Raw genomic sequence first — 288358 nt, 5'->3', positions numbered from 1 at the left:
GGCTCTGGCTTTTTATTTCCCATCGTGTCTCTGCCATACCAGTTTGCAAGACATGACTGGCAGCTTTGCCTTGTAATTTATTTGATCATGGTAATTTTTTTGACAGGCTTCCTTGTGATTTTTTAATATATCAAATAGAGTTTAATAATAGCCTGCTATTAAGTCCTTTTATTTCTCCTTTGGGGTTTACTTATGACTGTTGCCTCCCTAACCCATTTGAAGCTCTGAATCTATTTTCCAACTGTGAAGAATTTAGCAGTGTGAGTGCATGCATAATATGTAAAAACATGCAACAGAATTGTTGTTATGCTTGGGAATTAATAAATGTCAGCATTGAGAGTAATGGAAGGATAAACCAGGCTTGCTTAATTTCCAGGGGTATTCCTATCAAATTCAGTGGGACAGGCTGTCAGCAGGATGCTCTGCAGAAAGTTGGGTTTTTTTTAATTTTTAATTTTGTTTCTACTCATCTCTTTGAGATGAATTTTATCATTGGCTTCAGGATCGAGTGACCTCTGAAGAGGAGAACCTCAGTGATAGCAAAATTGAACAAAATAAAGTAAATTCTGCAGTACAGCTAATAACTTTAAAATATCAAAAACAATAAAAGGAAAGAGGCTATTGTGCATTTAATCCAAGTAGGGTAGGCACATCTAAATGACATCTAATACTGGACAATTGTGTTCTGTTATGGGGGGAGCCAAAATTCTGTTGTTTTCCTTATTTCCCCAAGGCTGTTGGTGCTGTATCTTTCACTACCTGTTTTCTATCTCCGCACATTCTAGGCCCACTTGTTTTTTCTGCTCTTTGCTTTCACTGGTATTTTCCAAGAAACTCAAAAAAAGTACTTGTCTTCTACTCATTCCCTTTGTATACAATGTTGAAATGGGTATAGCATAAAGCCTGATCTGACCAGTCAGTATTCAAGTGCACAGAGGGTGACTTAGGGCTTCCCTTATCTCTTCTCATCTCCTTGCTGTCACTGGAGTTGTTTAGCACCAGTGTGATCATTCAGATTTCTCCTCCTCCTCCTCTCCAACTCGGATTTTTCTGTGTGTCCCTGCCAGAAAAGACATGTGCCAGATACGGGACTGGCTACATTTTGCTGAATTCACAGTCAGAGTTCGCAGGCACGTACTGGCTTGGGCTAAGCCGTGATAGTGTTTGCAGCAGTGTAAGGATAATGTAGCACTCTGTTATGTGCATGCCAGCAGCAGACCCAGATTTGCCATTGTGGTATAATTCTGTGAGAAGGATGTTACAACACTAATAGGATGGCTGGCAGCAGGAGCTATACAAATTAAACCTTCTGCCTATGTGTTGCATGTATAAAGGGGAACATACCTGTGTGCCCACCCACATAAACAATGAAGGTCATACAGTGTTTAAATTGCTTTGCTAAAGAAGAACTGACAGCAGTTTGCAGAGCAATTGCTCCTCCCTTTGTAGAAAGTCCAGACACATGAAAGTCCTCAGGTTCCAGTAACTGTCCCCAAAGCCAGTTGGTTCAGAAGCAGATGATGTTGTGGCTTGATCTTGCCACTTGAACATATATGGATTGAACATATTTCCTGATTTAAACTTTTTTATTATTGTTAAATGGGGAATATTTTCCAGGATATTAGGCAGCCAAGGATTATTCCTTTGTCTGCAATGTTAAATTCCTTTAGTCTTTTTACATTTTATCTTTTGTCTCTTCTTTTCCTCCTCATTTGCAATGGCATTTGTTGTGACCATTGGGAGGAAACGTTGTTCTGCTTACTAATATTTTGGTTCCTCTTACATATTTAGAGGACTATGGGGGAAGACTGTGTTGAGGTCACACACCACAGCTGCATGGTGGTGAAGGCTAGACAAGAGCTTCCATGGCTGCAGAACAGCATGGCTCAGGAGATCTACTCACAGTGAAGGAGTCAACATTTTACGTTGCATAAAGCAGGCAAAAAAAATCTTTCAAGAAAGAGGATTACATCAAGAAGTAATGTTTCTGCTACATAAAACAGTCTTTAAAAAAATATAAATTTAGTGTTAGATGAAGTAGAAGGCTTGGGATAGGCACAAAAGCATAAATCTTTTTCTGAGCACCTGCATAGGGGCAGTGTAATAACTAAGATTGAAAATCTGGCAGTGCTTGGCAAATAATGTAGAAATGATTTTGGTGCTGTGGTGGGTTAACCCTGACTGGACACCAGGTGCCCACCAAAGCTGCTCCATCACTGCCCTCCTCAGCTGGGCAGGGGAGAGGAAACGTAACAGACAAACTTGTGGGCTGAGGACAGGGAGAGATCACTCGGCAGTTACCATCAGGGGCAAAACAGGCTCGACTTTGAGGAATTAGTTTATTACCAATCAAATCAGAGTAGGATAGTGGGAAATAAAACCAACTCTTAAATACGCCTTCCCCCCCCCGCCCCCCCCTTCTTCCCGGTCTGAGCTTCCCTGGCGGTTTCTCTCCCTGCTCCCCCAGCAGTGCAGGGACACTGGCATGGGGCTGGGGTCAGTCCCTCACACGCTGTCCCTGCCGCTCCTGCCCCCTCAGGGGGAGGCTCCTCACACCCTGCCCTGCTCCAGCCCGGGGTCCCTCCCACGGACACGGTCCCCCATGACCTGCCCCAGCGCGGGTCCCCGCGGGGTCACAGCCCGGCCAGCAGCCCTGCCCCGGCCTGGGCTCACCCCTCCGCGGGGCCACAGGCCCTGCCAGGAGCCGGCTCCAGCGCGGGCTGCCCACGGGGTCACAGCCTCCTGCGGGCATCCCCCTGCTCCGGCGTGGGGTCCCCAGGGGCTGCGGGGGGGATCTGCTCCACCGTGGGCTCCCGGGGCTGAGGGGACAGCCTGCCTCAGCCTGGGCTTCACCGCGGGCTGGGGGGGAACCCCTGCTCCGGGCCTGGAGCCCCTCCTGCCGCTCCGGGCCTGGCCTGGGGGCTGCAGGGCTGCTGCTCTCACACAGGCCCACTCCTCTCCCCAGCAGCAATTGCTGTTGCTCATAATTTGCCGCCCCCTTCTTAAATCCGTTATCCCACAGGCACCACCACCGTGGCTGATGGGCTCGGCCTGGGCCAGCAGTGGGTCCATCCTGGAGCCGGCTGGCATGGGCTCCATCGGACATGGGGCAGCTTCTGGCGGCTTCTCACAGAAGCCACCCCTGTGCCCCTCCCCCACCAAAGGCTTGCCGTGCAAACCCAACACAGATTTGCACCAGGAAAGCAGTCGTTTGGAGGGTCCCAGTGGTCTGCTGCTTGCTTCAAGTTCCAGAAATAGTTAATTTGGTCTTATTAGTCCTTTTTCCATGAAACAGTTATTCAGGTGAAATGCAAATAATGTTCTAAGTCAGAAAGCATCTTACACTTCCCTAAATTTCCTTGAAGGCTCTCTGAAACAAAACCTGCAGAAAGCTCCAAAGATAGTCAAATCCAAGTTAATTTTGAACTAGGAAGTTAAGAGCTTTTCGGAGCCCTTTAGGCCATTTTGCAGAATGCTGTGCTAACTGTAGCTATACAGCATTTTTCCAGAGCATTGATGAAGTGGTTGATGATGCAAAAGCAGGGAAGTTAATATTTTCTAACCAATTAAAATATGAAGTAAAGAAAAAAAGTGGTGCTGCTTTAGTGAAAAATACAGACAGAAACTTCAGTCCCCTCCTACATGTCATGTCCTGTTCTGTTCCCCAAAGCGATAAAAACAAGAGAAGAGGGATCAGAACTTACAATTTTGGCACCAAGGATATAAAATAAATGGCTGGAAGTCTGTGGAAGTTCTTTGCAACTTTCTGAATTTCTGAATACAAGTAGAGTGAATGGAGAAACTGTTATGTACCCTTTTTCTTTCCACTAGTTTGTCATTGCCTCTGGATTTTTGTGTATGAAGTGCCTGCTTGTTGCAGGAACCAGGGGACTGAATCATTACAGGCAGCCCGCAGGTCTGGTGACTTCATTTCCTGGGTTATATAAAATCCAAACTTCCTAACAAATTGTCTGCAGGAAGTGTTTACCACATTGCTGTAGAACAATTAGAGTGCACAGAAACCTGATCAGGTTGAAAAAAACAATTACGTGAAGAATTGACATTAATTTATAAAGACCTTTAAACATGGCAGTGGGGTTGCCAGCCAATGGGCCACCAACCTTCCTACCTGGGCTTCTAAGCAGAAATACTCAGTTAGATGTCAAGGCTGGATTTATGGTGAAGGGTAGGGACCTGTGTGGAAACGATGTTACTATGACTTTCTGTCTGGTTTGCTACATTCTCTCTAATACATCCTTTACCTGTGTAGGGCAAGAGATCCCATATGTGCATTTGTTAACATAAATTTTCAGTAAGTCTGCGGAGGTCCTTCGAGTTAGTCTAAATTTAACTAGTCCAATTAGCAATCTACTTTGTTGTTTGATGTGGGCAGATGGCTGTCCTACTGCAGAAACTTACTCCTGTTCTGAGCTGTTTGGAGCCCATAAAGATGGAGGGCTCCCTGCACTGGCATGGTGACACTGCAGGCAGTAAGGTTACCAGAAACAAGAACCACCCGTTAATCTGTCACCACGTAGAGTTATGAGTAAAACAGTATTTCCCCATCCTGTGTAGTCCACAGGCACTTGGCATCCTCTTTTGCCCCAAAAGTGCAGCTTTTCCCTGACTAATAATCATTCTATATAAAACAAAACAGCAACAAGACAAAAAGCAGCAGAAAACTGTTGACAAATACATAAAATATGCTGCTTTCAAATTCACCGTTTTATTTTTTAAATACTCCAACCAAAACAAACAGCTTCTTATGGAGATGTTACTGAAACCATGTTTGTAGGTCTTGACACTCTGGCCAAGTTTTGTTAGTTATTTTTACAGTTTGCAAATTTTTATCAGGATGGCAGGTTCTTTTTCATTTAATATTGCAATGTATACATGTCAAAAGCAGTTTTATCAGCATCCGTAAATAGAACGTACAGTTTGAAAACAAGAAAGATACAACTGCTGTGGTGTGATGCCCAGCACTGTCTTTATGCAGAAGATGAAACAGGAGAGAAATTGGGAAAAGTACATCTTAATATTCAACTGGAAGCACAGAAAGCAGATCAGCAAGCTGCCTGAATGAACTGGTATTTAGCTGTTTCAGCATAGCTTTAACTGAGATCTGAAACAGATAGTGCTTTGACTGCTATTTTATATGCAGCAATGGATAATTGTTCTCTGAATCATGACTACCTCAGGGGTTCTTGTTTGAAGGTGGAGGATGCCCACTTCTGGAGAATTCCCAGTGCTGTATTTTATCCTTAGATTTATAAACCAGAGTCCTCAGTAATGCATAGGACTTGTTACCATTCAGGCACCTAGGGGAGTGGTGTGACACACCAGTACTGTCAAAGGGTTACATTTCCCAAATGAGCCACTTAAGTAGTGCACTACCTCTTGGTCCACAAGTTTGCTGTTGCGGAAATTCCCTGTTAGGACTATTTGTCAGAAGGTTAATTGTTTAATGTTTGCTATTTTACTTTTAGGTAATAATGATCAGATTTCTTATTATGAAATTGTAGGTTGCTTTGGTCTTCTAGGAAAGCCTTGCCTCTGTTAGTATCTGGCTAATTTCTTGCCAAACTTGAGTGATGTGTTTGGCTGTTGAAGGACCTCCAATGTGTTATCATTGTAAGAGCTTGTAATACTGCAGTCTTTGCATGTTTCCCATTTAAAGCAGTACTCATTTATTATTTTTTTTTTAGGCCATCTCTATTGGAATGTATTTCTCACTTAAGTTTTCTTGTCTATGAAAGGATTGTGGTATTTCACTACTGTTGCAGGGTATTGAGACCTCTGGCCGGCAGCACTTGTATGGCTGTTAAATATTATGCTATGCTTAATTCTGTGTTAGGACTCCTAAACAGAAATAGCATAATTTTCAGAGGTGGTGAACAAAGGCAACTGAACTAAAAGAGAAGTCAATAAATACCCAAGAAATCAAGCTGCTTATATTTAAGTGACTAACTATATTGACTGTAGGAATCTGGATCTCTGGAAAAAGCAAGAATTATTGCTATGTGCTGGAACTGTCAGGATTTAAACTGGAATGTGCGCAAATATAGAACTAGGTGCCTAAGTTTTTACATCTGAATTTGGAGAGAGCTTGACATTTAGAAAATGCTGAGCTCTCGTCTTCTGCAACTTTGGCATGCCCAAAGCATCTCAGAGGGGGCATCTAAAATTACTAAATACTTTGAAACTTTTAGCTTTAGAATTTAGACTTTGCTACCCATTTTCTCTTTACTGGGATGCAGCTACTTAGTGCACAGTCTGGAAAGACACAAATAGAGATACCTTCTTCAAGGACTTTGTTGTCAGAATTCGTGTTGGGATCTAAATCAATGTACTCAGAATTTTTGCTGAAATTCATAAAGAGAGCATGCTCTTAACATATGTTTCACGTTAGAGAGCAAAACAGCCTTTTTGCAGTCTGACTCAGCCTTATTTGCATTGCAGGCTTTGACTATGCATGAGGACATACATGTAGACCAAGCTCTTGATGTAACAGTGAAAATTATATGCATTTGATGTATCATTTCTTACGTGAATCAACCTTTAGTGCTATTAACCTGCTTCTGTGAAATTTTTTAAAGAGTGCTTGAAGCCTGTGAGATTTTGTTCTCTCTGTTCCCCAAGCCTGTTTTCATTTTAAAACAAACAAATAACTTCCCTACCCACCTCACCCCCATCAGTCGTGAAGAACAAACTGGCAGCTTTAGAAATGCTGTAAACATGGGGACAGTAAATGGCATTTTTCTTATAACCTTGTCTTTGGGAAGGAAGATCTGAATGAAGAGGTGTTAATCAGAAGCAGCTGGAAAATATGTCTGTAAAGAAATCAATGGAAAATAGAACACTTACACATCTCTTAAAATAACAAAATTTAAAAAATCTCAGAGTGTCTGTGTAGGGATATAATGGAGGCAAAGCTGATTGCTTGCAGTATGGTAATAATACCAGGAAGAGCGTTTTCAGCTCTGGTTGCTCTGCTGCCTGGCTTTTGAGCCATCTTGGCAGAATATATGTGAGAAATTACCATCATTATAGTGAATCTGGAAAAGGTGGATGTGGTTTTTTTTGGACCTCACTTGCCCAGGGAGCTGGGCAGTCCTTAGATCTCTATAATCTGTAGCCAGGGTGTGAGCTGACTGGGCGTTCAGCTCTGACTGATCCCTTGCAGTGGTTTCTCCAATGTGTTATTCTGGCCTTGCCTGTCCTGTCCTGGAAAGGCTTGAGGTGCTGATGCAGAACACGCTCTACCCTCACCTTACGTTGCCCAGGCACCCGTCTTAAGCTGGGAGAGGATTCCCATGCACAGATCAAGTAGTTCTGTGTGCTACATGGTGCCTCATATGGACTGTATAGGGGCCATGGGATGTGAAGTGAATCACCATCTACTTGTTTGCACGTGCATGCATATTTATTTTGCAGATAGTTCCTGGAAGTACTCCTTGCTGTGAGGTCTCTGGTTACTTGACAGCTTTCCTACAGGTGAGTGCTCCTAGGGCCAGGTGTACAGACCTGGCTATTGGGAACTGAGAGGTTCTGGCTGAAATGCAGGGGCATGGGGTAGATAAGAAATAATGGGGGGTGGGGGGCAAATGAATGCCAGCAGTATTCTGCAAGTTTAGAGTCTGTCTTCGTTGTCTTTACTCAGCTAGGGAAGTCACAGCCATCAGCGAAACAGTCCTGTAGAGTGAAGGCCATCATCTTTTGGCAGCTCTGTAGCGCAGTGGTGCTCTCATTAGCCATGCCTCCGGGAGCAGTGGAAAGGTCCCATCTGGCTCTGAACATCTACTGAATCAGCAGAGCACTGCATCTCGGCACTGGTGGGAAGGCAATCTGGCCTCCAGGTAGTACTCTGTAAAATGTAAGCAGGTTCTCCTTTTATTCCCTTTAAGTGGCCTAGATTGAATACTATTTTGACCCAATTAATCTGATTCTACTTTGTCCCTGCCGAACGCATCTGAATTGCAAACTAATCTGTTTATTAAATTACTGGTGAATATATATGTCTTCCTCATGCTATGAGACAGAGTAGCTCTGCCTTGTCCTTTGAAGAATCCAGATAGATTAGGGCTTTAGCAAGAGTAAAATTCCCCTTCACTTCAGTGGCTCAGGGAGTTTCTGGCAGAGAAATGCTAGACAGCATGGATTATAGCTCTCTTGTTCTATAGCTACTAATGTAAATGCTGTATGCTTCAGCTTGTTCTTCTTTTGGCAGGTTTTACCAAAATTAAGCTAATATAAAGAAATAAAAAATATGGAAAACAATGTACTTGAACAGAATAATTTTCTCTGTACACCAGAAGTGTTTAATCCAAAAATCATAAAAACTTATTCCTGAGTCTGAAGATAAAGACACTAACAGAGCCATGGTACACAATCTTCTGTTAAAAATCTCTCAAGAATGGCAAATACCAGTTTGCACTCTGAGATACATGTACTTTTTTAGCAGATTTGTACAAACTGGCAAGTGGGATACGGTTCCTGTGGGCCTGGTGTTGCATACACCCGTCTACATGGCCTGTTCTCCTCTTTGATGTCACTTCTAGGTTCTGAAGGAGTCAGGACTTGTCTGTTCTGTTGAATTTTTTTGTGTGACGTAAGGGAAGTCAGTCAACTTCTGGTTTATATTTCTGCCCAATTAGTATAAAATGCAGAGACACATGTTCCTGAAAGCTATAGAGACCAGCCCAGGTAAATCCTCCAGTGGGTTCTGTAGGCTACCCAGCTAGCTCTTCAGTGCTTTTGGAAAGAAGCAGATCTGCTTTTGACAGCGTATTTTTTGTGTGATGATGTTGTAGATCAGTAAAAACCAAACATTTTTGGTTTGTCAATGCTGCTCCATTTTGCAAAAATAACATAGTTAAAATTGGGGTTGGATGAGATTAAGTAAACCATTTAAAATTAAGATAAACTTTTTTGATAGTTGATTTTCTAAGTGTGGGCAGATGCTGGGTAGTGCAGAGAAGCAGGCAGTGAAGGATGTGCTGGGGGAAAGGTTGTCTCTCTTTACCAAGGACTCATCCCCTGTCATCCCAAGGTCTGCAGCTCTCTGGCACTTGCAGAGTGGTGTCCACCTGTGAGAGGAGCATCCTGGGATTCCCCTCCATGGTGCTGGGAAGCTGTAATTTTTTATCAGTTTAACTGCTGCTTCCTGTTTATGGGAAATTCACGGTGGGAATGGGATTGTTTTCGATTAGAATTCAAATAAAGTCGAAGCAAAAGTCCTGAGAGACGGGACCTTGGCTGTTTGGACTGCTTCAACAATTCAGTCCTGTTGCTGTAACTCAGCTTTTCCACCTTTCCTCTGGTGCCGCCTTCTGCCAGGAGCTGGATTTCTGTCCCATCAAGCAGTGGGAGGCTTGATGGGGGCAAATCCTCAATGTTACACTACTCACCTTGTTGAATTTTTCCAGTCAGTGAGTCATAGCTGATGTGGGCATTTTTACTTTGGCTGTGTAAAATCAGCCTGGGTGGTTTCTTTCAGCCGAGGAGGCTGAGCAGCCTGGTTAGTCCTGGCAAGAGAACTCACTTGGCCTGGGGTCTTTCCTCGGTGCTTTCCCACATCTCTCTTGCCATTACCCGCAAGGCTTGCACAGTCTTCCTGTCTTCGTCTGCTAGTGGCTGGCCTTCGATTTGCTCAAAGAAAGCTTCATCTTCCTTTGATCCTTACTGCTTTTGGTCCTGTCGAGCTGTTTCATGTCGTTAGCAGTATAAATGAGTTCCTGCTCCTGGTGGTCTGTCCACTTAGTGTTGGGTGACAGTGGTCTCTCTCCTCTTTCCAGTTACTGTTTTAAAGCATGAGGAATCAATGACCAAAATGCTTGTTATGGAGAGAAAAATAGGTCATATGCTGAAGGGTTGCATCTGCTGCTGAAGAATGTCATGTGGCTAGCAAAGATTCTCTTTTCATCCCCTGAAATGTCCACATCTCTTCTCTCTTCGCATTTTAGGCACAGGAACCAGGAATGGCATTAAAGGATAAAATATCCCCCTCATTATCATTAAGAGCATTGCTTCATGGCTTCTTTTATAAATCAGTAACAGAGGGTAATGGAGCAGAAGGTTCTCTCTGAGATCTTAATTAATCCAAACAGAGATATGTATCTGTGATGTGAGTTAGAAATTAGAAATTAGCTTTAAAATGAAAACAGCCTATGCAAAATTGATGTATGCTGGCCTATAAAATAATTCAGTGAATGAGTTCCCATTTGTAATGTGGCATTCCTTGAAATAATTGGCCAGCACAGCCTTCGTCAGAGGAGGTAGTAAAGACTGACTGAATTATTTTATCACTTGAAGTGAATTTATAATGATGTAGAGAGGCTGACCGGTCTGTTCTTTCAATGAGTCAGAGCCTAGCACATTACTACGGCCTTATAAAAAGATGCTCTTTTTACTTTTTGAGCTACGCCTGGAATGTAGAGGCCTGTGATCAGGATGGGAGGTTCAGTCAAGCTCTGAAGGAGGGAAGGCATCCAGGAAAAAAGTATAAGACTGTCTACGTGGGCATCAGAGAAGAGAGAGGGGTTGGAGGAGTGACAGGCTTCCATGTCAGCAAGTGAACATCTTCCCTACGCACGCCTGCGGGAGTGGGCGTAGAGGGGAGGCTGACTGCTTGACTTGCTTCTGGAAATCTTCCATATTTTCAGCGGAGTGAAAAGAACATTATTTTTATTACTATTAAAAAGCGCTTCTGCACTTACAATGTCTGCAAGTGAGTATTACAGTGCTGCTCAGTGGAAGGTTAGCTGAAAGTCAGAGAATATGTTTAGTCTGATGCCTTGGGAGTCCTAAATCTCCGTTTCACCTATGTGAGCTCAAAACTGTGTACAAGGGATTAGGAGGTTCCCATGGTTGGTAATGGGATACAGGAGGCCTTCACATGGGGTAGGAGAGCTCATCGGTGAGCGGTGGAAGGGGAAAGTGAAGGCCGTGAGGATTACAAGCAAGGAAGGAAGCAAAAAATAAGCATGCTAGAGGACAAAGAATGGTGCGGGGGAAGGAAGGTGATTAGTTGAGCAGGTTCCAAGAATACAGAGTCTCTCTCCTGGGGGCAAGGCATTAGCCTGCTCTGAAAGGGGGTGGGGGGGGAGACACGGCACAGGGTTGAGGCTATGTGGTCATATCTACTACGTCCCCTGATGCTAGTTGTGCAAGATGTCTCATTTCAGCCAAAAGAATACAGGAGGATGAGAACAGTAAGGTGTTCAGGGGTCAGCTGCCCTTGTGAGTAATAGGGGCACTGAACACAGAGGTGTTTGCGAGGAAGCTGCCAGGAATATGCCTTGGATGGGCACGGGTGCTGTGGTGTGCTTGTTCTGTCCATCCTGGATGTTCCCCTGCTAGTCAGGGAAGGCAGCTGGCATCCCTTTGCTCCTCCTGATGGCATAGGCAGATTTGATGAGCCTGGTATGGTCTGAGCAACAGGTCAAACCTGGTGTATTGCCCTGCCCCAGCTGCAGGAATCAAGGGCAGGATTGCCCAATAGGTACGTCTGGACAGCCCCAACCATCTGGTCTGCACACCTAGCTATACCTCCTCCCATTTCTTCACACTCCTTCCTCCACCCCTGTAGCACCCTCCTAACTAGCAGCTGGTTCCTGAAAGGTGGGACTATGCACTTTGCTTAGATGCCCTTCTGAGCCTTCAGCTTCATGGGGCTGGAGTGCCTGAAGGCAGCTACTCTGGCCATGATTTTGGTTTTTTTGTAGTTAGGTTAGGGAGAGAGAGCTTTCCGTACCGCTCTCGTCACCATCCCTGGTGGCGTCAGCCAAAGCAGCGTGTGCAAAGTGTGCCACAGAAAAATTATCATTGCTGACCAATGATTTCTTTGTCGGCAACACTGAGGCAGAAGGGTATTCCCAGCACCTCTGTGTGCTGCAAATAGTCCTTGTTGCCAGCAGTTAGACTGGATATGATTTTAAAGAATTTTATTGGCATCTGTTACAGAAGAACTTAACCCTTCCAAATCAAGCCTGTTTTTGGCACAAAACCTGCTTTGAAGTCCTGCAGCTAATAGAATGCAGAGGTTGAGAAAGTAAGTCAAAGAAATATCTTCTGCATCAAAGAAGGAGAAAATGAAGGAGAGGCATGACCATGCCTCTGGTAGCAGTGTGTTACCTGGGGCACAGGGAGAAATCACGAATCCCCAGCAGGGAGCTTGTTGGTTTACCATGGGAACTGCCTTATCTAGCATGCTGGTCATTCTTCACTTTTCTTCACATTTTCACATCTTAGGTCTGTTTTAGGGGTCAGAAAGCCAGTCCTACTAGGAAATAGACCCCCAGAGCATGGGATGGTGCTTGTCACTCCATCCTCTCTTTTTAGCTCATTAAGAAGCCCTTGCCAATTAGGCCTCCCAAGAACCAGCTAGACAGGAATAAGTCTGCAGTGAATGTATTGGATTGATTGCATGTGTCATTTATACTGCTTGCGAGTAAATGATTGTATTTTTTGGGTAGTTCATAAATTTGTCTAATTCTTCATGTAATCCTCACAGAAAAAGAAATACACAAGAGACCAGTCAAGGGCACCATTCCTCAGCAGGAATAAAAAGAATGTGAAATTTTTAGACCAAGCTATTTTTGAGAGCTGACAAATCCAAAGAGTATTTAATAACAATTTTGAAAATGGAATCCAATGCTTTTTTCTTTTTCTTTCTTTCTATCTGTCTGTCTTTTTTCTTTGTTTTTCTTTTTCTTTTTTGTTTCTTTTTCTCTTTCTTCTCTTTCTTTTCTTTATTCCTTTCAGATCTTTTCCTGGTTTTTTTTGCCCCAGTCTGATCAACTGCATGATCAGTGATGAGTTAAACTGTGAGAAGGATTAGCTCCAGCTTTATTGAGAAATAACTCTTTATCAGTTATGTCAGTGTCCAAAATGGAAAAAATGAGAGGACTCTTTGGGGACCTTTACCCATTGCTAGCCTGGTTAATTACTATTAAATAATTACTAACACTTTGATACTGGCTATAACTGAATTTTATGAGCACAAAAGAGCATAAAGCTGAAAGAAGCAGTAAAGTTTACTAGAACAGAGTAGGGTGGTAGAGTCCTTGCACCTCCTCTGTACATGTGTCCAAGGCTCAGGGTGTGAAGCAGAGCTGGTGTCCCTGGTATCTTTCTGTCAGAGAAGTGTGCCACCTAGACCAGGTTGATGAAGGACACTGGTGTGATGCTTACCGAAATATATCTACCCCTCTTTAAGGTTTGGAATTGAACTGATGTCCTGGCCTGCCTCTGCCAGTAATGTGGCAAGTGACTTGAAGGAAGGGGTGTGAGGTATTCCTTGTGAGTCTGTGCCCTTACCCCAGTAGTTGTTTTAGAAGAATCTGAGAGGAGGCACAAGCTATATGAGATTTGTGGTATTACAGCAAAAGGGTGGCATCTTGCTCCCCCTGCCCTTCTGTCTTCCTGCCCCAAGCTCCTGCACTATATTTCTGGTGTGCACATCATTCCTGCGTCATAGCTGTCCTCCTTATTATTTTTCTACCCTAATTCACCTTGTTCCACAGTGTCAGGCCTAGCAGTAAAATAAAGCAATGGTTTATTAATCAAAGCCCAAGACAAAGGTATTAGTGTTTAGAGGACTGATGACTCTAAGCAGAGCAAACTGTATGTGGTTATAGCTTTTGTTTAAAGTGAGGTGCTTCCCTGGCTGTCTCAGTACATCTCACTCAAAGACCACATAGCACATACTAAGCTGGGGCAGATGACTCAATCTCTTCCCACATCAGATAAATTCTTCAAGTTCTGGGGGAATTCAGTTTCCCTTATAATGTTTCTGGTCTTATTTTTAATAAGAACAACAGGCCAGTAGCAAAGCACTCTGCCAAGACCTGCTGCTCCTCTCTTACAGTCAGTCTCTGGGTCTTTGCAGCATGAGAAAAAGTTTTAGGAGAGAGTACTGGTTAGCTCCATGATGTACTCCTCCATGCACTTGTGCACATGTGTTGGCTCCTGTGCACTTCTGGGGGTAAATGGTATGGTTTTCCACATACTTTGTGAAGGGTGAGAGGACAGGGTGGGCAGGGAGGCTTCCCTGAGACACGTGACTGTAGCAATGGTGGAAGACCATGCAACGGGTGTCTGTTTCAGAAGGGGATGAGTAGTTTAGTTCCATATGTTGCCAACAGAAGTGAGAAATGTTAAGGTCAGTAGGATGGCCTTCCATGATCATCAGTAGTGACATGTTGGAATTTAGCTAGAGACTGTTTTCAGAAGAGAGCTTGATCAAACCCTGGGGTGGTTCAACATGAGGTAAAGCTGCAAGTACTATATTAGTAGCTGCTTGGTACAGCGAGAGGAAAGCCGACTTTTGTAAATACAGTTTTAACCTATCTGTGTCTCTTTAACAGAGACTGAAGTATGTAAGGAGGAAGATATAAAGCCTCTTGAGAACCTGAAGTTCAATAAATTACCAGGACTAAAAGGTACCAGTATACATCTAAGACTTTTGGAATAAATAGTGTGGAAACATAAAAATAAACTGTGGGCTTCACCCCAATCCCAGTGAAGACCAGAGGAGTCTCAGCATGCTTCTTCAGGTGGAGGACAACATCCCAAGTGTGAAATTTCTTTAATTGTTGTTGGTTTCTTTAAAGGACCAGATAGCTTTAAAATGACTTTTGTATTTTAGCAGGTTATGACTAGCTGTTTGTGGCGAGAGGAAGTTGTTGTTGTTGTAGTGCCTCTTATTGACTACTTGCTGAGCCACTTCAGAGGATAATTAAGGATAAAGGCCAGTGTTGATCCTGGAGAACCAGTTTCTGGCCAAGTGCCTCCATTTTTTAAGACCTTTTTGGTGTAGCCCTTTGTAAGAAACTTTGAAAGCAAATACAGAGCTACTAGGCAAGGAGCACTTCTTTTGAACTGATGAGGTAAGATTTGGAAGCATAGGTATCTGCTATGCCAAACAAGGGGCATGCTCTGAAGCCACAGAATAAATAAATGACGACTGGTGGTAACTCAGAGCACAGCAAAGTTAAGAGAGGGCTCATAGTAAGGAGAAGTTGGCACTTGAACCAAAAGCATTGTAGGGATTTCAAGGATTTAGAAGAGGGAATGGAAAGTAAATTGGAAACTCTATGAAATCAGTGGGAAGACTTCCCTTGGGCTTCAGGTCAAAACAAGAATGTAGAGGATGAAAAGCACCTAAAAGGGCTGCAAACACCAGAGCAGATGGGGAGAGGAGGAGGAGGAGGTTGAGGGGCATTGAAGGTACAGAGAGAAGTAGGAGATGTCATATTAGCTTCAAAGCCCAGAAAGGTCCAGAACTTCCCATGAATTCTCATGGCTTCCTTCTCCCCAGACACATGGGGCTTTTTATGGCTATCCTGGGCCAGTGGGCAGGGGAGATACTTGAGGCAAGCAAGTTGGTGGAATACTCATGTTAAAGAGGGGATTAAAATTCAACTAGGAGGTATAAACCTACATAGCATAGAATTGAGGGCAGGCTGGAATATCATGTAAAAGGTTTCCATCTCCTTCAGTGGCAGCAATTGGAAAAGATGTGATAAAAGCAGTCACAGGAGGAGGCAGGATCAGTGTGTAAGAGATTTTTTAAGGAAGAAGGGTTACAGGAGACAGGCCTGAGGCTTTCTGAGCTGTAAAGGAGATCAGTACCTAAAAATATTTTTAAAAAAAGCCCCAACTATGAAGGGAATAGTGAAACATGTTCATTTCCTCCTATTTTTCCTGTTGAATGAAGCCAAAAAAAAAAAAAAAAAAAAAAAAAAGACACACTCCATACTGTAAAGCTGTTATCATAAATGTAGAGCAAATCAAAGGATATACTTCCTTTCCCAACACCTCATCAACTGCTGCAGCCTGCAGTCACAAGAGGGGGAGGCACGTGAAATAAACGCTGTGGATTTATTGTGGAAAGACTGGCAATTTAGCAGCAGAACGCAACATTTGTATTGTAGCACCTGAAGAAATAAGTATTGCTCACAAGCAGGTATTGGGAAGTAGCTCCCGTACAGCCCACGGAGAGCCCTGCACAATTAGCTGGCTATTTACCTCTTCCCATTTGTCACTCCCAGTTACACACATCGTCTTTCTCGCACTTTCAGAGATAGCCACAGCAGTGCTGGTACGGCAGCCCCAGCTGACTGCTCTTCTAATCCACTGTGGCAGTTTCTCTTCTATGTAGGCTACTACAAAGCAAATTAAACTTTTGGTGTCTTCATCCTCTTCTGTAAAATGGCTTCTTTCTTTGGTTCTGCTTTAATTTATATTTGCATGCACCTTTTTGACCATGTGGTTTGTCCCTCATTTTTGGCCTTGCGGTGAGCCTAGTAGCTGTTTTCCTGCAAATGGCAAGTGTCTTTTCAAGGTCTAGGCTTTAAATTGCTGTTCTGGCAAATAATAATAATAATAATAAAAAATATTCCTCTCACGCCCTTGACATGAAAATAACAATGTGAACAATGGGAGCTGGCCGGAGCCAGCCTGACGCTGGAGTGCGCCGCGTGGAAGGAGGTTGAAGAGGAAAAAAAAAACAAACCACACGCCGTGGAGGGAGGATGTTCGGCAGACTATTTGCATCAGAGTTTGAGAACCCACACAATAAAAATGAAAGTGCAGAGTGCAGGCCAGCTGCCTGCGATAAGATCACATTGTTGGAAAGGGGAGAAACGTACTGTCTCCATACTAGCTGGGCAGGCAGCAAAAGTACACTGCGAAACAAATGGTGAGATCGCACATGCGGCCCTTCTTCCTTGGGTGCTGACGTATCGAGCGATTTTGATTGATTTTTGTATGTCACGGTATGCCACAGCCAACCTGGGAGGATTACAGCAGATGGTATAGCATGCAGGGGAATTGCATGGAACATGGATACGGAGGGGAGCTAAAATCAATCATTTTTAACAAATAAATGCAACTTTGTGCAGTTCCTCAGCAGCAGTAGGGCCATAACTGATGTGATGGTTTTATTGCAGCTGTTTGTGGGTGCATTTGGCCTTGAACGGGGAGGAAAGAAGGCTCCGCTGTGGCTCGAACAGAGCTCTCATTTGTTCTCTGCCCAGCTCTGGGATGTGGTTCCTCGCATCTGTGGCAGATCATCTTATTTACCACCTCCAGTGACCAATTCAGATGGCTACAGAAATGGCACTTTCAAAAATTCACAGATGCTATTAGAGATCATGGCCTAGCTGGGTTTTTTAATCATATATTTAACATATGCTGTGATAAGACAGCAATGTTGGGTTCACACTCTCTCACCTAATTTTTAACTCTTGTTTCTTTCAATAAAAACATACTAAAAATAATTTTTAACAAACCCAACAACTCTAAATAACCTCTGCATTTATTCTGGTCTGAGTTCCTAGGTGATTGCAACACCAAAATAAATGAGCACGTCTTCATTTTAAGATGAACTTGATTTTAGCTAAGTACACCAACCGCAACCCTTTGCCAAAAAATTGGGCCTTAGTCTGTGTCTGTCTTAATCTCAGACTGACTGACTCGTATTTATTAAGGGAATTTTAGGAATCAATACTAAATTTTAATGCTGTTTTTTCAGATTCCTTGTGTATCAAGAGAGCTAGTAGATACAGGTTTTCCTAGATTCTTCAATCAGTAGTGCATCTCCTAAGAAATACAGGCCATCTTAAGGGGACATAACCTTTACCTTCTGCCTTTGTTCTAAATGTTCATCCTGAGATAATTTATTTCTCTTGATTTAATGTAAAATATCTACTAAAACAAGGCCTTCTTTGCTCATGTTGATGAGAAATGAGGCCATCAAGCTAACCCAGGATTCTCCTGCATCTTGTGTTGCTGGCCAGTGTTGTTGGTTTAACTTTATGCTCTGTGGATTACTTTCTGGGCCTTTACACCACTTTTATACTCAGCAATAAAAAATGATGCCTGTGTTATTGCCACGGAGATGTGAAGGGTTTATTGCAGTGCCTGCCAGCCATTTCTCTCCACCCTCACACACACAGGTGCTGGCATGTAACAGTGCTTTCACCTCCAGTGCTCACACGTGCTTTGTCCTCCAGGGCTCCTTCTCTCCTGCTACAAATTCACAGCTTCTTAAAATCATTAGCGAGAGTTTTCAGGATGGCGAGCCTAAATACCAAATACCAGCTTTATGTCTCCTCTGATGTAAAGTGTGGACAACACTTTCTTTTTATTGCCTTGTCTATGCTCACCGTTAGGCACAAAGACTACCTGATGTTAGGGAAACCCAGCCTAAACTGGGGAACTTCATCACGGAGTGTGGTGCCATGTAATTGCTCCCTCCCAGCAAAAGGTTGCTAAGCTAGCCCACAAACAAGGGATTCTTCTGCATCCTTTGCGACACTTTGATGGCCCTGCCAGAGGAGAATGCCTTTGCCTGTAACAGGACCCTAGGCTGTGCTCTGTGCACATTGTGGACCTGGACACCCACTATAAATATGCATAGCTAGAGGTAAATTCCAAACTTCAGCGTGGCTTTGACAGGTGGATAGGCTTGTACCTTTTGTACCAGTGTGTGAAGACATTCCCTGTGTTCCTTCCTGTGTCACTACCTTGTTAAATAAAAAGGTCCCATTTTAGCAGCTTTTTTTTTGGCTGTCCAAGACATTGACAGGACTGGCCCTGTGGTTTAGCACCACAGGTGCTGGTGGTGGCTGCTTGGAGCTTTAGAGGTTTGTGAATGCATTGGGTCAGGATTATCACAGGAACTGTGTGGATTGGAACTCTAGCAGAACTGTTTAAAAATTATTTCTCTGTGCCCAGAATTAAATGCAAGATGCATTTGTCTGAGTGGAGATGCTCGTCCTGTGCTCATGTTTAGTTTAAATTTTTTTGGGCTTTTTTATTTTTATTTTTGCAAGCTGTTGAGCTATTATTGATGCATATCTACGAATGAATATGTATCTGTGAGAACCCACCTGGTTTACTGAGTAAGCTTGCAAGTATGGTGGCTAGAAGACAGACCGTGAAATCAAGCTTTGGCTAGCTACTCATTCAGTGTAAAAATGTGAGCAAATTTTTTAACCTTTCATTGTCTTTATGATTCCTCCTCTTTAAAACAGAGTTTGTGGAATTTGGTTCTGGAAGGATCTTTTGCTTTTTGGATGAAGGTGTTACAGAAGGAAAGAGCACTGCTTCAGATTCCGGTGAACCCAGCTCTGCCAGGTCAGCCTTTGCTCAGTCAGACAGATGCTCTTTGTTCATTTTATCAATGTTAGGGAGAAAAAGAGCCCTAACTAACTAGTCTGTGGGTAATGGGTGGGGACTGTGGCCTGCAGATTAATTAGGATGTTTGTTCCCTCTGTTTACTGACACTTGAAATTAAGTAGGTACATCCTGTAGAAGAGCATTACTGAAACTGTTTCCTGGTGCTTTAGAAAGTATTAGCTTCCACACTTGGCTGCATCTCTAGAAAGTTGACTGGTTTGGGGGTTTTATTCTGTGTTTTTTAAAAAAATGGGCTTTCACAGAATGTGAACCTTTACACAAAAGTATACCTTTTTCCAAGCCATGCACAGTAGTAGGGAACAAAGTCCCCACTATTCTGTAGGATAATCTTGAAGAACAATAGTAGAAACATGCCTCACGAGCTATAAAATACTGTAAGTTCTCAGTAAAATCTGTTCAACTTTTTTTCTTCCTCCTAAAGAGAGACTTTTCTATAATCCTTTTCTATATATACATGGATTTATTTTTCATTATTATTTTTATTAGAAGAATTGTGTTTTAAGAACTGCTCAATCCACAGGGCTTAAACAAAGATTTAATGTCTGAATTGTCATCATAATGTAATTTTTATGCTGAAAATCCTTCTGGTATGGGATGCTTGTAGCCTAAAAGCTTTCTGCTATATAAGGAAATGGATTTTATTTAACTTTCTCAACCACGGTCTATGTGCACAAGAGAGGAGCATCCAAATTCAGACTAAGAATAGAAACTTTCTAACTGCATTAATGAGTTTCTGCCATAGCTTTGTAACCAGCAGTCAACGGTACAGTCTGTGTGATTACTTATCTCTGCCTTCATGAAGGCAAGAGGTCACAGGTGTATTTTCTTAATAATGTTAATATATCAGGGGTCTTTTTGTTTCCAAGTCTACAGCTGCAGCTATTTGGATGTGGGCTTTGCTTTATCTTCCCTGTGGTTCTTCCTCCTTATGTGTCGGCTCTCTCAGCTTGGGCAATGAAGGCAAAGGTAAGGTTCTTGCCTCAGGGTACTGTTTGTTCTGGGACTCCTGAAATCCCCATCTTGCCTTAGCATCCCATGTTTTCTGAAGGGAACAGCAGGTCTAGGTGCTGAAGACCAAGCTGCTGGGTAACACGTGCAGCTCAAATTCCTGATCCTTCATGTGTTCCCCTTCAACAGAGTGGGCTGTGCTGGGGTCTGTGAACAGTGGTACCAAAATCAACTCTTGAACTCCCCTGTGCAAGCAGCCATGACGAGTGGTGGGATCCAGCCTCCTGAGATCAATTCCTCTGGTGCCAAGAGGGTAACTGGTGGCTCCCGAGTCATCTCTGAGTACGGGGGATGCAGGATGCAATGGTGTGGGGGCAGGCAGGCTGAGTCTGGCCCTCTGGCTTTGGCAGCTGTCTAACTGGTGCCAGCTGGTTTTCTGGGGTAAGAGTGACCCTTAGCAGCTTTCCCTTAGGGCTGTATCCACAGAAGGGGTGATACTGCTGTTTACTGCTAACGGTACTTACTTACAGATGTAGTATTTAGCTTATGAGTATTTTGCTGGTGCTTGAAAGCAGAGATCTGTTTCAGGGAAGTGAAACCAATTGTGCCCCATATTGACCCACACTATACCTTCCTGGTCCAGGGAAATGAGGTGTAACTCCACTTTCCCAGCTGCGCACCCTCCCTCCCCACTGACTGGGAAACACTGAGGCAGTGTGTAAAACACTTTAGTGGCCCAAGGCATGGTATGGAGGTGCAGTGCTGTGTTCAGCTGCTGTGAGCCGATCCCTGCCGGTGGGAGCCAACCAAGCCTCTTCTCACTTGGTAATGAAGCACAACAGGCTGCTTCACACTCTGCTGAGATGCATTTCTTGTACTTGCAGTGCTTCACATTCATTCCTCTCCCTAAGATCTGATTTTGCTTTTCACTGTAAATTGTCAGCAAGTACCTTGGTATTGGGGGATTTAAGTGGTTTCAAACCCAGCAACAGGAGACTCAGACCTACAAATCCATGGCTCAGGTCAATATGATGGTTGGGTGCACGTGCAGTCCTCTACAGCAGATACTACTATTATGCATAAATGATACTTAAAAGCAAAAAAGAGCTAGAGATGCTATGAACAACTTTTTCCCCCCACCCCCAGTAATGTCCAGCTCTGCCTGTCTGTAGACCACTGGGCAGAGAGATTTGGTGAGGAAGTTGCAGGACATGAACAAGTAGGATCAAAATGGGCACCCTACACTGCTGTCGGCTTTGTGTGCTGTGGGCTGGTTTTTCCCAAGAGGGCCACTGTGCTGTCCTTCCCTGCAGGTGCCATGAGGCCATTTGGAATGAGCATCAGAGTGACAGTGGTGGCATAGTGTAGTGTGGTGTGGTGTGCCCTGCATGATGACAGGGAGCTGCAGATCCTCCCTCACCTTTGTAGAATCATAGAATAATTTGAGTTGGAAGGAACCTTTAAAGGTCACCTAGTCCAAACCCCCTGCAGTGACCGGGGACATTTAAACTAGATCAGGTTGCTCAGAGCCCCATCCAGCCTGACCTTGAATGTTTCCAGGGATTCCTCTCCCCGCAGTTTCCCCCAGGCTGTTGCACACTGGCAATGGGGCTGCCTTGGCCTTGGGCAGGAAGGAGGAGGCATCTAATCCAGCCCTGCAAACTCCAACCTGCATTTCTGGCATGGGGTATCCCAGAAACTCCCCTCACTATTCCTTTTCTCATGCTGTAAGACTCACAGCTTTTGAACTGCTGTGGGAGACTATAAATGCACCAGCTGAAAATATCTCCAGAAAAGTCTTTTCTTCTTTTCTTTTTATTGAATTTGGTTCATTGTGGTGACATGTTTTGAGACCTAAATGATTCTATGATTCTGTGAGACTATTAGTTGCACATCTTCCCGAATCACACCACGTCTTCCTCCCACATGCAGAAAGCACAAAAGCTTCCCATCGGTTGGCCCCACACGTGGTGGACTCGCAGCACCTCAAGTTATAGGGTGATACCTACAAATAGAGTTTAAATGGAGCCCCAGGTGAAGCTCAGGGTTGTGGACTGAGTATGTGTAACAGGATTTGAAATGGGTTCCTGTTGTTTTGCTCTGGAGTAGCTCAGCTCCATGACAGCAGTATTATTGAAGCTCAAGGACAGGCAAGGTGCCCCAAGAGTTTAACCTGCTTTGGCTCACAGCAAGTCCAGGCGAAGGTTCGTTGTGCCAGTAGCTCTTGGCACTGTATATATAATATATGCTTATCAAGGTATTGCAATACAACAATGGCAAACATCTAACACTCAGGCCCCTCTGCTAAAAAGTTCATTTGCCTAGAAATAAATATAATTGCCATTTAGTCAAGTCCTTGAATTTATTACCAGAGGTGGTAGGAGCTTGTTCATATAAAGAAATTCTGTCAGTCATACTTGCATAATTGTAGCAGGATGGTTAGAAACATCATTCCTTGCATAGATGCTTTCATTCAAGTGTAATAGTGACTATTTGACGGAGTTTATACATCTTCAAATGGCAAAAGTAAATTAATGTGTCTTTTTACTCCAGAAGTCATGCTGGAATATCTCCACCTAACTCAGCTCACCATTTTAGGCTGCTATAAATTTTCTGGGTGGCACAGATAGAGGTGTCCAGTAATACAGTCTCCTTGATAAAACGATACTACTGAGAAGGGCAGCATATAACCATAGGTCTGAAATTTGGGCACTTCCTCCTCTCAGCCACAGGTTATTTTCCTGCCTTTGAAGGGATCATGGTTTAATCTGCCTCTGTTATGTTCATTTGCCCTTTTCTAACAGCTAGGAAAACCTCTTTTTTTCAAGATTTCCAGGGTGCTGCCAGGTTTGAGTCATTAAACTTCAGACCTTTGAATGGAAGAAGGCACTATTAGCTTTACTGCTTGACTGCATTATTATTTTTATGGTTGTGGTCGTTCTTTAACAAACATAATGCTTTATAATCTCTATCCTAAAGAAATCCTGTTTCATCGAGAGAACCATATGCTGTAGTTACAAGCAGGGTTACTATTAAACACCAGGCTGTTGCTAATTTTCTGCTGGCATCCAGGATCTCAGAGGCTTCCCTTTATTTTACCACCTGTGACTGGGAGCAGTAGTGAGGAGTGACTGACAGGAGCAGTGGCTCTGAATGGGCTCCTACACCATCCCCTTTAAAAGGGACACATGGATCCACAGGCAGCAGCCCTTGCAAGAATGAAGAGTGCTCCTCTGTGGAGTTGTGTCTTTGGGGAAGGTCAGGCATGGTCTGCATCTTGGTGGGTTCTCAGATGTCTAGTAAGGGTTGTACTTGGAGCTTAGGGAGCTCTTAGGGAGAGCACTAATAGGGTGATAGCTCAGCTTTCCTCCTGCTTCGCTGTGCACGGGCCTCCTGGATCATGGCTGGAACGGGATGTTAATAAAGCCAAGTTTTCTCCACCCCTGTTTGAGAAAAGCCCCTTTCATTTCTGCATGAACATAATTTGGACAGTCTGGAGTAATCTAAGGCCACCTTAAATTCTCTTTCATTCCTATTGGTGTAACTTCTTGGTCTTCTGTGGAGTCCCTTATCGTTTACACTGATACAAAGGAGAGTTCAATTGGTCCCTGTGTGCTTTGCTGACTGGGAGGAGACAAAATTAAACGCAATGTTAGTGTTGCCTCTTCCTTCCTATCCCCATTTCCCTGTGGCTGTTCTGTTAAGCAATTCAGAGTAGCTCCTTTTCTTTGACTTTCTTCTGTCACCCATTTTACTGTCTTTGTGTTACCTCCTTTTAATAGTCCAGATACCCTTGTGAAGAGCCTATTAGAAACACCTAAGTCTGATGGCTGTATCACTTGAACTTATCTGGGCTTCTATTTAATCTCTGCTCATGGTATGTCATGATGAAGAATAATGCGGGAGAAGATGACGTGTCTTACTCGGTAGCATCAATCTCTTCCTTCATTCTTCTCTCTATTGTAGAATGAAACAAGGGTAACAAAGTTTAGATCTTGTCTCTTTTGATTGCTTAATTCATTTTATAGCTGTGTATTTGTAAAGTAGCTTTGACAGGTATATGTCTGGGAGAAACTCTGACCCAGTTCTTGTCCGCATGGGCAGAATATTGAATATTCTTACAGATGCACTTCCTTTATAATGGTTTTTTTTGTTCTTGCAATTCATTTTATTGTCTGTTAAGTCCTTTGTGAGCAAGGTGACGTTAAGAGGATCAGTCAGCAGGTACAATGGGGAATTGTGAATACGGTGCAATGCGGTTCATTGTGAAGCAGTAGGCAGGTTTCAGAGGTGTTCTGTCTTAAGGCCACATGTTTGTTCCTCAAGTACCTATAATCACATCCTAGAGGAAAATGGTTTTAGTAGATGTGTTAAAATCATGAGTTTCTTTTCTAAGCACATTAGGAGTTATGTAGCTGTGTTTATTTTTTTATATGCGAGACCTACATTTCAGACATCCAAGGTTGCCCCCTGACATTAACAAATCACTGGCATAATGGCTGTGAAGCATTTTCAATTTATTGCCATTTTCACATTGCTGAGCATGTTTTCTGCAGTTACCAAAGAATATAATTTGCCCTCTTGGTCTCAAACAGTTGAGGAAAATTTCAAGGCAAGGCAAGCTGTACTAATGAGGACAAGCAAATGAGGGTGTGAGTCGTCTATCTGTGCCACTGCCCTGCATGTCAGCAAAGAATATGCAAAATTCTGTATTGCTGCACTGGGTGCGTGTGCATGTTTGGGGGAGCGGGGGGTGGTGGTGGAGGGCAACGGAGGGAACGGGACAGAACCCCAGATAGATGCTATTTACTTGGAAAACAAAATACTGCCTGAGGGGGTGGGGTCCCTGAGCCCAGTGCTTAGTCATGCTGTGCTCCCTCTGCTTGTCTGCCTCCATGGGGGTTTGCTCTGGCTTGTGGTTTTTTTTTTTTTTTTTTTCTCTCAATTTTTTTGGTCATACATCCTCCTCTTACAGGAATAATCACTGAAAGGTGTTTTTTTCCTTCACATGTATAGCACGTGCCTGTGTTCATGGGGTGATTTGTGCCAATGTTTAAGGAGTAGGCTGCCTTTGTTTCTGATACATTCTGCCAGAAATGAGGCTAATTATGTTGGGGTTTTTAATGCTTTTTCTACATACTGGATTGCTGTTAGACTCATCACGTTTCAAAGAGTTTTAATACAATCCATTACAGCATTAAGTAATTACTCATCTATTGTTGAAGTAAGTAAACTGATCATAGTGATGCTTAAAGAGCATACGTTGATAATGTAGGAGATATAGAAATTTCAGAAATACTGCTTTGTGCTGCTTTTCCCACTATTTTGAATGGGTAGCATAGTTTCCATCCCTGTTTGTAGCCTCCACTGATCTCTGCTTATTTTTCCATTAATGTATTCACGACTACTTTGCTATATGTCTATAACAGTATGCCTATATGATGGTTATTTCCATTGTTTACCAGTGCCCTCTGTACATACTACCACTTGCTTCTCCTACCGTGTCTAGTTACTAACACGGAGGGGTCTTTTGGGCTGCTATGTACGATAAGGCTATCGCTGAAGAATTCATTTCATGCGTTTGCTCTACACACGTTACGCGGTTGCTGTTGGAAACATTTGAAATAGCTTGATCTTTATAGTGTATTTCATTGTTTTTATTAGACACAGTCTCTGTTCAGAGAAAAGAAGGATCAAGAAAACTAAATTTGAACGAAGGGTTTGGGGTTTAGGAAGCAGTACAAAATGTCCCCAGTATTGCAGCACACTTCCCCCCACCCCCTGCCCCCCACTGCTGTGAAGAAAAGCATTAAATGGCTCTTCTGCCCTGTGCAGTGAATGCCTGCCTCTTTAATCCCAAACATGGGCTTTTCTATTTGGTGTCTGTCTTGAAGCAGACACTAACCAGATGTGGACTATCACTGTTTCAGCAGGCTGTAAAACAAAAGGAAAGAAAAAGAATTTGATGGAAGTGGAAAAGTTTTGCTGGTTGTATTGAAGTCAGTGTCAACACTTAACAATATCATGCTATAGCTCTGGATATAACTTTTCCTCTCTACTCAGTTTGGATGAGCTTTAAAAAAAAAGTACTTGCGGGGGTGGTTTTGCCCCCCTGTTGCAGCTGTGATCACCAAAACAGAAAACTGCAATGACTGGTCCAAAATCAGTGTTGGGAACAGACCATGACATGATTTGACCTTACAAAATATTACAGTTTCTAAAGGACAGTTTTTCCTAGCTGGGGATGTTTCTTGTGTTGTTGATGCATGTGTAGCCATTTTGCTTGCATCATCTAAGATCAGTATTTTTAACGTTGTAAGAAGCATAGCATAAGGTCAGCATTAAAGCCCAGTTGTGCTGACACCAATGAGATTTTTGTCATTGATGTTTGAGAGAGGCTGTTGAGTTCTGTATTTCCTGTATTTCCCTGTTGAATTCTGTATATGCTTTAATGCTTTCAAACTAGGCTGAAGATAATTTATTGTTCAAAGAAACTGTGTGGCCTATCTTGCAGGTTTTATTTTTCACAGCGGTGATCCTAACCAGACCTGTGGTCGCAGTACTGACACTGTGCAGGAGGAAACCTAGTAGTACAGCACTTGGCAATTGACAAAGTAATTTGGCGTATTTGTTTAACACTGCAGTCAGCGTGTTTGTAAAATTACTGGGGTTTTTTTCCCCCTATTTATTTTCTTTGTTTTTATTGTCTTGGTGATAGGTTTTGGGCTGAGTGTGTATGTTTGCCAGAGTATTTCCTCTGCTGTTTACACCTGCTATGTAAATCCTTGGCATTAAGCTATTTTCCTTAGCTGTGGAGACGTGTTGGTTTGGACTACACTAGCAGTGACTGTCATGGCAGTAATGGGACTTTGTCCACGTCTAACACCATCTGTCCCAAGGGCATCCCAATCTCCAAGACACTAAGCAATTGGGGCTGACAGCCATGGTGTTCACCACCACTGATCCATACAGATTTCAAAGGCTTTTGTTGCAAAATAGAAACATTAAATATGTGTTAATTTCTTTATTTAAGTAAGTCTTGCATTACATCTCAGATTGGGAGTCTGTAAAACAGGGAGAAATGCATGGGTCCATGTTCTGCAGGCCTTTAAGCCTTTTTTTTTTTTTTTTTCTTTTGTAGTCTAAATATTCTGCAGTGCTGTTGTATTCCTTTGAGTGGTGGATCTGAAAAAGGACAGCAGGAGTGATTCTGTGTTTTAAGTTCTTTAAGTCTCTCCCCTATGGTTTGGCATGCAGTATCAAGCAATTCTTCTGTTTTGACCGCTTGGATTTTAATTTCCTTTTTTTTTTTTTTTCTTATTCCAATTATTATTAATAACATTCACTACCAGCCTCAGCCAGTATCCTGTAATAGATGGGAACTATCCTACATCTCCTACTTTGCAGAGGTGTAAGGGGATGGGGAGAGGCAGGATATAACGGATATTTCTGTAACCCTCCAAAAAGGGGGTGAGGAAGCGTACAGCCAACATCTCATCTTCAGAGGTCCTTACTGGTGTTACCAGCTCCCTGACTGCTGGAGGGCTGGGGCTGGGTGTGAGGTACCCTCTGCCCTGTGATTTTGCAGAGGAACAAAACTCCTCCTTCAAGCTTGCAAGTCGGACAGTGCACCGAGCAAAAACCATTTCATTCCTGTGCTGTCAGAGGCAGCAGAGGTCAGGCCAGGGTCGGTAAAGGTTGTGTCTGCCATTTCGGTGCCAAAGACTTTTGGAATTGCTGTAGTGATGATATGATGAATGCTTCTATCACAGGGTGGTGGCAAGTGATTTACAGTGTTTATCTGGTGTCTGGAGATGGACTCAGCAGGGCTGGTCTTTCCAGATCTGAGAAATATTTCAGAAGAGTAGGCAGAGGCTTTAAGGTCCCACTGTTCAGTTCTGGCTGGTTGTTCAGGTTGTAGTTTCCAAAAAGGTTTAGACATGTCTGAACAGCACTAACGATGGAGAACAGAGCCCAGATCAAGTACGGGTAGAACGTTCACGATCCCACTGCCCAGCCACTACCACGCTTTCTCTTGACAAACTATTATTTTGTTTGTGATTTGATTCCACTTGAAAAGGGTGCAATGCAGTGTTCGTCAAGATAGATTTATTTGGTCTGGCACATCTACCAGTCAGACTGCATGGATGTTGGCCATTAGCTCTGTTCAGAGAGCTGATCTGAAGCTCACCATGGTTATACATTTAGCAGAGTTAAATTTGATGATTTCAGCTGGTGTTTCATCCATGCGCTTCTTGCCATGCATTATAAGTATTTTGAAGAAGCAGTTACAATGGGGAAGCTTGGGATGGACTGAAGCAGGCAGTGGTTACTGACCAGTTGAACATCCATGCCATTGCCTTCCTGAGTCACCTCCTCTGCTGGGTTGACCTTTCAGAGGTCTGGGCTGAGTCCTTTGTCAGAAGATAGTCACTGGGAAAAAAGAAAGGGTTGTCCACAGCTGGCATTATACTGTATTTTCAGACAACCTAGGACATACCTACGCGCTTTGTCATGATCTTTTGGCATGAAGTTCTAAGGCAAGAACGTCACTGAGCACTATGCTCCCTCCACCTTGTTTTCCTTTGCTATTCCAGCTGACCATGGTCAGCTTCGCTTCCTGGTGCGGGCTGGCCATGTTGTGTCTCTAGCCATTGCTCAAGACTGATCGGATATCCAAGTGGGATGATCCCTGAGCGTACGAAGCTGAGAGAAGGCCTAATTGCTATCCAGATATAATTGTTCTTTTGTATATACATCATTATAACCATCACTTGATTTTTCATGATGCACTGTCCTTGTGTATAATGGCCCGTGACTAATCGGCTGTGACAGACAAGGTGAATTTGAGGAAGACACTATAGTTTTAAAATGAATACACTTATCTTGAAATTGGAAGTAACTAAATGATCTGGATCTTAATTATTTTCATACTATAGAGAACTTTGTGAGACTCTTTAAAAATGGAGATTGATTTTTCTTTTTTCAGTTTATCTCTGGTCTTGGAAAGGGAAGGATTCAACAATTTAACATTTTAAGTGAAGCCCCGATGATCTAAAACCTAATGTAACCTTTATTTAAATTTATACAAATTTAAACTGAGTGTCCTAAGCTATTTCTTTCAAATCAGAACACGGGGAATTTGTCCAAAAGGCTAAATATCATGAGACTCAAGTTGCAACAAAATAAGAATGGGAGAAGTGGGGGAATTTAGCAATATCCCAGATATTGTTTAATTGAAAGCCACACTGAAATAAAGCAAGACTTTCCAGACTTCACAGGGAATTTCATCTGACCTATGTGTAGATAATAGATACATGAATTGTATTAAAATCATTTCTTACACTGAAAAAAATGAACCTATCATGTTACAAAATCATCTAATGCTTTAACTTTATGTTAATTATTTTTATGTTATTTCATGTGCAAATGAACACTGTATAATTAATATCTCACTTAGAAAGAATGAGCTTGAGTTCAAATAAGTTTTAGTGATTTAGTCTTGAAAGCATTTTATGCAGAAATTGGTAAGAAGCATACACATTTTGAGCAGAGACTATAATTCCTGCCTCTGCTTTTGTTTTGTTGTGTTTTGTTTTGAAAGGGTAAGCATGTTTGATGGGTTCAGACATCAGAACAAAAGACTTTATGCTAATCTTCAGTTAAGAGAAATAACCAGTGTTGGTTTTGATTCTGTTTTTAATAAACACAAATGGTGATGACAGCTTTGTTTGGTTTGTAAGATTGTCAGCCTGTTTCGGATGCTTTTCCTGCTCGGGCTGAAGGCAGTGGGGAGCATTGCTGGGGTGGGCTCTGAGCCCCCCGGGGCCAGAGGGATCTGGAACACCTATTGCCAGTCCTGTCGGCAGTGTGGGGAACTCGGCAGCTCCTGCAGTCCGTTCAGGAGCAGCTTATGTAACTTTGGACATGCCAGCAATATGCTATGCTGTGAAATAGCCTCTTGCCTGCTTGCTGGCTTTTTTTTCCTTTTTTTTCTTCTTTTTTTTTTTTTCTTTCCCCTTTCCTTCTCTCTCTCTCTCAGAGGGATTGCATCATCTGTCTGTATTTCACAGCTTGGGCAGCAGGGGAAAGGAATGGAATAAATCAACATGTTGCTTTTATCAAGTAAACCTCTGTGATGTGGCCTGGTCAGAAGAAATTTATATTCCTTCTATCTAAGCCGTCTTTAAAAAATGTTTCACCCCCTTTTTCCTTTCAAGGATTTTTTTTTAAGGCTTTCCAAATCGCTTTATCAGAACGTGTGATAAGTTAAAAGGCTGTGTTTTCAACAGTTCGCAAGACTGGAAAGCCCTTTTCTCAGAACTGAGAACATCTAACAGCTAAAATGAAGTAATTTGAAAATCTCCTTGCTCTAAAGTAATTGTGGAACCGATATGCGTTTCCTCCATGAGAGGTAAACGCCCAGCACCTTTCACTGATTTCCGTAAAAACGCCCAGCACCTTTCACTGGTTTCCGTAAAGTTACTGGGGCCTCACAGAGAGGGGAGGAGAGGACCTCTCCAGCTACCCAAAGCTAGAAGTGAGGTGGGTGTGAGGGAACAACCAGCTGTTAGTGGGAGCAATGGCAACTGAATCAGAAAAAAACTAGGGCTACGATGTTAGGTTTTAGCACACAAAAATATTTGCAGCTCTTCTAACATCTTAAAGTGTGGAGTAATGGCTTCAGTCACAATGTCAGTTGTTGCCAAGGATTACCTCGTTCCACTTGTTTGTTATTACTGGTTTTCATGTTTTCCTGCATTTCTTTTTTTTTTTTCTTTTTCTTTTTTTTTTTTCTTCAAAGGAGAAAAAGAGTCACATAAAAAGGAAAGCTCTGCTTGGTTTCCAGGATCACTCTGAGTGTTGTTGGAGTACATGCTCTATATTAAATACAGTTGCTTCCTTTTTACCACTTTATATTGAAATCTTTCGTTGGCTTTCAGGATAAGATGTGGGGGTGGGGGGTTGGGGGCTGGATCCCCCTTAGACTGATATATTCAAAAGCAAAAAAAAAATTCCTGGCAATCATTTAAGCTTGAAAGTATATGCTTATATTGGTTGGAGGATGAGTAGGTATAGAATTGTTTAATATGTTAGAGCTTCTCCTGGATTGAGCAATGCCTTGTACAGTCCTTACAAGAACTCTATTTTAGAATAAATTTGTGCTAGTGCTTTTGCCTTCCACCAAGCCACTGCTGAAGCTCAGTGGGGGCCGGTGGTGGATCTATAGAAAGCCATACGTATGGCAAAGAGGAATGAAGCCACTATCTTCTGACAAACAGATCCCTGTTGCTACTAAAGGCTAGATGTGTCTGTTTGCTGTGTTGCTGGGCTTTAATGGAAAGAGGCTGGCTGTGTAAATAGTCAGCATCTTTATTTTTTTCATTACAGCCCAGGAGCACTGAAAGGGCGGTGAAAATGGAAGTACCCTTGCAACAGAAAAGAAAGAGGATGAAAAGTAGCATCTATGGGGATACCTTTCTTTGAATAGTTCTAAGTATTGAGGGCATCAACACTGAGGTAATTTATATTCTTCTTCAGGTATGCCCAGGTTCAACTGACTGTTATCATCTGCAGGCCAGGATCCGGATGTGTCTGGTTTGATTTTGATTTATTTTTACTAAGGACATTGCAATGCATTGCAATTAGAATCTCGTGTCTGAAGTGTTTCTCAAGAACACAGTTCCACTTTGGGATAATAGTTATGCTTAATTTAAAAGTCCCTACCTGTGTTATGAAAAATGTTTTAGAAGATTACAACAAATGGTTTAACACAATGAATTAACTTTGTAGTTTTTGTAGGTTTATTATTTTTTTCTTTTTCACTTCTCAACCTGCTAACAAAAAGTAGGTATGTTTTTCTTTTACTGATAAGCAATTTCATGTTCCTTGTTTGGGACACAAATTCTGTGCTTTGAAAGTTGAATTTACTTGTATTTTAAGGAACTAGTATTTTTCTTTTACTCTAGCTCACTGCAGACTGTATTCCAGGAGCCAATTGAACTTGTCAGTGTTATTTGAGATGTAGGCTTCATTAAATATCTGCAAGCAAATTAAAATCATTCATGTAAGTGAGATATTTTCTCAAGAATTTGGCTTCCAACACTAGGAGTATAAGAAAAGAGTGCCAAGGGCTTTACTGGGTTGGAAGGAGAACACTTAAGTGAAGTATAAGATACCTTCATATAAAATAAACGTGCAAGAAAAAAACTTTCAGCGGTATCCTTTGCATTTGGTAAGCTTTGCTGAGAAAGGAAGTGTTTACTTGAGAAAGCATCTGGATTTTATTGTTTTTTAATTCATTGTGGACAGCCTGATGGAGTCTGGAACCACTTAGAATGTCACAACCTTTCATTGTCACATGCAATGTGGAAACAAAATAAAAAGCAATCCAAATCTCAGACTGTGTAGCCCGAGTTGTTAAGTTTGCTGTGGTCTTCCTTCTATAAGACAGCGCTTTTGAACAAATACAGATTTGTAGTGACAGTCCTTAAAATGCCTCTTTGTTCATCTGAATACTCTTCAGTGAGCCTCCATCAGGTTTCTCAGGACTAAGGAAACATGAGCAAACCTGAGTAAAAGAAAAAAATGAGCAAAATCCACCGTGGCCGGTGTTCTTTTTCTCATGAAGGCAAACGAAAAGAGGTAACATGTATGGTAGTGCATCTGAGACTGGGTTCACTCTTTTTTTTTTTTTTTTTTTTCGCTACATGGTTCTGGTCACTTCTGTCTACTATGATAAGTGACATTCCAGAAAAGTTCACTCATCTGCAAGATCAGCCCAGTTTTGCAGGCAGGAGTCTGAGTTATTTAAATTAAACGTTATGTTTTTATAGAACCATGCCTGAATTTTTTGGAATTCCACAAAACAAAGCTTCTTGTTTCTAGTGACTCATTTATAAGATGAGATTAATGTAGACAAGCTGATCTCAAGTGAGCTGCATCCAATAACTTTTTTTTTAAATTTCTAATTTATAGTTTTAAAGGTAACCTGCCCACCTACATGAGTATGGTGAACAGATGATACATTTCAAGAACAGATACTTCCATTCTCACTCCTCCTCTGAAGCCTATGAAGTTACATCAGAAAATAATTTGGACAAGTCCATCTGAGCAGTCCTTTTGTTTAATAAATATCTGCAAAAGAATTTGGTATTCCCTTTCTCCTCATGTTCCCATTCTTCTCTGCTTGTGTTTTAAATAACACTTCTTTGTATCAATCTGTTACTAGAACTGGTGTTCTCATCTTCAGTAACAGTTTCTAATGGCAAAACCTCTGCAGCATTAATGCACAAAAATCTTTGTTGTGAAACAGCTATGTTGTATGTTTGTGTGTATATAGCAACCCTGATGGCCCTAAGCCACAAAGGCATAAAAATCAAAAGCTGATGTACATGCAGCATTGTTGACACAAAATCAAAGAAAAGGAAGAATCTGGAAAATTAAGGCAGTGCATACCTTCCACCCACATGTCCATCCCTTACCATTACTGCAAACTCCGTGCACTTAATTAGTGCAGAGAAAGCTTGCCCTTCTGCACTGTCATCACTAGCGCCTTCTCCTTCCCCACACAAAATGCAGGCAGCATCAGATATTGGCTACAACATTGAGTTGCTGCAGCAGAAGAATCGTATGGAGGAGCGAGAGGTAATTGGAGTGGGGGAAGGCTGCTTCTGCTGTGGAGCAGAACTGAGACTAGGATTCATGGTCTGTGATTCATGATGCTTGTGTTCATAGTAAAATACCCTCTTGTAGGTGGAGGATTAGCAAGTGTGTATTGTTTAGGTGATCATGCTAGCAATGTTGAAGGCACGGGGATTGTTGTTTCGCAACGCATGATAATTTCCTGGGTTTATTGAAAGGCAGGTCAGCGAGGAGGGTTCCATCGGGCAAAGTTTTTTTCACTAGTGGGAGCGGAGGTGGGAGGAGAGCTTCGTCTCCCTGGTTAGCATGGGCCTTTGGAGGGAGACCTTAGCATGACGCAGTGCTAAATGGCACAGGCAGATCCCTCCCTCCCCACACTGTCTCTGCTGAGGTTGTGCAGGACCAGTCCTGGGTCAAGTCAGGGACTGGAGTAAAGTAGAATTACTAATAAAAATGCTGCTTCCCATGCATCTTCCTTTATTAGAAGATAAAATTGGACCCCTCCAAAAAGAACATATGTGAATTATCGCTAAAGATTGCCTGTAATTCTAACTTACTTTAGAAGTCCTTGTTGTAGAAAGTCTGCTCTGTCAGTATCTATGAGGTTTCTGGCTTTCTGTGGGGTTCTTCCTGAAGCAGGATGGAAAAACAGACTATAGTTTTTCTCTTACTTTTTATTGTCAGAAAGGGTAAGGCTACTGAGCAACAAAACGTATGTTTCCAAAGGAAGACCAGCATCTAGAGACCAAATGGGAAGGTGTCATATGAAAAAATATGAACAGAGGAGAACAAAGGGAATTACTAAATTTAGCAGTCTTATCTTAATAAAAAATACATGTGCTGAACCCATGTGTGGAAAGCACGTGCATTTTGGCTGTTATATGATGCATGGAAGATGGATATGTAAAAGCTTATTACAATGTTATGGCTTCGGGTCCTAATCCAGCATGGCTCTCAAGCAGAAGTCCACCTTTCAGTGCAGGTATCATTCCTGTTGACTTTAAAGGTCCCTGTGTGCATATGGGATAAACGTGACCTTGGCTGCTTTGCAGGATATTAGTCCAGTTTGTTGTACAAAGTGCATGTCATGCTTCCCTGTGGCGAAAACACAGTAACGTCCTATCACATATGGATGACTCATAGCTGATGAAGGCCAAAAGACTTCTGTGCTTGTCTGATTTGGCTTCCTACAGGGTAGACTGAACCATGTTTTCAAACTGTGATACCGTTTTTAAACTCTAAAACTGCAGCAAAAGTCTACAGCGCAGGAGAAATGCTTTGGTTCTGTCTATGGAGGAAGGACTAAGCAACGTGGCTGTATACGTGGTGTCTGCAGAATTGCATGCAGCTGAAGATCATTGGCATTGTATTTCTGTGTATTTTTTTATGAAAAAGCAGTTCCTGCACAGTGAGCAATTGGCTTTTAATTGTAAACTCCTGTTTACTGTTGCCGTGGGTGTTTTTCCTATTTAAACCACAGCTTAATGGTTCAGGAATCTCTCTTGCACAGGTTACAATCTGCTTGCTTTCTATTGAATTGAAGAGACTTGAGTTCCCTTCTGGTGTGATGCTGCTGCACCCTCTATCAGTGAGCTCTGTTCACCCATGTGATGGTGTGATAGTCTTCTTTCTCACAGAATTCTTTTGTTTGTAAGTTTTCTGTCTGAACGTTAAATAATATTGGGGAGGTAACTCAATCTGCGAACAGATTAATATTTTATGAGTGGGACTTGCCATTGGTTTTGTTCTGAACAATTTTGTTGGGAAATTTTTCTGGTTTATCAGGGTATGAGACCAATTAGCACGCTGCCTCCATGGCAGCCTATATCATTGGCAGAATTATTAACTAGAGCTCACCACTAACCCTCATACTAGGTCGTAAATAAGTATGAGCTAGACTTGAGTATGGTAATGGGCAAAGACTAAAGGAAATTCAGTTTCATCCCACTCTTCTAATTTCTTAAATTACTTAGCTCTTTGGTACTTTTGTGTCCCATTTTAAAGAAATGATCTTTCCTTCCTAAACTGCAGGCTCAATGTTCTTTGGAGCAGCAGCAGTGAAAAGCCTTCTGGGAAATTCAAAGAAAAATAGCAAGTGAATTTAATATAATCTTCACTGAACTGAAAGTGAGAGAGTTTTCAGACTCCTCCATGCAGCCCTGTTCCCATAGTGATGGCATGATACCAGCCGATGCTGGATTTGACCAGTCCAACCCTGGATTAGCTGTTGAGAGTGCTAGGGCACTTTACTGAAGGACTTGCTATTGATGTTTGTGGATGTGTATAGGAAGCTCCTATGCAAATATCAGGAGCAACACAGATGATTGGTTGGAAAATTAAGTCACAAGTAGTGCACATTGTCATCTAGAGTCAGCTGGGCATCCTGATGGTGGGAAGCAGTAGGTAGGGAAGATGCATAAAAATTTATTCAAGGGATTTGCTTCCTTCTTCCATTTTCAAATGAGGACAGTGGTTTGCTCCCTACTTCCTAGGATGTTGTTGTGGTTTTGCCTGGGATAAACTTAATTTTTTACATAGTTCATGAGTATCTGTACTTTGGATACTGCAGCAGTAATAACACTGCATTTCTCCATGCTGGCTAAAACTCCCAGTGACAAACATTGGGCTACCAGAGCTGCAGTGCTTGTTTTTCCCCATGTGGGCTGTGCAGCACCATACTCCCGAGCACTCCCCCAACAGCCAGTGCTAGGTGGCAGAAGTGTTTGGATGGAGGTCCCTGAGCAGGCTGTCTTGGAGCTCAGCTGCATCAGCAGGAGTTGCTGTTACATGTATGGGCCATAGTGTTGAGACCCTCTCCTCAATGATACCCGTCTGCAGGTAGTTATTCCCAGAAATATGAACTTCAGATTAATGTAGTAACATGGCAGTGGTTTTAAAAAAGAAAGGAAGAAAATAAGTTCCTTCTTATTTTTTTTTCTTCTTCTGTCATCTGATCCACATACTTTGAAGACTTATCGTTCTCATGAAACTTTGCAAAATCCCCTCTAAAGAATTTTTTTTCCTTTCCCTTGGAGCTCACATGTAAAAAAAGCCCTGTACTGAAGACTTTTGGGGGTAGATAGGGCTCGCTTAGCTTTCAAACAAAGGAAGGAGCAGAAAATCCTATCACTTGATGAGGCTTATTTCCTTTGTTCTTCTTTATAGTTACAATTTTGACTTGTAGTAAAGTCCTTTGCTTCAGAAAGGGTTCACTTTGAACTGCCCTGAGTGGGAGTGGAATGAGCAAGTCAAACTTGCCTCTGAATGTCAGGTGTTGGGTAGTGTGGGCCATCACAAACCACTTTCTATTCAGTTTTGTTTGCTGTCTTTGGGGTTCTCATTTGAAGTTTTTCTTCAGTTGGAGACAATTACTGTCTTTAATGCTCCTGCCTTTCCAAATCCTCAACAGAAGATCAGAACGTGCTTAAAAATATTTCTTGTTGTGCAGTCACTATAAGTTAAATAAATGTATCGGACCAGCCACTGTTTAACTTTCTTCTTGTTTAACTGGAAGTCTAGGACTCAAAACTCTTTAAAGTTCAGCATTATCCTTTTTTTTCTCTGTAGAATTGGCCCGATGAGGTAGTGAGTTACCCTATATAAAAATTCTCGCTTTGATTCAGCTGTTTGAAAAATATGGCAGTGCATTAACCGAAATACTTACTTGTCTTAAGGAACAAAACCAACCAGCCTTCCCAAACTAGCTGTTCCACAGAGCCAGACAATAAGCAGAAGAGTAACCCATGAGAGGAGGCTCACAGGGTGGAAGGGCTAGCTGAGATGAAGAGAGCATGCACTGGCCCCTTGCAAGCTGCTGGTGTCTCAGGGAGGTGAGCAGAACAGGCTGGTGCTGCAGGGACCTGGGAGATGCACTCTTCCAGCTGCATTTGTCCTGTGCTGGGAAGCAGGGAAGTGATGAGGGGTGCCCAGTTCCATTACTCTGCAGCCTTCACAATCCTCTCAACACAGGAGATGTGGAATCATTATTTGTCTGGTTTAATGGGGTACACCGCTGGGACTGCAATCCAAGTATTGCCAGCCAAGGAGAAATAGCATTAAAAATTAAGAGTGCAGAAAATATTCAGGTCACTTGCAATTTAATTTGTTGCAGAAAGGGAGAACAAAGTCCAGAAGTTTCCAGACTGGAAGGGGGGTTTTGGCATTCTTAGGTCAAGCTTAGATTTCTGAAGTTTTGGGGTTGTCTTTTTTGTTGTTCTGTGATGTAGTATTTGATGCTAGTGTTTAATGATTATACTTTTATAAACACTAACTGGATTAAACCTGTTTAGATTCTGTATATTGAAAGTATGGGAAACCAAAATCAATCATATAGGATTCAGAGCTGATGCAAAGGGATTGTGGGTTTTATTTTGCTTTTTTTTTAATATACCTGTAAAGAGATAGGTGCCTGTACTGTATTGCCAGTTGTTACTCATCATGGAAGTTGCTGAAGCTCCTAATCATCAACAAATCTGAGTATCTCTAGTACTAGAGGCTTAGTCCTGACATCATCCTCACAAGGTTGAGAAGTACCATTGGCCTGGTTGTAAAAGGTGTCAAAAGAGGGATTAAATCATACGAGAAGTTTCTGCAGAGCCATTAACTGGGTCCAGTTTGGGGCCCTACATGTCAAACCTATCCTTTCCTCAGTGCTCTGCCTTTAAAGCCATTTTCACATGAATTGTTTCTGAGGAACTTAACCACTTGCCGCTTTCAATGACACGATCTCTCTAACTGGTAAGCTGGTGAAATCCCCTAATGATGATGCAGGAGAAATGAAAGTACTAACTAAATAAATACATGTGGGAATAAAAGCCGAAGACATTCTTCCTCCCCTAAGCTTAGAGCTGGTGATCAGAAGAAGGCCATGTGTATCTGCTGCTCCTGTCCCTACCATATCTGGGCTGCAGAGCTCCTGCAAAGCATAGAAGTCTGCAGTATAAGGCTGTCCTTGTTACTGACCTTGCTTGTGTTGCTGGAGTATAGGAAACTTACTATGGACTTTGGCTCACCGTTAAGTTGCTATGGGCTAATAGAGACAAGATAACCCCCTTGTGCCTTTACAAGTTCAAATATATATTGCCTTTACTTAAACTTTCTGCTGTCCCACACGTGAGTGTGTGTGTTTGGTAACTCTGGATCAACCATTGGGTAGTACCTTCCCCCATCACTGTAACAGGAGAGTATGCATGAGCCCTAAGAAGAGTTCAGGGAACCTAGCAAACCGTGTACATGTCTCACGGGAATATTGTCTTTGAATGTGCATGTCTGCTATGGGCTGAACTGGAATGTACATCCTTTAATTCATTTCACTGCAACAAAGATATTCAGAGAAACTGAAAATACAGAACACGCTCTCCCCACAGTTCTTTATTAAGCACTGGGTCTCAAGTGATTTGTTTTAATTTTTTTAATATTTTCGAGATAATTCTGGTGTCTTCTAATGACTGCACGTGTAAATACCTTAGGGATTCTTTGTGGAAGTTGCTTTTGAATGGTGTTGGTTTAGTAATGCGTGGAGGTTTAAATACCTTCTAACTTGAGACTACTGCTTAAAACTTTCTTATTCTTTTGAGAGCAGTGATTACAAAGACTTAAGGAAAGACAGTACCAGCTTAGTTGGGGCCTGGCATTTAGTTCTTAAGTTTAATTTAGAGCCTAGGTTTACAAAACTAGTCTGAAGCAAATTATTTTCAAGTTGTCATTTTTTAGGGCCTGCGGGAAGGGCCAGAAAATAGGTTTAAAAACTGTTCACTTTCATCTTGCAAAGCCAAACACAGGAGTGCTGTGCTGATGCCTTGTACCCAGAGAGTAAAATGAGCCATCAACAGAAAGTCAAATTGTCTAGAGCATCTCTGGAAGAAAGATCACAGAAACTCTGCCACGTAAAATATCCCAGATACCGGGCTGGGCTGGGTGGTAGAACTGAACAAAAGTCACTAAATCCACAAGGACGGCATTTTGCCTTTGTACTTCCAATAAGTACCTTCTTGGTGCACATCATGTTGTCCTCCAGGTTTTGTTTAAAAACTTGCTGGCACTTGGCTAGCAATGTCAGCTTCAATTATTCACAGCTTGGTGTAAAATAATAGTGTTTTCTGAGGTTTAGGTTTGGGTTGGGTTGGGGTTTTTTCGGTAGTTTTATTCAGTTGACATGCCAATATCCCTGCCTCATGCTCTGGACAACTTCCTTTGGATCACCAAGTTTAACATGATTTTAAAACTTGACTGTCAGTTTTTAGACTGCACCTCAAGCACTGTTACCATGACTTTAAAACAATAAAACATTCTAAGAGGAATTTTTCTGTCTGTGTTTATGGTCAAAAGGAAAAAAGAAGAATGCATAAGCAAATAGCAACCACTGTCAGCAACATTAAATGGAGAAACTAAATAATTAATGATTTTTTAGAGCAGTTATTTCATTGTGAGTTGCTGTACTTGGTGCAAAAGTTTCGAGCGAGTGGACAAGGAAATAACCCTTGCCTTGTTCAGATATTTCATATACCTCCATTTTTGATACCAGACAACCACAACACAATGTGATTGAATGCTACTTCCATACTACTCTTGTAAGAACTTGGGTTTATAAAGCATGCTCTTCTTGCTGCAAACAAGTAGCTGCTAGCCTTCTTTAATGCTGTTCTACTCTGAACAAAGAGCAGGAGACAGAACCTGCAAGAATCATCAGATCAGGGATTGACTGGCACATGGGTGAGTAAGATGGATGAGCACAGGCAATATGGGCACAGAGGCAAGTATTTCTGACAATGAGAGCAAGATCACGTGATTTCTTTTCACAAAAAAAAAAAAAAAGGAACAAGAAACAGAGCAGGGATTCAAAGAAGAAATCCTGCTGCTGTGGTAGTAGGAATGATGCTAGCAATAGCACTCAGCATGACCTTGATAGAAGTGAGCACATCTTTGAAATCAGCTTATGGTTTGTTCTCATCGTTCCCATTGGCCAAACCACAACTGCTTCCCTGGCACAAACCCAGACACTGGCTGTGGGACTTGAGATAGATTGTCAAGCCTTGCCCAGATCCAGCTGTCTGTGCGTAACAGCCACCTTTGGAAGGTGCTGGGAGAACCTTGCCTGGAGAGTACGGTGCAAGGGACAATGATGCTCTTGTATTTGATGTGAATGGTCAATGAATGATGAGAGCCCAGTTGGTGCTCTGCTACTCACCAGCTCCAGGGCAGGGTACAAACCCTCTGGATTTAGATCTCTGCCTTCTTGCTCCCTTTTTCTTAAATAGAAAGCTTTCCCAGCGGTGATAGTCCATGGACTTTTTAACATACTGGCTACAGAATGAGACTAATTTCTTAAAACTGCTGTTAATGAGTGAAGTGGATTATTTGGCAATCCAGTCCACGTGGAACCTGATTAAAAAGCAAATATCCTTGAAGATCTGTTAGGCTGGATCTGTGGGTTCTTTGCCTGAATCAAGACCAACAGCTAGTGCATAAAAATTAATTTGACCTGATTTACGCTTCAAAATCCTGTAGTGACTGACTAATTAAATTTCATAATTCCAAGTGCACCCCCTGGCTACTCATAAATATCTCAGAGCATTTAAAACAATTAAGGTGTTGGTCTTTCAGGAAGATAATGTCAGCCTATCTTCTAGAATCTTGATTTGCTAAATGTCTGTTTCCAAATACTTGGAAAATACTTCTACAAATAGTGAATGAGTCATGTTTTTCATCTTTCATCTCTAGGTAGCTCATACTGACACAGAGCTTAATCTTCCTCTGTCCCTAAAATAGGCATGCTTACCCCTTGCTCACAACCATTTTTCTGCTCCTTACTCTCATTAGTTCACCTGCGAATGTTAGCATGGTTAATATTTATTTCCTGATGTACAGAATAAACTGGTTCAATCTACCACACTTTCAAATTAATGCTTGCTTTATTGTCTCTCAAGAAGCCTAGTTTGCTCTCTCATTTTTCAGGTTTATGTTATGTGTATTTCTCATGCTACTATCATCTCAGTGGGCTAAGTCTACCTTCTTTTAACTTTGTTAGAAATGCCTTCTGCTACTGCCTTTAGAAGTTGGACAGGGCTAGAAGAGAATGGGAGCTCATGGTATGATTTTACCTCTGAGTGTGACCTTCAAAAATGTCTACCTTGTAAGTTTCCGACGTAGTGTACTGGAGTTGGAAGGTGGCACATTTGCTTGGAATTGAGACAGTGCTGTGGTTCTGTACTTAGTCTTTCCATCCTGTTGTCTTTTCCCATTTCCTTTCTGGAAGGCAACCTGGTGTTGAAATAAAGTCTCATGCTCCAGGGCTTCAGCTGACTGCCCACAGGGGTTAAGAAGGATATTTTTCTTTGATGCACAGATGCATTCTGGGGGTGTTTTTCACCTTCTTTTGACTCCTTATGGACAGGTCACAGTTGTAGATGAGAGACCTGATAGGGTAGATAGTAGAGGGAGCTCTCATTTTGAGATACCAATCTACTGTCTCATAGCCTTATGCCCCCCATGTGAAACTGCTGGTAGGATTTGGATCAACCAGAGGAAAAATTATTCTCCTGGTCACTTGGCTGAGACCTGGGAAGCTTCTTGATTTTAACTCAGGATAGGTATGTGGATCACCTACAAGGAATGTGTGGTTGTACCACACCTGTGGTTGCAAGGGTTTGAGCTCCGTCTGCCCTTCCTGCTTGTAGTTTTGCAGCATACGAAGGGCTTGGTTGACTGAAGAATGAATTGCTTGGTTATAATAAAAATCATTATTCTCAACAGAAAAGGCAGTAGTAACATTTACCAGCCAGGGATAAGCAGGAGGTCATGGTAGATCAACTTGTGGTCTCTTCTAGCTTTAAACACTATGAAATCTCCCTCCAAAACTGATGCCATTATTACTCCATAGGTTCACTGGCAAGGCGAGGATATCAAGGCAAGCATCCAGCACCCACCCACAGATTGTGTTGGCTTTGAGCCTGGCAGCTTGAGTCCCTTCCAAAATGTATCCAGGATCTTCTAGTTAGGAATGCAGCATATTGCTGGTTGTGACACAGATACAGCTGAGTTTACTCCGTGTCTTATCTGTAACCTTTTAACGTTTTCACATGGATTACTCATTTGCAGAAGCTTTTGTAAACCTGAAAACAGCAAACAGCATGGGCTTTATGCAGCTACTGCTGTTTTCCCTGATTTAAGATGTTCCCGGTCTTGCCTCTGGGTATCCTTCATGTTACTTTCAAACCTCCATGGGTCTGCTGTTGTTGCTTTCTGGCCAGCACCCTTCATTTTTCTGGGCAAATCTCCCTCTAGCCTGTTGATGTCGTTCCTAATTGCCCAAAGGAATCATTGCTGAGCAATGTGAGGCATTTCCTTCCCTCTTATTAAAAAGCACCAGAATAAAACTTAGTCTTTCACAGCAGTGGCTAAACCAACCACATCTTAACACTGTGTTATGGCTATGGTGTTTTGGACTGTTACTGTGAGGTAACAAGGTGTTTTAAATCAGGTTTTCATTAAACTCCCCTGCTCCCTGACATTCATGCACCCTGTGTGTACATGCATGGAGGCTCAGTGAAGTCTTTCTCTACCCCAATATTCCCCGGGCAAAAAATTGCTTGTGCCAAGGTCTTGTGACTATGGCACTGTAGACACTGGAAGGAGACCACTGTGCTACTGTTCGCATTCCAGGGGCAGAGGTTGCTCCTAAACTGCAGTGAAGAAAGGTCAATTGAAAATGGTGCATTTAAGGTACTTGCTCTGTGTCCCCTGTACTGACCACTTGCTATTTTTTTTTCAGAATTGCCCTGGACTAACCCAGAACAGAGGTCTGTCATGCTAGTTTGTTACACTCTCGAATGCAGAACAGTAGACTGTCGCTGCTTCAAAGCCCTGACGAGCAAACTGGTAACTTCTTAGTCTAAATGAAATCTAAAAAAAAAACATTAAAAGCTAAGTTCAGGCAACGGCCACTTCATAGTGGTACAACTCAATGCTCTTAGTGAAAGACAAAAGAGAAATTTAGGAAAATTCTGGTGAATTTTTAAGGAAATGTATAGTGGCTGCTGAACACAGTCTGCTGTCATCACTCTGAAACTGCAGGACTGTCCCTGGGGTTCTGCTGGCCTAGCAGAGATAAAACTCAGGGATGAATTATTGGGCTATAGATTTCCGTAGTACTGTTAGAAAGGTGCATGAGGCTTAACAAGTCCTTGAAAATTAGCTTTCGTGGGTGTTAGCACTTCCCTGCAGTCAGATGCTTTGATTAATTACGCCCTCTCATAAATCTTCTCCGTGAAAAAAAATACAGTTCTTGACAACCAGTTAATAGCTGAAGGTCAATAAACTGTAAGGAGGAGTCCTGAGATTCCTCTCAAGGTAATGGTTAGTGATAATCAATCTCCCAGAAGTTAAAGTTGCTTTTCAGATGAGAGGTTGGGATTTCTCTTTGTAATAGAAATTCTGGCCCATGAAAATGCCACCAAGATGCTGAAGCCATCCCAGCTGAGGAAACTCCAGTTGCTCTTCACAAATAGCTTTGAGACTGGCAGGCCCGGACAGATTTAGGCACAGAAGCAACATCTTGGCCCTGTTTTCTTCTGCTCTGGCTGGAAGGACTCTTAAGAGTGAAGGGAGAGAGTCTTCAAGCTAATTCAGCCCAGTGTTTCTTCCACTGAAACTACTGAGAAGGCTCGTTAATAACTTTTCATTCTAGAGATGTGTTTTCAAAAGGTGGTTGCCCTCCTGTTTATAGAAGTGATTTGCAACCATTAATGCCCTACAGGCAACCAGAAAGCCATCAGAGCAGAAAGGTTTGAGCTGTACTTGACAGAAATATCTCCCTCCAAATGACAAATGAAATGAGACCCCTTTTCTTAAGGGGTCAGGAGTGCTGTATTGAGTCTTGGGACATTAATAACTAAATTCTTAGTCTGGTCGGCCTCAAGATGAAGTGCTGTAACTATTACCAGACTCCTGAGATACCCATTCCACTCCAGTTTTGTACACTGCTCTGATTTTGATGCTCTACCCTGTAAAGGAAGTTGTTTGGGTATCTTTTTGCTCTTCCTTTGCTGTTACGGGAGATGGTAATTCAGTAATGCACTGCCAACATGCAAACGCTTCTGCTTTTTGTGTTTCATGCTAGGCTACTTTGTTGATGCAAGCCATTATGCATTAATTGTAGGATTCCAAATCGCCATTGGGGACTGCTGAAGGAATAGGCAGGTAAGTCAGTTGTGCTTCTGTCAGAGGACTCTTGGTTCCTTCCCCTTTCACAGCAGGTCAGGTGCTATCCTTGCCTCTTGTTCTTCTCCCTGGCCTCTGTGCCTTCCCTCTCTGCTTGCCCAGAGTACTTTTCCCAGCAGTGTAACTGCCCTCACTGGGAACATCCTTACAGAGTTTGGGTGACAGACTCACCAGAGTAAGTGTTGCACAGTACCTGGGTCCCCACAGGCCCTCTTGAGTGCTACCATTATACAAATAATCAAGTGACCTATACATCTTTACTTTCTTCTGTACGTTAGGAGAGGAAAAATAGTCTTCACAGCTCATTTTTGGGTATATACACATTATCTCCAGTTCAAATTGGAGGAGGCAGGGCAGGCAGATGTGGTTACCTACCTGCAAAGTTTGAGCAGCGCAATGCTTATGGGTCTTGAGTTAGTAGTGAAATTCAGTGGCTGGTGCTTGTGGGAGAGGAACGCCAGATGCAGCATGCTGATGTGGAGAGCATGTAAAATGCAATCATCCTGAGTTTTAAAAAGGGTCACCCACTGTAAGTCTGGAGATGCTGGGGAGCCCGGGTTATGCTGTGTGCTGCTCCTGTGTGCTGGAAAACAGTGATGAGTTTCCTGGTGGATTCATTCGCCTTCAGCTGTGAGGGAAAAACACCAGTTGTTGTCGAAGAAGGGGTTATCAGACTTTACCTCAGGAAATCACTCCTTGGCATGAGCCAAACCTCTAGTTACAACTTCTCAACTCATCCTTTCTTACTGGTATTTACTAAGTCAGCTCAGATGTAACATCTCCAGCAGTGTCTGGAGTTAGCAGAATGTTTTGGTTCTATTCAGCTCAATCCTCTCATCAATATGCACCGCACTTTCCAATCAAGATAAAGATGCCCTGAAAAGCTTCCAGTCTGAGTTAAAAGGAGAACAAACAGGAGGGAAGGGCAACAGGGAGGGGGGTCAGAGGGAAGAGGGGGGAAAGTGAATGAAGGAGAGACCGGCGTGATTACTGGAAAAACTAATTCAGATTACTGATGCCAGTGAGTCTTTCAGGGTAATATGAATAAGTGTAAAGGCCTGGTTTTGAATGTGGCAGAGGCCACTGTTTAAGGCTCATTGAAGTTAATTTTGTGAAGGGGCGTAAGGTGGGAGGAAGAGAGAGCGAATGTGTGCCAGATGGGGTTTAAGAGGAGAAATCCAAGCAAAGAAACAGCATGAAAAGAGCTTGCAAGCGGGCATGTGAGGGTAACACAAAGGGGCTGGAGTGTGAGGGGGTGAATGGAGATGGGGGAGAACCAGGCCGAACAGATGGAGACAGTGAGAGGAGGAGGATGGGCAGGCAGAGGAGGGAAGGGGATTTGCTTGTAAAGAGACCCTGGAAAATGGAAGTAAGGCATTTGACATTGGCTATGAGGTGGGGAAAGGGAGAGCACAGAGAGCCCCTAGGTGCTGAATGCAGGTGCCGGTGTGGAGCTTGGCACCCTGGGCAAGTTTGGCTGGAGAGGCTCTGAGAACTTTGGAGAGGACTGAGTCCTCTTTTGAGAGCCAGAGCCCATTCAGCACCCCTGGAGACCAAGGCCTCGCTCCAGAGTTGCAGTAAGTGCATGGAGAGAAAGGAGGAAGACGTCTAGAGGTACAGGGAGTGGGATTTATCTAAGCCCTCTCTGGGGAGTCTTGTGCTGCTCAGCATTGCAGTCATGATTCAAGCACAGCCATAAAGATGTTAAAATGAAACAAGGCACCAGCTCCTAGAAATTCAAACATGCAAAATCTGTCAAAGGGACGACTTAGAGGAGAAGGAAAAGCTCTGTGTACAAAGACATGAAAGACAAGGAGATAAAAATGAGCTCAGTAATGTTTGCACCTACAGTAATGGAAAGTAGACATGCCTAAAAGGTTTCCAACATAAAAAGTAAGGTGTAAGGAACTTCCATCACCTGTTGCTGAGGAATAACTCCTACATCCTGTTAGAGGCAATGTCTGCCTGACTGCATTAAGAATCAGGGCTAGGCAGTGCAAATTGAGGTCATCAATTTTGCTTCATCATTTCAACCCTGTATTAAATGGAGGGAGAAGGAAAAGGGCCAAACTTAACAGTTCAGATGACTAGCTGAGATGTATTGGTCCTCCTGCCAACAGAGAGCAGGAGGAGAAAGCAGGGTAACAATGTGACACCCTCTGTGGGAATGAACAAGGAGGAATACCTGTCCTGTGGGGTGGAAGAAGATGGGCTGTCAGAGAGAGAGCCAGTTCTGGAGCAGACTGCTATTCCCAGCCCAGGAGTGCCCTCTGTGCCCCCAGAGTATGCCTTCTTACCCCCTCCACCCCAAGAGAGGCTGCTCTACTGGGAGAGAAAGTAAACTTTTTTTCCCCTCCCATTTGAAACTTTTTCCAATTTGTGGAACCAAAATCAGAAAAAAAATGGTATCTATGTTTAGATGTGTCAAATTGTCACAAAAGGGTCTCTCAGTATGAGCATGGAGTGCAGCCTCTTGAACGTGAAGAGAGTCATTAAACGCTAACATTTCAAGAGGTCTGGTGGATCTTTGTGTGTCCATATGCTTATGTGCCTTTCAGTTCCTTGTTTACATTTTCATATTCCAGACAGCTTTAAAATAACTTTTTTTTTTTTCAATACATTCATATGGGGAAAAGAATCAAGGGGGGAAATAGCTAAACTTTCTAAAAGGTGAAGTATTTTTCTCAGCGGAGCTCAGCTGGCCTTGGTGGCCAAAACTGTCTGGTGGTAACACGCAGCTCCTTGCGTCTCAGCCATGTATATGTTGTTTGCCATCACCACATCAAGCAAAGTGTTGCTTGGGGAATTACCTTTTGGATGAGTGTTGGGGTGATTCAGAGTGCGTTCAGTTTTGTGATTCACAGAGCTGCAAATGAGAACTGATGACTGGGGGTGGGGGAAAGGAGTGAGACAGTGAGGCAGAAAATCAATGTCCAGAAGGCATTTGTGAACAGGCACATTTCAGAGTTTCCAACAATATGGGACAGAGACATTTGGCAACTGCTACATTTATGCTGCATGCTTTAATCTCTACTTTCTGACAATATTTTAATGTTTTGTAAAAACACTATTGCTAACATATGAACACTAATATTTTTAGATTGCTTCCTACTCATAGGTACTGTTATATCACACAGAACAAGTTAAACCAACTGTTCCAGCCAGGTACCGTTTGGGAATGCAGTCTGTTCGTCGGGCTGTATTCTGAAGCCCTTACTCATCTTCTGTTCCACTAAATTTCTTTTTCATCTGAAGTACTCCATTGCTCCTGTTAAACCATGCGGGCCCCTTTCCTGCAGCATTTTTTTATTTTTTCCCAGGTTAGGTTTGCTAGAAACAGAGAAGAAGCCATTGCAGATAAGCCTGTCTAGTGGTCTTGCCCTGATTTGAGAGGGTCCACTCTTAAAAACTGTGGAAGAATCTGCAAGAAATCTCAGTGAAGGCACCTGCACATGGGAAAGGATTTTTTCTAGCCTCATTCATTGAATTGCCAGCCTAAATGCTGAAACTTAGGTGAACTTCTTTTCTAATTTCAAGCTTAACCTCGTTAGCTGTCTATAAACACCTCCTTTTTAAAATAGCAGGGATTCCAACAGCATGGTTACGCATTGCGTATTCTAAATATTTTTAACCAGTTATATGGTTTTAGCTTTTCTGGAAAAGAAAAAAAAAATGTTTTAGTTATTAACTCCACTACACTAGCCTGACTCCTCAAGTTTCTGAAAGCAACCAGGTACTATCACCATGCACAAGTGCTTAGGTATACCACAATATTTAGTGTTAATTATTTAGTTAATTCTGTGTGCATAGCCATTTGCACAAACACAGTGTTCACAGACTTCTTAGACACACAAGAATAAAATGTTCCAAGGATTAAACGTGGGCTGAAATGACCTGTCAGCTGAGGATGGTCAATGTTTGTGCTTGGAATATGCAAACCTCTAACAAAACATCACAGTGTGTACCAATGGAGCCAAAAAAACCATTCCATTGGGCTTTTATGGTAAGTACAATATTAAAAATGATGACAAAAGTAAAGAAATTTAGAAAAACCTTTTTTCAAGTAAACAAAGTATTTCCCAAACAGCAGACCATAATGCTTTTGAAGATATCTGCAAAATCTGTATTACTCCCAGTGTAACTTACACGGAGTTACCTAATCAGACAGTGACACCAGGGAATAATGAGCCTTAAACAATTTCTTTGGTGTATTAAGTACAAACGGGCTTTCATATAACATCTACTCCTTCTGTCCCACCTGATTTTCTCTTAAAAATATACTTATTGTAAAGAACTATAAAGAAATCCCTTTCATTCAGCAGTTAATGCAGGGCTTGGAAAATGTACCTTACATCAAAATAGCCAGTGAAGACTGAGTCTACAAATGTGGGCAGTCTGTTTTGGTCTCATGTGTGAAAAGCCCAGTTATAATACTGCTTTCACTGGCTTTCTGAGGGTTTTGTTTTGTTTTGTTTTGTTTTTTGTTTGCAAACATGCTGGGAGGGCACATGTTGACGAATCAGCAAAATATGACAGTCTTGTTAGCTTTTTAAGTAATTTTCCATCTGGTAGATTCATCTAATTGCAATGGTGGGCTTGAAGTTGTTCGCTGCTGCTCATTTCATGCAAATCGATCAGTGTTACCTGCATGGGGATTCCTAAGCTTCCCTCCGCTTCCAGAGTTCATTGAGAAGCAGATCTACTTCTTGTCCCATGTCACTTCAGCAAGTACTCACCCCCAGCATTAAAGCTTTAGGTAACTTCCAGCATTCATTGGCCTAGAGAGAACCTCATCTCAGCTAGATCACTGGTGAGCTGCAGTTGAAGAGGCTTTGAAACAGGGAAAACAACCAGCATTACAAAGAGAGTGAATAAGGCAGGCAGGCAAGGGAAGGGCTGGAAGGAAAGGCCAAAAACATGCAATCTGGCTCTTTGCAGTAGAAATAACTCAATCCGTTGGAGGCCACGGCTTCTGGCACAAAGCAGAAAAGAATCAGGCGCAAGGTTTCAGGCGTAGTGAGGGCACAGTCTTTCAGGTGGGTAAATGACTGAATTATCATTGTTCAGCTTGAGCTTCTTACCAAGATGACTGGAAAGTAAGAACATGAAGGGTCCACTAGACAAGCATATCTCTGATTGCCTGCATCTACAGCAAGGGTGTGGTAGGATTTACAATAACTGCTAGCTAAACAGCTAAAAAAAATGCTGTGTTTTTTCAATAAAGATGATGCATCCTTTCCTGGGGCTCCCCCAGAGCTTCAAGATGGTGACTTACTTTTCCACTACCTTTCTCTACATTTCCCTTCCTTCCAAATTTTAACCTGCCATCTGATAGCACAACTGGTTTTCCTTTGTCTTTTGTATACTTTCATACATCAAATTTCTAGATCTTTTCCATTCCTTCCTACATTTATTATTGTATTTTCTTAAAGTGCTATAGAGACTTGGGGAAGTAGTGTACACTGAGATCTCTTTTCTGTAGAGAAATATCTTTGCTGAAACACACCTATGCTGATTTTCATAGCAGAGTAGTAGTAAGAATTAACTGTGGTGGTGGTGTTGCTCAAAACGAGAGCCATGTCAAAATGTCTTTTGAAAAACTAATCTGAACAAAGTGTACACAGAAGTAGCAGCTGTAACAAATCCTGCTGTGATCGGGTCATTTGTGTCCCAAAAAGAAGTACAGGTCGATGCAACTGCAGCAGCTGCTGCTGTGTCAGTTGCCTTCACATTACCGCCTGAAACCTAACTATTGGGAAATCCTAAGAAAAATTTCAGAAGCGCCTCAAACTGTGCGCCAGGCTCCTATACAGGTCACATAGATCAAGTATTTTTGCTTGACAGAGTAATGCAGTAATGTCGTGAAAGCTGTTAATATTGACTATGCACTAATCTCTAGGTAGGAAACTTCCTTCTGTGCCCAGCCCAGGCCAGAAATCTGATTACAGAGAATGAGTTCTCACTTACAAGAAGGTATCTATAGCTGGAGGGGTGGGGGCTTTTTTGCATCTCCCTATGAACAAACAAACACACAAACAAGAGGCTGGTGGATTTTTAAAATCAAATAACAGGTCAGTCACTGTTGCTTGGAGTTTCTAAATTTCTTCTCAGATTAAATTAAGTCATTTATGTACATCGTAATTGAATGTTTGATGGAGCGGGCCTGCATGGAAGGCTGCTAGTTCACAGCCCAGGAGGGATGGTTTGATCTCAGCAATAAGTGCAGTTTTGAAAAATTACACTTCTGTTCAATGCCAGGGTTTGTTTTAAAAACTGTTTAGTGTCATGTATAACAAAGAAAAATGGCCATGGGAAGACGAAAAACAAAGGAGAGCAGAATTTTTTCTTTTCCTTAAAAAAGCAGGACAGCAGGCGCTAGGGACAAGCCATGCATTGCGATCATACCCTCGGTGGCTGAGACAGCAGGAGGCTTTTTAGGCAGGGCTGGAGCTGTGCTCTTTGTGTGGCTACCCTGCTGGAAGAGCTGGTCTGCTCGCCTTCCTGGAAGGGCAGAGCAGGCAGCCAGGTGCCCTCTGGCAGTCTGCGGCTTTCAGGATCTGCTTACTTTGCCTCTGCCTGAAGCCAGCTCCAGCCTGGACTCCTTCCTCATGTGCCTGATAGATGAGAAAACACAGGGCGATATTGCAGGCAGAGGAGTAGAGGGGGGATTAGGATACTTTTTTGACACTCTTTCAATGTTCTTTTCTAACTCTTTTTGTTTTTAAATTTCCTGCATAACTTTAGGGGGAAAAATTAAACTTCTGTGTTTCTTCCTCTGTAAGGCAGCACTAATGAATGATACTTCCCTGTTTTGCAGAGCTGTCAGGCAACGTCTTGAGTATTTGCAAAGACTGCAGAAAGGTTGGGTGCGCTAGACCACCTGAGAATGAGGTGCTTACAGCTAAAGGGAGAACAATTGCCTCACTGGCATAAGGAAGGATACAAGTTGAATTAAGCAATTGGAGACTGAATTGTTGCTTGTATTTTTTTCCTGTATGCACGGGTGTGTTAGCAGAGTTTATAGGTTACAAAATTTGAGAGGCCATTGTCTGCACAGAGGGGAGCTGGAGCAGATTTTGGGATGATTCAGAGAGCTCAGAAGTCACATTACTGGAAGCAGAATGAAACGTAGCAGTACAAAGTGCAAAATCATTCACCTAGGGGCAAATATGAATTTTGTCTTTGAGCTCATCAGTTGGAAACAACTGAGAGGAAAGTCCCTACGGCTGTGTTCAACACAAAATGACTTGGGCAACGGTGAACCCTCCCACCCCCTCAGTATTGAGACCATGATATATCAGGCAAAATTTCTCCAAAAGAACTCAGCAAGTGTTTAATCCATCTGTAAAATCTTAGTGAGAGTGTGTCTGCAACTGTAGTCATCTGTACTGAGGAATGATGAATTCCAAGTGGAAGAGGTATAGAGAGGGGCTTGTAAGGTGAGACGTCAGGAGGCTGGAGCCACTGTTGTATGAAAGAACTAAAAGGTTTTGCCTCAATTAGTCAAGGAAAATGAAGTCTAAGAAAGATACTAATGCTCCTTTTAAATGCCAAAGATCATCAAGAAGTCAGAAGAGATATTTAAAGCTAGAAGGAAAAGCTTGTCCAAAAGAAATGGCCATAGATTTATTTTGGCTGGGAATTGGGAGGAGGAAGAATGAAATTCTGAATGACCTTTTTACTGGGGCACTGGAATCTGCGTAACTGATTTTTAGATGTGTGACCAGTGTATGATAGTAGGGACTGACGTCAGGGATCAAGGGATCCCTTGCAGGCCTCTGGCTCAGAGCTCCACTGACCTGGAAGAAAGTGATGGGCTCCATGTGGCAGTGCCTGCAGCTGGAGCCTGGCTTCTAAGCAAGGGGGTGGTGGGTAGGTTCCCCTGCTGTAGCACACGCTCTTTCCCGAGCTTCCCCTCATACCAAAATTCTCCCTGATTGTCTCATTTTTATTTTCTTCCCCTTTTAAAGGTTTTGGTGGCTCCCTTTCCCCCTCATTTAAAGCCCTGCTCCACAGATCATTTAATGCTGCATTAATGGTAGCCTATTTTGGAGCTCCATGGGGTTTAAATAGAAAATCAACTCTGATAGTTTTGTAGGTGAGATAAATGGTCTCCAATTTTGAGTCTATATTGTGATAAGCCATGTGCAGGACAAGGACTGGCAGGCAACAAAAGCTATTGGCAGCAAAAATTCCGCTTTTTCCAATAAAATCCTTTAGATCTTACTTAGTGAAGCCACATCCACTCAAACTACAACTTAGGTTAGAGTAGCCATGGGTGAAAAACCTCACATAGAGCTTTTGTTAAATAGGAGGTTTGCGATCTCACAGAGGAGCTCTTTCTTCAGAAATAAACCCAACGTTGCTGCTGCATTAATGGCTTGTTTAGTCCGGACGTCAACCTGTACTTAAAAAAAAAAAAAAAAAGTTATGATAGATAATTATATCTGAGTGTGCATGAGCCAGATCAGATGTAGAGATGGTCTGCTGTAACTTGGGTGTTGGGACTACTGTATGATTTACTTTTTCTGCTCTTAGAAACTACAAACTAGAGGGCTTGCCAGAAGCTTTCTCAGTGTAGGGATTGTGGGTTACAGGATTCAGTGGGAGCCACATTGCTGCTTTGTCTTAAGAACAGTCAGACCCACAAGTGCAGCATTTACATCTCTGCAGACTGTATCCAGCAAGACAAAGCTGAGCTGAGGATACTGTAGAGATTGCTTCAGGTGGGTTATGCTGTGCTTTCTCTTCTGCTTTTGTCTGAGGTTCAGGAGATTTACAGAAAAATAAATAAATAAATAAATAAAGTTCAAATAAGCTGTTTGCAAAAATCTGCTAAGATACTCAGCTCTGTTCCTTCCAAATGTGATTGCAGTATTTTGCAGTATACTGCTTTGCATTTATTTTCTATATAATAAAGCAATCAATATCTCTTAAAATCCCTGTCCTCTTTGGCTAACATGAACACAAAGCTTCCTAGCCTGAACAGGACTCCTGTCAGTTATACCTATGGAACATAACTTTACTTTCTTTCTTAAGAAAACTCATAAAGAAATTATTTGTGCTTATTTTATTTCTGGGCCATTTTGGAGTAGCTGCTGATCCTGTGTTATCATGGGATTAGGATGTGTCCTGTTTGTTCTGCTTAAGCTCCATGGTCTGTACTCAGTCTCCCAGTCATTCATTCAAGAAACCCATATCAAGCATGAGAGATGAGCAACTCCCTGTCTCTGTAGCTAGGCTGATAAGATGCTGCTGCTTCATTTCTGTCATTCTAAAGTCTCTTCTACAGGCAGCCCCAGGCTTCTGGTAGAGCACAAGCAGTCTCTGTTCTTCCTCTTCCTCTGCTTTACCACCTGACCTTCATTTAGACCCAAGTCTTGGGAAGAATCCCCCTCCCGTAGTGAGTACAAGAGCTCTCCATGGGATCTAGCCAGCAGAAGGGCAGGAGGAGGTACTTCTGCTGGGGAAAGACTAGACACAGCAGAGGAAAAGCAGGGGAAGAGCTTGTTGCAGCCGAGACAACAAGGATGCTGCCAGCTTAGTGTGTTTGCTGAGACATGGCAGATGTGGTAGTGTGGGGAGAAATGGTGAGAAGAATGGAAGGGTGTATTGTGCATGAGGGAGAGAAAGCTATTGGACTAACAGGGGCTGCTGGATGATGGCAAAGGAGGTAATGGGCAATAAGTAAACAGATAAAAGAGAACAAATAAATATGTGTATATAGTAGCGGTGTCTTATTTCTGGAGGAGAAGAATTGTACTGAATCAAATAAGCTTGTTTGCAGTGGTCTAGGGTTGCGTATGTGAGACAGTGTTTGTTCAGGCGTGATGGCAGCAATACCCCAGCCTTCTAGATGGTGTTTTTCACATGTTGCTATTAAAGTGTTTTGCAAAGAAAATCTGTACCATTCTGTTGATTCTGCAACTAGAGAACTACTGGCTCTTCATGTCTCTGGGAGACCTCAGGGGAGAAAGAAAAAGAGAAAAAAAGAGAGGGAGAAATGTAAAAAGCAGCCAATAAAAAGATAGCAAGTACATCCTAGGGTGGGATATAAAGACAGCAGGTATGTATGTTCATAGTGTGTAAATATGTGCTGAGGCAGGGAGACAAATGGGGTGAAATTTCTTGGTGCCTAAAGTGAGAACGGAATATAGAAAAATTACTCAGATAATAAACTTTTCTCAGTTTTACCAGCTCGATTGTGGTGTTGAACGAATGCATATTAGAGAGTCCACACAGGAAAGCTAGGGGTGAATAACAAACCTGAAGAGTTCAAGCTTTCATTTCAAATTCAAGCTTTCTAGTTTTCAGAATTGCAAAGATGTATTTCCTCATAGAAACAGGGCTTGGATTTGAAATCAGCCTGTTTTACGAAACATTAAATAGCCCGTGGTTGCTAGAGGTGTGCATTTCTTTGTGCTTTCTGTCTCATCAGGGTGTTAACTCTGAAGACTAATGGGTGTGTTTCACTATCAACAGCCACAGTGTCAGGATTGAATCTTTAATAGATGGGATGGGAGTCCTGTTCTTCCCAGGTGGCAACTTGGTAGTTACTGTAACTGAGTGAAATGGGACTTGTCAGAAACTATAAAACAAAGGAGGAATTCAAGTGAAAAGGACAAAGGATTGTTCCAAAAAGAAACTTGTTTCCCTCCAAGTGATACTCAGAAATCACAACAAAGTTATTGAATTCACTGTAGATTTGGTTTCTTTGTAGATAATTCTAAAGGCTGGGCTCAGTCTCTTAATTTATTTTTGCACCTGTTGTTAATATCAAAGAGGAATTGGCTGTAAGTTTGTGCTAGAACAAAGACGTACAGTTAAACTCAGATCTGAGATTCCTAGTTCCATCCTAGAATTTGGCAGTGATAGGGCAGTAGGATTGCTCATGAACTATGAAAACCATGTTGGGGAAGAGTCTGCTTGTTTCTAGTGGTTGGAAGATTTGGAAAAGTGAAGAAGGGGGTTGCAAGAGAGAGTTATGGGGGAAAGCTGGCCATCTCCATTGTGACAATAGCAGCCTATGGGTCTGTGCTACATGCTAGCAAGCTGCACAACTCATGGTGAAGGAGTAAAAGATAAGTCAGTATTAACTTTTTCTTTTGGATTTGTCTTTAAATCTGTTACATATAAAGCAACTTTCATCCATGTAAAGGTCAGAATTTCTATGTTCCAATTGAACACAGAATTGAAATAACGTAATTATTTGCCTCTAGCAGAAAGCAAATTATAAGTGTTCTTCTGTGACAAATTAACTTGAGATTTCATCGTGAAAGATAAAATTACAAAAATCCTGATAACCCTACTTATTTTTCTTGCAATAAAAATGGCTATTCCAATAGCATTGGGTAACAACAGTGCTGTTGCCTACCATGCCAACTGTTACGTTGTTTGCTGTGTCTCATTACTACCTAAGAGGCGCTGGTCCCAGGCCAGCATCCAGTTGTGCTGGATATGATTCAAAAGATGGTCTTTGTATCAAAGAGCTTACAGTGTTTATGATGCTTTGGGTTTATAATATAGCATCTCAGTAAAGAGAGCTGCTGTTGGAGTTTTACTTTATTGAGAGGACAGTTTCTCTGGAGGGGGGTCCTCTACTTTAACAAAAGAAACTTAAGCCCAAACAGCCATTTCCTTTTCTGAACACCTTTTAAATAAAACCAGTAAATAACTAATCTTTGTGCTGCATAGGACAGCACAAAATGGTAGATGTCATCATCTAAAAGATGTTTTCTTTAGCTTCTTTCCTATTTCTTTATAGGAAACAAATCTAAATACAATTATTGTAAAAATTTTCCTTTGTACATACTAGTTTTGTGGAGTTTTTAGATTAAATGTATTTTGCTTTTAATTACAATGTAATATGTAGCAATGTGTCTACCTGAAATTTTAAGATTAAAAAAGTCCTGCCCTTGCATATGTGATATCTTCTTCGCATGAAGAACTGCAATTTTCCCCTGAAAAATAATACTGGAAACCTTGTGTAGTTTTGTGTATTTCTAAAAGGAAAAAATTGCCTGCGAGAGACATGGTCTTCACAAGTTTATTAATGTACCCACCATCATACACCACATAGTATAGCACTTCTAGAGAAACTTTTATTATTTATAGTTCCAGTCACATAACTTTTCAGCTGTCACCTTGCAGAGCAGAAGGTGAGGTGACATATGCAGAGCTGAACAAACTTATAAAAGCGAACAATATATTTATTTACCCTTTATTTTTTTTCTTCTTTTTCTGTATGTCAGTTATCTTTGAACAGACCTGGACTCCTTAGAAAAAAAAGTGTTGTTTTGATTTGCTGAACGAGTTGCAGTTCATTTTGGATCTCACATATTTCTTCTGCATCTGGACTAGGTAATTCCCAAAACCACTTTCAAGATGGCTGCTGGCATGTGTTTGCGTGTTATCAACACTTGCAGTTAATATTCTTGTGGAAAAGAGGTGACTTGTAAAAGTGTTTGTGGAAATCAAAGAAAATGGCTGATACATACCCTTTAAACACACTTACTCCTTGCATGTGCACAGTCTTTAAGAATAATCCTTTGTAAAAAGAATCCCTTATTATGAAGTAGGGTTTTCTATAAATGACTCTTAAGTGTTTATAGAATAAGGCTTTAGGAAACAATGTATTTTCTGTAGATTTCCAATTTCTGATAGCAATTCAGTACCTGAGTAATAATTACTGTATTTTGTGCAAGTTAATAAAAATAATTGCATTTTTTTTTTCTCTAGTGATTTTCTGCTAAATGATCTTACAGGACTTTTCCATAAAGGCTTTAATTTGAGGCTACATTTACTCAACTCTAGAGCTTGGGTTTTAGCTGCATTTATCCTTATGCTTCCCCCCGCCCCACCTTTCCAGCAGGTTGCCTTTTCTGCATTTCTTTGTGGCTGCTCCTGCCTCACCTTCATTCAGGTGATTGGTTCCATTAGGTCCTCTACTGCCGTCATCTGACATTTTTCTAAAATCGCTTTCCCCATAATCTGTTTTATTACTTTTTTTTTTCCCTTAGCAATTGATCATTCATCATAGAGGGGACTCTTAGGATATAAGGATAATGTGTGAGATAAGAGGATTTACCAGGCAGAAGAGTGGGACCAGATAAAAGATGAGTCACTGTCACTTTTAAAATGTAGCAGATAGAATTGGGAAAGAACAGGTGTTTGGTTTTAAGCTGTATTTAATACCAAACAACTGTTGTTATAACTTGATTTTACTTTTTCCCCACAATGTTTTCCTTCAACTATTTTGATTAATATTGCCAGATTATTGTCAAACAGGCTTACTTTCTGCTTTCAAACCAGGCCTGTTCTTGTAAGTACGATGCATGCTAGACCTCCTGATGGCTTCAGTGGGTACTCTTGTGAAATTGCATTTATCCGTGCAAATAAAACTAAAAACTTTTGCTCATCATTGCACTGACACAGTGTATTCATACCAGAAACCTTGCATCTGATGGAAATGGATGCATCAGGGTATTTTAATATGTTTCTTTGCGTTTCAGAGGTTTTAATTAGTTTTTTTTAGGATGATGTGGCAAACCTCACTGTTTCACATCAAAAATTCCTATTACAGTGGGGGAGGATTTCCTGGTAAATGATGTGAGTGTATGGTTAGTACCATATTGGCAGCAATGACATCATTGCTCTGTGGCAATTGAAACTGTCATGCTGACTAAGCAATGAAGCCCAGATTGACAGATACATCGGGGAACAAGCAAATGTGATTCATCACTTACTTATCCCCAGGTATTCAGATGACCACCAAGCATATTTGACTTGTCCACAGATCAGTATATTTTACAAATGTACAGGTAGAGAGCTTGAAAATCAATTTTCACTGTCATCTAACTTTTCTTCTGTAATTGGTTTTGCTTGCCCAGCCAAGAAGCAGGTGACCAATCAGGTATGAATTGCCGGTGGCTAATGAATAATCACCAAATTAACAGTTTGTAAATAACCCTTAACCTGAAAGCTGCTTGTCTAGATTATCTGATGATTTCTTAAAAATCGAAGTGTATTTTGCCTGGTTTGTTGAATATACATATACATATTTATATATGCACAATTCACCTTCCTTGTATAAATACACAGTTATCCAGTTTCAGGCAGTGATATTTGAACAACTGTAGTTTGGATGAACAGCAGTTGAGGTATTTAGCATATATTAGCATAGTCAAACAAGATTTCTACAATTATAAACTGGCGATGTAAAGTTTCAGTAATTTACTCTTGATATTGACAGAACAATTTGGGACTAAACTGTCTAAAAGAGCAGCCTTCATTTTTTCAGGTAAATAGCTCTTGCTTTTTGTCAGTCATTTCAGTCTGATTCTTTCTTTCAATTTAGAAATTTTAGTATAAAAGATTTTCTACCAAGAAGTTGTTAACTGCTAAACAAGTAGGCTGCAACAACAAAACACAGTTCACTAAAGTTTTGTTTCCATTAGCTCAGTTTTCTCTCAGAGAATTTATAAATATTTGCTGGATCTTTAGTCATCCTGCAGTAGTTGTGAGAGAAGAGCCCTATATGTGAAGTATATGTGGACTTAAGGAAATAAAACCATCTCATACAAATAGATGTATGAAACAGAAGTTATCAAACTGTTCTGATCAAGTCAAATATCCCGAAAGAAATGGATCACAAAAGCAGATGCAGTTTTCTTTATTTTTGTTCAGGATATTTAGGCAACAGCAGGTTTTTAAGAGCCACGCAGAAGAAAACAGTTTAGTAAAACTTGTCCTCTCTGAGGTTTTTATTTGGTTTTATGCGTTTTGTTTGTTTAATGAGAGTCTTTTAATCTCCTTTGGCGTTTTAACCTTTTGCAAACTCTGTGGATTGTTTCTCACTGTTACAGAACATTCAACCGGCTGAAAAGGCACTTTAACGTGAAAGCGTTGTTATTTTCAGAGGAACATCTTATTCTGCAGCCTTCCAGATTCAGGGATACATGAAGACTCTAACTTTGACAGGAGTTCGTGTGTATTCTAGCGTTAAAAGAAATCCTGAAATGATAGATGTGAAATACTCGAAGGATCTAAAATAAAAACCAAAAGAGGAGGTTGATATCTTTTTCAAAGCAGGAGTCGAAATTCGGAAAGAGCGACCCTGATTTCGAACGGCACAGGGAGTATTGCGGCGGCTCGGCGAGGATCCCGGGACCGCGGACCGGCCACGGCAGCACCAGGAGGCACAGCGCACGGCGCCGGGCTCTGGCTCCCGGCGGGGAGCGGAGGAAAACAGAATCGCTCGCGTTGCGGGTGCCCCGCTGACAGCACCGAAACAAACACCTTCTCCGCGGCTGTCCGCGACCGTTTCCGCGGCGCCTGCGGCCGCCCCCCCGAGCGGGGCAGCCCCGCGCTGCCGGGCGGCGTCTCCCCGCCGCCCCGGAGCCGGTCCCCGCCGCCCCGCAACAAAATCTGCCGCCACGGACACGGCGACGGCCCCGGCCGGGCGGGCACCGCAGCGACGGCCGCTTCTCCGCCCGCTGGCGGCCGGGAGAGCCGGCTGGCTACCTGCGAGGCGCGGTGCCCCCCGCCCCGGCCAGGTGTTCGAAGAGAAGAAGCCCCGGCCGGGACGTCCCCCCGCGGCGGGCTGGCACGGCGGCGTGTGCCGGCCCCGCACCGGAGGCTCCCTGCGCGCTGGCGGCTGGCGCCCAGGCTGCCCCGAGGGAGCCGCCAGCCCGGCGCTCGGGTACCGGGCTCCGAGCCTCAGCGCCCCTCTGGGGGCGGGGGGAGCCCCGCTGCCCGGCAGCTGCCCGCCGGGCGAAGGAAGGCGAGGGCAGGGCAGGGCGGGCCCCGCCTGGGTGAGCGCCGCCGCCTCAGGGCGAGGGCAGGAGCTCCACGGCCTCCACGAGCCGCCCGGGACAGGAACCATGCCGGGCGGCTAACGGCGCTGGCGGGGCTGTGGGGCGAGGGAGCGCCTGTCCCGGGAGGGCAGGGCGGCGGCGGGCTGCCCGCGGCCCCGGGCTTCCGTTAAGCTGGCAGGCGGCGCGGGGCAGCGGCTCCCCGGCGGCCTCGTCCCGGAGGAAGCGGCGGGCCGGGCTGAGGGGAGCCCCGCGCCGGCGGGCGGTGCCGCCCCCGCCCCTGCCGGCTGCCGCAGGTGAGCCGCGGTGGGCTCGGGCCTCCCCGCCCGCCTCTCGGCGTCGGCTGGCGCACCGGGCAGAGCGAGTTCGGGGCGAAAACGAAATATGAGGGGCGGGGGCTTCCAGCGCAGCCCTCGGCCCCGCTCCGTTCCGAGCCCGTCCTCGGGCTTCCCTTGGCCGGGCGTTCCCCCGGCGGCTGCCCCGCGGAGGGACTCCGCAGCGCGGCCCGCCGAGGCTCCGTGCCGCCGGGACGGGCGGGCTGCGGCCGCGCTGGCGGGGCGGGGTGGCGAGGCGGTGGCCGAAGGGGCGGCGGCGGGACGCTCCTTCGAGGGGAGCGCGACCGCCTGGAGGCTGCGGATGGGACCCCCGCCTGCCCGGGGACCCCGCCACGGAGTCGGGGCGGTGGCTGGCCGGTGCGACAGGCTCGCTAGTGAACGGCGTCGCCTGTGCCGGTGGAACAAGGCCGGCGGCGGCCGCGCCGCGCCTGAGGCGAGGTCTGAGGGAGCCCCTCGGGCAGCCGGGCTGCGCGGAGGGCTGGGGCCGAGGGGCGGGTGGTTGCAACTGTGGTAAGTGTGTGTGCGTGTGTGGGGGGCGGGGCAGAGGGGGGCCGCAGCAAACACGTGCGGTGCGGGGCATCGCGGAGGGACTGTGCATCTCTGTATAGGACCGGGGGCCCGGTGCCCCACAGCCCGGAGGGGCAGCTCCCTGGAATCTCCGTCCTGGGCGCCGCAGGGCGCCTGCCTTTTGCTCTCGGCGGCTGGAAACAGCTGTTTAAAGCAACGCGGCCGCATAGGGAGGGTCTTTTTCTCGTGCCTCTCCCCGCGTTCCCTTTAGGTAACCGCTGTGCCGCGGCTCCTGTGCGCGCCGGAGAGCGGGAGGCAGGGAGGCAGCCTGGGAAGCGCTGGCTCCGCCAGTGGGCGTTTTCCGGCGGCCGGGGCTGGTACTGGAAGCGGCACTGCAGTGATTTTATCTGCCTCTTTGCAGACGAGCACGCACATACGGGGCAATATTTGCCTCGCTCGAAGAAAATACAGGTTGTTGCCGTTTTCTTGCTTTGAATGCGAGGTGGGAGCATGAGGAAAAGCGGACTTTAAAAGGGGATCGGAACCGCTCGGCGGTCAGTAGCGCCCTGTCCCCTCCGGCCTAAAGGGGGAACGGAAATGTGAGGATTTTGTGAGGGCGGGGAGCCGGGGTGCGGAGGAAGCACTGCCCGGGGGGTGCTGGAGGGAACGCAGGACCGAACCGCGGGCGCCCCTTCTTCGGCTCCGTCCTTTTTCGGCTTCCCCTTTCGCTTTACTCCGGTCTCTCTCCTAGACGTCCTGCCTTAAACTACCGCGAAAGGGAGGGAAGAGCGGAAGCATGTCCAACCCGGAGAAGCGGATCTTATCCCGCCCCTCGGCCCCCCTGGCTGCAGCACCCGGGGAAAAGCCCGGCTCCGGCAGCCGCCCGCTCCACTCCCATGGCCAGAGCGGCGGAGGTGGAGGCAGCGGCGGTTCTCCTCCTCCTCCCCCCGCTCCTGGAGGTGGCTCGGCTGCCTGCAGCTCTCTCTCTCTCCTCCTAACAACCACCAGCAGCAGCAGGAGCCGCGCTGCAGGGACAGCCTCCTCCGCCGCCTCCGCCAGCATCGTCCCCAGAGCGGCAGCGGCTCCTTTCCTCGCTTCAGTCCCCTCCTTTTCCTCCGCTTCTCCATCTTCTTTTTACTTCTTGCCGCCGCCTCCTCGTTTCCCCTCCTCGTCTTCCTTTAACCTCACAAGTCTCCAAGGGAGGGAAGGAGGAGGAGAGGCAGCGAGAGCGGCAGGAGGAGGAGGAGGAAGAGATGTTGGCGGAGCAGCAGCAGCAGCAGCTCACTTGATCGCCCATCCAGGCGGCAGCGGCAGGAGGAGACTCTTCTGTTCTTCCTCCATCCAGGGCTTGCTGCTCCGTTCCGCAGCCGGCGGCCCCCGGCAGCACCACTCCCGGCTCCTCCTCTCGCCAGCCGCCTCTCTCCCGTGGTCCTGCAATTCCCTCGGTGCTGCAGCAGCAGCAGCCCGCGGCGACGGGATCCGAGGAGGCGACGGCCCCGGCGGGAGCAGGACTCCTAGGCGGCAGCAGCGGCAGAGAGACGCCTTCTTCTCCTTCTCGTCTCCCTTGCTTCTAGGGCCAGACATGGAAGATGGATCTAATTCTGCAAGCTGCTTTAGGAGGTTTACGGACTGTTTCTTGAACACAAGTAGGTACTGGAGCGCTGCGCCCAGCGGCGGGTCGCGCGTGTCTCGGCGGGAGGCGAAGAGCCGTGCCCGAGGCTGGGTGCATGCCTTGGGGAAGGGGCATTTCTTTGTGAGTGGGGGGGAGGCGAAGACACAAAGGGGCCGTATACGTGGGGCGTGCGTGGACGCATGGAGGAGCGGCCGGGTGTGTATTGAGGATGCACGGACAAAGGGGATGCTCGGTGTAACCGAGTGCTCTTTGTGGGAGCTGGCTGTTAACGCTTCGGGGATTTCGGCATCCTTTCGAGATCAGACAACTCCACGTATATGTGTCAGGCTTCTACGTGGTGCATGCTTAATTTGCTCAGGAACGATACGTAGGGGAATGGAGACTACCCCCCCGCCCCCCCGCTACTTACTTGAAGTAGCAATGAGGAAGCATTACTGTATCGACAGTTGACAGAAAAGCGGCGGTGGAGGACCGAAAAGGGTGTAACGTATCGCTCCTTTCGGCATCCCCTGTTAGATCCGCCACACGCGTGCAAATCCCGTGTTTCTGATCCGGCTTTGGTGCCGGGTGCCTCCTTCCCTTGCCCGTGGCTCATCGCAAGGCGGGCGAGGAGCCGGAGAGGAAACATGTGCTCCTTGCTTGGCGGGGCTGGCGCTGTAACGGGGACAGGGACCGGCTGCCGGGGAGGGCGGAATAAAGGGGGCATTGAGGTGCTCCGTGGCGGGCGCTCCGCAGCGAGCCGCTGCCGGCCGAACCCTGGCCGGTTCCCACCGAGACCAGCGGCGGGGGAAGGGCGCGGGGCCGCGCTCGGCCCGTGCCGGGAGCGGGCCAGGAGCAGCCGCTCGGTCCCTCGACGCGGGGCTTGGCCAGTGGACGGGGGAGCCCGGCGGTGCCGGGGGCCGCTGGCCGGCCCAGCCGCCGAGGTCTTGTGAGATGGAGCGGTGGGTTTCAAAGGGCAGAGGCTCCCCGTTCACAGGGACGCGGCCCGGCTCCCCCGCGGGTGTCTCGCCCCGTTCCTGCCGCTGCCGCCTTCCCCGCTCCGAGGCGTTGCGCTGACACACCGCGCCCCGCCGGGCGGGCGCCTCCGGAGCCCCCGGGGCTTCGGGCTGAGACCTCCCGGGGCCGGGCTGCCCGTGCCGTCACCCCAGCCCGCAACCCCCAGCGCCCCGCCGTGCCGGGGTTCGGTTTGGTCATGGGGTTGATCAGTTTCCAAGCGGAGCATGTATCAGGGCTGAAATACATTATTATTTTTTTTTTATTAGAAACTTTTTTTTTTCTGCTCGCCTAGTGTTTTGATGCTTTGGGTGTCTTCAGTCAGCTGTGGTTATTTCTTTGTTGGCTGTTTTTTAGTTGGTTTTTTTTTTTTTTTTTTTTGGTGACAGTTTCTTAAATCATAGCCTTAAGATGTCCCTAAACTTGCATTTTAATCTGTTAGCTTACTTATATTAGGTGGCTTTTTTGATACAGGCGAAGAGTACATAGTTGATACATGTATGTATTTTTGGGGGGATGTGAGAATAACTGTAGAGATGTCAGCTGTAACCCCATTATGTGTCTTATTTCCTTACAGCTAGCTGTCTTTAGCACAATAGCCTGCAAGCATTGTAGTATTGTAGTACTTTCTCTGTTCTATGGTAGAGGTGAATAAAGATGACTATATATTTAATGCACTGTCTTTTTGAAACTATATTCAATAGTTGATAATGTTACAGAGCCACATACTTGTTTAGTTTTGAGGCCTGAAGAGAATCCTAAACTCTTCCAGTTTTTGTTTTCTCTGTGTTTGAGAGCAGTAGGATGCTGTCGTGTGTGTGGTGCAACTCTGATGTTTTAACATAAATGTTTTTGGGACCAAGGGACCAAGTCAGGGAGTGTGTGTCATGTAGGGCAATTCTCTCCTGTGCCTAGACCAAGAAAAAATGACATGGAAAACATCAGCTCTGTTCAAAACACCATTTTAAAAGCAATGGTGAATTCCAACTTAAGCTGTTTTATGAACACTTGAACAGAAGAAACCTGGTCATCACTGACTGATCGTGACCCCTGACTGCAGATTTTCCTGCAGGCAGGAAAGGAGCAGAATGGTTCTTTCCCTTGTGAGTTTACTGACATCTAAGCCGACATGCAGCCTCTCTTGCTGTGGAGACACTTTTCTGTGCTCTGCAGCCTGCTATCATGAAACTTTCAGGAACCTAAATGACTGATATCTTTCTCCTTTTTTGAATGTGATTGAAACTGACCAATGGGCTCAAAAAGTATTGGTGAGGTCAGACGGATAGATATCCACGTGTGTGGTTATATACATATGCATACACTTCCCGAGTGATTGCATGTCTGATTTCCTTCGGAAACCAGGCTGAAAAAAAGGAGTGGAGGGAAGTCAAACAAGATGCTATTCAGTTCCAGTGTAGCTACTGCAAAGAGCACTTGTCCAACTGTTTGGAGTACTGTGCACAGTCCTGGTTACAGTGCAACCAGAAGGCTACTATTGTTTTGAAGAGGATGAGATCACGTAGAACAGTGAAGGCAGAGTGCTGTATCTCATAGCTTTTGTTTCTTGAATTGTGTTTTAGTTTCTAAATCATACATATATATACACTGTTTGACTTTAAAGACAAAAAGTCTACATATTTTTACAGGGAAACAGGAGTTCTGTAGGGAAGAGAATTGACACGAGCTCTTTTGGAGGGGAGATTTAAGAGTGACTTAATAGAATCCTCAACATTGTAAAACAGTGAAATCATCAGAGATGCATTTCTCTGTCTCCTCTGAGGTCTTTTGACTTGCATGCTCCCCAGTCAGGATTTTTTTAGCAGGTTCTTGATATTATTAAAATGTTGTGTTCTGCAATAATTTGCTTGTGCCATATCTGGCTATTCTTGTTTTTAAGATTCCTAATAAAGCACTGGACTGGGCTGCAGAAGCTTACATGAACTTTATGTGGTGTGTGTTGTTTTTCTTGACTGTTTAAAATCAATAACTTGGTGCATAGGATAGTCTTATGAGAAACTTTTAGTAGCTAACAGCCTGAATCAATTCTCCAGTGGAGTTCTACCATATTTAGGATACTGCAAGCTGCCAGGTATTCCAAGTTTCTGTGAAATATCTTACTTTCAGGGGAGCATCCCATGTTCCTTCTATACTCAAGGTCTCTTAAGCTGCATGGGTAGTATATTTTATCTGTGTCCTGTGAGTCTACTGACAGGTATGAGTATTTTACAGTATGGGAGCTTTCTGCTTGTCAGAGTATTATCGGTATATTAATATTTTAAACAGTTACCTTTTATCTGACTTTTTTTTTGTGATGCAGTAAGTTTATGCTGCACCTTCATGTGCCAGATGCTAAGACTTTCCGATTGAGTAGTACTCTAAGAAAGATTAGCTGTGGTAAGATCTGTAGCTGTGGAAGGAAATAGCAACTAAAGTTTAAATAAACTTAAAAATATTCCTGTTACCTGCGCTAATGGCAGAGTTAATCTTGGCTTGACACGTTTTTTCCTGCTCTGTGTATTCATTACTTGCAATCAGGGTTTTTGTAAGCCAAATGCTGATCTTCAGCATGAATCCCATGTGTAAAGGTAGATAGGGTTTGGTTTTACAGTTAAATACAGTTAAACCCCAGTAAAATTTAGATGCTAATGTAGAAAATGGAATTATCTCTGGTTTTCACTCCAGGGATTCTGGTTCTGCATTAATTGAAAGCAAAATCGTCACTAAAGGAGTGTATAGTTATGATAAGTGTTGTCATTCAGCAGCTCCCATCAGGACTGGTGTTTCGTAATACCACATTTTGCATTAATGTACAGGAACACCATGTATCCTGGTCTGAAGCACTGCCTGCCCTTATATTTAGGGGATAATGGACCAATACAATGGGCAGAGAGCAAGGAATGGCATGGAAAAGGAATGGAAACTGTCCATGCAAAGTCAGTTCACAGTGAAGAAGGGCTTGTTTGTCCGAGTCAAGTATTTTTATAACTGGCTGTCTACACAGAATGCAGTCTACATTTGAAATAACTAATCCTCTGTCCCTTTGAGTCCTCAGCTCTGCAGCCCATGTTTGCCTGATGGTTCGGGGGTACCTAGTGCTCTTAGGCCTTGAGAGAGGAGGTAACGCCTTCACTGTTAACTCAGTAAGCTTGCTGCTTGTGTGAAATGGACTGTGGAAGGTGTGATTTTGCACAGTGGGATAGTGTAGGTGAGTTGGGAGATGTTTTCTTTTTGTTACTTGTGTGAGGAGGATGGCAGCTTCTTTAAAATTCTAATACAAGGCTGGCAGCTCCAATCATCCCGTTCATGTCCTTCCTTTTGGTTGTGTTTAAGCCATACTCATCAGCTGGACATGGTAAAAACCTGAATGTGTAGAAATGAATTTTTATTTCAACATATACAAGACTTAGTGACTTGACTTTGAAACAGTCATGTAAACTTTCACTTCCACTAATAGTCTAGGGCATATGCTTGGCCTCCTTGCTTTTAAATCTTCTGTTGTACAGGCAGTACAACAGTATCACAGTACCTTTTTTTCAGTTTTAATATTTTGTGCTGTATTCTTTTACAAATAGGTTATACCTAAACATTCTCTCAATATTCTTAAGTCATGAATTTAATTTTAGATTTGGAAAATAAGAATGAGAGTCTGTGTATGCATGGATTTATAACTTGGAAATGGCTTATGCAGCTTGTTGGTCGATGTTAACCTTATCCATCATTAAAATCCTATTTCAGTTTGGTGAGGCTAATATGAGCTTTTTTGTAATGCTACTTTTAAAAAGTATCTTAGTTTCAAGTCATATTTAATACTTTTAAAATACAGTGTTTTGTAGAATATTCTGATTTTTGCATTTTGGGCACTATTATATTCTAAAAGAAAGCTAAGATCAAAAGTAAAAAAAAATATATAAAAAGGGCTGTCTGGGTTTTATTATTTTGTTTTTATACTCCCTCTGCTGGCTGTTTCAATTACAAGTGCCTGTACTTGTACTTTGTTACTAAATCTGCTCTTTACTGTTTTATCAGATGAGCAAAATACAAAAAAAAGCACCTGTAATTGTTAAATAAAGAAAAGCTATTTGCAGGAATTGAAAATCTGTCACCTGTTTCATGGAGCAATGTTTTAATTTTTGTTATACCTTGTGTTGCTTTGAACTCTAAAAACAATTCAATCTTTTGGTGCATGGGCCACATCCTCACCAGCAAATATCACAGAAATGACAATCATATATTGTTCCAAAAGATTTAGTTATCTATTCTGTTTATTGTAACAATGCTAGGCTTTGTTGTTATCATTGACTAGTTTGCTTATGTCTACGTAATTAGCTACAAGAGTGCACTGAAAGTATCCTGCAGATGTAATGGATAATTTCTTGAGTTACTGGTTTTAGTACACTAGTACACACTAGTGTTCATCCAGAATATTTACAGCACTCAAAAATTACAATGTTTAGGAACATTCCTTTAAGAGATTACATACATACAGCAATCCTTGTATTATTGAAATTAAACCATTGCATTCCACATGGGTATCAGTTATGGTTAAAATTGTTCAATACTTCTTGTTGATATTTCTGCTAAAGATCCAGACTTTGCTGTGTTATGTGTCCTCACTTGTGCTGGTACTTGGCTTCCCACTGTCAGAGTTTGAAGAGTGCCACCTACTGATTGACAGCTCCTTGCAGTACTTCGTTCCTTTGCCATCTGAAGGCTCTCACAGCTCACTCAGCCTTGCTTATTTTGTGGGATGTGACAAGTTGATGTGGTTGAATGTGGCAACTGTGTTGAATCAAGTCTCAGCTTTGACCTCTTCTATTAAATGATGCTTATTCTTTCTTTCTAATTTTTATCAAGGTGAGGAAACAGGATTTTCATCCTGGGTGGTGGGCTTCCCCCACCCCCACGGCCCCTTTTAAAAGCTTGTGAGAAAGTGGCATATTTATGTGGTTTCATCATCACTTCTTGTCAAGCTGTCATAATTAGTGTGGGAGGAACCAGCCTGGCTGATGTTTATAGAAGACTTTGGCTTCTGTAATGCCAGACAATGCATTGATGTGTTGCGCGCTTGAATGAGACAGTTCAAAAGGCAGGTAACAGTCTTGCAATCATAGCTTTATTAACAAATGAACATTCCAAAACGCTCATCCTGTGTTTGTTTTTGCAGGGGAGAAGTACAGTCTGGTTAACAAGTTGTAAATTTTTATGGTAAATTGATGAATTCATCTTTACTGTTGGTGCACACTGAGAGTGCTTTATTTCAACTTATAAGTATGCTAATTAGGTTCTTAGGGAAAAAAAACCACTTGGCAAGAGTAGGAATTAGTTAAAATAAACCTTGTATCATTTACATATTTACAAGGAACTCCTTTATTTCAGTGTTCTTTTTATATGTCTTCTTCCCAGTGATTTATTGCAACAGGAAGCTCTCTTAATTCCCAGCTCCTAAGCACCTTGGCTTAGGTGGCATTAAAAAGAAAAAAATACTGTGTTTCCAAATTTCATGTTCTTTTGAAAAACACGTTGATAGCAAGCTTTAGTCTGGGTGAGGTTTTTAACAATAAAATGTCACATCATTAAGAGATGCCAAATCTTATGGCTTGATAGGACTAGAATTGGGGTTTCTGGAAGGCTTTCCAAAGTACTTCTGGCTCAAGAGTAGCAAAAGAGAAGGCTTTTGGATGTTACTTGCTGCCTTTAGAGAACTCATACTCAGTTGAGTGGTTTCTAATTAAAATAATAATAAAAAACCTCAACATAGGAGCAGCAGTAGTAATCTGACCTTCTTTGATGCTGGGACCCAAAGAAGAGACTGTCAGGATCTGAGACCAGTTAATCCACCTTCCATCTGGAAACTGTGAAGATTAAATGCTTTCATTAACACTTATTGATCTGATTCCTTGTTTCTGCATTATCAACCAACTCCTGTGCAGCTGAGCTGTGCATTTCTTAACAAAGTTTATTCAGCTGTTAATAATTCCAGCATTCTTCCTTCCTCTTATCCTTCCACTTGCATCAAAAAGAAATCGCCTAATGTCAAGCCACTGATAGTTCCTTAAGGCAAGAAAACTTCTGCAATCAAAGTTCTAACAGCTTTGTACATAAACCTCACATCTCTAATACTTCTGATCCATACATACCCCAAATAGCAGATATTTCTAGCTGCTCACAAGCATTGCCATGTTCACCTTAATAATACTGTTTACTTTGCTTCGCCCTGTAGGGAAATTGTGTAACTGGCAGGAAAGATGCCACTTTCCTTGCCCTAGATACTTCAGTAGCATTTCTGCAACACTGGGGTGTTCTGCTGGTTCAGAGTGTAGGATGCTTAGCCCGAATTACAGTGATTAAGTGTGCATCTTGTTTATTCTTTTATGGTTTTCTTCACTGCCTAATTTTTATTTCTGTGTTGTATTTCTTCCGTAGTGTCTTATTCTATTTACATCTAAACTAGGTAAAGCTGCTACTCACTTCTAATGGTCTTCAACTTACTCTAAACCCCTTAAACAAATAAAAACTAAAAAAATGGTTATGTGACTTAGTATTTCACTAATGATTCCCTCCCCCCCCCCACCCCCCCCAGCAGTTAGTTTAGCAGTTGGTTTATGATAACTCATTCTTTTACTTACGCTGGTTTCTTGTGTTTATATTTTGATTTTCTTTCATGTATATACAGACACCTTGGCAACTTCTCCAGAGTGAATTCTTTCTTGGAACAGAGCTCTGTTGATTGTGCTTTCTTTGCATGGCTTTCTCTTTCTTTCAGTTGTATCTATATTTTTGGCTTAATATTATTTCTTCCTTGTCCAACCATCAGCTTACTTTAGCTGATGTTTCCTTCTTGATGGGTGAATTGTATTGATTTTATTTCTTTCTGCAGGGGTCTGTGTCTTACCTTGTTCTTTTTACAATGTTCTTATTTTTCCCAACTACTGTGATTGAGTGAAGGCACTACACTGCTGTTACTCTTCTGCTGCTGTAGTTCACTTCAGCTGTATTGTCTAATTATTTTTGCTAAGACTAAATTTTGCATGTCAGTTTGAAAACTCTTGCTGTGTGTTCTGTGTTTGCAGTGACTCATTGTATTTCCTAATCTGCCACTGTCTGCCCAGCCCTAAGTGTGATGTCAGTAGAGGTTTTTTTCTTGCCCCCCCCCCCCCTTTTTTTTTTTAAGCAAACGTAGGACTGATGAAAGTTACTGTTTGATGTAACAGGAAACTGAACTCATCTGTTCTCAAAACAGGCACTGCCTTAGCCAGTATGCTCAGGTTTCATCATGCCAGGCTCCCCCTCTCATGCTTGTGAGCAAAATGCTTTTGTGCTTCACTGTTCCTGTTTCTTCAGGCTTCAGTTTTCACCAGTAAAGGCTCCCGAGACAAATACCTTCAAGAAGCTCCTTTTTCATGAATCTTGAGTCTTAAATGTAGTTCTGTGGCCTTCAGTTCATGATTATGAATGCAAGAGGGTCTTGAGATTAGAGGTATCTTTTTGAGAAGTGCTTTCAAGAAGTCAGAGAGTGTGGGTGACCTGCAGTCTCTAATGTTTACAGAACAGTGCATTCCCCTTACAACTTCTGGCTTAGTAGAGAGGACAGGATCATCTGGCGTGTTATAGGAACTTTCATAGGCTGTTTGTGGGTAGGAATGTGCTTGTAGATTGCACATTTCTTTCAAACCTTTTTTGGACTTTCACTGGAATTATATGCAGGGCTTATACTTTGGAACAGAGCACAGAGAGGATGTGGGCTCGAGCTGTAGCCCTGTTCATTCTGCTGAATTTTTATTGTTCTCCTTGGTCCACCTTAGGCCAATGCCTAACTGCCTGCATGTGTGTTGGCAGAAAGCAAAGGGGGACTGTTCCCAAAAGGCAGGGGGAATAGTACCTGTCTCTTCTGACCTTGTGTAAGGAGAAGAGTTTAGCATTGTGGACACAAGCTGTGTCATGCCCCTTTACTTTGTGGCTAGAGAACAGGCTCTGAGCTGTCTTGTGTACCTGTATCGGGACGTAGCCCTATGGACAGCAGAGGAATCTATACCATTTGTGGCACTAGGGCAGACCTTGCTTCTTCAGCCGAAGTTCTCCTAGTGAATGAACTACAGGTTCTACACAGTCCTGAATGAAAGATGGGTCGAGTGAATAAGGAATCATTGCTGGAGGACATGGCTTGCTGCAATCATTTAGCTTGTCTGTCTTTATTTCCTCAACTTGCTGCTTTGGAAGCCTTCCAAAAGTTGTGGCTAAAATGTGTAAATGAATGTTCATAGGGTAACAAGAAGACATAAAGTTTGTGAGTTGGCAAGGATGAATGAAGTGTGAGTGGTGATATTGCGTATCTTATGTTACCAAAAAATGATGGAGGTTTATCCATCTGTGGCAGTGGTACTGAAGGGGTAGAAATCAGAAGCAGAAAAAGGAGAATATTAGAATGGTAAGAGAAGTTTAACATTTTTATTGCTCAAAGGAATATGATTACAGGAGAAGGAAATGTTCATCCTTATAGGGAAAGCTATCTATAAACTCTTGAGAGGTTTCTTTTGGAGTAGGTAAAAGACTTGATATGTAAATATCTCCCAGAAAATCATCAAATTTTGAAGAAATCTTTTCACTGAAGTGTAGGACTATGGGCTTTTTAAGTGTGAGGATTATTTTTCTTTTTAATGTCAAAAATGCTTGCTTTCTGCTTAACTAGAATTTTTTTTTTCTCTTTTTAGTAAAAACATAAACGGTCCTTGGTGAAACTTAGGTACTATGTGAACCTACATACAGATAACCTTTTAATTTATTTCCTCACATGTAGCTTAATGTTATCTTCACCAATCAGCCAATGAGAGATTTGACAATCTCTTGTGTGTGCCAGCTGGCCATGTCTTTTACCATTATTTTACTAGGTCACTCTGAAAGTTTTACTGTTCTACCCCGTGTGGTTTTTCCTTCTTTCTTTTTTTTCTTAAATCTTTATTTGTAGTTTAATAACATATCCATGTTGTTTCTGCTTTTTCTAACAGTTTTATTAAAGCATAAATCTGGCTATATGTAAAGTGCATGCTCCTTCTCTGTCTCTTAATGTGAATCACCTTGGATGGCTCTAGCAATGGATACATTGTGAGTATAGCTAACACCACTGTGGCTGGTTACTTTGCTGATGGTGACCTGTTACTTGCTCATGACAAGCCTTGATTCTTGTTTACAAGATGATATTGCAGTTGTTACCTTGTGATTTGACTGCAAAACTAATATTTTGTTTGGTTTTTTCATTCAGTTGTAGGTACCTTTTTTAAAAAAATATTTTGAACTACTTTCTTAGCACTTTGCAACATCTTGTTTTAACAACTTGTGTTTGAATTAAAGCAACTAGCCATTCTGCTGTGCCAAGAAATTATTTTTCTCAAGCACTTGTAAAAGGAGGTTTTTGCTTTTCTTGTTTGACAATTCTTTTGGTGTTTATGGAGCTGAAGGGAGGAATGGCCAGGAAGTTGAAATCTGCTATATATAACAAAATTGAAAAGAGAACGCAAGAACAGTTACATAGTTATATTAAGCAATATTGGAATATTGAAATTCTTTTGCTAAAACATAAATTGGTAACACTTAAACTTTGTTTAATCACAGAAATACCCTGTGCTGAACTTCACTTTGGAACTTAAAACAGAGTTCTCAAAGTGATTTGAAAGTCTGTATACAGACTTCTATATTGGCTTAAACTATGTAATTTTGGTAGGTTTTAGGCTTTTCAGAGGTGTGCTCTGGCAGGTCTACCAATGGCAGCTGAGATACCTAACCTACGCATCTCTACTCGAAGTCACTACCAGCTCAGCAGAGGTAGCAGAAGAAAGGCTGAAAGCATGTTGTCTGGCTTCCTAACCTGTGATGCATGCAGGGGTGAATGTCTACTAATATACTGAGCTTTAAGCTGCTGTGATTTGATGAAGAGCTAAAAAAGTGACCTTGGGTCCTACTCGTGTGCTGGTAACCTCTAGAAGCAGGTTGCAAGAGGTTTTTAGGAGCAATGAGGACATAAACTGTTACACCCACTTGCTTTGTTCCCGTTTCTGTCTGTTAAAGCTGGAACATATCTGACCCCAAGGAAAGCTGTTTCAGGGAGCTGAGATGGTAGGTGCCTGTTGACTCTCTCTGGTGTAGGGTAAGTTTTCTGCTAGTTAGCTTCCTGAATATGTTCACCGTGGAGTCAGAGGATCACTGGTACTGATGGGAAAACAAGCCACGTCAGCGTGCTGCTGGGAGCTAATGAGAGGATAACCTTTTTCATCAGCAGCTCATCTTAGATCAGCGTGGTTGTGCTTGATACAGTTACGCCATAGTTTTATGGTCACTTGAAGTTCACATAAACTAACCCTCCTGTTTGAAGAAATAGCCTAATGCTTCCTCCTTAAGACTGCTCTTTACTATACATTTGTACTCCTCCTTTGTGTGGTCTTGTTTGTGTGGCCTCATGGTGGTCTTGATTGAGGAGCTGCTCTCAAACCAGACTAGGTTTAAAAAGGGAGAAGATGCATGCCTTAAAGGGTTCATAAACTTCTGAAAATGTTGGAAGTGCATGTTTAAAACCTGTTATTTAAGGTGGAAATGTCCTTCAGAGATGGGGAAATAGCATGACTTACGTAACGTAGATTTTGCCATCTTGGAAGTCAGCTTTATGAAGGTCTCTACTTGCATGCTCGGTGGTTTTTGTTTTGGCGTTTGTTTTTATTTCCCCACAGGTCTTTTGCTTTGCTTGCCCAGTACTTTACTTAGCCCAGAATGTGCATGATGTTGATGATAGGAAGTGTTAGGCGGTATCTTCTTTTTTTCTTAGCAGACCCTGATTCCTTCTAATTCTATAGTGAAGACCTTCCACAGAGCATGGAATTGCTGGTTACCTTATGGGCTTTTCTACTGGTGCTGGTTGCGTGAAAGTTTTGTGGACATGAAATAAATTTTTTTTGTACTATGGGGCAGTAATAGATGCTTGTCACTTACATGTTACTGAAGACTGCAAAAGGGATTAGACAGAAATACAAGAATATTCGCTATGTTGTGTATTGTTGTGTAATGTTGTGTATGTCAGTGATTGGAGATAACCTGAAATAATGATGGCCACCACCCCTACCCCCGTAAGTGCTGGGTGAGCACAAACCAGTTCTCACAACAAACCTAGAGGTTTTCTAAACCAGGAGGTTGTCTAAAACTTAGACAACATGGACACCTCTGTCATCTTTCCAAGCAGTTGGGGAAACCATTTCAAATTAGATGAGCGACTACAAAGTAGAAAAATGGCAGAGCCACAATGAGGCTTCATGACCTGGCTTCTAATTGGGGTTCCCTCTGCCAGACAACATTGCTGTAATGATCCAGGGAGAATGTTGCCATAGCTTCCGGTGACTTAATTTGTTATGTTTATCTCTTTCTGTAAACAGCTCCCAGACACTGGGGATCCAGGAGTTTTGAATGAAAAATGTAACGCTGCATTGTTCTCTTCAAGGCCAACAGTGAAACCAATTTAAATGTGGTTGTATTAAAACAGTGAAGTGAGGTGATGATTGGTTTTGATTAGGCTTACTTCTGCTGCTGCAACTTTTCCAAGATACATTTTTGTTGAGGGAAAAATTACTGTTTTTAGCAAACAATGTTAAATTCATTGAGAAACGGTAAGAACAATAAAAAAAGCAAGTTTACCTCACCAGCATCAATAAGACTGAGGGGGGGAAAACAAGATGAAAGAGAAGATAGAAGATATCCTTCAGATGCTTCTAGACTGTATTTGCAGTTTATAGTTTTTTGGGCACTTACCATTTTCTGCCTCATTTATTGATCTTGAGCATTAGAACTTGCAGCTCTTTTACTTCACCTTTTAATATGATTTTGCTCTGAGTTTAAGAACATAGGTTCTTCCTCCTATGTATTTACTACTGTGGTCTTGCCAGGGCTAGCGGTGCTGCAGTCAGTGCCATTGCTTTGAAGAGTGAAGTATTAAGCTGTACTGAGGGAGAACTGCAGTCTGGGAATGTGATGTTTTTTGTAGATCTTTTCATAACTTAAACCTGCATCTTTACATCAGTTGGGAAAACTTTGTGAAACTATGTCAGAGCTCTTAAACTTCAGAGTAATTACTGTTTTTTTGGGAGGACTATTAGTAAAGGGTGAAAATAAGGAGAAATAGATAAGCACATTTAAAATTGTACAATGACTGTAAAGTAATGTAACTTCAGTCTAGTTGATGGCTACTGATACCTTCCTATGTTGCTGTTCAGCATGCATACTGTTATTTACATGCAGAAGCATGGATGGCAATGACCTTCTGTCTTCTGCTGCTGGACATTGTGTGGTCCTTTACTTACTGTTTGGCTGTCAAAATCTGAATTTGAAGGTTTAGTCCTTCAGTTTTATCAGCTGATGCACAGATCAGTGAACCTTCTGAATTCAGGCTTGGGATTTATTTAGTTAGTTTTTAGCTGTTTATTTCTATGCCACACTTGTTTGGTAAAACACTGTTCTGGAAAAAAGTATCGCTGTGTATGAATTATTTTGGTAAAACACTGTAACACAAATACTGTCATCTTGCTACCATAATGCTTTGGGGTTTTTTTTTTGGAACAGTGCATAATTTGGGTACCACCTGAAGTGCTGCTCTCCTATTTTAAATGTCTTCATATTTTCAGCTACCTTGCTTGCATCATTTTTCTGCTGGAACACAGGTAATCTACTCAAGTCTGTATCTGTGACGGAGCAATTAAAGTTAAGACAAAGACCAGTAATCTCTAAACCCCAAGCAATTCAGTGGACATTAGATGTGAAGTCTGGATGTTCCTGCTGCTTTTTCTTCTCTCCACCATTTCTTTCTGCCTAGCCTTCATGCTGTCTGGAACCTCTGCTATCTCATCAGGTGCACAAAACTTACTGTTCTCTTTTAACGGCCACTTATTCATGTCTCTGTGGTCTTCCTAGCTGCTGGTTTTCATGAACTCATCTGGTACCTGTACTGTTTGGTCAAACTTGATTGCACTTAGTCATTGAAGTCAAAATGTGTTTGTAGTGGCAAATTTTGGAGCTGAATAGCCAGTAAGACAATTGCATGTCTTGTTTCTTTCGACCTTCTGAAGATTTGTTGGCTTTTTGTTGTTGTTGCATCTTTATTAGTTCTCTGGTAGCATTGAATTTCTATTAATGATGGCTCTAATGTCTTTGGATTACTAATATTTTTAATGTTTTATGTACAAGGTGGAGATATGTAGCTTGTGGAGGAGAAGTTAATGATGTTTTTTTCAGTAGCTTCTTCCTTCTCAAGTGTAATTTACCAAGGGACTCTGCAATTGAGTCATCATGATGGGAAGTACATCTCAACTGATGTAATGCATTTGTGTTTCCTTGAAACGGAACAAAATCACAGCTCTGCTCTATTTAATGCAAGATTTGTCACTGATTTCAGTTGCCATATTTACTCCTATCATTTGATCCTTGTGTTGTAACGGGTTGTTCATGCTCTATGAATGCATTTTCCTGACATCCGTCCCTCAAAACAGTGTTTAACGTTTTTTATTTGTGAAGAGTATTTTTACAAGGCATTTTGAAATATGTTGCAGCCAAATCTGATTTCAGCAAAATTTCTAGTTTCTTCCTCTGCAGACTATGCTAAACCAGGGAATCAACATAATTGATACAGTAAGAGGGGCTAGATGCATAAAGATGGATGAACTTGATAGATACTTTTATCTATTTGAAGAAGTTATTTATCTAATATGTATCAGTCCTGTCAGGAATATATTTTCTGATACAGATACATTGTTTCCTCTCAGTCTGTTTTGGAAACTAAAATGTATTAAGTTGAAACAGTATCATCTCGATCCTGTCTGCTGCAGAAGTGTATGTTTAAGCAAAATCACTTCGCTGCGTACACCATTTTAACTATTTTGTCTAAAAACTCATTTAATCTGAAGTAGGAACACATTGCACTTCATCCCTTGCAGAAATGCTGTGTCTTTTTTCAGAGATTAAAGATTAAAATGTTCATTGACTACTTCTAAATACTGTTTTTTGGCCTGGAAAATAACGAGTGTCTTGACAATTTTTGACATGGCTTCTGTGTTGACTTTGGAAAAAGTAAGTTATGGCAATATATGGAAGAACATATCTGTGTTATACAAGTGGTTGCTCTGAATGGTTGAGGTATCCAAATGTTTTTATCTGGTCACAGTTAGAATACAACACACAGAAATTTACCTTAGTGATAATTGGTAGAGTTCATAATTGTGTGTAACTGATTTGTGACCAGAAAATCTTCAAGAACACTCCAAAGGAAAGAGTTTTCCCTTAGTTATTCTTGTTTATCCTTAATTTTGGTGGGGATCATAGCAGTAGAGTAGAGGACAGGTTTGGTGCTTAGTAGCTTTACCTGATTATTGCTGTATTTAAGACAATGGTAGTATAGGGGGCAGGAAGGCATGCAGCAAATTAAAAAAAAAAGTAAAGCAAAAAAGTCCCTCCTGTGTACAGACACTTTGATCACAGAGATGTTTTTAGAATTCAGCCAGACCTGCATCATGGTGGTGTGATGTTGTTCTGTGGAACTTTTTAGGCACTTTACCAGTATGCAGGTATGGGAGCAAAAATGACTACTTGCAAAAGTACCCTTTTTCTTGGTCATAATGATGCTGTGATGGCTCTGTGTTATCGAAAGTAATGGTAATTATTTGTTCTATTATATAGAACAAATGTTATGAATATATTATATAACATTTGTTCTATATAATAGAACAATTATTATTCAATTCAATAACAATAATATATATAAAATTATATATACATTATATATAGCCCATGACCTCAAGGAAATTTGAAAGCCATGGGCTGAGCCTTGTGGCAGCCTTGATAGGAAGGCAACGATAACTAGACAGACAGTTGTTCTTTCTGTATGCTGTAGCGCAGAAGACTCAATGGTTGGGTTTTTATATGCCTAACTGCATAAATCTTGCTGAAGAAAACTTCAAGTGGTTTAAAAACAGTAGGATAAAATGATTTTGTAGAATAAAACAAAGTATGTTTTTATAACAGCTTGAAGATATTCTGTTTATGGTCATTTTGTGGCTGTTCATTTTTCCAGGCCCAGAGATGAATTTGCAACTCAAATCCCAATAAAACTTTATGAACAAGAGTTGGGTTTACAGATGAGAATGGTACATAGATTTTTTTTTTCAAACAGACTGTTTTTCTTTTAAGTGGGATAATGTGTCTCTGAATGCATTTGTGAATTGAATGAAGGCTGGTTTAGCTTCAGATTTCAGGAAAATGAACTTGAAAGGATACTATGGGGTGGTCTGAACTAATGAATAAGGTATGAGTGAAACTAGTGAAAGTTTTCTTTTTTCAGATGTTGGTGCACTGAGTTCCTACTTCATAGCAATTTCATCTGAAACAACTGTCATCACGTTTTTTTTTTTCGTCATTTAAATCATATTGAACGCTAAGTTTTTCACATGGCCTTTCTGTAAAATCATACACTGGCACAAGCTCAAGGGCATGAACTGCATTTTATGTTTATAAAGAAAATGGAAATGAAGGGAAAGGAGCGAATTGCAAGTGGTAATGGGTTTTTCTAATGAAATTCCTACACAACTTTGCTGCTGATTTTCTCCTTATGTGCATGTCTAACAGAAAATGGAAAACGGCTTTGCTTCACTGCCTCCCCCGTGATAAATAGGGCCTTTTTTCCTGCTGTCCTGCAGTGGCGGATGGGGTGTGTGTGGGGGGTGGGGATGGCGACTCATGGTTTGCTTATGAAAGGGTTGTGATGTTTTTATGGAAGTTTTTAGGAAAACAAAACATTAAATAGCTGTTGTACAAAGGGGTACCAGTCATAAAACACACTAGAGGTATATTTCTGAATTATGAGTTGCATTATGAACTTGAAACAGACTTTTTATTTCCTCCAGTGTTTGTGGCAAGTATTAAAAATGAGTGAAGGAAAATGCTGATCCTGTAGCAGTTGGAATATTAGAGCATAAAGATGGTTTTCCTCATTGGATGCTGCAGACAGACAACTCCCTGCTTGCCCTTCAGCCAGTTGTGCAATGTTCAGAGCTGAAAGTCTGTCGACGTAATTTTTGGGTTTATTTTTGTGGTTGTTTTTTTTTTTTTTCTTTGACACTTGTGGAAACAGACCATCAAAGCTCCCTAACAAACACAAAAAGCTGCTAGGATAATCATTTCAATAGGGATAATTCATTTAATTAACTTAGTTTTTTCAGGTTTTGAAGAAAGCACGGTGGAACTGCCCAAGCCAAAATATTTGACATCTGAGTATGATTTAGTTCATTATATTTACCTGAGTTTTTCTCTCTTGAAAGTGGAAAGCAAGAAGCTGCGATATTTCAGGAAATGAATATTTGGTTTATTTGGGATTACTGGTGGGATGAGATAACAGCCTTGCTACCTCTATTAGGGCTATCTGGTGAAAGGGTGAGAGAGCTTTCAGTGGCCTTTCCTCCTTCCAAAACTTCTCGCATATTTTGTTAATTCACTCCTACCACAGCCTTTTAGGAGTTGTAGTATCCTCAGGAAGAGTTATTTTTTTGGTTTTTTTTTTTATTTTTTTTTCATTCTTTTATCCCATCACAACTCCGTTTCAGAAGGGACTTTTCTCTGAAAAAACAAACACCTGCCCCCATGTTGACAGCTTTACCAAGGCAGAACAGCTGTTGAATGAGATTGTAGTTTTATAGATACCCATAATCATTTTGAGAAATATCAGGAACAGTTACAATTCTGTGACTGATTTAAGTAGTCATCTTACAGCTATTTATTGTCTTGACTAATGCTGGCAACATAAAGGGCTGCTTGATTCTACGGCAAACTGTACTTTGAAAGATTTACATGCACAGGATGTTTTAATAGGAGGAAAACAGCAGAGAGCAAGATAGCATATAAAAGAAACAAGATAGAATTTCATAGTTTCCTTGCCAATCAGAAAATAAACATAGCTGGAAAGACAATTGGGACATCAAGAAATGGAAGGGGCAATAAGGAATTTTCTGGCAGAAGAAGAAGATTTAAAAAATCCCAACAAAACAAAAATAGATTATGACACATGAGTTCATATTTTTCCATTGAGGAGATACAGTCCCACCTACTCATGTTTCTGAAAGAAATACTGTCAGTCTGAGGAGCTGAAATATCAATCTTTGGTCATATTTCTTGTGATACATTCTTTTCCCCTAAATGTTAGGAGGATATAGGGACTGTGGTATTTTTTTTATTGTGCAAATAGGCACCTTCTTTATTTGAAAATAGCAGCTAGTTTTCTGGTAGATGCCTTTTATGGTGCACTTAGGTTTTAATGCTTCCTTAATAATTTCCTTTGTTGCAGCTTAAAAAGCCAAAGACTGGCTTGCTGCTAAGTTTCTAGGCAGCTGAGTTGACTATGTGAGACAGGTTTCTTTGCAGGATTTCCAACGTGAAAGGAGGATGGTATTGCTTGACCACTTAGGAAGTTTTAACATCTTCGGACCTTGAATCTATTTTTCAGAGCTATTCAGAGTATAGATTCTCCCTATGTGTATGTTTTCTTACTAAAGAAAGTGAGTTCAGCTGCAAGGTGAGCGTGGAAAGGCAAAAAAGAGCTTTACCAACAACTGACTATCAGAGGGCAAAGTGTTTCATATGAATAGCATTCTTCAGACTTTAGCTTTATATAGAACTGGATATAAATACTAGCAATGGCAAGGAAAGCTCCGAGGCTTCACAAAAAAACAGGCAAGTGATTTTTGCTTTCTTCCCATTTCCACTCTTTCAGTGTTCCTGAATTTATTGATGTGTGGATTGTTTTGGGTTTTTTATTTCTTTTTTTAAAAAAATCTTTTTTCTTAGTTGCCCCTCTGCCAAGCCCTAGGGGACACAGCTGTCTGCCCTGTAACTTCCACTGTCATCATTAACACTCTGTTATCTTACATGGCTGTGTGAGGACTTTAATCCTGTGTGTAATTGGCGCTGATTATTGCTGCTAAAGCTGTAAAGGAAAAGCATCCGTTCACCTTCGTGTGAAAATGGATGATTGACGAACTCGTGAAGGTTTCCTTTCGGCTCTGAACCCAGTAAGTAAGGCAGAGTGAGTACCTCAGGCAGTCTAATTTCCTGGCTTGATAATAGACTGGGAAAAGAGCCATTTGTTGTCTTCAGGGTTGTCCATATATGGGCAAATCTTTTGCCAGGCTGAGTAAAAACAGTCATCTTTCAGGAAAGGATAGCATGTTACAGGACTTTGGAAAATGAAGGTTTTATAAGCAGAGGTCTAGCTTAAAATAATGGATGGTTGTTCGCTTAATTGCACATCAGAACAGCATGGGTGCTCAGGTTTGTATCCTGGAAGTGTGTGAGAGAGTTGCAGCTATAGATGTTAAGTGTGTAAGTGTGTTTACGCTTACCCTAGTTGTTTGGCAGCCTTTGCTTTGAAAAGGACCAGTGCTGATGCTGGTGCAGACTAGACCTGTAAGCTTTCACTGCCTTTTTATTTAGTTTTGGATTAAAGATTAGGCAAACATTTAAGGTGAAGTTAAATACAAGAAAGATTATTTCAGTCTTTGACCATCTGTGGCTCCATAGTTTGCTTGTTTATCATTGTATGAAGAACTGTAATAGTATTCCTTGATGATTTGGAGGGTCAAGCTGATTGTTGTCACATAGGAGATTCAAGAACAACTGGACAAATCTTGAGCTGACTGCAGAATTGTGGTGTTATTTTCTAGTCATTCAAAAAGTTTGGGGTTTATGTGGAGTTCCCCCCAGTTTTTACTCAAGGGGACTATAAAATACAGGGTATGTGTGTATGGAAGCAGTGAAAGAGTTTTCTCTCAGATGGATCCTGAAACACCACAAAATGAGCTTCTTTCAGCCATTATGGAATGCTGCTATCTCTGAGTTTCATCAGATGACAGACCTGAGGACGGGAAGTGCCCTGTGTGTGTGTGTGTGTAAGTGGAACTGGTGGTTGTCGGATTATGTTGTATCTAATATAATTTCAACTGGTTACAATGTTTCATGTTTAGTATCTCTGTTCCAGGTATAGTAGAAGAAACCTTGATTTCTGATTAATAAGGACTGTAGAAAGAACCCTTGGTTTCTGATAAGGGGTTATGTGTAGGACTTGTCCTAATGCTTGTGTTGACAAGCCCACAGGCACCCTGATGAGCGCATTGCTTTGCTCTTGACTTAGAAGAGATCATGTAGTATACTGAATAGCAAAAAACCTCCCTAAAACTGTTACGTTGCTCTGCAGGTTCACTTAAAAGTTATTGTGTTGACAGTCTTGAAGATGATGACATTTTTTGGCACATTAAAGCCCAGAACATCTTTATTTTCTTTTTCCTCCTACCTGTTGTATTTGGAAGGACAAGGTATGTAAGAGACAGTAGGCAAGATTTCGTTTTATTTTTAAAGGGTAGTAGGAACAGAGCAGCTGGTTTGCTTTAGGCATCGCTGAAAACTTCAGCTGCATCTCTTACAGAGGAATAAAATATTGTACAGTAGATTACTTAGATTTGACAGATGCTTGAAACTGAATGGTCTCTCTTTTTGACAGTAGGTAGGAGTCCTCCCAAAGTAGAGAAATCCCCTTAAATATGTTTTTTTGTCTTAGAGGTTGGGTCAAAAAGATTATAAAAATAACTTTGGCTACTGCATGAATTGAAGTTTCAAAATGGGGAGGAAGGAATGGATATAGGGGAAGAGAACAGCATGCATCCTGTCTTTGAGACCAGGGTGTTTAAGTGTTATAAAGGAACAGTGCCCAGACTGACTGCATTACCGGGCAGGACATCAAATAATGCAGTTTCCATAGTCTGTCTCTAAATCTGTGGCATTCTGTAAGCTTAACTCTCTTCAATCAGCAGGAGATTGATGTGGGTTGAATTCACCCTTTCTGGCCTGAATTTTTAACCTTGAGTTTTTTCCATGCTGTGGGGAAAGTGCTTTGCAGCTTTAAGGATTTTATATGACTATTCTGAGCAGCAATGACTTTTGATTTAAATTTTGTGATGATTTTTTTTAATTGAAAAAATAGATGGTTTGCTTCTGTTTTGTCTTTTAAACTTAGCAGTAAGTGTTTCAGTTTCCTGGTAATCTTACAGTGCTTTCCTCTTACAGAGCTGAATGTAGAACCCTTGCACAGGTCTTCAGCTGCGAAACCTATTACTGCACTTTCTTGTATTTCTTATTAAATCGAGCTAGTTTAAGCCTGTTCCTGTTTTTACTATAACAGCTTTTGCTGAAAGCAAAAGACAGCTAGTGCTGCAAAATAGTCTCTTAATACTACTGCCTGCTTTCAGAAATACCTAATGACCTATTGTGATGGGTTGACCCTGGCTGGATGCCAGGTGCCCACCAAAGCTGCTCCATCACTGCCCTCCTCAGCTGGGCAGGGGAGAGGAAACGTAACAGACAAACTTGTGGGCTGAGGACAGGGAGAGATCACTCGGCAGTTACCATCAGGGGCAAAACAGGCTCGACTTTGAGGAATTAGTTTATTACCAATCAAATCAGAGTAGGATAGTGGGAAATAAAACCAACTCTTAAATACGCCTTCCCCCCCCCGCCCCCCCCTTCTTCCCGGTCTGAGCTTCCCTGGCGGTTTCTCTCCCTGCTCCCCCAGCAGTGCAGGGACACTGGCATGGGGCTGGGGTCAGTCCCTCACACGCTGTCCCTGCCGCTCCTGCCCCCTCAGGGGGAGGCTCCTCACACCCTGCCCTGCTCCAGCCCGGGGTCCCTCCCACGGACACGGTCCCCCATGACCTGCCCCAGCGCGGGTCCCCGCGGGGTCACAGCCCGGCCAGCAGCCCTGCCCCGGCCTGGGCTCACCCCTCCGCGGGGCCACAGGCCCTGCCAGGAGCCGGCTCCAGCGCGGGCTGCCCACGGGGTCACAGCCTCCTGCGGGCATCCCCCTGCTCCGGCGTGGGGTCCCCAGGGGCTGCGGGGGGGATCTGCTCCACCGTGGGCTCCCGGGGCTGAGGGGACAGCCTGCCTCAGCCTGGGCTTCACCGCGGGCTGGGGGGGAACCCCTGCTCCGGGCCTGGAGCCCCTCCTGCCGCTCCTGCCCTGGCCTGGGGGCTGCAGGGCTGCTGCTCTCACACAGGCCCACTCCTCTCCCCAGCAGCAATTGCTGTTGCTCATAATTTTCCGCCCCCTTCTTAAATCCGTTATCCTACAGGCAGAAGCCACGCCTGTGCCCCCCACTACCAACACCTTGCCGTGCAAAACCATTTAACATATTGAAAAGAAAATCTGTATCTGCTCATAGTTCCATAGCAAACATTAGGCCGCTTTTTCACTAAGTGAAACGTTGGGTTAGGTTAGGTTAGGTTCAGCTAACAAAAACCAGCTGAGCTAGATAAAATTAAATATTTTTCTTTCCTTCTTTGTACAAATCTGTTTGTTGGAGGTGAAGTTTATAGTAATAGTTTCCTTTTTCAAGGAGAATGAATGTGAAAACATACATGAATAAAAATAAGGTGTATGTTAATTTTATTTTTACATTTCACTGCTTTTTAAAATATACATACATTATGCTTTTCTTCATACGTTACACTAATACTTAGATTGCATTAAGTAGGTCAGTTAAATGGTGTATTAACCATTACTGAGCTTGGCTGCATCCCACCTCCAGCCCAAGCTCTAAAATAAGTTTATTTAGCATTAAATTGAAGATGTTGTGACGTGTTAGTGAGAAGCACTTTGTTAAATAATAGCATAATAGTATTTTAGATTTTTCCAATGAAAAAAGTAGCCATGTGAATTATCTGCATATTTTCTTACTTTTTCTTATGTTTCTACATTGTGTGTAGTACTTTCCAAGACTGTTTTCATTATGTCCCTGGCAACTTTACTCTCTGGAGTACCTCTCCCCTTGTATTTTGTAAAATTGCTTTTTGAATGTCTTTTGATGATCTCCCAACTCAAGTGTAATACCATTCTCTGACTGTTGAACTCGCACAAGGTTTTTCATTATCTAGATAGCTTGAGTTCTCTTTCTTTTCCGGGCTGCCACGGGCTGACTCCTCCTCTTCCTCATCTGTTCTTTCAGCATCATTGCTGTACTTCAGGGCTGTGTGTGCAGGTCTGCTGGAGCCCCAGTTTTGGTTTGGAAGAATGAGAGTTAGATGATTGTACAGATTGGTAGGAAGCCTGTGTGAGACATCACCCAGGATGTCTGCTCTACTTACAGTTAGTTTAAGGAGGAAAGGAGCAAAGTCAGTGGGGAAGTTGGCTGGGGAAGTGCATTTCAGGCTGTGGGCTGAGTGAGAAAGCAGAAGGATTGGGCTATGGAGGAAGCAGTTTCAGCCTAGGTCTAAGGAAGCATGTGATCAGGCAGAGAGAAGGGCAGGGATCTGGGGCAGATTTATATAGTCAGGTTATGAAGAACCTCGGACAATTTTTTCTTATTGGAGGCTCAGTTATGCCTGTTTTATGGTGACAGGGTACTAGACTGCCCGCTGCTGAAGCCTCTGTCTGCTGGATTGTTCTTGTTGGCTGACATCAAGATCTAACAGTAAGTGGAGAATTGTGGCTGGGAGCATGTGCGCATTTAGTGTGTTCCAGTCAGAAGCATGCTTTTGAGGTGACTGTCCTAATTGTTCTCATTAGTTCTTGGCTCACATCAGAAAATGGTTCAACAGAGCATCCATCCATTAACTGGATTTTTTCCAGACTAAACAAAATTGGGATGTGAGCTGCAGTATTCTACCTAATGAAACCAGTTTGGTGTATAGGACCAGATTAGATCTAGTTTTAAATAAAACCCACTAAACCATTAAAAGTATAAATGCTGGGTCCTCATAATCACCTGCTTTGGTCTGGAAATGCACTAGTGGGCAGGCTATGCTAGTGTAGGCACGGATCTGATTTGCACGTCGCTCTGCTTTGAAAATTCGGCAGTGCCACAGGAATCCTTGACAGTGGTTGTCGTGGCAGAAGCGGGGACCCAAGGTCTATGTCATGCATTGACTGATGTTTTGTTTTCACTCAAGCATCTGAAAAATGACTTCAGAAGACCAGAGTCTGCTGAATAGCTTTAGCAAAGCATGGTGGAAAGAGTGTAGAATGGTCCTTTAAGAATATTTCATCAACGATTGAAAGGAAATCAGATGGATGTGGATGAAGGATCACTTTACTGTGAGCCTATTCAATCTGTTCATGATTAATGTGTTTGTAAAACATAGCTAAGGCTTATATATTACACTGTTTTGAGATGCTATCTTGGGTTTGGGTGATTTATTAATGTTATAAATTTGATCCTGCTGAACTCAGCCTACTTGCGAAGAAAAATCAGAATTTTTATTTCGCCGAGAACAACATTATGCACTGTGTCGGATGTAGTTATGGAAAGTTCAAATAAGTGCGGTTTTGAAATGCCATAACTGAAAAATCCAATATACTTTCAAAACACAAATGATGAGAGGAATGTTACTTTCTTCCCCATGCTTAAATAATGGTGTGCTATTCCATGTTTTTTCTGGTTTACAACTGATTTTGTAGACCGAACTTCTAATCCTTTATTGTGTGTTCTTTTTGTATTTATATCAATATTGAATCTGATAGAAAAGTCCTAATTTAAACCATATAATGAGAGTGTTCTTGGCAAAATTTGTCATTTTTTTTCTTTCCCTTGTTCTCCTTGTATCTAGCCAAGTACACTTTTTTTCATAACCTCATAATGGCTAATGGACAATCTTATGCCCCCTTTTCTATTTAACCTAGTTACAAATAAAATAGCCTTAATCAGAAAAGTCTGAAGAACACAGGTGCTCGTGAACTGTGTGATGCCGGTTCTGAACTGTTCCTTCTCCCATACAGAATAATTCCAGTGGGCTTGTTCTCAGTTTCCAGTGGTATAATTTAATTTTGAATAGATCTTTTATGTTAATATTCATACTGTCCCTTGTCTATATAAGATTCACTTTGCATTTTCTCATCTTTGTTTCAGTGTCATTTCTGGCTAGGTAAGCTAAATGAGAACCATCCAAATCTAGCTTGGTTCTTAAAGCAGCTGCGGAACAGAGTGAGTATGGTGTCTGAGGTGGTGTGTTGCTGCATCGCATACCAGGAACTACTGCTTTCATGTTCCCAAGCACAAAAGCAAAAGGCTAGTTTTGAGCTTCAAACTTGACTTCTCATTTGGCAGTGCACAGTGGCAGTGGCAGGCCATAGGAACATCTGTATTTGTGAAAATAAATAAAACCGAACATCGCATCCTCTGCTGGGGGCTATGCTGATAGCATTTTAATTAGATTCCTATTTGTGTTAAGACCAGTCTTACCTGATATCTTATGCCATTTTTCAGTGTAACATTATAAGTCTAACAGGAATTTATATTCGCTGTCAAGAAAGTGCATGTTTCGGCAATGAAGCGCAGAACCAATATTATAATAAGCACTAGCTGTACTTCACTCCTGCTGAAGTTTATCGTGAAACTTTCCCTGGCTCCTGGGAGCTGGAATGGCTACTTCCATGTCTGATGCACTGGGACAGTTCTTACTTCTCTGCATGGCATGGGGAGATGTTCATAGGATGGTGCTATGAAATTCTTGCTGTGATTTAATAATTTGTGTTTTGATGAAAAGTGTTTTTAATACATTTTCTGGAATGCCAAATAAGACAAAATAAAAAAAATAATAATGAGTGTGATATATTTAGGTTTTTTTTCCTTTCTTTTCCTAGTAAATCACTGGTTTTACCTTTGGCAGGTGCAGCATGTTCTGCTAATGCTGATGTTTTATGTAACCATGGTCACAGTTATTTGCAAGGGTTTTATTGACTGATAAGAAATCACTGTTCTATCTTGCAATTTGATGTATTTCATTACTAACACTATAATTGTCTCTAGTGCAAACACTGCACTGACAGAAACATGTTAAAGTTTGGTGTTATCTCACTTTTTCTTGGAGTAATCCAGTAGAGCTTTCAGGAAGTATTGCGTAAACTGACATATTTATATAAAGTGTTTGATGTTTGTAACGTTAGGGAGTGACTGTGTATGTGTTGGGGTTTTTGTTGGTTTTTTGTTTTCTTTAGTTGTTTTAAGCCGAACATTGTCAATGCTACTGTGGCAACATGAGCAGTTTCTTAGTTTTTGATATCCAGAGGTTCTGATGTGGAGTTGCCTTAGGAAGTAAACTTTACAAACTCTTGAGTGATAAATGCAGTCAGTACCCATACTGGTCTCTGCTAAGTTATCCAGTCAATACCCATACCGGTCTCTGCTAAGTTATCCACGGCTGCCTTTGACTACAACAATATAAGCTAACTAGCTAGGCATTTTTGAATTTTAGTAGTGTTGTGTAGCTCATATAGATGATACTGGCAGCAATGTTTTAACCACAGATGAGGTGACTTTATTAATCGCTCCTTTGTGTAATGTTACTTACATTGGTACTGTGTTGGTACTTTTTATTATAGTTCTGTCTTTGCTGTTTCTGTACATTGAAAGCATGTTAAAAAAACAGATATGGCATTTGTCACAGGTGGTGTTTGTTGTACAAGGTTCTGGGCTGTTAGCTGGAAAAATATCAGAGTGGAGTTGATGAGTGTGCTTGTGTGAAGTAATGAATGGGATGCAACACTGTAAGTGAACATATTTGTGCACGTAACAGACATAAACCATGCAGAGTTGGTGACTGACTGCGTGCCCTCTTGAGATGAATTGAACCATCAGCCCAGCTGTTCCTGTTATCTTTATAGTCACATGTAAGATTTGTGCACTACAGTCATATGTTGGATACTACCTTCAAGGTATGGATTTTGTGTTTTGGAAAAAAATAGCACTGTAAGAATCTGTTTCTGAGAACGGTATTCCCAGCTTGAATAATTGCTGCAGTTATTGTGAATTGCATTTCCCCACCCCCCCCTCCCCCCCACCCCCCCCCTCCTGAAAAGTTATGGTAGAGCCATAGGATTTAAACTACATTGAAATCATGGGTGGTGATGTAGGAGTCTGGCTGGGCATACGTTCTTTAATTTTCTCATCCACGTTTGTCAGCGTTGTATTTTGTACATGCCACCATATAAAATCTGTATGTTTGATCTTGTTTAATGTCCATTTCTCTAGAGCCCATGTTTTATTCATTTTTCTTAAGCTGTTCCTGAGGCAAAGCAGTTCTTGCTGTCAACTGCAGAAGATAGAGCTGCTAGGGTGCACTTCACCATTATTGTGAAAATAAATGCAAGCACAAAATAACTTGTTTTTTCTCTGTCCGGTGTTATAAAAAAGAATAGTCACCGAAACATTAGGTTATTATCTAAGCCTTTTTCCACAATAAGACTGTTGATAACTGGGGGTTTGGGAAGGGGCAGGAGGGAGTTTAGGTTACCTGAAGACGATTGATACTTAGTTCAGGCTGACTTCAGGTCTTGTGTGTTTTGCACATGTTGATTTTTGAAGCAGATTGATTATTGTAATGAGTTTGCAACAATGATGCTGTAATAAATATATAAATCATTACATTATAATGAATTTAACTTACAAATCACCAAGACTACATTACATATTTTGATGATTTATATACTTTGTACTTTGTGTACTTTCTAATTTTGAAAAGGTGTAAAGCTCAGGTGCCCACCCTCTTAACAAGATCTGAAAGTTCCACCTGGGATAGCATGCTCAGTTTTAGATGATGTTTATTGCAGTAGAAACTTGGAAGTTATAAACCTTTCAGACAGAAAGACTGCAGTTTAACCAGTGCTGTATATAACACCAATACTACATATAAAGAAAAAAATGTAAAAATACAGTGAAATATATGGAAACTGTTTATGACACTCATCTGATTGATTTTTATTTATGTTGAAATCTTTTTTTTTTTTTTAATATAGTTTAAAAAAAAGCTCAAGAGGGAGTAATAGTTCCACATGCCTTGCATTGTTTAACTGTTGCATGGTAGGTGTTGAGATCACACTTTCATAGAGATTAATAAATGCTAACAGTTGTCTCTTTCCAAAAGAAATGCGTACTTTGTGTGCCCACTAAGACCGTCCTTAGGGTATTGTAGTATGCACTCATGTAATTAATGGTGATAACAATACTACACAGGCACAGGAAAATGGGGTGAGATTTGAATGATTAGCCTGAAGTTGGTGTGTTCTAAGTTCTGAATTCTGGCACTGCATGAGTGAGAAATGAAGACATAAAATAGTGGTTTTGTCTTAAATGTCCTTTTATAAAAAAAAATAAATAGAAAACTGAAGAACCAGCAAAATTTAATTATATTCCCATTGTACAAATACTCAGATATCCAACTTGTAAAATGGGGCCTCTTAAATTAGCAGCATGTGGCACTGTTTGTTAAGAAAGCTTGTGAAGTGAAGCCTCAACCCAAGCGAGTGTGAGGGGAAGCTGAGCAGAACATTATAAAGTGAGGATTTCAAAGAGAACATGTTCTACCATGCTGTGAGGCTAAATAATATGCTTATAAAATGCAGAGCTACCAATTCTACTGTGATTTCTGTGGAGCTGGATGTTTTTCCTGAGACTAACCACACTTTGGGAACACAGTTAATGCAGGTGGAACATCAAGAAGTTTCTGAGTCAAGTGTTGAAGTATAGTCAGCATAGTCGATTAAGAATATCTGGTGTTTACTGTTTAACCATATTTGGTTAAGTTTTTATGCATAGCTGTGTATCACTCTGACTTCTGTGGTGAGCCTAATTCCTATTTCTAACCCCATGAGACACTAGAACTAATTAGGCAAATGTGCAAATGAGTAGAGTTTACAGAATGTGGACAAATCTGTACATTTGGTGTCACTGTTTTCTGAAACAATTCTTTGCTGGTTTTGTGTTCAATGTAAGTTCCACTGAATTAAATCCAGTCACAGAAAACTTTTATTTAAAATGTGTGATTTATAAAGTGATGATTTTAAAGAATAGTGTTGGGCAGTCTTAACTATAAAGACACTGTTATCCAGTCATCCATTTTGGAAAATTTATTAACTGTAGATTTTGTTTTTACTTTGATAAATTGCCTAATGATTTAACAGTAATTATAGTAATAATAATTAGGTGTGATGCTTGCTTGTGTTCATTAAGCTTTGTGAAGATAAATATCAGTGAGAAAAGAAGAAAAACTAGATAGCAGTTGGACCACTGAGACCTTGTGCTTTGATGTTTTAGGGCAGTCTGACAAATACTTCGAGCTAGCATATGCCAACGTTGCTGCTAAGAGTCGGTGCTGGCGTTTCTCAGATCTTCTGCTTGCCAGCTCAAGGGAGGGTAAGGCAAAACATTTCCCTCAGAAGGGAGTGTGTTGATGTGCCGAAGAACAACAGGGAAGACTTTGTGGGGAGAGGAGTGAACAGGGGAGAGAAGAGAAAGTGGTGTTCCAGAGATGCTGATGTATGCCAGATCACATTATCTGTTGAGTTAGCCTCAGGCTGGGCAAAGTTAGGGTTGGTCAGTTCCTGAGTGTGAGAACAAGTGATTAAGTAGCCCCGTGAGACTGAACAGTGGGACTAATAAAGCTTTTTTTCCTCTGGTTTTGTCTGGTGGCTGGTCCACCCTCTTTAAGATGTCCTTGTGTGTTGTAAGGATTTAGGCAATGTTGCAGCCTTTTTCTCAGTGGAGGTACAGATACACTCTACCAGATATACTTCTACCAGGCTGCTCATTAATACAAGTGTTCTGTGGTGATCTCAAATGGATTAAATTCCTGAAAGAGATGAATATTTTTAGTTGCAAATTAACAGAACTTAGTATTTTCTCGCATAGATGTGCACGTTTGCACATCTATTGATTATCAAATTTTCTCACTTGTTTTGGAAATCAGGCACAACTGAAGTTGTTTCATGTTGACCCGAATTACATGTTCTGAATTTACAATCTCTAGAGGTACCTCTTCCTCACTGTAGTGCTTTTGGCCTGTGTCCCCAAACACTTTTCCTCCCATGGCCCCCAGTAGCCATGTGGAGACGATGCGACATAACTGATGGTGTGGGTTGACTGGCTGCCTGTGTGCTGATTGACTATACCCTGCCCAGGCAAGAGAAAATCTGAAGCTCTTTTAATGACAGGCATGTCAGATTATCCAGTTGCCAGTGTCCATAGAACTTTCAGGAACGTAGTTATCTTTGGATAAGTGTTCTGTGTTGGTTATAGCTGCAATTGATTCATAAGCCCAGAAGTTATTAATGGACAAAAGCAGAAAGGCTGCTGATCTGGCCAGTCAGACAGGAACTGGGCTGAAGGTGTGAACACTGCGGAGCCTGGGTGTCTTCTCCTCTAGACTCCTGCAGTGGCTTTGACTTGCACAGGATGTTTCCAGACTTACCTAAGTCTAATGGGGTGAATGCAGATTTTGTTCTGTTGTCTTGCCTCCACTTTACACTCCCATGTTGTGGCATTTGTGTCCCTGATGTCAAGTTGCAGGGCAGCATGTAGTCGCTGCCTGCCTGAGAAGGTGGTGTGCCAAACTCTGCAGGTCAACAGACTGACTGTTCTGGGATGTGGAGTGGATGTGAGTGTGTTCAGTGTATCTAGTTAAAAATACACTTATTCTCCCCTGGTGTGTGACCCAGTGTACCAAGAGGAGTGCCTAGCATGTGACTCTCTGAGGACTTGTGTAACACGTGAGGAGATAGACTAGTGTTCTGTCAGCTTGAGAGGTAAGCCTGTCTGCAATCTCATTTCATTCACCATCCACACTATTGTTTCAGTGCTTTTTCTGTTGGAGACAAAGTCCTCTTTCAGGCAAAAGCTATTGGTGACATGCAGTGTTTCCCAGTATATTGAGAACGGGAATCATGATGCTCAGAAGTAATGCAATGAAGTGCCAGGGAGTCTAACCCTTTCCGGGATGGTATGTAGTGGTAACTGCAGAAATGGGATAGTGGAGAGGATGTATGTTGCAGGGAAGGAGATGTGGAAAAGAGGGAGAGTATCATGATGAGAAATGAATTTTTAGGGGAAAACGGTTTGTGCTGAGGATTCAACATTGATCCTCTGTGTTTTAGTGAGGTTTACTTCAGCCTGGCTCTACTTCAGTTCTGTGCATTATAATACCCTTAAGTTCCTGGAGTGCATCTTCCCGTGTAGCTCAGCCTATGGGGGAACCTCCATGCATGTGCTCTGAGACTGCTATGCCGTGGGAACCGAGGTGCCATGAGCGGGGGAATGGGGAGATTTGCTTCAGAAGCAAACTTCTGAGCCTGTGATGTATGAATAGCATACTAGCTTGGATATGCACCCCATAGGGTGCCTCTGGTTAGCATGCTGCTAACATGCTTAAAGAACACTGGAATCTTCTAGTAGTGCTTTGCTTCAGGTTTTCTTCCCTCCAGTGTCTGTGATGGGCTGCAGAGGTGGTGATGCTGGGCTGTCCTGCATGGGCGAGCCTTATGCTGCATTTTGTGAGGGCCCACAGTGAAAGCTTCCAGAGAGTCATGGTGGACTGAAGGCCAGTGGCATGGTGTGCCAGTGCCGCCTGTCAGCAGGCAAGGGGCAGGGTGCTTACTGCTCCACACTGTTGATCCACCCCATCCTTTGTCCTTACTGCCAGCTAAGGGAGCGGAGTGTGTCCTCAGCCCTGGAAGGGCGTGCAGCATTTATGTCCTTGACCTCTGATCCACCAGGTGGTGTAAAGCAGTGTGTCAGAGGGGACTGAACAGTGACACCTGGACCCATGGGCAAGATCACAAAAAAAAGGGAAAAGGAAGGAGAAATGAGTGAAGAAAAAATGCTTAGGAACCAGGGCTTGTGAACAGCACCAAATGGGCAAGGCTCGTCTGTTGAGGGAAAACTGATGGAAAATGAGTGCTGAAGGAGGGGAAAGCCTTGACATGTCAAAATTCAGGGCTGGTTTTTGCTTTGTATGCATTTCTTGCCCAAGTGGGCAGGCATAAATGTATTTGAACTTCTTTCAGCAGTTTGGTTGGTTGTTTTGTTGGCTTTAAAATTAACACATTTGTCACTGTTCAGAAGAGGCTGCAAAAGCCTATTAGCTGAAATGAATGCATGCGGTCTGTCTGCATTTTCTTTTCAGAGCTTCTGTAGGTCCTAAGTTACTTCTGTGAATTTAAAAGAAATATTTTCACTTGTCTCATGTAAAGTCTCTCCCTCTCTCTCTTTTTTTTTTTTTTTTTTTTTAAAGAAAGTAATACTATTTTATTTTTTTTTAGACGTTCTGAAGTTTGGTAGCTGTGAGGAAGCCGAAGATTAGTGTCAGTGGTGGTTAGCCCTCAGCAGCAAAGTCAGTGGACACATCCTAAACTATAAGCACTGCAACTGATGACAGGTTTTGGCAGGTATTTGCAGACCACCAGAAGATACAAAGAAAAAAGCAGGGCCAAGTGAGGTGCAATGGGGAGAAAGCTAGCAAAGGGGAAAGAGAAAAACCCATAGAGCCAGCCAGGTCTCAGTGGATAGAAAGGTCAGTCTTCTGTGTGAGGAGAAAAGAGCTATTGTTGAGTAACTCCATTCATGGCCTTGGCCTCTCCTGGAGAGAGGTTAGCTAGCTTTATGGGGAAAGGGAAGGTGTTAGCTCCTTTTGGGGGGAGAAAGGTAGAGCTGGTCAGCTGAATGGGATGAATTATCCGCTTTTCTAGGATTAAAAATTTTGGCAGTGCTTGGAGAGATTGTGGGACTTAAAGTGAGAAATCTTTGCAAATAAATATGCCTCACTGATTAATTTATGACTGGCAGATTTTTTGTCTGAAGAAGATTCAGTTTTTGTTTGCAGTAGGCAATTCAGTAGCTTTGGAATTTAGAAATTTTTCTCTTTTAATTTTTACAAGGTCAGTGAAAGGTGTATTTTAAAATGAGTTGTTCAAGGTTTGCTTGTTCATGTTTTTCCACCTCAACTTTAAAAAAATGAGAGGCAAACTTAGCAGAAGGGAAACCCTTCAAGCTTTTTCACTCCAAAAGACATTTCTGTCCCTGCACCCTTTTCTTCTCCCTGCCACTGGACACGTTGTGGCTTGCCTACTCACTTGACTGACCTGTCACTTCCATCACTGACAAATGTGTACTTTTTGCATGGAGGTTAATGAGTAATTTGTTATTTTTTCTGTCAAACCTGAAAATCTTGGAGAAGCAAAGGACAGTGTCAGCTTGTAGTCACGCCGCTTTTGAATATGGAAAAGCCTGGTAATGCCAAAGAGAAAAGGTCTCCAACTGAACTGGTCGGAACTGGTTTGGCCAGTGCGTGACTTGCTTTCTCCTGTGTCTGTAAGGGAGTAGGAGCTTAGCGTAATATTAAAGGCTAGTGTGCTGTTGAATGTTGAAATGGCCAAGATGGAAACAGAGGGCTCAGTCCATTAGTTAAGAAACTTTCATATGACTTTGTATAAGTATGTGTTTTCTGAATGGTTTGCTTGTACTCTGCTAGACTGTGCTGGGTATGCTTTGTCTGTGGAGCTCTTCACTCTGCAGGAAACAGGCCCTGGTTGTTGGGTGCTATCTAGCTTGTACTACGTACAACACGTGTACGTATATCTTGAGCCACAGGGAAATTACCTATTTAGACTGTCTCTGTGGTTAAAACACATCTGCGTCCAGTGAGTTTGAACAAGCTATGTTGACTTCTCCAATTAGATAGTTGCACATCAGCAAGTGCTTCCACTTACCAGGAGAGTTTACTATGTTGTACAATGCAGAAATGGTAGGAAAATGTCAGGAGAGTGGTATTCTGAACTTAAAACCAGAATAACAGGAAAGAAAATACGGAGGAGGAAGGACAAACAGTAGAGGGCCGCAGAGCTCAGCAAGCAGGACAACTTGATTATGTTTTTGGAGAGGAACTTGTTGAAAGGAAGAAACTGGAATGTGTGATGTCAGTAATCCAAACAGAAACAGTTAAGAGTTGGAGGAATGGAAAGTTAGGGTGTTTTTTTGGTGAAGATTCCCACCTGAAACTAATGTATGAGAGAAAAAGCAACAATAAGTGAAACGTTAAACATTAAATAGTCACTTCCCATAAGTCCTGGGGCTCTGTTGAAGGTACTTCATGTGACAGCATTTGTCAAAAATAATTCCAGTTTGGGATGTTTAAATCGGGCAGCACTTTGGCTGCTTGCTCATCTAAATGCAGCATTTTCTAACGTTTATGGTTACACCTGTTCTAAGCAGCGGTCAAATACATACTGTAGGAATTTATGGGTATCAGTTGTTTAAGTAAAGGTATTTGAAATGAAAAATACTTTCCTGGTTTTGAGTTTTTTGGCACTGACAGAGTGATAGATGGGAGCAGTAACTTAGTGGATATCTTCAGTTATAGTTCATGTTTGGTTTTTTTTTTCCCCCAAAAAAGTTAATTAGTGTAGAGTATCCAAAAAAAGTAGGCCTTGCCAGATTGGATGCACATTAGATGAGAATCATGGATAACTTTTCAAAGGCAGAATGAGAAACACTATTTTTCTGAAGATAGGGGAAAAAAAAAAAGCTCTTAATTTGTATGTTTCAAATCTCAGGCAGGCCTAACCCTGCCTTTTGGCCAAAGATGTCTGATCAGGGCAGGACTAGATGACTAATGTTTGTGGTGGTTTAAATCCCCGGTGACCCATTCTGAGCAGCTGCAGTTCCTAGTTATTGGAGAACTCAGGTTTTGCCTAAGACAACAGCTGGGTCTGTCAGGTTAGTAATAATAAAACAAATTAGCATTATCAGCTTGACAATGGCAACAGCTTTAAATGTTGACTAAGAAATTTTGAATTCCTTATTCTAGTTTTGCTTCTTGGCTAAAGGCACTAAAAATTGGCAGTAAAATAAATCTGCCAAATACAATTCCATGATCATTATGTGGTGTTTGGGAGTAGCACAGTAGAATTAACTGGTACTTTTTGTATTAGAGCAAGGAAGCAACTTTTTTCCCCTAGGTTTTGACCAATCCACAAAATTTTATTACTCTTGAAAATCTTGCTCCCAGATTAACATATATGCTTTACAGAAATGCCTCCTGGGAGGCTCTGCTGCACTCCTGAGGTAGATGATAGAATATAAGGCAAACCCAGCTGTGAAAATAAGCTTCCTAGCTTATTTCAAACTGATCTAATCCAAAACATCTGATAATCAAGTGGATCATGTAGCTTCTTTTTCACCAATTTATTGATTGCAGATACCATTCTGGTTAAAAATGAATGCTGCTGGTGTTTTAGTTTATAATACTATATTTCATAAACTTCTAGCAACGGTATCAAATGTATGAGAAAGGAAATGATTGATATGGGAAAGTGTGTAGACAAGGTTGCATTTCACAGGCCAGATGAAAATTAAATGTTAATATTTCTGGATGTCATGCCTGAGGTTTCATAATATTTTCATTTGCTCACCTTCTGCATGTACACATGCAAAAGCAGAATGGAAATTTTATTAAAAAAAGAAAAAAAAATGAGGCGAATGTTTCCAAGCCAGAGAATACATTTTTTTAAGACTATACTTAAAAAAAAAAATAAAACTAATTCATGCCTGTACTATAGATATAATTCCATCCTGTACTGGGATACTGGAAGGGCTGCAAGGACTGAATGCAACTTGGAGACTTGATGTCCCATTTCTGTGCTTTACCTACTGCTAAGAACTGTGGTGACTGTTGGGCTGGAAAACTGAGCAGGAGAACGTGTCTGATCTTAAAGCCTTCTGCTTTTGAGTAATACTTTATCTTCTGTTTCGTGTCATTTTTTTTCAGCCCTGCTCATATTTCCTTTTTGTTGAGCTATCAGAAGTGATCTGACTGCTATGAGCAGTGTAATGTCTCTATTACTACTGCTGCAGCAAGTTATCCTAATGGTTCCTAAAAGGATACCAGGGTGTCACGTTGCCGTGAGAGGAAAAAATGACCTTGCGTGCGTTGACAAACCAGCACCAAGAAGAGAATAGCCTGTACCACTTCAAAGTAAGAGGCAGAGGATATATGGGGATGTAGAAGATAGGTGCCCTTATATGTTCTTAGCTTTTCTGTTTATACTGTGATAACTGTATAAATGCTTCTAGACATTGCCACTGAGATTACATATCTAATGATGTGCTCAGTGGCAGTTTGCCACTGCCAGGGGCAGTACTGTATATCTAATCTGATGCAAGGTTAGAGGTAGTGCTTTCTTTATTAACAGATGCATCTTGAAATTTTAGTACTATACATTCTGCAGTTTATAACAAAAATCAGTAGGGCATAGAAACAGTATGTCAATGTTTTCCTCAGCCTTACTAACAACAGTATTACTATATGGTCTTTGTAAGCTTATGTTTCACTTGGAGTGCATTTAGTGCTGTTGAATCTACAACTGGATAGGAATAATTGTATTTGTAATTGGGCTCCTTTTGGTTATCCAGAGTTACTGCACTAACTACCTATGAAGATACCTCATTGTTTTCTTTTTCCTATTCAGTTGGTTGTTTGCAGTTCTGTCTTCATGATATTTTGGAGACAATCTTAACCAGTTTCCACACAGAAATACTTTAAAGCTTGAATATGTACATCTGTAAAAACTAAATTGGCATACTTAATTCAGTGCTTGTTAGGAGGAAAATCTACTAGCTAAAACCTTCGTTTCTTCTCTGTAGCTAGAGCTTCTCTAACATTTCTCAGAATTCCCAACTTGGTTCATCAGTGTGCTCCAGAACTGTCTTGAAATGGGCTTCAGAGATCCCTTCGCACTTTCCACGGGTGCTGATAATTGTACAGTAACACCTGTGTGACTGTGTAGTATGGTATTTAATTTTCCTTTGTGTTTTCAGCCTCTGTCCAGCGATACTTCCATGCAAACAGCTCATTGAGGGACTGATGCCACGATTCACTCCCCCAGCATTGCATCATGAAATTTATTACAGATGATCACAGAGAAAATACTGTCCAAAATTGTCCATAATCTAATAGCAGCTCTGCAGAGGCAGACTCTGCATCTTCAGACAGCCAAAATTAACACTGAATCTATAGTTGGATCATTCATAGGCAGCTCGTTGCAGGATCAGTTGTAAAATGTGACTGTGTGACACTTGCAATTTACTTAAAACGTTTAAGCAAAGGGTAGGGAAAGAACAAGGAATATTGTTTACATACAGAAGCTGAGATAGGTATAGATGCTTTTGTATGATCTGCTGAATATAGATCGTGCTATGTTGTGATATGTATGTAGCAACCATTAGCAAAATGTACTGCTCAGGTTAATATTAAAGAAACCAGAAACAATGGAACAGAATAGTTTCTGTTGTTGGAGGAATATTGGTTAGGCCAAAGAAATTTAAGTAAAATATAAATCCAGTTGTTTATCAGTTCACACTAGATGTTAATCTCAAGAGTTTATAACAGATGTGTCATATTAGACAAATGTTGTTTCTTTTCAGTCACCAAGTGTACAAACTAACAGATTAGTAACAGGCTTTGGTATTCATGTGTTTAAAAAAAAAAAAAAAAGGGCACAAAGCTAATAGCCAATAACAGCTGCTCAAAAGAAAAAATAAAAATGATAGCAATGTTGTGATTTCTATAAGCCATGTAAGAGAGAAGAGGGAAAACGTTTTCCATACTTATAATAACATTTTTATATTAAATGTTCTTAAGTAACATAACATTTGAGGAGTTTGGGTAGTTCTGATTCCTGTCTTTCAGTATTATTATCCATATCTATTAAATATTTGGGTCTAGTTAGCTTTTAATAGTTATATGAGAAGATACCATTAAATAAAGTAATAATATGTATGTAAAAATTTTTTAGGTAGTTGTGGTAGGGTGATCCTGGCTGGATGCCAGGTGCCCACCATAATCTGCTCTCTCACTCCCATCCTCAGCTGGACGGGGAGAGAAAAAATAATTAAAAGCTCGTAGGTTAAGATAAGGACAGGGAGAGATCACTCGGCAGTTACCATCGGGGCAAAACAGGCTCGACTTTGAGGAATTAGTTTATTACCAATCAAATCAGAGTAGGATAGTGGGAAATAAAACCAACTCTTAAATACGCCTTCCCCCCCCCGCCCCCCCCTTCTTCCCGGTCTGAGCTTCCCTGGCGGTTTCTCTCCCTGCTCCCCCAGCAGTGCAGGGACACTGGCATGGGGCTGGGGTCAGTCCCTCACACGCTGTCCCTGCCGCTCCTGCCCCCTCAGGGGGAGGCTCCTCACACCCTGCCCTGCTCCAGCCCGGGGTCCCTCCCACGGAGACGGTCCCCCATGACCTGCCCCAGCGCGGGTCCCCGCGGGGTCACAGCCCGGCCAGCAGCCCTGCCCCGGCCTGGGCTCACCCCTCCGCGGGGCCACAGGCCCTGCCAGGAGCCGGCTCCAGCGCGGGCTGCCCACGGGGTCACAGCCTCCTGCGGGCATCCCCCTGCTCCGGCGTGGGGTCCCCAGGGGCTGCGGGGGGGATCTGCTCCACCGTGGGCTCCCGGGGCTGAGGGGACAGCCTGCCTCAGCCTGGGCTTCACCGCGGGCTGGGGGGGAACCCCTGCTCCGGGCCTGGAGCCCCTCCTGCCGCTCCGGGCCTGGCCTGGGGGCTGCAGGGCTGCTGCTCTCACACAGGCCCACTCCTCTCCCCAGCAGCAATTGCTGTTGCTCATAATTTGCCGCCCCCTTCTTAAATCCGTTATCCCACAGGCACCACCACCGTGGCTGATGGGCTCGGCCTGGGCCAGCAGTGGGTCCATCCTGGAGCCGGCTGGCATGGGCTCCATCGGACATGGGGCAGCTTCTGGCGGCTTCTCACAGAAGCCACCCCTGTGCCCCCCGCTACCAACACCTTGCCATGCAAACCCAGCACTTTGGTAGCTAAGGAGTCTGAATTAAGCATGCAGCTTTTTTTGACAGAATTAATCTGTGCTGCAACACAGTAGCAGTTGACAATTACACGTTTATCAAAAAAAAGAAAAAAAAACCCGCCATGAATTCTTGGCAGTAAAATAATTCAACTAACTTTAACCTTCTAAGTATGATAGGGATTTTTATATCCTGACTCAGTAACAGCTTATTTGATCATTCTGACTGAAAAAACAAGACACAGTCTGCTTTGCCTTTATATTCTTGCTTGCTTGCTTGACTAATGGAATTATTCACCATAGTTTAATCATGGTATTCAATGTGAAAGAATTCCAAGAAAAAAATCTAAAAATAAGTCAATGGCAGTAAAGATCATAACTGTCTCTTGGTTTGTTATACATGTTTTTCTGGTCAAGCTTGTTACTGTAGCCTTTTAGCACAAAGGCGGTTTTACAGGTGGGGAAATTGAAACATTCTGACTTGTATGATGAAATGCAGCCACACATTTTACATTTCTCTATGCTAGCATTTCTATTCTCAAAATTCTGGGCTTTTGAAAATTGCTTTAATAACACAGAGTGAACCTAAATGTAAAACAAACTAGCCCTTCTGGCAATCAGGCTGAAGAAGTCTCTGACGGGTACCAGAACGTGACATCTGGAATTGCTGGTTCCTGCTGAGTGGTTTGGCCTTTAGAACTTCCTCAGTATCTCATGGGAAAATGATGTCAGAAGTGGAAACAGAAATTTTTTCTCTAGAGCAAATCTATTTTTATTAACAAAAATGTTGTAATTAAGGCTTCATCATGGTTTCCACTCAGTGTTTCTGGTTTAAATGCTTGTTGCCCTCTAAAACTTAATGCTCTTTAGGTAGCAAATCCCAGACTTTTCTTTTGGCTGAGAATGGTTATTTCGGGAATTTACATTAATATGGTTTTCTGAGGGAGAGAAGAGACAGTGAATGATGACAGTGACCTTATTTATTTATTTTTAATTAAAGCAAAACCAACAGGTAACTTCTAATAAGGAGATACCTGTTGAAGTATTTCAGGTGTCTATTTGATTACTCTACAAAATTTGAAATCTAGTGTATGTGCAGGATTCACTTTGAAGTGCTATTAAGTGTATAAAAGTGAGTGGTTAGAGAGGGTCTGCTGCTTACATGTTTCAATAACCTTGTGTTTTACAAATGTGTGTTTTAATGTTTCACATCTCAAGATCAGGCATTGAAGAAGGCTAACATTATGCTAGCGTGGTCTAAAATTCAACTTGACCAAATGCAAACCAGATTTTCACTAATGGAGTGGAGGTCTGTCTTGAAACTAAAACTCAACTTGTAAATCCTTTGAGTAGCTGAGGTGCTGTTAAATGTGACGGTGGATTTTTTTTCTTTTTTTTTTTTTGTGGGGTGGGGTGTTTTTGCTGTGTGTGTGGTTTTTTTCCTCCCCAAAATGGCAAGTATACTTTTTTTTATCATTTCTGAAACAAATTGAACTACTTCTCTGTAAGTTTGGTCTTCACTAGCTGCAAATGTGTTGATAAACTTGTCTTGAACATTGAAAATGAAAATTAACTGAAAAAGGCTATTTCTGATATGAGTAATCTTAATAATTGTCAGTTTGGGATCTAATTTCATGTTAATGAGGTGAAAATTATTTCAGCCCTCAGAAGACTTTGAAAAACTGGATCTTTCTGCGATTATGAGGTTTGTATCTCATTGTGTTTCAAATGCTTCTGCCTTCTCCTTATGCTCTTGAGAAGGATGCGTACAAACTAAGGCTGCTGACTACTTCAAGGAGAGGACTTTTAACCAACTATGGCTGGAGTGGAGCCAAATAGCCACACTATTTTAATTAAATAATGCTGCAGCTTTTAATTTTAAATGTTAATTGAAAGGCTTTTTCCTCACATGAGCAAAGCCCGAAGGGTTACTGTTTTTCTCTAACAGCTGCTGACATCACTCACACCTAAATTATGGGAAATTGCATTCCTTTTGCTGATTTAGGTTCTAGTGATGCTGCCAATTACAGCACAGGGAACTAGAACCCAGAGACCTGAATACAAATATTGGTAATATGTGATGGCAAAAATTATTTAATGTTATTTTCAATGCATTTCTTCATTATATAGTATCTCTTTGTGTGAATAAATGAAAACTTCAATTGAGATCTTGTTTTATGCTTTAAATAATTATTTAAAGAGCATTCATGATCAACTTCTTGTTATGTATTGGCAATTCTTTCCAAGCAGTGTGGACTAGTTGCGTTTCTGTATGGGACTCTGGATTTAATCATAACATAAATCTATGGATCAGAGCCAAAAATTTTATTTAGGATTTAAAATGTGTAGCTTCCCAGATTCTCTTTGCTGTTGTTATGCACTAGTGATGTATGTGTGGAGGCTTAGGAACGTCAGTTGAAAAGTACTAATGCATTTTGTAGAGAAACTGCCAGTACTTTTTAAAGAGTATTTTAGTGCTCCTTCCTTCTAATCCATAATGCCATACAGTGCATGCATGCTTTACTCTACATGCATGCCGTACGTTTTTTGTAAAAGTGGATGACCTTTGTAATTCTAAGTATTATTAATCTTAATTTTTCTTTTCTGTATGTAATAACTTAAATACTGTGTTCAAGAAATGGACACTACTCTAAAGTCATTCTTGTGTGAGAAATTTGATAGGCATTTAGTTTTGGTTGTTTCTGTAATACTGTACAATATTCATGGCTTTCAGCTGCAGGATGGTTGTTGCTGGGTTTGGGGAAATAAAGGTAAAAATGTGATACAACTAAGCTGAAAACATGTGAGTCAAAGGTCATAAATATCACATTAAAAAGTGAGTGAAAGAAATCATGGCCATATTAAGAATGTGGCTTCTGTGGTTCTTTTGCTGTACTGTAATTTTTTTCAGACACTTGAACAGCACTGCTGTCAAGGTGGGCTCCAACTTTGTATTTGTTAAAGCTGTTTAATTATCCTGTTAAAGACATAACTCCTGAAATGCACATCCACAAATTAGTAATAGTTAGGAACTGGTTTTTTTACTGGTTTATGCTAATGACAATTTGAATTTCTGAAACCTATTTTTATTCTTTTTGTGCAAGCATTAACAGTAATGTTTCACAGGACCGATTAATCCGAGACCTTAAGAATGCAAACTGAAGCTGACTTGGTGTCAAGTACAGATGGTCAAAATATAACTTTATGCACATATTGTAATGTTGAAAGAGTTTCCTCTTAATTATTAAAATGTGTAAAACCTAACAAAATTTTATTTAGGAATAATCTGTGTCTCTTAACATGCTGTAGGTGACAAATTTTTGTATGCAAGTAGGAACATTTGTGTAAGAGAAGGCTGATTAAAAGAAGCCTGAAAATGTCTTGAGTTAAGTAGTTAAGCATATATGCTTAATAGTTAGTAAACTTACATATCTTTAAGAAGCAGCTTTTCATTCCTTGCTTGAGGCTGTGGTCAGCCTAGGCGTGGAATTGAAAGTTATTACTTATATTACATAAGCTCAAGCTGAGTTATTTTGAATAAAGGACGGTGTTTACAGTACATGAGTTTTGTTAACATTTTGGACTTGGGAAAGCAAGGAGCATACAGCTTGGCTAAAGTTAAAAGCTAGCTGTAAATCACTTTTTTTGCTGCTTCTAAGAACCTGGCCTTTGCTTGTACAACATCAGTTAATTCTATTTGCCTCTTAAAATTCTTGCATTTTCTGTGTTGTATTGATTTAATTGTCAAGGCAGGATTCAGAGATGCCTTTCTTGTGGCTTCTTAAATCATGTTGTAATGAGGATGATCAGCTAAAATAAATTTAAAACAAGTGGGTCATATTGTCAACTTTTGAGGTTTTAGAGTTGCACAGAAAGTACACTTTGTAATACATGATTGAGTAGTGTTTATAAAGTTATCTTTGTGTTTCACTTGATGCCCCTTTTTAGCCTAATGGGGCATCAAATACTACGTGCACGGGTGGTTACTGCAGAAACATTGGATGTCTCTTCTAGTTCTTCAGTGTGCCAGGTGTCGGAATCCACACCAGACCATGGCTAGCCTCACCTGGAGCTATTCAGTGGTATGTTTGCTTTGCCCCCTTTACCAGGTTCCTCTGTTGTTAGTTTGTCACATTCCCAAAGTATCCAAGCACTGTTTGCCCCATATAATAGGTAATAATAATAATAGATGCCTGTCTATTAAGGAGGGAGGGGAAAACGGGTGGAACGAAAGGAGTATGTACAGCGAAGGAAGGGGAAAACATGGTATCTAGTTAAGAGTAAGCAATGGGCATAGCTCTAAAGGCCAAAATGGTACCAAGCATGCGGTTAGCTAGAGTTTCAGTGTCTGAACAGTTAAAAATCAATTCCTTGTATAATGGGCCATTTATCAGTATATGGCTTTGCTTTGCTCTCTTTTAAAGACATATTAACATGAATCAAATATAGGTCCTGTACTTTTCACACTCTGAGTATTCTGTTTATTCTTTGTGTTACATTCAGAAAGGAATAGCCTAAAAATTAAGGATTGTCTCCTGTGTAAAATCCTGGATGTTTGAAGTTGAATCCTGTTGTCATTTTGTACTTCTACTTTCTACTGATTTATATGGAATTGCTGAGTGTTTCTGTTGCGGTACTTGGCCTGAACTCAATTGAACTGCCTTTCCATTGTTCACATGGGAATATTGATAGCTTTGATATTAAAACCCCCTTTGTTAAGATGCAAGACTAACTTTTCTTTTTTCATGTGGTATCCCTCTGTCAGCCTAGGATTTCTTATCACAGTATATTTTCTGCTGTGTAGAGGCCTGTGGCTTTAAAATGGATGAATGTGTTGGTATGTGAAATCAATGATGTGACCAGCTTGAAGCATCCATTAAAAGTTTACATGAACGTTTGGGGCTCCTTGGTTCTTGCCACTTGCATCACTGTTCTTACCTCAGAGAGGCTCAAGCAGTTACTGGCATCTGTCTCGCAGAACGGTTCTCTGTGTGTTCGTCCTCACCAGACCTGAAAACTGGGTCATTACATGCTACTTTCTCAAGTTTGTCAACACATTTGAAAGGATCATCTGGACACTCTTCAAATGTTTGTTCCCAGCTACAAACACTTGTGGCTTGCCTTGTAAACCTTCTGGATAAACCACAGACACTTGAGCCTGGGGTAACTACTTGAAACATGTATGACAAATGTGTTCGTTACTTCTACCTAATTGTCGCTCAGCTTAAAAAAAACCAACCCTCAAATCAAAGAGAAACCATCAGAACTTTCAGGTCTGAAAGGCTAAGGGTTAGTTAGTTTTATTGAGGCTGGCTGACACCTTTCAAAGCCTCTTGCAGACAAAGTGTTATTGTCTTAACTGGAGGAGCAGAGGTAGTACTGCAGTGCAAGGGGGGGCATACCTTTCAGAGAAAAATCTTTGCAGCCATCCATTGGCCCATCTTTTCATTATTTATCCCTGCTTGACTTGGGAGGAAGGGCCAACCTTATGAAAAGCAAAGCCAGGTGGAATCCCAGGTTTTGTTCTCCAACAGTGAGACTGCTTTAAAAATAAACAAGTCCTGGTATTACTACAGTACTACAATATTACAGTTCTGTGGCTAGATTTCACGAGATGAAGTTCTTAATTTTCTACTTTAAAAATACCTTTAAATGCTTGCAAGATTTATTTTAAAACATGAAGATGACAAGTCGTCTTTATACAACAGTTTCGATCCCTTTCACAATTTCAGTGCTGCTGTAGACATTTGTGTGTGGGAGTCACTTAAAATTTCTTAGATATGTGAATGTGCCTACTGAAATCAGTAATACTTGAAATTGGACACGTGCTGATGTGTTTGCAGGTTTTGAGTTCTAGGTTTCAGCACAAAACATTTTCTGAGCAAAAATTTTATTCTGTAAGCATCATTTCATGTGCCTCCCCACTCAAAAGTTGGAGTCTGAAACAAAACCTGTTAGATTTTGCTGGCAAATCTGCTGACAGGTTTATGAACAAACCAAAGACGTTTTCTAGTGTACCGGTACTGGGAATGTTCATGTCCCAGTGTCAGTAAAACCCTTTCTCCAGTGGTGAACAGGTAATGCAGTCTCCTTGCAGAAATGAATATTCTGGATAAATCTTAAACTCTTCAATCCAGAGATCACTGTGAACAGAACAATCCCTGTGGGTATTTCAAAAAGATAAATAAGTAAATTTTAACATTGCACTCTGCCTCTGAAGTGAGCAGCTCAGTGTAATTTTGAAATATGATGGTATTATCACTGTGGGCATGCAGTAAAGGTATTGGATGATGCACTGCAGTTAGCCTGTAAATAAAAATGGCAGAAAAATGGTACCAGATCAGTCAACCACTGAGAACCCTTAAGAATCAGGTAGAGCCATTGTTCGTGCAAAATAAGACTTTAATAGAGTCCAATTAATAGAGTGCAATTAATAGAGTCCAAGTAATAGAGGTGCTTTACTAATGCCAAACAATTTGTTATTCTCCCTCTGCATGGGGAGTGTTTGTGTCTAGAGATTTTGAGAGTGTATGGTTTTCTGTATGTCATCATGTTTCCCATGTCTATGAAAAATGAGATGAAAAAGTAACAGGTTGAGATAGAACTTACTGGAGTTTGACTGCAAATGACTGCAGTTCCCTGAGAGGATATAAGCATGTCTGCATTCTGCAGTGCACTGCATCAGCTTTGGCTGTCCTGGAAAAGTTTTCTCCAAAGGGGAATGTTAGCTGGCAGCATGTGGGATGAAAGAGTGCCCACAAAGAAGGCCAGATCTCTTCAGCTGGGCTGACCTGATGTTGTGAAGACTGGCCAAGCAAAGGCAGCCAACTGGGAATGTTCTGGTGGAACACTTTGGCTGCTAGCAAGAGTCTAGATGGTTTTTTAATTATTATTTTATTTTTGTGTCAAACTTTCTAGGACGTACAGGGTCTAAATTTCCAGAAAAGTATAATTTGGACATGCAATGTAAAGTCAGGTAATGCAATGCTTAGGTCTGGAACCCTATCTGTTACTTGACAGTGGTAAAATAAAGACAGAATTGTTTGTTTAAGAAGAGGTTTTGTTAAGGTGGAAAAAATGAGTTACCAGAAGGCTTAACAGCTAATGTTTTTGGTATGAGTGCTCTTTCAGTCCTTTTAAAATTGTGTTGAGGCAAGATGTTTAGTTTAGGCTTTTAACCTTATAAACTGTATTTCTCTGTGAGAAAATAGGAACAGGTGTTAAGACAATCTGTAATTTCATATTAATTAGAACTAAAAACAATGGTCATGATTGTGAGCATGTCTATGGTGTTTTCTTGAAAGTAACCCATCTGGGTATTCTTACTGAATTCAGTGGAGGAGTAAACATTTTGCCCCAATAGCAATGTATAGAAGATTCACTGCATCAATATGTAGCTTATAACATGCTTAATTTCCCATACTAATGTCTTGTGGGGCAGTGTTATTTTTTCAATGAAGATTATGTAGATAATACTGAGTCTGTATAAAATACTTTCTTTTTTTATATAGATTTATTTAAAGTTTATTTTTCTGTAGATCTTCATGCTGTCTGACATGTTAAAATAATAGCACAGTACAATCTTTTCCGGTACTTCTGTAGTATTTTCCATGGTGGAATGCAAGAAGAGTAAAATATTCAGTAATTCCATCTTACATGGTTTTACATAATTGATATTTTTAAACAACTTAAAGTTGTTTAAAGTACAACTTGGTCATAATAGACTAAAAATTCCTTATATACATGAAGATTTTTATTTTTTTTTTACAATCCTACAGCTGTTTGTCTTACCAAAGCTAACGAGGATCTTAGTTGGTAATAAATGAAAATGTAAAAAGCAGGGGAAAAGAAAACCAACCCAAAATCTATATTAGTTTTAAAGAGGGCACACATTTATACTTTGCTTTCTTATGTGGTTCTCTTAGTATTTTTTTGAGCACATTCTAGGTGTTTTTGAGATAGTGTTTGGCCAAGTGCATACCTTTCGCACTGTGATCTTTTGAGGGATCTCATGCTAAGGAGTATTTTAAGGTATTTGATATGGTTAAAGAAACATTTTTTTTTTTTTTCCTTCAGTCCATGCTGAATCGTTCTTCTAGCTGTGGACATGTCTTATCTTTGGATAAGATAACTATTCATACTGTATGGGGTTGTTAACTTTCTCATGGCACTTCATTAGCTGGGGTATGTTAATCTTTTGTTTTGGCCATTTTAGCTCACTTAATTCTTTTCCTTCTGACTTACGTTCTTTGTGCAGTTTTGGTTTCCTAATGCTTTCCTACTTACATACATAAAGCTGTTGAACTGAATTACATCAGAACGTCAAAAAAGCAGCATTGCCTTAAAGCCTGATGGAGTTTCTTTAACAACAGGAAAGTTTGGGAATCACTTCATCCTTCTCACATGGGTGTTGGGAGCCTTTATTTCATCCACTGTTTGCATAGCAGTTTGAAAACTGGAGAAGTCGGTCATGGAAACTAAAGGAATCAGTGAAAGTAGTTACAAAAGAATCATTAATAGCAAGGGGTTTTTTTTGTTTGTTTAGCTTTTATTAGAGTATTTTTAGTAGAAATGGTCAAGATCAAGGCCACGCTGCTCAACAGGATGTTCAACCTGTGCAGTGTACAAACAGATTCCTTTTTATTTTTGCTTACCACAAATGTGGTTATCTTTATGCATGTGAAGGAATCCTATTAATTTCATTATACTAAATACATTAGTAGAAAGAGCATGGAAGCATTGGGATATTACCCTAAGAGAAGAGTAAAGTTTAAATGAAAATAATTATATCAGTATTGCACATACAAAAATAAGGTGTATGGAGCGAAGCAGTGTTCCATGGTCAGACACAAGAATTAGGACATTAAACTTAATTCTTTTTATTCTGAGGTTATTGGTTACCAAAGAACTATTCCTCTTTTTCAGCTTGAAATATGATTTGGTTGCATGAAACGTTCAATTGCTGAGTAAATAACATGTTCTCCATGCCCCCCTCCTTATGTAGCTTATCACCTAAATAAAAGAATGAATATCCTAGCTACCTCTAGTTACTCCATAATTTTTGTTCTGTTTCAGTAACAGAGAATACAAAATAGTCCTTGTTAATTTTTGATCTATTTAAAATTCCAGAGAAATGAATGTAATGTCTTTTACAGTTCTATATTGAAATGAGAAATGAGACATTTTTTTTTCCTTAAAAAAGTTAGTATCCTTCCTCCATCAATTTGGGTGCTACTTTTTGACAAGTATTTTGAAATTGTTTAGTATAAAAATCAATGGTTTTAATTCAGAAATACTGCCTTCCTGTGAAGCTAGGTAATCCTTTGAGGACTGCAGCTACAAGTAGTTGTGTTGAAAGACTGACCATGTTTGAACAAGTTTGCTAATTGTACTGTGCTTCCCCAGTAATCTCATCTGTGTGAGTCTGGCAGGTCACACTTTCAAGCAGAGGGCCAGATTTTTTTATTCTTTCTGGTGTGAAAGGCAACGTGTCATCTGAATTTCTTCCTGTGGGACAGGGTTATGATTAGCAGAAGTACGTTTCTTTAGTTGAAAAGGAATCAAGTCACAGTAAGAAATGGCTGAGGTGCCCTCCTCCGGAGGGCTGCGTTGTATCCGTGGTGGATTCAGTCTGGATCCAGAGTTCCAGTCCCAAACTGAGCTCGCCAGAAAAAATACTATACTTGTTCTTGTTTCGTGTTCTGGGATAAAAGCTGGGGGAACATACTTGTCATATGAACGGCATGAACAGTAACCCTTTCCCTGTAAATAACTTGAATTCTAGTTTTCTGTTATTTTCTTGGAAGAATAATAATCCTTTTTTATTCTTCCTTCCCCTCCTTCCGTATTTTCTTTTCTCTTCTTTATCCCTTTGAAAACCAAAATCCAAAAAATTCCCTAAAAATCTGAACACAAACCTAAAATAAACCTCCAAACAACAACAGCAGAATTCCTAAACCAACTTCTTTGTGTCTGACAGCAAGTTAAATTCTGAAGCTGAAAATGAAACTGAGGTCGTCCTTCTCTGTAAGTTACCGCAGTACAAATAACGGAAGCTTGGTGGGTGACAATGTGCCAGTTGTGACATCAAATCTTTGGTAGACATGATAATGTTTTCCTTATTAAGAATTTGAATACAGTTTAAATAAATTGAGCAAGAGTGTGCAAGGAGTGGTATCTGGTTCATTTTTCAAGGCCTGCGTTGGTTCTGCAGGATTTGAAGGGTGGGGGAAAGTGTTACCCGAACATGACTTTGGTCATTGATTTAATCAGCTGTAGCTTTGAATTCATTATTATAAGAACAAATCAGCTTTCATATTTGAAGAAAGCCATACTTGAGTAGCACATAGTATATATATTCACTATGTAGAGCCTGCGATCTGATTTAATTATGTGGAAAATGACTTAATTGTGTTAACAACAGCTGGCAAAGCATTGGTATTAACTTCAGTTTAGAACTTAAATCAACTTATATTAAGTGACTTGGTGTTGTATATTTGCACTGAGATCTTGATTCTCTTGTTCAAAAAAACAAAGGAGGAAGAAGAGGGGGACTTGCAAAAAATGTGGATACAAGGTAAGCCCTTTTTGTACTTGAGCAGCCACGGAATGTGACAGATACTGTATTACAGACAGATATTCAAAGGTGATGCACATTATTTTTTCATTTGTGTCTTATTCTTGGATAATGAAGCATCATATCCAGTGTTTATGTGTGTGTGTCCTAGAACTGTAACTACACTTAAAATTCATTTGTCAATTGTGTTTTCTGATTGAAGTAGAAAGAGTAGTTTCTTGAAAAATCCACAATTTGAGAAAAGTACCTGCTCTAAGTCACGTGACACATGGAGACGCATGAGCCCATATGAAGTGATCTTTGATCACTGCCAATAACTTTCATGTTTATCATTTAACTCAAGGGGAAACAGCATGCTCTGTAAGCTGCCGATCCTGTATCCCAGTCCCTATGCACATGCTTCTGAGGTGAGCGCAGCGGTGACTTCATCCAAGTGCAGAAATTAATTGGTAAAGGTTAGACTGCAAATTACTGTCTAAAGGTGATGTTTCTCTTCAGGCTTCTGATTCTATTTTTCTCTCTGTCTCCTAAACTGGATAAAGTAACAACCTGTTTGACCAAAACAAAGTTAACAAATAAAACCCCAGAAAAATAAATCACAATCATAAAAAGTGTCATATTGTGACAATTTCATAGATTTTCATAGCAAACCAGTGGTTATGTAGTATTTCACTCTATAGACAGCTTTTTCAATGTCAGGATCCTTGATCATAAATTTTTATTTTATGTTTTATGTAAGAATACATTATTGGTATTTACCTAGTAAATAGTTGGGCCATATTTGGAGAAGAAAGTGTACTACTTGTACTGGAAGATTTCCCAAAATACACTAAACTCACACTGCAGATTTTGTTCTCCTACTGGCAATGTTGACAAAGGCTTAGGATATGTTTTCATTTAATTCTTCATTTCTGCTAATGTGTTTTGACCATAAAAGCATATTACCTCTTCAGATGAATGATTGTCCCACAGACTACATAGTATTATTGTGGTTCAGAAAGTTGATGCAACGTGAGGAATGAAATTTGAAGCACAGGGTGGTGTATGCAGCAAAACATAATTTTTGATGATACAGTTTATGAAAACAGTGTTTGGAAGTAACAAAACTGGAACCTTCATTAGAATGAGCAGAAGTCCATGACAGGCTGCCCAGTCCTGGTCCTCAGCAAGGAGGTGTTCTCAGAGCTTTGCTGAATCCTTAGCAAATGAGATTTCTGTGCTGAGTGGTGAGCAGTTCTTTTGTTCTGTACTGATGTTAGTCTGGCTCACTGGAGTATAAGATGGAAAGTTTTTGAAGGGAAATACCTGGAAATAATTATAAGTTTGGTCAGGGGTACAAACCCAGTAATTTCCAGAGACACTTTAACAGCTTCTCATTTTTTCTTGTAATTTATACCTTGTGATGGAGTTTTATAGGTAGAATAGTACTTAATTTAAGGAAATTAATCTGAAGGAGGTGACTTTCTTTTCCTGTCTGATTCACACACGTTGTGTAGGAAGGGTAGAGTGAGAAAAATCATCTTTTTCTGAGTAATTATATTAATTTTTCAGCTGGAATAAACCTTGGAAAGCAAATGTTTTACTTGATAATTGCCTTCCTGGGTGAATGTTTTTCTAAATACTAAATACAAAGGTTCATTTGTGCAATTGAGTTTCAGGCTTGGAGGTGTACTGTATCATAAGTCTTGTTTGTCCCTGAGAATAATTTGCTATAATAAATCCTGCTGAAGATGTGCATTTGAAGAAATAATCCAAGCTGTTTAAATCTTGTTTGCAATAAGAAATTGCATCAGTTCAGAGACTTCCTGGAGGACATGCTTACCTTGGTAAGCTTTTTCATGAGTATATCATATTCCTCATTTCTCTGGCAGCCCTCTCTGTCAGCTGGATGTGGAAGGGAGCATTGTCCCCCTGCCGCACACATTGTTCTGTCTTCTCTGAACCTAAATGAGATGTAGTTCCCCTCTCCTATGAGCATATGGAGAAAGCGGGAGAAATCTTCGTTAGGATTTTTTGCAAGCATACGTAGAGCAGTAGGCTAAAGTATAATCCAGGGGCTGTTCTGCAGTCCAGCCTGGCTCACAAGTCCCCTTTGACCTCCTCCCTCCCAGTTATACACACCTTCCTTCCTTCCCCCCTTTTTTTTTTCCTTTTCACATTGCAGAGGTTGAAGTGCCAGACCCTGCAAACTGATAAGATAAGAGCCACATGGTGCATTGCCATAAGCCAGGGGTCCCTACTGGGTCCACTGACGCACGCAGTCCTCCCCTGATGTCAAACAGCTGATAAGTAGCACCTTGGCTCTGGTCCCAAACCTCTGTGCCAAGAGGGAAAAAAAGGCTCTTTGTCTGGAAAAGGCAGCTCTGTTGAGATATTTTTTTAACATCTTGCTGCTTTTCTTGAATTCAGGCCAGAGTTCTGTCTGTTTAAACTATTTAGTATTATTTCTGAATTGTTTGGCAAGAATAGATGTCCGCTCAAAAAAGTGTGTTTAATTCATCATGGGTGATGTACATTTGACTGTACTTGCAGCATCAGACATGCAATACAGTGTGTAGTGTTTATAAAGTAGGATAGCCAAGCCCAAGTTACAATGCTGTGTAAAGCCATATGAAGCATGCTTTTCAAGAACCTAATATCTTAACCATGGAGCAGAATTAAAAAAATATATATATTACAAATTTAAGACTACATTTATGATAAAAAAAAGTTAGCTGTCAAAAAAATGATTCCATAATAAGCAGAAGAGTAGTACTCTTTGAAGTCCTTCACCTTTTTTATTGTTTCTATTAATCTTTATACTTTTGTTTGACCTTCTGTTTTAAATTGTGGTTTTAGTACTTCAGATTTTGAAAGATGTGCTCAAGCTTTGAAAGTTTTATAATTTCTTTTGTTAACTGTTCTTAACAAAATAATCTTTTGTGACTATTGTGGAAACCTTTAGAAATAAGATGAGTTCATTAGCTTACATCCCTTCAAAGCTTGAAGTATTGTAGTCTTTTGAAGCTAGGAAACTGAATGCGTTTCATAATCACATGCTTATATTTGTGTATTTACAGAAGCCTTTTTCTTGAAAATGGTATCTTCATCTAAAAATGTTTCAAAATTTGCGTTGTTTGCAATTTTTACATGTATGTTCATTTTTTCACACTTCAGCGTACTTGGACATTTATTTATAGGAATATGCGGTGAGAATTTTGTTTTACACTGCTGTAAAGCCAAATCCAAAACAGACGTGCCAAGATGGCCCAGGTAATCACAGCCACTGCAGGGGCTACTGTTGTTGAAGCCCCTCTAAAGCTGCTGGAGGCAGCCTTGAAATGTTGCTGTACGTAGTGAAGCAGTGACGGAATGGCACTAACATTGTTATCCTGTGCTAAGGATTCAAACCCTTACCTAAAACTTTTGGGGAAGCTTTGTGGTCTAAGAGAATACCTCGTGCAACTTTTGGGGCTCTACATTTAGTGCCACCTGAACCAAATAGGATATGGCTGTGTGTTGTGAAGTGCAAGGTTGATGCTAACTTTGAAGTGGCATTTTCAGTGATGATAAAGCATATGTGTGCTGTATGTGCCATCTTACAGGTGTTAAACAGACGTTATTAAAATATTTGGACTCAATCTGGGCTACATATATCTTACTTGTCATTCATTTGTAGAACTTCATACATGTATCACAGACCAAAAATTGCCTGAGTAGTGTGTGTCTGTACATTTAAAATACCAAATGCAAAAGTCTGCTGCAAAATGAAATGGCTTTTCACAATTGGAGAATGAAGCTAGCTCTCTGTGCTGCTCAAAGTGCTGTTCTGGGTATCTCAAAATATAACTTCTCTTGGGGCTGGTACTCCCCTGGCTATGTAGGCAATACTTGTAAAATTCAGCTGAATTTCTCTGATCAGGAAGAGCTTGTAGGATTCGTGCCTCGTTGGTTTCACAGCATCGAAGTCTAAACCACAAGCATGCTTCGTTTCTCTAAGGACTGGATATATAGGTGCGTTAGGAACAGTGGGACTTCATATTATTAGTAGTTTATGTGCTCTTATTAAGATAGGAATACTAGACTCAGTGTTATTTGTTGTGAAAGGCCATGCTCCTTCTCAAGCAGGTAGCTGTTTTAAGAGATACCTAAATCATCCTGGAGTGAAATCAGGCATCAAGTGATCCATTATGCATATTTTTTTTTTGACTGCATAGAAAGTCAGAATGAATAGTGTGTGGTTTAAATTATGTGCAATTCTGACTTTTTGGGGAATTATTGGTTAGAAATAAATTATTTAGTGAATTTTATCAATTCATCCCATCTTCCCTCCTCTCTCCCATATGATAGTGGGCGTTATTTCCTGATTGTATAGGAGGGTTTCTCTTAGCTCTCTTGCTCTTCTCAGACTGGTTGTTGCATGCTTGTTTCTCAAGATAAAGTCTATGAAAAGCGTTTTATGGATCCCTTTTATGGAAAAGGAGAGGTATTCCCAAAGTCCTCTGCCGCTTCTGGTTTCTAGAGACTCTATTCACTGTAAAATCCTATTAAAGACAATATATTATGAGGCATGACTTAAAAGGCGAATATTGAGTTAACTATTTACAACAAAAATAAAATGGAGAGATCCAGATATTGTACACATACCTGTATATTTTCACAATTGCCACATTTAGAGCGAGCCTTTCTCTGACAAATCTTTTCTTCTGCTTAAACTTTGCAACAAGAACTATAGATAGATACTGTAATAGAGGCCAAATGTCACCGTCCAACTTGAGCAGCATGATGTTTCACCCTAGGGATTCATGAATGATTATCCCCAGATAATTTTGGAAAGAATTACTGTTATTATTTTGACGTGAAAAAAATTCCATGAGTCCTCAGTGGAAGCTGTCATACATAGTATTAATTTCCTGTGTAATGTGACTGTAAATTATATTAATGAAATGTAATGTTTATAAAATACAAAATAAATCTTCATTTTGTCATTATCATTTTAAGAATAACATGAAAGACATTTGTGTTTTAATGTGGATAATTATATAATGTTGGTCCTTCAATGATTTGGAGGCTGAAATGTATTTCATTATAGTGGGCAGCATGATCTCATTGTATTTAAGGGAAGAACCAGGCTTTGTACTCTTGCTTTTGCTATAATGATTATTGTATTGCTTATATTTCCTAAAACTCATGAAATAATTTTCTTCTGAGTAAAAGCAATTATAAAACAGGTACTGAATCTCACTGATGGAACACCTTTTAGAATAACTAAATTATTTGAAAAGACAGGTTTTTATGTTAAGGGTGGTTTAAGTGATATGTTTGTAACATTCCAGTTGTTTTATAATCTTAATACAGGATGTACAGCATGATGTGAATGGAGAAGGGATGGAAATGACATTATGTAGATTAACTGGGAAAATGTCCCTTTAAAACAAACAACCCAAAACAAACAAAAACCAAACCAGATCAAACCAAAAAACAAACCCCAAAAAACCAAAAAACCCCAATAAACAAACAGGACCACCCCCTGAAAACCAACCAGCCAGAAAAGGTGACATGTAAAATGAGTTACAGCTTGTGTGGAAAAAAAAATTATCCCAAGGTTTTCCTTAGAAAAAGCCTAGCCGTTAGAGCCAGAGGGAAGCGACAAGTGAAGTGAGCACTTAAGGGTGAACTAATGGCTGTAGGAAGGTTAACTATGCCTGATCATTTTATACAGCTGTATTAACAGTGCCTAGTAGGAACACAGCAGGCGAGGAACATTTCTGGAAGTTACGTGCAGCCTAAACAGTAGGATTTGATCAAATTCTTCTCCATCTCTGTGTTTGAGGCTCTAATTCTGCAGGGCTGCCCTGTCCCTCCCAGGTGGGATGGGGTTTCAGTGGCCTGCTGCTCCTTCTTTGCCCCACAGCCAGCACCTGCGCTCCAGTGTGCTGCATCGCTGGCCTGGGCGGCCGGAAGAGCTGCAGGGAGTTTGCAGCATGGCGAGGCTGCTTGCGAATGGGACATACATTTTTCTCCATGCTCTTCTGTGCTTCCTCTGTGCCTCTGAGAGTTACTTCCAAATGTCATCCCTCAGGCATTCAGAACGGATACCAGTGATAGCTGTCCATCGTTACTGTGGCTCCTATGTGATGAACGTTTCTTGTGCCCTTTGTTACTCTCCTCCTTCCTCCTCCTGTGCTATTTCAGGCTTTTCTGCTTCTTGGTTTGAAAGCTGCTATGGTGACCTACAGACCTTTATCTCAACGTTAATGCTGTTCTGTGCATTATCACAAGGAAATCAGGGAACTGGCACTTTAATTATAATAGGATTACTTTACAAAGTGAACAATACTCAAAGAATTACTAGTCATTTGCTCTTGAACTTGGCTGCACATGCAGGCCTTTTCTTGGGCTACATATGTTTCATATCTTTCATGGAAAAGGGTACAAAAGATAAGGGTACGTATACAAAAAATCAGTGGATGCTGCCAAGCAAGAGAGAAGATGCAAAGAAGGTATATCATTCAAAAATATTGATAAACTGGAGTAGTGATTTGTAATGAACCAAATGAAGTATGATAAATAATGCTAAATACAACACATGCAAATGTAAAATCAGAGCCAGGTAAGTGTAAGTACTGCAGAATCAGATACAGGGATAATAATGGATAGCAAAATGAGTAAGTCAACAAGTATGGTAAAGGTTTTATTAACAGAAACATTACAAGTGAAATGTGAAAAAACAATTCTGCACTGGTGAGGTTGTAGCCAAAGTAACCTGTGTATGTTGGAAGACCAAGCTCTGAGAACGAGCGGGTTAGAATCCAAAGGAAAACAACAGAACTTGTAAGAGATTTAGAGAACATAATAAATTTTGATCTGTCAAGAAAAGATGGATTGAAGTGGGCAATATAGAATACAGCAGTCGGTTTGAGAGAACTTGGAATGTGAATCAAGACAGTTGTTTTCCATAGGAGGTTGTGGCATCACAAAAGAAAACATCAGGGAGATGCTGACTAAATAGAAAGAAATACAAGAAAGTAAAACAATATACACTGGAATGCTTGCTACCATAGACTTTCAGGAATAGCTTTCAAGTGATATTGGAGAAGAGATACACTTAAAATTATTTGTTTGATCTTGATTCAGAGCAGAGTGATACACAGAGATCCTCTCATATTCTGTGTTTCTGTGCTGTTTGCTGTGTAATTGAGTCCTTTTTTTGATCACCTCTATTGTGTAACTTTAAATCTCTGAAGATAAGGATTTAAATCCAGAAGCTTTGGAATAGTGAAAATGAAAATTTTGGCTTGGTTTTCACTAATTAAAAAAAAAAAAAAAAAAAAAAGAAAAAAAAGACGACAACAGACAATTAGTGAGCGACCTGCATTTACTTCTTTAGTGTCTCCCCTGAATCTTGGCAACAAATAGCAGAAATACAAGATTTATGAGATTTTAGAAATCCCCTCCTGTTTTTTCTTTCACAAAGAACAACAGTTTAAACTTCTTTCACAGCTTTTTTACTTCTTCCAAAACAGATTTTGGTATGTGAACACTATGCTGTTGTTAAATTAATGTGATTAAGCAATTTGGTTTATTTTTACTTTCTGTTCCTTATGAAGTGTCTTCCAAAATCCATTAGGAGGCATTTATAATGTAGGAGAGGGCAAGAATTTGGGCAGTATTTATTTAAGTGATGCCTCAGATAGGAACCTATTGTTTACAGAAGGAACAAAATATTCTTGGTGTATGTGTAAGGAAAACTGAAAGTTCAGTGTCTCTGTCCCTAGTTATAGAAAAATGCAGGATCGAGGCAGAATAAGCAAAATGAGCAGGCAGTGAGATTAGGTGAATATTTGAATTTCAGAAAATGAGAGGACTTGCCCATAGAAAGTCTGGAAACCAGCATGTCATTTTAGAATTGTTACCCTAAGAGTGGCTGTAGGCAGTCTGTGCTGGAGGTTGGAGGATTGTGGTGGAGGGGGAGGAGAGAGGTGATAAAAACTTCCTAACTGGCATGATGGCAGAACATAGCCACAGTGTTTGACCTTGAGAAATGTGTGCTTTTATTATGGTATACAGGGAATTGCAGAAGTTTGGGCAGGAAACAAATTAGGTGTAAATAAAGGTGCATCAAGGAGGCCTGATGTAAAGGGTACTGTAGCGCACATTTGTGGTGCATTATTGCTTCTATTCTGATACAGAATGATGGTTGTAAATGGAAAACACAAGCTGTGGAGAAAACAGGTATGTTTTTGCATATGATCTTGCTGCCAGTGTTTATAATTCAACTGTTCAACAAAGTGTTCAGCAATTCAGCAAGGTAGGTGGTGTTTTCAGATGGTTAGTGCTCTATAGAGAGCTTGGCCAAGTTGGAGCAGCTGAATGTGCAGTCCTGTGCTGGCTGTTTGATTTTCATTTTTGTCAGTGGCTCCAAAACATACTATTTCTTCCTTTACTAAGAACTGAAGAAAATACTTTAAAACAAAAGGAAGGGGTAATAGGAGGTTTCACTTCAAAAGAAGGTGTGAGGTTGCAGTTAAAGGCAGGCAGGCTTCAAACTTCATGGACTAGAAGGAATGCATTGTGTGGATTAGAGGGAAGCAGTGATGGGACAGCTGTGGCCTAGAGCCTCTAGCTGTTGTTTTGCACTGCCTGCACATCAAAAAGAAAAGTTCTGAGCACCCATGATTTCAATAAATTTAAACTGACAGTTTTCCTTTTGTCACTTGAAAGCCAGAATGTTATTACAGCATTTTATTATAACTTGCTGTGAATTATCCAAATAGACACAATTATTTTTTTCCACTAAGCAGTAGGATTTACAAAAGAACTGAAACCGGTTGGATGACTGTTATAGAATTAAATGCTGCTGAGGCTTCTAGAGGGTTATACCTCCTTTAAAAATCTTATTAAAGCATCTGCCATCTTTTGTGACGGTATAATCTCTGCAAATTTGGCTCATTGTCCTTAACTCTTTTCAAGTCTCAAATTAAATTCCTGTTATTGTCATATTATGCTCTGTTTGCTGAAAGCATAGGGATACTTTCTTGTGGATGTGACATCTGTGGGAACAATTTGGTCTTTCCAGAAATAGTGAGGTTTCCCTGTGGTGTAAGTTTTTTGATTCATATTCCTTTATCTCATTGAAACGGATCTTTCATTGAGAATGTGTAACTTTCTGCAGGTAAAAAAATTCAATAGTATTTATAAGTGAATTCACAAATTTAGACATAAAAAAGATTTGTTCTTTATCTCCTTTTACAGTATGGTTTTAGAAACATTTGTAGAGTCATTGCTGTATTTCAGACTGCATTGATTTTGCTGCATACGTGTCTGCCTTTTAGGGTGAACTGGAAAGTGTGAAAACTTGTCACTGTTCTCAGAGTTTATAGGTGATCTGAAAAATCAGAAGGCTCTGAATATTTTAGTCACACTGTTTTTGGGTAAGTAGCACTGAAAAAGTGGACTGCACATTCAGGACATGGCAACAGTACAGTTAACTCCCACTGAGTTAAGTGGAAGTTAACGGGAAGACTTTGCACTTCTGAAAAGATTAGATGAGGGTCTTAAAATGCTAGGATCAGAAACATAAGGCCCCTCACACATCATTTGAAAAACTACATTCCTCTTATGTGTGAGAGATGTATTTTCATGCAACTGTGTGTATTACTGAGAACTGATGTCCATACTGATAATGTGATTGGTGTCGAGCCCTCAGGAGAGGTTGCTGCGTGTATAATAACGTGGAAGGTAGAAGAAAATGGCTGAAAGAAATGGTTGTCTTCTATGAAGTTTTTTTTTAAAGGAGTTAACTAGGATGGGGGAATTGTTGAAGCCTGGACTCAGTCTCACTGCTATTCTTGAGGGCAAAGCAAAGTAAGAACAAAGAATGAAAATTCATCTCTGCCATGCCGAGTGCCGTTGCAGGTGCTATTCACGTGGAAGCCAGGGAGTGGATTTTATTGTGCCTTTTTCTACACCCAAGACCAAAGTCAGCACCTACTATTTCTGGCTAGGGGCAGGCTACGCTGTAGCTGTGTAATCCACCTGATCACTGTGTGCAAAAACATTTCTTCCTTCTGTTGTCAGTAGCAGCTTATTGTTAAATTAATGGAGATGGGTGCTTACGAGCAGCCAATATTTTAGCTGTACAAACTGTTTGGGAATATGAAAGACAGACAGTACTTCAAATGATTAAAAGGACCTGACACAAATAGCATTTGAAAATCTTTATGCAGGGTATGTAGAGCAAAGTCATTGTGTACACGAGTATAAACATTGCTAGATGTTTTCTTAGGAGTTGTAAATAATATATAAGGTTTCTGGCAAGACATTGATGTTGAAATATTTCTTATTTGATATGAGTGTATAGCTTTATTATTAAGACTAAAATACTGTCCTGAGGTCATCTTTAAGTGTCAGGAATATTACAGGCTTTTAAAGCTGAATGAGTTTATTCTGTGTAATGAAGTAGTAGTAATTTAGACTCCTCCAAACTTACAGCACAACAAAGTGCAGGAATCATATTACCTCTCTGTTTCTTTTATATTATCACAAAATGTATATTCTTGAATGTATGTGGATTTAATTAGTGTTTATAGTACATTGAGGTGATATATAAATGAAAAGAAAAATTTTTAGGCAAACATGGAAATGCTGTATTTCAATTTTTTGAGAGGTTTATGCTATATTTTGTAATAATAAGGTAGTGCCTGTGGGCCCTAAAAATTAGTTTACCCAGTGATTTTACAGCTTGATAGAATAAAATTATAGGAAATGCAGGAGGACAAGACTTAAGAACTAGTTATTGCCTACAAACCTCTGCAACACCATTTTTTTTGGCTTTAGAGGCAATGTATTTTTTGCAAAGAAAACCTGAGGATGTTTTGAAGATGTTGCTTCCAATAAGCCAGTCATTAAAGAGAGAAGACACTTCTCTTGTTCTCTACTTCAGAACAATGATACTGAAATTAAGTTTCAGCATCAAGGCACCATGACATTGGCTGTTTTTTTGTGGCTGCACATGGTGCTGCTGTAATTTTTATTTTAATTAAATAACACATTTTTTTCATGATGCTATTTAAAAGAAACAGACTTATAAAAGCAAGGTGAAATCACTGCTGTAGCAGACATAAGATTAGTGTATATCTTGATGCTTTTCCTTTGCTGTTCTTCCTGACTGGACAGAAAGAAGAGTTTCACTTTTAATGTTCCAACAAAAGTGCTGCTAGTCTGCTGAGGTTTCTCTGTATTCAAAACAGTCAGAGCCAGATTTTAGTATACTGAATTCATCTGTTTAGCTGCTTCCTAATGCTCTCCAGAGCAAGCTCTGTGTGTGCCTACTACCTCATCTCAAATCAAAAGTTCTCTGAAACGGGGACTCTGTACAGCTACCAACTCATTGCTGTGATTCACAATAAAAGCTTCTGTTATGCTAATGTGAATGAACATATTTCTGATTGTTCTATCACCTGCCATGATTTAGTTGTCATGCCAGTCTACAATATTTCCATTTCTATGGCTTTTTTTCTTTAAGTGACTGGACAGGTACATGTCATGCTTATGTACTACGTTATGACCATAGATGTAATGTTTCAGTTAATATTTTTGTTTACTAGTGCAAGTGAAATAAACTTTATGCATTTTTAGCAGATATATCTATTACATTATTAAATGCTATATTAGTTTGGCAAGCATAACTATGTATCCTTAGTAATAGGGGGATGTTAATCCTTTGGTAGATTTCTATCAATTTCATTAAAGCTCCATCAAGGGAGTAGTTGTTCTAGCATGAATGTGGAATGGTTGCACACAAGGTGTTTGTACAGTAACTTTCGGAAATAGTGGCCTCCTGCAGTGACAAGTTTGAATTTCTCTTTTTTTAGGGGGTGTGTGAGGAGTGTGGTGAAGGGGAGCACTGTTTCGTGAGAACAAAGTAGTAATATTTGATCTGGATTTGCAATGTTTATCACTGAACATCTTGCCAGCATGGGCATTAAATTTCTTTTAGGGAAGTGGAAAGTGTAGTCCTTAATTGATACAGTAGTACAGCAGCATTTCCTGCTACATGTTAAAATAAAAAAAAAAAAAAAAAAAGAAAAAAGTGTGCATGCAGCATGGATGTGAGTTGTTCTAGGAGACTTACTTAAAGCAAAAAAGGCCCTATATTGTTACTTTTATGTGTATTGTACAGTAATTTTATGTGTATTGTACAGTAGAGTACAGGTCACTCTATGGGAACAAGAAATAGTTTTGGGAGGACAAACCAGGACCCAGGGGTCCCTGTGCTTGGCATACTGTTGCTTACTCTGCTTCTGGCTTTGTCACTTCTCAGTGTCTGGGGGGACTGCAACCTGCTTCAGAAACTTACCTCCCTCCTTCGCCATGCCTTCAGCTAGAGCTCCTCACTGCTTGGTGGTTAAGGCACTCTGCAGGCATGTAAGAGTTGTGGTTCGAGTAGCTTTTGCTATGGAGAGTAATGATACGACACGTTCTACAATCTCCGTAGGTGCAAGAAAACCAAACCCTCACCCCCACCCCAAAACCACCAAACCAAAATCCCCAAAACCCACAACCCACCAAACCCCAAAGATTTCATTCTCCTTTCATGGTAACTCTAAATTTGGGAAGTATCTACTACATGTTTTATGGTTGATGAAAGGTTGATAACCTTTATAAAAAAGCTTTAAAGTCAAAATGGGCTTGACATTAACAGGAGAGTTCCAACAAATAAAATTTGCTAATCCTCTTGAAGTAAAAAACTTTTACAAAGAATTACCTTGTGTTTTTCCACTTCTATATGTAATTGCAAAAGTGAAGCAACTAAGAACTGATTTTACCTAGCAGTTGTTGGACTGTGTGGAAAATGATATTTTCTTTAAACGAGTTATTCAAGATAATTATTCTTTACATCAGTAAAACCACTCATTTTTTTGTGTGTCACATGGATTAATATTTGGACTTACTTTTTAGCAAAGTGCTTCTCATGGGCAGAGTTTTTTTGATATCACTCTTTCTTTTTCCTGAAGAAAACCTGCAAATGCCAATCTACACATATCTCTGCTAGTAAACCTTCCTGTGGACGGGGAAAGAAGGATTGGGTTTTCATCTTTCTATTTTCAAATGATGGTTTTTACTAACAGATTGACTGAAGTTTTACAAGTTCATAATTATATACATAAGTGCTCCATGAGGGATGATTATGCACAAAACAGTTCTCGAATGGCAGCTCTGACTCCAGTGTGTCTGTGTCTCTTGGGTGGCATCTTCAGCTTGACTAGGTAGCCTGCTTATATTTAAAAACCACTGCTTGATAGCAGCTTATTTTTCTTTCTCTGGCTCTAAAGAAGCTCGGTTGTGTTTTTTGTCTCTATGAGACCATGCTACTTGTAATATATTTTTCTTCATGGTTTCCCGAGTAAATTGATTAGTAAGGTTCAGCTTATTCCAGTGGTGCTGGTAAGGAGAAGCTTCTTTAAAACCAAGTACATGTCTACATATGGCATAATAGCAGGATTTTGAGTGGCATGGAGACAAGTGGGCTCTCACCACTCCCTTGTAGGTTGTGGAAAATGCACAACTTCATTGTGCAGCATCAAAATAAAATAAGAAATCTATATTCATTTATCTTGCTATCTGTCAGAGCTCTTATGGTCATCAGAAACCTGCTGAGACTCACACCACTTTAAAGCTTTTTTTTTTTTTTTTTTTTTCTTTTCCATTAAGTGAAGTTTGATTTAAGGTAATACAAAGATAGGATGCCATCAGATGGGATGTCCTCATTACTCATTCATTTCACTCCCAGGGAAGAGGTTGCTGAAATCAAACTTTTTTGCTGCATCTGTTTTCAGATGGATGGATTTTCTGTGCAGTTCACCTCACAATTGCTCAAAAGCTTGCGAAGAAACAAAAAAGGCATTAGGAATATGCAGTTGGGGGTGGAAGATGAAGCAGCACTGTCCCTTCTGGTGGTGAACTGCTGTTAGTGGAGTTTTCATGAGTGATCATAAGAAAATCTATGAGTAGAGGAGTTCAGAAATTTATATCAGAGAGAAGCTTCTCTTTGCCTGCAGACCTTCTGGAAAATAAAACCCAACCTCTCCCTTCCCCAAGATTTCTCAAAGAACAGAGTAATGGAGTTGTCTTTCCAGGGAAGCGGAAAGGGAGGTAGAGGGACAATAGCTTCCATCAGTTCAAATCTCAGGGTAGCTGGATTGTCCATGGTGCGACAGCAGTTCTCAGAAGAGCTTAAAGGTACTAATCATTGCCCAAGAGCTGCAAGCCTTGCTTTCACGCTTGTACAATGACCCTTTAAAATCAGGTGATTGTAGAAACACTTGCATTGTCTTGTTCTTGTGTTGCAGGTGTCTGGAGAGATTTTTGTTTCCAAGGCTGTTAAGGCAATTCCTTGCACAGCTTCCATCAGTTTTTTAAAACTCCTATTTCTTATGTTTGTAAAAGAGGCATTATACATTGTATCTTCAAATCAGACTTTCCAAGGGTAAGAGACCTCTTTTGTAAAAAAAAAAAAAATATATTCTTCAGAGGAACTTCCTAGAGTAGACTACATAGAATAATATAGCTCGCTGTTATCGTTGTTGACATGGAAACATCGTACAGTAGGTAAGACAGTGTTGTGCAATGAGCAAATTATCAGAAAACCCTTTTTATCCTCCATCTGCTTGTTTTTATGGTCCAGAAAGGCTGAACAGCTCATGTCTGTATGCAGGAGAGACCTAGTAATCTTTGGCATTTTTTGTAATGTCTTTGTAACAACAGATTCATCCTTGTGTCAAATGCGTTGTGGTGCGAGTGACATGCTTATTGTAACCCGAAACCTTGTTAGTTGATCTTTTCTGAACATTAGATACTGGCATGTTAAAGTGTAGCTGCGTGGCCTCTCGCTTGGCAGACTTTCATTCTGCGTGTTTTAGGCTGTGATTCACAATCCCTGTAAACCAGAGGAGGTATGAAGAGATCCTGCCTTCCCTCCGTCCAGGCTGCTTATTGCCACCCTCATACTGCTGACTCTTCGCTACAGCATAAAGGTTCATGCAGGTAGACAGGATCAATTGATTGTGGCAAAAGCTGTCACTTTGTTTCTTTGTGGGCTTTTGGTGGTGATGGTGTCCTGTTCCATCATGTCATGGCCCCGCTGCCCCCTCCCTCCCGCCCACCCCCCCCCCCCGCCCACCCCCCCCCCAAGTTAATTTGGAACTAGTTTGGTTCCTCATTCCAGTTCTGTGTGGTGCCTATCCAAACAGAAGCTTCATTCCCTTACCCTCCTGAATACACCCGTTGTACTGTTTCTGACGTCCGTTTATCCTCGTGCCCCTCAAGTTTGCTTCTGTCTTTTCTTTGTGCTTTCTCCCAGCTTTTTTCTGCCCTTTTATCCATAATGAAAGAGTGGTCATGATTGGAGTCTTGTGACCTTTTCCTGCTGATAATATATCCAGTATTTCTTAAGCCCGCCTATCACAAGAGGGGACAACTGTACCTAAAAACTTTGAGTCGATGCATTTTTTCATTAGCCCTTTTCTTGCCTCTTTCTTCATTGCTTTTGATACTCCTCCCCCCTGTGCCCCATGAAAAATACATACGGATTAAGATTTCCTCAGCTGCTGTCATACTATGTGCGCACAGATTATGAAATATTTTGTATTTACTGACCTCAGGATGCTTGGCTATCTCATAATGAAGTTACAGTATGTGTGTCACTGCCGTTTGAACATAAGCATTACAGGGTTGCATGTTTGCTGGCAAGATGTGCCAGGGGACTCAGAGGGGCTGGACTGTCAGGTGTATGTTCACTAGCTCATGAAGTGACATGGACAAAACACCAGCACTATTAAGTCCCCAAAACTGCTGTTCATAACATTACTAAGCATTGATCTGTAAAATAATATGACAGTGGTGCTAGAGGAGAAACAGTCATGTACTGCCATTTATGACTGCTTTTTATTATTGATACCATAGCCCTGAGAGACCCCCTGGTGCTGTTTTTCTTACAATACAACACAGAGTTACTTTGTAGTTATCTTGGGTGCACTGGTTTTTCTTCAGATCTTTCGTGTTGCTGTCAGTTAGACTGAGTAGAATAAAACTTTATATTCTCCAGCCTACAGAAGTTGCAGTCTTGGAGGCTTTCCCAGAGTGAATCTGAAGGTGTTTTAAAATGTTGAAATCTACCTATTTGTTAAACCTCTGTTTTGTCTGATCTGGAATTTTTGAAGTTCTTTTGTTTACTTCTATTAAATATTTTGTGATACAGCTTTTAACAGGCTAGTTTTGGCAGCGGATCAGTCTGTTTATTTGCTGTCAATGTGATTTTTAGGTATGTTTTTCAAATTTTTGTTTTGTCATTATATGGCCTATTACAGTCTCATGAGAACTGTTTTGGTTTGTCAGTGTGCTGGACAGAAATTGGAATCTTAGCCTCCAGGACTGTAACACGCTAAAGTGAAAATTTATGACTAGTCCTGTGGAAATGTGCCTTAAATTCCAGTATTAGAGCCTCTGTCTTACATGGACATCTTTATCGTTTTAAAAGTGTTTTCTGAATGTAGCCAATGGCCAAGTTCAAGTAGGTTTTAGATAAAATGAGGTTATTACAAAGCTGAATTACATTGAAAGATGAAGTGATTGTACCAGAATTTTTTTCTCAATGACTACTTTATCCTCCTTGTCTGTGAAAAGTTTATATAAACCATTATAGCAAAGGCACGATGCAGCACTTGCATGCTGTGAATGCAGTAATGTAGACTGAATTATTTTTTTAAGGTGTTTCCTGAGTCCTATACAAATACAAGTTCTCAGTTTCCATCTCTCCCATTTTCCGTTTCACTTCTGCTTTTTCCAACTTTCTCCCCCGCCGCCCCTCCCCCATCATCCCTCCCCCCCCCCGCCTTCTCTTTTAAGGATGCTTTTTGGGGATGGACACGTGTTAGTGAGCTACACTGTCTCCAAAACAAACAAAGGAGGGTGGGGAGATGATGAGGGGGAGGAGGACAAAGAAAAGATGCAGCTGCTCATTTTTAATTTTTGAAACTAGCCTTGAATTCTATGGCATTTACTTAAGCTTTACAATAAAAACTAGGGGCCCAACTGAAACACTGTGTCTTTCTTTTACTGTGGCTGCCAATGAGAAAATATTAAAATAGTAACAAACAGATTATTTGAATTCTTGTCTAAAATAGTATCAATGGAAGATGTTTTCCCAGATGAGATTGCATGAGTAGAGGGTTGCCACACCAGTGAAAATTTGTGGAAAAGCAGCCAACCCCATATGTTGTTTTTTATTCCGTTGTGCCAACATCCAAGTCAGTAGAAGGTATTTCCATTTATTTCACCTGCTAGGAAGTAGGAAGCCCTATAGTGTTTGTCCGGTAATTCCTTCCTATTGAACCTGCACAAGCAGTGTGCCCTCACAGCAAAGGTGGCCAGCAGCATCCTGGGATACATTAGGAAGATCATTGCCAGCAGGTCTGGAGACATGATCCTGTCCCTCTACCCGGCTATGGTGAGACACATCTGGCATGCTGCATCCATGCCAAAATGGATGGTGGTCCCCAGTACAAGGGAGACATGGACATAGTGGCGTGAGGGTCTGGTGAAGGGACATAAAGATGACTGGGACTGTTTAGCCTGGAGAAAAGATGATGCAGTGGGGGATCTTACCTGTGTGTATAAGTACCTTATGGAGGGGAAACTAAAACAGAGGCAGGCTCTTGGCAGTGTCCAGCGACAGGGCAAAAGGCCATGGGCACTAACTGAAACATGGCCGTTTCCACCTGAACCCACTGCGGGGTGACTGAGCACTGGCACAGGCTGCTCTGAGGTAGTGTGGGGTCTCCATCCTTGGAGATACTCAGAAGCCACTGGGGACAGGACCCTGAGTAACCTGCTATAGCTGACCCCGCTTGAGCCGGCGGTGGATTAGGCGATGTCTAGGGGTGCCTGCCAGCCTCTGTGAAGCTGCCATTCTTGTGTACCTCTGGTCTGGTATTTAGCCAAAATACTGGGCCATGTCGAATACCACTGAACAAGTCGTATGATCTTTCATATTTTTTGGAATGGTAACATTAATGAAATAATATTATTAACACTATTAAGGAAAAACTTGTGGTTGAGGAACAAAGCTTGAAACAATGTGCGGAATGAAACATGTTTTGGGGCTTTGTTGCACAACTCTTCACATGTTAGTGAGCTCTTACCCACATAAGTAGTCTCATTGACGTCAATAGGACTACTCCTATAAGTGTTCACTGGTGCAAGTAAGGGTTGCACAATGTGGCCTTGTCTGTAATGTATAAGCATATGTAACACAGTATTTAATTATGACTTCAGTGGCATGTTCATTTAAATATCTCAAATTATACTGCTTTTCCTAGGTCATGTTTTACTGACACAGAGATATCGTTACATCCACCACCATAAGATTGAGCAGAGACAGCATCTCCGAAAAATCATCTTTCCTTCTGTTCTTTTATATAGCTGAAAAAAAGATGTGGCAGAAAAAGAAAATAATGTCTCCCTTTATTGTGTTTTAAATAAATTGGGGTTTCTTACCACTTTTTTGTGACAGTTTGATGGATTCAGTGCTTTACTTTCAGTGCTTAATTAGTCTGAAGGTAGGCTTTCTTTTCCCCACAAAAGAATTATATAGGGTTTTTCTTTATTGTCTTTATATTTCTTTATGTTGTCAAAGTTCAGTTTTGAATAAGGAGGCATCTTGTATCTAAATTTTATAGTAATACCAAAGGTAAGGTAAAAAAAGCCATTTCCAGGGTTCATTATGTAATACCAACTTTTTGAATTTCAACTTTATTGCTAAAACATCTGCTTTAGCACTTTCAGTGGGGTTGAGGGAAGGCTGTGTGGTACCACAATGAAGCCAGAATCTTTGTCACAAAAACTGGGTTTTTTGAGACATTTGGAAGCTTTTTTTTTGTTGTTGTTGTTTTAAAAAACAGCACAACACTTCTTGTTTGTGGAATAAATTAAATACCATTTTAGTGAACAGCACTGCATGTTTACATTGTTAATATGTTATAAAGGATTTACGGAACTTTATTCATGGGAGTTCATCTGAAGAAAAATCAGCAGTAAAACTTAGGCAATAAAGACACTCTTGACTACTCTTGAGCCAGCAGAGTTTACTCAAAAAGGGAGCTACTCCAGGATCAGGTGTCAGGTGGGAGGAAGACATTACGTCACGCAGAAGGTATTACTGGAGAAGTCATAAATCAAGAACTTGGTTCCAACACCTGTACTCAATGGAAGAGTTAAGGCATTCTTACCTTGCTTAATCGTTAGACTTTAAGATGTTTAATTCACAGTTGCTTTGGATCTTTCCAGAGATTAAGTATGTGCAAGTCCTGGGTGACTTGACATTTTTCATAATGTGCTATGAATGAACTGTATTTTAGTACTTGTCACCATTAAGTTGACTATTATGGTCGGGTATGTTTTGGGCAGGAGACAAGGTACCCTGGCTGTGTGTGTTGCACAAAAGAATAAAAAAGAGCAAATAATTATAAGTCATATTGAGATGTTCTTTATGTGTTTACAAATACATTTTCACTTACTTCAGTGTGAATTATTTTTAAGTATGTTATAATTATTTTAATTGGTAACCTTAATATGATACATAGCTTTCTCCTCAAGCAAAGACTTGAAATTTATTTGATTACAATTTGCAAGTCCTAAAGCATATCTGTATTCCTTTTGTTAGCTTTTTGCAGTGTTAATTAAACTCCCAAATTTGGTCCCATCATGCACCTGGAAGGAGAATAAAGCTTGTTACCGACCCCTCAAAGTTACTGCAATGTGCTAATTAGAATTGGAGAGAAGCTACTCTCAAACCAGGACATTAACAGTCAGACTTTTCAAAAGCCCTATACATCAAATAATGGATGGTATTTCAGTGCCACACTATACATGCTGTGCAGGGTTATGCCATCCAGACAATTTGAAGCGTGTTTTGATACCCTGTGAAAAATCATTATTCAGGTTAGGAACACGTTCACCTCATTAAGCATACGTATAGATCCTATGGAAAGATGATACGCCTTATAACTCTAGATAATGAAAACTGATTTCATTGATGTTCACATAGGTTCTTGCTTTTTAACTTAATACTGAAGCAGTGCTCTGAGCTGCCAGCACGGTGAAGTTCCTGAGTGCTAGATTTTGGGAGACAAATACAGCTGAGTACCTGTAGATGTCTAGGGCTCGAGCTTGCAAGGTGCTGGTAGTATGAGGAAAACCACTGTGGAAGTTGGTGGAAACTAAAGGTGCTTATGGCTTGTCCATGCCTTGCTCAGGATGTGGAATGTTCAGGTGCAAAGATACATCCATGGCTTTTTCATCAGGAATAAGGGATTTGAATTACAGGATACAGGATGAGGTGGTTATTGGTGTTTTTTCTGTATGAATGCATTCCAGCTCCATTTGGCCAAGCCGGTCTTTCTTTCTTCTTTCTAAAACTTCGGCAGGGCTGCCAGTGTCCTGGCTGAAACATTGCATTGCCTACTGCTGGCTGCTGTAGCTGCTGCACAAGTGAGGGTGCTTGGTTGTGGGTGAAACTGTGATCTAAAAGTTTTATGCAGTGGCTGGAGGCTTCCATAAACAGTTGTCTCTGTGAAGATTTGAAATGTTTAATGATAAAATTTATTATATGTGAAACAAATATATACCCTTTTAAAATACCCAGATCAACAGTGTAGTGTTTTTTTTCTGTACCATGTTACTGTGTTTCACTGCGAATACTGTGAACGCTGGTGCTGCGTATTGATTTTGTTTTAGCAATGCAGGCGGCAGTTGGAGGAGGAGGGGCAAAAAATGTGAATGGAGCTGCTCATGGATGAGTTTGTGAATTTATTTTTCAAGAAGAGAGAAATCAAAAAGAGGTTTGACCGTTCTGATTGCCTCTCATTAGGGATTATACTTTTTGCCAGACCAGTAATGTCAGATCTCACAGAGTTTGGGCACTTGGTTGCATTACATTCCTGTACACTTAAATGGATTAAGATAAAAAGTCTGACTTGAAAAGGGTATTCCAAAACTGACTGTGCCTGTGGTTTTGAATCCTGATGCTTTGAACAAAGAAGGGATTGATTTAATGGGATTAATGCTTAATCCAAATGAAGCAATGTACACACATGCCTTGAATGCTTTTGAGAATAACTGCAAATATCATTTATAAGGTTCTGTGGAAAGATACAGAGAAGCGATCTTTGTGTAAGAAAGTGATGGGGCAAGACAGCTTTAAATAAAGGAGAACACAGGCAAAGTTGTGCCCAAATTAGCTCTTCTGGGTTACTTTCAGATACTTTATAGGCTTCTGTTTTTGTACAAGTATGCTATTTATTTTCAAGTGCTGATTTTGAGGAACTGTTATACATTTCTCTTAATTTGTTATTCCAGATGAGAAAGTTTATTTTAATTTTATACTTTTTAAAAAAAAAACACTTTTATTTGAGGCAAAGGTTTTCTGTTTCAGATAATACCTTATCTCGAAAGTATTTATCATTGTGATTTGATAACCCCCACCCCCACTTCCATCCTTGGCTTTCAGATTTCCTATGTGGTACAGCATATTGTTACTTGGAGAAATTATGACTGTGCCCATGTTTGCTGTGACTCCATGGCCCCTCTAATTTCAGGGAAGAGTTGCTTATTAAAGAAAATAAGCAATTTGTGGGGTTTGGTTTTTTTTTTATTTCAGTTTTGGGTGGGGTTTTTTTGTTCATTTATTATTTTTTTATATTAACAGATGTAACATTTACAACATTTATAGGTATTTAATGTCACCTTCATTAATAATTATTATTAATCTCATTACATAAAATCCATCTGATTTCTTGTATTGACCAACGTGTACCCTCACACCGTGTTTTCAAAGCACTGGATCCTGTCTAACTGGGCAAAAGTTATGTCATACGCATCAGACACTGTTGCAAGGGTTTTGAGGAAAGCAATGACTGCAGTGTTTCAGTTTAGTGGTTCTAGGGTAACATGCTGAGCCTTGATAAGTATTAGGCTGGCTCATCAATTTTTATCCATTCTCCCCCGCCTCCCCATGTGCCCCCCCAGCCTGGGAACCAGAAACTTTAGTTGAAAACTAAAATTTCTGCCTAATCATGAGATTTGATTAAGCTAGTGGTTTTAGGAAAAAAGACCAAATATCACAACACTAGTGAAAAAATTGCAAGAATTCCTAATGATGTGACTGACTCATGTTGCTAAATGGAGCAGATTTTTAAACATAGCTCTAGGCTTCAGTTCTTTCAGCTCATTCACAGTCAGTTCTGCTTTATTCTGAGCTCAGTGAAGCTATTCTCAGAGGAGAGTGCAGTACAACATGGATTAAGAGTGAGGGAGTGGAGCCATTAATCGATTCAGTACTACACAGGTTATCTAATATCTAAGAAATATTTAATTTAGTTTAAGCAGCATAAAAAGCTGAAAGCAAAAATATGATTTTAAAGTGATTTTTGGCTTTATTCATTTTTTTTAAACGAAGGCAGTTGGAGACTGGCTCAAAGGCAAGGACTAATTACTGATAATTGATGTATGAAGGACGTCTTGTTTCTTAGTTTATTTTTGAATCTAGCTATGCTCTATGTGGGCTAGTAAACAAAAAGTGTGAAGGAGCATTGCTATGTACTAGATTTTTATTTTTTTTTGTCTATGCTGTTACATTGTTAAGAGTGGTTCTTGGCAGTGCGTTGATCAAAGCCATCTACTGACGTCCAGACAGGCCCCGGGTGTTGCTCTGGAGTAGGGTCAGTCCAGGGATGGCTCTCAGCAGGCAATCAGCATGTAATCCCCTTCCAGTTTTCCCTCGTCTTGATTGTTGGGAGTCAAGAGAACTTAATAGCAAGGATGGAGGAAGTCAGAAGCCATTTGGTTTCAGGTCAGTGAACAGCCTGAACAGCAATGAACACGTTCCCTTGACTGGTGGACAAGCTGACCATGTTGCCTTGCAGTGCCATTACAATTGGAACCAGTAACATGGGTCTCTAGGGTGCTGAGTTTGGTATGCTTTGTCACATCTGCTCAAAAACCAGTTTCTCCCTTAAGACAGAAGTAATAGTGTTTTATACATTTGTTTTATTTAAAAAAAACCCAAACAACTGTTGATAATCGGTTATTTTCCAAAGAGTATTTTGCTGGCATTTTAAGTGGACAGCAGCATATAAGACTGTGACAGTGTTTACAGTTTCTGTCTCTCTTAAACCCTAACCTAGATATTGTGAGGATTGCGGTAATCAACAGGGTGACTATGAACGTGTTTATTACTTGAATCTTCCTATTCCCTAAGCTCTGTCCACTGTTATGCTTTATTCTTTTTGTGTCATTCAAATACACATTTCATTTGGAAACCGTGTTTGCTCACTTGAGGGTTCTTGAAAACTATTTGTGCCGGTACCTGTAAAATGATCTGCTTGTGTAGTACGCCCAGCTGCAGCAAAAGTTCCTTTTTTTCTCTCTCATTTTAATTAGGATATTTTGGGGGTTTTGGGGTTTTTTTTTAGTGCCACATATTTTCTTTTTTACTTATGAAGCTGTTGGTTGACTTACACTGGACAGTGGGAGATTGCTCTGTGAATTCAGTTGATCTCTTTTAGCATTCTACCTGATGTTATCACTAAGAAATGCTGGAGTTTTTGAACTGAAAGCCTTACCGGTAGGTGACAAGGGGAATTCATGCTTGAGCAGGCCAGGCAATCACTAAATCAAGCAGCCTGCAGTCCTCTCACTGGCTTTTTATGAGACACAGAAATATAGGTATTTTGGAAGATGGTGGTGTTGGTGTTTGTGCTTTTGTTTGGCTTTTAGTGTAAGTACTAACAAAACCAGTTTGGTTTATTCAAATGTTATTAATCATTGCCTCTGAATTCTCAATTTTTATGTTTTTTTTTTTTTGTATTTCAGAATTAAAAGATTACAACAGATCAATGTAGAGGTCGATAATATTTAGCAAAAATATATGTACGAGTTTTCAGGAACATGTGAGTGTTCAAGAAAGCAAGTGTGTCCATCATTGAACCTATGCATATTCTTATGTAAAATTCTTATTCTTACATGCATTTTACAATGTAGAAGGCTTTATATATGACATAAAATACTTGTTTATCCACAGCTGTAAAACACTCTTACGTTCAAGCTTCTTTAGAACACTCCTTTGCCTTGAGGTACATAAACAACACAAAGTTTAAGCTTCTTCTGAAAGGCTACTTTCTATTAACGTTACATTTTGTGAAGTTACAATGTGTTCTTGCTCTTGCTGGTTTCGGTTGTGGATTTTGTGTGTGTGGTTGTAGCAGGGATTTTTTCAACCCAGTAGCCTAACAGGAGGACAGATAACTCTGCTTTAGTCTGTGTAGAAAATAAGTTCAAGTTACTCCTTTTTTACTCTGCAAATGCAGTTGCAAATCCTGTTCTGCCTGCTCCCATCTACAAATCTGACATTGAAAAAACACATCTGCACAGATGCCTTCAGTGAAATAAAGGAGGGTAATTTAAAGGCCGTTGTAGGATTTCTTATATCAGCTGCATGAATCACTTCTCTGTATAAGGTTAAACCAGAATTTTCACCCTCAGGTGCAGAATATCTGGAATGGAAATTAAACTTGGGACATGTAGATGAAAATCTTATTTCAAATTGACATTTTATTGATTTTTGATGTGTATGTTACAAAACCCACAACCCATAAAGATTTGAATCAAGGAAGTATATCTTTGAAATCAAGGTACACAGAATGCATGCATAAGAAAGTTAAGGTTATTTTCACTGAAAACACAAATCATCCCTTGTACAATTTCAGTTGCTAATTTTACAAACTTTTCATTTCCTTGTTTCTTACCAGAAGCAAAAAGTGTTTGCTTCCGGTCTAAAGACAACTGGGAAGCAGCAAGCGTTTTGTGACAAACCTGTATTGATCATTTTTCATCCAGAACTTAAAGGCAGATACATTTTGATGACTTAATGATGGTTAACTCTGGTAAATCTTTGAAATGCTATATTCTTTATTAATGATTCTCCAAACATGTTTTCTTTTCAAATTCTATTACTATGAAATTAGAAAGACTTAAACTTTCAAGGTATCATGTTTTTCGTAGTTGAGCAAATGGCAGACTTAGATTAGTTGGTCTGATTGGCTGAAAAATCTTTTCATTCATGTGGCATGTACTTCTTTATAGATGAATTGTGATGTCAATTTACAAACTATCACATCAGGTTAAGCAGTCAAAGTTGTGGGATTTTGTTTGCTTGTTTTCCTCCCACTTGCTGGTCATCTCCTGATCTTACTGACTTAGGAAGAGCCTTTTCTTCTTTACTAATGAAAAACGGGATGCTCACTTAGCTTTCTTAATTCAAGTGATACAGATCTGGAGAGTCTTGCCTAAGTGGGAATATTGTTATCTGAGTCTATGATACCTACCAGGAACAGCCACCTGTGTGGATTAAGAGAAAGGGTGTTTTAAACCAGGTTTGGGCTCATGGGGGCTGATGTGGGAATGATGTGGTGCAGTTGGTGTGGGGAGAGTGGCATGTGTGGCTGGAATCAGCAGGCGGGAGTTGTTGGTTTCTGTTCTGGTATTGTTTCCTGAAGGCTTTCATAGTAACATTGGTAAGATATCTTAAAGGTTACAGTCATTGACTAGCATTTGAATTACACTGTAGCTGTTTTCAGCATGTTCTGTTACTGTGTGAAGAATAAAATAAGAAAATTGATCTTATTTTATAGCATTAATACTCTCCAAAAGAGGCCAGCATTTTTCAGAGGGGAGTTTCGCTTCTGCTGAACCTAGGCTGTTTTCTGTGGAGGATTTATAATTACGCTTATATACATATAACACAAGAGGAAAAGGCGTTTTTAGAGTCATTACAGTGATTGTTACTTACCCCCTCAAATGTCACTGAGGCTTTTGTACTTGGGGTGCCCGCTCCCTTTGTGGCAACCTGGAACTTAGTCCCTCGGGACAGGTGTGCGTCCTTCCTGCCCTCCCTCAGAAACCCTCAGCACCCTTGGGTTCACCTCCCTGTGGCCAGTGGTTTTGCTGGGGGGATTTATGAAGAGTATGATCATAGAACCATTCAGGTTGGAAAAGACCTTTGAGATCAACAAGTCCAACCATTAACCCGGGACTGCCAAGCCCATCACTAAACCATGTCTCTAAGCACCACATCTACAATTTTTTTAAACGCCTCCAGGGATGGTGATTCCACCACTTCCCTGGGCAGCCTGTTGCAATGCGTGACCACCCTTTCAGCGGAGAAATTTTTCCTAATATTGAATCTAAACACCTTGGCACAACTTGAGGCCATTTCCTCTTGTCCTTGTAATGTTATGAATTTGGGAATTTGTTTATGATTGTCAGGGATCTGAGGTTCTGAGTTGTGCTTTTTTGTCCAAAATGTGTACTGGAGTATATAAACGTGCACGTGAAAGCGGTTTATATTTCTGAAGTTACTTAAGTAACTGCAGTATTTAAAAATTGTGCTTGATTTTTTTGTTGCATAATAGTTATTGTTGTTTTGCTGCCACATGGAGTAAGAATACTGAATTTGATGGTCTACAAGAAATACCAGTTCACTTTCTTTTACTTTCTACTATCTCCTTCCCACCCACTTTCTTATTCAGTGTATCATCTTGCATATCATGGAAATAAGTAATTTTAGACTCATACTAATAAATTCCTTCCTGGCCATTTCTCCCAGTTAGCGTTTATGTGTACTCCTGTAGGGAACTTTTTGTACAAGGTACCTTGTATGGATAAGCTTTGCTTCTACTCTTTTCTATGACAGCTTATTTTTTGACTGGATATTGTTCTGTCTGGGAGGAGGCAATTTAAATAGCCTGCGTTCAATCAGTGTGTTAAAAAAACAAGAGTACTGATTGTCACTGGCATCTAGGTATTGTTGCATATGAGGAATTTCATGCCAATAATGTAATCAATTAATATTCTCTCTTTCAGGTTTAACGGATGAAAAAGTGAAGGCCTATCTTTCTCTTCACCCCCAGGTACTGGATGAGTTTGTGTCAGAAAGTGTAAGTGCGGAAACTGTGGAAAAATGGTTAAAGAGGAAAAATAATAGACAAGAAGGTAAGTCCTTCCTATTTGTGATTTATATTTAGATTTGAACAACTCAATTCTTATTTTTGGATTTAAAAAGGAAACCTAGTTTCGGTAAAACCTGTTATAATTTTATGTCTAGGTTCCACCATTTTTTCGAAGGCAAAAGAGGTTAACAATTTAAAAAAACTAAAAAGTTTTTTGAGCCTTTTCGTATTCCTATTTTTGAAAATACTGGTATTAATTTTGGAGGTGCAGTTTACCCATTTTGAGTTGCGAATGCTATTCTACCACCCCATAATATCTTACATCAGTGTATGTTTGGAGAACATACTTTGGTCTTCTTGGATCTAAAATTGTTGAGTCTTGGATTAAAATTATTCTGTACGTGCGGGATGTAAGCCTCAGTAAAATACTGGATCATCATCTCAAAAGTTCCTACTTGCAACATGTATTAAGTCAATTTTACATATGAACACAGAGGTTTTAAAGCAGCATGTTGAATTCTGGAGGCATTTCTGATGGGTTGAGTTAGGTATAATCCCTCACTTACGAGACCCAGAACTGTTCCTTATGAGTCAGCCTGGGTTAACAGTGGTTGTAAATTTTGTAATGATCTTAAATTTTGTGAGATTGTGTGCAAATGTAAGATTCATGCAATTCTAAAAGTTACTTGGAATGTACCAGGTAAAATGCCAAAGAGATTACCAAGAACGTGAGGAAAGAAACACTGGTTTTACTGTGTGTGCACATTGCTCTGTGCCTGACTTCTAAGGTGCTTGGTGTTTAAGTTCTGATGTTAATTCCCATTTTAAATGGAGGGTTTGATGCTACTTTCTAGAAGATAACTGAGTGTTTTCTGGATAATTATAGAAAAAAGAAAATGGTGAGCAAGTGACAGAAAGGGCTATATTGAGACAGATTTATGGTGGTGATGGCTATATGTCTAACACTAAGGTGATAGTACTTTTTTGTTGGTGCAAAGAGGTTATATAATGGAAGTGTGAAAGTATGTAGCAGTAGACCACCTGTTTGCTACTTTGTGGTTTACAGACTGCTCAGGATGTCATAATTTGTTATACTGTGTATATATATATATATGATATATGTAGATGTTATATATAAATAGTTATAAGCCACAATTGCAATTAGAAAAACACTCTTATGAATCGAGTGAATAAGTCATGGCAATGCTTTTTGCAGACAGAAGAGAAAGAAACAAATACTACTTATTTTAAAGAGCCTTGGTCCTGTGAAAATGATGATTTTCTCTAAGATGCTTGAAATCACTATAAGAAATTATTGCTTGTCTGAAATACAATTTATAGTCTGGGTCAAGGATCTCAATACTAAAACTGAACACTTGATAATAAAAGTGCTTTGGATAACATTTCAGCTTCAAGAATTTTGTATTGCTAAATAGAATTTATTACCAGTTGCTCACATTTTCAGGTTTTTGGGGTTTTTTTTTGTGTGTGTGACCTGAAAATACATTTTTGTGAAAGTACTTATAAAGTTTTTTGAGCTAACTACAAAACCAAAGTAACTTCTAACCATTGTTTTCATGAAGTTTTAATGTAACTGCAACAGTGTGATTAGTCTGTTGTGTTCTTAAACTTTAAAGCTTCTGTTTTGTGGCTAACACTACCCAAGCTGTGGAATTAAGTGTCAAACAATAGTTGCGCTATCATTATCATTCAGCCTTATATCTGTTATCGTCAAGCAGGTCTTTCTGTCTTCCCTTTTGCAGATGGTGATCTTTAAGGTAGCCTTATTTGTTACATTAAAGGCAGTTAAAGATGTGGCTTTCTTAGTGTTGGATTTTTAGATGAAAATGAGCAGAACCAGATCTAAAACTACACTAGTCCAGTAAAAAAGAAAAATTTGAATGCATGTTGTTTATAGAATGAAACAGATACTGATTAGCCTTATCTATGACTTTCTTCTAGAAAGATAAAGGCTATAGCTATATAAAATATATCTGATAACAAAACATCTTAATTTGTCAGAATGCAGCATTTTTAAGAAAGAAACTTGCTAGGTGATTTACTCAGTTTGTGTTATGTATGTACAAATCCTACTGCCTGAGTAATGGTGGTGGTCAGAAATGAGGAGGAGGAGATGGAACTGATTGGTGTCAGCATGAATCTGCGCTGACTTAAAGTGAATGTGTAGACTAAGTCACTTTACATCAATAGGGGTGTAATGTTCCCTCTATCCCTCTTGCTTTAGCGTAGTCTACTTTACAGATGTTCACGTTATATAAAGTGATGCAGACAGAAGAATAAGCTTTGTTTTTATTAGAAAGTTGCCAGGCAGGAGAAACGCTGTTTTGAGATCTCTGGCTTAGTGTCTATACTCTTATATGCTGGTGACGCATATCAGTTGTTAACCTCGATGCAGAAATCGTGTCCTGCCTGATTTACAGGCATCCAGCTGTGTGTACTCTTCAGCCAAAAGTCAATGGGCCTGCAGCCAGGGTAATTTATCTGAATTTCATTAGCATGAACATGAACTAAAATGTCTGATTTGGACTTAAATGAACTGAAATTTATCTGTGACTGTGATTCACTGAATTGGGTACTTTAGATGGATTTTGTTTTTTTGTAAAAAACCCAAAGTATTAAAAAGGGAGGCAATCAGTAAGTACTGCAATGTTTAAAGGATAACTATATCCCAAAATATCATTAACTTTGTCATCAGTGTGTACCAGGTAAATCTTGTATCTGTCACAGTAAATGCTAGATTGAAAGTCGTTCATGACAGGTTGATGGTGATCTACCTGGGATTATAGGATACATACATATATATATATATATATATATATAAAAATATTTTTTTTGTTAAGTATATTGGAGAAAACCTGCAAAGGTGGCATTGGGAAGGAATGTTGCCCATACTGATATTTGGGTATTTACTGCAACTTTTTGAACCCTGACTGTTATCTATCAATAAAATACATGCTCAAAACACACCCAGGTCTTATATTGTTCCACACAGCATTTCCAAACAACTCTATTTCTCAATAAACTAACACTTGAGTTTTAAATTTTTCGTGTCCAGATCATGGCTGAGTTAAGCAGGAAATGAATGAAATTGGAGCACAAACTGAACTGTGTCTCATGCAAAGTATTGTTGATTGGTTTTTGCAAGCAAAATTTAGCCAAGTAAGAGGGTGTCTTGATTAAAGAAACTAATTAGATATTTCTGGATTAATTTTAACTCCTTTTTAAAGTTGTTTGCATATTAGCTATGGAATAAACTTGTTTACAGATTAAGCCTGCTACTTGTAGTCTGAGGTCTGGTCTGTGCTTTATGCATTATGGCCTCATGGGTTTTTTTATGAAGTTTATAGATCAGAAAAATATTTTCATATAGATACGGTAGAAAGTGCCTTTGCTCTTATATCTAGTCTTACTTGAGGTGCTGGTGTAAGTGATACCTACAAGGTATATGATCTTCCTTTAAAGATTCATTAAAGGTACATCTTGATAGAAGATTTTTTTCAATTAAGAGTTAATCTGCCAGCAGGAGATCTTTTCTTTTCCAGATGCATAGATACAATATTTACAGAACTCACAAGACTTCTTCCATTTGTCCTGTTCCATATCATTCAAGCAAAAGTAAATGATGATAGCAGCAAGAGCCATAAGATTATGATGGTTTTAAGCTCTGATGTATAAATCCTCATCACCCAACAAATTTCTTAGAAAAAATATTTACCAACTTCAACCTTAATTACATTATTTGAAGCTTCACTGCCACAACGAGGTGGATAACACATTGATTACAGGCCAGATGCACATCTTTTACACTGCTGATACTGAATTTCACAGGTGTCTTTCCTAATTTTTTAATGGTGTGTTTGTATAGGAAGAAAAGACAAACTACTGACACAGAATTTCTACAGGGAAAGCTGCCTGTATCATCTCTTGTAGGAACAAAGTTACCACTTCCCTAAGGGAGTGGCCCTCATGTTCATCAAAATGCGTGGTCATTACTGCTCAATTACTGATGAATCTGGACACATCAATAACAGCTTTATGCCTTATTTTCTCCCAGCAGTATTTGCCAAAACCACATAAAGCTAGGTATAGTGGGAACTTAAGGTGTTTTCTATCACACAGATGCTGTGGTTAAGTAATTCTTAAATAGAGTATTTTAATTTTTTTTAAATGGATAATTGTATATAGAACAGTACATTCAGAACACAATATGACACTGATTACACACTGTCAGAAGTTACTGTCTGTTAAGTGCAGTGGACTTACTGCATTTACAGGAACCCAAGATTTCATAATTGACCTTTTTAAAAAAAAAAAAATAAAGAAATTAGAAAATTAATTGCTTAATATAATGTTAGTATGATATTGCTGTAATGTTTATTCGGGATGTATAGCCCTCCAGAAGATATTGCATATTTTCCTTGGCTTTTAAAAACAATATGATTGATTGTCTTAGGGTAAGTCCAAGGTACTGTCATCCCAATACTAGTATTTCCTTTTACAGACTTCATAATGTAATACTGGGCTATAACCTGCTGTACATTCAAGCAGGAAGAGAATGTATTATGTAGTGTGACCAAAATATTTAGCATTTTCTGATATTGCCTTACATGAGTTGTTTAAAGAGAAACATGAAATGACTTTTTAAAAGTAATTTTGCATACATTCTTTTATGGACTGTTGATTTTTCCTGTTGTGCTTTTCCATATCCATTAGATTTCCTGTCAGTATTAAATTAGTGCTGTTCAATAGATACACTGTTGCTAATATGATGCAAATCGTTAAATGAGTGAATTTGGTTTTCAGTTAGAGGACATTTGTGAACATTCAAAGTACTTTTCCTCCTTTTTTATTTATTATTATTACACAGTAAATCAAAGTGTATTCATTGCTGCTTTTATATAATTACAGTCTGGCTGACTGCAGGATAAAATGTAGTTATTTAAATGCATGGTTTTCTCATGGCATATCACATTCTTGAGTTGTTTCTTGTGAAACGAATACAATAACTTTGTGCGGGTTAGGAATTCAAATGAAGACCCAGTTCTGTCCTTTTTTTAGCCCAGCCATTTTGCTTTTTACCATTTTCCCCTTCCTTTCTACTACGTGCCCTAGTATTGGGCACAGGTGGCAGTCTGATTTGGTGCAGTGGATGGCTTTTTTTTGGCTAAGGGCTGGAACTGATTGTCGCTGGATACACTCATTCTTGTCATTTGGAAAATCACTCTAGCTTCCCTCTTGGTAGGAAATTGAGTAGGCTTCATGAGGAAAAAAGACACCTGCATAAAATCCCTCAGCCACATATTCCTTTAAGTCTTCCAATATACTTATATATGCATGTGTGTATATACATATATATGCATGCTTTAACAACACCAATGATAGCTTTCAGTGAGATAATTCAACATAGAAAGGATAGAGCTCTGTGCAGTTAAGTTAAAAACATTTACTTTTCTTAATTTGTACTCTGTGCTGAACTGAAGATTTCAGTGACTGAAGTGGTTCTGGTGCCTAAGCTAGTTTGTTTAAGCCTGAAACCACCTGTGATCTTTAGACAAAGAAGTCTTTTTTAAATTATTATTATATTTTACTAGAGAAAGGATTGGAGGAATAGAAGCCGTGGCAAAAGACTTCATCATACCCGGACTTTGAGACTATATACAGAGAAAGAGGTTTTTTTACTAGTCCTTTAAGAAGGCTAATAAGAAAAACTGTGCTAAGCTGCATCATTAAAATGTAAAAAAAAAAAAAAAAAAAAAAAAAGTTCTGTGATCCAAAACAGACTGAAAATTATTTCTTTTCTGGTGCTGCAGTTTCAGATACTAATATATCAGTATAATGTGCTTTAAAATTTGCTATAGTCCTATGAGAAAGTAGTGAGTTTTAGAGAGATGTTGACGTGTGGCTCTATTTAGGGAGCAAGTCTGTGCTTAGGTATTTATTCTTAAGCAATACTGAAGTACACATTTCTACAATAAATCATAGTTATTCCTTTATTTACTTTTTTGAATAGGTAACTCATTCCTGTATTTAAATGATGCTGTGTAGAGGAATGTTATTTGCACTTTGGCTAAGGTTGTTAAATATGTGAAAGGATGGCTAACAAGCATTTCCATAAGCAGTGGTAGAATATATGAAAAGATATATGTAAGCAGGAAGAGTATATGTATGCTAAATGTATGTCAGCTTGCTGCCAGAATTAAAAAGAAAAAAAAAAAAGGAGCCTATGCTTGATTTGTTAGTTTTTGAGGATTGTGGATTTCCACACTAGCTAATCAGAAATACCTGTTCTGTAGCCTAGGGTAGTAGTTGTAGCCATGTAGATGAAGGATACTCAGAAGCTGGAGTCTATCATGTTTTGATACTCCACAGCTTGCTGCAGTTCTGTCATCTCTCCAACCTAGGCAAGAGGAACTGATACATCAGCATGTTAATGACCTCCTTGATTTATAATTAGGCTGTCTTAATATTTCATTGATGCTGCAGACATACTGTTTCATTCCGATGCAGCCCTGCTGTGCTTATGTTAGTGGTATCCAAGCAGGCAACAAAGACTTGCCAGAAAGCGAGAATGAATGTGGGAGTGATTTGAGTAACATGGGACTTGCACCATTGACACAATAGTAGTAGCTCTTAATGCTTCTTATTAACCCAACCCTACTATTTAAATATTTTGATGCCTTTCTTGGAATTTTTTTTCTTGAGATAATACAGAAAGGATGAATCCTCCAGACCCATTCCCCCAGTACAAGTGGCATAATTGCTTACTCTCTTCTTCTCTTCCCTCAGCATCTGCTAATGGCCAGTTGGAGACAAGATGTTGGGCTAGGTGGTCCTGTTGGTCTGAACCAATGTAGTTATGACACTGACAGGTGCTACTTTTCTGGGATAATATCCAGACTGATAAAAGTTGTCTTTATTGAATGTTTTTCCTGGAAAAGTTGCAATAATATCCGGGGGCTTGACTGCATAGACCCTGTTCCTCTGTGTATTTGGTATAGTCCTGACTTCCATAGAGACAAAACTGATTGGTAGATTTTTGTATGGAGTAGTTTACAAGTTGCCATCTTTCATGTGTCCAGAAAGTTTATGTTAGTGTATGTTGTTATATCAGTATTTCAGAGGCAGACAAATGAAGCGATGGCACTCCCCAGACCTGTTTTAGTCCAGATGATGAAAATGGCATACATCCATCACGGGTGCAGAACAATTTTGGACCTTACTTCTGGGGAGACTGTTGCATTGTGTTACTGCTTTTAAAAATTATTTTATTCCTGTGTCATTTCCTGAAAAAGTCGGTATAAATACCCAAGGTCAAATTATTTCTTTCCTGTGTGTCCAGTTCAATGAGGTCTTTATTGTTTTCCCTGAGTTAATCAGAAGAGAGCCATCTTAGAAGAGGGTTCGTTTTGGCTGTGAAAATATTGAGAAGTTAGTGAAAAAGTTTCTCTCTGTTGTGTTGTCAGGCTGTTCCTTTGGGCAGAAAAAATGGTTAGTGGAAAGGATATATAGATTGGATAGATCAGAAATTGTTTTTACGTACTGTTAGTACAGAAGTATTGAGCAGTGACCCCTTGATAGATGGTACTGAGGTCTTGAGTGGCGGTGATGTGTTTTGATTAGTATGTGTCTTAATGCTGAAGCAGTTACTGATTTTATTCTTTATTATTTGAATGGCTATCACTAGCAAACTCCGAACAACTGCAAAAATAAGCCTGATTAGTTGAACATGTTTCTAGATTGTTTTCTTCTAATTTGCTGAAGTATGTGAGAGTTTATTGTCTGAAAAAAAATTTTTGAGTGGGTCAGGTGGAGGTGATTTTTCTGGTTTTTTTTCAAGGAGCTCTCCTGCATATTTAGAATTGTTTAGGTGGTCACAGATTTGCAGAGGGTAATCCTTTAATGATGAGATATTTGGTCTTAGGAAGTAGACGTCACTGCTTGGTCTGAGTTCCCTCTTGAACTAGTCATGTTAATCACATTATATCTAGAGGAATTATTCTCAACATGTACTTAAACTGATGTTTGTTGTGTCTGTTAGGCTTGAATTAGGAATTTTTTATGGCTTTTTTTCTGTCTGCTCAAGAGTACTGCTTCTCCTTATTTATAAGACTTGCTTCACTGAATCATTTTCTGCCTGTACCTGCTAGTTGTATTAGAAAGTAAAAAGACTGTGATTTTTGTCATCTTTCAATTTTTCAAGTGAATGAGGGCATGGAGCTTCTTTTAGTATCTTACGATACTAAACCAGTATCTTAATACTTATTAATATTTAGAAGAAACAAGTTTCCCACTTTTATTATTGTTTGTCATCAATTTGTGTTTTGAACCTTTTCAGATTATCAATGTCTTCTGTAAAGTGTGGGCAGTGTAAGAGATGCAGTATTGCAATAGGGCTCATTAGTACTGTATGCGATACAAAGCCATTTCCTTCCTATGCAGGACAGTAGTCCTTAATGTGTCTGGCCCTTCTGCTCTTTGTTTTCAGTTTTTTTCCCTCCTGTACATGGGAACTTTGGTTTCAGAGTAAAAATCAAGCGAGCAAAAGAAAAAAAGAAGTCTCTCAGTAATTTATGGAGAAGGTCCGTTCCAATCATATGTGTAGAGACTGTATACCCACATAGCCAGAACTTTTTAGTAAGGAATATTTATGGCGATGTGAGCTAACCTGTTTTTCCTGCATTAAAATGGAGTAGGAACATTCCCGTGGTCTGTAAGCTGAGAAACCAATAAATAAGAACAAGAGACTAGTCATTAACTGTTATGGGACAGTAGCATTTAATCCAAGTGTAACAGTATTAATTTAGGAAATGTTGGCTAGACAAGACCTGTAATATTTACCGATATGGATAAAGAGACAAAATGTAAAATAATCATGTACATTAACATGGCTTGTTCTATCCATTAAATGACACTTGCATCTTTGGTGAAATGGTATGTGACCATGCCGTTTAATAGTCTGTTACACTACATATGCACAAAGAAATGATGAGTAACATATTTGTTCATGGATGTTCTGTATGCGAGTAGTGAAAACTCAGTTCAGCAAAGTTCTTGATACCTTGATATATAATGTATGTGTAAAACTTCTGCCATCTCTTTTATATTCCAGAAAGTACAGGAAGCCCCGAGGATCAGTGAAAATTCATCTTTTACCGTGGCGATAGCTAGTTGGATGTAAATGATGACAGTCTGTAAAGGGATGATTTTATGTTCCTGTGGATGGAAGAAAATAATGGTATTTGTCTTAACATCATGTTGGCTCTTGGTGAAGATTTTCTGCAGAAAGTTTACTTCTGAAACTGCTCTATTGTATTAAGGCTTGGAATTCAGATTGTAAAGACAGAAAAGTAAAACACAGACACGAGTATATTCATAGTACGGGCTTAATGAAGACTATAAATTTTCAGTGTGTCATCCTATAGTGATTTAGATAAGGATGGTGGTATTTCAGTTACTTTATCCTTCAAAGTATCTATGATTACATAAGAATTTTAGACAACCACAGGACAATAGTATATCAGATTTAGTGCAGCTGATTCAGAAAGTGCACTACTCATGGTGAGTCATAGATAATAATTTTGTTTGTCACAGAATCACAGAATGGCCAGGGTTGGAAGGGGCCTTTGGACATCATCCAGTCCAACCCCCTGCTAAAGCAGGTTCTCCTAGAGCAGGTTGCACAGAGTTGTGTCCAGGTGGGTTTTTGAATGTCTCCAGAGAAGGAGACTCCACAGCCTCTCTGGGCAGCCTATTCCAGCGCTCTGTCACCCTCAAGGTAAAGAAGTTCTTCCTCATACTCAGATGGAACTTCTTGTGTTTCAGTTTGTGCCTGTTGCCTCTTGTCCTGTTGCTGGGAGCTCCTGGAAAGAGCCTGGCCCCATCCTCTTGACACTCACCCTTAAGATATTTGTAGACATTGACAAGATCCCCTCTCAGTCTTCTCTTGTCCAGGCTGAACAGGCCCAACTCTCTCAACGTTTCCTCATAAGGGCGATGCTGCAGTCCCTTGATCATCTTCACAGCCCTCCACTGGACCCCCTCCAGTAGTTCTCTGTCTCTCTCCCTTGACCTGGGCAGCCCAGAACTGGACCCAGCACTCCAGATGGGGCCTCACCAGGGCAGAGTAGAGGGGGACGATCACCTCCCTTGACCTGATGGCCACGCTCCTCCTGATGCACCCCAGGATCCCATTGGCCTTCTTGGCCACCAGGGCACACTGCTGGCTCATGGGCAGCTTGTCACCCACCAGAACTCCTGGGTCCTTCTTCACAGAGCTGCCTTCCAGCAAGTCATCCCCCAGCCTGTACTGGTGCGTGGGCTTGTTCCTCCCCAGCTGCAGGACCCTACACTTGCCTTTCCTGAACTTCATTAGGTTCCTCTCTGCCCAACTCTCCAGCCTGCCCAGGTCTCACTGAATGGCAGCGCAGCCTCCTGGTGTGTCAGCCACTCCTGCTGGCTTTGTATCATCAGCAAACTGGCTGAGAGTGCACCTTGTCCCCTCATCCAGGTCATTGATCAGTAAGCTGAACAGGACTGGACCCGGTAGTGACCCCTGGGGAACACCACTAGCTACAGGCCTCCAGCCAAGCTCTGTGCTGTTGATCACAACCCTCTGAGCTCTGCCATTCAGCCAGCTCTCAGTCCACCTCACTGCCCACTCATCTCCCCCACCTCCTGAGCTCACCTATGAGGATGTTATGGAAGGCAGTGTCAAAAGCCTTGGAGAGGTGAAGGTAGAAAACATCCACTGCTTTCCCCTCACCTACCCAGCCAGTCATTCTATCAGATTGGTCAGGCATGATTCCCTCTTATGAATTGGCTGTTCCTGATGACCTTCTTTTCCTCCACATGCTCTGAGATGACCTCCAGGATGAGCTGTTCTTTCCAGAGGTGAAGGTGAGGCTGATAGGCCTGTAGTTTCCTGGGCCCTGCTTCTTGCCCTTTTTGAAAACTGGAGGGACATTGGCTTTCCTCCAGTCCTCAGGCACCTCTCCTGTTCTCCATGACCTTTCAAAGATGATGGAGAATGGCTTGGCAATAACATCTGCCAGCTCCCTCAGCACTCGGGGCTGTATCCCATCAGAGCCCATGGATTTTTGGGTGTCAGGTGTGCTTAAGTGATCTCTAACCTGATTGTCCTTGACCAAGGGGAAGTCTCCCTTTCTCCAGACATCCTCTCTTGCCTCCAGGGTCTGGGATTCCTCATGGATGGCTTTGGCACTGAAGACTGAAGCAAAGGCAGCATTCAGTAACTCTTGCCTTCTCTTGTGTCCTTCATCACCACAACACCCACCTCATTCAGCAGCAGGTCTGCATTTGCCCTTGTCTTCCTTTTCTTCAAGTACATAAGTAGGTAGACCTTCTTGTTGCCCCGACTTCCCTTGCCAGATTTAATTCCAAATGGACCTTACCATTCCTTGTTGCCTCCCTGCATGGTCTCACCACACCCCATATTCCTCCCAAGTGGCCTGTCCCTTTTCCACATCCCATAAACTTTCTTCCGTTTGAGGTTTGCCAGAAGTTCCTTGCTTGTCCATATAGACCTCCTGTCCCCATTGCTCATTTTCATACTTGAAGGGATGCACCTATCTTGAGCTTGGAGGAAGAGATGCTTTAATGTTACCCAGGTCCCTTGGACTTGTTTGTAGAAGGCCATAATTGACTTCCTCTTTCTGATCAGGTGGCCTGTAGTGTGGCCGACAGTGTCCCCCATGTTGGCCTGCCCCTGAATGTTTACCCGTAAAGCTCTCCACTCATTCTGCATCCACCCCTTGATAGATTCCAGTTGCTCCCTCACATAAAGAGCAACTCCACCACCTCACCTTGCTGGCCTGTCTTTCCTAAAAATTACATAGCCACCCACAACAGCACTGCAGTCATGCGAACTGTTCCACCATGTCTCTGTAATTACAGTGAGGATCATGACCCTGTGACTGCACACAGATCTCTAATTCTATATGGTTGTTTTCCATGCTGCATGCATTGGTATACACGCATTTCAGAGAGGTAATTAAACACACAGATTTCCCCAGGAGGGGTGCAAGAGGATCCACCATAGTGATGCACACCCTTGAGGTGTTTGGCCTTCTGGTTCTCACCTTGGGAGGAGCAAAGGAACATGTGTCACTGCTCTGGTTGGCCTGACTTATTCCCCAGCTGGATGCAATGGCATGAGCATTGCCACTTTGGACACCATCCCCTGAATGTCCTACTGGTCATTGGTAGGTCAAGTGCTTTGAAGAGTTACCTTTGTCCAAAAATGACTTTTTCATATTATGCATAGTGAAATAAATCCTGACAATTAACTTTCAATTAGATGATAATAAACTACTTTTTTTTTTCCCTTTTGCATGTCTTATGAATGAATGTTAAATTACATTCCCACTTCATTCAGGAAGAGGAAGGTCTAAGCATGACTCCATTCCCACTGGCTTACTGCTATACATTCCCTAACTTACAGCTTCAGGTGATGATACTTGTTTAAGTACGTTACAGGAGGGAGACATGTATTGCACACAAATGAATCCTGCTACCTCTGTTTAATTGCCATAGAGTTTTGTTGAAGGAAGACTTAAGTCACAAATATTACTCAAATACTTCGAAGATATTATTAAGAATGTAGATGGAAATAATTTGGTTCAAAATGTGCACTCAACGTTCAGATAACAAACCCCAGTGTAACCCACAAAGGTTTGAGATGAACTTTCTTCAGTGATATACGAAGATATATGTATTAGATAAAAAGACCTCCTAAAGATTATTAAGTTGCTAAAAACTGGGTATTATGCTATAGAAATGCCTAGGCAACTTTCACTACAGAAGTCAGTAGTCTGAGAGGAATTTTTATTTTTATAAGCTTTCTGGAAAAATGGGTGCATAATAGAATGAGCCAGCAGTGTGCCCAGGTGCCCAGGGTGGCCAACAGCTTTTACTGGAAACAGTGTGGCCAGCAGGACAAGGGAAGTGATTGTCCCCCTTTACTCAGCACTGGTGAGGCTGCATCTCTGATCCTGTGTCAGTTTTGGGCCACTCATTACAGGAGGGATGTAGAGGTGCTGGAGCATGTCCAGAGATGGGCAACAGAGCTGGTGAAGGGTCTAGAAAACAAGTCCCATAGGGGAGCAGCTGAGGGAACTGAGGTGGTTTAGCCTGGAGAGGAGGAGGCTTGGAGGGACCTTATTGCTCTCTACAACCACCTGAAAGGAGCTTGTTGGCAGGTGGGGTTCGGTCTCTTCTCCCAGATAACTAGCAACAGGACAAGAGGAGATGGCCTCAAGTTATACCAGGGGAGGTTTAAATTGGATATTAGGGAAAATTTCTTCACTGAAAGGGCTGTCAAGCATTGGAACAGGCTGCCCAGGGAAGTGGTTGAGTCACCATCCCTGGAGGTGTTTAAAAGATGTGTAGATGTGGCACTTAGGGACATCGTTTAGTGGTGGGCTTGCAGTGTTAGGCTAACAGTTGGACTTGATGATCTTAAAGGTATTTTCCAGCCTAAATGGTTCTATGATAAGGTTTCAGGCATACTGATAATTAAAACCAGGTGTATAAAGACTCAAAAGAATCTTGTAAAGTTGAATAACTGAGTAATAAAGAATCAGATAAAAGTTAGTTTTGACTGCCTCTGAGGCCAAGTTATATTGCATAAGTCATGTCTACAAGGCTAAAGTACTTGTCCCTCCCTCTCAAACAGAACATTGCATCCAAGCCGCCTCCTGGAATGGTCTTGGGCATGTGCTCGTCTTCTCATGTGAGCCCATATGTTGTTTTGGGAAAGTGCAAATTGGCAAGGTCCAAGCCACGCTGTGGGTACAGTCTGTCAATCAGGTACTAGTGGTGGTCAAGCCCAGTCTCCACCCTGTTTCCTGTGTTACTTTAGGAATAGCTTGAATTAGCTAATGCAGCTCAAGGAGAGGAGCTAGGAATACAGTGGAAAAATCAGTTGTTAGGGTTTAGCAACAGATAGATAGTTCACCAAATACAACCAAACAGGAATCATCTTTTAAGTCGTCATGGAAATTCACAATTAATTTGAAGTTCAGGTGCTCTGAACAGGTAAAGTCGCCTTCTCAGGATACACAGAAGTGCAAAGATGACCAGATGTGTAGAAGTCAATAATCTGTATTTCTGAAAGTCCAAAAAACAAACAAGAAAGGAAGCATTTTTTTTAAATGTAGATCTTTTTTGTTGATCCAATGCTAACAGTTCTATCAGCACAGCTGAGGGGGGCAATGAACTGTTTGACTAGCACCATGTGAGGACTTGGAGGAACCACTTATCCTGACATTGTCAGTGGAGAATGTACTTGGATAACATCAGACTGAGTTTAATTATGTTTAATTATTTTAATCATTTAGACATTTTGAGTGAAAAGAGTGACTATTGATTATGGAACAGGAGGAGACTGTGGGTTGTAAGCTTCTCTGTGTCTGAGAAGGGTAGGTCTTTTTTTTTCCCCTGTAGAATACTTAAGGCTCAGGTGCAAGGAGGTTTTGGGAGAAATTATAATGGGGTGCAAAACTGGTATCAACTGGTGTTGAGTCAGTAACAGGTATATATTTTATTTGAAGGATTTGTCCTCTTTAAGCATCAGGACTGAAAAGCTAAAAAGAATTAGTTCTTAAAAGAATAATCTTTTCTCAACAGTAATGTTGAGTTTCTGTTCTTTATATATAAATTCCATGAAGACCTTTATGTCCATTGAACTAAATATATGACATTAGTATCCGTATATCTTGTATTCTTTTGTAGGGGGCTTGTGGGGATGGCGGAGGGAGGTTAGCAAGGTCTGACTGTTTTGCACTAGGTAGTGTATCTAGTTCAATTCAGCCACAAACAGATCCCCACTCCTGATAACACTATTACCTCTTTATAAAGCCTGCCTTGCTTGTTATCTTTACACTGTAATGACTTTTATGCTGCTGCTGCCAGACAGAGGGAGATTCTTCATTCTGCAAAAGACCTAAACTGTAGACAGTTGAGATTTACCTTTTCCATGAGAGAAGAACTGAAGAGTACCCCACAAAATAAATTGGCTACAAATCTGAAACAACAGGACATCCCTTTTCATACAACCCATGCCTAAATTTTGAACTCATTAGCATACGATATTTTAGATGTTAAAAATGTAAATGGTTTCAAAAAGTGATTAGACACATTCCAAGAAAGAAATACTTCATCAAGAGCTGTTACATACTATGAGCCTGATGCAACCTCCAGCTGAGAAAATTCATAAGCATCTGATTGGTCTAAGAACGTACTGGAGTAAGTATATGCCATACATCTGTAGTCAGTGCTCTCTCTCATTTTCATATAGTTTTTTCATATTTTTTTTGTAATGAGCTGTTACTAGCTGTTGTCATAGATCATGATCTCGAGCAGATGGACTTTTAGTTTACCAGAGTAGGACCGTTCTTTATCATTACGCTTCTGCTGCCTCTCTGGGATTTATATACTATCCAGTGTTAGAAGTGTGAGTCAAGTTGGCTTAATAAGACATTTGAATATGCTGAAAAAGAAATTGTGGTTTTATATTATGATACCTTTTTTATGGATCTTTTTAAATAAGCCATAAGAGATCTTTCCAGTTGTAAAACTAAGGTGTCTTTCAAACCCTTTGGAGACAGCACCTTATCCTAACTCGTGTTGCTTAGCTGCAGTACTGAGCTAAATTATCTTATTCTGTCAACCTGCACTATGCAGAGATACCCGTAGGTGATGACTGTGAATCTTCCTTAGTATGCAGAAAAAAAAAAAGAAAAATATTTTATCTTCATCCAGTTGAAATTGCTGAGTAACACTGAGCAATAGAGTAACTCTTACACACTTTTTTTTTTTCTTTTTAATGCAAAGCTAGAATGTTTTGTGTGCTTGATTGGCTGTTTAGCTATACAGAAGGGAGCTCTTTTATAGGGTGCTTGGTCCTTACCCCGAAGTGCTACAATTTAATTTCATTTGTCATTAAGTATGGCGAGTGAAAGGGAAGAAGATGATTGTGTTGTTGAGGAACAAGAGTTAGGAAATTAGTAAGACACAATTCAATAATAGGTGTGGGAGGTGGAATGTGTGTAAATTTTTGAAGGATTTGGGTGTAACAGTGACATTGGCTTTTGGTGATTGGGGCGGGGAAGTGATAACAGACCTGTTACAATTATACTAACTCAGTTCCAGTAGGTTCATTGTGAAAATGCAGGAATAACTTCATGCAGTCATCAGGTATTTGTATAGCAGTAGAGAGATGTTCATTGCTGAGGACTTGCTGGGCAGTGATTTTAGTAGTGATTTTAGATTTACTATAGAATGCTTGTGGAAGCTTATCAAAACAACTCTTAAACCTGATAACTATATGGTGACCCATCTTTTTGAATCAGTTGCATGACCCACACAGTGAACACCTCTTTAGGACAGGAGGAGGTTACTTCATCTGAAGTTTTAAGTTACTGGAATATGCTCTTTTTGCATTGTATAACCTGGGAAGCTATGTCACTGTGACACCTGCTGGTTTATCATCATACATTTATTTCATGGTAGATCATATAAATGTGGTTTAGGATTAATCTGAATTTTCCCTATTGCTTGTTACTTTTCTTAAGCAAAATTTTAGTTCTACAAACGATAGTGTGTTTTTACAGTTATGCACTGTTACCAGATTGCCTTTTCCAACACTTCTCTGTTGTGGGTTGTTTTTTTTCCTCTTTTTCTCTTTCTATCAAAAACTTTTGGTTGCACTGATTAATAATAGTTATCAAATTTTGAATCATCATGGTCTGAGCAGGTCTTGAAAAAAATTAGTCTCTTCAAAATGTTTGGTGTTTCCATTCACAACAGGTGGCATAGAGTAGTATTGGAGAGGCACAAAACCATAAGAAACCCGAGAAATACTGTTGTCTGATATGGTCCAGTACAGCATCTTTTACTGACCATTTTCAGAGCTGAGTACTGATTAATAGCCACTAGTCCTTGATGGCAGTTTTGTGTTTCACAAATAAGTCTTTATGATTGGAGAATGGATAGACTCAGATTTGGGAATACTTACTGCAACTGTATGTTTTCTCACAGACAGATTTATTTAAGTCTTGCCAAGATTGGCCCTTAGAAATGGGGACATAAATAAGGTGTTTTTATTTCACCAAACCTGTGCTTTTTTTCCTGGATGTTGTAGGTTAATTGAACATTTTCTTTGCAGTGTGACAGTGGAGGTGATGTTCCTGTTCGCAGATGTGGATGACTTGTCATCATTCTGAACTTGTTATTTGTTATTTTATGTGGCTGTCCATCCCTTAATTATCTGGAGGTGCTTCTGGAGCACTTCTAGGAATATAGAAATGCTGACAGAATCCAGAAATGCTTCTGGGCTCAGCTGAAACAAACTCATTGGGCAGGTTTCTGATACTTAGCAGACCCAATTTTTAATTTTTTTTTTTTAATAGGAACAATGAAAGAAGCAAAGCTATATATACAGAATCTTCTGGAATAAATGCCAGTCTGGAAGTTCAACTTTTTTTCCTTTCTTATTTTTCTCTTGTAAATCTGTAGCTAAAGAGAGAGAAGATATTTGATTTAACTTCTCTTCATTCTCAGTAAATGTGCATAAGATCTTGGATAAATATATCTTAGTACTTGGGACTTGTTTTTCTGTATTTCTGTGATGCATCTTTAAATACACACTAATGGCGTATTTCAAACAATACAGTATTTTCTCTGCAAGTTTTCTCAACTCCAGAATGTCTTAGTTGAGTTTTTGAAGAGCTCTCTCTTCCACAGACTGTTAAGAAATTATTGCCTTTTCCTGAGTGATTGCCTCTATGTAGACCTTCTCTTCAGGCTTTGAAACCAACACTTGATTAGGTCAGCATCAGCTTGTTTGTATTTGTTCCTTATTTACCTTTTGATAAACGAGCAGAATGAAGCCTGATGTTACTTAATTTCCTCTACCTTCATAGGCTTGTAGTTGTTTTATATATGTATATTAATATATTCGTGTAGTTCTGAGGTTATTGGGAGATATACCACTTTTAGTAGGTTTTCATTTTAACTTCCTCCATTTGTTTATATATGTCATAGTGATGGGGAATGGTTTCCCTTAGTTTCAAGGTTCTTCCTCTCTTGATATGTCAGAATACCTCAGACATGGTTCTCTTTCTTTCAGTGCTCTTTCTGAAGATGGGTTTTTCTTAAAGAGTGCTGAAACTTGTACGAAGCCTTTTTTTGTACAGCAGTTAGATGAGATTTGTCTCAGAGCCAGACAGGGGCTTTCTGACCGATAGCCTGCTTCATTTAATAAAGCCTTGGTGAGTTCTGACTCTACTTTTACTTCTTAGAAAAAAAGTCTTTAATAAGGGCTCCTGTCATTACTATTTTCATATCCTTGAGGCTTCTCAAGACCTTAAGGAAGACCATTGCTGTGGTAAGTGGCAAGGACACACATTTCCATAAGGAGAATCAAATAAAAAAAGAGCAGGCGTTGCTGCATTCTTACCAGGACCTCTTTTGGGATTTTTGCATCAGATGTCATTTTGGTTTTTGAAAATGTTTTTAGAACATGTCTAGGATCTAGACCTGGAGGAGGAATTAGTGAAAACTGGCTTGGTAGCTCCTGTGAAACGGATTAGGAATGTAGAGAACAGTATTGCATTTCTGTTCTGACCTTCCAGTAATCCTGTTATCATCTCAGTCTGACCTCTGCTTTGAAAATCTCTGATTAGTTGCAAAAGAGATCATAATTAATTAAGTGTTTTTCATTTGACATCTTTAAATCACACAAAAAAAATCACATAGCTCCAGTTCATTTCATGAATTCTACTAGAAAAGTTTAGGTTTATGCCAAAGCAGAATGTATTTGTTTTCAGAGAAAAGGTTTCTGGAATTCGTTATGGCAAATTGAAATATTGCAGGAGAATACATGTTAAAGAATGGTGCTTTTCTTACGGTTGATGATACAAAAGTCTTGTTGTTTTGCTCCTAAAACACATCTAAAGAAGCAGCCTGTGTCTTTGGCCAAAAAGATGTTGTATGCAAAGGGTAGTTGTGTTAAATAAATTGTCAGTACCTAAGCATTTACTCCTGCCTTTCATACTGAACTCTTATCTGATGAACCCTCCTATACAGCCTCACCTTACTGAGACCTCTTGTACAAATTCAGAATCTTATAATTTTTCCACTACTAGGTTTATCGTTTACTAGAAAAACTACTGCTCTGAAGATTAGCGTTTCAAAGGCATTGTGGCATAGTACATGACAAACCGAGCGGCTCTGTCAGTAGAGAAGCTTAGAAAACAGCTTACCTGTTTATCCCACTCATGCTCTTTGTAAACAGTCTTGGCTACTTTCCCAGTAAAGATAGGAATATGAAGTGATTTTATCTAATATGGGTTTTTTTAAGGATTCCCTTATGTAGTGAAACTGGAGCCCTTTGGGGTAGCACAGGACTGATAAGAAGTGGACAAAACCAGGGGGAGTAGATACACTTGGACTAGCAAAAGGAGCATTCGCTTGTGTAGTGTAATGCTGATGGCAGGCTGAGAGATCATCCCTTTCAACTAATTAAGACCTCATATATTCCAACAAATACAGGATATTTATTTTTGCTTTTCATTTTCTTGCTGATTTTCTTTTCCAGCTGTTAGTAGATTGATCACATAGGATTGCTACAGAGCCTAGGTTTCTTTGGGCTTAAAGAGAATATAATTTCCAGAATATAACAAGTTAGAATTCAAGTAATAGGTACTATTTATATTAATCTTAGCTGTTAACTTAGACAGCTTAGAGTTCCTAAAGGAATGCCTGTAGTTATATACTTGTTTTAAGGTTATGGGAAATCCTTTTATATGTCAAATTAAAGGACGCTATTGCTAAATGATATATATAATGAGAAATAAGTCCACTGACTGATAATATATTAAAACATAGCTGCACCATTTAATCAGGATTTTTTTGCTTGTTTTGATGGCTACAAAATTGTATTTATGAGAAGAACAAGATTCTGTCATTAAAATAATTCTTTTTGAGTATTTGTTGTGCTCTGTGTTCTTTGGATCAAATTATGTACAATATGGTTATGACTAGCATTGACGAGGTGATAGATTAAATTGAAAGATTATTCTTCTTAATCTTTAGACTCTAAATAACCTCCCGATATGTTGCCAATATGAATGTGTCTTTGGGGACAGAACCCAGCCTGCACCACATGGCTGACTGCCAAGTCTTTCCACTGGAAAGCCAGCTATTATTTTCTACTTTCTACTGCACGGTAGGGTGCATCTACCCCTTTACAGTATTAAGCCATAGCTTTTATTTTATGGTAATCTTTTATTAGATATTCATAGGAATAAACTTTCTGCAGCCATGTAGATCATATTTCTTCCAAACCAAAGCTGAAACCTAATAGACTCATTTAATTCCTAAAGTATCTTTGTGAACTTTGTACTCTCTAGACAGGCTTTTCCTTGGAAATGGACACATTTTTACATTGTCACTGGCATTGTAGGTATATCTTATCCAATTTCATTGCCATATGATGTTAGGCAAGTAAAGAAAAGTAAATGAGTAGTTTTGCATTCTTTTGCTATACCTGGAATTATACTGGGAAAAGAAAGCATTAAAGGTAATAATACAGCGTAAATCAGTGATGGAATCACAGGCATCTTTTAGAACAAAGTTGGGGAATATGCTATTGTGCTGCCACAGTGAGTTTCTCTTCATGCTTGTTTTCCTCTTGAGATTTGACTAAATAATTAAAAACCAGGAAGCTAACAATAATTCTAAATCTTAATAGCCCCTTCCTTTGACTGCTCCTAACATCATCTTACCTAAGGGTCAATCCTAAATCATTAATTGCAGTTAAATGTAGAATGAACCAACAGAAGCTGCTCAGTGGTATGACTTGGCTGTGTTTGTGTTGAATGTTAGTGTTTCAAGATTCAAGGCTAGTAGTGTGAAATCTTACATAAGCCTTTTTCTGCATGCTGTACAGATATCTAAAACATATTGAAATTTCTTTCTTGTAATGTGCTGGAAAAAATTAATAGAAATGAATGTTGATATAGATTATCTTACCTTTTAAATGGAAGAACCCATTAAATCTAGACATCTCTGCAACTGATACATTTCACTAAAGAGGATGTGTATATGTCTCCTACCTGAAGGTAGCCATAACGACAATTTTTATTAAGTATGAAATTACTACATATGGTGGAGGTGTTATGCTAAAAAAACCAATTATGCTAAAAAACCATCTTAGCAAAGACAACTGTCAATGTCTACTTAAGAGTCTTCAGAATCTCGGGCTTTTTTACTAGGCATCAACTAGTCTTGAATAGCCCAATCATTAAGAAACTGAGATGACAACGAGTCCTGTCTGCTCAAGAGTATTCACTCAAGCCAGAACCTCTTGGTTCCCGGGAGGTAACTCTGTGGTTGATCTAGGTCTGCTCTGCCTGCCTTCAGCTTCCATCCCCGGGTGTGTACATCGAGCCTTTCCTTTGCATTGGTGGTTGTGTTTATGTAATTGTGGATTATATTTACAGTTCACTGAGTTGCTGCAGCTGAAAAGTGCCCCAAGGCAGAGGTGGCAGCTCAGGCTTAAACTGGTTTCTTGCTGCTGTGGACCTGCACCTTGCAATTCCTTTCTAGAGAAGTTCAGCTCTTCAGGAAGGAAGTAAAATATTCTAATCTGAGATTGCATCAGTTGTAGTTGATTAAGTAATAGGCACACATTGGCAAAACATTGGATAATGTTTGGGTAGTAGATTCATCAAAACAAAAAAGAAGTGCTATGCGATTCTTCAAACTATGGGAAAAATACACATTTTGACATAATATACCTCCCTCTTTTAAATCATTTTCCATGTAGGTATCAAAGTGAAGATCTTCCAGGGATGACGTGTTAGACTGGATAAAATATATTCAGAGTGGACAGGGTGCTTAAAGGAGTTAAATCTTAACAGAGATTGTACTAATACAAATTGCAGAGAGAAGCAGTGTACAGCTGAACAAATCAGCTCGTATGGGAACTGATATATATTAGTTTGGAGTGAAAGCTGAATTTTCAGTGTGTTAGCTCTCTCCTTTTATAGTGAATCCATTTTATCACATTTTGAAGGTGACAGGGTTTTGCATCTTTTTTCAAGTAAATTAGAATACTAACAGACACCACTTTACCAAGTCAAGACGTTGCTGTGGCTGGAAGAAAGGCAGTAATAAGTAAGACAGGCAATTAAAAATCGTACCATTCCTAAGTAAATTCTGTATAGGCTAATAATTCAAGATGGTGAAGAGAACAGCAGATAAAGCATCTCAGGTATCAAATATGCCAGCCTAGCACAGCATTCAAAAGCACTGACACGTATTTGGCTGACCTTTTGTTTATTTTCTGGGAACATCACCTTGGAGAATAAAACTGAAATTTCTGTGGGGATTATTTCTAGAGTAATTTCATCGTATATCATAGTATGAATTTTACATATATGTTTAAAGAAAAGTAAATGTAGTGAAATCAACAGGCTTTTTCCCTCGCACCTGTCTTATAGACTAAGTTGAAACCCTTTGTGTAGAATTCAGGCTCAGAATGCATAGAGTAACTTGGAAGTGACCCTGCCAAATAAATTACTTTCTAATAGAATTTTTCATGCATTTCTTGTGTACTTTTGTTTCATTTGACATTATTGTTTTTATATACTAGCTCATAAATGTGGGTTTATAACCGATATTTGTACTTTTATGCTATTTTGAATCCTGCAGCTTTATTTGGAATATTACTGTCTTTTTTGTATAGTTAGTGTTGTCTAATGAACTTATAAATACTTCATTCTACTAGAATTTTAATAATGCCATCTGTTCACTTGATGGGAAATGGCAAAGCACATTGAAGCAAGTGCCTTTTTTTTTTTTTTCTTGACAGCTGTATTTTTAAAGCTTAAGATTAAAGTTTCCAGCTTTTTCTTTAACAGTGGCAGTGAACAATATTGCAAACAAAAGGACATGTTTTGGCACAAATCTCGCTTTGTGAATTATGTGTATGATTTTCTATAGATGAAGTTTGTTTTTTTGATCAGTAATAAACAGTATTATTTTTTCTTTTGAGTAGAACTTGTTTTCTACCATGGCAGAAAGTAAAGTAATCCTAGAGAGGTTAGAAAAGTACATCCCAGCAGCATATGATGTCCTTGTCCAAGCTTCTTACTCATCTGGCATCTGTGTCCCTCTCTCCCTGCATCTCTTCCTTTTGAAACTCTGTTTGAAGCTCTTTTCTTTGGCTCTTTCTACTTTCAGTCTTGCTTTATTTAATTATGTCAATGTTTGTCTTTTGAACTGCCATCTTATTATGTAGTTATCAGGCTGTTCTCTGTGGTGTACTCTTTTGTAACTTAATCTTTAATTTAGGTGTCAAAACAAGTGGCCTGATGTTTAGAAATCGTCAAGTCCCTAGTAGAGGACTTGCAGTAGGGGACTAATTTATCCCTTAACGAATTAGTGCTGCTGGCCATTTATTGCTTGTGAAAATCAGATGGCCTTATAAGTATGCCTACGTGGATGTGAGACCCAAACAGATTAACTAACACAGCTCTTGTGTTCCTTAACAAAGTAGGTGCAGACTAAAAGAAAGCTTCTAAGGAGTGGTTGTGTCACGGGCTTGTTTTCCAGATTCCTCTTCAATGTAGTTGTGTCATACTTGCTTATGAAAGAAACTCATATTGGTGTTGCCAGAACTATATGGCAGGCCTGATGGAGGAAGTTGAGAACGATGCTTTAACTGACAAAATATGAGACTCCTCAATTATGACTGTTTCAAAACTAGTTTGAAGGCATGGGGGGAAGGGACTTAGATTATGAATTACCCTTTTCATACTTGCAGGAATAGATCTCTCACTTGGTTGCCTGCTCTCAGTGTGTGATCATTAGTAATTCTCTTAGACTGACAATTTGGGAGATAGACACAGCTCCTTATCCCAGCAGGTGGCAACTTCAGCCATGCTGAAGAGGTACGGTTGGCTCTGGTTCCCTTTATTCCACTGACAGAAGTGGTACTTCCACTTGCTTTTACTGCTGTGTTAGATATAGTTTATTAGCTTCCCAGCTGATTTCTTTACATATTTCCTGAGTTCTTAGTATTTCAATTAATTTACCATCTGCACTGGATTTTGTTAGTTAAAAAAGCACATGAAAGTAATTTTGTCTTGTGTGAACCATCCAGTTCTTCATTCACTCTAGGCTTATACATCTGTGTTTGCAGTTTTCTTTTGGATTCCCTCCCCCCCCCCCCCCCCGCCCCCGCCCTTGTTCCTTGTTATCTATCTATCAGGTGGGCTGTGAGCAGAGAATTCCTTCTGAAACTGCCAGTGTAATCTGTTCTCTGTATGGGTGTGTGTCTGAGTTTGCCTTGCAGCCTCTAAAAATGGGATACTTTCTGTCACCAAGTCTTTCGTATGTTCCAAACTGCAGAGGTACTGTGATTTACATGTCTTGCTTATGGTTGAATGTTTTGGTCAGCTAGATCCTTCTGACAGGGCAGCAACCTGTGCCTGAGCGTACCCCTGGTCCCGTGTTGGAAGCCTGTGTCAAAGTTTCTGTATTACAGTTGGTATGCAGTAGATTTAATAGTGTAATGGAGCATGAGGATGCACTGGTAGGTATATTCAGAAATGAGAAGGTCTTCGGTCCACTAACAGCTGGGTTCTGCCAGATTTTTATGGAATTTTTGTGGAATCTCTTAAAGATCCACTGTGGATAAAAGGACTGAGTAATCTGGAGGCTGATGTGCCAAGGTATTTAATGACTATAACTTCTGATGTATGTGGACTGGTAGGTGCCACAACTTTGCAATGTCTTCTGGTGCTAAAGTGTCTGACGTTGGCTGTCACAGTGTGTCCTTGAGGTTTACAGAAGACCAGTTGGAGGTATATAAACAGAGTTTCATTTGAAACATTCTTGTTTTCAGCCAGGAACAACTGGTATGTGTCGCATTTTTTATATTACATCTTACTAAGCTCACTGTCCAATATTACAGCCTTCATCAATCATTTCACATGTTAAATCAGAGATTCATTATGTAGTGGAGAGCCTTAAGATGATCCTATAGAGTCACAAGTGGCTGAGTCCCCACAACTTAGTGAATTATCATTCTCACTTGAGCCGTGGTAAATCATCATGCCTACTCATAGCTGGGTTACTGAACTTCCTTTCCTTTCAAGGAACCGGGAACCTGACTTATTTAGAGTTTTGGAAATCGTAGTGCATGTATTGCTGCCTGAAAATTTTTCTAAGTCTGGCCTAGTATCTTTACTACTGTACCTGCTACTAGGCAGAGTTAAAATTTTGCATTTGTTGAAATGTTGGTATAAGAATACTGAACTCTGTAACATGTTTTGGATTCTTTTTGTTGTTGTTGTTGTGCAGCAGCCAAAAAGATAAATTTTGTTGTTATTTTTTCCTGTATAGTTCCTGTGGATTATAATTATCTGTCATTATAAGTCTTCTTATTGTAAAACTGTCTAGTTTAGAAATTCAGATGATACCGTCTTTATCTTTCATAGAGAGCTAGCTATAATTTTGTAGTTACATATTCTGTTCCTTGACATTCACTGAAGTTATTATATATTTTTTTTTTTTCGAACAGTCTCCCCCTTGCAAGCAAAATGTTTCAGTCATGGTAGTGGTATGGATAAGTAGTTAATAGTTCTATTTTCTCTTGGTTTCAGTCTATTTTTTGTGTTAGTGTAACATGCAATTTTGCAGACTCCAATGTCCTGAATTATCTGCACATCATTATTCTGTAACACTCAACACACAGTAGCTGAGAGCTTGATTGTGATTACAAACAAATCAGCTGAAATATCCTAAAAGCAAAAAGGCTTAATTTGTAAATTTTATTCTGTTACTTTTTCTTCTTCAGTATTATCCAACATTGTCTCAGTTTTTCAGTTTTCAGTCTCCAGGGTAAAATAAATAAAATGCATCTCTAATACAAATGTATGTCCATTGGAGTTAAAGTAGGGTTTCTTCAGAGGGATTGAAACGATTCCCCTGACGTAAATGGTTTACATCGGATCACTACACCCTCCCATGTGGTAACCTATCATCTCAAGCTCTAATGATCCTTTACCCTTGTTGACGTTAGCAAACTTTTCCTCTGGGGCATTTTCTTTTGTTTCTTTTGTCAGCTGGTCTAAAGAGAAGAAAACTACTCAGTCTTGATTTTTCTGCAGATGTTGAGGATTTTACTGCAAAGTTCAGTAACACAACATTTGTTTTCAATGTAGTCAGAGACACAGAAATCAGAAAATCAGGCAGGCAGCAAAGCTTCTTGTTCTGCTTTAGGGTCTCTATAGCAGATAAACAGTAGAATTTGAAAATTTTAAACAACTTCATACGAATGTGATAGCTTATAGTTTTATTACATGGACATGATTTTCCCTTAAAAGATCCTATGTTTCTAAACAGAAAGAGGTGAGAATACAGTAAACAAAAAGGTAGGGATGAGAACAATATACAAAGAATTAAAGTGAGAAAGCATAGTAAAAATCTTGGTATCTGATGCTTTTTTTCCCCAAGGTAAGTGTAACATTACATTTAAGTGTAAGATTATTATATTCTCTCGCTGTCACTGAGCCATATGCAGTATTTGCTGCTCCAGAGGCTGAGAACCTGCTGAAATTTCTTGGCCTGTTTGGGCCAACAAAGCTTTCAAGCCTCACTCTGTGCCAGGGACTGGAACTTCATGGCACGGAGCTGTGTGCGTTCTGCGATCCGTCCCCTGCTGCGTCGGGCTGAGGGTGGAGGATAGGCAAGCTGTATACAGATGTTGGGGAAGGAGGAGGAAGTGCCTTTCCTTAAAATCCTCCAGACAGTTTATCAGTCAGAAAGAGGGATTCATGGACTAGGAATGAACAAGCCAAACCCAAGAGGCTCAGCAGGGTCCAAAAAGCATGCATAATAATGTGTGTTTGTAAAATATCCAAATGTCTTGCAATGGACAAGATCCAGTGTGGCTTTCTCAGGTTGTTGGAGCTTTGTAGGACCTGCTTTGAGTAGTGTTCTTTTTTAATGATCTCCTTCAGCCCTGGATCACTATACATAATAGGCATACCATGACATTTAATACATAAAAGCATTTCTGGTTTCCAGTGCAAGCTGTAGCAGTCCTATTGATTTCAATGGCATTGCTTAAAGGTGTATGTCTCAGTATTTGAACCAACAGCAATGTAATTTTTTCCCTCTCATTGAAAACACCTGCTGAACACAATAAAACTTCAACCTTTGTGCAGTGTGTTTGAAACACGTTAAAAAGTGAAGGAACAGCTCTATTCAGCAGTGAGAGAACCACTTAGTAGTGTAATGCTGTTTCTGAAATCCATCAGTTACAGTAAGCTATAAGGATACCTTATACCTGGCAACCAGCAGGGTTCTGGGACCAAAAACCAGGAGAAAATCAAGTTTGATTTATCAAGAGTGATACTGAAATTATATTACTACTGGGTGAGAGACTTGCTTCACCAAATACATTTGCAAGACCTGTAATCAACTTCAAAGAAAGCTGCCTACAACAGGTAGTGCAGTGAATGCCAAACAGGATTCAGTGTCAGGCAAGGAAAGTGGTAGATAGAGGCAAAAAGAGGTAGGTGTATATGGTAAGTATGAAACAAAATTGTAAGCCCATTGTCTAGTGGCTGTATTCCAGTAATAAACAATGGTGATTGCACCTCATTGACTGATAAGATAGATGAGGTAACCCATTTAATGCTCCCTTCATTCAACAGTCACGTTGAGTAGGATATGAAGTCATAGGCTAATTACCATAAAACATGGTGAAGTATGTTCACTGCTGGAAACCATTAAGTTTCTTCCTGGTGGTCAGAGACCAGGTTCTAACATGATTTTTGCTGAGTTGATTTCAACTGGAGAGACTTTTACGGATTTTTATGAAACTTGGAGCTGATGTGTTGATGGTATTATTCCACAAGTTCAGAGGCACATCCATCGTCCCACTATTTAAACAGAAGTGAGAAGATAAGTCTATGTTAATTATAAAACAATTTTCTGGATCATAGTTTTGTGGAAATACCCTCTTTATGTTAGCCTAAATTATCACATCAAGTATACAGTTGAGAGTTTTCCGTCTGTATCCCGTCCGTGGATACAGAAAGAGCGAAGCCTATATCAATAAGCTTTGTGTACTGCTAAGCAATTTCAGAAACGAGGAAAATTTGGATCCTCTGTGTGCCTTTCTGTTCTTACCATGGGCTGGTGATACTTTCAGAAAGTCCCTTTTGGAAATTTTCTGGCTGTCCTGCAAAATTGCTCCGGAATTTCCATCTGTTTTGTGAGGGCTAAGACCACAGAAAACAATAAACTTCCAAACACTTAAGTGTGTCTAACGAAGCCAAACATGCTGTCTCCTGGCTCCTATTTTGTGTAGTGCTCTATTTGCTTATATGCAAAGGAATGTACAAAAATTTTAGGACACCTGGCAGACAATATGGTTCTGTGCTTACCATCTTCAATGAAGTCTTGGTTCAGGACTTATTTTCTGATCCGCTACTTTGTTGTTTAAGAAGAGGAAGAACTAAGTATCCTTTGTCAGGAACTTTTAAAAATGTGCATCTTACTGTTGTAAAAAAAGCTAGAATTCATGTTTTCTCCTTTTGAAGGAAAGAAACCTACTGTGCCACCAGGGATCAATACTAATGAATATTCCTTTTCAATGTCTAAGTCTGTCTAAGGAAACTGTCTCAGTTAGTTTTCTATGAAGTAATGTTACAAGTGCTTCTGAATTGTGAAATAAATCCAGACAGTTGAAAGTCAGGAATGCTGCTCAGGTGCTCTCAGTGAAATTGTGCATTAAGAAGTAAGAACATTTTTGAGTGGCGGCTTAAGCATTTCCATTACATATGTGTGATAGTTGCCACTTTAGGAAGCTCGTTCTCAGCTAAGGTGTCTTTGAAAGATCTTACAAATTGAGTGGAAGCATAGGCTGCCAGATGCAAGGTGTCTAAAACAAGGATGCAGAGTGTCTCAAGCAAGGATGCAAACTGCAATTAAAGTAGACTGACCAACTCATCTGATTGATGCCATTCTACTACAGAAATAAATTAAACATGGTAAACTTTTATCTCATGGTGGTGAGATCAGTCTTTAACCAGTCCATACATATTGATGTGGAATTTGTATTGATGTGTGTGTGTATGACACTTAAGGGAGGAAAAAAAGCAAAGATATTTATGCTGGTCTAATTGCATTCCAAACAACTTGTGTTTTATTAGCCTAAAGCAAATTTTTAAAAGAAAAATTATTAGGTCAATCTGACATCTGCTGTGTGGGGAAACATTCCTTGGGAAACTGTGACTGTACAGCTATCTGGGATCTCATAAACAGAATTAATCCTAAGCATTTGTTTGCTGTCATCAACAATGGTGGGCCAGCAGCAGTATTTAAGTACGCAGTGCAGAAAACTGCATAAGACCAGGGAGAAAGCACAATACTATTTTTCCAAAAGAGTTCTTCTGATAAAACTAACTAGGGATTAGAATTATTGCTTCCTTGATAAATGCATCAGAATATCATATCTCAGATGCTGAAAGCTTGCTTTGCATCCCAGTTGTCTTTGTGACTACTCTGGCTTAGCGTCTTGGAATTGTCGGAAGGTCACTTTAAAAAAAAGAAAACAAAACACCCAGATGTGTAGAAAACAAGTATGGAAAGAGATTCTTTTTTTTGAATATGTGAAGTAAAATATTATATTTCCTATTAAATTAACTATTACACATTTAAATACCTCTTCACCCCCCACCTAAAAGAGAACCCCAAATTATACTAAACCTGGCCTTGTGTAAATTGTGCCAAATACCAAACCTGGCCTCATTTATGCTGTGCCAAATGGAAAATCCTCTGTAGAGTTTTTTTTCCTGTTGGTTCCCTTTCTCGTTGTCTGCTTCTTCCTATCTTGCTTGCCTTGGTTTCGTATGGAAGCTTTTCCAGATGGATGTTGTCTTTAATTATCATACTATTTATTATGTATATCTGTGGTGTGCTGTGCAGTTGTTGATTAGAATTGTATAGGTAGTAAAGTTGAGGTTATTAAGGTTTGTCAGTTTTTAATTTTGTTTTTAAAACCCAAATCTTATCATGGAACATTTCTCATTCTTCAGTGCCTCCTCCCGATGTCACTAACCTCTGAAGAGAGCTATTTAAATAGTAATGTTTGCAAAGGTGTCAAGATAAAACCAAATGTAACTGTATTCTTGTGGTCTACAATAGTTAACCTGGTTTTGAAAGTTTAGAAAGTGAACCATATTCTATACATTTGGAGGACTGAACCAGCTCACAGAGGGGTAGAACATTATTGCTGGTGCAAGGGTTTTGGTCTCGTGTATGGAGGTGGGGAAGCCCTTGAAATCTAGTCCGGTTCCCCACAGTTTTCTGTTTTTTTAGTTGTGGTATGTGTGTGCTTATGCTCAAATTAAGAAGACATGAACAACAAACACAGTTTATAGCACCAGCTAAATCAGGACATTCTGCTAGATTTACTGATGAATGCCTAGTGCCTCTGGAGGGCAAAATTACCTCTTGCTCGGCTTGTGTTCTCTTCTGAGCTGCTCCCATCGCACTGCTGTTGACTACCTATCTCACTGTGCATCAAGTGACGTTGAGAATCATGATGTTAAAAATACAGCTTGATATAGCCTCGACTGAGCAGTGCAGCCAAGTTAACATATGCGTGTAGAGTGACTACTTTTCAAGAATTCATCACTTTATTTTTGAAATTAAGAACGGCGTTGGCATATTCAGAGTGCCAGAACAAAATCATACATTTTTCTTGTACTACTCTGTTTTAATAATTATCTCGGGTATCACAAAAAATACACGTTATCCTCCTAAATTCTGCAGACAGCAATACTACCAGCAAATGGGATTGAGAGAGTGACAGTTATTCAGGTGCATTGGTTGATTGTGTGTGATGTTTAAAGAAGAAGTGAGCTCCAGCTGAAAAGTTTCTAGTGACTGGAGCATTAGTGTGATCTCTTTCACAAACACTTGCTTTCTCCCAGGGTATTTATTTCCCTCAGTGCAGATGCTAATAAGCATTTTCTCCTGTGGATGAAACCACAGCAAGGTGGTGCCAGCAGTGGGGGATACGTGTTACTTGGCGTGCACCTGGACCATAAAGACTGCATCTCCAGAAAAGCACTTTGATTCACTTCAGGTCACGTTTCTTCCTTTACTCTTGAGGGGCAGGGTGAGGGTGGCAGTGTCTTGTTAGGCTTTTCATTTATTTTAATAGGGAAAATTATTTTCTAGTTCACTGTGTAGTAATTTCACCTAGATGTATTAGAGTATTCCATGCTGTTTTTTCCCTCTCCCCTTAATCTTTTGCTTTCCTTCTTCCCCTAAAAAATCTTCCATTTTTCGCACCAGTTCATAATCCCTGAATTGCAAACCTTATCTGTGGGTTTTTAATACCAAACCTCCCAAACACTTTGTTTATTCTCAAAAAATGGCATATTGATTATATCTTTTTTTTATTATGAAAAAGTATTTGCGCTAATAATTGTTCCATATAATGTATCTTTATTGAATTCCATAGGTATTATTTTTTCCCTTCCTGATCTGTTAGCATATTTCTTTTAATTTTCTCACAGAAAGAAATAAGTTTTTTGATATAATGACCATCTGTCCATTTTCATGTTTTTTAACCAGCAAAAATGGACCTAGACCTGGATGGAGTTTTCATATGTTACCTTTATGCAATTACTTAGTGAAAGAATGATTCCTTTAATCTAAATAAATGTAAATATTATAAGTACAGGAATTATTCTTTATTATAAGTAAGGGAATTAACAATGAATTGCAAGGCAGGAGTGACACCTGTGTATCTCATGTAAAAATTAAAGCACAGTATTATATATGTGTGGGAAGTTTCATGTTGGGTTGGTGGCATTTGTAACATCCTGCTCAGACTATGAAATTGCATTGTCAAGGATCTCAGAGAATTGGAAGTGATTAATTGGTCTTTCTGATACTGGAGGACTGAAAATTTTTATGGTGGCTCAAATAGAGATTACGTAAACTTTTATACTGTTTAGTAAGCTTTAGATTTGGTGCATTTAATCTATCCTCTGTCTATCATTGGAAACTGCAGTGGCAGTTACGTCTCACAATAGTGTGAAAGCCATAAGATTGTGGTGGTCATTTTTACTAGGTATATTACAATAAATTCATTTTGTTCCAGTAGAGGAAGATGACTATTATGATTTACCCATGCTGTTCAGCATACACATGCATGATTTTGTTAAGTGGATACATACAGGGTTGAAGATAATTTTGGTTTTGGTGGGGTTTTTTTAGGGTATGAAGTTATTTGGGGTGCTAAAAGTACAAAGTAACAGAGCTAAAACAGCTGACAAAGTTAATACTGATAAATACTGGCTACTTTACATGGGGGCGGATGTTTCTAATTTTACATATACAGTAGTGGGCTCTTAATTAGTTGTTAGTGCTCTGGAGAGAGATATTGGTATTACAATGTATAAACGTTTGAAAATATTAGCCCAGTGTTTAGGAACCATCAAGATACAGGTAAAATGTTTGGAATTATTCTTTTCAAATAGAGAGAAAACCCCTAAATCATCCCTGTGTCATCCTGTATGTCCCCATTATGTTTTCCTGAGCTGCTGTATTGCCTGTAGTTCTGGACTTTCCATCCCAGAAGGATGCAGTGGGATAGAGGTAGTAGGAGCAGTGATAGCACCCAGCAGTGCTGAGCGGCTTGCTTGGCACCAGCAGCAAATCAGACCAGACCTCTCAAGCCAGGAAAGGTTTTGGTGGGGCGTGATGCAGAGAAAACCTTGTTTGACAGATTTGTAGAGTCACAGGCTCCATAGATAAGGTGAACAGACAGCATGAGATGAAGTTTACAATGTGCACATTCAAAAGAAAAGAGAGACAGCTTTTCTCATAGTAAGTGTTTAAACCATGAAACTCGGAGAGTGGTGTGAATGCTGAGGGATGGTGGCTCAGGTTGGGAAAAAAACCAATCACAAAACAAACAAAACCTGACATCCCTCCTGCTGCCTGAAAGTGTGAGGATGAAAACCTCATCCTAGTCTTTTAAACAGAAAAATGTCACCACTGGTTCAAGAAATGTTTGATCAGTTGGTTACTGAAAACTGAGCGTATGCTCCACAGAAAGCATCATTATGTCATCACTGTTTTCTGCTGTTCACATCTGCTGCTGCTCCCTGTCAGACATCAGGTAGTGGGGGAGATGGATTTTGATTCTAGATTTGGCTGGTCTTGTAACTGGTGTGTAGATTCATCTGGTCAAGGAAGATAACATCACTGAAGATTGCAGAGTATGTGTTATACATTGCATTGCAAACAACAGAACTACCTTAAACAGCTCATTTAAGTTTATGTCTGTGTTCTGCATGTGTAAATTACTGCTATATGATTTGATTTGGGGGTAAGAGAAGACTAATACTCACTTATAGTTGTGAAATACGTAATTTTACTTGGTATCACTCAGTTTTGAGGAGAAATCTGTATTATGTAGGGTTCTTTCATTGGAAATTTGAATTTTTTTTTCTAGACATTCTTGAATTAATTTTCTAGACATTTTTTTCTAGGTTTATTGTTTAAAAGTTCATCTTAAATGGCAAGATATGAAGAGCCTATGTTGGTAATAACCTTGAAATACCAGTGAATGTGCTATTCTCAAGGGGCACCTTAAGATCTCTCCTTCACCTGGAGATGATTTTGGAGAAAATGTGGTGTATCTGCTATTAAGCAGCCTAGGTGATACTATGTTTGACAGACATGCGAAAATCCACTCCAATAGAGATGTATCAAAATACATGTATTCTGTGAGATTAAATCTATTTGGTGACTTAAAATTGTATTTCCAAAGCATAGCAATTTGATTCCTAGCATCAAATAAAAGGTTACAAATAGTTCCCTTCATGTTTTCAGAAGCTAGCCAACTGGAAGTTTGTAAAGGTGTGCTTAAACTGTTTTTGGTGTGGTTGAACTGGAAGTTGGAAACTCTTCCTATGACAGATGCGTTCTTACTATGTAACTGCTTTCCCTTTATTTTCTGAAATACCTTAGTGTTTTAGCTAGTGCTCTGGTATTGTATCTGTGTTTATCTTTACATATTTACATTACAAAAAAATGCATGAGAGTCTGCTTGTATTTGAAAGCACAAAACATGATAGTGTTTGTGTGTGTGTGTATATATATATATATAAAAAACCTGTAATCTATGTGCTTTTAATGTGTTATGCCAGATCACATTGGTGATACTCTTCTATTATTATAGTCACAAGGCTTTTTTTCCACATGCAAAGGGGTCAACAGGAATAGCATCTTTGATCTTCAGAACAGAAAGTCTAAGCCTACTCACTCTCTTGCACATGTTGGTGTTGGTGGCATGTGTTTGGTAGCAAAAGGCCTTTACTTCTCCGACTGTGCCATACTGAGTTGGAATGTAAATGTAGAAGAATGGTACAGGACTTGTTGGTTTAGCTGGCCTGTGAGTTGACTTAAGAAATGTGGGAAATTTTGTGTTCTTATTACGTCAGGACAGAATTCCTGAATACTTTACCCTAATTTAAATTCATTTTTAGATTTAGAAGCGTAAAGATTGCAGCTGCACACCGGTCTCAGGATATTTCAATTACTTTATTGAACCATGTTAGAAAAGTTTTATACAAAGGTGCAAAAATTGTTTGATGTGTGGCATCTTGTTCTTCATTCAGCCTGGAAACTTCCCTGAGTGCCTAATTGTTTGTTTTGTTTTCTCTTAGATGAATCGACTCCTAAAGAAGTCAGCAGGGTAAGTGCCGCTCTCTATCCCCTCTGTAAAGAAGTGTAGTCTCTGAGGCCCACTGTTCACTTGAGATGATTTTTTGTGCAGTCTCTGATCAAGATCCGACTCTATTCCCTGGACGCAGTAGGTCTCCAGAGAAAAGAAATTGGTGTACTGACTGATTAGAGAACAGTTAATAAGTAAAGTAAACATTAAGAACACTTGATTGGCTGTAAATAAATTAAAAGGTATTTTGCATTAACAAATTTAGAGTTCTCACTGTTATTTTCATGATGTAGTTTTAAACAGTTACTTCACGGAAACCAGGGAAATCATGGGACTTTGAGCATAACGGCAGACTATTTAATCAGTGTTACTGCCTTGAGAGATGGCAAGCATAAGAGGAAACAAGGGAAGGAATATGCCTGATCTAATAACTCCCTTTGAGATGTGCTGTGGTACAGATAAGCTAAATTCTTTAATTTGAAAAGTTTTGCAGTGTACTGTATGAAATGTAACGTAAAATCTTAAAAAAAAAAACATGTTTAGTAATGAATTCGCAACTCTAACCTTACCTCTGATTGACACTGTCCTGCAGAATGCCAATCTATGGCAGAGGACTAGTTAGGGGGATCAGTTAGAAACTAGTGCCTTTGCTGGGAGTGACAAAAGATCAGTACAGGACAATCTGTTGCCCTTAGATGTGTCCAGTCAGCCTGAAGCACCCGAATGTTATTTCAAATAAGATGAGGGAGCCACTTAGAGCTTTCTGAGGTGAAATCGCAGTCCTGTTGCCCAGCTCTTCTTCAGTGTCTTGTGTAAAGTATTGCATGTTCCCAGGAGAAACACAGTATCATTAGACACATATTAAAAATAACACTAATTGAAAGGGTGCAAAAGCTGGTTGGGTGGTCTTGCTCTCAGTGGAAGTCCTTTGGAAAATACTAGGGTAAGGAAGGGGTGGAAACAGGCTGGCAGTGGAAACCTCAGCTGGGTAACCCTGAGAGCAAGGGGCTGGCAGAAAGGGGAACTGAAATTCACCTCTTGGGAGACAATGAAAAAGAGATTACATGATGTCTAAAATGAGTTTATTAAAGCAGATGTTCTCTGTATACATGATATGCTCAGGACGTATAAGGGTGTTGAGAATTTAGGTAAAAATTGGTATGTTTTAGTAATTTATTAATTGTTAACACGGTTTTTGGTCATCCCTTATTATTCAACAGGTATAACAAAAGATTATGGTTATTAGTATATCTTACATATTGTTTTGATTTCAAAGTAAGTATATATCTGCCTGAAAATCTCAGAAGTAGTAATTATTTATGTGGAAGAAAATTCCTTTTAATTGTCATGAATTTGGTAATCAGATTCATGTTTTACCTAAAACTCTATAAAATGAGTTACAAATCCTATCTAGGTTACCACATTTGAGCTGTTTAAGGCGCAAAAAAAGCAAGTTCTGGAGCCCAGAACCTGCCTGAGTCTGCCCTGCCCAGTCACCCCCCCCATCTCTGAGGCATGCTGGTCCCAGCCATCTCAGCCCCTCAGTCACATACAATGACTTGGAGTTATCCTGAAAATGGATGGGCTGTCACGTGAAGTCCTGGAGTCAGCCGAACGCAGATGATACTTCAGAAGTTCTTAAGTAAACGTTGTCCCCCTTGGGTTTTTTTAGCTATCAGTCACTGTGCACTTTGTGTGTATACCGTGTTACACTACTGGGTTTTTTATTCAAAGTAAAATATTTGAGGGCTCTTGGTAATGCACCCTACTACAAATGAAGATGTTTGTAAGTTTATAGTATTTTTGAATAACGCCATACATAACAATATAGACCCTTGTAATACAACCTCTTTCCTCAGCAGCAGCAGCTCAAACAAATGCCAGTTTAATTAAAATCTGAACATAAATGGGAATTTAAATTAGGAAAGTTCTGCACGTGAGTAATGTTTCTCAGACAAAAAGACATATTCATGCTGACTGAAGAATTATGAGTTTTAAAGTCATTAAGTGTTACATTTTTAATTCCTGAAAATGTGTGCAAGAAGGAGCTTATATCATAGGGAAGCAAAAGTAAAAGTGAGAGGAAATTTATTGCAGAATTAAATCACTAACAGGTTTAAAATGTTGTATTAACTAGGAACCAAAGTAGAAATATGCCGATAAAATGTATTTTTCATCACTGATTTCCGCCCCACCCCCCCACCCCCCCCATTTTTCAATGTTGGGCAGAGTGAAAACATTAAAATATTCATAGTCATATGCTGTGACAACTTGCTTCAATCCTCTCCTTCTTTGTTGTGCTTATGCAGGACAAAAAAATTAAATTGAAGATATTTTTTGTTTAATATATTTAACCCCTTTCTCCTCCTAAAAAACCTCACCTTTTTTCTTTATAAACATACACATTTCTGTATGTTCGGGGGGGCTCTAAATACTGAACTTGTCATTCATTTGCCTTTTTTTCTTTTTATCAGCAAAATGCAGTGGGATGAATGTTGTCCAGATTTCTGGGTTAAAAAAACCAAAAACCAAAACAAAACCAAACTTTTAGCTCTTGAATTATTGGAAGGAAATTCCAGTATTTTTAAGGGTTTGTATTGCAGTTCAGTGCTCTGAAAACCGAGGAAGTTCTGAAAAATGCTGTTGTATAGGGACTGCATTTTTATTTTGCCATTTTTAGCAGCTTAGTAGAAAAACGAAGCTGAAGTAGCAATCTTAGCTATCAGCATTACATTGCATGGTTTTGAAACAAGGAGTAGATGAAACCTTCCACATATTTTAAATTTTGAGATTTGTAGAATAGAAAAGAAGCTTTTAAAAATGTTTTATTTTTAAACCCAGTCTACTCATGGCAATTTTAGTCAATGTTTTGGTGTTTAGTTGTGTAGTTATTCCACTGGCCTGACGCAGTAGCTGTTGGATGGGGGGTGGGGAAGATTTCTTGATTCCTGCAGACTGCTTTTGGCATAAGAACAACTCTGATTATAAAATATCTCATGAGTTTCTGTGACCAAACAGTGAACCTGTGAACTTTTTTCTGCATGCTAGATTCCAGTGTTTATGAAATATATGTAACTGGGGACCGAACCTCCTCTTCACATGATGTAGAATTGGGAACATCCTTGGAAATACTGAGTTTCTTCTGCTTACTTATTGTGCAGATGTGTGTTGGCTGATCCCATCCATCCTAGCTACAGAAATGGTTTTCTGGGCAGAGGGATTTCAGAAAGAAAACCAGATATTGAACTGTTTGATGAAGAAAACTTAAGCTGAATTTTTTACTTTGTGCTGTTTTACCCACAAAAGAAACACAAGTAGAGGAGTGTGAGTTTGAGCACTAAGTGCGTATGTATTCATGCATATCTAGGCTAAAGAGATATTTCTTTGACAGTACTAGTGAAAACAGTGTGCATTGGAATAGAGAAGTGTTAGTATGAGCACTAAGTGTGTATGTATTCATGTACATCTAGGCTAAAGAGATATTTCTTTGACAGTACTAGTGAAAACAGTGTGCATTGGAAACATGTTATTCTTTTCAGTTGGCAAAAATGACCCCATTCCTACGTGAACTATAGCCAGGATTTTGTTCTACGTGCTGCTAAGTTTCCCGTGATCACTGTGTGCTCTTTTGTACCTCAGATTCTGAAGTTTAAACAGAAATACTTAATGTTCCTGATATGATCATAGCAAAATTAGCTGTTTTTCATTTTGCCTAATGACTTTCCATTCCATGTTTACTTGAACGGCCCTTCCAGTGAAGCTGCCTTTGGCAAGTACCTTTGCTTTGTAAACTCCGGTGATGCCAACAGCAATTCACTTTGCAGAAGTTTACCATATAAACACCAGAAAATTATTACCTAGCAAGTGACTAGCTCATTTATAGTACTTTATTCTTGGAAACAGGAGTAATACTTTAATCCTCTCCTTTCCCCTTTTTGGACTTCAGCTTTTGGCAGCTGCCTTGGCACCAGCTAGCACCCAGCACAGTATGTCACTGACAGTTACAGAATTAGCAAGTGTGTTTTCAGTAAACAGTTGCAGTAATTGCATGTATCTTCACTATGCAACTGGTAATAAAAGTTTGAGCTTTTTATGACACATTGGCAAAACAATCTCATTCTTTGTAGTATTTCCTTATTAAAGATGGAATTTAAATGTTTTTGCACAGTCCCAGAACTGAAGACTGTGACAAAATAATCAAAAAGTTAGGGGAACTAGAGCAAAACATAAGTATTTCGCCTTTAGAAGTGATGCAAATGGCATTGCACCCATTGTCACAAGATGATGCTTGTATAAGCTGATTTCTTTATAAAGAAAATCTTGTGGATACGGTGGTAGTGATAAGCAACAGTGGTAGGAAAATGAGGAAGTTTATTTTTAATTTTGTACATGATGTCTTTAGAGTTCTTGCAAGTCAAGTATTAGGAAGGAATGTGATTTTATAAAAAGCTTTTTAAAGAGAGGAGCAGTATCCAGCCTTGTCAAGTTAAAACGAAGCTCGTTATGCTGTTTTATTATATAATCTGGAGAGGTGATATAATTGAGATATTCATGCAGTTTTATGAGCCTTACAGTTAATAACAGTTTATGTGGTTACTTCTATATGATCATAATGTTCTTTTCTTGTAAGCCAAGGCTTTGCTTTTTATTAAGTATTTTTCCTATTACTAGTGAAGCAGTTTATTTCAGTGTTACCATTTGACAAGAAGGAAGGAGCTGATGGAAAGATTAGAATTGGATGTCAGTGGATGGGGGCTATTTGGCAGGAAGCTTCTTCTAGGGAAGGTGTTCACCATCTCTCCAAGGCTTGGAAATCAGCTACGTAAACAGATTGGGAAAGACATGCCTTCAAAATTAGTGAACCTTTGCTATGCAGAGTGAAAGAGATGGTTTTCATCTTTTGACATCATAGGGCCCATCCTGCCAAATGTCATCACATATTTTCCCTTCTTTGCTTTTGTCATGAACAATGCTTGATGTGTGAACAAACAATTCATAAATACCTGTGTACCGTGCTGCAATGCTAAACTTTATTTACTGAGCAAGTTCTAACCCATGTCCTCTCCAGTCAAAACAAGAAGAACAGACGTCAGACAAATGCTTGTGGAAGCAGTTTTCTCTGAGGCTATGTACAAGCATTAAAATTAATCACCTCAGCTAAGTCTGCTCTTTATAGCTTCTCGCTTTCCAGTGTCCAAGTTTAAATAAAACTGGTTACTCCAGCCAACCCCAGTTACCTTTTCTGATTATTTGGAGCAGAGATACCTTTTTTTGGAGTTTCCTCTCCAAGCTCACTGCTCCTCTGAAAGCCAGCTCTGCACTGTAAGCTTGCTTGCCACATTCCCTCTACTTTTTCAGTCTAAGCATTTGACACCCTTCAGCTCAGCATTTCCACCTTGTGAAGCAAGCAAACAGTTCTATTCCTTTTTTCTAGGTTTGGGGTTTGTTTTGGGGTTTTGTTGGTTTTTTTTTGATTGGTTTTGTTTTGTTTGTTTTTTTGTGGATCTTTTTTTTGCTTTTTCTGGAATGAAGTCCAGATCCATACTTTTGGTTCTTCATATGTGCAGTTTAGATGTGCTTCACTGTTATTAGGACACAGTTGCCTCTTCGTTATCTGTGCTCAAAAATGAGAGACAACAGTTTCTATGCAAGATGCGAACTAGCCATCATTGCAGCTAAACAATACAGATATTGCAGCCTGTGGAAGTGCCAGGCCTAGAGAAGGTAGCAGTACCTACATACATATCAAACATGTACAGAGCCCAAGTTATGTACACATGAAAGTGAAAAGTGACCCAAATAAAAGTTGGTGTCCTTTTCCCAATTTTATTATTGGTTTAACTAAATACTTCGGCTTTTTTTCTACCAGCATTTCTCTTTTTATACCCATTGGTCATCAGAAATGCAGTAACATTACTATAACTAAAATACAACAATTTCTTGCATTTAAAGAAGTAGGTGACTTTCAGGTGAAACAGGTCTGGCTTTTTTGGTTTCTAAATGGGGTGTCTGAATACTCATTATGGTAAAGTGTAGTGACACATGGAATGCACGTTCTAGGTACTTTTAAACATGACATCTCTTAAAAGGCTCCTTTTGCCTGCAAGAGGCTGGATTTGATCGCCAATATGTTCCTCTCTAGTTATGCATTACTTTGCAGGGGGGAGGGAAAAAAACCCGAAGAGAGAGGACAGAATATTTTTCAGTTTAAAAACCTGCTTATTATGTGGGCAAATAAAGTTATGGTGCAAAAAATCTTAAAGGAAATATACTATTTCTTTAAAAGAGATACAGTAATTGAGTATTGATGATCCTCCCAGAAAATAAATTATAGAGGCAACCAGAAAATTATATAGAGTGAGTCTTGTAAATCAGGGTGGTAACTGGTGATCTGGGTTTTTCATAATGCTCTATTTCAACAAAAGGCATCAAACAATTTTGTTTGTTTATTTTTGTGACTGCAATGCTTGTTTTTAAGTAGTACAAAAGTGTTGCTGTTGGAACTTATTTCTTTATAAAGCAGGTATCAATGGCATTGAATATATATAACATCCCTAAGTAAGACCAGTCATTTTATACCTCTGGTCTAGTATGAGCATACCTAGCATGAAATAGTTTAGATTGACATCTCAATCAAATGACAAGCAAATGTTCAGACCATTAAGACTGCAAACAAATGCAGTCTTTTTTTTATTATTATTTGACCTTTTTTTAGCTCATCTTTGAATTTGTTCCTGATGATTCTTGTTGCCAACTGTAGTTTTAAGGGAAAGAAAACTTGTGTTGGCTGAAGTTTATCGGGAGATTTGGGTCATTTTGGGTTTAGCAGCTTGCTGATGTTCTGTAGTATACTTCGTAGAGAAGAAAGCAGAAGACTGAAGAAGTCTGGGTGCAGGTTGTCTTCACATTTCTGATCTCATGATTGTATTTGCTTGTGGTGAAATCCAGTCCCTGTCAAAAAGACGTTGTTTTGTATAAAGTGCTGCACAGAGTCACTTGGATTCATTACATGCAAGTCTTGATGCTGTCAACAGATTAATTTAGGTGGTTTGATAAAGCATTAGCTGGTTATCTGAAATACTACTTGATGTAACAAAAGAGAGAATAGGTTTTTTTAACTCCTGTGTCTATATGCAATCTCTGTGGCCTATGTACATCCTTTGTTCTTAGTGATTTAGCACCCTTCAAAAACTGAGGCTCCTTACAAGAGCCGCTGTTTGTCTGAATGTATCCTAATCCTTGTCCAGGAATTGCTTCTTACCTGAACTGCTGGGTTAGCCTTTTTTTTTTTTTTTTTAAGAATGTCATTGTCATTTTGATCTTACGAAGCTTTTTTGTCCTTAGGTTTTTGAGGCTGGTTTTTTTGGTGGTGGTTGTTGTTTTGTTTTTTTGGTTTGGTTTTTTTTTTGCCTGCTTACATGTCTCATTTCATTTATGGCCTCAGTTTCAAGTGTGCTGGGACAGAATAGCCTACACTTCCCCATGGTGTGGCCCCTCTGACACCTCTAGAGTGCCTTGCAAATGGATGGGGTGGCACTGGACACATGTATAACATTAGCTCGCTCGGCACTGCTGATGTCCACATTGGCGGCTCTGTCCAGCCAGCCTGCACAGTGGTGAGGCTGTGCCCCTCACCTCCCAGCTCCTCCTGCACAGCAGATGGAGTGGGGGAAGGCTGGGATGGCACCAGGGGCTGGACCTGGACCACTGATTATGAAGATCCCTACTGCTTTCCAAGGGCCTTGCTACATCTCCATTGGATAATACTTGAAAGGGTGGGTAAAAAGCCTTGAAAATGTTTAAGAAAATGCTTAATAAAGAGTTGGTCTTTGTGTTCCCAAAAGCCTGTTTGCAAGGCATACTAATATAACAGGTCAGTACCTTCTTTCTTTCCCTGGGCAAAACATTTGTGCTGTCCTTCCCCACTGAGCCTGTAATGAAACAGGAGTTCTCAGCCACCTCCAGAAGGTGGTACTATGCTGGCTCTTATAGCCCCGTGGCTGGCTAGTGGCCTCCAGTGCCAGCTGACAAAGAGCTCTGCCTTATGGTTCCCTCTGACATCCTCTGACACCAGCCCAAGATGCCTAGATTACAGACGAAAAATAAGCAACATCAAGAGGAATCTCTCTGGATGTGGATGTTTCCCCCATGTTTTGTGGTTTTCACAGTTAGGTTTTAGGTTTTTTTCCCCTCTCCTCATCTAATGAAGTTCTGCATCCCCAAAGTACATTTGGCCATCCTTCTCCACGTTATGTGGAATTTGGGCTGTTTGTTTATTCTAACTCCTCCTAGCCTGCAACAATGTCATGCACTGTGAGGACTGTGGAAGGACATGTTTCTGTTGCAGAACCAGGCAATTGTTGCTGTGGAGAAAGAGCTCTGTAGTAGGGAGTAAGTATTGCATAGGAACTTGCTTTTCTCATTGCTATTCAGAAGACATTTTAAGAATTTACAGAGAAAACAGATCAACTTCTGGATTATGTTGGCACTTATCGACCCTGTACTGTATTAATGAAGGCTTTTTGCTGCAGCAGAAGGGCTTTTTCTTTTCTGCAGGAGTATAAACTGCCCCTGGCCCAGCTACCTTATAAGCATGAAAGTGTGGAAGTTAACCTTCATTTCAGTTTGTCATTCATTAAGTTTACTTTGGATTAAAATGTATCCTTGAATATTTTTTTTTTTTGGTGCTTTAATCATTCAGACTGAATGCTTAAAGTTCCCTTGAATATTTTTTTGTGTGTGTCTTAATTGTTCAGAATGAATGCTTAAAATTAATCTCACTCTATGGATATTTCAGTATCTCCATTCATGGAATAAAATTTTTATGATTCTCAGCCTCTCTGTTTAGAGCTAAGGCACAGCGTTATTCTTAAATCACTTGTCATGAGTTGCTGTCTTCTGTTGCACCACAATATTCTAAAGACAAATAACCATAGAAATATTTTCATATAAATCCTGCAAAAAAGTTATTTCATATTTATAAATTTGAATATGAATATTTATAACAGGATTTCCCTTAATTGTTGTATCTTTTTCGTAGCATTATATATATGCAGCGACTAGAAATATGATGCCAGTATGATAGTAGTATGATAGTGCTAAACCAGCTTGTAGTCCACTTGAATTATTTTAATGTAATGTCACTGAAATTCAGAATTTTACAGTAAATAGGTCAAAATACTTGTAGACACTGAATCTTTAATAGAAGGAGATCAACAACGGGAAGAATGAATTAAGTAAAAGTACTTGAGTATTAATGATGTTTAAATTGCAAACAAAACTATTATAAACAAATGAAGAAACAGTACTTATGCTATATATGGTGACAAATAAGTATTTTTTTCCACCAAGCATGTTGAATTTTTTTTATGAATTACTTCCCTCAAGTTAAGTTTTACTTAAATACCCAAATATGTGCAGGTCTGTGATAGCAACTGCATTGGATAGTGCTTGTACCAGGGTTTGTTGGTGATTTATTCAGTGTTTAAATACATGGTTTCATAAAGAATATTGTGGCTTTTCAAGCAAACGTAATTGTGGTTATTCAATCTAAAATGCCTAGAACCAAATAAATGAACCTCTTTCACTCCACCATAATAAAACTAAAAAAACGTTTTACAGCATGACATTGCTGGCGGTTGATCTAAGTCATAGAATTACTTAATTGTGAATCTGGACAAATTCTATTCATCTGGCCAGCGGTGGATCCCCAGATTGTTGATAATACAAATCTGCCATATTACAATTGTATGTATTACGCAGCTGCCATCTTTTTAGTAACATGGATGCATGCAATGATTTGCCCTGCTTACAAAATGTTTGCAAGCATATGTTGCAGAGGTGAGGATAAAGGGCACAGAGCTTATTATGTAATTACTATGCACGCAGAACTGCTGCTTGATTACAGGGGAAGTTATTATTCTGCCACGGCTGTTATGCCAGTGGGCTCATTTTGATGATGCATTCACTTAATGTATTAGCTTTAACCTTTGAAGATTTGATTTAAGTCCTGACTGTGCATCACAGGCCAAGACATATATATTCATTTCCATGTTCTGAGAAGGCATTTTTCCACATGATAAAGGCTTTATGCATGTGTGCTTGATTAGCTGTTGTTGCTTTAGGATATGTGGCTACACATACTTTTGCAGATATGGGTTAACACATATGAATAATATAGACTCATTCAGCATTTTCCTGTTATATGGCTACTTATGGCTGTATTCTAAGTATAAAAATTCCGCTTTCATGAAACGATGTTATTGTTTTCTCCCTTTAAAGAATGATACAGTAGTAAATTTGGGACACAACAGAGGACAGTCAATGGAAGCTTGCCAGCTGCCATACGGTGCTAATAACAGTAATGGTATGCTGTATTGTAAACACAAGACTTCAAGCAATTTATGCATGTATGCAGTTTGACCTTACGTTGCTGTCCAGATTTATAATCACCACATGAATTTATAGAAAGAATTATGAAGCGTTGAGTTTGTTATACATTGAGAAAATTTCAGGCACACCCTAGGTCTCAAATGTTCTAATAAGTCCATCTGGAGCAAGAGATTAATACACCACCATGTGTTAAGAAAGGGTCATGACAAAGGTTGTATATTTTTAGGAGCCATTTTAAAGTCAAGATTAAGATCTGCTTAATTTAATGGAATTGGGGATTGATATTATCCAGCAAGCACTTGGGTTTTCTGTTGGTAGAGTTTGGGTTTTTTTGAGATGAAGGCAGCAAATGTGTCCTAAATATATGGCTGTATGCTCTGTATTCATGACATAGTGTGTTGTACAAGGAGTGCAACAACACTAATACAAGTATTAGTGGGAATAAAAGTTACATCATGGAATATATTGTGTAAGTTATGTGCTTAATCCATCAGTAAGTGTCAGAGGTTTTACCAAGTTACAGAGAAGATCTAGAGAGATGTGGAGCAGAATTACATATATGCACATAAACGTGAGAGTGGTGGTAGACTGTTGTACTCTGAACTTTAGTGGCATTTTCTATAGTACTGTTTACATTTGTCCAGTCTATATTACATTTTACTGTAAAATATGAATGAGTAGGAGAGTCAGTCTTAGTCTTTCAAGCAACACTAATTTGTCTAAATATCACCAGCTTCATTTTTAGTTTAAGCAACATAATTTACTGCGTCACTGAATTCAGTAAGTAATTGACCATATTACTTTCTTCAGTTACCACATTACCAGTTTTGGGCAGGGTAATGAATCTTTACTTACTGCCAAGTATTGCTTTCTGTGAAAGTATTGTTCTTGATGCTGTCGTGCTACACATGCACACTTACTGCCAGAGTTATCAGCCCTTCAGGACTTGGTTTTAGGACTCAGGAACCAGATAACCAAATGCAGCTGGGCCCCTGAAGGGAGGCTGCATCTCCTTTCCTAGGAAGTTTTAGCTACGCCCTGCTGTTTCATCATACCAGCAGCCAGCACCCCATTGCTCGCATCTAAATATCCAAACTGATTTATAATGTCTTTCTGGCTTTGTCTGCTGTCTTCAGTTGAAGCAAGTTCCTGTTAGGCCACAGCAGCTAGCATGATTTTGACTCACGCGATTTCTGTTCTTCAGTCTGTTGGTGATAACTGCTGCTGTATTTGGAAGGCTGAGTGCCTTGAGCTACACCTCAAAGCTCTGGTGATTGGCACAGTTTTGTCTTTTGGTTCATGAAGTTGAGGTGGGAGATGCTGGCAAAGGCAGCGAGTTGCCTCCTTTTGTGGTGGAGTAGGAGCTGAAAAGGAGGGATTGAAGATTACTTACCTTATAATTGTCACATCTCTCAATTCCTTCTTGAGGCACTGTCGTGTGACCTTGGACAAGTTTAGGTGATTATTAATTGCATAGTGGCGTACTCAGGACACTTTGAACAACTATCTAATGGATCATAGAGTGGAGCGCTGTGCCTTTTGCTTGGCAGTGACTCAGTTCTTCAGGCAGCTGGATTAGGACAGTCACGATTGATGTGGTATAAAAATCTCAATTTACTATTTGTAGTGAATTTACATGTATAAAATCTGCAAAATAAATCAGAGTTATTCTAAAAATGTTCTCCTCATCTTTGCTTCCGTAGTACCAGGATACGAATATGCAAGGTGTAGTGTACGAATTGAACAGCTACATAGAACAACGCCTGGATACAGGAGGAGATAACCAACTACTTCTGTATGAACTGAGCAGCATCATTAAAATAGGTAAGAAAGAGAGTAGATGTCTCTGAGTTGTTACTTACACAGCACATTTCTTATGTGGTTTAATTAATAAAGACAGGTATCGAGGGATAACAGTGTTTTCTTTGGATGTTGTCTCAGTATGAAATTACTTTGCCTTCTGTCCCTCAGCGAATCCCTGACTGCACTTGAGTGTATTTCATTTTTGAGTATCCAGTTGCAAAATCAGAGTCCCCTATTAAATGAGCCAAAGAATAGACTATTCTGGTCATGATGGTGTTGCAATGTCAACACTGAAAGTAAAAAAAAAAAACAAAACACAAACCAACCAAACAAACAAACAAAAAAACCTATCAGTAGTATCACTGCATACTTGAACTCCTTTTGAAAGAAAACTGAGATGCTACTGAAAGGGCAGAACTTTTGTGTGATCTCAAATTACATTTAGTTGTTTAGATAGGAAAAAATGGTTATAATGTAAGTACCTTTTGTGGTAAGAAAACACTATACATGATCAAAAATTTAAAAATAAAAACAACAACAAAAAAAATCCTACTAACAGTAAAGTGTAATTTGGCATCTTTATAACCAGGGTGGATGTACTCAGACTTCAATAGGAAGTATCAGTAGCTTTGTCCAGTATAGATTTCAGTCAGCTCTTTGGAAAGGTTTTACAATCCCTGCTACTTCATCATTTTTTAATGATGACTAATAGTTCTGGTTTATATACACGTTTTTTTAAAAGGATCACTTCTGTTTACTGATTTTGTTTAAGTGTTTATTTGGATATCAGTGTCCAGCTCACAGCAAATCAGACTGTATTTTGTTAATACACAGCAAGTGAGAAACTATAGGAGGCAGGGTCTGTTAATCTTTTACAGTTATTTGTTTTCTTTTGTAAAGCAGATGAGATTATATGTTTAAAATTTCCTTTACAGTGCTCGTTTGCCTCATAACTCAATATGCTTACGTACTTACGTAAAGCTGAAGGATTTAAAATCTGAATGCAAATGCCATGAACTCTCCTTGGTGTTACACAGTTGACAATAAGCAAATAACTACACAGTGCAATTTTTTTTGTTTTGCTGAAGAAATGCACAAAGTCAATTGATTTGATTGCACACAAGTATATTCACTCCCCTGAAATGTACTAAATGAATTATTGTTTTCATTCATAGAAAAAATGGGTATCAGATATGTACATTTACTGGTTAGAATGTTTATTAACTGTTAGGAAGACAGACAGACTTACAGTATTAATGTCTGTTGTGTAAAGTGAAGTAAAAAACGTTGCCTGCTGTATCCTCTTCTGATTTTGAGAGTTTTTATTTTAGCAATAAGTTGTGATGGTTGGTTGGCTTCAAACTTTTGGGAGTTTAAGGAATTTGACTTTACCCTGTTTCATACAGCAATCTGAATCTGGCAGAAATCTGACAAGTATAAACTTTCTGGGTAGCGTCAGTGTTTTTAATATGGAGCAGGTGCAGAAAACAGGAAGTTTGTTTTGAAACATTTTTATGGCAATATTTACAACACTTTATTTTTGCTATTTTTCATCATTTTCTATCAAGGCAGGGACAAACATAGCTAACCATCTACGAATGGTATTTATTTTACTCAGAATTTATGATGTTATCTGGCTGATTATATTGTAAATACATATCCTTATGTTATTTCTATACTGTCATATGAATTAATTTGAATTTACAGACATTAGGCCTCAGAATAAGATGTATAAAGAGATGGTTTCTAATTTTCTAGAATCCTAGAATGTGGTAAATGACAATGGAGAAAACAAGAAATACCTCCTATCTCTAGCTTTGTAGAGTCTGGGAAGTGTCAAGGGACACAGCAGTAGACCTTCACTTTTAGAACTTTTGATGTTTGTCCTAAGTGGAAGTGAATCTGTGGTTTCACCCCAAAGATCTTGTGTCAGTTCAATTTCCCCCTGTGAGTACAATTATTTCTTTTTTTTTTTTTTTTTTATTGCTTTGGCAGCTACAAAAGCTGATGGATTTGCACTATATTTCCTGGGAGAATGCAATAATGTAAGTATACTGGATTAAGATGCTGATTTTCTGTACAGTTACATGTGCATTTTCCAATTTGACAATGACATTTTGATTTTACTTTGCATGTCATTTAGCAGGAAATATTGCCTGAGTGCTGCATATTACCTTTATGTTATCTTTATTTCTGCAAAATAAAAGTTTGTTGAACATAGTGGTAATGAAAAAATGGTTCCTGCATTTAGATCCTTGGCGTTTTAATTTATTATTTAAATTTTTTTTTCAAGATTTGGCAGTATTGCTGTTGTTTCTCTGACTGTAGCAACTTAACTTGTGATTTAGCCTCATTATTAATTGTCTTTATCAAACAGAAAACAACTTGAATTTACTCTCTGCATAGCCTATATTTTTCACCTAGTTATCCCTGTGATTATTTAAAAAAAATATTATCAGGTCTTCTTTTAACTGTCACCTGCAAATTAATAGTGAGCTAATGTAAATTTCAGATGTAGATTTTAATTAGCATAAAATAAATTTTACATTTAAAATTTATGAATGAAAGTAGCTTGTGATGTAATAATTGGAATAACAGTGAGTCCAATATTTGCTGTTCTGTTATTTGTCATTTAGAACACATTACATTTTTGTCCCAAATAATTTGTACAATTACCATTATACAAGGTTTTGTAGTTAATTCAAATGGCTACCAAGAAGGAAATGCAGTTTATACTGGTCAGTTCCATCAACTTAAAAATCACAATTTGTCAGAAATGTTATGTCTTTCATTGGTTTAAGAAACAAGTTAAATTCTTCTTACTGAAAAATGACTAGAGAGGAAAATATTTTTCTCTTTGTTTTTGTTTCCTTATGTACACAGCCAGTTTTAATAGTTTATTTTTGTATAGTCCATTTGCCAATTTCCTTTGCTCTTTGTGAAACAACTGAATTCAGAAAAGGGAAAGAATTACATTTTTTAAATAATTGAAACAGAAATTAAGTTGTACAAACCTACAGGTGACTTGAGCCTTGCCTGAGAATATTTTTTACTCACTCAAAAAGATAGTGTCTCATTTGAAAGATGTGGAAGAAGACCCGTATAAAAGTTTCCTAAAAGGAATGGAAATGGATTTTGCTTTTTTTGTCATTTAATAATTATTTCATATAGTAAAGATAACCCATTTTTATTATTCAGAAATTGGGTCTGCTCTGAATGCATTATGTAGAAGTATGTAAATAGCATATATTTTTTAATAACCCTTTCACTGAGGGGTGTAATTTATGTAATGTGTTGTTCATCCTTCATGAATACAATCATTGGTTCTCATTAGTAGATGACAGCATCCACTGTCATGGGTGGGGGGTGATGCACATGGTCGTTGAAGAGCTTCCTCCTGCTGCCAAAGGCAGAAGCTTGCAGGAGGTGCAGCCATCCGTTCTGAATGCACAGTGCTGGCCAGCTACAGTGGCAGTAACTGCATGCCAGCTGAGCATGTTCATCGCTAAATGCCTTCTAAAAGATTACAGTAAAATTAACGTTACAGCTGAAGACCTAGAGAATTCCTGTGATGGTGAGGTTACTCCTATTAGTATGGCATAATACGGGGTTCCTCCCAGTCTTCTGATGCCTTGAGGGCATGGGCACTTTATGACCTTCTGGGATTTTTTTTTTTTGTTTTTGTTTCCTTTTTAGTTTTTTTGTTCTTTTCTTGTTTTTTTTTTTTTAAACAGCCTATTAGGCAATTTAATCTATTTGCTTCTCAGTATAACTCTTTCCTGAAAAAAGTTCCAACCACTAAAAACACACATTGACTTTATTAACCACTACTATGTAGCTGCATCTCCCAAAATGGAATGTTCTTCATGTAGTTATTATAGGGACTGACCCCAAGTCCTTTGAAGTTGGTGCAACATTTTCCATTCACATTAGTGGGCTTTGGGCCAGACTCATGTTTGTAGTCATGTAACTGAATGGTAATGCATTAGCCTACTTTTTCTAAGAAATTATTACTGAAAATTAATTTAAATATCTTGGTCTTCTGAATATTTAAGTTAAAGGATGTGTCCAAGTGAGATTAACCATTGTCCAGCAAATACCAGCCATTTATTTTTATTTGTGTTTATTAAATATCATTTTAAAATAGGAACAAATGATTCTTTATAGCATAATTGGCAGAAAGGAACTAATGCTTTATGGTGAAGTTTCAAAAATTATAAACCCCCATGTCATTAGCCTGGACAAGATAACTGCCAAACAGCTGTGGCCACATGTTGAAGAATGCCTTCTGGTTTTTAGTGGCTTAAAGTTTTTGGTGCTTGGTTTGTGACTTCAGTATCACAAATACAGCAAGATTATTCTTTCTTATCCTTTTTTTTTTTTTTTTTTTTCCCCATCATTTGGCTTTTTGTTTCTTAGCTTAAGAAATATACATAAAACTGCTTGTATTTATCTGGTAAGCATCCTTGTGTTTCAGAACTAGACCTGAGGTAATAGTTATTTCCACCATGCTTTCAGAGAAATACTTTGTGCCTGAATACAGCTTTTCTGGAGTATGTGTCTTTTTGAGAATTAGGTGCTGGAGGGGATTGTGTAAAAATGGAAGAATCCTTTTAATAAGTAGATACCTACTTTCTCCTAAATGGTTTCGTAATGTTTAGTAATGTGAGTTCTGACTGTATTCTATAAGGGAACTTGGGATCAAAACTGAAGCAAAAGCATTAACTCAATTTCAGCTCCTGCTGTAAGTATGTGTTGTGCCTGCTTAAAGAAATCAGAATCTGAGAATCTTGACATGAGTTAATCTCAGTTAAAGAGCATTTTTGCAATATGAGATTTCCATAACTACCTTTAGCCTTAATTAAAAAGTAAGTTTCTAATTAGGATAGAAGATACCTTCCTTTTACAGAAATTATAGGTATTTGTGAAATGAAAAGCAGCAGATGATTACTCCATACTGTGAGCTGTTATTTTTTAATACTGAGAGAATTGCCTTATCATTGCTTTTTTTTTTTTTTTCCCATGGGATACTAAGAATTCATTTTAAATCTTTCTTTTTTAAATATAGATGGCACTTCCCTTACATGAAAATTATATTAGAACTTGAAGAAAATTTGTTTAATGTGAAGAAAAACTAGATTAGCTTGTCCTTTTCTTTTTACAAAACATAGATGAAACACTGGCCTTTAAAGGAGAACCTTGTTTTAGAAAAAAATTCTTTGGAGTATAACAGCACAAATGTGCGTTTGTTAAAATACCTGTCTATATATAAAGTTTCTTTATGGCCTTATTTTTTTTCTCTCTGTTGAAATTTACTGAACTATAACTTGACTTGTATTAGATTTGGATAACAGCATAAGGAAAAGGTAACTTCTGGATGACAGGTGAGATCAAATGCCTTCAGGATCTTTACTTGGGTGAATTTGCTTGAAATGGAAGATCCACACCAATTGCAGGTTACAGTGCATTTCTGTATTACTCAAAATTGGCGCTAGAATGAGTGTGGCCATTTCAGTTGTTTTAGCAACCTTCTGGTTGTTCAGATTGCCTGGGGGCACTAGCACTTGTAGCGCTTCTCTTCTGATAATATGATTCTGCTTTTCAACTGGTTGCCCCCAAAAGTACCACTCGCATGCCCAACTCCTTCCTTCCTTCCACATAAAGTTGCCCTGTGTATCAGAACCTGCTTTTGCATATGCTCTATTTAGAATCACAGAATCATTTAGGCTGGAAAAGATTAAGGTCATGAAGTCCACCCATTAACCCAGGACTGTCAAGTCCACCACTAAACCATGTCCCTAAGCACTGCATTTACGTGTTTATTAAACACCACCAGGGATGGTGATTCTGCCACTTCCCTGGGCAGCCTCTTCCAATGTTTGACCACCCTTTCAGTGAAAATATTTTTCCTAATATCCAATCTAAACCTCCCCTGGATAACTTGAGGCCATTTCATCTTGTCCTGTCTCCTGTTATCTGGGAAAAGAGACTGACCCCCACCTGCCAACAGGCTCCTTTCAGGTGGTTGTAGAGAGCGATAAGGTCCCCCCTGAGCCTCCTCCTCTCCAGGCTAAACATCCCCAGTTCCCTCAGCCGCCCCTCATCAGACTTGTGCTCCAGACTCTTCACCAGCTCCATCGCCCGTCTCTGGACACGCTCCAGCACCTCTACATCCCTCCTGAAGTGAGGGGCCCAAAGCTGACCGTAGAATTTGAGGTGTGGCTTCACCGATGCCCAGTACAGGGGGACAATCACTTCCCTTGTCCTGCTGGCCACACTGTTTCAGATACCAGCCAGGACGCTGTTGGCCACCTTGGCCACCTGGGCACACTGCTGGCTCATGCTCAGCTGGCTGTCAACCAGCACCCTCAGATCCTTTCCCACCAGGCAGCTTTCCAGCTGCTCATCACCAAGCCTTTAGGGTTGTGTGGGGTTGGTGTGACCCAAGTGCAGGACCCAGCACTTGTCCTTCTTGAACCTCATACAATTGGCCTCGGCCCATCAGCCCAGCCTGTCCAGACCCCCCTGCAGAGCCTTCCTGCCCTCAGGCAGGTCAACACTCCCCCCAGCTTGGTGTTGTCTGCAAACTTACTGAGGGTGCGCTCGATCCCCTCATCCAGATTGTCCATAAAGACATTAAAGAGGACTGGCCCCAGTACTGAGCCCTGGGGAACACCACTTGTGTATAAGGTGGAATGCAGTGCAAAATACTCAGTTACTAGACAAAATGTAACTTCCTATTCAGGGTCAAGTGATCTGAACATACCTGTGCCCATACTGCCCCTGGTTCTTGAACTTTCTCCATATCTAGAAAATCATCTTTGTCCATGGGTTCATGCAGTTATGTAAATTAAATGATTTATTCTTGAGGTATGTAACATCCATTTTGCAAACACTATATGTCAGACATCAGAAACACTTCTAAATCAAACAGGAATGTTTCAAATGTCTCCAGCAAAGGACTTGACTTTATTTCAGTTTTGTGTTTTATTCCTTATGGTTATGAATATATACTTCATAATTCTTATCTTATGACCTTAATTGAATAACTTCTTCACAGGTGACTTAAAGGATTTACTGAAATCCTCATATTGGATGGGGTGCATGTAAATCAATTGCCAAAGTTCCATGCTAGCTGGGTATGGATTTAAGCCTGTAAGCTGACATCTTTACAAGGCAATATTTCTAAAATACTGATCACAGCTACAGAGTTTCTTATTTATTATTACATTACCTGATTCTTCAGATCCATCTTGTATATAGTCCTTACTTGTGTCAGTAATTCACTTCATGATTACATTGTGATTCCTACGTAAAGATGTATGACCTCGGATTTAATAGGCATACACTTAAAGTAGCTTTTATTAGGTCTTGTGAGTGTTACTTAGTTCCTGAAACTGCAGATTGTGTTGACAGATCATCCTTACTTCAGGTAGAAGTTTCCAATAGATATGGTAAGAAATAATTACGTGACCTAACAAATTTGTGCACATATTCTGTGCCTCAAAGTGTATTTTATTAAGCTATTCTAGACTTTCTGGTCATGCAGAAATTGTTGCAGCTTGATGTGCAGTGCCATCTAGTGAATTTGTGGGGTGGGTGATTTGAATTATTAAACAAGATAAAAACATCTACTGTTTGCTAACTGCCTCAGGTTTTTGTGCCAGGCTAAGGCACATTATTTTGAATGTGTAGACAGCTTCTCTGAAATTTGAGTCTTTTAAATATGTTTCCAGGTGAAACCCTTCTAGCTACAAGTCAATTTAGAAAATTTTAGTCTCTATCCTTGAATCAATTCTAACATGTACTCTTTTTCTATATAAGGTAGAGGAAATATGTTGTTTTCTTATGTGCCAGTGAATAGTGATACTCAGCACAGAGGGAAAGATATGGAGGAGTAACGGTGTGTGAGTTTAACTTTGAGTCAATAAATTATCAAACTGAAAAAAAATGGATAAATAAATGTTGATATATTTTAGTGAAATGGACTTGTGGAATATGGTCATGATGAATGTACTGTAGGTAGTAGAATGCAAAACTGGTTAGAAAACTACAGAGACTAGTTGTTTGTGGTTCACTGTCAGAATGGGAGGGCATTTTGCATAAATCCTCAAGGATTGATCCTGGATCTGGTTTTGCTCAGTGTATTCATTAATGCATTGGGTGAAGGAAGAATATAGGCTTATTAAACGTGCATATGACAGGATATTGGGAAGGACTGCAGATGTGTTTGTAGAGAAGGGTTAGAAGTCAAAATGATCTTGGGAAAATGGTCTGAAGAAACTGGCTGGTGATTCAGTGAGGACAAGTGCTGGTGTCTCCATAGATTGCCTCTCTCTGTGTAGGGCAGCTGATGACTTTGAGAAAGATTCTGCAGAGAATTTGAAAGTAAACTTGAATCAGCAATATCATTGCTGTAGCATAAAACCCCCCAAAAACCCACCACCACCAACAACAAAACCAAACCAAAACAAAAAAACCCCAAAACCCAAAACCAACCCACCATTGTACGTAGCAAAAGCAGAAATCTAGCCTTCATGTAAAGTAATTTTCCCATTCCTCTGTCCACTGCTAAGGTCTCAGGTGGAGTAATGTCTGGTTTAAGCACTGAACTTTTAAATAAGGATTGGAAGAGCTGAAGTGAGGCCAGGAGAGAGCAGGGAGAATGGTCAGGAAACAAAAGAAACTGGTATTGCTTGTTCTAAAGAAAAGAAAGTTGAGGGATGAAGACATGCCTGGATAAGGCAGAGAGGTAGGGAATCTCTCTTCTCCATACCTGTGTGTTGCTTTTCAAAGTTCAGGGATCCTCATTCTTGGAGGTGGTTGGGTACTGTCTGGACAAACATATTTCAGAAAAATGTTTAGCTGACCATGCCTTAAAACAGAAGGGATGAAAGAGAGGTATGTCAGCTTAGTTTTCTGTGTCAATAAACTGGTATAACTCTTGTGGTTTTTTTTCAGTTCTGTAAATCAGCTGGAAAGTTTCCAGGAACACAGCACAGTTAGAAATTGATACCATTTAGAAGGATGAAATCATTAAAAAAACCCTCCAAAACTACTAGCTGTTTTACAGTTTATAAGTGCATCATCTTCACTTCACAAGCATGCAACATTTGTATGTACAATGTAGTTTAAAAATGCAAATGATGTACACTGTCAGTTATCAAAAAAGAAATAATAAGTTTCTAGTTTGTGGTTTGTTTATTTTTCTTCTTTTATTTATTTATTTATTTATTTTAATCCCTATATGTTTCAGGTAGTAGGATGCCTGCACTTGTGTTTAAACCCAGGACATAAAATTGCAAAGAGCTGTAGACAATTAGCATGGTAGTATTGGCCTATTGCTTCAACTTAGCCAGTTCAGAAATCCAGTATTTTGCCTATGGATACTTTCCAAACCAGTTCTATGTCTTTGGTTTTCTTGGTCACCCTTGCTCATTGTGCTGAGTTTTATTCCTGCAAAAAACTGTTCTTAGGACACAGCCTTTATACCTGTCTGCAAATAATTTTATCATTAGGCTGTGTGGTCTGACATATAGGTTGTTACATCCTTTACTAAGAGCAAAAATCTATTGTTACTGAACAGAAAAGGGCGTGAGCAGGAAAAAACATTAAGCTCACTTAATATCAACTTGCATAATTCCCATTTCTCTTTAATCTTTTTTTTACTAAGCATCAAGTTGTATAGCAATGCTTTAGTATTAAGGCTTTCAGTTAATGACTGTGGAATATTAAATGATTTTCCATTAAGCATTTTTAGGGCTAGTTTTGGCAGCAAAATTCACTGTGGAAGAAACTATATCAGGATCCAGTTGCCTTTACCACCAGAATGGTTTGTCAGCAGTATGCTTGTCACGTGTGTACTTTAATCCTCATTCTAATCATTAAACCTGATTATTCTTATCCAGATCTCTTTTCTGCAAAGAAATTTTAGAAAAAGCAGTTTATGATTGCATATTGGTATTTGCTCTAGTTATAGGGGGTATTATAAAAAAAAGAAGAAGCAAACAGTTTGAAATGGCAAGCCGTACATGTTTTCAGTTCAAATCCAGCCCTGGCAAATTTTATATAGTTAGTTGAATGGTTTCTAGCCAAATCTAGCCTAGTGGGTTGAGATTTGGTGTTGTGCCAGATTCCCATGGGTAATGTACCAACTGCCACTAGAAAAATAGCATCAATTACACCTGTAGTTGACCTTTCCAGCATTAGAACCAAAGCCTGAAAGCACGTGGAAACTATAGGTCCTTTCTTATCACTGTAAGAATATCTGTCAGGAGGTGCTGATGGTATTGTGTTACAAGACCTCAGCTGCTATTCCTAATATTTTCTTTTATTGGGATTTTAATCTGCTTCCTCTGTTAAGCATTAGATTTTCACTAGAAAGACCAACTGTGGGGCCAAGTTACGACAGCATGACAAGATGAGCATCAGTAATTCTTCACGTGCGTGCTCTTAGTTGTTATAACAGAGGAATAATGAGAGTTTTTTCAGCCACCATAAAAGAAGTTCAAGATAAATTACTCAGTAATTTCAACAGACTGTGTGCATGGCACCAAGAAAAGAGCACCAAAACCCATGGTATTATATTTTATTGGTTACATACTAATTTTGTTATGTATCTGAAAGCCAAGTTTGTGTGTTCAGCTGTGAATTGAGAATACTGTAATGTTAATATCCCTCAAGAACTGATTACAGTGTACATCATTCTGCATTCCTGTGGACTGGAAGACTTGTTAATATATTAGCATTTTCAGAAGACTTTAAAGATTACCATATCTGTACTGTAATATAGATATACCTACACCTAAAGTACCTATGAAATATGGAATGATGAATTTTCTTACATTTGTCTGTGTTTACCAGTGGTTGAACGTTTGTTATGGTTGTCATTTGTTTTGGACTTTCTATTTTATTTCAGTTTGGTTTTTTAAAGCACCTCTTGCTCTCTGTGGTCGAGATAAAGCCATTAGTGGATTCAAAGCCACACTATGTTAGCGTCAGCCACAGTAAATAGAGGTGGTGGGTTTCTTTGGTTGGAGACTTTATCATAGTGAATTAAGAGATTAAACTAGGAGGGAAGGAATAATTCTGAAGATTTGGGGCCCAGCTGGAACAATCTGTCATGACACAGAAGGCAGGAAAGGCAGCACCTTGTGTGTTCTGAGGTTCCAACAAGGTATAGGAAGTTTCTGGTGTCAGACTTCAGTGTTGCCCTGCCTAACTACATATAAAGAAAGAAGTCCATCACCACATGGAACTTGTTGGTAATAGGGTAGTTGAGCTTGATGTAGGTAAGGAGATTCTGTCTGGCGGGAAGGAGGGGAAACAGATCAAAATAGGGAACTGCAGGATGCCATGGGCTGCTCGGTGCCAGAATGCATGAACCTGAAGCCTTGTGAAGGATTTGCTTTCCAAGCCAATGTTTGCTCTTTTGGTAGTTTATCAAACCAAGTGACTCTCCCATCTTGGTTGTCTTCTCCCTTGTCGGCAATAGAGATATCTAACTCTCAGTCTACACCGGATGTTGTGTATTACTTGACTTTTGCCAGGAGACAGACAGTGACATCGCAGTGTTGGTAAAGAGCTATTCATGTTTGTTTCTGATACTGACTTACATTCTCAGTGCCAATGGTTGTAGCACCGAAAGATACTGTGAGCAGTGCGCAGGCATCGTGCTGTGTCTTCAACCTTTTCATTTTACTGCGTTGTGAGTTGTCAGTATAGTATTTGGTAAATTATGAGAGTTTGTGTTCTCATATTTCCTTTTTTGTTGACTATATAGTTTTAAATTGTGGTTGAAAATCCACTGGTTCCTAATTTTGATTACTAATCACTGTTCAGTGTCATTACCAAAAATCCTAACTGTTAGTCAGTTTTTGAAGTAAAATATTCAAACCCACTAAAGAAATGCAAGTAATTTGAAAGGGCCCAATCTATTCATTTCTTCATTTACTTGTAAAGCTGTGTACAATGTATCTGATGTCTGCATGGGAACATTTATAACTACTCTTTGAGCTGATGAAAGATCGTTTGAATGTGCATTTGCAAATTATAAGAATGCTGAAGTTATTCATGTTTAGAAGAGAGTAGGTGACTCCCAAATTTTATTATTGCTACAGTACCTTTTATTTTATAAGTATTTTCTTAAGCAAAAGGAGAAACAGGAAATGTGAGCTGGATAGGTGGTGTGAGAAACCTAGTGGGTTTGGACAGTGGTAATGAAAGAGATTCCCTTAAAGCTGTGTCTGTGGGATGCCTCAGGGATTACATCAGTAACATGCCGTAGTAGAGCAGAGCACAGCTTTTTTGTTTCTACTGCATTTTGTTCGGTTGACATTGCCATTGGTGGCTTCTAGGATTCAAAAGCTTTGCTAACAAAACCCCAACTAAACTCGAGAAATTTCCCTAACCTTAATTGGCGATAAGTGTTTAAACTCACTCGGATTTAAATTGATCATACATGGAATGTATCATCAGGCATGGAACTTTATTAGGTGTATGTATAAAGTCAATGTGGAACTGTAGAAGCTTAAGGACTAATCGAAGTTTATGTATGGTTATGAGAAAATTTTCTTTTCAATAGTGCTGCACAGTCAAGGTAAGATTGTCATGTGGCCTTGGAGATCAAGGGTTGTTGTTTGAGGTCTAGGCAGAGGTCTCTCCTTGCACAGTCACACTTTTCTACCTGTACAGAGTCAGGAGGAATAGTGGCAAATTTGGAACCTACTGGGTAGTTTGAAGAGATTTTTGATCACTGACCCCTTAGCAGTGGGGTCTGTAGTTTCCCACAAGAAGCAGAATAGGATTGCTTCAGCAAAACTCTTTTTTTATCACTGGAAGTAAGGTCCAGGAGGTTTTTGTAATATAGGGATGGTTATTCATAATAGTACTTCATGGTGGTAGCAACAGGGGTTTACCAGTCAAACTGATAACACAAGGACACAGCAAAGACTGTGCTGGCAAAAACAACGGGAAAGACTTTTGGCAGCAACACTGTGTAGTGTCAACACAGGGTTTTGGCCACTGAAGATCCAGTCAAGGCCTTTTCTGGAGGAAAATATGTATGTGTGGAAGGAGTTCTTAGTTTTCTGCTGAAAGTAGCCATTTGATTTTATCTTTTTTTCTTGAATTTTGTTTTGAGAAGCGGTTTCTGAGAAGAGAAAATTTGTGCATTGTTTTATATTTAGTTATGGGCATGACTCAGGAAATCAGTGTGGAAGAGCACATTTTATACACATAATTTAAATAACACAGTTACTTTGGTAAGCATTACACATTGCTATCTTGGCATAAAGAACGAAATATGTCTTAAGAATAAGTAAGAAGAATGGTGTGAATAAATGTGTTAATCTTTGGAGAGATCAACTTTGGTCTCCAGTGTCCTGTTAATTTAATTTGACTCATTCCACTATTTAGACTGCATAATTCAGACTGTAAACATTGTGTTTAATCTCCTACATTTTGTAACACTCTGCAATATGAGCCACTTTTTCAGTATGGAACACATTATATTTTTAGTGTTCCTACTATAAAAGTACTTTTTAATAGGAAGTCTTTTTCTTCTAAGCATATAGTATAGCAGGTCAAATATTTGTGAAGATAACATATTTCACTATTTCTATGCCCTTAATATCATAACCCTTTTACTAGCTTCTTTGATTTTTTTAAAAAAATACTTTGTCAGAACACTGATTTAAATAAATAGTGGACTGTGGTTGCTTCAGTTTCATTAGAATAATGTACTTTTTTTCAGGTCTTGGGGTGCTTTTCTTGGATATGTTATGTAAAATATTCTTTTTCATACTATTTAAGTGCATGTAAAAACATGAAACTGAAGCTTATGAAGGCAAGTAACTGCGAAACTAAGTTTTCATTTAAGAGTTATAGGTATCTTTATTAGATTATAAGAAAGTAAGAATAAATGATGCTTTTTATTCTGTAAATTGAGCAGGTTGGTTCTGACAGATTCAATGTACTGATTTAATGAGTTTTCTTATATGGGTTTTTTTTGTGTGTTGCTTTCTTTTTTGTAGCGCATTCTTGTAATCCATATGGAAAATAAGCATTCTGACTTTCCCAGTGTCTTTCACTGCTAAAGGCCATGCTTTAAAGAAGCTGTAAATGGGTTTGAAGAATAAGCTTAAGTTTTGGGATCGGAATAAACAGAAAATGTCAGGTTTTTATGCACGTGTACCACAGTGCAAGACATCAAAACGGAGTAAATACCGTGAATGTTCAGCAGAGCTACCATGGAAGAAGTATCTTTCTTTCCAGCTACATGAGATAAAGGAAATAAATATGCCAAAATGACTTGTCAGAGCTGAAAGACTATATGGCAGCCCTGTTTTCTCTTTCAAGGTAGTTTAATTCTTATCTGTATCACAATATTAACAAATTAATAACTGGATGGAAAACTCTCTTCCTTGACATGCTGAACTTTTTGAGACTGCATGACTTTCTGCTTAAGAAGAAGGCAAATACTCAGTTACTGGTTTTGTCATAAACTTGAGTGTTTTTCTTTTGATCTCATTAAATGCCCTAACCATTGGACTACTGATTCTTCTTAGATAGACTTCACTGTACAGACTTCACACTTGCTTTGGCTATGAATTCTGTACTTTTCCTTGAACTTTTTTTTCCTCATCATGAAGTCCAACTTTCTTCTTCCAAATTGTTGTTAATCCATTACAGCTAAGGTACCTTCATTGCTGCAGGAATACCTACATATGGTGTGTTATATTGCATCTCCTTAGGTTCTGAACATTTCAGTGCGTTCTTTTTTTCAGTTATTTAGGAGGTTTTGTAATGTGCCTTGCATGTTTGCAGAACAAAGGAATGATAATTATGGGAGGGTGCATCTCATACCGTCACTTCATTTTCAACAGCTGAGAATAGATGCTGAATTTTCACATGCAAATTGTGTCTTTAATATTATGTGCTAGAAAACAGGCCCTGTTTAGTAATTTACCCTATCTCATGTGGTCCAAATCGGTAACTATCAATCTCTGAAATCTGTCTCCTTTCTTTCACACCTGAGTTTTCTCTGCCTTGTGATCCATTTGGCTGATTCTAGCTCTAAGCCATAGTGCAAAGTTTGTACTTAAATGGTAATTGGAGTAATACAAATTTTTTATCGTAGTTTCCATCTATAAAGTGAGGACAGTGTCACTACCCGACTTACAGGAGAGTTGTAATAATGCATAGTTACAGATTGTGAGGTGCTTGGGTGCTATAGTGGTACTGACCTCATGGGTCTAGGAGAGCAAATAAGAGAACTGCCATTGATTTCATAGTGCCTAGATTTCACTTAATCTTTTTAATGAATCAGACACATAGATTTTGTTTGTTTGTTTTAGATTTTCTGGTGTGTGTTTTTCTGCAGGAAATTAAGTATGCATTTAATGGTGTAATATTTAAATATTAACAATTCCATTGCAAAGCTCCATGCTTATTGCTAAGCCTAAGCTGAAATCTTATTTGAACAAACTAGAAGCTCTTTGTTCAGTCTTTCAAGGCAATGCTGCATTCTAGCTACTGGAATCTGGAATTCCTGTGCACCTGTTTCTGTCTATTGTGCTGTTACAGAAACCGTTGTGAATGATAAACATAGGAGACAGATTAGATGTAATTAATATTAATCAACATAACCATTATTATTGCAGAAACTTGGACAAATTAACCCTCATAGCAGCCCTAATGAAAGCAAAATCTGATAGTAAAATTAATCAGTACAAAGGAGTGGCACAATATGTGGCCATTCTTACCAGGAATGTTAGTAATACATTGTGTGGTGGCACTATCATCTATCTGTGATATTATATATGTAATTAATAGTAATAAAATATAGTAATCATAATAATAATAATAATATAAAAATCTTTTAAAAATCTGTTTTCCTAGCAAGGATCTTTGCTTAAAATTATTCATCTTAATTCATATGCTTTAAGTTCCTAATTTAAAATCATATAGCTATTTAGCAGTAGAGTGAGTTACTACAAGAGCTCTCTCTGTGTACTCCTGGTCTTACAAATTTAACAGCGAAATAAATTGGATCATTGATTACAGGAAGTAAGAAAACACAATTTGTCAATAGAAGGTGAGTCTTTCAGGTCCTTTAGTTGTGCTAATATGAAGAATGTATAAGGAGGGATGGGTCAAGAAATTTAGGACATTAAACTGAAGTCTTGGAAATACAGATTTGATCCCTGCTATTCTAACACTTTGTGTAACCTTTGCCATGTCATTTATTCTTCATGTGCCTAAATTCTCGTTGTGTTTAGAGGGTAATAGCTCTGCTATGCTGAACACGGTGTGACAGTTATAAATGCTTTAAAATTTTGAGTCCTTGGGATCCTGTAGCATTAGGAGACACATAAACTAAGGGATGTGATGAGATGAAGGTAGAAAAATTAAATAGAAAATGAAACATTTTGCTTGTAAAATGAACTGTTCCTGACGATTTCATTGGAGACAGGTTGGGGTTTTCTTGTGTTTTTATGACTTTAAAATCTGTTGTCACCAACAGACTGCTACTTTGCAGGTTGTCTGAGGGGAAGAATAAAAATTTTGAAGTGACAGGGCATTGTTTTCCAGCACTCTACTGTTCCATAAAAGTTTTATTTTTCAAGCAAAAATGAATGAGATTTTAAATTTGAAGAGTTTTGGCATACAGAAGGGTTTGTAGGTTCGACCTTTATATGTGTGTTTAATTTTGGTTTTGTAAAATAATATTTGTAATCACATTCTTTCTGGTGGTGTTAACTTGTCTTTTTGTTATATAACAATTATCAGATGTTTCTGGATGAGTTTCATGATCTAAATGTCACCATACCTGATGTTTCAACAAATAAGAGAGTTTTAGGTAGGCAGCAAGTAAGATAATGTTTCTTCTAGTGTAGGGTATGAATGCTGTCACTTGGATTTCAGGAAATAGTGTTGGGAAAAATTTGAAATTACCCTTCCTTGGGGTGAGATAAACAAGACATTTAAAGATTATCTCTACTTTTTGAGTATTATCTATTGAAATAAATAAGTGCATCCTAGAAAAAAAATATCTTTCTCTTATAAGGTAATATTTTCATCTGCGAGTCTTATGTTCAAAATAAACGCAATCCAACTGTGATATAAGCAATGAGTGGCTTCAGCAGAAGAGTTATCCACTGCCTGAAGGGTGACTTTAGACTAGGATTTACTAAGATTTCAAACCAGTTAAGTGGAGTTTATCCAACTACTGTTCATTGTCAAAAGCTGTGTTTTTCTACATTATCTACTTAATCCTTTACACTACATAGGTAGCACAGTAACTCTGCAAAAGTAACCATGCTTTCTAATTGGATTTTTTTTCTTTTTTTTTTTCTTTTTTTTTTCTCTCTCCTTCTGACCAGAGTCTGTGTGTATTTACACCACCAGGAGCTAAAGAAGGACAACCACGGCTCATTCCTGCAGGGCCCATTGCACATGGCACTACAGTATCTGCTTATGTAGCCAGATCCAGAAAAACGTTGTTAGTAGAAGATATTTTGGGGGTAAAAAGCTTTCCTTTTTTAATGAGATGATTACAGCATGTTCCTAGAATGACTGTTTTGATTCTGAAATGTTTATTGAGATGGATCTGTAATGATAGAATTTACATCTGTCTTGCTACCAAGAGAATAAATTTGAATTTGGATTAGCTTGATGGAATCATTTCAGAACATCTCTTTTATTCTTAACTTTAAAGATCTTTTTTTTCTTTTAACATTTTTTTCATTGTCAGATAAGGGAAGTAATGGTACCATAGTCACTTGGAGATTAAAAAAAAAATAAAAAATCAGTCAAAACTGCTGTCCTTCTGGTCTTGAAATACAACTTCTGCATAGTCAATCAAAGTTTGATTTAATTATAATGCAGGGTGCACACTGACAAGAATGTCAACCAGAATTCTGTTTATTAGACAGGTTTTTGATCTCTGCTTACACCAACACAAAGCTGGAATTCTTATACTATAATAGTAGACCTACATGAAAGGCACACTAATGTAACAGATATCAAAATTCAGGCCTTTTTCCATGAAAGGTTTCAGAAAATCCTAAAGTCATATTCTGATAATTCTTGGCACTCTGCACATCTGTCTTTTTTACTTTTTTGAAAAACTTCATCCTCTAGTCACACCTATGCAATTGTATGAAGCTGTTATTTAAACTGTACTTTATGAGAGGGTTTTATGCCCAACTGGTTATGAGAACATCAAGGAAATTTAAATTCTCTTCTCTCTTCAGTGTTTTCTATCCTTTTGAGGTCTGTCCAGAATAACAATCTTTGGATACTGTGGCCAAAATTGGATATTGCTGTCTCTATTTTAAAAATATTTGTTAAAAAATGTATGACCTTTATTGAGCAAACCCGGGCTGTAAACAAAATACCAAATGCCTAATGTGAGTACACTTAAACAGAACCACAAAAACAAAAGGCAGAAGCTGCTTTCCCTGTAGTAACAATAAATGCTTTCTATGCACCCTGGACTATAAGATTTTATACATTAGGTTTTTTTCAGACACATGTAGGGCTTAATTTGTTACTGGTGATTTCCAATTAATATAATGATATCCTTTAATGCTTGTTATATGTTGTATGTATATATATATGTTGTATGTATTTGATGATGTATTGTGATTTACATTCACAATAAATTCGGGAGGTGGGGGGAGTGGGGAGGAGTTTTGAACTTTGTTTGTTGGTTTACAGTATCAGTGGATTATTGGCTGAGCAGGGAGATTCATTTTGGTGACATGATTTGCATTTGTGTGATTTTAGGAGCATCACAACAGTGAAAGGGAAGCACTTGCAGATAGATTTTCCAGCCATTTTTTTTTGGGGGGGGAGGACAGAATTAAAAAGTGAAAGCAGGAGGCTCCTGGGTTTTTTTGCTCCTGAAGCAAAGTGTTCCCCACTCATTCTTGTTTGTCATTTGTTCCTAGCCTTTCACATTGATTGTCATCTTAGTAAATAGGTAGAGATTACTTGATGTTTTCTTTGAGAAAGGAGCGATTTTGATCAGCCTTGAAGGAGATTCTGTTTTTCCTAAGCACAGCCTGCAGGGAACATCTGGTACAAATCAAGTACTGAAGGGCCAATGTGCAAAGAAGTGGGTCTCAAATACTTTGCATCTGCTATTTACTGCCTTATCAATTGCAATATCCAGGTGGTTTCTCAGGTCTTTGTGGATTTTCCTACATGGGGAACCAAAGCTATAAAGCCTTGGACATTCCCTATGTAGATTAAAAGTTACGCATTTGGACCTTTTATTAGCAGCTGGTAGGTTAATTTTAACATTTATTCCTATAACTTCTGCACTGGTTTATTCAGGATGTATAAGCAAGGGAAGGAGGAAGATTCTTACTCTCATGCATACGTTTTTGGAAACACAATTTTCTCCTCAGGAGTTGGTTGAGGATTATAACTCAGTATAACCTAAAGCCTTAGCCTCAGGTTTTGATTTTTGTTCCCTTGCAAGTGCTGCTGTCTGCTTCGTAGCACTGAAATCTGAGCAGTCCACTTGATGATTACAAATGCTTTCTCGTTTTGTTTTGGTTTTTTTTTGTGTGTGTTTTTTTTTTGGGGGGGGGGGGTGTGTGGGGGCGTGGGCGTGGGAGGAGCCGGGGGTTAGTGTTGTTTGTCCAGGTTTTTACTTAATCTGGACCGGTATTAGCAATGAAGTGACGGTTTTGCTGCCTGTGACATTATAGAAAATGTATTATAAAAACAGACCTAAAGCTGGGTCTAATATCACAGCTAGTCCAGACTTTACATCAGTAACCTTATTAATACATGTGAAGTAATGCTGAGACTTTTTTTGTTGCATTGTTTTAGTAGACGTCTTAATACTGTGTGTAAATTATGCTGAGAGATATGAGTTTTAGTGAATTTTATCATTTTCCTGCAGATCTGATGAGCCAGGAGAGGGACGAAAATGTCAGTGTATCTTTCACATTAATGTTATGATATTTACATTTTATCAGATTATGTTTACATTTTCTAGGATGAGCGATTTCCCAAAGGTACTGGTCTGGAATCAGGGACTCGTATCCAATCTGTTCTGTGTTTGCCAATTGTCACTGCAATTGGTGATCTAATTGGTATCCTGGAGCTTTACCGTCACTGGGGCAAAGAAGCCTTCCACCTTAGTCATCAAGAGGTGAGTGAGCTCATGCCCAGCCTTTGCCCGCTTCCCCACAATGGCCAGAACTCCAGCTCTCCCCAACTTTCTTCTCTTGCTCTTGTCGTGTGTATTTTACCATTTTCATAGTTTATTTTTCCTCATCAGCAAATGTTACTTATTGAAAAAAGCAGGCAGTGATGTGCATTTCAGTCACAGGAGGTAAAATTTACATATACAAGTACAGGGACACATCAAGAATCTCACCTTGTGTTCTTTTGTGGAAAAACAAGTTGAAGATTTCTTGATTATAAGCTCAGTATGGAGTTGTTAGTGAGCTTAATGCAGAGCATTTGAATGAAATGTAAGTGTAAATCAAATGTCAAACAGTATACTGTTGTTACAACGTTGCAACATGATATTTTACAGTAGGGTTCTTCTCTTGCCATGGCAAGTCTCAATGCTAGGTCTCACAGGAGTGGAAAGTGATTTTATTGTAAAACTGAAGTGAAGCAAAAGAGATTTCATATATTTGCATTCACATTCTTATGGTGCACATGCTCTCAGACACCAAGATGTATGTGTCCAGGTGGTATTTCCAAGAGTTGTGGACAAAGATGTGTGTATCCAGGTAGTCTTTCCAGGATGCTTTGCAATGGGAGGACAGAGGATGAGGGCTGGTGAGTCCTTATGTCTCCCAGTTTCTTCCTAGGTTGACAACCATCTGTTAGTTTTGAGTCAGCCTTTTCTTTAGCCTTTAGAAGCTGATGTCTTGTCTATCTAGCCTGTTCCATCTCTGTGAGTCATCAAGTTTTACTCACGGTCCTTTCTCTCCTGACCTAGTTGTCCTTGGAAACTGTGCGTAGCTGTGCTGCTGCCTGGATGACCTGCTAATCTAGGTGCCATTCGTAATGCTCTCTTCTGCTTTTTCTTTCCTTCTGATGCTTCCCCATCCAGATATTCCCATTCATAACTGTCTTACGATTTCCATGACTGATCTCTACACTGTATGATTTACTGTATTTATATAAGGTCCGTGTAGCTACATTGTCTATACAAGTCCATTTGTCAACCCAAAATTATGAGTTGTTAGCCAAGTGCAAACAAATTTGAAAATGGAGCAAATATGTCAAAGGCTTTTGCTGTATTAAAGGTGCTAGAAGTGCACCTGCATGTCTAGGTGAGGATCCTTGTTATGTCCCATCTACACACTAAGATGGTTCTCACATGAAGATGTGCCATTCATTTCTCTCAGTACCTTTCCCCAGGGAAGGGAGCCTGGACACAGAGGTTAGGACAAAATGGGGTGAGTTCTAGTCAGGTCTGTTGTCTTGATAGCAGTACAAGAAACACCATGGAGCAATTTAACTGTACTGAACAGGAATTATTCTCGTGAAATGAACAGAAAATGTGCAAACAAGAGATATTAAAGCTAGCTGTGCCAAGGAAGGAAAAACCAGCGATATTTGTCAATTGTATATTCTATTTGTCAGTAACCTAAGTAGCCTAGCATACATGGGATGCTCATATACATATATATTAGTTGGGCAGTCAGTGTCACTTCAGCCTCAGTGTCACACCTGGTATTTTTTCATTGGTAAGTAGAGGTTGTGGTGGGGGACCGGATTAATATGGCAGTGCCAGTGTCCCTGCTCACAGATCAAAGAACAGGCATTCAGGAAACCCCCAGACTTTATTAATTCTGCTGCTTACACACAATGTATTTACTTTTAAAAATTGTGCTTATTACGTTAATCAGTCTGCAACTCAGGTAGGTCTTAGACATGCATTGTTCTGTGCAAACATGAATATTTTTGTTATATGAAATACATTCTGTAACTGAAGTTCATGAATGTTCTACTTGGAAAAGATTAACTGCTAAATAAAAGTATTTTATCAGTAAACTAAAAATGTTTTAAGGTAACTTTCTGGGTGTCCTAAAGCAGTCTTTTAATTTTCAGGTTTCAGAAAGCCTTTGGATACCATTAGCAGTTTTTATAAAATGTGTAAAGTGTGTTCTGCTTAAAAAATGTATATATAACCTTAGGAGGGTATGCAGCGGCAGACCTTTTGTACTTCTGTCCTCTGTTCCTATAAAGCTCCTGTGTGTCAAGGACAGGAGATTATGCATGGTAGCACATCTTAGTTAACTGCAGTTTACGTGACAGTTGTTCGAAATGTTGCCTGGAAACTGTCATACTTGAAATATTAGTCTTGAGCTGAGGGATCAGGTCTGGTTCTTCTGCCACCAACCAAAATGGTAGTGAAAGGAACTGCCTGTTTACAGCTGGAAATAGCTGTGGCTGAAGAGATACAGCCCCGCGAAGATGTAATGGGGTATCTTATTTCTATGGTAGATGTCTTTCAATAATGTACATAATGTAATTTTTAAAGCCCTCGGCTTATGGGATTTTTGTTTTGATGTTGTACTTCTGAGCTGATGGGTTCCCAATACTGCTTCTGAAGAGCATTGACAAGCATTTTGTTGGTACTGATTTTGGTGACTGAACGTACCTTACTAAAATTGCAACGCTTGCAAGTATACCGAGACTTACACAAAATAACTGTCTTCCCACAAATCGTTACTGCCTGCCTGTCTAAAACAGCTGTCGGTTACTTGGCAGCTGGATAGAGAAAACAAACACGTAACTGATGTGCAGTTTTCAAGGTTTCCTCAGAGTTAATTACTACTTTTTAATTTCAGGTTGCAACAGCAAATCTTGCATGGGCTTCAGTAGCAATACATCAAGTACAAGTAAGTGTGGGTGGTTTTTCATTTTCATTGTGTAGCCATTCTGCCAGAAATTGATTAGTAGGAACATGGGTTATGATCAAATTTAAGTGGAGGTCATTACTAAAACATTGATTCAAACTCCTTCTCTGCAACTGAGAAAAACACGCTAACATTTTTGGTGTTCATGGAGCTAGTTTTCCTCACTTGCAACCATGGATGAAATAAATTAAACAGTATTTTTACTAAGGGAAAAAACCTTTAACAAAGTAGATAATTGTTAAACCAGAATTATGGCAACTTGGCAGTTTTTTTTTTCTTGTAAGAAGGCACCTGCTAGACCAACTGGTTGGTTTCCTCCTGCTTTTGGTATTCATTTTGAGATTATTAGGTGTTGCTGCCTAAGCCTACTTTAAACTGCACTTGCTAGCTGCTTCGTGGTCCTGTAACTACTCCCACTAAGGATGCTTCGTGCTGTCCCTTGTTGAGTGCCAAATGAAGCTCCACACAGTGCACGCTGCTCTAGCAAACCCCAGCAGCTTTGCTAATAGGTTTTATTACTTCAGTTAATAGAAGGTGGTAATGCTGTAATGAAACATTCCATCAACTCACAGAAGATGCTAAAATAGTTTCTTCTGTCAACTCACAGGAGGGAGGTCATGATATTCTTTTGTTCAAGGTGTCTTTCATACACTTGGCAGAAGACTCACACAAAGCTTCCTGCTTTTCTTTTCTAGCTTCTAATATTTGCCACCTTGGTGCTGGAAGTCATTGACACTGGAATGGTCATTCACCCTGGCACATTTAGGCGGAATTAGCAGGTGTAGACTATTGTAGGCTGGTAGAAATGCAATTGTATGCTGTTGTAGCTTCACTTTGTAACAATGACTCTCTTTTTAACTGAGAAGTCTTTCACACCTAACAAAACAAAACGGAGAGTTTAGTTTAAGCCTGTCCATTGGTCACTTTGTTCTCTCCTTTCTGCTAAGCAGCAAGCTGCCCTTCCCAAGTTTTTGTGGAGAAGAAGATGCAGGAGTCTTGATCTGGCATTGGGCTGTACCTCCAGACTCAAAGCTGGGGTTTAACAAGTAGTGTATATCAAGACAATGTACCTAGTTACCTATATGCAAGAGTAAGGCTTCTGTATATAGCCATCGTGTTTTGCATACTATTTATATCTGCTTTGGACAGATAAGATACTACTAGTTCTGTGTGATTTTGTTGTGAAAGGTACAGCATAGAGGCTTCTTTTCTTTTACTGACCTCAGTGCTTGCTCTAGTAACATACAGGTGTACAGTTGTACTTTAGATATGAAGTATGCAATTAGATGAAGTAAAACACAGTTCAAAGCTAGCTTCATCTAATACTTTGCTTCTAGAATGTAGTATGCAGACTATTTTTTGTGTTCATATTCATGCTGATTTCTCTCAAAGTTGAGCATGCGTCATCTGCTACTTAGCTTACTTAAACTTGTTGATGTTCTCTCAGTTGTGTCTACATGCTACTTTGCAACCTGGAAAAAAATGCTAAAAGTAAGGTAAGGAAGAAAGCAAACCAAATATTTAACATTCTCAGAAGAGCTGAGGGTCTGGATAAGGAGGTGTCTTTAAATTGGTTTCATAACCACACTCAGTGGCAGCCTTTGAGGCAGCATGAACAAATGTAACAACTAACATTTATAAAGAGACATAAGCTGTTACTTGCATTTGACTGACAGTTTTAAGTCAGCAGCTAGACAGCTAAGATTGAAGCCCAGCACACAAATCTAGCTTTTAATTTTATACAGTGCTGTAAAATATGTATATACTAGTAGTGGTATTTATTTATTTTTTTTCTACAAATTAAAGGGGTAGGCTGTGCAACCTCAGTATCCCTCTAACTTCATTGTTTTTCTGGAGCAAATGATAACATGATTTGTGCTTCTAGGTGTGCCGGGGCCTTGCCAAGCAGACTGAACTGAATGACTTCTTGCTTGATGTATCAAAGTAAGTGTGATTTGCACTATAATCTCATCAATTTATTTTGATGAGTTTTTCTAACATGGCTCTTCCACGGTTCTTTGGGCTACCACACGATTATTCTTTCCCTGCATTTTCTGGAGGCTCTGTTTTCATTTTCAAAGACTGTCACTGCATGTCGTATGTTTTCTTTTAATTTTTTACCACAGTAAATGCAGGATTAACTTGAAAACGGTAAGAGTATGAAAGCTTGGGCTTAGACTTGGAAAGTCAGTTTAGTGTCTTCGGTGTTCTACTCTTCCTTCATCCTTTTTTCTCTGTTGTTGTTATTTGCGTATTTAAATAGAAGAGATAGCCAATCAATTAAGACAAACCAAGTTTACTTTTGGTAAATCACAGTTAAGGGTGCTTAATGGTATGTTATCGAAGTAATTGGTTGAAGAATTTCTAAGTCCATCACAAAGACTGTGATACTGTGGACAAATGAAATGTCTTGGAGTTTTGCTGTTACAAACACTTCTGTGGGTCTTGATGAACAATTCTCAAACTGATGAGATTAGAGAGAGTCCAAGATTCCTATGCCATTCCTCAGGAATGCAGGCAGTGGAGTCAACCCAGCTGGAATGGGGAGTGATACACCGCAGGGAGGAGTCTACTCCTTGCAAGCGGGCAAGCTGGTTGCATCCAGATTTTTTCCTAGCTCTTTTCCTCAGGGATAACCTTTTATTTTTTTTCCAGCTTAGGTTCAGAGCGTGTCTCCTAAAGGGCTCTCTCATCATTCCCTTGCCAGAGCTACCCACTTACTACAGTGTCTTGACAATTATGTTCGTTTCCAGAGTGCTTTTATGTTGCTAACATCTGTACTGAGCTATTTTACCAGAGATCTCTGGATTAATCTACCCAAATTAATGGGTTGAAAATTTACTTTTGTTACATAGTAGTGAGAGTGTTTCAAAGAACTTTGAAATTATTTTAATTTTTGAAGATAAAAATTATAATAAATACTGCAAATATTTAGTATGTATGTCTATAAGAATATACTTCTCATACAGCATTATCAATTGCTAGAATTGTTTAGTATTAACATAAAAGAAACCCTATGTTTTAAGCCACAAAATTTGGTATCATTTAATAGCAACTTTATGCACTTCATGTAGGTAAAGACTTGCACTAGCAAGAAAATAATTAGTTTCCTCTTAGAAATGGTCTGTACCTTTTCCTTACATGGAAAGAGCATTTCCTATTCAGTGAGGAAATTGTTAGTATGCAATGTCACCGGGACCAGTTCTGTAACATTTTAGAAAGAGCATTATATGCAGTGCTTTACCTCTTCATGTCCCTGACAATGTAAGAGCAGTGTATTATAGGTTTCCTTTCCACTAGACACAAACAGAACTGAGCTGTGTATATGTTCAAGGCCATGGGACAATATCTTTCTATCTGCTGGGAACGTTGTAATCCGAGGGTTATTAAGACTTGGCATGTGGAAGATTTAGACTTCTTTTACTAATAAGTTTGACCTTTATCTTTCAATGTTCTTGACTGTCCTTGGACAGTTACCACTTTGCTTCTGAAACTGAAATTTTTTATTTTTATTTTTTTTAAGTCACAAGATCAGTCTGTTTCTGCAACTTCAACATGTCACACCAGGATTGATAGAGAAGACTCATGAAGAGTTTTATAAATTGTTGCCTTTTAAATAGTGATAAAGGTTGGATAATATGATGTGAATTTAGCTGCAATACATAGTTTCCATTAGTTCTCAATACATAGTCCTCTAAGCACAAACCTAATGAGATATTTTAAAATCATGTAGATAATACTTATTAGCAATGAAATAACTTTTTTTTTTGTTTTTAAATCTTTTGGATTGCTTTTCTTTTCCTTTTTACTTCTCATCCTTTTAAAATGATGAGTGTGAAAAGGGTGCCAAAGCATTTTGGTACATTTTTAGTGTTGCTCAGCAGAGCCTGTTCAATCCATGGTAGGCAATGTTTGGTGATCTTTTCCTTTCTACAGAGAAAATTCTGCATATTATAGAGAATATTCTACAATTCTGTCATTGTCATTAAAGGAACAGAGCTAGGGCCATTTCTCAATTCCTTTGTGCTATAGCAAGCCAGTCGGTGATTTTCACGGTACAGGGGTTTGTCCTCACCCATTCAGGCTCCACTGTTAAGTGGTTTTAAAACAAGAGTGCAGGACAGTCTTTTGAGAAGTGTTTGACTAAATGCCGATATTTACTGACTTCTCTTTCTCTGCAGAACGTATTTTGATAATATAGTTGCAATAGATTCTCTACTTGAACATATAATGGTAAGTTGTCTTTTTCACTTCTAAGTTTATTAGTCTTAGTTATTAAAGCCCTTCATTCTCCTTTCCTTGAAATAAGACATTACATCATTGAAAAATAGAAGCTGTTTATAATGGACATGTATTACAAACAGTAGTAACATCTCTGGATGGAAGAAGATGGCAAAGGTCGGCTTGCTTTTTTTCATTCTCACAACTTCATTTCACAGCTTTCGTAAGTGACGAAACGTGATGATCTCTGAAATAAAAAGTTACTGTGTTTTAGAGAAGCTTTAAAAATTGTAACAGAAAGGCTTCTGTTTTTATTTCAACTTGTTGTATTAATTCTTTTTTCATAAATTCTATTTGCTACATGCTGCAAAACACTCCTGAGGAAGTTATTGTCTGTAGGAAGGACTAGAGGTCAAACATTACTCCTAGGGCATTTCTTCCATTTGCTGAATGCAATATGCAAGTCATGACATCCCTTTTGCTTTGCAGAAGTATTTACACCAATAACAAGAGTGACAGAGTCAGTCAGTGTTTTATAAAAAAACACTAAAGCCAAGTCCATTGAAATAACTAATCAATGGCTTGAAGTACAGTTCAGAAACAGATTATAATTTTCTGAATCAAGCTTGAATTCAGAATTATTTCCTGAACAGTGTTTACAAATACATATGGACTGGTTGTTCGTAGCACATTTTGAGTGTTTGATATATGAATTCTGCTATTTAGATTTAAGCACATTCATTGTGCTTGCATGCTGCAGTTCTTTTTCCTGAATGTAAATCTTAATCGGGTCTGTGATACCATTGTTTCAATTTGTGTAGACAAAAAATTACTCTCCAACAGTACTCTGGTACTTACTCCGATCTTCAAAGCTATATTCATGGCTAGACTATTCAAAGACAACAAACTTAGAATATAAACAACATTAAAGTGGTTTTATTTAGAAACTTGAATTAGTAATGGAAAATATTCTGCAGTGTTTTTCTTAGTCTAGTTAGTACACAGTCAAGAATTCTGCACATAGGACACGTTCCTGAACATTGACTTTTTCAATTTAAATGAACTGCTTAAAAATAGCTTAACATTTAAAAGAGCTCGTGTAATATAACATATGGCATTAAGAACAAATATTGATATTCTTTCCTGTTCTTCCGTATGAAGAGAGGTCTGGTGGAAAACACAATGGGCAGTAAAATATGCTTACTCTTTCATCTCCTTTTCCAACACTTGTCTACATCACGATTCTGCATTTTAACCTGCGTAGATGTTTCATATTTAGCTTCCTTTATAAACTGTAGCAGTTGACTGTTTCTTGGGCCAATTAATTAAATTACATGTTTGGACATTTATTGCCATTTTATGGGAGCGTGATTTTTATCGTTATGTGACTTATTCTGTGTCTCTTAGTGATGAAAGAGTGGAACTCAATTTCACCTCACTACTTCACCCTTTAGTGATTGCATTTAAAGTTTTATTTGTTCCTGTAATAATAAAGAAAAAAGTACAGGGATTTTAGCATTCTTTTGATTTTTATTTTCATTAAAATCACTCAGTTAGTGGCATAAGGGTGTTTTTGAGTATAAATACAAGGAGGGGAAGCAGAAGTTCAAATTGTCTTGCAAATTTTCTTACAATATATTTGAGTACTAGCAAGCTGCCCAAAAGGTGGTTGCTGGCCTTCATATTGATGGTGCAGAACATACCTTTTGTATTGATACTCTCTTTCAGCCATTGGCCTGGATTTGAGCTAGGGCTTCAGAGAAGTAAGACTTTCTTATCCCATTAAATTTTTCACTCAATTAGTAGTGTTTAAACAGTTATTTTTGAAAAGCATGAGTCATGATCAAGGTAAGTTCTTGAGTCATGTGAATTAGAACACAAACATTTAATTGTATAAATTGAAGGACTCCTTGCTGTTGATTTTATAAAGAAATGTAATACACTTTCTGAACAGGTGTAGAGAAGCATGTACTGAGCACCTTGTCCTTTTTGGCACAGTTTGCATTCACTCCAGTTTGAGCAAAGGAAAATATGGTGCGAGTGGTCAAGATGTTTGAACTTCTTAATGCTCTAAAGTGGGAAATACTTCACAAAAGTTACCTCTTAACTTGCAGTCTCCCTGACATCCTACTGCTCTGATGAAGCAAAAATGGAGTAGAAAGTGACATAATCTTTCCAGCCATAGATTCTGTTGGTACGGGAAGGCCCTCCAAGCTCTGTAGAGTTGGCCTAGATCATTTCTGTGCAGTCCCCATTTCACAGCTCATATGGCATGGGATTAGTCTCCCGACTAATGGTTTATAGTCTCATAGGTTTTTTTCTGTGAAGGTTTAATGTTTATCTCTTTGCATTAGTGTGAAATGAAATATTTTAGGGTTTTGTTTTTATTTTTGAAAGACAAGAGAGGAGGAGGGGGAAGTTAATTCATCCATGTGGAAGTCTTGAGAATTCTTAAGATGTGACCTGCACACCAAGATGTAGTTATAGCTATTATATACAATTTTAAAAAGTTGAGCAAGATCCACCTGAGATCATGCTCTACCATGCAGTTACTATACTTTCTGAACAGGTAAGAAACATAGGACATGTATCTGAATTGGATAGAGCAGATCCTTGCACCTGACTATACAGCATCTTAAGTTAACACAGTAATCCTTGTTCAACTTTGGTTCGCTCTTCCTCTTGTTCTCAGAAAGTCCATTGTATGTCTGAGCAACATTTCAGTGAAGAGCTGCTGTGTTCCTGGGACCAGATTCTGTTCTGACAATCAGTACTGGCTGGCAGTTAGTTTTGCTACAATAAAACTAGTTGGTTCAAAGCATGAAAGAGACTGTGCAAGTCTATGGTACTGTCTTGACTGTGGGTGATGCCATGTGGGCTTTTGTTAGTTCATGCAGAACTATCAAGCCTCAGCTTTTGTGCAAGAACTGTCCCCAGCTTCAGGAGGCTGCAGCCATTTCCTGGACCGCTGCACAGGGCAATCCATAAGGACACTTCCAATAGTCCCTGTTTGTTCATTGTTATGTATTACAGGTGCATTTAGCTTTTTAAGAAACAAACACTAGCCTCTCTGTTATGTCTTCTTTTGTAGGATATTTAATAGCAATATATTTGCATGGAAGATAAAGAGAAAAAAACAAAAATATTCTTAGGTCTTGCTATATTCCATCTATATAAAATCAGGTAAAGGTGAATAATATCCAGACGCAGAGGGAGGAAAGGTACCATTTTGAAAAGCATCCCTTGTACTTGAAAAAGAGTGTAGTAGGAAAGCCTTTTTTCTTTTAGCAAACATTCAAGCCTTTAAAGATATTCTTGCATTTCTCAAAGAGAGAAACACTGTAATTTACAACAAAATACTGAATAAAAGACACATTTTCCTTTTTAGTTATATCTTTAAAGATTACTGTGAAGGTGGATGCTCCCTTAAACAGATTTTCATACTGGATGATTCCTTAAAAACTTTTTCTTCTAGGGGCTTATGTTTGTATCAGATAAATGACTGAAGGTAATCTAACTCATGACCATTAACTCTAGTTTTGGTATTTTTTGTCTATAGATATATGCAAAAAAACCTGGTGAATGCAGATAGGTGTGCACTCTTCCAGGTTGACCACAAAAATAAGGAGCTGTATTCAGACCTTTTTGATATTGGAGAAGAGAATGATGGGAAACCTGTCTTCAAGAAGACCAAAGAAATAAGGTAAGAGTGCTAGCAGAAGAATGCATTTTCGTTGTAACTATGGATGTGCAGGCATTTTATTACCCAGTCTCTGTGCCTATCTGCAGGTACCCTGACAATACTTGTCATACTGTGATATCATTCCCACCAGGACCCGCCTCCAGAAGGTAGTACTTCTGGGAATGACATTGCAGTGCCATCGAAACAACGTCTCTGAAGCTATAACGTCACTCCTGGAAATGCCGTCTTCCGGAGGCGGTCCTTTTGGAAATCATGTTGGGGAAAAAACAGAGGTGTTCTGAGGTAGGTAAAGGTGCAGGTAAAGGTGCACCTAACCCGTAGTCTGCCAGTATGGGACTTTTTTTCCCCAAGAGGAATTGAAATTTGTGCAATTCAAGCACATCCAAAGCAAGGAAATCACAATTTGTACTTCTTACAGATGGATTAGGCATATGTAGAATCTAGTACGGACTCATCATTGGTTTTGAAAACTTCAAGTCCAGTAATTTAGTTTTACTTACTCTTATGTGAATTTAGAGTATTTTCAAACTTTTAAATAATTGTGATTTTGAAGTATGCTTGAAGTGGTGAATTTGAAAATGTATATGGACTTGTAATGAATACATAGGGTTCTCTGTCTAAAATTGATATGTATTTCTGCTTTGTGTCACAAGTACATAATTTTTACCCATACAGACATTTTTTTTAATGAAAGAGGCAAAACAACAAAGTCATTATAATGTTTTCCACTTTTCAAAAATTGTGAATCCTTAGTAGATACAGATTTTCAAAGACACGCACAGGTTTTAAACATGCAGCTTCGTAAAAAGAAAGAAATGTATAACTTAATATTCTGCACTAAAATTTTGTTAAAATACTTAGCATAGATTTTATCAGATTTTTTTTAATTTCCTCATACTTTAAAGTTCTGGGCCAATACGAGGTGTGGTTCATATCTTCACTTGAACTCCTTTAGACAAACTTACTTCCACTTACTACATTGTCTAAATGAGAATGGAAGGAGTCAAAAAATTGGTGCAATTTACATACTGACAAGCAAGGAGGTGGTGTAAATTAAAGAAGGTGGCTTGCTTTAACATACGCTTTCATACTCCTTGTTAATCGCTTTTCTTGCTTATATCTTTCTGTCTTCTCTGTATGAAAATTACTGAAATGTTGACTTTGAGTGCAAGGGTGTGAGCCGTTTCTCAGGTGCTGTGTACTGAAAGAGAAGTACAACTCAAATATCTGTAAGAAAGTGACACTGAGTCAGTCAGTAATCAGGAAGGAGCTTTAAGTTGGTGTGATGTACCTATCACAAGAAGCAGCAGAAAAAACCAAAAACTTAAAATCAGGTGTGCAGGGTGAAATCCTGTCAGCTTTGTCAGTGACTTCTGTGGGGGCGGGATACTAGCTGGGTACATTTAAATTTGAAAGTGTTCCACATGTGATCCTGTCTACTTATTTTTCTCCACAAATTCTTTTGTGCTTATATGTCATAACTGTTTTATGTCAAGAATTTGTTCTATGTCAAAGAATTAAAAATTTCCTTGCAAGACAGATATTTTTTTTTTTTTCTGATTTAGCTCCAGAATATATTTGTTGTGTTTAACTTTGTTGTGGTGATTAAGGGGTGCAGTTTGTACCATGGCATTTTTAGCGTTTCATGAGACGAAACAAGATGATTATTCTGGTGTACGTGGCAAATGTGTATAATATTTAGCTTTGAAGTCTCCACTGGTCTTTTTCCAAGTTTATTTTACCAAATCCACCTGCCCTTCCTGAAGAAACAAGCTCCATATTGCATATGATGTGTCTAAAGAAACAATGAGTACCTAAAAGTGATGATAATTTCGATAGCTTGTAAAGGTAAACACAAGTCTCAGGTTCTGTACAACTGTCATGTTTACTCGGCATAACCCCCAGGGTTATAGAAGACTTTGCATTTTTGTCACTAAAATGGTCATATTGTGGCATTTTTTGTATTAAACTATGTAGTTATGTAAAATCTTTTCAAAAGTATCTGTTAGTATGTGCTTTTGTATTTTATTACTTACTATTAGTTATTCTCTTATAAGGTTTTTCTCCTAAAAGCATTGAACTGACGCTGGTTGTGAACAAATATCCCTTGCTGTGCCCAAGACAGACTCCACTGGAAAAATATCTTTCCAGGTAGATCATGTTGTGGCTTATGCACATCTTTATTTTCTGCAGATTTTCTATAGAAAAAGGAATAGCTGGTCAAGTGGCAAGAACAGGAGAAGTCCTTAACATCCCTGATGCCTATGCAGATCCACGCTTTAACAGGTAGGATTTTGTTCATGAGAAGGGAAGATAGCTCACCAAAACTTTTACTTAGATTTCATATTAGGATGCAGTTGTGCAGCTGTGATCCACCGATGAGGAGACAACCTATTATCTATTTAAATACTTCAGCCATCAGAGATATTTTTAAGATACAAATAAAATGTATTATTTTTACCAAATATAAATATAATGGAGAAAAATCTAGTTATTTTTCCTGTTACAGAACTCTGCCCAGTTAGGTAGACTGCTGCTGATTTTCTTTTTTAGCCTCCCTCCAATCCGATTAGTTTCAGGGGAGAAAAAAAAAGTGTTCACTAGCAAATACCATGCTTAAGTACCTGAATATATTCCTTGATTTTATAAGTCAACTGACTGTACATTTGAGGAAGTATTCATTCTTTATCTTAAAAATGGAGACTTAAAGGATTATAAAATTCTATCTTAATATGACACAGTAGATGGAAATATTTCAGAGCTCTGGAGGTGAACTTCTGCAGATACGAATTACATGTACTTTAAAACCATTTTGTATATTGTGGATCAACATTTCTGAGAGTCAAGGAATAGATATTAATTGATAACATTAACTATTTTCTTTTTTTCCTTTCTCTTTTCTGGCTCTGCAGAGAAGTAGACCTCTACACAGGCTACACAACCAGAAATATCCTGTGCATGCCTATTGTAAGCCGTGGAAGTGTAATAGGTGTTGTGCAGATGGTGAACAAAATAAGTGGAAGTGCCTTCTCTAAAACTGATGAGAACAACTTTAAAATGTTTGCAGTCTTTTGTGCTTTAGCCTTACACTGTGCTAATGTAAGTTTTATTTAAATTTTTGTAAGCTATTGGTTATAATGGGAAGACTTGAAATCCTACTTAAGGATTTTGATGTTCTACGTTATTAAAACGATTCATAAGTTTGTTCCATTGAATTAACAAGGAAACAGAAATCATTGAATTCTTTGCTGAATAATTGTATTTCCAGAGAATGATAAGGAAACATTTTATGCTTTCTGAAATAATTGTAGCCTGGATACATCAATTTCTTGTAGCTAAACTGAGAGAGCAAGCTCTGAAATGTGAATGATACCTGTCTGTCTTCTCTTTTCCTTTAGAAATTAAAATTCTTATCTATTTTTATAAATTCAGATCACATGCTTTACAATTTTAGCTGGGGGATGGAGATGTTATGTTTTCTCTCTATTCCGTACATTTAATATTCGAAGACGTCAATTTATACATTTATATGCTGTGCTATGTACTCATAGTTGTCCATACCTCTAGGTAAGAGTGAATAGCTATTTTTGTTTTCATACCATTTATCATCACAAAAATTACTATTCTTGTATGAAGTGTAAGCAATTTAACGATCATTACTACATAAGCATAAAAATGCAATAAATGAAAGAAAAATGCAATGCAGAAGAAATGTGTCCTATTCATGACAAGTAAGATACAACACAATGCCAGTTAAGCTTGGTGATTTACATTAAGCCATTTTACCAACATTATACTGTCGATATACTGGGGCAGCAAATTTTACTAACAATTACTTAAACTTGCTCCACATGACTCAAGGCAAGTAGAAAGGCCTGCATAAAAATGAAACTTGGGACCATGCAATCGCTCAAGTATGTGTGAGTTCACTCTTTTTAGATGGCAAATGTCGCCACTCAGGGCATACTGCTCCAGAGGATTATCTTTGCTATTAAAATTGTTGTGTCCTCACTTTACAAACCATGCCATGTCTGCAATTGCTATCTGAACATCTCAATAATTAACTGTACTTATTTTTCACAGTTATTGCATAGTAATGTAGGTATGATAAACGTCTCATATACTTTTTACTGTGCCTAGGTAGCAGTTATTTGTACCAATTAATGACTGAATTCATGCAGTGGCATAAAATATGAATTGTGCCATTACCAGTTTTCTTTCTGTTAGCATGCTGCAAGGGACTGAGCTCTGTTTCTAATGCCTGAGCTTTGATTTTTTATTTTTTTTTTGGACGAGCTTAGATGCAGTGAAAGATCAGCCAAGCCTTAGATGTTTACCCAAGTGAGTAGATGCCGAATGATGTGATAAAGGCCGTTTTCCAGAAGTACTGAATTTCATATAATCCATCACTTTTCTAATGTGTGAAGATGAGCAGCCAAAAGCACTAACGATTTTGCAGATGTGTATTTTCAGACTAATTGCTTGAATACAAGAAAGAAATGTTTCTTCCTTTATTAAAATTTTACATTAATGAATGACTTCCCTTTTTCAGATGTACCACAGAATTCGCCATTCAGAGTGTATTTACCGTGTAACGATGGAGAAGCTATCCTACCACAGTGTTTGTACAGCAGAAGAGTGGCAAAATCTCATGCACTGTACACTGCCTCCACATATTTATAAAGAAATTGAACTGTAAGTATTTTTCTCATGTAGCGACGTTGGCACCTTGTGTCATTCTGTGGAAAAGATGATGTGTCTTTTTCTTTCCCCTAGCTGTAGTGGAGCTTTGTAGGAAGCACTTTTATTATTGAACTGTCCCAAAATCATAGGGGTTTATCTCTGGCTTTCTTATACTTACTTATACTCGGTGACCTGTGAACAAAATTTATAAATCGAAGATGTAAAATAATACCTATCCTCAGGCATGGGTAGCTACAGTAGTTGGTTTAAGCATTAGTTTATATCTAAGGATGGTGGAGATGAGCTTGCTTTCTGATAGTCCCAAGTCACCAACATTTCAGAGCCAGAGAGGAGGATGAGCTGGAACATCAGTAATTAATACCAAATGCATGATCTCATCCCCTTGTATATGTTTTAGAATAAAAGATTCAGCTCGTTCCTGGGATTTTCTGGGTAGTGTGTTTCAGTTTTGGGTTGGGCGTTGGGTTTTTTTGTTTGGTTGGGGGTTTTTTTAGTGTGCATGTGTTGCGCATCTGCTTGTGTTTCTTGAAGGAGGGGAAAATGGATACAAATCTCTACACTTCCAAAGATAATTTAAGGTTATAAATCCCAAGTGCTACAGTTTAGAGCTGCAGCCTTAATTTGGATGAGGACATCCCATACAGCCTCTTAGGCTTTCTCTGAAATAATTTAGTTACTTTCAGCTCTCGAGGATCTGCTATGTGCTGAAGACATACCTCTACGTGTATTTTATCAGTCAGTCCCCGCTCAGCGCTCACACAGGGAGTCATCTCATTTTCAGTCACTGTTTCTGGCCCAGGACAATAAATTACACTGTAGTGACCAGGTGCCTAAAGTCAGAACTCTGTGATATAGAGTCACAAAATCTAAGTTGTCTTTGTGAACGTAGTCTCCGGAGCTTGCTCGCTTCTGTTAGGCAGCGAATGTTGTAGCTGTGAGTGAGCAAAGTATGCAAGTGTATGCTTAACAGGGACGGGATACAGTTAGAGTTCATTACATGCTGAAGTGATTTGCTTGAACGCCAAAGTATTAGCAGCTTGCAGGATTACACCCTCATAAAGCTTATTCTTTGCAATACAATTTCTTGTGCTTTTTAGATATTATATAATCCACCTCCTCAGCAAAAAATACTTTTTCTTGCAAATATGACAGATTTCATTTTAAATTATATTAACATCCTTTAGTTCAGGCAATCCGAATACATTTAACCATTTTCCAAGCAGTTCAGCTACCTTCAGCACTCCTGCACCTGCTGTGCTGTTCAGTATGCCACGTATGTGCAAGCGTTTAGCTGGGTTCAATGGAAAGTAAATAGAAGACTTGCAGCGCAGCAGGTGCAGGGAAAGGGGTTAATTAATAATTGAAGGACAAACAGTTCTGCTGAGTGGGTCCCTAATATTAGGCCTAAATGTTGATGTTGGGAGAGGGGAGAAGCCCTCAGCTAATGAAACAGAAAAAAATGCAGTATGAAATGTTTGGGGTTTGAATTTTGGACTCAATTTCTATTAGTCAATAAAAGTTGATATTTTTTTTCCCCCCTCTCTATCAAAATTAGAGCAAGTCTCACTGAATTAATGATAGAAATTATTCAAAAAAAGCCGGTAAATATATTATTAAAACCACCATCTTTACAATTCCTGCGACAAAAGTCTGAAATATTTTAGAAATGCCTGTAAAACTCTCATCATCCCTGAACAAAGATTTTTGTACGTTGTTTAAGCAATGGATTCTTAAATAAAGGTTTATGTTTCTATTAACTGAAGAAAGCCAAAGGGTAACGGTTGGACTCAATGATCTTTGGGATCTTTTCCAACATAAATGATTCCATGATTCTATGTGGAGATACATTAACTGACATTGCTGGAGAATATAGCCTGTAAAGTCAGTTTTCGGTGTGTATTCAGAAAGAAGTGAGTGCTGTCAGTTACGCATTACCTACTCATTTTCACTTGCTTTTGGTAAGGATGAGAAGGTGTTTGCCCTTACTAAACTGAAACTGTCTTCTTAGATACCACTTTGATATCAGTCCCTACGAGGATGTCTGGCCTGCCATTTTTGTCTACATGGTTCATCAGTCCTGTGGGACAGCCTGGTATGAAGTACATAATTTATTGCTTTAATTCTTTTCTTTATGTGTTTATTTATTAGAAGATTTTGAGATCATTATTTTCTAATTCAAGATCTTATTTTCTTTGGAGTTTATTCACTATGTCTGGTCTGTACAGGGCTGTAATAAGCAGCTTTGGTTTCCTGTCCCAGCTTCTTGGTCTTCAGTTAATATAATTTGGGAATGGCCAGGCAAAAGAACTCATGATATCATCCTCTCAGTTGTCCTTTCAATATATAGAAGTATTGTTTAGTTCTGAGGTGAGATTGCTTTTCAGACAGAAGATGGTGAAGATATTAATTAAAAAAAAAAGCCTAAAGCTTTTTTTGAAAGACAATATGCCTCCATTTTTACTGATGTCAGACTAAGGCTAAGAATAATAATAACCTTGCTCAGCACACATAGGAATATGTTTTTCTATCTAGCTGGCTCCATACATTAGATGTGTTTACATTTTTATATATAGGTCAGAGACATTAAACACTGTTTTCTCAGCCCACATAGACTGCAAAACTAGAACATTAATAACGCTTCCCTGAGATACCCAAGAAATTATCAAAACATGGAACTTAAAAAAAGTCAAACCACAGTAACAAAGGAAAAACTGAAAATAAGGAAAAGTGATCTGTTTATGAGGGAAAAAGTCCGTGACTTGAGACTCTGGCATCTTCAGTTCAGTCCTGAGCGCAAGCGTAATATTCCATTTTCACCCTGGGCAGCTCAGATTAGGTACTTCAGAAAATTTTACCAGATATATAATTTGTGCCTGAATTTCTCATCTGTAAATGATAAGTATTCAGCTTTTCTTTCAAAGGAACATAGGTAGGTAAAGTCTGTTAAAGATTGTGCAGAGCTTTGGTACTATTGAGTATGAACTCTCTCAAGAGGTGGTTTTGATAAGCACATAAGCCAAACATCACTGTTACTTTATTACTGCTTTTTATTATTACCTTAGTGAAAATATTCTTGATCATAAATTCTTTTTGCTTGTCTATATTAATAGAAAAAATATAAAAATCTTTAAGAAATAATCCCATAAATGCTATAGATTTGGAGATTTTCATGGATGGCAGTACTTAACAAAATATTGTTTGAAAAAGGAAGAAACAGTGAAATGTGGATTTCTGTTCATTTAGCCAAACTGGAAAAAAATCTTGAAGTCTTGGAAAAAGTAAAATCTTCTTTTCACAATGTCGATATGGAGCATCTCAACTTCTTTTATTCAAAACAACTTACACTTTTGGCATTTGACTGAAATTTTAATTTAAATTTTAAATTTCCTCTGTGTCATTTGCTTCAAAAACCCTGATTTTCTGTTCTGATCACAAACAAAGTTCTCAGATTTTCCATTAGATGCAGTTTCCCTACTTGGCAAGTTGAATAGATAATGAATTAAAGAAACCACACTTCAAGTTTCTGGAATCAGGCAAGGTTGTGTAATTGTGTTGCCTGAGCTGCGTAGCTTCACTTGTGCTCCAGAACTCCACGAACCAAACGAAGAGCATTATCAGGTATCCACGCTCCCCTGTCCTTGCCAAAACTTGAATGACTCTTGTAATCAATGAGTCATCTGCAAGGAGAGTCAATCCTAGCAAGAAGATTAAATCAAAGAGCATCTTTTCTCCTCTGTTGGTTATTTTTCCATTCTTATTTTTTGTCTCTAACCAAATTAATTTCTTTCTAGCTTTGAACTTGAAAAGCTATGCCGATTTACTATGTCTGTAAAGAAGAATTATCGCCGTGTGCCCTACCACAACTGGAAGCATGCCGTTACCGTTGCACATTGCATGTATGCCATACTTCAGAACAACCAGGGGCTTTTCACGGACCTAGAGGTAGGTGAGATGACTGCATCAGTTACTAGACCTCGTCAGAGGTATCAGCCATCATAGAAGTCCATTTTCTATGCTAGAATTTTGCTGTCAGCTTGGGCAGAGTATACATAAAGGTCCCTGTAGAGGAACGGGTATGAGTGGAAAGCCTGAGGAATGAGGATTATTCAGATTCCTACTCCTAGTGTTTCCTTCATGTTTCTCAGGTCTGCCCACTGAAGGGGAGGAGTAACAGATTTGCTCTAAGCCCTTGCCCATATTTTGAGGTTCTCCCTGGTTGCTTACAGTCAGTCTTTAATTATTTAACGAACTGTCAGGTCTGTACTGAGGGGAGGGAAGCACCCTGGATCTTGAACCCTATGAGGTTAGAGGGATTCTGAATAGGCAGACAAGGGTTGCAGAGGTGGTTGACATATGTGAGTAAGGGAGAAGAGTAGAAAGGATGTAAGGAAAACAGTTGTCCAAATGTTCTAATTTACTGATTAACTTTTATTGGACAACATTTTTCCTTAGTATGTGTGTATATTTTTTAAAGATAAATGCATGGTGTTTAAAGAAATCGAGGGGGAAAAAAAATCTTTGAATAGATCACCAACTGAAAAGTTGTAATAATAAAATGAAAGACTTAGAATGATTAAATGTTAATATACACTATGAAGAACTGTCACTATTTTTTTTCTGAATTATGGTGGTGCAACTGGAAGCGCTGTCTATTACTAATACTACCTGAAGCTTCTGACTGGGAGAACCTATTTTCAGTTGTGTGTAACTTTGCCAAATACTAGCCATTTGGGCTGTAATTTCTGAAGCTCTGTAACTTCCTCCAGCTGATTCATTTGGGGAAATTTCAGCCCGAATTGTTTGAGTCTTTTAAAGAAACGTGCTAGGAGAAATCAAGGGTTTTTTTGGTGTATGAGAGTGAAATAAAATTTGGGAATCTTTCATCTAAAAAGGTCAAGTTTATTCTGCTGTATAGCAGGGACTTGAAAACTGACACTAAAAGGGGAAGGTGGCATTTGCCAGGCATATGCTGAAAGTTGGCAAAGCTATGCAAGTTAGAAAAAAAGTCAGTATTCCTTTAACAACAAAAATCTGTGGAGTGCAGACTCAGGGAATATTTAGAGTTCTGTTAACATTCAGTATTAGCCAAATAGTAAACCTCATCTTTTGGGAGATGCAGAGCAAGAAAGACAGAAAGAGCAAAAGAGGAAGCTGTTAAGAGAGATGCTATCAGTCTGTTCCTTGCCAAACGCCAGCCAGCCTTCACCTGTTTGGATGCCTTATCACAGTCTGTGTTCCAGCTCTTCCTAGCAGTCACCTTTCTTGAGACTGGAGGTGAATCCAGCAAGAATACAGGAAACTGCTGAATGAAAGTTTTGGGAACTAGAATGGGCTGGTCTCAGGTGAGGGCTGATGACATGAACACCTAGACTTGAAGATGGGAAGAGAAGTATGAAACACTGTAAAGTGGACTCTGGTCTAGAGACAAATAGGTCCAGCAGTTGGCAGTGGTCAAAGATTTGGGATCCAAGCAGGGACAATGGATACAAGGTCAAGAGTGCTGGGTTTAGGCATTGTGTAATCCTGAAGAAGTGAGACATGAATGAATTTCCGGGACATGGAGGCTGGGGTGAGCTAGACAAAGAGAATCGTCTGGTACAAGGGGCAGACTGATGAGAATTGTAAGGCTGGAAATACGCGGGTTGTAAAGGATGCAACAGAAGAGTTAAACTTTGGGGGGAAGGACACAAAAGTTTATGCCCACTAGATCTAACACGTAGCACAAAGAACACTGACATTCATCTTTCTTTTGCTCAGAGACTGTTTTTCAAGCCTATTCATTACACAACTTCCCCTCCTGATGGTAAGGAAAAGGGGATACCAGCTTCCTACAGCTGTTACTGCACAACTTCAAGTAATGTTGTGTGTTATGTTACGAAGGGTGCACTTCTGCTGTGTGGATGTGTGCTGCTGCATCATCTGTTTTATTACATGCTTTTAAAAAAAATGCATTTCACAAGATGCAATATTGGAAAGATATCATTAAAAATAAAAGTGAAGGATTTAAAATAAAAGTGAAACTCTCAGGGTCTCAAAATCAGAATTACGGTTAGGGTTGCTACAATCTTAATTCTATATATTGTAAGCTTGTGATAAAATCTTTAGTTACATCATGGTTTGCTATTTTTCCACAGAATCGTGTGCCTCAGTACAGTAGACAGATTGGATGTTGCTCACTTAATATGTGGTTAATCAGTATTCTTTTTCTGCTTAATTTTATAGCTTTATCCTTGTTTACTGAACACTCATCAGAACGAACTATAAGACAGAGCTGTGAAATCTATAATGACAGTGACTGCTTCACAGCCATTAATGAATGTGTTTTCAAAAAACATCTGTTGTGTGACAACCTTTTGCAAGTGTTCACACAGTTTGTGTGTTGAAAGAGAGATTTCAGTGACTCACTTTCTTCAGGATATTAAAGAGTTAATTAGATAAAAACATCAGTTACCTTCTTACCTTGTTTGCAGTTGCTGTTGTCCAGCATTTCTGTGGCTCACATTAGTGACTTCCAAGGAAAATTTTCACCTAGGAGACTTGGTCAGTGTCTTTGAGGAGTGTTGCAGAGGCAGGTCTAGCATCAGACTTCAGTTAGACTTCAGTGCAGCTGCCTTGACAAGGAGATCATACATCTTATGTATTTCCTCTCTCAATAACTGCATATTTTTTTTTGTTTGTTTGTTGGTTTTTTTTTTTGGTTTTTTTTTTTTTGTTAATAAACACAGTAAGGAATCAGTGGATGACCAAACTCTTTAAAACTCAGGTTTCTTCCTGAAGCAGAATCCCTCTAATAGTATACGATTGTGTAACAACGTTTTTTAAATTCATAATATATAAAAGGTTTGGCTTACAACTGAACTGAGAATTTTAATTCAGCACGTCCTCACTTTTGTGTTTCTTGCAATTTTAGGGATGTTTCTCCATGTGTTTTTTGAAGGTAATGAAAGCATAGTGCAACTTTTACAGTATTTTGGCAAAAGAGTGACATCTAGGGGCAGGAAATACATCTTACTTTTCATGTTTATCTTTTTTTTTTTTTTTTTTTTTTTGGTAGCGAAAAGGTCTTTTAGTTGCATGCCTGTGTCATGACCTGGATCACAGAGGCTACAGTAACAGCTATCTTCAGAAATTTGATCACCCCTTGGCTGCTCTCTATTCCACATCAACGATGGAACAGCACCACTTCTCTCAGACAGTGTCCATCCTGCAGGTAGGATTACTGAAATTGTATCTTCTGTGCAGTAGAATCCCGTGGTGGAAATACGAGTCACATCATTACCCAATAGATTTTCTGAAGCATGATTGATTTAATTTCTGGATTGTAGTGCTCATTTAGAAGAGTGGATGATTTATTACAGCAAGTCATGTTTCATATTTAGCAAGCCAAGCATTCAATAATAGTGCAAAAGATAGCCTTCCCAAATCTTTATGTTATAAAAAAAAAATTGTGTATTTGAAGGTGTTTGCTTATGGCCTTCCTTTGGAGCTTTTGGCTTCTGGCTCAGTGATGTTTTTTCCTATGACCATACGGAACAGGAACTTTGAAAATGAAAAATCAGTTTCTCATTTAGGTATTTCTGGCATAGTGTCCTTCAGCAAAGTCTACAGCCAGCCTGAAATTGTGAATGAAAACTCAAGTGCTGGCAAAAGTTTGCATGAGAAGCTTGAAAACCTGCTGTAATAAATTCCGCAGTCATTAAATGTGTGGCATGAAAGAGGCAATGTTAATTTTGCACGCATGAAAAGTTTAAACTTTTTTCATTATGTTATAATGTGGTTTTTTGTCATGCAGCAATTTGAAATTCAAAAAAAAACTGAGTGAGGTAATAATCTGTGAAAGAGAGCTCCTAATGTAAGGTAAAGTGTTTGTATGTTTAATTAACAGAAAACTACAAGAAGTCATGCAGGCACATTTTGGGAAACCCAAGTGTGCTACTGAGACACAAATATTTTCTCATCAGTGAAAACTTTTTCATGCTCAATTAGAAGAGAGAACTCTCACCTGTGAAACCACTGCCAGTCCATAGCATACTCGTGCTCACTGGTTTTAGTTTACCATGCACACACTCAATGCACAGCCTTACCATGCTACTGTGCCACTATTTGTTGTTAACTTTTCTTTCTTTCTGGTCTTTCAGGGGGAAGATATTTATTTTCTTAAATACCTAATCACCTTTTAGGAAAAATACATATTCTGTATTGCATTCAGAAGTACACCTTGTGGTTATGGGTTTAGGTATCTTGTACATTTCATCACAGAATGGAAACTTTATCTCTGAATGCTCCTTCATGTAGGAGGGTGTAACTGAATCCTTCAGTGGTGGTATGGCATTAGATTTTTAGTATTCATTCTTTGTGTGAGTATGTGCACAGTGAGCAAGTTCCTCAGCCATTAACACTTCCCTTTCCCTCTATGGCTACATGAAGTAGACTTCAGTCATTCTTCAAAACACAATTTTGTGTTTTTCCTGCAGAAATGTTGTAATCAGTGAAAGTCCCATTTGCCAAGAAGGCAGGGAACCCTTTTTCTTCCCTGCTACCTCCTAGCCTTGGCATCAGCGTGAGTGAGGAAAGGGAGATAGGGAGTCAGGGCTGTAGACTGGATTCAGACACTGGCTACCAAGTGCCCATGGTGGTAATTAGCAGCAAGACAGATTAGAGCAGCCTTTTGGACTTGCTGTTTTCTGTTTGAATCAAAAAGCCTTACTAAATTCCTGGACTGTTAAAAAAAAAAAGAAAAAAAAGAAAAAAAAAAAAAAGCCAACCAGCCCACCAGACTGTTTAGGCTTTATCTCAATGAGTTTTAACTTTAAGTTAGTAACCTGTGGTACTTTTCACTGCTTGAAACTTTATAGCTACTTTGCTCATCCACCTGCAGTTTACCATACTTGCAAATACAGAGGATTCTATTCACTAACTTTAGCTCAGCAGGGAAAAAATAAAATCTTAGGAGCTGTACTTTGTATGTACTACTCAAAAGCCCAAGTGACATGCTCAGAAATGGCAGCTTCTGCCAGTACTTCACAGAATATGTCTTCTTTAGTAGTATGAACAGAATTTGTCACAGTGGTCTTTCTGATAGCGCAGCTTGTAAAGCCTAAAGGATAGAATCCAGAATAATTTTAATATTAGGACAAAATAGCCTGTTCACATGGATTAGGGAGCAAGATTGGGAAGGAAAGGGTCCCCAAAACCCTAAATCATGAAAAGTAGTAGTAGTCATTCCCTGCTCCCAAAGTGATGATGATGGGTTAAACTGTTCTGAACTTTTTTTGTTCAAACATCATTTTCTGTGACTTAGGGGTTTGTCAAAGGAGCACTGAGACATAGATGGATTGTATTTTCTATTTATTATTCACAAGAAATCTACTTGTCCAAGTAAAAATGTTGGAAAATGATGTTTATGTTCCAGATGGTGAGAGGAAACCAAGCCTGTTTGTACCACGGAGGATTTATTTTGAACAAATTATGTAAATGCTTGACAAAAGCCAGAGAAACTTTTTATGAGCTTTGGTCCAAATGCCAATTAAATGTCAAAACACATCTGCATTTGATATATTTTAATAATATTTCCTATTTGTGAATGTGCACACCTTGACATGGCTGGCTTATTTTTTCTTATTTTTCTCTGTTTCCTCTCAACAGTAGTAAGACTTTTGACAAGTCATTTTCCAGACCTTAGAGTCAGCAAATAGTGTCGACTTTTCAAAATGTGATATAGCTTCATGAGCGATCACAGTACATGGATATTGTCAGTTAAATGTGCAATAAAACGTAGTGAAAATTAAAAAGGGATGACAGTGGCATGTTGCCAGAGTGTTCGTAGTGGAAACCATTGTCTTTAATTTGTGAGTCAGTCAACTCATGGTTGAACAAAGCAGCTTTTTCCCCTAAATGTTCATATACCTTAAAATACTGTAATTAACTTTATTTCTATAGAGAAAATTGTATCAGTAAATGCAGCAATTTCAGGCACATTTCATTTGGAACACTGTGAAAACAAAATCGTTTTAGTACTTTAACTTGGATATTTCCTTATTCGTATTATGTTATGGAGGATCAAAATTGTACTTCAGAGTGAATCAGATACTCAGTTTGCCAACTTGGCAATGCAGTGCTCTGGATCAGGATAGAATCACAAGTTCCCAAGCTAAAACTGTCTAGAAATGCTGTGTCTTTAGTGCTTATAAATCAAAGAAGCAGCAGCTAGCATTTTTTTCTCATAATACCTTTAGGCTTCAGAAGGAGCAGTTCCAAAACTAAATCAGCGTCTGTCATAGGTTTCATGATGGTATTTGAAAAGGAAAGATGAAAATGGGAATTTCAGGCTGTTAGCATTTGAATTTGCAACAAAAGTTGTCATTGGGCTGTAAAACCGTTGTAACCTGTCTGGTGACGTAAGGACTACAATCATCTCAAAATTAGAGCTTGTGCTTTTTATTGGTTTTTTACTTTTTCATAGCTGGAAGGGCACAATGTCTTCTCCAATCTGAGCTCCAGTGAATATGAGCAAGTACTTGAGATCATCCGGAAAGCCATCATTGCCACAGACCTTGCCCTGTATTTTGGAAATAGAAAACAGCTTGAAGAGCTGCATCAGACGGGAGCATTAAACCTTAAGAATCAAGCACACAGGTAAAGCAGCAAACCAGTATTAGTTCACTATAGCATTAATTCCAGAAAGAAAAACCTCATTTTTGCAAAAAACCTCTGTGTAAATGGTAATTTTCTTACATATGAAACTTTGAAGTCCAGCTGTGTGTGGAATCCCAAGTATGTAACAGTAATTTCTATTGGCTTATATTGCATGTCACTGCCTTTTGGATGTCATCTGCACAATTCAGTGACAGATCAACTACAGAGGAAAGTTAGTGCACAGGAAGTTACGTGGTGGGGAAAAAGGTATAGTGGAATAAGTACTTAGTTTTATTTTTATGTCAGTATTTTTTTATTCTTTCACATGCTTTTTTTTGGAAAGAATTCTAGTCAGACCCCAACCTTTCTGAATTAAGATAACTCTAAGTTTTTTTTAAAAAGTAGAAGTGCATATATTCATTAATACATTACTTTCTTTGTCCATATAAGCAAAACACGGTGCACCCTGGATGAGAGATGTGGCTCATAACAGGCTACATTAAAGTGTTCATGCAGCCATTCAGAGCTTATTTAAAGTGGATCTTGTCATTAATGTAATGAAGTGAAAAATTAGAGAGGTATTATGGGAAAATATTGAGTCATGATTCTGATTTCTTTTCAAAAGGATCTTTGATACTTGGGTCTTCTTTATGAGGAGTTTTACAGGTTTTTGCCAGTAGTTTTGAATCAATTATTGCAACACTGTATGAAGGGCAGTTTTTAAAAGCCTATTTCCCAGTATGGAACTGAAGCTTCTCAGTCTTGAATAAACTTCAGCATCTTAAAAAACCCAAAGATATAGTAACTCCTGATAAGCTCAGGATGAAGTTTACTGGGAAACTTGAATTTTGTGTTTGTAAAATTTAAACAGGATCACAACTATTTAGTGTGTGATTGAATATTCTATTCTGTTTATTATTTTTTTTAATCTTACCTGCCCTCAGAGCATTTTCAGTGCAAAGCCTCCTGCCTGAAGAGAGGACATCAGTTTGTAATGTGGCTAAAAAATCCAAGGCTTCTAACTGGTGTCTGTACATGCAATGCAATGCTAGATTTGGCCCTTACATGGCTGGTGAATCCTCTTTCTTGTTTCAGGGGAATTGCACTTTGCCATTTACCTATTGGTTATATTGTGTGTTTTCCCTGGTATATTTGTCTGTTGGTACAGTTGTAATGACTGGCATCACCCTGGCATGCAAGTTAGCAAGCTGTATGGTTTTTTCATGCAGTAGGCATTATTAACAAAGATGCAGGTGACCTTAAGTGTCATCTTAAGTCCTTCACTGGGTGGAAAACACATGAATTCATTCATTGAATTGGCCAGTTTTCTTTATAAAACTTAGATTCATAAACCATAGGTTTGGGGTGGTAGATAAGTGCTAGAAAACTGTTTAAATAAGATTTTTGTGTGTGTGTGCCTTATGCTAATAATGGTTATAAGCCCACTGATACTGTTCAGTTATTCTGTGAGCAGATTCGTTGCTGTGTAGGACAGAGTTACGTGTAGGATTCTTGTTCTGTCAGGGTTAGAATTCATTCCAACAAAGCAATGACAGTACCTTGAGGCAGTCTCAGGACTAGTTTTTCCTCTTTTTTTGAGCATGTGTTTCTCTCTTTTAAAGAACAGAAAGAAATCCAACAACAGGATATGCTGTCTTTCTTTTTATAGACTTGTACTGTATTTTCAGAAAATGAAGGAGGGGTGTGTGAGTGTTTTAACAATGCAGAGACTCTTGCGTGCTTTTCTGTGAATGCGATTGTGCAGAGGGTGGTCAGTGAACTCTGGCTGCAAACAATGCAGGGAATACTACAGGGATTATAATATACCATTTGTGTGATGCTTTACCAATGAATCATAAACAAGCGAGGAAGAAACAAGCAAAGTGGAGGAAATTTTGTATTATAGGTACTTTACTGCTGATTGAACTGAGGAAGGGCAAGTAAAAACTTTGCAGTGTGTTCATTAATTCTTTACCAATTTAACTCACAATTTAATGTTATTTTATTTTAGAGACAGAGTGATTGGTCTGATGATGACAGCTTGTGATCTGTGTTCTGTAACAAAGTTGTGGCCGGTTACCAGACTGACGGCCAATGATATATATGCGGAATTCTGGGCTGAGGTATGTGTGTTTCTTTTGCTTACTATCTTTATAAATGGAAGCATCCAGGAAGAAGAAGAAGAAGAAGAAGAAGAAGAAAAGTATTTTTCAATCAATATCTTAGCATGCTTGTTTTAAAGAATGTTCATTGATGCATGCACATTTATTGTTGTTTACTCTGAAGCTATTTAAAGAGCTGAGTTAGATTCCTAATTGTCAGGCAATGTTTCTTCTCTCTGTTAAAGATGAATTTAAAAAGTATGCCCTAATGTAAAATGATCAAGCAATGGAACATAGAAGAAAATCTGTAAGGCTTTTTGAGTCACTAGCTGTAGTTTTGTAAAGGATCTGTTTTTCTAAAATTCAAAATATGAAACCAGCTTCCATGTCACTTGCCTTGAAACACACTTGTGAAGCTGTAGTATGTGTCTAGGAAATGCTAAAGCAAATATGACAAACCTTACAATTTCCTTATCTGATCATTTGTAAAGTGGAAGTGACTATTTTAGGGATAAAGAATAAATTCTGACAGTGTTGCAGAGTTCAAGTATGCAGTTGTAAAAGATGTGCTGTATTTTCAGAGCTACTATTGCACACATGTATCATAAAGTGTTGCTCTTTTCTGTTATGTGCCCTGTGGAAGCCTGCAGAATTCAGTGGCTTATTTCTGTTTTACACAGGTGTAAAATGGAAATCAAGCTCATAGATCTGATATAGCATGCATATAGTGCTGAGATTGTTGTCCTGCCTGTTGTGTGTTCATTATGAAATTCAAGGTGTGCATGGCTTGTGGGTGTTACATGTATTCACGTGTTTTCATTCTCTTAATTGCGAACAGCTCAGACTACAATAAAATATTTGAAAAATGCAGGCTATATAAGCTCAAAAATCTAGTTCAGTACTCACTTTCTATAATGTCAGCACTGGTGTGTTTTTATGAATGATATAATGGACGTATAATACTGATCTGCCTCACTGATTACATATTCAACTCTTTTGCTTACTTGTGAAAAGACTTTTTCATGCAAATCTGGTGAACCAAGTGGAGAAGGAAGGATCAAACTGATTTTTCCTACTCAACAATAATAAAGATGGAACTATGGACATAATTGAGCTTGCCCCAACTTTAACCTGTTTTGTAATCCAACGATAAGTTAATAAAGGTGTATCTTGTTAAATTGCTACTTCATGGAGCAAATGTAAATTAGAAGTTATTGACAGAAATTGAATTCTGTAGTTGGTGTTTTACTGAGTCCTCTTTAAGAAGAGGTTAATTAATACATGGCAGAAGTTGGATATGTTGTGATCCAGTCAGGATGGCTGACAAATTCAGCCACCGATCTAAATGCTTCTGGAAATTGGAAAGCCGGAGACAGATATAAAGAAAATCCTGGGAAAGCCAAATCAATAGAAAGTTTAGACTCTGTTTTACTGCATAAATTGTTCCTTAATTGGAAAAAAGGTAAACTCTAGAAAAGTATATTTGACTAGATTGAATGGTTATGTTACCTTCTAGAAGTAGGATAGACTGTTGCCTCTAATTACTGCTTGAACTCATAATCTTAATATGTTGAATGATTTAATCAGAGCATGTTTATAATATTTCTTCTTTGTGTAATCATTAGCTAAAACAGTAACTGCAGAAGAGTTTGCATCAGTTTTGTGGTATGTCACGCTGATCTTTTCTTTATTGGACAAAGCCCAGTATAGTTAGTGCTTTCAGCTAAGACCTAGCCTGTTGTCACTCAACATGAAGCTTTCCTATAGTGCTATAACTCAAGCAAAATAATATGTTTGCTGATCAGTTATATAGGATTACAGGATTTATCTGCTTTGATTTTTATTTTTTGAGATGTGAGACACTAGGCAGTCATTAAACCATTTCTGCAGTATTTTTTTAGAGATTTTAAGCCAATTATTCTAGCGATGCAACTATGATACAAGCTTCTTTGCTTAAAATTTCAACTTTAACTTTCTGGCCATGATCATAACTATGAGGATAAAAGCAGTATTTTTTTCATAACAGTGTATCATATATGTGTTTGCACATACTGAACAGAAGAAAACACTTGTATTTCTAGTGCGTGCATTCCAACTAAAGGTAATACTTTTTTACTGTGAGGGTGGTCAACTGGTGGCACTGGTTGCCCAGAGAGGTTGTGGGGTCTCCATCACTGGAGATATTCAGAAGCTGAATGAACACAGCCCTGGATCACCTGCTCTAGCTGATCCTGCTGGGGCAGGTGTGTGGGATGAATTGGATGATCCCAAGAGGTCCCTTCCAACCCAAACCATGCTGTGATTCTGTGGTACCTTTTTTTTTTCTTTCTTTTTTTTCCCCCAAGGTGAGATGGCAAACATAAATCTGAGCTTTGTTCAATTTTGGCATAATCAGTCAGAGGCTGTACAGTTTCCTCAAAGCTCTGACTTCAGGTGTTTCTCAGGCACTTGATCTTATGTTAAGCAAAGAGTGTGAAATCATATGATGCTGAATGGTTTAGTGTTGAGGAGTTTATCATTGAGACTACAGTAGCTGCAGATAGTCTTGGATCAATCAATTGCAGTACATCAAGCAAATGCAAAAAAAAAGTATTATTTACTGGGGGCAGATGAAACCAAAATTTGCTTATAGCTCCTAAATAACACTCCACTGAATTTCTGTGCTTGGAATTGCTATAGGCATCTTTTTTTATCAGCTGAGGAAGGAAGCTTTTCCTTTTGTTTCTTTCAGCAGTAAAATGTCTAACAGAGACCAGACTCAATGATTGTAGTCTCTTGACTAGGTGAAAAAATATGAGAGACTACTACAGATACCAATTCAAAAATAGCTTCCTGATTACATCTTTGGTTAATTGAGCAGGATCGTAGTTAATATGATGTTGAGGCTAAATATGTAAGAGGGAATTGACTTCCAGAACTTTCTATAGTTACAGTAGTTGCAAGGCAGTCAAACAGAAAGATGCTCTGCTCAAACTAGAATCAATTTATTATACTGCAAACTTCTCTTAGAGTAAAGATGCCGAAATCCTTCCTTGGAAAGGAGGGAGATACAATACATTGTCTTCTGGAGATGCCTTCACTAACTGTAGCAGAAGCATAGAACATGGATTTAGGAAACGTCCCAGACTTTCAGATAGCTAAAAAGTTGAATCTCATATTAAAGGACACAGATAAGGAAATATTGTGTGAGCAGTTACCCTAAATAAACTTTGTCCCCGAATAAGGTGTATTGTGTCTGGCTGGGATGGATTTAAGTTGCCCTATAGCAGCCCTCAAAGTGCTTCTAGCATCTTCTCGCAGAAGTCACTCCTGTAGCACCCCCATCCCCACTACCTAAACCTTGCTATGCAAACTCCATACATAAGGTTAACAGTTTGAAGATCATATTGACTTTGGAATCTCAGATATGAGCAGTAGCCAAAAGCAACCATTGCTGCAGCTGTAGTTGCCTTTAGCACCTCAAGATTAAACATCCATGGTGTTTTGACGATGCAGTTGAGGCATAAGACTTGGAAAACTTCAATTTGTTAGAGAAAGTAGCCAGCTACTTACAGATTTTTAAGGAGTAATTGTGTTCAAGCCCAGTATAGTGCTCCGAAATGTGTTTTGACTGCTCTGCTGGTAATGGGTAAATACAAGGAGACAGTTTTCTCTTGTACATTGCATATATCTGGTCTTTACATATACTGCATCCTTCCCACTATTCATCTTACAAATGTAGAGGGATAACATACTTAAAGAAAAGAAGGCTGTTTGACAGGCGGCTTCTTCAAAGCAGCATTGTCAAAAAGACTGGATTGTTGACAAAGAGGGCACATTGTACATTCACTTCTTTTACTCAGCTTTTACTTTGATGGAGGAGTTGTGTTCTGCTGGTCATCATAGTATAGTGCTTTAAACAGGTCATGTTTTGAAAGATGAGACTGACTATGAATAGAACAGAATAGAATGAACTGATTTATTTGTTGTTTTTTTTTTTCTTCCAGTTGCTTTTTATTATGGAGACCCCCTTGGAAACAAGGAGAATGTGTGTACATTGACTCAAAAACTTCATTTTTAGGATCTGCTGTTTTACCTTATCGTTTAGGTGAATGTATAAAATGAGCCCCTCCTTAAGCAGTTTTCTGAGATTGCCTTGGACTGGTACCACACAATATTTTAAATGCTGAATTTTTAGATTGACATACAATAGAAGATGGAAATTAATTCAGATCTCGGTAGTCTTGTCCTAATCTCTCTCTCTGTCTGCTTTTGTCCAGGGTGATGAGATGAAGAAAACAGGTATTCAACCTATTCCTATGATGGACAGAGACAAGAAAGATGAAGTCCCTCAGGGTCAGGTATGAACTCTCAGTAAAATGATACATGTTTATAGTGTTAATAAAACATGTACGGAAAACACTTTATATATATATATATATATTAGTTCATATTGCATTTGATGTTGAGTATGAATTCTATGTTCTGCATGCAAAACAGTGATAGTTTTTTTTTTTTAAGTAGCAGTGGAAAACTTGTTTTCAAATCTTTACTTAAATGACAGTATGCTCTTTGCTGTTGTCACTTGCTCCATTCTCTGTGTTTGTAACTCTAGCTAAACCACAATCACCTACGATTTTGAGAGGTGTCAAAAACACTTTTTCAACTTAGTAAGTAGTTGCTTCATCTTTCAGCTCAAAGGTTTTGGGTTTTGCAGTTTTACCCTGAATGCAAAATGAACTTTGTCACCTGTTCTTCATTAAAATACTCAGTTTCAGATTTCAAAATATTTGTGATTCTGGACCAAAACTTCATCATATTTTTGGATAACTACAATCACTGCTTTTTGACATTCTTAAAAAAGAAAAAAGAATAATGTGAAGAGTTTCTTGAGGATAAGCAGTAAAGGGTGTATTTCTAAAAGCCTCAACTGTTTTTCAAAGTCTTTGAGTACTGATTTTTCTGTGCAGAAATGACTGCTTTTTTATGCTTTTCTTAGGCAAAATTGTAACATAAATTTAGGTGGAAGAAAGGTCTTTGAACTAACTTTTTTGGGTAAATGAAAAAAGTAGCTTGTTCTTTGATTATCTGAGCAGGGAAAAATAAATTTAAATTCTCCATTCATATACAAATATATATATATGCATAAGGGTTTTTTTTATTTCAGTGGCCTCTGATGTTTTAATTGTCAGTAGTTAGCACTCACAAAGCATTTAATGAATTCTGAAATTAAAAATAACATTTGAAATAAACATGACAAAGTATCACAAAATCACTGTAGATTAATAACTTGTAAGAAAGAGTATGGAATTTTTTATATTCTGACACTTTACATTTTGACACATGCTCTATCATTTTTTAGCATTAAAACGATTACCCTTATTATATTAAGGACTTAGCAGTTAATTTACTAAATTTCTGTGCTCAGTATAAGCCTAAAAAAGAGAAGAAACATTTTTCTGCATGTGATTTATTTTTCCACACACTAGATTAGTTATCTTTGATGATCTTGAAAAGTACACAGTATTGTAGTACATAGTCATGTTGGCATTTCTGAAAGAATTGTTAATGGGTTGAAACCACAGATCTAAGAAATAAGCTCCTTTTTCCTCTTTAAAATGCAATAATTTTTTTTCCAGGTACTGTTTTCTTCAGGTTCTTTTTTACTTTGTGCTCAGTTTCATGCTTCTTAATAGCATAACAGTGAAATATTAAGCAAAATAGACGACAAAAGCCAACTTCAGTAGTACAGTTGAAGCTGCTGTGTCTTAAAACAATGTTACAGCAAAATGTGAGATTTAAGACATACATAACTCGGTGAAAGTAACCATTCCTGTACTTAAGTAGAGACTAAATAGTTTAATAAAGCATTATCATCCATTTCCTTGGGCTCTAACAAAAAGAATTAATGAGGATTTTTATGTGGCCTTTAATTAAAGCATTAATACCTTATTTAAATTACAATGATGTTTAGGAAATGAAGATTTGTGTAAACATGCAACCTCTGAAGACAACTACTTCTGCCTCAGCTACTCATCTTTGATGAGAACAGCTTGTACTTGGCTCTTCCTCTCACTTGGGTGGCTGGATCACTGGGTTTCTGTTGCCCTTTACACCCTTTGCAGCACAGCTCCTCTAAGGTCTCTGAGTTTGGTGTCTTCCTGCTGTGGAGCCTGCACTGAGGATTTGTTCCTGATTCAGCAAAGATCCCATCACCTTCTTTTCTGCCCCTCCTTTTGTAACCTGTGAAGAAAATAGAAATGCCAAAACTATGCAGTGACCTGAAAGCACTTTTCATAAACAAGTCAAGCCAGCCTGAGTAATGAAGGGAGAGAGAAGGAACAGTTCATGTCCTTCAGCCATTCAAAGCTTACCTCCAAAATATAGTTTTCAAGGTAGAAATAAAAAGTTTACTCTCATGCAGTGAAGATTAATATGTTAAGGGTGATTTCTTTCTTCAGTCAGAACATGGAAGATCCAGCTCTTAAAGCTAGCGGTATGTTTAAGATGCGCAGTTGAAGAGACAGGGAAAATTTATTTCAGAAACTAAAGATACTTTCTAGTTCCTCTTGCTTATGTGTCTTCAGAATACCTTGCCTTTCCTGCCATGACTTCAACAGTTTGCTTGTACCTGAGCGAACTCTAGGCTTTCTGTCTAGCCATGGCAACATGAAAATCAATCTGCAATAATTTATTCAGATAATCTAATCCTTTTACAAAAGGGATTTGTGCGAGTTTGCTCTCATCAGAAATGGAATTGTTTGTAAAGGAATGTTTTTAATTAGCTTGGCTTTATTCAAAACCTAAATCCTTTGAGCCTTTTAGGCTATTTCTTCCTTGATTGATACACATTTTAACCTAAAAGATTTCAGGACCTTAAAGGACACATTTTATTCTAAATATCAGGGTTCCAAAGAGAAGGTTGTTCAGATTATATTGCAAATGAACTTAGTTTGGTTAAAATCTTTTATGTTTTGCAATGGCAACACACTTCCCATTGAGCCAGAATTGTGACTGTACCTAAGGTGCCATTTTAATTTTTGATAGCTGTGGAGTAATCTGCCATTTTCCAGTGAAATCATAGAATCATAGAATGGTTTGGGTTGGAAGGGACCTTAACAATCATCTAGTTCCAACCGCCCAGCCATGGGCAGGGACACCTTCTGCTATTACCTCATTTCAGTTCAATTTCTAGGTACACAAACAGTTGCTTTAGTAGGCCGTTAGCTGACTGGAGTGGTTCTCTGATGGCGAGTGATGAATTTATTAATGTTTAAACAAACAAGTCTCAGAATACAAGAGCTGCAGACAAGCGGAGTAGTCCGTCTTACAAACAAGCAAAGGAAAAAAAAAAAAAACCCACAAGAAAAAGCACATAGGAAGAAAACAATGCACTATGCATAACTTTTTGTTGAGCAGACTTCACAGCTTTGTGCAGCCTTGCCTTCTCACCAGATGCAGTTTCTTTCTGTTGGTTACATATGATTACTTCTATTCAAACTATTAGGTTCTCAGGTCAGAAAATGTATCTTATTTTTTTCTAAGTACAGAATGGACTTGTTACCTAGCAGAATGGGAGGAATCTCTGCATTGATGGAGGTGATGGCAAGAGTTGCTCTTTAAATGTTGTCCCTTATTCAGAAATCAGACTGGTAAAAGGAGACTTCTTCTTAAATGCTTTGGTCACAGTACAGTATATGGTATTTCAATAAAAGGCATTTAAAAACTCTGCCCAAAGAAAAGGATCATCGTGCACTACTGTAACTATCGTAAGAGTCTGAGATGAATGAGTGATGTTATAATGGATCTGAATTTAACCTGTCATCCTTGCTAATAGATAAGTAGCATTTTCTAAAAATTCCATCATGTCATGACAATTCAGCTGTGACATGGCAGCTGTCATAGGCCTCTGAGCCTGTATGAATCAGATACCATTAAAAAGGTGCTCATTTGATGTTCTCTAAATAGGTTTATATGCTAATGGTAAAAATATATGTCACTGAACCACATACATTAAAAGAACTTGAAAACCAATTGTTGGTAACAGTGTACACTTTCCAAAGGTGCAAAACCCCTAGCATCTCCAGTAAATTAAAGTATGGAATACATACTCTGGAGGACATCAGAACCATCCAGAATTTGACCATGTTTTAGCAATGCTGTACAACTTTCCTTTTATAAAAGAAAAAAAAAAAAAACCAAACATCACAAGACTATAGTTTGCAGAAATTGCAGTGGATGGGGCTTTGAGCAACCTGTTCTAGCAGAAGGTGTCCCTGCCCATGGCAAGGGGTTGGAACCAGATGATCTTTAAGGTCCCTTGCAATCCATTCCAACTTTTCTGTGGTTCTATGAAATGGTTCTGCCACCTACACCTACTTCCAGCCACTACTGACACCAAAAAGCCAAACAGATCCTGAGTAGATCAGTTTAAATCAATTGGACAATAAAAGGTCCCATAGAAAATCCTGTCTGAAGCAGCCATATTAGTCCTAACAGAGAGGCATGTAAACAACTTGTAATTGCCAGAGACTTCACTGCTTCGTTTTAAAGTATTCAGATATTGAGAGGAGACGCAGAAGTATGAAGTGCTAACATAAGCAGTAATTAAGAGAGTAGTCAACAGCTTTGAGATAGTTGGCTGTTAACTGCCAGTATTGTAGTTTGGCAACATTTAACTTTTTAATTGTTATTTTTCATAGATTGGGTTCTACAATGCTGTAGCCATCCCATGTTACACCACACTTGCACAGATATTTCCTCCAACTGGGCCACTACTCCGAGCATGCAGGTGAGTAAATGTACAAGTTTTTGCATAGCATGTAGCTTGGTTAAAGAAAAAAAAAAAAAAACATGATTTACAAGTTTGGCTGGAAAAACAGACTTTTAATTTTAGAATTTGCATGCAGATAAACAGGGTTACGCATCTCACATTAATCTGTGCAGAAATCCAGAGGTAATAACCACTGGCTGGGACTATCCAGTGCAGATCTACAGACACAGCTGATTAAATGCATTTGACCCCAAAAGCATTTAGAGGGAAAGAGGTTCAGTGCTTATATATCCTTATCTAGGCTGGTTCAGTGCAATTTCCCTCTGTGTCCTTTTTACTTCAACATAGTTCTCACAACTAAGATTGGCTAGAATTCTGTTTCATTAAAAAAACATGGGTTTGCATGTGGTTTTATTTAATGTCAGAACATTTTTTATTAAAAAGCAGAAAAGTAAAGATCCCTGGAATATTCAGTAATTGGGAGCATAAGGATAGTACCACTGGGATTTGGGAGAAGCAAATGTAATGTTTTCCTATCAGTCAGCTGGCATGTAGCTTGGGATCTTCTGGAGAAGAGGCAATGGTCCTTAGCCAACTGGTTGCTTGTACCCTGGAATGATCATGAAACTCTTTGTAGGTAGTTCTGTCCAATAATTATATCCTGAACCTTAGCAATCTTTCCTGACAAAACTTATGTTGAAACCAGCATACTTCATGAAAATGTTCCAGTTTCAGGTTAATCGGTATTCCCTAAAGAAAAACAGTTGGTTCATAAAGTGCCACCAATCTTTAGTCACATCCAGGGAAAAGAGGCCTGTTTTCTATGCTCTTGCTAAGACTTTTCTCATAATCTTTATTTTTTCTCCTGTGGTCCTTTTTCTAGCTTGCATTGAACTTTTTCTTTGTCCTGTCTGGCAGATCTACCAAGTCTGTCACTTTCCTGATCTTGTGGATTAAATGACCTGTGTGAAGTGACAGAAGGGTGCCCACTATATACAAAATACTGTGAAATTTAAGGTAGTGGTTAGCAAGTAATTTCCTTTGCACCCAGACAGTATTTCATGTAGCTATGAGAAGAATATGTAGGTCTGTACCAGTGGGACAATGGACTATCTTACGAGAAGCAGTGAATATCTATCTGGGAGCCATCATTAATAGTCAGCTGCCTCTAAGGTCCCACTGCTGGGCATGGCTCTGCAACCCTTAGGTGGATTTGGAGGGGAATATTAAGTAGGATTAGAGACTATACCTCTGCAGTTGTTACATTAATGGGGCTACAGATGGAATCCTGTTTAGTGTCTGTGCTTTAAGAAGAGTGGATGAAGACACAAGCAAATAAGAAAAGATTAAGAAAGAGCTTAAAGAATGTTTTGAGAGCTTATAGTGAGAGACTAAAAAATCTGACATGATGTATTTAGTTTATCCAAGAGAATTACTTTTTCAAAATCTGTGACAGTCTCCATAGTATGTGTTCTGAGTAGAACAAGTTCATTAATTTAGCAGGCAAAGACTACTTGAAGCCCAAATGTTCAAACAAGGAATATGGTGAATATGTCTTTTTTTAAAAAAAAAAAAAATCTTTTGGAATTTTGTCAATTGAAGATCTTAAACCGGAGCTAGGTATAGTTCTAAAAAGAGAAAGGTAAAAAGGATACAGGCCTGAGGCACAGTTACTGTGATAAAATTACTAAGGCCTGTCTTTTCCAGGAGACCGGGCTAGGTGATCCTTCTGTTAGTGTCTTTTGTCCTTAGAAGCTATGAAAGTAACAATATCTGGTAAATAATAGGCTGTAATTTGTTATCCTAAATTGAGTAACATGGAAGTATTCATAAGTGCATATTTTAGTGATTCCATCAGTTACAAGATAGCATTAAACACTTGTCCAGTTTCAAAATGCTGTGGAGTGTGTTACTATCATAATGGTATTAAAGTCTAAATCCTGTTTTGGAAGTCAGAGCTACAGTATGGGGTAGGAACATGTACTCCCCGGGCCATGTTGACCTAATATATACATGTTGGTAGTGTGATTATTGAATAATGTGTATGCTGATAAATAAAGAAGTGTTGCTTTCAGTGTGAAGTCAGAGAACATGAAGTAAATTACAGAACCACTTGTAATCCTTTCAGTCTCTGCAAGGTTGTGATGCTTTATAACTGCTTTACTGAGAGGTAGTCTGAGTTCTTGGAAGTTTTCTAACTCTTTGTAATCCTTGCTTGAATGCATGTTGCGTCAGCTGTATTGATGGCTGAAAGCTAAATGATCGGTTTTTCAATCCATGTAACTGGAACACAGATTGTACTTTGCATAACCATGTTGTCAGTCAGAGTTTTATACCCACTATATATTTAATGGGTATATGTACTATTGACTATAATACCTACCATTAGAAAGGCAGTAATGCTCTCATGAGTGTTTCCAGTGACCTGTCTCTACTCAAGCTAATAAATATTGTCAAACTGCTTTATATATGTGAAAATTTTTATTTCTTTTGTATTACTTGTCAACAGCTGGGTGTACTTTTACTCCCCAAATCAGTATTTATATGCTTTTCACATGAAAATCTCTTGCAGAGTCTGTATGACTAATAAAGTAACCTCAGCGCTGGATGTCAGGAAAGTTCTGGCACTAGCACAATCAAATGGGAGGTTTATATTTGGGTTTATATTTACTGTAGAACAAGTTGTGTAAGCCTGCCAGTACCTTTGGTAAGAAGCATTGTTACTCCACTTGATGGGAACTGAGGTGCAGAGAGTCTAGGATGAGCACTTAAGACTGCATGGTGTCTTTTTCAGGAGCAGCGTTCTGGGAAGACCCATATCTTTTGTTTTCTAGCCATACGGATATCCATATGAGGCTTATTGGCAAAAGTGGCTTGTAATACCTCACAGTCCATCTTTCAGTACTCAGCTGAGGAGTTTTAAAGTTGAATTGCAGAGTGTCAAGAACCCACATGCATATGGGTTCTAGATGAAAGATTCTCCGTGATTCTAAAGATCAAGCATGGACATATTTTCAACAGTGGGTGTCTCTGCAAAAGGCATGATGTCTGAAGTAAAAGCAATCAGACTGGTGGCAGAGATTATATGAACTTTTTCTATTCTAGAAATTATGTTTATTGTTTGGAGTTCTAATTATAGTTATAATACTGATACTTCTGAAAGCTATACTGCCACAGCCTCCAGACTGGGCACAGCTCTGTACAGACACAGCTCCTCACCTTGTTCTTATACATTCCTTAATTCAGATTGCACTGATGCAGAACTGGAGCATAGGTGTGTGGATGGGGTGTAAAACCTCCGTAAGACTAAAGAGCTTCCTGAAAATCCACACCCTGGCATAAAGTCTTCTGAGGAGCAGTTTGATAGTTTTAGCTTAGCCTTGAGATTACCTTCTGCTGTCTGTTTGAGGGGGTTGAGGAGGAAGTGTTGAGAGTTCAGACTAGGAGATGCAGAGTAGGAAATCAAGAACTTAGATCTAATTTCAACTCCCCAGTTACTAAAAATGTATGTTATTGCAGGGTTTAGGTTACTCCAGAGTGTTGCAAATAGCTGATTTCGCACTAGACTGTTTTTTTCCTTTAGTTTTGACAGGTAACTTATTCAGTGTGAGGAGAGGAATACAGCCTCGTTCCTGTCTGGTATTGCCTCAGTTGCTGACTGAACTGATTTTGATATCACCCCCTCACCAGCAGTGCTCGTTCTTGGAACACAGTGTTTAAACTGCTGCATCCTTGAGTTGTTTGGAAGGCAGACACCAGCTGCAAATAATAGCAGCAGAAGCAGCCAAGGCAGCATGTCAGCATCAAGGTTTTTATTTTGAGAGCCTCTGGGCATTTATTCCAGACACTCAGGAGCCAGGGCTTCATTGGGAGCACAAAGGCAAATGAATCATATTATCTAAATCTTTTAAAAACAACAAAGCAAAAAAGTATCAGTCACTGATTTCTCTGAGGTAAAGTAGCAGCAAAGAATCTAGAAGTTTTTCTAGTCCTGTAATTTATTCCACATTTTTAAAATACTCTTTTGTCATTCATTGTAGATCAAAACTACCAGCTACCTGTGTTAGTGTTCAGAGTAAGTCCTATGTGTGTTTTGTAGCACACGCACTCAGTAGGCCTGCCAAAGTGGCAAATCTATGACAGTATATTTATTTTGAGGATGAGGGGAGGTGATTATTTTTTTTTCTCTTTATTTCAGACCCAATAATTTTAAACAAATTTCCATGTGCTTTCAGGTTTCTCAATTATTGATGAAACTGGTATAATTTAAAAATATTTTGGCTGCAATCCTTCTCATTACTTTCCCAATTTCAGGAAAAGGACCTAGAAATAGTGACAGTTTGATTTTGATAACCCTTATTGCCTGATTGTGTGAGCTGAGATTCAGCACATATTAGTGCTGGCTTCATGACTTGCAGTTGGCCTGGAGCACTGGCAGAGCAGGTTTCCATCTGTCTGCAGAAAATGGTGTAGGTGTTACCCTAGAGCAGGGGTCCTCAATCTTTTTAACCAGGGGGCCGGCGCACGGATGAAGTGGCAGGAGGCCATCTGCGGCTGCTTGGTTTCCCCCCCAAACCGCCGGCGGGGGGCAGGGGGGGTCTGTAAATACGGGGGGGGGGGGGGGGGGTGCAGATTGAGGACCCTGGGGGGCCATATCCAGCCCACGGGCTGTAGTTTGAGGACCCCTGACATAGAGGGCACTAGCTTTCTGTGACAGGCTCCATCAGGTCCTGCCTTCCCTCATCCCCAGAAAATGCCACATTTTTTCTAACCCCTTCACTGCACTTTCAGCTCATTGCTGTCTTATCAACTGTTTTGGCAAAGCTGTGACATAAAAATCAGAAGAGCTCTGCAACATAAATTCCAGTGTAATAAGATAATATGACACGTAGCACTTTTTACCATCCTGTTTGTTTACTGAAGACATCTAAGACCTGTTGTTTTAGTAACTAGGTATCTGATAGTGAGAAGTTGTGCTTGCTTGCTTTCTCTGTATTGGAAGACCGAATGCTAGATTTGGCCTCGGGTTGCAAGCAAGTATTGTCTGCTGTTGGATATCATCAGCATAGAATTCCAAGTCACTGGAGTGGTACTAGTGTACCACAAGTAAGATGATGGGTCTGTACTCCCTTCAGATCATCAGAACATCACCAGCTTGATTCCTCATCATTTTATGTCTTGTGAACCAAACTTTGGACTGGGGGGTTGGCCAGGCTGTGACACTAAAAAAACTTTCTGTCTCAGGGAAGTTACTCTTTAAATGTAGCAGCTTGCACTACTTTTTAAATGTGCTAGCTTGACAGTATGATCACCATAATAGTAATAGAAAGTTGATACTATGATGTTGGCACACGTCATTTTATAGAGCCCATGTGCAGGAGTTTAAGAAGGCTTAATGTGCTTCTGTGGTTTCCAGGGAAGGAAGTTTCCTGGCAAAAGTCCTGATTTCTGTGGTGGTTTTGAAAAGGGCCAAAGTACACTGTGGTAAAATCCCTGAAGTCTGAAGTGAGGAAGGCTGCTTGTGTCCAGACTGCTGTTTCAGTCTTTGCAGATGTGTCTCTCTTGGGTCACAGCTGGGTTTTCTCTGCAGCCATGAGGGCTAGAAATCTGTAATGGAATCAGGTGCTGCCTGTAGCTGCAGGGCTCATTCTGGGGAAGGTATACTGTAGGCTTATATATAGTCTACACCTGTATGAGCCACACAGAATTAGAAAATAGAATAACTGAAGGTAAAGGCTGAAATAATCGAAAGATGATAAAATCTTGATGACAGTTACCAATATAAAGCATAAAGCTAAATCTCAAATTATAGTACAACAGACAGTGTTGTTAGGAAGAAATCCTGGTAAACTTATGTACTGTGCTTTACCTCTGACTTCTTTGCATCTCTAGGGACAATCTCAACCAATGGGAGAAAGTAACAAGAGGTGAGGAAGCCTCCATATGGATTCCCTCCCAGTCCCTCGCTCCTGGGACCTCAGATTCACTTCCTGTGAAGATCGATGACTGAACAGCAGCAACAGATTGCTTGAACCTGAAAAGCATCCCTGCTTATTTTGGGGGTTTTTAGTTTTGGTTCATTTTTATTTGGGGAATTAAAAAAAAAAAAAAAAAGAGAGAGAAAAAAAAGGAAAAAGAAAAGCTACAGAATGCTAAGAAGTAGATCTGCCTAGGAAGGTAACACTCATGGAGTTACCTCAGCTAAATGACTCTGGCAGCCAATCTCCTGATCTACACTAGTGACACAACATCAACAGAGGGAAAATGACAACCCAGATGTTTTGGAGTCAGCTATCAAAAGAGAACTTACAACTTGTGAATATAAAAGACTGGCCTTATCTCATGGGCTACATTGCTGAGGCCTTAATTTAAAACTGATGGGGGGGCAGGGAGGGGGGCAGAATAAAATCTTAGGGGGTACTTCTAAATTGTATCTTTCTAGTAAGGGTTTCAATGGTACTTTTATTATACCGTCCTGTGGCTGGCTTTAACACCAGTGTCACTTGGGAGTTCTTGGCTATAAATAGAACAATATACCCATTGCTATTGTGAATGTTTATGTGTGATCTACTTGTAATCAGTTTGAATTCCAGCAGAATCCTTGGAGGCTATCATTCATGCTTAGGTTACAGTGAATTCTCTTGCTGCAAACTAAAGGAAAACCAACATTCGGGTTAAAGTTTCAAAGTACTTCATCAAGCATCATGATGCAAATTATCTGTCACTTACATGGCAAACGTTGAAAGAACTAGTGATGGTGCTTTGTTCTTCAGAATAGTTTATAAAGCTAGACAACTCCTCCCTTTAAACACTGGAAGTACTGGATATTTATCTCTGATATAAGAGAGTTTCAGGTTGGAGTTTTTGTATCCATAGTGACAGAAGTATCAGATTAAAATTTAAATGTGACAGCAAAGATTTCCTTGCCTAGCTCACAATTAAGTAAAGTCATAATTTTTATTTCTACCTGCTGAGTTGTATTTTAAAAGGTATTGGAGACATACCCGAGGTATGCTATCTGCTGGGAACAAAAGCTTTGTCAGAAAAGTCAGGTCTGATAAGAGGGATGGTGGTACCATCACAATAAATCAAAAATGTTTTTGTATTGACTAGCTTTTGTGTTGCACAGTAACACTGCATGTCTTCTGCTGCTCTTTTCCCCCATCCTGAGATGAGTGAAATTACAAAAATTCTCCATTTGTCTGTTTGCTTTTTTTCCCCTAGTACAGAAAAATTTCCAGGGCTTAGAACTGCCTTTCTTAGTGAAAGAATAGCTGACTGAAGAAAAGTACGCTAAAATAGTGTGTTTACAGTTCTGTGCTGACTTAGGCTTCAGCCTTACAAACCTCTGCACAGACTTTAAGACCTTGCATTTAATGCCACTCTTTTAAATTTAGTGCAATTTTGCGGAGTATGTTTCAACAACACTTAATTTGCCTTCATCTTTCCCTTAAAAATAATGAGGAAAAAAATCTTCATATTGATCCGTACAGTAGGTGAAAACACAGGCTTTGCATACCTTTCACATACAGCCTATACTGCATTATATGCTTTTTCACAGGTAATATACTTTTGCAGTTGTTCCATGATAACATGGCCATTTGTGTAACTTTAACAATTAATAGGGTCTTAAAGACAGAACACAGGTTCTCTTTTTCCATCTCATGTCTGTTGAGCTGTGTTGCTCTAATAAGCATGCCATCGTATGGGTTTCATGTAAATTACTTGGACTCTTGAGTTTTGCCTTCTGTTATGGTCGAGCACATACCAGTATCTGTACATGTGTACAGTATGTGATAAATAATTGCATAATGTAAATGCACCTAAGCCTTTGCAGTACATAGATATCCCAGAGGCTGAGAATTCAATATGAAGTTACCTTATTTGTATGGAACAGATTACCTAGCAGCAACCCCATAATTTTTTTCTGTTTGCTTTACCAATTCTAAGTGCAGAAATTCATTGTTAACCACAGCAAATTAGTTTGGCATTTTTTTAAAAATGGCAGGAAACACACCAAAGTAGAATGAATAGTATCTCATGCTGTGTCCTCTGCTTTAATCCTTAGCAGTTCTGTTTTAAGTAAATCATGCAGATGCAGCCTTTCATCTGCTTGAGACGCAATCCATGGTTCCTAATTTACATGGAAATTATCCAAATCCACAGTGACTACAAAAATACTCTCTGCAATTCAGATACCCCAACAACTGGATGGGTAGTTTTTCCTTCATGGGTTAAGTATAATTGCTGTTATTCTCCCTCTTTGAATGCTGATATTACAAGCATTGCAAAAATATTGCTTGCCATTCTGTTTCTGTGTGTATGTTAAGCTTTTAATTCATCTTTTACTCATTGACAGTGAAGGTAACTTCACTAGTTCTGTTACTTACCATTCAAAATATTTGGCAGTATCACATAATTTATATTTTGAAGGTTATAAGTACTGATACAAAACATGGTTCCCTAGCAAATCTGTCAAATTGTCAGTAATTTGTTCTATTAATGTCTCAAGTCAATCAGGTATTGTTTCTAATATAGAACTATCCAAACCACGTAATATATATGTTTGCTATAGTACAATGTCCATTAGAATTAAAAATTATGGTGTCAATATTTGTGGTTTGGTTTGTTTCCCTGGTGTGTAAAAGGAGAGAGGTCATGACAAGAATGTTACTCTCTGTTAGCACCTAGACAAAAAAAAAAAAAAAAAGCGCCATGATGGGCTGTATTTTCTAAGCAAATTTAGTCTGCCTCAGCATTTACAGAGTGAAGATTCAGATATGGGTTGTTTGGTTGATTGGGTTTTTTTTGTAGGAGCAGACTTATACCCGTGCTTCCAAATTAAAAAACACCAAAAATTAAAACTCTGAAGCTGCATTTGAATTTCATGGCTTAAGTTCATGTTGAGATTTGACTATTACAAATTCCGAATGGAACTCACAGATAGTGTAAGACATCTAGGTCTGTAAGGCATCTTAAATTAAATCGCCAAAAGCCATTCTTCCTTGCATTTTTATCCTGCTAAAGCTGATTTTCCCAAGATCAATAAGAATGTATAAAAACCCTAACAGATCTCTCCTTTCCTAGAAGTGTTAGACTTTATACTCCCAGAACTGCATTATGTTTGTTGACAATTCCAATTGGTTTTCCCTTCTAAGCCCAGTAAAGGTAAAAATGCTGAAGCTGTATCTGAGCATTTCTAATCTATTATGAAATCATGCCTGGAAGGTATGCACTAAGTGAGAAAAGTAGTTGACATAGCATGTTCCTCATCTGAGGTGTTGCATATTTTATTACAGTGCTGATAGAAACTGCACTGTTATAATTACTCTGTGAATTTTGTTCCATAGTGCAACGTTCTGCTGTAATGGTTCAACTCATGGCAGTATTATTATTTTTTTTATAAGTGACCATTATAGAAATGCAATAGATTTTTTTAGTAAGTATGCGATAAAACATATTTACATTGGAGAGGACATGCAGTGTGGATTTCATCTTTTTATGTAGCACAGACTTCTGGCATGTGTTTAAACTTAGAACAGTGTGATCAGTTTGCTGTGACTGCATTTAGAATATTTTGTGTTAAAATTGTAGGGATAGCAAGTAACTATTCATGTTAAAAAAATAGATTGTTAGATGCTCAAAACAATTATGACCCTCTTGAAATAATGCATTTGCCTCAAACACTGTGATACAGAAACAGTTCTGTGAAGTGAAACAATTAATTTACTCATTCTAAACACAGAAAAGGCTTTCTGCACACTACTACAAGGAAGTTCATGTTCAAACTTTAAGTTATATACCCCAATCTAGCAAAGGCACATCATAACTCCTGTTTTGCTTTTTGACCAAAAACTGTGCTCGATTGTAATACGGGTGTATACTCTGTCAAACAACCTAAAATAACAGACTGCTTTCTAGGGTAGATCAAACTGATTTGTAGAGTAGTTTCATATATATTCAAAATTCAGGTTGGGCTGTTATGTGAAGAAGAAAGAACTTCAAGGTAACAACATTCAACTTTACTACAGTTAGTGAGCTGAAAAAATTGTTTTATATATATATATATTTACACACACATATATATATATATGATACATATAAAATATCTTTGTAAAAAAACAAAAATATGCAAGTGCAATAATTTAAAGAGGTCTTAACTTTGCATTTATAAATTATAAATACTGTACATGGTGTGTAATTTTTTTCATGTATTCATTTGCAGTCTTTGTATTTAAAAAACAAACCTAAACCTTTACTATTACGTTTGTACAATAGAACAGTAAGCATTTATTATGATACAGTTAAGTTGTAAATAAATTCACAAACCAAACAGCCAGTACATATGCATATATGGGTGTCCTATTGTGAAACCTGGTTTTGATTTTACTGCTGGCTTTAGCACAGCAAGACTACTTCTGTGGATATGTAATTATACATATAAATATATGTATGATACATAAAATATATTTAGAAATGTTCATAATTTTAATTGATATATCTATACATATACTTTGGTGTGAATATTACTGAATACAGAGTTTTTTAATATTATTTTTCACGTTTATTTTTGCTATTATTGGGAGTGGAAGTGAGGGATGGGAAAGTGTGTGTGTATGTGTATATGTGTGTTTATACCACAAGTAAACCACAGGAGAAAGGGATTCAAAACATAACAGAATCCTTTAAAAAGGTGGTGCCTGATTTTCCATGTAATTGCAGTTTATGGATTATGATGTGTTTTCGCAACATGAAAGTTCATTCTTTTTTAAAAGAAAAAAAATGTATATTTTATCACCTATTGCAAGTTCACATTGTCACAAACTGCAAAGGGATCCACTTTCCTGTTTGCCCTCCTGCTGGCAGAGAGCTCACCTTGCTGTTGACAGATACTTCTACACAAATCATTGCTTTGCCACTGTCAAATGGCAGTACAGCTGATGCAGAATCATTTGCTACATTTTGGGAATTATGGACATGCTCAGATGCTGAATTGTAAAAAAAAATAGTCCTGCAGCCGAATTTTAAGGCTTTGACAGATGGCAGTACCCTGAAAAGATGAGGTAGATTCAGGGAACCGTAAAGCACAATTTTGAACACATCAGCAGATATTTATAAAATAGGTGAAAAAAATGAGGGGGAAAAAAAAATCCTGTGTATTTACCCACCTAATACATTGATTTGTTTCAAAGATCTCTTGCACTGTTCATGTTCGGTAAACAGGGTAGTTGCTGTCCATAGACCTCAGCGGCCTTGTGTCTATGGCTCTGCATGATCCTTCCATGCTCTAAAATGTTTGGCCTGGGATAGAGCGTTCAACCTGAGCTCTGTCTCTGGTTCTCAGCATGGTCTCCAAATGTTCCTGGTCTCCTTCCACATGAAGGAACTCAGCATTGCTAGGACAACTTCACCAGGAACAGGTTTCCAAGACAACTCTTTTGGTCTAAGTACTGCATAAAGTTGTCAAAAACATATTTTTACAAAATAAACTTGGGTTTGTGCTGTTGCGGCCACCCCTTCCAGAAAGCTCTGTTTGCTGCAGGGGACATGCTGCTTGGGCTAACTTGTGTGATGAAACAGAAACTGCACTGACATTTAATGCATACTTTTAGCTTTTTAAGTTTTGAGAGATAGGCAATAAAAGGAGAATGTTTCTGTAGATACTATTAACTTGGTCCTTTCCACCTGTTTTGCTGTTGTTGGCAAGGAACTGTAGGGTGAAGTCAATGAATGACTTTCTGGCCAAGCTTTTAAAATTGGTGGCTGTCAGTCACACGCCTTTTCGTATTTTTCTGCTTGTCATGCAGACTTAGCTCTTGTAGCACAGCATGCTGTGTTGCCATTGATGGTCACTGACCAGTTAGTATGCTTTCTTTAAGATTGTTAGCCCTTTATTATTGAAAAAACATCATCAGAGACTAATAAAAACCAGCCACTGAATACATTCCTTTGCAGATACTGGAAAATATAAATGTAAAAACACTTTTAACAAGCTCATTGAAGGGAGGAAAGGAGCATTTGTGTTGGTTTTGAGGAACTTTGAATTAGGCTTATGTGGATGTATCCAAGTGCTCTGTGAAATCCTGTGCTCATTTGAGTCAATTGTAAGGGGAAAGAGACTTAAATTGATTTCACCTGTTCAATAAGTGTTGGAGATTACTTTGTTTTACTTATTTTGCTGAAGACAATTACTAAGGAGAAATTCCCCTTCCTCAGTCTGTAGTCTCTCTTCTTTAGACTAGGGAGAAAAGTGTTGTTTTCAATGTGTTTCAGTAGTGCTCTAGGAAGAGCTGCCTGTACCATGGATGTTGCTTATGAAGATTAAATTCTTTCTTTCTGGGTCAAGAACGAGGTACAGAGAAATGCTTCAGAAGGTAGTTGGTGTGTGTGTAAGACCTGTTGTTTAAAAGTCTTCTAAAAGAAAGGGGAAACCTGAGATTCAAGAACTTTTAAAAGAATGAATTATACCTGGTAAAGTTTTCCTCTCATGGTTTGTTTTTTTGTTTGTTTGTTTCTAACTTTCCTGGAAAGGCTAAATGATTTTCACCACATCATCTGTTGACATTCAGCTGGCATTAATTATTTTTATTTTTTACAGCAATGTAAACCCTGTGAATGTAGGTGTGAATATGATGTTTGTAGAGCTCCCTCTGTTCCTTGAGCTGTATTTATGCTGCTTATGGAAGCGACATAAGATGTTAATAAACACTATTTAATAAGCATATGGAAATGAAAAAAATAGGGCTTGTAAAAGAAATGATTTTTTAAAAAGCCAACAAAAGAAACTTTTGGAAACACCTAAGAGACTCGATATCTGTCCAAAACCTTTGAAAGTTTTGCCATACATTAGTAGCAGTGGTAAATGTGGTGCAGCGGTGAATATGGGTAGTTTGGAATTAGTGCTGATGGATGAGTTGATCATAAAGGAGAGAAATGGTCCATCAAGCAAACCTAAGCTTCCACATAATTTGAGACTTGGAGCTAATCCAGCATACCTGCTAATGTAGTTTTGCTTCCTGAATGTGTAAGGACAGCAGTCTTCACTGAGTTTGTTCTCAACCTTTTCAATGCTGACAGATCAGAGGGAGCCGACCTAGTGTTTAGAGGTGGTTGCCATTCTAACTGGTGCTTCACCTGCAGCTCAAGATTTTTTCTGTCCTTCACCAAAGCACAAGACCGCCAGCCTCAGAAAAGCAAAAGATACTGTACTGCAGACTTAAAAGAAAGCTTCATGCAGGAAAACTAACATCCTGTGAGAGTTGCGTAGTTGTTATCTGAAAGCTTCTAAATCAGTTCCTTGAAATCATTACATAGAATTTGCTGATAAGGTTGGTATTTTCTGCCTTTTTCCTTTCTGCTTTTTTTGTCCTATGCATTTGCTTTCCTGGTGGAACAATTTGGTGGTTTTTCACCTTTGAGGACTGCATCAATAAAACAGACTGCCATCCCTACAGCCTCTTCTACTCTCTCTGGTTCTGTGGTCTGAATTAATTCCCAGTGATTGGGAATTCAAAGTGTAAAGCTATTCTGCAGGGCTATGTTTTCAAGGTTTGTATAAAGCATAGAGAACAGGGTGTGTACCAAATACCGAGTTAATGGGCTGGAATTGTGGAAAGGAGACGTTAGTTTGTTTCTGCCCTGAGAGTAATAGTTTGCATGCAGTATTGCATACCTGAAAAGCCTGGAATGAAGTAGATGCTGTGGCATGTCAGGGTAAGGTGAGGGCAGAACTAAAATGAAAGACTGCATATAGGGAAAGCTTCTCTCACCCACTGGATCGCCTAAAGTAGGGATGCTGATTTAAAGTCTCAGCTCCCCACCAGTCTTGCTGCATGTTGTTTTGCCCTGAATTGCATAAAGGCCTCGTACAGAATGACCCTCTGCCTCACAACAGTGCCATGTAATGCTTATCATGCAGAAGAGCTTTCTGAATGCTTTGGAAAGTGCCTCTGCTCAGAGTTGGCATAGATTAAATGGATGTGTTTGGGGATCCTGGTGTTTTTCTTTTGAAACTGAAACTATATTACAGAGCTGTTTAGGAAGTGACAAGAACAGGCTGCAGAGTGAGATCAAGAGCATTTTTCATTTCCAAGACCTTTTACCAATTTCCTGTATTTAGCTGATCCTGCATTACCTGCGTCACAGATGTGTATCTTACTCTTTTTGCTGCTAGCTTATAGTGGCAGTAAAACAGAACAGAGTTTGCAAAACTTTGCTTCAGCTTCCATCTCTGTTTGGTATCTAACCTTAGTCTGACAAAACACTTCTGACACTGATAAGAGTTCCACCTCCTCAGGAATACTGATGCTGCAGGAAATGCTGTGGCAGACATCCTCATGGTAAACATGAAAGATTTTTTTCACATTCTTTCAACTGGAATATGTACCAAAAGAGGATCTGTGTTGCCTTTTTCAGTTAAGTTAGTCGATATAAACCATACCACGGGAAGACTGGAGCAGACCATTATTTCTTTTGCAGATGTGGGAAGGCTTTGTGTCAGTGACTTGTCACCAACTGTTTTGCTGTGGTTTAGTAGCAACTCTACATTTTAAACAAGAGAGTCCTGTGACTAAGAATGCTGTAATTTAGTGTTTATGCTGCCACATTCAAGGCAAATGAGGTTGACGCTGCCTGCAACTGTCTATTCTATGATCTTTACAGAGTAGGCTGATGGCTGTAACCTATTTTCTCTATTTCTATAAGTGATATCACTGCCATGCTTGTCCTGAATTGAGGGGAATACTGATAACCCCATCACAGAGAGAGGATGGGCTGCGACTGACTGAATTATTTTCCTTTCTAGAGCTTGTCTCATCAAGTTATCCTGGAGATACAGTGGTTGCGAACATCAGTTCCACTAATGTCACTTGCACCTGAATATAAAATACACTGAAATAAATAGAATATGCCACATTCTGCAATAAGATTAGAAACCAGATATGAACTGTATATTTTTCCCCATGACCCTACAGAGCTGGTCCAAATCTTTCACATGCTTTTTCATGTGCATAAAAGTGCACACATTTTTAAAATGATTACCCCACAGCCTGTATGGTTCTCTGGCACTGTACCCATGTTGCATTTGGTGCTTGTTTCAAACACAAGTAGCCTTGGAGAAAAATGTAATGTTATAATTTCTGCATGCCAAGAAATGGTGAGAAGGAAGTGCTTGTGAAAACTCTATTAGAGAGTTTTGAAAAAAAAAATATTTTGGGAAAAAAAAATTATTCAGAGGATAGTTGCATTTAACTTGATAGTAAACCACCTGGATACTACTACTCCAGCTATTATGATTGCTGGAAATAATATAATCTCAACATTTATTGGCATTGGTAAACTCAAAATCTATTGGTAGCAACAGGCAGGGAACACACAGAAACAGACTTCATAACTAAACTATGAAAATCAAACTACAAAAGCCAAAACATTGGTGTTTTAAAATGCGGAAATGTTTAGAAATCACTTTCTCAACTACTTTCAGCACGTGGTAATCCCCAGCTTGCTGGAAACGCAAGCTCGTTGGAAAAGCAAGGTGTTGACAGGGCAGGGAAAGCTCTAGGAAAGCTGTAGTCACTTTTCTGTCTTGAAGTCACATGTGCCTGTGTGATACTGCACCTCGTTTAGCAATGGCTCTTCAGAGCAATCTAACCCAGAAACTGTTCTGTCACTGTGTTAATGGGATTGGAGAGTGCTCGGTGTGACTGCAAGTCCTCTCTGTTTGACAAGGAAGAGGCAAGTACTACCGTAAAGCAATCTCTGCCAATACCAAAACAAGCAGTGGACACAAGCAAACCAAATATATCCCTGTGCAGAAAAGACTTTGGGACAGGAGTCCATGGTGTTGCTCATCTCTGCTCTGAGTGGTATTAACTAGTGGAATCCACAGGAACAGAGCTGATATGAAATCCTACCCAAAGCGCCTGAGCCTGCACTGCGTTCCCAAACAGGTATTCTTCTGACCCGTGGGGCTGATAAAGCCTGGGTTCCTATAGGTTTGCATTATTATTCTTAGGTTTGAAAAATTAAGTTAGGTTTTCTGCTATCTTTACACATAAATTTGAATTTCTCCTCTGTTTCCCGTTACAATGCATTTCTTGCTGTGCTTTGGCTGTGATAAACAGACTCCCGTATTCTGTAGAAACTGGCCAACAAAATGAAAAGTTTTGGGGTGGACCCCAGTCCTCTCTCTAAACAGCTTCCTCTTTTATAGAACATTGAACTTTGTTATTTTTGATACTGTTCCCCTCTGAAGTTTGGATGAAATCGGCCAATACGTTCAAAAGGTTTACAGAAGGAGCATGAAGACAGCAGGCAGTGGGAGGTCTAGTCTGACATTGCTGGAAGGCCACCTATGATGGCAGACTGCGCTTTACAATTTACTTTGACTTTAGAATAGAGTAAGATCTGTTGAAGACCCACATACTGTATGAATGCCAGGAACTTATTTTTGGCATTCCTAATACACAAACTAAACAATGCAACTTGCCTGCAGTATCTCAGAACAAGTCTGGGCTTACTTTGTTTTCTTCTGTTTAAGATGCATTATGTAGAGGTATTTTACCTCTGTCTGCAGTGGAGAACAATGCTTCCTAACAGATAAGTCTGGGTTTCAAGTGCAGCAATGCCTTTGACTACATACAGGTTATGTTTCTGGGACATAAGTGTGATTATGAAGCTGGGATGGAGACAACTAAGCAGCACATATTTTAAAATGATCTTAGATTTTGGCTTAAGGACTTCTAGTTTAGTCTAAGGATTTAACTTTAGAAACTCTCTTAGATCTAATCCTGGAGCCTGCTGGTGTTGACACCAGCCTTCCCAGTGGTACTGATGAGACTGAATGCTGTGGCTGCTGAATAGCTGAGCTGTGGTGTTGTCCCCAGATCCCGTAAACACTTTATGACAGGTGGGCTGTATGTATTTAAGGGCTCCATTTTGTCCTTTGTATAAAGCCTGCCCTGCCCAGCAGACAGGTTTGAATTATCTCAGTCCTATTGTAAGCCTCCTGCTATTTTCCTTCTGTACCCTAAAGCCTTCAGCTCTTTCTCGTCCATGCAGAAAAATTGGAGCTGGATCCTGGCTGTGTTCATGGAGGATTTTCACAGAAAGGTCTTGCTGACTTCTTTCATAAAGACCAGTTTTAGAGGTGGGTTGGGACAGGTTTAAATGACTGAATGTCTGCCCCTGAAGTCTGATGTCCATTTAGCCTCCAAAGGTAGCAGTGTAATTAGCAATGGTTGATAGTGGCCTCAGAAGACCTATGCTAATAATGCAAATGCTGCTTGCCCCCGTTCCCCAGCATGGAAGCCTGCCTTTGACAGAGGTGCCTGTCTGAGCCTGCCTGGGCCACTGCATGACCCAGATTACACATCTGGCTCAACACAGCATCCAGCCTGATTCTGCAGATAACTGAGGAGGAGCCTGCTCTCATCCTGCCGCTTCCACGCCCCGTAGGGCTGCCTCTGCTTAATGCAATGGGCCTGTGCAGCTCTGCACTGCTTCGTGGATCTGAGTACAAGGTCAGTAGTTTGGTTTCGGCCCTTCCGCAACGCTTGCAGAACAAATACTTCTGACCCTTCAAACGGACTCCTTGCCCTCTGGTTGATTGTGTCTTTTTCTATGTAATAACTATATGAAATTAAGGTAAATGGAACTTATGACTGTGACGAAGTACATAACAACCATAAGATATTTGCCTTTCAGGGCACTGAGGTGAAAAATAATATCCATAAAACTTGCAGCAATAGATCTGATTTCTTGACAGCCTTTTCTGTTGATCATTGCAAACAAAAGTCCCATGTAGCACCAACAGCCATGGAAGGAATGCTGCTGCTTCTTTCCCCCTTACACAAACATAGTTTGAGAACCAGGAGTAATAGCTGAGGGATAAGAGAGGCTTTGCATCTTGGCGCCTACACATTTCACAAATAACAAAGCTATACTACTTAGCTAGATTTGTGGTCACCGTATACAGGAATGCTGGCTGGAAGTGATCACTGCTGAGTGCGTATGGGAGGTTTCATGTTTATTCTAAACTATAACTGGGTCCAAATGCTTTGTGACTCCAGTCTGCAGGATGGATGTCAGCCTAAGGACAGCCTCTTGAGTCAAGCAGGTGTGAAGACCAGTGCTGTGGTCGATGTTTACTAAAGTAGTTGTCATGTAGTTTGTCAGGAATGAGGCGTGCAGTCTGATATTACTCAAAAATCTGGAGAAGTGGATTTCATTAGATGTGCTTGTAGGATTAACGTACAAGCATCAGGATGGTTGTTTGGTTTTGGTTTGTTATTTTGTTTTCATGTGGTTGGGTGTTCTTTTTTTAGTTCTTCCTTTCTACCTGCACCAGGAACAAATTACGGGATTTTCAAGCTAATGCGTATGTGATGGGACAACTGTGCTAAGAAGATGTGGTCTTGGTCATGGTCCTAAAGCCAATCAGACATGTGTCTGTTTATCTGTTAGGGAAAGACTATCTCCCACTTCATTTCTCATGCACCCACACTATGTCATCAGCTTGTCTACATTTTGATTCAGTAACTTGATGTGGGTTCAGAAATCTGGTCTGACACTCGTGGGGGCTGTTTGTCTATGGCTTTGCTAGATATCATGCTCTCAAGACTTTCTATAATTTGTTTTCTTTTACCTCTTCCACAGACCATTTACAGTATGGTTTTCCCCCTCTTTGATTTTAAGTATACAGACTTGTCTATAGCCCGTTTCCCCTGTAGCAGGTCCTATTGATACACAGTCACCCTGTCACCTGAAATTCTTGGAGGGGCCCATGCCCTGACTCCATCCTGCTTCTTGGTCTTTCACTAGATACTGGTGTGTCTGCCTGAGGATATGGGAATTCAGCTTTGCTGTTTCTGTTGCTGGTCCTCCACACTGTGCCCACCCAACACCTCAGCTCAGTCCAAAGCTAAAAATCTTCAGTCACTGACTGCTGTCAGCAAAACAAAGCAGGAAGCCCTCTTTCCTTAAAGGTTAAAATATTTGTGATATAAAATGAAAAGGCTTGGTGCTCTGTCGATGAAAGGAATCTCCCAGACAGGAGCACTATATTTTTTGGAGGTTAGCTGATGTGGAGAGAAAACACAAGTGTTACTGGAGGACTAGATGTAAGGTCTTGGTCCTTAAGCTCCTTTGTGTTTGTAATAGCTGATACATGTGATCTCTTTAGAAGCAGATGGAGCCTCACCCTGCAAGGAAGTGAGGGTGGTGGTCTCGCTCCTCTGCACTCCTGTGTTGACAGGAAGGCTGGTGCAAGACTTGGGAAATTGTACCAGGAAACAGGCATCTGCAGGCAGGTGAGGGAGTGGAAGTGGGGTGGTAGGAGATAAGCAGTGGGAACAGGGTCAATGTCATATATGCAGGAGATAAACTAAGCATGTGTTCTGAGTAGGCATTCCTCCTGGCTCCCCACATCTTGCCTGGCACCCCTGCAGCCTCTCTTACTGAAAAAAGCAGGTGGATGCCCACATGTCCCAGAAGAAGGAATTACTTCAGAAATGGGTGCTTAGTGCCTCAGGTTTGCTACCACCATGCTCCTAAGTGGCACTGAACTGTGCTTGCTTTGCCACAGCTTTTTCTTTAAATGAGGTGGAGGGAGGCAAATGAGGGTGTGTGGAGAAGAGGGGAATGCAGGAGGAAAAGGGATAGAGACCAAGTCAGGAGGAAAGGAGTTGGCCTTGTCTGAACAGGAATCACAACTGCTCCATCTGTACTCAGGTCACCTCTGGGGAGTCTGACTGCTTGTGGTGCACAGATACTGAAAGGACTGGTGCATGGTACTGCAAGCCTGGGAGCTTTTTACAAAAGGATGTCAGATGAAAGGTATCATCACCAAACTAGAAAATAGCAAACATGTCACCCATATTCAAGGACAGCAGGGGGAGAGGAAGGGAAGAAGTAACAGCTAGGCACTGCATCCAGATTAATTGACCTTTAGTTACATGAGGAACATATACATTCAGGACAAATCTGGAAAGTAAATCTAAACAAATACATGGAGGGAACAGAAGATGGAGTTGTAGGGGGAAAGTTTAGCAAAAATAGGGCATGCCAGGAAAAATGCTTGTCATCCGTGTCATTCCCCCCACCCCACCCCCCCGTGCCGCCACCCCCTCCCCCCCCCTTTATTTTCTCCCGTGATAACTAATCCTTTTGTACAAGGGATACATGGTGGTGGTTGTCTGTGGGAGTTTGAAATAGTGTCAGTAGAGCCATTCTCGGATTAAACCAGAGAAAACAGTTATTAGTGCAAGAAGCAGTAGTAATCAGCACAAGAAGTAATTGGGGAGATGAAGGGGCTATCCCAAAAGCCTGGCTGGGTGCGCTGTATGTCCCAGCATCCGTGCTCCAGGATGCTGTGGTTGGGCCAGTGGCGGGTGGCCAGGAGAGCCATACCGCCAGTCGGGCTGACCTTGCACTGGGGAGGGGACAGTTCACAACTGGAGGTTAACGCTTGTACAGAAGCAATGGGTGCCTGTGGTAAACTTGGGGGCCATGCTGTAGCCTCAGGAGGTGACAGTGGGGTGGCAGACCAGCACCTCACAGGGCTGATCTCAAGTCAAACCTGGGTCTGGCCTGAAGTCCCAGGCTGAAATGTGACTGAGGTGAGGCTCAGTCCCACGGGCCGGCCTTAGTGCTGAGTAGGGGCCCTGGGGACAGCGTGGCTTCCAGAAGGTGTCTGTGGTGACGGACGGGGCCTGTGGTGAGTGCGGCCCTGGTGGCAGTGGGAGGATCAGGGGAGCACCCCAGGGCTGAGGCACTGGCTCCCATCAGCCCGTCGTGGCTGAAGGGACAGATGGGACACTTGGCTTGTGGTGAGGAAGCCACGAGGGATGCAGTGGGTGAAGCCTTTGCCCAGCCTGTGGCTGGTGCCTGGACTTGCCACACAGCAGGGAAAGCCCAGCATCATCCCCTGTGTGGTCCACATTGGTGAGCAGGGATTGGCATGGCACATGCTGCAGGGCCACCCTGTTCAATGACCTTGTCCAAAAACTCCTGCTGGGCACTGGCATACGTAAGTGTGTTTTGCCATGTGCATCCCAAGTTTCTCTGGATCCTGGGATGCCATTCTCAGCCATACCGAGCTGCTTTGTCATGCTTCAAATCTCTCTTTCACCCTCATGTTCTGTGGACAAAAATATCCCTCTGTCACCCTCAGGAGGTATATCAAGAGAAGAGATGAAAATGTAGTTAACATCTCTTCTATTCCACAAGTGCCAATTATGTGGTTTTTTCCCTCATATGGTCTAGTTGATAAATATAGCTAGCTAAATTCAGACTAACTGTTTTCAACCTGTGTTTAGCACTGAAGTGGGCTGCTTCTATTTTTGAGCTGAAGAAGCGTTTGCATGTCTGAAATCCCACCCAAGTTCTAACTGTATCAGTAGGTCTAATAAAAGAGATTACCTCTTCCTACAGACCTTGGCTGGTTTACATCTTTCAGGCACTGTGACTACAATGATGATGCTGGTGCTTCTTTCCTGTTGCTTCTCTGCCACCTGCAGTGCACAGCTTGAATGCACAAGACAGAGGATAAGGGGAAGCACATCAGGGTATTTCCTAACTTTACAGTGTTTCATTTGCAAGCTTAAAGACATTCCTGGAAACATAGAAAAAGTTAATTTGGAAGGGACTTCTGGTGTTTGACCAGTCCATGCTGGGCTAAGACATTTTTGTCAAATGCTCAGGACCTTATCCAGCGAAGCTACAGGTGCTTCCAAGGATGGAGATTTCACAGCCTCTCTGGTCATGTGCTTCAGTGATGAACAATTCTTGCTGTGAAGGTTTTTTTCCTTACCTCCAACCTTTTTTCCCGATGTTTCAAGATGTGGCTGTGGCCCTTTACTCTTTCACAGTTCAGTTCTGAGAAGAGGCTCTTTCTTCTCTACTACTTACTGCAGTAGTAAAAGAGAAGTAGTAAAAAAGAAATTCCTCCTGAGGTAGCCTGTTCTTTAGCCTCTCAGCAATCTCAGTGTTCCTCTGTGGGACTCTCCACTTTGTTAATGTCTTGCTTGCTCTATAGGGCCCAAGACTGGACACAGTGCTCCAGGCATGGCCTTGCCAGTATGGAGTAGAGGGAAATAAACACTTTCCTTTATCTTTCAAAGACTTCCTGTCCAAGTGCAAGCTATGCGCTTGCTTATGTATCCTGGTATGTGGTTAGCTGCCTTCATCACAAGGCATGCTGCTGTCTCTTGTGCAACTTGCCCTAAAGGACCCCTCAAACACTCCTCTGCAAAGCTTTTGTTATCCAGTTCAACCCTAGCATGTAGGATTAGGCCATCCCAGCTGTAGATGTTGCACCTTTTTGACCTTCAAGAGATTTCTGTTGGCCCATTCCTCTAGCCTGTCAAGGTCTCAGACTGTTTTTCCTGTCCTTCAGTTTTTGTTAGACAGGTAGTTTCCTATCCTTTTGTGTTGTGTTTATGCTGTACAGACACGTTCAAAGACCTACTTTCTCCTCAGAGCAGTGTTTTCTTTTATTATGGACTATAGTGGCATGGTGGGAAGTTTTTTTAGAAGACTACTCTTGCAGAGGAGATAGTCTTGGAAGAGGAAGGACCTGTGCTCCCTAGCATGTTGCCCAGTGCCTTTGGAAACTTTCGCTTTCTTGTTGGTCTCCCACTTACCACCAGAAATTATAGTGACATGATGCAGAGCTATCCGCTGGCAGGCAACACAGGCCCTGAGGTCTCCAGCTTTGCTATCTGTTCATTGACAGAGTCACCAAGGAGACAAATTAGAGAATTCTAGCTTCTCGACTGTTCAAGGAAACCATTTCATACCAGACAATTTGCTTTCTTTTGCTTCATGCCTTACCTTGCACTTTGCCTCATCTCCTATCTTGTAGACCTTAAAGCTTCAGCTTAAATGAGAACTGAACTCAAGGCTGCCTTTGTGTTGAGGTTTTCAGACTACTGTGATCTGCCCAGAGAAGAAATGAAAGGACAGCATCTGAGTATGACCTTATCCCAATCCAGTTCTAGACTTCCTTTCATGGACATGCCAGGCTATATTCTGAATGGGAAAACACAGTTAGTTCACTTTTCTGCCATATACCTCACCAGCCTACTGTTACATTTCTAGGAAAAGTAACGGTAATCTCCACAAGAGGGTTTTGTGTCTGTATAAAGACAGAAAAGAAGAGTAAATATAATCAGCTAGGCAGATCCTTCTCAGTGGCAGCTGCTGCTGCTTCTCTTCTACTCAATATGCTTCTATGAAAAAAAAAAAATCACGACCTTATTATCATGTTCATTTCCATCCCTCTAGCACAAGTCAATCATGGGAACAATTAAAAAGTTCTGGATTTAAAGTGACAATTAAAAAAGAAACAGATATAAGAACTGAGTGGCAGGAAGGGAAAATTAAATGGTTTCTTTCCCCCCTCCCCTTTGCTCCTTGTATCCTATTGTTGTTGAAGAAATAATAAATTTCTTCCTTATTAGATGTCAGTTTATAAAATTTACTCTGTGCTACCTAAAACCTACCCATACCTGCACGATTTCTCCTACTTCTCCCCTGTGGTCCTTCTTCCAGTGAGCCAATGCCACTTACATGTATTGCTCCTTGATGGGTAAATCAAGGCTTCAACTGCATCATTGAGATATGCGTTTCAGATACCATTTAGCAGCAAGAGGATTCTGTGGGTTATCATGCTGTTTAGGCTGACGGGTCAGGCTTTGACTTTCTGGCTGTGTCTATCAGTCCCTAGTCTGTTTTTCTGGGTAGCAAGAGCAGTTCGGTTCTGTTCTTGACCACCCCAGTCTGTTCATTTGGAAACGAAGAAAAGCAAGGCATGCTCTGTAACACTGGAAAGGCTGTGGTTTGGGGTTTTTTTAATATCTGAACTCTTAAAATCTTTGCAGTCATACTACGAGCATATTTTCTGCTACATCTCCCTCATTTGGTCTCTTTTTCAGTGAAATTAAATTCTTCCATCCATGTACATTTTCTTTTCATTAAGGTTTCAACTCAGTCTCTTCTGGAATCCTCCAGTTGTCCTAAATCTTTCCTGAAGAGCGGTGCCTGAAAGCGGGCATAACATTTGGCTGAAGCCTCTTCTGTGCTGGGCACACTGACAGGAATATTCCCTCTTGCGATGTGTTAAACACTAGCTTGTATATCCCAGAATGGCATTTGTCTTGTTCACCGTCCTGACAGTGTTGATTTGTGCTGACCATGTCATCCACTATATTCCCCAGATATTTTCTAAATAACTTTCTACTGAGCCAGCTGTTGCTGGCCACTGGGCAGCTGCTTGTTTCTGCACATATTGAAGCCCATTCAGCTGTTCTCAGAATTTTCCAATTTATCAAAAGCATTTTTGGTTCTAATTCTGTCTCTAAGAATATCTGCATCCCTTCTCCATTTCACGTCATCTGCAAATTTAACAATCATGCTGTGTATTCCATCATTCTAGGAAAATTAGATAGAGATTCAGGATGAATCCCCATATAATACTGCTTAGTACCTCTTCCATTTGGACAGGGAATCTTTATAGCGACTCTTTGAATATAGTTTTACAGAGTTTTGTTTTGTTATCATTTTGCATCCATGCTAGCCTACCTCCATCTAGATTTTTGTTTTGTTTTGTTTTGCTTGCTCATAAGGATGCTACACAAGACAATGCCAGAAGCCTAAGTAAAGAGAAAATATGCAACAGCTACAGCTTCTCCCCTGCACTAATGCTCTTAAACCATCATACTGGCTGTTATTCAGCTCCTTGTTTGTCATCTGGGTGCTTAGAGCATCCTACATTTTTCCAGGATGGTGTTTTGTTTTTTTTTCTTTTTGGAATTGAAGGTAAAGTTGTGGAGCTTTTCTCCCTTCCCCACTTTTAAACACAGACCCTGTACTTGTGCTGTTCCCATCATTGTTGGCTCACCAGTCCCCAGCTGACCTTCTCGAAAATAACTGCTAATGTGTCTGAGACTGTTTTAGGCACTTTTTCACATATGCTAGACAGATGTTCATCAGGTTCAGCCAAATTAGCAACACATTACTGTAAGTGCTGTCTAATCTGCTCATTCAGGGTATTAGTTTTTTTCAACGTTTATTTACCCTTCTCTCACTGATGTTACCTGTACCAGCCACCTGCTCGCATTTTCAGTAATGAGTGAAGGAAAAAGCTCACTTAGGCATTTTTTTATCTCCTCCACCCCCTTCATTAACGACCAGGGTGGCAAAATTTCTTTGTTTTTTTCTACTAATGTTAATGCATTCTCCTCATAATGTCTTGTACTGTTAGAAGTGAAGAGACAGTGGTTTCATGCATTTCTGTGGAGGGACTGTATCCCTTCATGAAGAAACACGTCCTGATGATTCAGAACTACTGGACATAGGTTGTCACTGTAACAATACTACTGGCTTGCTGGTTCAAAGTCTCCCCTTGCTACAAGCCCTCATGTTCACCACCGGGCAGGGTCAGCTCGCCAAGAAAAGCACTGGTGTGCTGCTAATGCAGCAGACATGCAAACTTGGGGAGGTAGGACGGTCTAAGAGGAACCTGTTTTAGCTGCATTAGGTTGCTACCATCTTGAGGGGGTGAAGCAAGCTGTACTAGGGAGACAAAAGTGAGAGCCACTTGGAAATATTAACTCATTGAAGTTGGTCTTGCCTGTTGAAAGCATCGATAACAAATGCTACTTCGGCTCCTGGTGCATGCTGACAGTTAATATAAATGTACTTTTACCTTTCTCATTACCTTTTTCATGGGCTGCCATTGGGTTTGAGTTGTGGGATGCTGCGATCAGGCTGTGCCCTGACATTTTAGCATGGCATCCTGTAGGCTCAAGTGTCTCTCATATGTTATGTGGATGTCTGATAGTGTGTGTAGATATTTTAAGGTTCTATACAGCACCTAGAGGTACAGTGAGCTGCCCTACTCTCCAGCCTGCCCCTTGATTGCCAACTGGTCCGTTGTCTCAGTGTAGCATTGAAAGGTGTTACATTGTTTTCCTCCAAATTCCTGTCCATTTGGAGACAACTCAAAAACCACCTGCCTTCCTAATTCTGCTCCTGTGGCTTTCACTGCCTCACCCCTCCAGGGAAACAAGGTCCTGCAGGACCAGAGTACCTGTGTACATAAATCTTAATATCTCTAAATACACCAGAGTGCAACAGTGACTCATTTATTAGGTTGCTGAGACAAAGTACAATGATAACGTAAGTAGAAAAAATGTTTTCATTTTTGGGGGGGTTGGGGGAGATGAGATTACTGTAAAAAAACAATAATCAATTAATGGCTAACCTTCCAGGAAAACCTAGGAAAAATCAGCCTACTATTTTTATCAAGTGTTAGGAATATGCTGGTAACATCCTGATGTTACCTGAATATATTGCATTATTTAATGCTGAGTGAGTAAATGGATGACAAAGTCATTGCCATAAAAATTACCAGCTAGTTATCAGCTGCAATGTTTGTGGGCCTTCTGAGTCATGAAGGTGACATAGAACAGACTATGCCATCTTCATACCTGATGGGAGGAGCAAAGAGGATGGACCCAGGCTTTTCTCAGTGGTGCCTAGTGACAGGACAAGAAGCAATAGGCACAAAGAAAAACACAGGCAGTTCAATTTAAGCACAAGAAACAGCCTTTTCCATGGTGAGGGTGATCAAACCCCAGAACAGGTTGCCCACAGAGGTTGTGGAGGCTCCGTCCTGTAGATAATCAAAACTCAACTAAAAGTGGCTTTGAGCAACCTGATGTAGCTGACCATGCTCTGAAAAGGGTGTTTGAACTAGATGATCTCCAGAATCAATATCAACTGTTTTGTGACTCTGTGTAACTATAAGAGGAGCAAAGCATTGTTACTGAGATGACTAGAAGAATGATGAGCCTACCTTAAAAAACTGTGTTTGTACATAAACAACCTACACTGATCCTGGACAAAAAGAGGAAGCCTGAGAGGAGCCATGACTTCTCTCTATAGATGACATAAGAGTAGATGGTTCGGGAAAAACTATTGAAAGTAAAGAACTGGCACAAGATTAGCAGATAACAAAGTATCATCTGACAATGAACAAAGACTTTAAATTTGGACTGAGAGTTTGTTTCTGAAAAGGATTATTTGACATACCATAGAAAGGGACCAGCCTTAGACCTAGTGTTAATGGGTGGGCAGAAAAGGCTGTTCTCTTAATCAGCAGAGTTCATGGGGAGGCCTGGGGGAAAAAAAGTCAGAAACTGTGTTACCAAGAAGTATGAGCAGAGGCTGATCTTTGCAGAAACCTACAGGTGTTTCCAGGTATGTCTCATTATTTGTATACTGCTGTGGATAAGAAGGAAGGTAGCATATTGTTGTAGGCCATGCCTTCCTAAAATAGTCCGTTCTAAAAGCAGAAGAGGTTTTTTTTCTGTGTTGAAAGTTTTTGTCATCTAAAGTTTTCCCTTTTAAAAGTGTACTTTGTCTTTCCTCTTTCTTTTAAGTGTGTGCTACAACAATGTTTCATCATGGAAAGAAACCATCAAGTGAGCCTGGCTCATCTCTTAGATAGTGTGGAAATGGCCTGCAGAACAGATGTTAAACTTTACAGCTCTGGACACATAACAAGCTTTATAAGCCTCTGGAGAAAATAAAGCAGGGATGATGATACTTTTCCAGGAAACAAACTAGTTTCATGACAGTAAGAAATCAATTCCTAGCTGAAAATAAGAGGACAATGAAGATTAAAAGATTTTCAGGTAACTTTTGTCCAGTATTCCTCTGTTTCCAGCACAGGCTGAATCTTCGTCCCATAACAACAGTCATGACCAGCATTGGTGCCTCAGCAGATTTTTCTACTCCACTGGAAATGTTAAAGTTGAAAGCACTTAAAAAGAAATTAGAGGAGGGAATTGATGGACTCCATAAGTGTCTCAGAAGAGATGAGTTAGATGTGTCAGAGATTAGGGTGCTGAAAACCAAACCAGTTAAGAACAGCTAACAGTGTGTTGTGGAGCTTGCCAAGGAGCAAGGAGTTTAAACAGTTTAACAAGTTTTTACATTTCCAGGAGTTCACAGGAAAGCATGAACTGTTACAGACTGATTTCACAGGGAGCAAAATATCAGAGCAGCATAAAAGAGAGCTGGCTAAGGTAAGAAAAAGAGTCCCCAAGTTGAGGGAAAAGTAAATTTTGCATTATCTTTCTGGGTGGATTGGTTATGTATGTTCCAGGAAAATGGAATGGGTTTAGGCAAAATCACTTCTTTCTTCTTATCAGACATGATCCCATGCCTTTCCTCATAAGACACATCTACTATGTGCTCCAAAGCCCTGAGACCAAAGCTGTACATCATTTACCCTTCCCTCCATTGTCATGTGGAAATATAGTAAAACAGGATCTTGCAAGCTAGTAATCTATATGCGAAAAATCACTGTTGGTCAGCAGCTCTGTAGGAACCACGTATTCAGTGTCTTGTCCAGCAGCATGTCTGAGACAATTTGTAAGAAGCTCCCTTCTCTATGTGTGCTGTAGACTTTCCCTGTACACAGAGAGCTGCTGCACTCATGATGGGTAGGATGGTGAGTTAATTTGATCAGTCAAACACATACACCTTGAAGAAGTTGCTTGTGTTGCTTAGTTGTTGCCCTGGGGGAAGCATTAATAATCTCATCAGCATGCAGAGCCAAATGCAGGAGTGAGTAAGACACTGGATTTATAGAAATTAGGGATGGAACTTAATGAAAGCAGTTGGGGGTCAGCAAACTCAGAAATGATTAGGCTACTGTGGGCTGGAAAAGATCTGTCATTTCATGTAGATGAGAACAGTTTTTGAAAGAATTTGACCAGGTGGTACTTATGGCCAGGTTTTCATCATTTGTAAGATGCCAGCTGATTTATCAAGGGTGTTTTACGGAGAATTGAGCAGTGGTATTTGCAGAACTGGGGAAGAGATGGTTGCTGACAGAGAAAATAGAGGTCAGGCTTGACTGAAACAGCGATCCCAATAGCAGTGTTATGTATACCGGAAAGTGGTAAAGAAATGATCAAGCAAATAAGCAGAGGTCGTTCTTGTATACCTCCAACGTGCTAGCAAAGCTTTTCAGGAAAATTATGGAAAATGAGGGAAGTGAGGCTGTAAATTCATTCAATCTACTTGTGGGTATAACTTGGAGAAGCAGCATAATCCATGTTCCACTGGATTGTAGGAGGTATCATCTGCCGTACAGTTAACCAACTTGCCAAAAAGTTGGCTACTTGCTACCTCACCAAAATCCTCAAGCAACCTTTCTCTTATGTCTCTGGGCTGAGGCCAGAGTAAAGAAGGCATGGGGGAAAACAGAGGAGGCAAAGTGCAGTATTATAGCAGAATAAGAGCTTGATGTTGTAATATTTAAAGCATTTTTTCCCAGAAAACGTTTTCCCCAGGAACAATTTGAATCAGTACAATTTTTGTGAGATAGTGAGGTAGCAGAAAGCTGTACTAACTAGCAGTGATGGCAGGCTTTGTCCTTTGATTAAATGGTCAAAATATCTATCAGCCTTGGTTTGAAAGAAGGATATTCATAAAGTGAAAAACTGCCATAGTTTATTATCTACCTAAGAAGCTTGCTGTGGAAAAGTTAACAGAGCACTTTGAAGTGAGGCCAGCAGCCCTCTAGAGAAGAAGTTCCCATGGCAGAGGAACACACAGTACAGGTTGCCTACGAGACCCTTTCTTTCTCTCAGGTTTATTACTCAGAGCTGATGTGTATAACCATGAAATTTATAAGTATGATTGTAACTGTTGTATTCCCTAGCTAGGGTTTCTTGGGTTATTCATATGTTAATTACGTCTCTTGGAGCTAACAGCTGCTTTAAGAAATGCAATGTGTTCCAAGGGCTGCTTCTTCCAAACCTGGAGATGATCAGTAGAGACAGACTGATTTATACTTATGGAAGGATTGGCTGTAAAGATGTAAGCAAGATATTCAGCAATAAGTTGAGGCATAATGTAGTAATTGTCTTCCGCCACACAGATCTGTGTCTTCCTTGTTTTCTACTAGTCTTTTTGATGATTAGTACATCCTGTTTTGTTGAATGTGAGCTTTCTCCTTACTGATGATCAAAATACAGAATTCATGCTATGACCGTGACTTGATCTGGATTCTTATATTTCTTACTGCATACTGTCAGGAGAAATAACATGAACTTGAACAAAGTAATACATTCTGACAGTAACTGTTTAGAGCACCTTCTGCATGTGGAAGTATTTAGTTGCTAATTTTGATGATTGTACAAGTGCCCAAAAAAAATCTGTGGCTGTAATCCCCTCCATTTCAACTGAGTACAGGTTGTTTAAGAAGTATTTGAAAATATATGCGACAGGTCTCGGATATTGGTGATATTCTGAAGGAATTTAAGGTAAGAAATATTCCTAAACTTTAGCACAACATAAGCCAAATGTACCTTAACTATTGTTTTAAATGCATTCTCTCCCAGTGCCCTTTGCCAGTTTTTCTCAGTGCGCCTGGGACATTTAAGCCTTTTTAGCTACAGTGAGGAAAGTGATTCTCCCAGGGATTTATATTCTTCAGGAGACTTTTTCTCTGCCCCCTTGTTCACATGTTAAAATCAAACTTACATAACAAACTTCATGAGTTCATAGCATCATTTGGGTTTTTTATTTACTCACTTGTGATCTCAAAGGGGATAGCTGATTTCTTCCTCATTTTTGCTCCTTCTTCCATTGTACATAGGTAAGCAGACAAGAACAGAGCCTAGAATTATTAAGAGGTATGCCTGTATAGAAAGCTGATTTCCAGTCTGCTCAGTGATTTGAGCTGATACCATTTCCACCTATAAGCATCATCATGTCAATGGAGAAAGGAGCAATCACAAGGAATTGCACATCTCTTCAAATCACCTGTAGATGCAAGGGCCACAAGACTAGAAGAAATAGCACTGGGGAGAAAGGTGAATTGCAAATTGCTCATATGCAGTGGTTCAGGACCAGGCTATGTTTTCAGTCACTGCTTTCATTCATTCAAATCAGGGCCATGACTATGTGCGTGTTCTCTCTCTCTCCCTCTCTCTCTAGCTGACCAGCAAACTAAACCGCATGGCTACAAGAGCCATGTGATTTTGTCTTTAGTGGGTTCCCAGTTCTGCTTCTGACCGTGCAGGTGAGATGACAAGCATGTGTCCCAGTGTTCCTACTGTGACTTTATGCCTTTTAATTAATCATATAGCAGGAAGCCATGACTGTTTCTCCCTGCACTGCCCCCCAGGTTACAAGGCAGCATCACATGAAATACATTTGCAACTTGCTTGAACATCTCTATGGTCAGGAGAGAAGGACAGACAGCTTTTGGGAAAGATGTATTGTGAGTTAGTTACATAAACAGACACCAGACATCTGTCTACCACTTACACGCTCTGATAAACGGATTACTAAAGAAACCCCACAAAAGAAATCAAAACCCCCCAAATCCCAACCTTCACTATCTTTTTTTTTTTTTTTTTCTGGAACTGTAGCCCTAATTCTAAAATTCTTAAAATGTTTGGAGGAAAAAACCCCAAACATTCAGGCTGTAACCTATTGGTGAATTAGTTTTTCAGTTCTCACTTTGACAGTTACATGTGAGGAATCGCAATTCTTATGTGACTTATCAGGTAGTTTCCTATTCTTTTTTTTCCTTTTGATTTTTCACTGTGCTGAAGGATGACATTTGAAATCCTTTATATGGGGATCAAATCCATTTGTTTCTCCCCTTGGACACTCAAGACAGTAATTTGCATGTGGAACACAGCTATAATAGTATAGGTGAAAAATGAAGTTGCACTCTGATTCTTTACACTGTGATGTGGTGCTAGTGATGGTAGAAATTCTACATTCACTCTCCCAGTAGCAGCTGATGGGGGAAAAAGTCATTCCTTCATATTTGTTGATAAGATAATTACCTGCTAAAATCCAGCATTTATAGGCAAGAGAGGGGAAGAAGTGACAGGCATTACAACCAAGAAATCCTTGAGGAAGAGGAAGTAGATAGGTAAGTGAACTGTGCTCAGAATGACTTTAACATAGTCAAAACCCAAATGATCACCTCTGGGTTTTGAACAAACCCATCTGTGGTAGCATAAGTAGACCTCCTATCACAGCACAAAAGGTATGATTTTCCTGGATCCAAACTGAAACAAGAGTCTGCCATCTCTGGACTGTGTTAAACATTTTTTGATGGTCTTCTTTCCTCTCAATTTATTTAGAGTGAGTATGAGCTGTAAATGATAATGCTTCTGCACTCTGCCTATAGCACAATACAAGGTAATATTTGCTTGTCAATATTAGCTCTTTTCCTTGGTGATGCTACAGAGAAATTAATTATTTGATGTCAGATATGGACACTTCGTGACCTTATCTTTGACATAGGAGATCTAGTACTTGCCCTTTGCTTCACTGCTTATAACAGTTTCTGTAGGAGCAACCCACAGTAGAGAAATTTGATACAGCAGCTGCTACAGAATAAGCAGAGCACTGGCTGAACAGCTTGTGCTGAGTTTCAGAAGTATCAAATCTATTGTCCTTCTGTCTCCTCTTTGGTAGGGTCTCATCAGGCTTTGTGCCACCTTTACTGCAGAGTGACATTGGAGTGCTGCAGTACAGACGCTGACATTGGCCTCAGGCTGCCAGAAGTAGTGGCATACCTTTTGCCCCCATCTCTCCCACAAGTGACACCTTACTTCTGGCAAAATAAAGAGACACCAGGAATGGTATGCTCCCCTATGGAAGTAGAAGAGGAGCACAGAGGAGATGTCAAGCCCTGAGGATAGATCCACTCCTGGCTGGCCTTGCCCAGCCTCCCTGGAGCCTTTTCCCACCCTGCCCATGGTACAGGACCCCATTTCAGCCCAGCCTGGACCTGTCATTCCCTGCCCCTTTCTCTGAATCGTTTGTATTCTTTCTCTTTTTATTTTCCCTACTCCAGACTAGCCCCTTCTGCTCCTGATAGCTTTTTAGGCCAGTGTTCTCTGTTGACCCAGAACCAATCCTTTGGTGTTGCTGTGAGAATTTCACCCTAGCTATCCGTTCCCTTTGGCACTGAGCCTGTGAGCTCTTGTGTGGTATTGACAATGTGCTGAAATGAAAATTAAAGGTAATGATGGGTGTGGCATAGCTGACATCATAAATGCTTTGTCCAGGATGAGTAACACGCTGCTCAGTGGCAAAACACATGAATTAAATACCCAAAAGCAAGGGGTCTGCATGAGTCTGAGTCTTCATTTTTACTGGATGTGACACACAGGGAGAATTGTCCATATTCTTTTTTTTTTTATTATTTGTAAAACAAACCTTAAATCAATTTACAAGTGGAAAAAACTCCAAGTGACTCTAAACGGAGGGATTTTTTTGTTCATATCTGGCCATATTAGCTCATCAGTCTGACAAGCAGCTCATTCAGAAGTTTTCATAAGAACTGAATTTTACTGAAAATGTAATTTTAGAAATGATGCCAGAACTTGTAGCAGAGGAAATAAATATTCAATGACATGATTTCACATTTTACTCTTTTTCATGCATTCTCGTAGGCTTTGAAGGCTCAGGTCAAAGGGATGGGAACAAAGACTTTGAAGGCTCCAGAAATACAGGCATTCAGGAATGATGTGCAGGTTCTTGAAGAAAGCCAGTACTGCTCTGGAAAGAAAAAAGGAGTAAGTGTTGCAAATGGTGTCAACCCCTCTAGCAGCAACTAGGTAGATTGGGTAAACCAGAAACAAATAAGTTGAGTTCTTGAAGTTTTTAAAATGTCGGGTCTTGGAGGGAAGGCCAAGGGATTAGACCCTACAGATGGCCTGTTCTAGGTGAAGATCTTTCACCTTTCTTAACATATTATTTATTCCCTGCTCCCCCTTCTTTTTTACCAATCATGCAGGGAGATGTGGTTTAGCTCTGAGCAGGGCAAAGGCTTTCCTTTACCATTCCAGGCTGACCCCCTCCAAAAGCTTATATCATCACAGAGAAATCTGCTGACCACACAGACCGCAGCCTGCATTGTTAAATTTCAGACTATATCACTTTTTCTGGGACGATGGTTTTGTTCCTCATTATGGAGGCAACAAAACCTGTACTTTCGATTATCTGTGTCCTGTCCTTTAAGACAGGACTTGGTTTTGCTTCCTTATTTTGACTAGCTTGTTCTCAGACTTTCTGAGGTTCCCTGTCTTCTTTGGACTGACACAGTGCTACCGTGTGTCTGTTGTATGCCCCTGATACTTTATATCACAGCTTCCAAACATCCTCACTCCTGCTCCAAGCTCTGATCTCACTTGCTACCCTCAGTGTTTGATCTTATGGTTGTTTATTTCTAGAGCTGTAACCTTCAGGCAGGAGAACTTAATTACCAACTTTCCTGTTCTTGCCCCCTCCACTGTCTGAATCTGAAGAATTGTAACCCTTTCACTAAGCTGCTAGTTCCCTTTCTTACCCATCCTTTTTGTTTGTAAATGTTGCTTTAGGTAGACTAAATGACTTAAGAGGTCTTTTATGTCTTTGCAATTGTTGTTTCCGCTATATTTAGCGTGTACACGTTACAAGATTTACACTGTGCTTTTGAAATATAATTTGGATGATTCTGCAATGAAGGTACTGAGTGTGAAAGAGACTCATGTTCAATAGCTGTTGCTAGTGTAAGCAGGAAGATAATTATCAGTGGTCCAGTACCTGACATGTCTATACAGCAAGAGAATTCATGATGTGTTACTATGGATAAAGTCAAACTGTCATGACTTTAAGATGGATCAGGGATATAGTGTAGAATATTTATAAAGCATGCATATGCAAATTTTGTCTAAGCTACAGAGACTGATTTTTGAACAAGCTTTTATAAGTATTTTAGAGGTAAATGGAAAAAAATATGACATTTTGCCTTCTTCTGAAGGGCTGAAAGGGAATAATGATAAACATCCTAGAATAATCTAAAGGAGTTCTTGGGAGATTTGACAGCAATAGGTATAAAAATCCAATACCTTATAAGACTGCTCAGTTCCGGATAGCAATCTGTTTGCAGAAAAGTCTAGGAACTTGGCTATCCTAATGACTACTTTCTAGCTTTGCATGAAAACTAACAATCAACGTCTGAGTCATTTGTGTGCGTTTATTGCTACTGGGAGCCTAAGACCAATTTTTCCCTCTTGCCTTGAACCATGTGTATTCCTTTCTATGTATAGGGAGACCATCCTTGAAGGAAAAGATTTTTCATACAAGACTGATGTCTTTTTTAAAATAACATTGTTTTGTAGATATTAGAGTATGTGGTAGGATTTTTGAGATACGATGAGGAGAGGGGAATGAAGAATATTGGTGTGCAAAGAACTAAGCTGTCTACTTATGTTATTGTGATACCTATGTGTCTTACCATGTGTGTAATTCATCTATAATTGCCTCAACATTTCCATTCGGTGAATAGGAGGTTTCCCCTCTTAGGAAGAGAAGCTGCAGTTTTAATGAAGTAGAGAGTGACTGAGTCCTGTTAGCTCCACACAGAGAGTCAGTTCTCCTCTCCTTTGCATCACTGAGCATCCAGATCTGGAGTCACTTCACTGTAATTCAGTGAGCTTGAATTTGGCCTATGCCCTGTTAAAGCAACATTTGGCCTCTGGACATGTATAATAATCTTCATTACATATAACAACTATTGGTTCACATCTAACTTTGTATATGATCTTTGAAATGTATTTGTGAAACTTTTGTTCTCTTTTGTTCTGTTCTAGACTGAAGAATAAACTAGAAATGGTGCTACATGTGAGTCAGACTCCAGAAGATAAAACAGGTGAGTGGTAGGACAGTTCTGAATAAAGCAGAAAAGAAATATGGCACAAATTAAAGTAATGAGGTATTATTAAGGGTTGGAAGAAAAATCAACCAAAAATTACATTAGCTGTTGAGATTTTTCCTGTTAGTATGATAAAAATATGCTGTCATCTAATGAAATTGGGCACACAACATCTTTCTTATACTTCTTTCACTCCTGGCCTTATCTGAAACCAGTAGATGTCAGTGGAAGACTTCCTAATGCTGAAGAAACCTAGGGAACTGCCAAATCATCTTTATGAGTCTGTGGCTAGTTCTGTCACTGTCAGAGTCACTGCACTCTGGTGTGTTAAAGAAAACTCAGGGGACGGTACAGGAAACCCATCAGCTGGCAAAAACATGATAACTGGATTTCATGCTTATCATGAGTAGGTTAAGCCTTGAATCGTGCTTTCATGTGACCTTCCCAAGCTTCTTTTCAGCCTTCATTGTATCAGTCCTGGATGCTCTGCTTATCCATACAATAGTCTAGTGCCTCTTGGATGCTTGCTGGGTAGTTTGGTTAGGTAGCAGCAATGAGGTTTACAGTCTATTTATGTACTGCTCGAAAAAGGAGTGTCTTTGATCAGTGGAGTCTGGGTCAGGACCTTTGAGTAAGATAAAATACATGAATCTGGAATGATGTAGAAGAGCAAAAAGAAAAGCTGGCTGATGAACTAGGAAATACTGTGAAATGCCATCAGGGTAGAGTATAGTATAACTAGGCGGGCTGTAATATACCTGCATTTTATGACTTTATTGAAAACCTGTACTCAAAGCACAGGTTTTTTTCCAGAGCATCAGAACATACCGGTTAGCAAATTATAACATGGCAAATAAGGAAATAGATGTTTAAATGGTGATATAAAATGCCTTCTGCGTTTCCTCTTTGAGGAAAGAGGAAGACCTAAATTTGCTTTCTCTGTAGTGTCTCAGTGCCCTAGTGTCCTGCTCCAGGCTGTGGGCAGTTGTTAGCTTCACCATAGGCAGCTCCTGTCACCGGCCTCTAACTCACTTTTACAGACACACCTTCAGTAGGAACAATGCTCGAACAATCAAACCAGCTTCTGCTTTTTTTAATTTTTTTCTGCAGCAATTAAGCTGGCCCAAATTCCTCCGTAGTGTAGCTGTCTTCCTGTCAATGAATGTATGCCTGAATGCAGCTGCCCTGATTATGTTTGTTTCTACAGCATGGTGCAGGTTTGGAATTCCAGAGCTTTGCAGCCAGCCACTAAAAACCCCGTGAAATCAGTCATTGGCTCTGGGTCTCCTGCCGGACTAATGAATAACACAATCAGAACTCTCTAGGCCAAGGCATATCTGAGAAATGGTTTTGCATAAAATCAGCTAAAAGACATTTAAACAATGAGTAAAGGTTTCTTCCCTTCTCCTCCCCACCAGGTACTAATTTAAAAAAAATACTTAATTGGTTAACCTCAGACTTCCCCTCCCTACCTTCCTCAATTACACATTGAGGAATCAAAACCAGCCAAGTCAGAATGTAAATGTTGTTGTTCTCCTTTTTGTGTTACAGCTGTATTTAGAAGCCCAAGCCAAGAAATTTGGGCTAAATGTGCTAACATGCTGGCACTATGGGGAACAAGGCTCTGCAAATACTTGTTGGGGTTTTGGGGGATTTTTGTTTTGTGTGAGGTCAGGTGCTAAGCAATTAAAAAAGTATTCAGTTCAAGTTAACTGGAAATGAGAACTTTACAGTTTTCCCAGAGGAAAAATTGGAGATCTGATTATTTATTTTTTGAAAAAATTGAATAAAATGTTTTCTATATCTTTTCTAAACAAGGAGGCATTATTTCGTTTCTCTTGAGGTAGCATTTCTATAAGGCCCTTCCAGGGCCAGTAGCTATCCTGATCCACAGAAGGGGTATACGCTCTCTGTCATTTTCAGTGGCTCACATGAAAGGACAAGATTTTTGGGAAGCTAATGGCTGTTATCCCCTGGGATGGGGAGCAGCAGGAAGCACACAGAGTCAGGCACTTTCCCAGGAGGCAGTGCATCACTGAAGGGGGGCTCACCCTCTCTTCCCCCAGCCTGTCTCACTTTTCATCAAAGCTGTAGGGTCTCCCTGAACCTGTTGACTTCACACTCACACTGCTCTGCAGACCAGAGGGAGGCAGAGGTGTGTGGGCTGCCCATGACAAGCTGCTTGGAAAGTAGGAAATTCGAGTGTCCTGGGATCACAACAGGCTGCCTTTAATCATTGAAACGTCATTATGCAACATTGGCTTGGTTCTGAATCTGACAGCATGGTGCAAAACCATTATGTTGCAATTGTGGCTAATGAACTACTGTGAGCTCTGAAAACCCCTTCCAGCACCAGGGCAGCTCCCGCGTCACCAGGATTTTCTTGCCCCGCTGGCTGCACCAGTCAGACAAGCCAGGGTGCACCATTAAGATCTCTCACGAAGCAGAGCCAGACCTGTTCTTCCTCTCCCTGTTCTCATTCTCTTTGCTGGTGCCTTTCTTCCCTCCCTCCTTCCTTCCCCTGTCTGCCTGCTCTGCAATCGAAAGAGCCTCAAAGGTGTAACCCTGCACCTTGGCATCTTTCCTGGCTGCTCCCACTTTCCATAGCTCCGCTTGCAGACGAACACCAGGAGGTGAACCAAGGGGTGTGAGTGAGATAAAACAGCATGACCTTGAGCTGCACCGTCACCAGGGAAGAAAGTTTATTTCTATTAGTCCAGACCCTGGTAGTGAGGGGCACTACTCGTCTGTGCACGTAACTCCCGTCATTCCCTAGATGAGGAGGTACCAAGGGCCCATAATACAGCTCTGGCTGCAGTAGCAGGGACACCAACAGGCTGCAGATGAGTTCGCTGACAAGCTGTGAAAAGCTAAAAAGGACTTTGACTCAAATAAGACCGTGCCTGGGCAGAAGCATGAGATGACCATGTTGGATCTTGTAGGATCACACTAATGATGTGTTTTAGTGAGGTGAGTAGGTGAGGTGGCAGCGAAGTTAGCCTGTAAAATTCTGAAGTGCATTTTCTGGACTCTCCTAAGGGAGTACAACATGTTTATTCTGCTCCTTGCTTGCTGTTATTTGTTCCCCGTGCTGGGATGCAGTGATTTCCTCCTTGGCTGTGTTCCCGTTGTGCCTAGAGCCCAACCATATTTCTGCATGAAGTGCAAAAGGACCTTGGTTGGGGTGGCTGTGAAAGGCGAGTGGCATAGCTCCCGTGCCAGTGTTCAGACTGGTGAAAATGAAGTCGTCAGTGGTGTACACAGTGAGAGACAGGCTTGTATTGGATATTGTGCAATCCAAGGTACAGAACTTGCAGAGATTTGTTTATGTGCTAAAATTTGCATATTGAGAGTGGCCTGTGTGAGGATGACTTACACTATAAAAGTTAGATGCTTGCAAATTTCTGCAGGATTAGTGCATTCAGCACTTAAAGGCAGTATTCCTTTTCTATTGGCAATTGTGCAGTTAGAAATAGCACATGGACTCAATAAAGTTATTTTAAACCTGTCTTTGTCACTGCTTAAGCTGATAAGTGTTCCAACTGTGTGAGGTGAGGAGGTAATTTAGTGCAGCTAAATAGATGTTAAAAGTACAGAGTAGCTTGAGCGGGGAATAATGTGTCACTCCTAATGGTGGGCAAATAGCAGTTGTTTACGTAGAGCTTATGTTGGGCTAAGCATCCAAAAGGTCCAACCACATTTCTCCAAACTTTCTGTGCCTGGAGGCAGAGTTATACCTATTGACAGGAGATCACATTAATCAGTTAATTGTACTGAGAATATAACAGCTGCCAGAAAGTCACAGAAAAGTTGAAAAATGTGAAAAATATAACATGAAAATTGCTAGATGCCTGTATTTTTCTCTTAACCAGTTCAGGTATAGGTACAGCCATTGTGTTCTTGTACTATGCTTTAAATTGAATGATATATTTAAAACCATTGTTTTCCCTGCCAAAGTTTTCAACCAGCTCTGTGCACGCTACCTAAGAGTACAAGACAGAAGTCTGTCACTTGTTTCTAAAGCAATTAGCAGGCCTCCAGCATCAGAGAGCCTTGGGGGAAGGAGGTGAACTCTTGGTTAATTTAGATGAATGTAATTGGTATCAAGATATTAAAACAATGAAAAGCAGCAATTAGTCATGACAACTTCCTTTTTTCTTCTTTTTTTCTTTTTTTTTTTCCCCCCTGGCAAACAGATCTTAGGCTCCATGTGCCTTTTGAAACATTCCTGTCTATGGTCTGTGAGATGTGCTTCCACAGCACGACTACAAATGACTGCATGAAAACTGGTCCTCTGAAAAAATTAAGCACTCTGAGAATGTCCTCTTTGCTTTTTTTTTTTTATTTAAACAAATATGAATATTCAGAAGGTCTTTAAATACAAATTGCTGGCTTCTAGAATGTTTTTTGGGGGTTTTTTTTTGGTGACTGGGCTTTGTACTGTAATGAAAAAGGGCAGTCAGCAGATGGCAATGTTGTATAGCTGTTCCGGTAGGAGACGGCCACCTCAGCCAGGGGAGGGAAACTTCTGATCCACCCGAAGTAGCCTTGAGGGAAAACGGAGTGGCCCCTCCAGGCCATCGGAGAGTTGGCCCTCCAATCATGCTTTGGCTGATTGCTTATGTAGGATTACAGAGTTTTTGTTACTGTTTGTAACAGCAATCCAACATTTAAAACCCCTCATTTGAAAGGGCAAGCCCATTATCATTTAAGAAGAGCAATTTAATTAAACTAGTGCATTTCCATATTCTTTCAAAAACATGATTTCATAATGCTACATAAGTACAACATGTTCTTTCCCACACAGACTGCATTTTTAAAAAGATAAGTGGCTCTGATGCATTTGCTTTTGCTATAATATTGTATGGCAATTTAGCTGATCTGTTACTGCCTTTTCAGGCTGAAACTATGAAAATCAACTCACCAAATGTATTTCTCTAAGACCAAATAAAAATAAGTTAGTTATTTCCTTAGAACCTGCTGTGGTTCAGGTGTAATGCAAACTATTGTATATATGAGTTACTTTCACTAGGTCTAACCCCAAATTACTGGAAAGCTTCTCTTTGGCTTCAGCAAGTTCCAGATTAGGCCTGCTGTGTGTGCTTTGCCAGCTAGAAAGTGAAAAGGTACTGGATGTATTTCCAGCTCCCTTTTTTTTTTTTATATATATCTACGGAGGAGACCTATTAGTGTACTTCAATCTAAATATGTAAATCAAAGCAGCAAAAGCTTCCTGCTTCTAACTGTACTGAAGTCACTGGAATGAGGTAAAAGAGCTTGTGGTAGATAACTCCAACATATAAAATCCATGGAATAGCTCAGCAAACAGAACTTGGAAAGACTTCTGTAAAATATAGGGACTAACAGATGTCTTGAGAGAAGTGAGTAACAGTTTGAATAAAACAATCTTTGTCTCTTGCACACTCAAGTCTGAAGCTCTCTGTTGGTAGCCATGGAACGGAGCAGGCATCATTCCAGATGTTAGTGAAATGTGAAGAACAAAGCTCTTTACAGCCAAACAGAGTTCCGTCTAGCAGCTCAGTCTAAAAGCCAGAAATTGGCATGTATGCTGAAAGACAAAATCAAGTCATTTGTATCAAAGTAATTGATTTAGCAAAAGCAATGCTACAAACACCCTTCCTTGTTTACACGGTAAGACCTGGTTTTACTGTCTGTTGGGTTTCCCTCAGGGTGCAAGAACTGGCAAGAAGTTCTCTATGTCAGACTCAAAGACGTGTAACTTGAGATGTAGTACTAAATTAAAACTCCTGTCACACAGGAACTACTTACTATAATTTATTTCAAGGTTAATGGAGTAAAAAGTATTGGAGTATTTTAAATGCTGATCAGACACGTTGCCAATTAGTATCACTGCAGATTTTTTTCTTATGTACTGAAGGATATTTCAACGTTTCTCAACATTTATGTCTTTTTTACAGGAAGTTGAAGGAAATACAACAGAAATTTTAAATAAACTGAGAATCACCCAGGAAAATCAAAGGTCAGTCTGAAACGTTCAACTATCTATGTCACTGTGGTTACAGAGAAAGTGTTAGAGTGATGGAAATGCCAGTTGTAACAACTTGCTAGGCCAAAGAAAGACAGATTAGTTATTAATAGCAGCTGCGTTCAAGTGCTGGTTTTACATAAAGCACACACAGTAGCAGCTGGGAACCATAATTAGATATTATAGATTTGACTTCAATATGGCCCAGAGTGTTAAATAAGAAAAATTAACAATGGGAATTACGCATAGTGTTTGATTAACAACTCTGCTTGCTTCAGTTGTTTATTTAGGTACCAAACAGACACATTATGGTACTTGTTAAAGCCTTTTAAGTTTTCTGACGGTGTCCCACTGAATGTCTTTTTCATACCTGATGCGAAGGAATTCAATCCCTTGTTCTGACACTGTTCACTAGTGCCATTTTTTATAACTTCCTTGTGAAATTTTTTTTCTTTTTTGTGTTGGGAACTGGCTTGAGATTCCTAGTCTTGTTTCAAACTCTTTTTTTTTTTTACTTTTTAGAAAACCTTTTTTGGAAAGGAGTGGATTATGGGGTCGTCTCAAGCGTTTGAGGTAACATGTTTTAAGGAGTTAAATCATGCAGCTTTGGTTATTGATGCTGCCTGTCAAAAGTAAATACAGAGTATATTTGTTGCTGTGGTACATTCAGTATTTAGGTTTAGCCCACTATGTTTATCCTTGGTATGTTTTTCATGTTCCAAAGACTTGGATGAAGAGCCATCCAAGCTGAAACAGCGTGGAAGAGAGGCTATCTCTAGTTATTCATCCATTGTGAATGCCATGAAATGTACATACTCAGAGAGGTATAGGTTTCAACGTATGTGGCATAGCTTCAGATTTGTTGTCAGTTTGTAGTGCTGCTCATAGGTTTCCTTTTCATACCTGCAATAGTTTTACAAAAACTGAGCAAATGTCAGCTATAATGGAGGCTCTGTATGAGCTGAAAAAAATACATCTGTCAAATAGCTGAAAAGTCTGGTTTAGTGTCAGAACAGAAGGTAGCTTTGCACTCATGTTCTCTGCTACTGTCCATAGGCATTTTTGCACGTACAGTTCATCAGTGTAAGAAATCATTGCATCCAGGCAGATCAGGTAGTGGTAGGCTGCAATCAGTTTAATTCCTTAGTTTGCTGTGTGTCTAATTTGTTAGTTTATATCTGCACACGTAATGCAAATGATTTATTCTAGCTGCTGGAGATGGACATTGCAGATTAGTAAAAAGCCTGAGCAACACACAGAAAGGCTCACTGACCTTAGTGCATTTTGTTTCAGCCTCTTGGATTTTCAGACATTAGGCTGACATGGATTTGTTCTCCTATTGTTATAACACAACACTACCTAGGAGAATGGTTTCTCAAGACAGCCATTGCAGATTCCGGTTGTGTTTGTGTGTGAGCTATACGCTTTCATGCACAGTTATGAGTTTGTTGGTAAAAATAAAAAATGATACTTATAGACTCCAGAGAACAAGATCCATTAATATAGAAAAGAATGATTCTATTTTCATCTTATTGCCAACATTTGTTGTTAAAGGGAATATGTTTTATTTGCTGACACAGACAGAATTTTTTTCTTTTCAATTGTATTCGGAAGGTAAGAAAAAAACTTTATTCAAAGAAGACTTGAGTCTTGGCAAAAAAGCACCCTGAACTCAGATCTTATGAGATACAAAGATTTTCAGTTAACTTTTATCTTAAAATGGAAAATTATGAATTCTGGGAGTCTATGGAATCTTAAAATTAAGTTTCAGTTAACTTACTGTTTCTGTCTCTTTGATTAAGTTGAGAATTGTCAATGTCAACTTTCACAAGGTGGTGTGTACAGTTACAGTAGACTTTTGTTGTTGGAGAGTGGGAATGTGAATAGCTTTCAATTCAGGAGCTGCTACATAATGATGTAAACCCACGAATATATGATAATTTCATGAACATGGAAAGTAACCTGCTTTATGGTATGAAGTTGCTCTATATTATGCTAATAAAATTTCCTGGATGGATGTATTCGTTAAGCTTAATGAGTGGGAGGGGAGGAACTGAAAGAAAACAACAGTAAAGCAAAGCATGAAATCTAAATAAGAGTCTCCCCACAAACAACATGGAGATCACTTACTAGACAATGGCATGTATCTGGCCTCCTGCTTAAATTTGCAAGACTTGCTTTGCCAGAGGTGACTACTAGTAGATCTAGAAATTTCTGGGTGATTACAAAATTTTATGCAAAGTTACATAGAAATGTGTTGGTTACTAACAGTTACGTTCCCTTCAGGAACTGAACGTAAGTCAGGGCAGCTGAGGTGATAAGGATGACATGAAGGACCTGTATGAATAGTAGAGTTCTTTGATCCTTCCCTTCAAAAAGTTATTGATGGGTCATGGTCTAAGAATATGCACAACAGGAAAGGTTCAAATGAGATAATAAGACATGATCACACTTGCAGCTGCTTAGAAATTACAGCACTGTGCATGAACCTACTTTCTGGTATTTCTTTGATTTTGAAATAAGAGTTGCATGACCTGCAGATCAGGTATGGAACTTAACAGAAAAAAAGTCAATGTCATTTGACAGACTGTATTTTCTGAAAAGTTTAAATTTGGGAACATTATTAACATGGCATCATTGGTCAGCCAAAAGGCTATTAGAAATATAACATCAAGGTAATTAGTAGTATGTATAGTTGAATACAAGGTTAATTAGCCTCATTTGTACGATGTTAATGGGATACTTACGGAAGCGATCTCACTAAAAGTTTTAAAAAATATAACCAAAAGACTCTTACCATTTTGCTTCCAGCAGAGCTTATGTATAAAGCTTTTAAAGATGCACACTGTCTTGGGATATTTGCATAATAAGATACTTTATAAAATTACTATCCAAAATTCTGCCCCTCCCCCACAATGTTATGAATCACATTTCTAGAGCTGACATTATTCTCT

At 39.5% G+C, this 288358-nt stretch overlaps 1 protein-coding gene across 1 annotated transcript; it reads left to right on the top strand.

The window, feature by feature from the left end:
• Nucleotides 1-62270: 62270 nt before the first annotated feature.
• Nucleotides 62271-254205, top strand: PDE10A (phosphodiesterase 10A). The gene is given in 23 exon segments (XM_037392501.1): nt 62271-63315; nt 139522-139650; nt 174425-174453; nt 186528-186648; nt 188623-188672; nt 204012-204152; nt 206645-206800; nt 209466-209516; nt 211420-211478; nt 213716-213767; nt 217315-217323; nt 217325-217458; nt 219652-219744; nt 220371-220557; nt 222011-222153; nt 224171-224254; nt 225954-226104; nt 229217-229372; nt 232625-232797; nt 234809-234920; nt 239159-239239; nt 243581-243669; nt 249544-254205. Coding segments are annotated over 23 exon segments (3168 nt in total). The 5' UTR covers nt 62271-62465; the 3' UTR covers nt 249662-254205.
• The last annotated feature ends 34153 nt before the right edge of the window (nt 254206-288358 follow it).

Source organism: Falco rusticolus, chromosome 6 (assembly GCF_015220075.1).
Source record: "Falco rusticolus isolate bFalRus1 chromosome 6, bFalRus1.pri, whole genome shotgun sequence".
NCBI lineage: Eukaryota > Metazoa > Chordata > Aves > Falconiformes > Falconidae > Falco > Falco rusticolus.
Note: the sequence above shows the minus strand (reverse complement) of the source record. Positions and strands in the feature narration are given on the sequence as shown.